This window comes from Scyliorhinus canicula, chromosome 7 (assembly GCF_902713615.1).
Source record: "Scyliorhinus canicula chromosome 7, sScyCan1.1, whole genome shotgun sequence".
Lineage (NCBI taxonomy): Eukaryota > Metazoa > Chordata > Chondrichthyes > Carcharhiniformes > Scyliorhinidae > Scyliorhinus > Scyliorhinus canicula.
In genome coordinates this window covers 196381741-196670098 of record NC_052152.1, presented here as the reverse complement: position 1 = coordinate 196670098, position 288358 = coordinate 196381741, and the positions used below count along the sequence as shown (strand labels likewise).

At 46.9% G+C, this 288358-nt stretch overlaps 3 protein-coding genes and 1 non-coding gene across 7 annotated transcripts; 1 reads left to right on the top strand and 3 right to left on the bottom strand.

Moving 5' to 3' along the window:
• The first annotated feature begins 70818 nt into the window (after nucleotides 1–70818).
• Nucleotides 70819–140344, top strand: LOC119969673 (tumor protein p53-inducible nuclear protein 2). Of its 4 annotated transcripts, none has more exons than XM_038803621.1 (4): nucleotides 70819–70989; nucleotides 93262–93554; nucleotides 123655–124003; nucleotides 139911–140344. In XM_038803621.1, the coding sequence occupies exons 2-4, from the start codon at nucleotides 93437–93439 to the stop codon at nucleotides 140158–140160; spliced, it is 717 nt and encodes a 238-aa protein (XP_038659549.1). In that variant the 5' UTR covers nucleotides 70819–70989; nucleotides 93262–93436; the 3' UTR covers nucleotides 140161–140344. The 4 variants fall into 4 exon arrangements, with proteins under 4 accessions (XP_038659549.1, XP_038659550.1, XP_038659548.1 ...); XM_038803622.1 differs by lacking the exon at nucleotides 70819–70989 and adding an exon at nucleotides 71678–71985; XM_038803620.1 differs by lacking the exon at nucleotides 70819–70989 and adding an exon at nucleotides 71678–71989.
• A 5783-nt stretch (nucleotides 140345–146127) lies between these two features.
• On the bottom strand, nucleotides 146128–196337 carry ncoa6 (nuclear receptor coactivator 6; the record flags this gene model as incomplete). Its single annotated transcript, XM_038803619.1, is given in 21 exon segments — nucleotides 146128–147231; nucleotides 150283–150440; nucleotides 152176–152212; nucleotides 157548–157613; nucleotides 162732–162794; nucleotides 169991–170180; nucleotides 170183–170599; nucleotides 170602–170729; nucleotides 170732–170782; nucleotides 170785–170895; nucleotides 170898–170967; nucleotides 170969–171906; nucleotides 171909–172937; nucleotides 174053–174180; nucleotides 183673–184789; nucleotides 185164–185313; nucleotides 188806–189576; nucleotides 192292–192435; nucleotides 194419–194532; nucleotides 194835–194990; nucleotides 196097–196337. Coding segments are annotated over 21 exon segments (6132 nt in total), but the record flags the coding sequence as incomplete, so codon positions are not given.
• Nucleotides 196338–214131: 17794 nt separating this feature from the next.
• Nucleotides 214132–214245, bottom strand: trnaf-gaa. The gene is made up of 2 exons: nucleotides 214208–214245; nucleotides 214132–214177 (listed from the first exon to the last, which is right to left on the bottom strand). It is a non-coding gene; the product is annotated as a tRNA-Phe (tRNA).
• An 18764-nt stretch (nucleotides 214246–233009) lies between these two features.
• Nucleotides 233010–284926, bottom strand: LOC119969670 (glutathione hydrolase 7). The gene is made up of 16 exons (XM_038803617.1): nucleotides 284518–284926; nucleotides 268643–268869; nucleotides 267123–267274; nucleotides 262012–262129; nucleotides 261105–261172; nucleotides 258892–258965; nucleotides 256629–256822; nucleotides 255557–255644; nucleotides 250994–251121; nucleotides 250091–250179; nucleotides 249059–249211; nucleotides 248374–248491; nucleotides 238765–238902; nucleotides 237220–237319; nucleotides 235056–235236; nucleotides 233010–233237 (listed from the first exon to the last, which is right to left on the bottom strand). The coding sequence occupies exons 1-15, from the start codon at nucleotides 284687–284689 to the stop codon at nucleotides 235073–235075; spliced, it is 1983 nt and encodes a 660-aa protein (XP_038659545.1). The 5' UTR covers nucleotides 284690–284926; the 3' UTR covers nucleotides 233010–233237; nucleotides 235056–235072.
• Nucleotides 284927–288358: the final 3432 nt, after the last annotated feature.

Sequence of the window (288358 nt, the reverse complement as noted above, 5' to 3'; positions counted from 1 at the left end):
GGAGAGAAAGGAAACGTTTCGAGTCCGATGACACTTTGCCAATGTGTTTGTGCTGTGTATTGTGTGTTTGTGCTGTGTATTGTGTGTTTGTGCTGTGTATTGTGTGTTTGTGCTGTGTGTTTGTGCTGTGTATTGTGTGTTTGTGCTGTGTGTTTGTGCTGTGTATTGTGTGTGTTGTGCTGTGTGTTTGTGCTGTGTATTGTGTGTTTGTGCTGTGTGTTTGTGCTGTGTATTGTGTGTTTGTGCTGTGTGTTTGTGCTGTGTATTGTGTGTTTGTGCTGTGTGTTTGTGCTGTGTGTTGTATGTATTGTGTTGTGCGAGTGTGTTACACTGTGCAGATCTTCATGTTGCTATCTTGAGCTGGAGTGAATCTTGTTTGTCCAACAACAGGGTACAGCCTAAACCCGCTTCCTCCTACTTCACCAAATTAAAATGGTGTATGTTGCTGGGAATAAGTTTAAAAAAAAAATTTTTTTAGAGTACCCAATTCATTTTTTCCAATTAAGCGGCAATTTAGCGTGGCCAATCCACCTAGCCTGCACATCTTTGGGTTGTGGGTGGCGAAACCCACGCAAACACGGGGAGAATGTGCAAACTCCACACGGACAGTGATCCAGAGCCGGGATCGAACCTGGGACCTCGGCGCCGTGAGGCAGCAATGCTAACCACTGTGCCACCGTGCTGCCCCGCTGGGAATAAATTAAGGGACATTTTGCATCGAAGAGGTTGGGGGAGGGTGCTGCAAACCTGCCAGACTCAAGCGGGTGGTGCACGGTTCCTGACAAACCTGTAAAGGAGGTTATAGGGGAGTAGTTGAACTTATGCGAGCCTATTGCTGTCCTATATCTTATGATCTTACATGTCGTGTGAATAATATTGTGACATTACTCAAATTTGACAGAGAAGTAAATACTGGCCACAATTAAGAACATATTTCTCAGTAATTAAAATTAACCTCATGTTGATTTAGTGAATTAACTTGCGTAATATCTTGGGAATAGTGAAGTGCTGAATCATTGTTATGCTAAACTCAAGAGTAATCTGTGCTGATGGCTGGGTAAATGTACTGAGTGCTGAGCAGCTCAGGCTTACAGACCAGAGAGATGTAAATGCAATCTCTTTTCTAAATTGGTCAGTCAGGGTAGAATCATAGAATCCCCACATTGCAGAAGGAGGCCATTTGGCTCATTGAGTCTGCACCGACCTTTGGAATGACCACCCTACCTAGACGCAATCTCCTGCCCTATTCCTGCAACCCCACCCTCAGGGGTCAAATTTATCATGGCCAATCCACTAAACCTGCGCATCTTCGGACTGTGGGAGGAAGCCGGAGCACCCGGAGGAAACCCAAGCAGACACGGGGAGAATGGGCAAACTCCACACAAACGTCACCCACGGTTGGAATCGAACCTGGGTCCCTGGCGCTCTGGGGCAGCAGTGCTAACCACTGTGCCACCGTGCCTACCCAATAGTAGTTGTGCGGTGAGGGAATATGACTGACCTGATCAGACCTGGATCAAAAGCAGAAAAATCTGTCAGCGTTCTCACTCCTGATCACGATCAGGTGAACTCTAAATGGACGGCTGAGTGTCTGGACAATGGTTGAGAGGAGAATTGCTCTAACTCACTACTGAATGTTCTGTTATTTACTGCTGATATTAAACTACTGATTAGTATCCAACTATTCAGAAATTTATTTCAGCGACTTTGTTTACAAAGACTCAATCAAATAAATTGAGGAAGTGAACAATACTGGAATTAACTTCATCCAGGGGCTGTACACAGTTTGAAAAGAGGAACATCGAACCTACGTAGACTGATTTGCTGATAGGGTTAGATAAACAAGAGCAGAAGGAGGCTTGTGTGAAGAATAAACAACAGTTTGTCACAGCTGGGTTAGTTGCCCTGTTTCTGTGCTACAGGCTCGGAGATATATATAGACCAATGATTCGAGACGGAATCTCTGTCGCCATTACAGATTGTCGACACTTTCAAACTCCTATGCTCCTTGCAAATTATTTTTGTCACTTGTTCAATTTGTGATGAGGAGGCAAATTTAGATGGACAGCTGTACCTGACCCCGATCGCGGGCCAGGCCACATCGGAGGCCCCCCCCCCCCCCCCCCCCCCCGGGGTCAGACCTCCCTCCCCACCCCACAGGCCGCCTCCCGACCCTTCCATGCCGAGTTCCCGCCAGCTGAGAGCAGGTGTGGAAGGCGCCGGCGGGACTCGGCATTTTTACAACGGCCGCTCGGCTCATCCCGGGCCGAGAATTCCCGGAGAATCGCGTGCCGGCATCAGGGCGGCGTGGCGTGATTCGCACCATTCGTGGGGATTCTCCGGCCCGGCTCCGGGCTGAGAGAATCCTGACCAACATGTCAACAACCGAGATCCTACACACAGAGGCATAACCGAGGACAAATCAGATCCATTCCAGCTCCTCAATCACTGCACAGTCCTATTGTATCGAGGTCAAGATCCCAAATGCGAACAGGAATAACATCCGGGAGTGACAATCCCACAGATCGCTGTGAGCAATTAGAGAAACCACCAGGCAAGGTTACCATGACAAGATCTGGGTGTACTAGCATATTTACCTTTATGCGTTGGAGACTCATAGATTCATCAGTTCCATGTATTCATGTAATAGCAACTAAGCATGAACGCGTATTGTATTTGCAAGGAGGGAAAGTATCTCTAAAAAGAAAGGGGGATGTTGCAACATGCATATCAGTATCATATCACTAGAAGGGAACCCACAGTGTGTATTCCCAATCCCTTATGAATGATTGGTAACTTATACAGCAAATGGGCTCAAGCTTGTACTTGTCAACTGATTACAACAGAAGATAGTTCCAATACCTGGAACTGGAGATGTTCTGATGAGAAATTGAATAAGGAAGGTGAATTAGCAGCTGCTTTCCCGAAGTGTGTCTGGTTCCGTCAAAACTGGGGTGAAGATGCAAAGGGCGTCGCGCTATCCTCTCTTTTATTTCTCTCCAGCTGTGAGTGACTCATGTTGAGGTCCAGTCCCACAGCTCAAGTGGATGTTCGTCTTGACACTTCTATTCATTATTTGACAGGAAGAGGAATTACCTTACATTCTGTGTGCCATGTACACCCACTTATAATAGATGTTTAGTAAGGATCAGCTGGAAGTCTGTACCTAATACCGCAGCGCACCCGCACTCTGGTGGAGTGTTTCCTCTAATTTATTCACTGTTTTCACTAATTTCTTGCTCTATTTTACTAAATCACAAAGAGACACAATGGTTTCACATTGTTGAGGCTGACATGAAGTAGGAACCATGCCGTGTAAATTGGTAGCTTGATGACACTGAGTACGTGTAGAGTCAACGACTTTCAATTCAAAGATGCTTATTAATTAATAAATTCAAACGTAACAACATAAAATGCTGCAAGCACTCTGCAGGTTTTGCAGGATGTATGGAGGGAGCTGACGAGTTACGGGCACATTTTAAGCCTTCCTTCCGACCAAGAAACCAGGTTGGCAATTCAGGCCTCACCGATGATTCACCACCCAAAATCGCTTCCACCTCGCCATGGGTTGCAATTTAAATCAGCTCTTCAGAGAAAACAAGAGGAACGTCCCTCAGAAGGCAGAGGGGGTCCATTGGAGCCTGGTTAGCAAGTTTCGATGGGCAATGGAGTCTGGTTAGCAGGTTTCGATGGGCCTACGAGGCGAGTGAGTTGGGGGGGGGGGGGATTGATGCTGGGAGATGTTTTTTGAAGAGGAAATGTAGGGGGGATTTTTGGGAGGGGGAGAAGGGGTTCGATGTTAATAATGGATAGGGGTGGGTCAGGCTCATGGGGCATGGCCCGGTGGTATGATGATGGTGGATAAGAAACTGAGGGGAAGGATGGAGGGGTTCTACAATTCATGGCCATTATTCATCATGCACTTTCAAGAACTGGATGACATCGAACATGAGTGGGGGGGAGTGGGTGGGAGGGTTGGGGGGAGGGGCGGTGTGTGTTGATGGTGACTATGAGTGATCCCTAATTCCTTTTTGTCATTTGTTTATGTGAACATGCGGGCTAATGTTTGGGGTTTGGTGGGAGGATGGGATCGTTTTTATTGATATATTTGTTACTGATTATTGTTTATTGTTGGTGGGTAAATTTGGGAGAAAATGTGAAAAAGGAGGAGAATAAAAAATATTTTAACGACAAAAAAAGAAAAAAAAAGAAGGCAGAGGGGGTCCTTGTTCAATAATAGGTCGACCTTTGATGATGTCATATAGGCCCAATTGCAATTTTAATCCGAGGCTGATGCATGATCAATCACTAATGAAGCGAGATTGTAGTCCAATTAAAGGCTTTAATGAACAAGTAGTTATCCCAGCAGCTCTGGTATAGAATGACTGCTGTGGGTGAAACACAGACTCTTATGCTCCGCCTGCTGGGCGGAACCAGCAGGCAGGTTCTACCACTCGTACTACAGTATAAGGTACATCCCACCTAGGTACCACGATACCCCTAATATAGTCTACCACAGGGGCCTAGGCAGGAAAGCCTTGGGCCTCCCTCAATCAGGCCTCACCACAGGCAGACAAACCTGGGTCAGAGGAGACCGGGAAAACGGAGTAAATTTTATTAATTGTTTTCTGTCCGTGCAATCCAGCATGGGCAGGAGTGTTCCATTGGGCCCCGTGCAGGAAAGCTTTGGGTAAACCCTTGCCCCAGATTTTCCCTCCCTTTCCACTCACCACAGAGCCCAGCCCCCCCAACTTCTCTCTGCCTCCCAAGCTGAACCTAAGCCCACTGACCAGCTGCTACTGTCCAAACTGTTTCAGACAGTGTTTTCAGAAAGTACAGAAATCTGGAGCTCCAATGCCTTCTGCTTTTCAGAGACCAGGAGTCTTACATTACAGAGTACCATCAACAGCAGGAACACAGGCATCACGGTGGCGCAGTGAGTAGCACTGCTGCCTCATGGTGCCAAGGCCCCAGGTTTGATTCTGGGTCACTGTCTGTGTGGAGTTTGCACATTCTCCCCGTTTTTGCGTGGGTTTCGCCCCCACGACCCGAAAAAAAGGTGTGCAACCTAGGTGGATTGGCCACGCTAAATTGCCCCTTAATTGGGAAAAAATGAATTGGGTACTCTAAACAGCAGGAGCACCATACACCTAGGTCTGTAATAATATCTATTCATTAAATCTGTGCTAAATGCAGCCCATTCCTGGTAATTCAATTCATTTTTGCACTAAAAAATTAGCAATTGGGCAGCACGGTGGCGCAGTGGGTTAGCCCTGCTGCCTCACGGCGCCGAGGTCCCAGGTTCGATCCCGGCTCTGGGTCACTGTCCGTGTGGAGTTTGCACATTCTCCCCGTGTTTGCGTGGGTTTCGCCCCCACAACCCAAACGTGGACTCAGAAAGACCAGTGACCAAGATGTAAATCCTTCTGGCCACACCATTAACCCCAAGCTTCCTTCTCCATTTGGCAGAACCATTCTCAGCTTTTCATGAGCCTGAATTTCTGTGGCAAAAGATAAAGCAATTAAAAGGAGGAAAGACTGGCATTCATTCAAACACGATCACAGGGCATCTCAAAGTGGTTTACAGATAATGGAGTGCTTTTAAATTGCAGTCACTGTTGCAATGTTGAAATACGTTCTCTTGCAGCGGCCAATTTGCACACAGCCGGAGACCACTCACTGGGGTGGTCAGAGGGGATGAAAAGTGTGACATAAAAGCAAACGCTTGAAAAGATGTTGGTGGGTGTCATAACCTGCAACCTCACGGGACGTACGGGGTGGGGAGGATTGTGTCCCCCATGTCCCTTGCGGAGTACAGGCTTCCCCGCTAAGGGGGCGGGGGAAGCTCAATTGGCATTGGGCGGGATTCTCCGATCCTCCGCGCCGGAATTGTGCCGGGCGCGGGGGCGGAATCCGGCGTGACGGCGCTTCCGTGATTCTCTGCTGACCCGCCAGTCGCGCATGTACAGTCAACGCGGCGCCGGTCGTGGGCCGTTGGAACAGGCGATTCTCCGCGGTCGACCGGCCAAACTCCCGCTGGCGTGGTTTACATCTGGTACCACCCGGCGGGAGCTGGGACCCACGGCCGCGGTCCTGGTTGGGGGGGGGGGGCGGGAGGAATCTGACTCTGGGGCAGACCTCAGCGACGGCTAGGTCTGCGATCGGGAGCCACCAATCGGCAGGCCATCGCGATTTGGGGGGGAACCTACCTTCCTCCACGCGGGCCCGCTGTATGTCTCCGCCATGTCGGCGGCGTCCACACCCAGTTGGGCCGCCGAGCGTGTTGTGTTATGTTATTGCTAGAAACATAAGCTGCCACTTGATGTGGCTCTGCTGAAAGATGCTCCAGACTCGGAGATACGTTTAACGTATTTATTGAACGATTAACAATGCTCTTAAATGAGTTTGACACTCTACTAATCTGCTTCTCGTAACTCTGTCTATTCTGCTAACTATACAAGCTTGCTCTCGACCATGTGCTAGGGTGTGATGTTGCTGATAATCAACCCTGTCCTGCTGTCTTGGTTTCTGCCAGTGTAAGAGGCAGAGTCTTTGTGCCTTGTCCTTTATATATGGGTCGTGTAGTGCCCCCTTGTGGTAATGCCACCTCTGCATGTCCTGATTACCCATTGGTTGTGTCCTGTTCTAATGACCCATTGGTTGCGTGTCTGCATGTCATGACATCTCTGGTGCTCCCTCTAGTGGTTACTTAGTTGTAGTGTATTTACATTCACCCCTTGTGTATATACAGTGATGTCTATCACTACAGCGCGCATGCGCGGACCCGCTTGCAGCTGCCGTGCGCATGCGCGGCCATGCGGGAGACGCTGGGAGACACACGCCCGGGCTCTGCTTGCCCCCTGGAAAACGGAGAATCAGCCCGGACGTTCGAGGAAAAAGTCCGGAATGATTCTAACCCGTTTTCTGGCGGTTGTGGGGACTTAGTCCCCAAAAGGGAGAATCCCTGCCATTGTATATACGTTTGGCCAGTTCGGAACTGGCCGTCTCAGACTCAGTTGAGTACCACCGGGAGCAGTGTAACTTCAAACTTGTAAATAAACGTTTGTTCCTTTTGCTACAATCCGGTGTGGACTCCCCGAGTCTTCCTAAAAGTGGGCTTTCTGCTTGAGCTGCTGCTGTCCTTACTGATGGGGCTCCCGTGAATATGTTAGGGAATTCCAGGATATTGACCCAATGCTATTGGAGGAATTGTACATAAAGCCCATCCAATGACAGGAGAATTTAAGCAAAGACACTAAATGCTTGTATTTCAATTGTCCATGTAGGTGCAATCAGTGTGGGCGCTCTTTGTAAATTACTCCCCCTGATGGCGTACCAGTGCCCCACCTCCTCTGTGATACAATTCTATTCTCAAAGCGAGGGCAGAATGTTGGTAGGAGCCAGGAACCAATTTACCTCCAATCATGCACCTTGAGGAGCTTGCTAACGGTCTGGGGAGGGCCAGACGGTGATTTTTAAAACGCAGATTTTCAAACTTAAACAGTCCGGTACACATTCGTGCTCCGTTGTCGGGCGCAATGCAGGAAGTTATTTTTATGCGAGAGAAAACGTTTTAGAAAAAAGGATAATACTGCCAAACGGGTCTCCTACCTTTTCATTGGCCATTTAAAGGTTAACACGGGTGTCCTGTCGGCAAACTGAATCAATCTTCTCTTTGATGGTCATAGCATCATAGAATTTACAGTGCAAAAGGGAGGCCATTCGGCCCATCGAGTCTGCACCAGCCCTTGGAAAGAAAACCCCATTTAAGCCCACACTTCCACTCTATCCCCATAACCCAGTAACCCCATCTAACCTTTTGGACACTAAGGGCAATTTATCATGGCAAATGCACTTAACCTGCACATTTTTGGACTGTGGGAGGAAACCGGAGCACGCAGAGGAATCCCACGCACACACGGAGCGAAAGTGCAGACTCCGCACAGACGGTGACCCAAGCGGGGAATCGAATCTGGGACTCTGGAGCTGAAGCAACAGTGCTAACCACTGTGCTACCGTGCTGCCCATGGGGTCAATGTAGATTTAAACAATAACTGGAATTAATCATTGAGACAGCGGAGTGTATCACTGTGAGACGGGCATTGGGTTGTTATAAATTCCATGGCCTGTTTTGGGTGACCACAATTACTGTTCTAGAGAGACAGGAAAAATGTGGTGGCCCCTCCACAGGCTCGTCGGGCAGTTTCGCCCACTGAAATAGACCAGTAAGGGTGGCACCGTGGCACAGTGGTTAGCACTGCTGCCTCACAGCATCAGGGACCCAGGTTCAATTCCGGCCTCGGGTCACTGTCTGCGTGGAGTTTGCACTTTCTCCCCGTGTCTGCGTGGGGTTTCCTCCAGGTGCTCCGGTTTCCTCCCACAGTCCGAAGATGTGCAGGTTAGGTGGATTGATCATGCTAAATTGCCCCTTAGTGTCCAATAGGTTGGGTGGGGTCACTGGGTTGTGGAGATAGGATGGGGGGATGGGCCTAGGTAAGGTACTCTTTCCAAGGGTCGGCGTGGACTCGATGGGCCGAGTGGCCTCCTTCTGGACTGGTGGGATTCTATAAGTTGACTTAATGGTCAATGGCAGTGCATTAATAGAATAGCTGTTTATTTGGGCTGGTAAAGGTTCTTGGCAGAGTCTCAATGATACCGTTATAACCCTGCATGGGACTCATCCAGCTGAGGATGATCGTTCCCTAGTGCTGATTGGGTTATGAGTTAACCAGCATTAGTGTAACAGGTCGGCTGCCGTAGCAGCTGACAAGTAGGAGTGAGGACCTAGTGATGTGTAACTGGGTCCTGTATAAATACTGCTCTTATGCTGAATAAATGTATTTCTTAGGAACTCCTTGGACTCCCCTTTGCCGTTTACTTCAGGTAGTTAGGTACACTGGGGTTTATTTACGTTATTCCTATTAGGCGCATATATACAGATGGCATCACCTTTCAATCTTTACACTAACCTGCATTTTGCAGGAGAGAATCAAACGTTTCGCTTTGAAACTATATATAATTTTCACACGGGCCATTTTAGGCAGTCACAGCTTTAGACAAGCAGGAGAGATTGCCTCATGACCTTCCCAACATTCAAAGGAGGGCAAGTTCACAGACAGGTTGCAGGATAAATGACGTTCAAAAGCAAACTAGCATACCACAGTCACTGCTCGTAAATATAAACAGCCGAACTGTTCCAATTCCCTGCTGGTGATCCCACTTTCATTAAGGGTGTGAAGAAAAATATTTATTTATTTTGCCATCTGTTAACTTATTTTGTGCGTGTGTGTCTATCTCCCAGACAAGCTGAAACTCCAATGCAGCTCTGTGGGAGAGCTGCCTTTTGAATGAGACGTTAAACCGAGGTCTTGCCTACTAATAGGTCAGGGTTTAGAAAACTCTAAAGTATGTCATGGAGTTCACCTGACCTATGACTTCTAATAGATTTTGGTTATGGGGAGCACAAGGGTCCACTTTCCAGGTGTTATGTAACAGAGACCTTAAGTATTTTAAAAACTAAACAATGTTTGTCCTATGAACCCAGTTAACATTTTATAAACACACAGTAAACATCTTATCAACTACCAACTCACGTAATCCCACAGATACAATACTCTATAGGTAACCCTTAATATCATTCCGAGCAACATTCATAAGTTAAACCCTTTTTTAACAGACAGCAGGTTTAAATTCTCTACACAAACAGGTATTACTTTGAAATCATCAATGAACTGAAGACATTCTTTAGCTTGTAGAGAGAAAGATCATTTTACACGTCTGCTTGCTTTGAATACAGCTCTCCAACTCTGAAAATAAAACCAAAAACAGAGCCACAAAGCAGCTTTTCAGCTCAAAACGAAAGTAAAAACAGACAGACAGCCCACACTCTGACATCACTGCAGCTATTTGATAAACACCCATTTTTTAATGTTACATCCATCTGACACTGCCCATTGGATGGATGTAAGAGGTCCCACAGTAGAGGTTTGAAGAGAAACAAGGGGTGGTCCAGTCTGGCATCCTGGACCAGAGGTACCCATCAGCCAAAGTCACTAAAAATGCAGATTCCTTGGTTGCTATCAAGTCGTTGTTTGTGAGAACATTTTCCACAAGTTGGTGACCGTGGTTCCTACTTGGCAACAGTGACACTTCAAGAGCATATCCTTGGCTGAAAGCGTGCTTTGGGTCCTGAGATTGTGAAAGGTGCTGTGTAAATGCGAGGGTGGGCTATCCCAGTTGTGGGAATCGTCGTGGGCGGGACGGGAAATTTGATGGACTAGCCGTTGACTTTGGGTGGGAATTTCCAGCTTGCGGCGGATGGGATGTCACATTGGTGAAATAAAAATATTTAGCGAGGGAGGATCATGTGCTGGGGAGGCCCATGAACAATATTTAGGCGTATTTAAATGAGGTTCGCACCCACAAAGAGGCGTGACATCGCTGGTGAAGGGCGGGGAAAATCGGGAAACCCGATCTCTCTGGAGTGAATCACATTTCCCGAGTCTCTCCTGATTTTCCACCCTCCCGTCGCTGTCCTCCCTGACAACAATCGCGGGCTGAAAATCATCCCCTCCCCCAATCAAATGTAACACAAAGGCTCATCACGGCAAGAGTTCAGTGGCCACGGAGAGAAGTGTGGAGCCTGCAGGAAAATGACTGCGGATGCGGGAATCTGAAACAAAAACAGAAAGTGCTGGAAAATCTCAGCAGGCCCGACAGCCTCTGTGGGAGACCCCACCCCGGTAGGGCCATCTGCTCCCTGTCCCAAGTTGATCTTTGACACACTGCTTACCTCGGTTCTGCCATTAACGCATTCTAATCTCTTAATGTGCCACTATCAGCATCCTTCTTAATCATTATCATCACCACATTCCCTTTGTCCTTTTGTCCATGACATCTTTGTCAATCTCCACGTATAGCTGGCCCTCTACCCAGCCCCACTGCCCCAACAACAGTGTGAATCTCACGCTCTGGCTTTGACAGTTCTGTTTTCTCTCCACAGATGCTATTAGACCTGTTGAGATTCTCCAGCATTTTCTGTTTCTGTAAACCAGAAGCCCCATTACAAATTCTGCATGTTCTCCTGCACCTGTATCTAAGCCCGTTGTCATTTTCCAGAGTAAATCGGTAACTACTGTTTGCATTTTTGAGTAAACAAAAGAGAAATTAATTGCACGGCTCAATAATTTAAATGGAACAAAAGTACTCCAGTGGGTTCTAACCTTTTAATTTACTGAGTTCCACAGAAAAGTGAACATATGGGACTGGAGATACAACAGATTTTACATCAACTGATAATCACATTTTTCCAGACACCTTCAAACAACAAGGAAGCATCAAATTCGCGATCGAATTCTGCTGTTTATTAGTCTCATTGTTCTCTTCGAACTGTTGTAGCTCAGGTGAAAATGTCACGGATAATTCAGCTCTGGAACTCGTCTTTTTTCCAACGAAGTGGACAAAGCAGTTTTGGGAATTAAGTGCGTCAATCCGTATTTACAAATGATCCCATATCTCTCTGGGTGCTTTAAGATTCGTTTTTCCGCCAAGATGTTACAGCTGACGTTAAGAACAGAGGTCCTTGCAGAATCTGAATCTGAGCAGTCTGTCGGTATTGAATTTTACAGTAGGAAAGCAATTTTTAATTGTGTTTGAAGTGTAACCTCTGCAATGTAACAAACACGATAGCCAATTTTCCCACAGTGAGGCCAGCAAACAGCAATATGATAATGACCAGGTTAATTGTTTGAAGAATAAATATTGGCTAGGACAGCGGGGAAATCTCCCTGCCCTTATTCTGAATAGTGCCAATGGGATCTTTTGTGACTCTTCAGTTTAATATCCCATCAAAAAGATAGCACCATGTGCGAGACTAAGTCTCATTCAATTTAAGGTACTGCATAGAGCCCACATGACGGGGACAAGGATGAGTCGGTTTTTCGGGGGTGAAGACAGGTGTATTAGATGTTCGGGAAGCCCTGCGAATCATGCACATATGTTTTGGGCATGTCCGGCACTGGAGGAGTTCTGGAAGGGGGTGGCAGGGACGGTGTCGAGAGTGGTGGGGTCCAGGGTCAAGCCAGGATGGGGACTTGCGATCTTCGGGGTTGGGGTGGAACCGGGGGTACAGGAGGCGAGGGAGGCTGGAATATTAGCCTTTGCGTCCTTGGTGGCTCGGAGGAGGATCCTGATTCAGTGGAGGGACGAAAGGCCTCCGAGTGTTAACACCTGGTTAAACGACATGGCAAACTTCATCCAACTGGAAAGGATCAAATTCGCCCTGAGAGGGTCGGTGCAGGGATTTTCCAGGCGATGGCAACCCTTCCTAGACCTCTTGGATCAGAGATAGAAACTGAGGCCATGACAGCAGCAACCCGGGAGGGGAGGGGAGGGGCGGGAGGGGGGGGAGAGGGGGGGGGGGGAGGGGGGACAACGACGAAGGAAGTACGGTAGCGGCGGTGGCACGGGCAAGGCCTGCCCGAGGACGCTGCTAGAAATGATAAGTTGGTCTGACTGTCGGTTCGCCGGCGGGGGGGGGGGGGGGGGGGGGGGGGGGTGGGGGGGGGGGGGTTTTTTTTTTTTTTTTTTTCTTTTTCTTGTTAAGTAGGGGGGTTTGACTTTGTTTTGTTATAATTGAAATGTAAATGTAGGGGGGGTTAAAATGTTTGTATTTTGAAAAATTCAATAAAAATTATTTAAAAAAAAAAAAAAAAAAGATAGCACCACCGATTCTCATGTCATTGGATTCCAGAAAGGTCTTTACTCGAAGGTTCCTGCAGACCAGTTGTTTTGATCTCGTCTTTTCTAAGGGCTATTTTATTTCACAGAGAGAAAGGTGAACTCCGGGTTTTGTTACAAACAACTATTCTTGCTGGAACTTCCAGATTGGGAACCCAATTAAACAGCTGTGGTGAGCAATGTAGCGAATTGAAACATTCTGTTGCCGTTCAGTGGACAATGGCAATGAACCATCCATTAGTGACCTGTATGGCTAGCAAATTGGCCAATAATTCAGACATTCCACACCATTGCAACATGTTCTTTGACCATCTTTTATAATGCCAATCACCACGTTAGATAGGATCAGTGACAACCAGTTTCGCTCCTCTTTTGTGGGGAATACGTCAGCAAGTCTCTTGTCTGCAAATCCCGAAACAAGACCTTGTACGTAGAATCATAGAATCCCTACAATGTCGAAGGAGGCCATTCGGCCCATTGAGTCTGCACGCACCTCTGAAAGAGCACTCTACCAAGGCTCAATCCCCTGCCCTACCCCAACTAACTTTTGGACACTAAGAGGCAATTTAGCATGGCCAGTCCTGCTAGCCTGTACATCTTTGGACTGTGGGAGGTGACTGGAGCACCTGGAGGAAACCCACGCACACACGGGGAGAAAGTGCAAACTCCACACAGGCAATCGCCCGAGGTCGGAATCGAATCCGGGTCCCTGGTGCTGTGAGGCAGCCGTGCTAACCACTGTAAGTGCTAGTTAAAATCTGACATATGACCACTTGCATCTTTGTGGAGACTGAAAGAGTGATTAGAGGAAAAGCCTTTGGGAAATATGATGTGGTTGGATTTTCCCTGAGCCTTCGAAATAAAGAAAGAAAGAAATAAAGGAAGGGCTTTTTATACATTTGTACACATTTATACAGTGCTTTTCCTGACTTCAAATCGCTTCCAAGAACTTTAAGCCAAAGAAGTATTTTGAATTAAGGGAGGTTCTCCCCATTGCCAAGTCGATAGTTAATCCCTCAAAAACATCACTAAAAACCTATTACCGGGTCTTTATTTGACCTTGCCAGGGAAAGTTGTTATGCTCTATTTCTCTGCCATAAATTGGTGACCACACTTCAAAGATGATCAATTGGTTGTAAGTCTTTGGCACATCCCGAGGTCAGGACCGGCACGATATTCCACCCCCTTTAGTGTCCTTTGCTTTCTCTTCAAGAAGCTGGGAGGTGGGAGGGGGGCATAAAAGTGGAGGAACAGGTGACCTTGGTTCACGAGGCCGATTTCTGGGATGAAGGGGTTTGCCTTATGAGGAAAGGTTGAGCAACTTAGGCCAATACTCTGTGGAGTTCAGAAGAGTGAGAGATGATCTTAGTGAAACACATGCGATTCTGAGGGAGCTTGACGGGATCGATGCTGGGAGGATGTTTCCTTTTGTGGGGGCATCTGGACTAAGGGACACAGTTTCGGAATATTGGGTCTCTCATTTAATAATAATAATAATAATAATCGCTTATTGTCACAAGTAGGCTTCAATGAAGTTACTGTGAAAAGCCCCTAGTCGCCACATTCCAGCACCTGTTCGGGGAGGCTGGTACGGGAATTGAACCCACGCTGCTGCTTTGTTCTGCATTACAAACCAGCTATTTAAGATGCCGATCTTTGGAATTCTCTACCTTGAAGAGTTGTGGAGGCTGAGTCATTGAAAAGATTCAAGGCTGAGATAGATTTTCGAACTGCAGACGACTGGCAGTGTTATTCCTGCTCGGGAGGTTGGTCACAGCTTTCTTTCAAAGCAGGTGGCATCACTCTGTGTCTCCAAGCTGAAATGTTGCCTGCATTGCCCTTTTTGTTGTTATAATAATAATCCTTATTGTCACAAGTAGGCTTACATTAACACTGCAATGAAGTTACAGTGAAAAGCCCTTAGTCGCCACGTTCCGGCGCCTGTTCGGGTACACAGAGGGAGAATTCAGAATGTCCAATTCACCTAACAAGCACATCTTCCGGGGCTTGTGGGAGGAAACCGGAGCACCCGGAGGAAACCCACGCAGACACGGGGAGAACGTGCAGACTCTGCACAGACAGTGACCCAAGCCGGGAATCAAACCTGGGACCCTGGAGCTGTGAAGCAACAGTGCTAACCACTATATAAACCGGCTGTGCCGAGGCCTGTTTCCAGCGTTGATGCATAATGGCAGGTGATCTGATGCAACCTGATCTCTTGGGATCCTGGCTTTTATCTTCTGCACCTTCCATCAAATCTAATAAAAGAAGAATACTGAAACTAATTTCCATAACTTACAATATAATTGCAACAAAAGTGAAGGGGACAGTCCTGCAAAGATTTGGCAGATTGGGAATTGGGGAGGAGGGGTGCTGTATCCACTTAGGCAGGAAGAATAGAAAATAAAAATATTAATTAAACAGACAGAGGCTATAGAATACTGCGGTACAAAGAGACCTGGGTATCCTCATATATGGATCTCAAAAAGTTAGCATGCAGGCACAGGAAGCAATTAGGAAAGCAAATTAAATGTAGGGTGTCACACTGTAAATTGAATACACTAACTGTGTGATTGATAGATTTCCATAGTCAATGAATTACTGTTGAAATGTAATCACTATTACTTTGTCAGTAAATAGGGCAGGGAAATCGCATTCAGCAAGATCCCATAAACAGAGAAAGGCATAAGGACCGGTTAATCTCTTCTAGTGGTGCTGGTTAAGAGATAGGTATTGACCAGGACAATGGGGACTTGTTTGCCATTTCTTTTTTTGAAGCATAGATATTTTCACAAGAAAGAGCGTAACAAAAGTCAAAAACTAGGGGAGGAATTTTCCGGCCATCCCACGATTGGGACCGTCCAGTCCTGCCGGGGTCGCCAGCCACGCAAAACGCCAGAGACTTCGATGAGACCAGAAGGTTCCCGCCGGCAGCCAATGGTGAGCCAGCTGTGCCTCGGGAAAACCCGCCATTGGGAAGCTGGAAAATTCCAGCCTGGGGGCCATGATCATTGATAAATTCAGCCAGGAATTCAGGAGAAACCTTGTTTGCTGAGAGAGTAGTTAAGAATGTGGAACTCACTTTAAGGGCAGCACGGTAGCATGGTGGTTAGCATAAATGCTTCACAGCTCCAGGGTCCCAGGTTCGGTTCCCGGCTGGGTCACTGTCTGTGCGGAGTCTGCACGTCCTCCCCGTGTGTCCGTGGGTTTCCTCCGGGTGCTCCGGTTTCCTCCCACAGTCCAAAGATGTGCGGGTTAGGTGGATTGGCCATGCTAAATTGCCCGTAGTGTCCTAGGAAGTAAGGTTAATGGGGGGGTTGTTGGGTTACGGGTATAGGGTGGATACGTGGGTTTGAGTAGGGTGATCATTGCTCGGCACAACATCGAGGGCCGAAGGGCCTGTTCTGTGCTGTACTGTTCTATCTATCTATCTATCACAAGGAGTCATGAGGCATGCAGCGGGGAAGTTGGGTCAGTGCGTGAGGGAGAAATGAATAGAATCACAGAATCGTGGAAGTAGGCTTTTTGGCCCATCGAGTCCGTTCTGGCTCACTGAAAGTGCATTCTACTTAGTCCCACATCCCCCTCATTTACCCCCGTAACGTTGCAGATATGTTATTTTTCAGATAGCAGTCCCATTCCCTTTTTGAATACCTTGACTGAACCCGCTTCCATCACCCTCTCCGGAAGTTCGATCCAGACAGCAACCATCCTCTGGACTTCATTAAGGAGCATAAACTGGGGGAGAACTGAGTGGACAATGTTTGGGAGCTGGGGTGCTGGCCCTATGTAATGGTCGGGAGCATGTTTGAAGTGGGTGTAGGGATTGGGGGATTTTCGCATTTTTTTGTGGAGGGGGTAATTCTGTTCAATGTTGAGATTGTAAGGAGTTGTAGGGGTGAAAAGTGTATGTGGGGATGGATGTTCCCATCCCCCCTCCTGTTTTATGGGACTGTTTGTGTTTAACATCTGTGCCTTTGGACAGGGACAGCCGCGCGAGCAGGTTATGCTGATAAATGGAAGTGAGGTGGTGGGGGAGAAGGCCAAGAGGGGTGGACGGGGAGAGTGGGGAAAGCGGAAGTGGAGGGGGAAGAAAGGGAAGGGGAACAGCGGGGGGTGGGGTTTTCTGCGATGCGGCAGGAGGTGAGAGATGACATGGTCAAGAGTAAAGAAAGGGGCCATCTGGGATGGGCTAGGTACAGAGTGGAATTAAAGGGGCAGGAGCTAAGTGGGGAAGATGACGGACGGTAGAGGGGATTGGAGGCGCAAGCCTCCAGTAAGGTTGGTAACGTGGAATGTCCGGGGACTGAATGGGCCGGTTAAAAGGTCGCGGGTGTTCACGCATCTCAGGAGCTTGAAAGCGGGGGTTGTCTTTCTGCAGGAGACATACCTCCGTGTGAAGGACCAGGTTAGGTTAAGGAAGGGGTGAGTTGGGCAGGTTTTTCACTCGGGGTTTGATTTGAAATTGAGGAGTGTGGCGATTTTAATGAGCAAAAAAATGGGATTTGTGAGTGCGAAGGAGGTAAGGGATCCAGGTGGGAGATATGTGATTGTGAATGGGGTATTGGAAGGGGCACCGGTAGTGTTGGTAAATGTGTATGTCCCAAATTGGGATGATGTGGGTTTTATGAGGGGGTTGCTGGCAGCAATCCCGGATTTGGCCACGTACCAGTTGATCATGGGAGGAGATTTTAACTGTGTCCTGGAGCCGAGGGTGGATTGGTCGAGCCCCAGGTCGATTGGTAGTGTACGAATGGCAAGGGGGCTGGGGGGGTTTATGGAGAGGATGGTAATGGTGGATCCATGGCACTTTCAGAACACAGGGGGAAGGGAGTATTCCTTCTTTTCACACGTCCATAAGGTGTATTCGAGGATTGATTACTTTGTAGTGAGTCGGGAGATTTTGGTTGGGGTGGAGGGGGCAGAGTATGTGGGGATAGTTATCTCAGACCATGCGCCCCACTGGCTGGATATTCGGTTCAGTGCGGGATGAGAGCAGAGGCCGGGGTGGAGGTTTGACTCGGGGTTGTTGGCGGATGGAGGTTTTTGTGATAAGGTGCGGTTGGCGATTAGGGATTATGTGGAGTTCAATCAGAATGGGGTGGACATTTTTGGGAAGCACTGAAGGCAGTGGTCCGGGGAGAAATGATCTAATTTACGGTTCGTGCGAATAAGGAATGGAGGGCGGAACATGACCGTCTAGTGAGCGAGATAGTGGAGGTGGACAGGGAATATTCGAGGGTGCCCACCCTGGAGGGATTGGCGAGGAGGAAAACGTTGCAGGGGCAATTTGACAGGCTGACAACGGGGAGGGCGGTAGGGCAACTGCGTAGGGCAAGAGGGGTGAAATATGAGTATGGGGAGAAGGCGAGCCGCATGCTGGCGCACCAGCTGCGGAGGCAGGCTGCACCCAGGGAAATATTGAAGATCCGGACTGGGGCTGGGGATGTGGTGTCAGAGCCAGGGAAGATAAATGAGGCATTTAGAGAGTATTACCAGGGACTTTATGAGGCAGGCCCAGAAGGAGAGGAGGTTTCTGGACGAGCTGGAATTTCCCCAGGTGGAGGAAGCAAAGAGGCAGGCATTGGAGGAGCCCCTGGGGCTGAGGGAGGTGCTGGATAGTATCGGGGTATGAAGTTGGGGAAGGTGCCTGGGCCGGATGGGTACCCGGCAGAATTTTATAAGGAATGTGCGGCGGACCTGGCATCACATCTGTTGGGGGCGTTTAATGAAGCCCTGGAGAAGGGGGAGTTGCCGGAGACAATGAAGCAGGCAGTAATCACACTAATCTCAAAAATAGGGAAGGATCCGGTGGAATGTGGGTCGTATAGACCCATATCACTATTGAACACGGATGTGAAAGTATTGGCTAAGTTGTTGGTGGGTAGGATGGAGGATTGTGTCCCGGGGGTGGTCGCAGAAGATCAAACAGGCTTTGTGAAGGGCAGGCAGCTTGCAAGTAATAGAAGACGGCTGTTGAATGTGGTGATGAATCCGTCGAGAGCTCTGGTACCGGAGGTGGCGGTGTCCATGGACGCTGAGAAAGCATTTGATCAGGTGCAGTGGCGGTACTTGTTTGAAGTTTTGGCAAGGTTTGGGTTTGGGCCCAGATTTGGGCGGGGAAGGTGCCGAGGGTGGGGAGGACCCTGCTACAGAGGCAGAGGCAGCAGGGGAGGTTGGCGTTGCCAAATCTGCTTCATTATTATTGGGCGGCAAATGTGGACAAGGTGCAGCGGTGGTGGGAAAGAGAAGGGGTAGAGTGGGTTAGGATGGAGGAGGAATCTTGTAAGGAGTCTAGTTTGAGGGCTATGGTGATGGCAGCATTGCCAATGGCTCCGAGTAGGTATTCAGGGAGCCCAGTGGTGCAGTCCACGGTGAAGATATGGAATCAGCTGAGGAGGCATTTTAGGGTGGAAGGGTTGTCGGTGCTAACGCCGCTGTGCGAGAATCATGGGTTTGAGCCGGGGTGAGGGGGGTGGGGGGGGGGGGGGGGGGGGTGGATAGTGTATACAGGAGGTGGAGGGAAGTGGGGTTGGTCAAGGTGAGGGATTTGTATTTGGAGGAAGGATTCGCCAGTCTGGAGGAGCTAAGGGAGAGGGTCGAGCTGCCAAGGGGTAGTGAGTTCAGGTATCTACAGATTAGGGACTTTGCACGAAAGTCTGGAAGGGGTTCCCTAGATTGCCAGGATACACCCTGCAGGAGCTACTGCTGCTTCTGGGTGTGGAAGGGGAGGGAAGAATTGGGGATATATACAAGTGGCTGGGGGAGCAGGGAGGCGAGCGGGTGGTGAAGATCAAGGAGAAATGGGAAGCGGAGTAGGGAATGGAGATCAACTGGGGAGTATGGAGTGAGGCACTGAGAAGGGTAAACGGGACCTCCTCTTGTGCAAGGATGAGCCTGATACAGTTTTTTTTTTATAAATTTAGATTAGCCAATTATTTTTTCCAATTAAGGGGCAATTTAGCGTGGCCAATCCACCTACACTGCACATTTTTGGGTTGTGGGGGTGAAACCCACGCTGACACGGGGAGAATGTGCAAACTCCACACGGACAGTGACCCAGAGCCGGGATCGAACCTGGGACCTCGGCGCCGTGAGGCGGTTGTGCTAACCACTAGGCCACCGTGCTGCCCTGAGCCTGATACAGTTTAAGGTGGTGCACAGGGTGCATATGACTCGGGCGAGAATGAGTGGGTTCTTTCAGGGGGTAGCAGATGAGTGTGAGCGGTGTGGGCGGGGCCAGCGAATCATGCGCACATGTTTTGGGGTTGTGAAAAATTGGGAAGATTCTGGGCGGGAGTGTTTGCGGTCTTCGCCAGGACAGTGGAGGAGGGAGTGGACCCGGACCCTTTGGTGGCGATATTTGGGGTTTCAGAGAAGCCGGAGCTCATAGAGAGGAGGAAGGTCGATGTCTTGGCCTTCGCCTCTCTGATTGCACGGCGACGAATTTTGCTGGAGTGGCGGTCGGCATCGCCACCGGGGGTAGCAGCATGGTTGGGTGACCTGTATGACTTCCTGCGGTTAGAGAAGATAAAGTATGAGTTAAGGGGCTCAGCAGGGGAGTTTGAGAAAAAGTGAGGTATGTTTGTGACCGTGTTTGAGGAGCTGTTCATCGCAGGGGGGTGGGGTGGGGGTGGGCGATGGGGAGGTGGGCGTGAAAAAGGAGAAAAATCTGTACAAACTGTATAGTTGATTGTTGGGAAGAATGTTTCCCGGGGTGTTTATTTGCTGTAACCTACTTTGATGCAAGTTTGAATAAAATGCGTTTGAAAGAAAAAGAAAGTTTGTAACTTTAACCCAAGTTATTTATTACGTACAGTAATATAATTAAACGGACAGAAAATGTAACTGACTTCCCGTACCAGCCTCCCCGAATAGGCGCCGGAATGTGGCGACTAGGGGCTTTTCACAGTAACTTCATTTGAAGCCTACTCGTGACAATAAGCGATTTTCATTTTCGATTATCTCATACCCTTTTCCCAACCCCTCCTTTCTAACTACCCCCATTCTCTGTACACACACACAAGCACACACATAGACAAACAACACAGAAGGCAAAGGGGCGGTAGAAAGGGAAAGAAGATATCAATAAAATAAAAGGATGAAGATCTTTGATGCACTGGGATAACTCCCTCTGAAGTTCAGGCTTTCGTTTTGACACTTCTTCCCTCTCGGTTTGAGATGGTTTTCTCTGGCAAGGTTGACTACTTTCTCTGCAGAATCAGTATCACTCCAAGTTGAAAGCAAAAGATGTGCGAGGCACTCTCTGCTTTCAGACAGGAGCTGTTTTTTCACTTCAGCAGCAAGAGAGAGCGTTCCTTTCACTGCCAAGGACCAAATACTTTTGTCCAATTCTCTCAGAAAGTACCACGCAGGAACCAATCACTGACTGTTGTCAGGCAGAACACCGTCCCTGGGCAACCCACAGATCGATCTAACTCCCTCCAAACCTGGGCCGGGATTCTCCCCTACCCGGCGGGGCGGGGGGTCCCGGCGTGTCGGAGTGGCGTGAACCACTCCGGCGTCGGACCGCCCCAAAGGTGCGGAAGTCTCTAAAGTGCCCCTAAAGTGGCTGCTGACGTCATACCGGCGCATGCGCAGGGAAGGGGGTCTCTTCCGCCTCCGCCATGGTGAAGACCATGGCGAAGGCGGAAAAAAAAGAGTGCCCCCACAGCACAGGCCCGCCCGCCGATCGGTGGGACCCGATCGCAGGCCAGGCCACGGTGGGGGCACCCCCCGGGGTCAGATCGCCCCGCGTGTCCCCCCCCAAACCCCCCGGGGTCAGATCGCCCCGCGTGTCCCCCCCCCCCCCCCCCCCCCAGGACCCCGGCGCCCGCCCTCGCCGCCAATCCCGCCGGTAAGGTAGGTGGTTTAATCCACGCCGGCAGGAGAGGCATGTCAGTGGCGGGACTTCGGCCCATCACGGGCTGGAGAATCGCCCCGGGGGGCCCGCCGACCGGCGCGGGGCGATTTCCGCCCCTGCCGAATCTCGGGTGGCGGAGTATGCGGGACACGGCGGGGGCGGGATTAACGCCGGCCCTGGGCAATTCTTCGGGCAGGGGGTGTTGAAGAATGCCGCCCCTGGTTCCTAAAATCCACTCGGTGCCGAGGAGTCTGACCAAACACGAAACCTGGGAACACACTGTCCTGACAAGCAGTCTGCTTCAGCCTTGAGTCTCCTGCTTAAAGGTACATTCCGATTATGGGTCCACGGACCAAAATAATAATACAACATAAAAGAAATGGGAACAAAGGCAATAAGCAGGAGGGACTCTTACACCACAGTTGTTTATCCCTGGAAGAGGATATGCTAATAGGGTTGGATGAGGAGAGGTGGGAAGAGGCTCATGTGGAGCATATGCCTGTCTCTGTTCTCCAGGCTCGCTGCAATTCTGTGGCAAAAGGCAAAATAGACGAGAACATCTGAATAAGTACAGGGATAGTCAAAATATCAGACGCAAATGTCAACCAAGATCAGCGCCGCCAGAGGCCGGATTCTTTATTAGAGTGAGAACTTCGATGTGCCATGGGGAGAGATGATCAACACAGGGAATGATTAATTTAAACAGAGCAGAATAAAACACAAGTCGGATAATCAAAGACTTGTCAGGACATGGGTGAGGTATTTTCATGTCATTTGCTTATTCAAATATTGCTCTCACATCCAGCAATATTTGAGGCAGACTGAGATGTGGTGATGTATGTCGGACTGAACTGGTTGAAGAAAAATCCTTATTTGCGAAAGAAAGAAGCAGCGTCTCAAAACCCCATTTGGGGAATTGCCATGGAAACGGTGCCATTTTACTCACTGAAGTCCTTGGCTCCTGATTCCAAACGTCAGCAAAATATCCCTTTGAACAGAGCATGTTTGGAATGTGAATGTTTTCCTTCAACGGGGCCTTGACACGGGCAATATTACCAAAGTAACAACTGGCTTCGAAAGATCCTTTGCTTCGCACGAAAGATGGAACGTTGGATTTCATTGGCCACGTCGTGACAGCGTCATGTTTTCCCCAGTGGTAGCTTCGAGGGTAAGTGTTATTCTGAGAAAGAGCTCACTTGAATACATTTGGGCAAAGGTCGAATTTCAGAGTCCAAGAGAAGAATTTTCCTTTTTGGAGGCTAGGTACAGCGATGGGTGGGTTACGCGTCCCGTTTATGTACGCACGATTAGGAACAGGAGGAGGCCATTCGGCCCCTCGACCCTGCTCCGCCATTCAATAAGATCACGGCTGATCTGATTGTAACTTCAACCCCACATTCCTGCCCACCCCTGATAACCTTTCACCCCCTTGTTTTTTTTAAAATTTAGAGTAGCCAATTAGTTTTCTTTTTTTCCAATTAAGGGGCAATTTAGCGTGGCCAACCTAATCAGCACAACTTTGGGGGTGAAACCCCCGCAGACATGGGGAGAATGTGCAAACTCCACATGGACAGTGACCCAGGGCCAGGATTCGAACCGGGTCCTCAGCGCCACAGTTCCAGTGCTAACCACTGCGCCACATGTCGCCCACCACCCCCTTGTAGAGCCTCGTAAGCGCAGTAGGCAGCGCGTCAGTCTCATAATCTGCAGGTCATGAGTTCGAGCCTCACACGGGGCACACGCTTTTAAGGCGCTGTTTAGCACAGGGCTAAATCGATGGCTTTGAAAGCAGACCAAAGCAGGCCAGCAGCACGGTTCAATTCCCGTAACAGCCTCCCCGAACAGGCGCCGGAATGTGGCAACTAGGGGCTTTTTACAGTAACTTCATTTGAAGCCTACTCGTGACAATAAGCAATTTTCATTTTCTTTTCCGTTTCATTTTAATCAAGAATCTATCCAGCTCGGCCTTAAAAATATTCAAAGACTCTGCTTCCTCTGTTGAGGAAGAGAATTCCAGAGATTCACGGCCCTCTGAAAGAAAAAGTTCTCCTCATTTCCGTCTTAAATGAGCAACCCCTTATTTTCAAACAGTGACCCCTAGTTCTAGATTCTCCGACGAGAGGAAACATCCTCTACATAGCCCCCCCCTGTCAAAACCCCTCAGGATCGTAAAAGTTTTAATCAAAACCTTTCTAAATTAGTGGATACAAACCTAATTTCTCGAGCCTTTTCTCACAAGACAACACACCCATTCCTGTTATCAGCCCAGTAAACCTCAGAATAAACCACTGGGCAGCGTGGCGAGAGCTTGCAGCTGATTACATGCTCGGAGCTCATTAATTATGCATCTGCGAGTAGATCTCCAAATCACTGATTCCTCCACCCTGCCACCACCTAATGGGGGGTCAAAGGACCAGGCGCCAAATTTCAATGCCAGCCAAACACACACATTCGCTCTCTCCAACCCTGTTGTATTTAGGCAACTGCTTCAGCCAAGGAAAGAACCGAGGTTCATCGCTGACTCCCCTGAGGCACTTGTCCATGGAGTCTGTCAGCTGACACGCTGACCTTGCTTGCAATCACCTCCGAGGCCAACTGAACCTTATAGTTATGCCCCCTTGTTACATCCACCCGGGGAAATAGTCTCTGAACGTCCACTCTATCCCCCCCCCCCCATCTTATAAACCTCTATTAAGTCGTCTCCCATCCTCCTCCACTCCAAAGAGAAAAGCCCTAGCTCCCTCAACCTTTCCTCATAAGACCTATCCTCCAAACCAGGCAGCATCCTGGTAAGTCTCCTTTGCACCCTTTCCAATTGCCACCTTCATGAAAAACATTTGGCGGACACTGAGATTCCTGCATGGTAGAAAAGACCATCATGGTTGAAGGTCAGGTACTTTGGTACTCCCAGCGATGAACCTTGGTGCGTGTCAGGCAACAGCCGGAGAAACGTCATCCAGTGCAGGAAAGGGAAAGATCCCTTCTCCTCACATTTATTCATTTGTCTTCAGACTGGCACCGTAATCGGAGACAGTGACAGGCTGGCACATGGAAAACTGCTAGAGATCAGGCACCAATTAGTCTGAGACAGATGATGAGCCTTTGCACTTTGACCTTCCTCCAGGGGCCTTTACTCCTCAGGGAGTTTGGCAAGGCCCCTCAGACCCTCATTAGGGAGGAGAACCAGCTGCGGCAGATCCGGGGGCCATCCACTCAGCTGACCCCGACAGTATCCAGGCGATTTTAATCTCCTTTGGCTGTGACCCCCCCCCCATCACCTCCAGGTGTACAAGCTGAGGGAGACACCCAAAGCAAGCTGGGGGCCTCCAGGTCCCAGCCCTCTAGAGGGTGCCTGCCAAAGTCCTCGAAGACAACAGGGCACAGCGCTTAGCAGATCACCTCCACCTCTGCTGCAGATGGTGGGGATGCACCAGGATGTAGCCGTGGGGGGTGGAAAATTAAGAAACGTTGACATTGTTTCTGGGTCACAGGTCTTCAATCACTGCGTCTATAATGCACCTTGGTAAATACTGTTCCTGAGAATGGTCTTGTCATTTGGAATCATCATGCAGATTCATCTATGTGCCCTCTCATTGCAAGGGTGAGTCACGCTCCCACTTCGTGATCACCTCCCTTTGTGAGTCTCACAATCATGTGATTTTCTAGCGAAGTCATTTTTTAAAAATAAATTAGAAATACCCAATTCTTTTTCCAATTAAGGGGCAATTTAGCGTGGCTAGTCCAGCTACCCTGCACATCTTTGGGTTGTGGGGGTGAAACCCATGCAGACAAGAGGAGAATGTGCAACTCCAGGGCAGGGATCGAACCCGGATCCTCAGCGTCGTGAGACAGCAGAGCTAACCACTGCGCCACCGTGCCGCCCTTATAGCTGAGTCATGGTAGTTACTCGATCCTTGTTTTATGTCAGGGAGATGTGTCAAGCTCTATTGGAAATGTTTACGAAGTGTGTTAGTAACCTCTACGCCTTACAAGACAACATGGAGTTAGCTGCTCAATAGTCTTGGAGGATTAGCTGTAAGTGTTTCTCAAAATGGGATGGCTGTCTTCACTGGGAGTACCAAAGTACCAGACCTTCAGCCATGATGGTCTTTTCAACCATGCAGGCATCTCAGTGTCCGCCAAATGTTTTTCATGAAGGTGGCAATTGGAAAGGGTGCAAAGGAGATTTACCAGGATGCTGCCTGGTTTGGAGGATAGGTCTTATGAGGAAAGGTTGAGGGAGCTAGGGCTTTTCTCTTTGGAGCGGAGGAGGATGAAAGACGACTTAATAGAGGTTTATAAGATGATGAGGGGGTTAGAGTGGACGTTCAGAGACTATTTCCCCGGGTGGATGTAACAAGGGGACATAACTATAAGGTTCAGGGTGGGAGATATAGGAGGGATGTCCAAGGTAGGTTTTTACTCAGAGAGTGGTTAGGGTGAGGAATGGACTGCCTGCTGTGATAGTGGAGTTGGACACTTTAGGAACTTTCAAGCGGTTATTGGATAGGCACATGGAGCACACCAGAATGACAGGGAGTTGGATAGCTTGATCTTGGTTTCGGACAAGGCCTGGCACAACATCGAGGGCCGAAGGGCCTGTTCTGTGCTGTACTGTTCTATGTTCTATGTTCTATTTGTGTTGTTGTGCCAACTTTCACTTGCCAGAGCACACAGATACAGGGTTCATCATTGTCTTTTCCAAAGATTATGGCCTGGTGAATTACGAGGGTTCAAGATTCAAGTCCGAATGTTGAACTTGCTCTCGGTGTTACTGGTTGTAAACATCTTTCCGTGCACTGGCATGGTGCTAAGAAACAGAAGGAATGTGGCCGTGTCCTTCAGCCTGCGCCTCTAAATCAATCGTTCTGAGTTGATCGCAGGAAACCTGGTTAAAGTTTCCTTTATTCTAGGTCTAACAGTAGCAAAGGTAAATAATTGGCCATTTTGGTGAGCGAACTAAGCTTTTAAATTAATGGTGCGACCTGTGGAGTAATGGGGCCACATAAACTGAGCACTCTTCCCATTCCAGTTGTAACATGAGGGTTATTAAACAAAAGTTACACCGAGACACATAAGGCGCTGGTAGGTCAGGTGATCAAAACCTTGGTTGAAGTGAAAGGTTTTAAGGGGTGGTTTTAAGCTGTAGGCAGACCTGCCAATGGTGGAGCAATGAAAATCATGGAGGTTAATAATTGGATGAGTGCAGATGTCTCAGAGGGTTTAAGAACACAAGGAGGTTGCAGAGATAAGGGGCTGGATTCTCCGCACTCCAGCGCCGAAATCGCGGCCGGAGCTCCGGTGGGGGGGAGAATCCATTTCCCCGCACGGAATCGGGACCGGTGCCAGTTCCCGATTCTGCGGGCCATGAAAAGAGAGTACGCCGTGCCGCATCGTCCCTACCTGCGGCCATTGCTGGAGGCCCGCTCCACCATTCTCCACCCCCGACCGGCCGAAGTTCCGACGCGTGGACCACGCATGGTCCGGCCGGTCGGGGAACTAGCGTGATGGCTGCGGACTCAGTCCGTGGCCGCCCTGGTCGGGGGCGGGCCGATCGGAGTCCAGTGGGGGTCTTATACGCAGCCGTGCAATGTCTGAGCGGGCGGTCAGGGTGGGGCACGCAGCCGATCGGGGGTCTGTTTTTAGTGTCCAGCTCCGCAGTCTGAGTCCGCCATGGAGCTTGACGCGGCCGCTGGAGGCCGCCGCCGTGCTGCATGCATGGCCTCCGACCCAGATGTGCGGGGCCCGTATCTGCAGCAAAAGCTGTTCGTTTTACGCCTGGTTCACTGCTCGCCCCCTGCAGGGCGGGGAATATGTGGCTCTTTCCCGCCAGTTTTTCTGGCGTGAAAATCCACAGTTTTTAAAACGGCGTGGGGGCATAGTCCCAAAAACAGAGAATCCAGCCCATGGTGTCGAAGGCCACGGAGACATTTGAAATAAGGATGAGAATTTTTAAATTGTGGCATTGGGGTTGGGGGGAGGGGGTCAATGAAAGGCAGCGAGAAAGGTGGTGATGGGCGAATGAGACTTCAATTCTCATTAACCTCCTTTCAGTCGAGAGCAAAGGGTCATAGGAGGTAGCAGAAGTGTTTTACAAACATTGGAGGAAAGTTTGATATTGAGTGATCGAGTAAAACAAGCAATAGTGATTTATCCCCACGCTATACATCTGTGCCAACTCCATAGCCAAATGACTCCCTGTCTGTGATAGGATTCTTGGAATTACACATTGTCAACACATTACGCAAGCCTCCCCTATGACAGCATAAGACTACAAGACCATAAGTAATAGGAACAGGAGGAGACCATTCAGCCCTTCGAGACTGCTCCGCCATTTAATAAGGTCATGGCTGATCTAACACTCACTAAGTCGACTTTCCTGCCTTCTCTCTGCACCCCTCAATTCCCCCACTAAATAAAGACCTATCGATCTCGGCCTTGAGAATGTTCAAGGACTCGACTTCCACAGCTTCCTGGGGTGAAGAATTCCAAATACAGTATTCACCACTCAGAGAAGAAATTCTCCCTCAAAGTACAGGCCCAACCTGCTCAATCTTTCCTCAAATGGCAGTCCCTCCATACCCGGGACCATCCTAGTAAACCTCCTCAGTGCTGTCTCCAATGAGAATATATCTTTCCTTAAATATGGGGACTAAAACTGTAAACTGTATCCTAAATGTGGTCTCACTAATACCACTAGATTTTCTCTTTCTGTGCCTGGAGCTACTGGGTTTTCTGGATGTAGTAAAGGTAGCAACATTGGGCGGGAAGACCCTGCAAATTTCCATAAAGGTCTTGTGAAAACTTGGAGGCTTCCACTTTGGCTGATGTACCGTCAATATTGATACTGGTGCTTCCTGTAAAGTTCTCGGGGCCTCCTCAATGACCCATTTCTTGGTGTCCGGAAACGGCTGAAAGGTTGAGTGTGCAACAGCAGCTCTGGCTGCTGTCCAATAAATATTCACCCGAGGGCCTCCATTTGCCCTCAACGTGATGAGCAATTTGCATGGCAGTGCATTGCTGCGCCGGTGGGAAGGCAGGTGTTCTCCCCACCTTTGGAGAAGTCATGGGAGATCTGTGTAATATCCCGCACCACACCCGCGGGGTAGGAATGCTTGTCTTCTCCGTGCTCCTTGCGGAGGATGAGCTCCCGGCTGGGGACGGGGTATTGTGGTGGTATGATTTGCATAGCTGTCTGCCATTGGTGCAGAACACCGGCTTACCATTGGCCCTGGTCGGTCATGTGCCTCTCGACCGATTGGTTGAGACCAGTCATGTGACGGCTCTCTGATTGGTCGAGAGGCTGAGTTAACCACGCCTCCATACCGAGGTATAAATAGTCAGAACGCCCGGCGGTCGTCCATTTACTGTAGTCGACCGCAGGGCTAACTTCTAGCTTATTAAAGCCTAACTTTTGTACAGCAACTCGTCTCGCGTTCAATTGATGGTTCATCAGGTATCTCAATTACCCAGTGTATATAAGGTCGGCCAATAAGGCACTGACCAAGCAGGAGCCCAGGAAGTGTATATATATCATTTGTAAATCAAACATTATTCTTATTTTTACTTGGTGTGGACTCCCCGTGTCCTTATTAAAATCTGTAAAGAGTCAGAACCTTGGAAACGTGGGTCTGAGAGAGTCATTAATTCACAGGAGTGAAACATGCGCAAGAATCCTGAACTGAGGTCTGCCCCCCCCCCCCCCCCCCCCCCCCCCCCCCCCGACATGCGTTGTAGACAGCACGGTAGCACAGTGGGTAACACGGTTGCTTCACAGCGCCATGGTCCCAGGTTCGATTCCTGGCTTGGGTCACTGTCTGTCCGGAATCTGCACCTTCTCCCCGTGTCTGCGTGGGTTTCCTCCGGGGGCTCCGGTTTCCTCTCACAAGTCCCGAAAGACGTGCTGTTAGGTGAATTGGATATTCTGAATTCTCCCTCTGTGTACCCGAACAGGCGCCGGAGTGTGGCGCTAGGGGCTTTTCACAGTAACTTCATTGCAGTGTTAATGTAAGCCTACTTGTGATAATAAAGATCATTATTATTATTATCCATAAGCATCTCCAAACTGAATTCACTGGAGATTTCTGTGTATAGAAAACACTGAAGGATGACGGTCAATCCAGTTGTATTTGTTGAAAAATGAAATGAAATGAATGAAAATCGCTTATTGTCACAAGCCAATGAAGTTACTGTGCAAAGCCCCTAGTCGCCGCATTCCAGCGCGTGTTCAGGGAGGCTGGCACGGTGAACCGTGCTGCTGGCCTGCCTTGAGTCTGCATTAAAAGCCAGCAACATAGCCCAGTGTGCTAAACCAGCCCCTGTTTTGGATTGAACATAAAAATAACACAGCATTTCAAGAGGTATCACCATCCAGGCGTGAAAGATTGCAGTGGAGGGAAATCGAGCATCGGTTTATGGAACTATTAGAATATTTATATTGATGTTGGGACATTGTGCCGACCCAGTCAGCAGCTCTGAGGGGCACATTGTATTAAAGAGCTGGCTCATGCAATGCACAAGCAGTGGCAAATATAAGGCTGGTTTGGTGCTGGTGTCACAGGGTGGCAGTTCTGCTCTCGATGTGGGTTATCCTGAAGTTCTCAGCTCGCCCACACAGGGCGGCCGCTCGAAAAATCTCTGAGGAAATATCTAACAAGAGGAAGCAATAGCCCATGAACATAAGAACATAAGAACATAAGAACTAGGAGCAGGAGTAGGCCATCTGGCCCCTCGAGCCTGCTCCGCCATTCAATGAGATCATGGCTGATCTTTTGTGGACTCAGCTCCACTTTCCGGCCCGAACACCATAACCCTTAATCCCTTTATTCTTCAAAAAACTATCTATCTTTACCTTAAAAACATTTAATGAAGGAGCCTCAACTGCTTCACTGGGCAAGGAATTCCACAGATTCACAACCCTTTGGGTGAAGAAGTTCCTCCTAAACTCAGTCCTAAATCTACTTCCCCTTATTTTGAGGCTATGTTCCCTAGTTCTGCTTTCACCCGCCAGTGGAAACAACCTGCCCGCATCTATCCTATCTATTCCCTTCATAATTTTAAATGTTTCTATAAGATCCCCCTCATCCTTCTAAATTCCAACGAGTACAGTCCTAGTCTACTCAACCTCTCCTCATAATCCAACCCCTTCAGCTCTGGGATTAACCTAGTGAATCTCCTCTGCACACCCTCCAGTGCCTGTATGTCCTTTCTCAAGTAAGGAGACCAAAACTGAACACAATACTCCAGGTGTGGCCTCACTAACAGCTTATACAATTGCAACATAACCTCCCTAGTCTTAAACGCCATCCCTCTAGCAATGAAGGACAAAATTCCATTTGCCTTCTTAATCACCTGTTGCACCTGTAAACCAACTTTCTGTGACTCATGCACTAGCACACCCAGGTCTCTCTGCACAGCAGCATGCTTTAATATTTTATCGTTTAAATAATAATCCCGTTTGCTGTTATTCCTACCAAAATGGATAGCCTCACATTTGTCAACATTGTATTCCATCTGCCAGACCCTAGCCCATTCACTTAACCTATCCAAATCCCTCTGCAGACTTCCAGTATCCTCTGCACTTTTTGCTTTACCACTCATCTTAGTGTCATCTGCAAACTTGGACACATTGCCCTTGGTCCCCAACTCCAAATCATCTATGTAAATTGTGAACAATTGTGGGCCCAACACGGATCCCTGAGTGACACCACTAGCTACTGATCGCCAACCAGAGAAGCACCCATTAATCCCCACTCTTTGCTTTCTATTAATTAACCAATCCTCTATCCATGCTACTACTTTCCCCTTAATGCCATGCATCTTTATCTTATGCAGCAACCTTTTGTGTGGCACCTTGTCAAAGGCTTTCTGGAAATCCAGAGACACCACATCCATTGGCTCCCCATTATCTACTGCACTGGTAATGTCCTCAAAAAATTCCACTAAATTAGTTAGGCACGACCTGCCCTTTATGAACCCATGCTGCGTCTGCCCAATGGGACAATTTCTATCCAGATGCCTCGCTATTTCTTCCTTGATGATAGATTCCAGCATCTTCCCTACTACCGAAGTTAAGCTCACTGGCCTATAATTTCCTGCTCTCTGCCTACCTCCTTTTTTAAACAGTGGTGTCACGTTTGCTAATTTCCAATCCATCGGGACCACCCCAGAGTCTAGTGAATTTTGGTAAATCATCATTAGTGCATCTGGAATTTCCCTAGCCATCTCTTTTAGCACTCTGGGATGCATTCCATCAGGGCCAGGAGACTTGTCTACCTTTAGCCCCATTAGCTTGCCCATCACTACCTCCATTATTAAAACTCCCCTCTCATCCTCTAAAGGACCAATATTTACCTTAGCCACTCTTTTTTGTTTTATATATTTGTAAAAACTTTTACTGTCTGTTTTTATATTCTGAGCAAGTTTACTCTCATATTCTATCTTACTCTTCTTTATAGCTTTTTTAGTAGCTTTCTGTTGCCCCCTAAAGTCCTCTAGTCTCCCACCAATCTTTGCCACTTTATATGCTTTTTCCTTCAATTTGATACTCTCCCTTATTTCCTTCGAGATCCACGGTCAATTTTCCCTCTTTCTACCATCCTTCCTTTTTGTTGGTATAAACCTTTGCTGAGCACTGTGAAAAATCGCTTGGAAAGTTCTCCACTGTTCCACCATAAAGTCTTTGCTCCCAGTCTACCTTAGCTAGTTCTTCTCTCATCCCATTGTAATCTCCTTTGTTTAAACACAAAACATTAGTATTTTATTTTACTTTCTCACCCTCCATCTGTATTTTAAATTCCACCATATTGTGATTGCTCCTTCCAAGAGGATCCCTAACTATGAGATCATGAATCAATCCTGTCTCATTACACAGGACAAGATCTAGGACCGCTTGTTCCCTCGTGGGTTCCATTACAAACTGTTCTAGGAAACTATCGCGGATACATTCTATAAACTCCTCCTCAAGGTTGCCTTGGCCGACCTGGTTAAACCAATCGACATCTATATTAAAACCCCCATGATAACTGCTGTACCATTTCTACATGCATCAGTTATTTCTTTGTTTATTGTGTGCCCCACCATAACGTTACTATTTGGTGGCTGATGGACTACTCCTATCAGTGACTTTTTCGCCTTACTATTCCTGATTTCCACCCAAATGGATTCAACCTTATCCTCCATAGCACCAATGTCATCCCTTACTATTGCCCGGATGTCATCCTTAAATAACAGAGCAGCACCACCTCCCTGACCATTCACTCTGTCCTTCCGAATAGTTTGATACCCTCGGATATTTAACTCCCAGTCGTGACCATCCTTTAACCATGTTTCAGTAATGGCCACTAAATCATAGACATTGACAATGATTTGTGCCATCAACGCATTTACTTTATTCCGAATACTACGAGCATTCAGGTAAAGTACACTTATGTTGGGTTTCTTAACCTCTGTTTTGAATCTTAACATCTCCAGTTTTATTCCTTTTAGTATTACTGGGCCTATTCACTGAGCTCCCCTCAGTCACTGTACCTTGTACTGTTGCCCTTTTTGATTTTTGACTATATCTTCTCTGCCTTGCACTTTTCCCCTTACTTCCTTTTGCTTCTGTCGCTGTTTTACTACCTTCCAACTTCCTGCATCGGTTCCCATCCCCCTGCCACATTAGTTTAAACCCTCCCCAACAGCTCTAGCAAACACCCCCCCAGGACATCGGTTCCAGTCCTGCCCAAGTGCAGACCGTCCGGTTTGTACTGGTCCCACCTCCCCCAGAACCGGTCCCAATGCCCCAGGAATTTGAATCCCTCCCTCTTGCACCATCTCTCGAGCCACGCATTCACCCTATCCATCCTGACATTCCTACTCTGACTAGCTCGTGGCACTGGTAGCAATCCTGAGATTACTACCTTTGAGGTCCAACTTTTTAGTTTAACTCCTAACTCCCTGAATTCCGCTTGTAGGACCTCATCCCGTCTTTTACCTATATCGTTGGTGCCGATGTGCACCACGACAGCTGGCTGTTCACCCCCCCCCCCCCCCCCTCCCCCCGGAATGTCCTGCAGCCGCTCCGAGACATCCTTGACCCTTGCACCAGGGAGGCAACATGCCATCCTGGAGTCTCGATTGCGTCCACAGAACCGCCTGTCTATTCCCCTTCCGATCGAGTCCCCTATCACTATAGCCCTGCCATTTTTCTTCCTGCCCTGCTGTGCAGCAGAGTCAGCCACAGTGCCATGAACCTTGCTGCTGCCTTCCGCTGGTGAGCCATCTCCCCCAACAGTATCCAAAGCGGTATATCTGTTTTGCAGGGAGATGACCGCAGGGGACACCTGCACTGCCTTCCTACTCTTGCTCTGTTTTTTGGTCACCCATTTGCTATCTCCCTCAATAACTTTCACCTGCGGTGTGACCAACTCGCTAAACGTGCTCTCCACGACCTCCTCAGCATCGCGGATGCTCCAAAGTGAGTCCATCCGCAGCTCCAGAGCCGTTAAGCGGTCTAACAGGAGCTGCAACTGAACACATTTCTTGCACGTGAAAGAGCCAGGGACAGTGGACGTGTCCCTGAGCTCCCACATCGCACACGAGGAGCATGACACAGGTCTGGGATCTCCTGCCATGTCTTAAACCTTAGGTAAACTTATACAACTACAATTTGAAAATAAAAATAAATAAATTAGACAATGAAAAGAAAAACTACTTACCAGTCACTTACCAGGGTTAAAAAGCACCTCCTCTTCACCCAGCTTCAAATTCCCACCCAGCTTCGAATTCCCAGACTCACTCTTGGTTGTGCCTCACTCTGGCTGTGTCTTCTCTGGCTCACTGGGAGAACTCACCCAGGGTCTCAGATGCTCTCTAGTTCTCTCCCTGCGGATTAAACGTTACAGGCCAGAAGAAAGAGAGAGAACAAAACAGTTGGGAAAAAACACCTCCTCACACTCTGCACTGAATTACCTCACTGCACCAAATTACCAAGTTGCAATTCCCACTCTGGATGTGCCTCACTCCGGCTTACTCATGGTGGGCTGTTGCCGTGGGGCTGTGCTCCCAATGCTCCGAGATCCCACCCACAGCACACGTTTCTGAAGTACTAGCAGCCCCCGAGGCAATGTGCGACCGGATCCTCCAATCAAACAAATTCCTGCTGCACTCACACAGCGTAAGGCGTTAGCAGCTGTGACTGAGCACCCAGAAATGAGTGACAGATTCTAAATTTAATTTTTATATTTAATTTACCAGGGCTGAAAATAGTTCTGTTCATAAGACTAAAAATAAGCAGCAAGCCTGGGCAATTTAAATGCATCCTTGAGTGCTTAATATCATGTCATTGCTTGTCAAAAATAATCCACATGAAGGGCTGCGGCATTCTGCTGATCCCTAGTTTTTGATTATAGAGGCAGGCTGACTGTCCACAAACTGCCCTCGTGACAGGAATTTCCTCTTACCACCAAACTCTCCCACCCACCCACCCACCACAGCCCTCCCCATCAGCTAATTCTCATCCATGCCTCTCTATGTAGGATGTAGAGATGCCGGCGTTAGACTGGGGTGGGCACAGTAAGAAGTCTAACAACACCAGGTTAAAGTCCAACAGGTTTGTTTCAAATCACTAGCTTTCGGAGCGCAGGTCCTTCCTCAGGTGAATGGAGAGGTGGGTTCCAGAAACATTGATACAGGCAAAGGCAAATTTGCAAGACATTACTTTGAATGCAAGTATTTGCAGGTAATTAAGTCTTTAACCCTCTCTCTGGCTCTGTAAAGACTTAATTACCTGCAAATGCTCGCATTCAAAGTAAAGTCTTGCATCTTTGACTTTGCCTATATCAATGTTTCTGGAACCTACCTCTCCATTCACCTGAGGAAGGAGCAGTGCTCCGAAAGCTAGTGATTTGAAACAAACCTATTGGACTTTAACCTGGTGTTGTAAGACTTCTTATTGTTCTCTAAGTAGGATTGTCCTGGAGTCCGGCAATCTGAAAATTAATCTCCTGGACATTGGAGGAACCTTGAAAAAAGGTCAGGGGATGGGAGTATTATCTTTTAGTCATTTCATTCTGAACAGTACTGAATACAGAGGAAAAGGCTGTTTGACGGGGCGGTTTTGAGGCAGAAAATCAAATGATGAAGCCTCCAGGAATACATCCAACCAGAGTTGGCGACTCTATTTTCAATGCTCTTGAATAAGTGATGGACAAGTCAGAACACTGACAGTTCCTGAACTGTTAACCTTCAACATGGAAGTAAGGCAAACCAGTCCAGGGCTCCAGAAAACTGGAGTTGGGGAATCCAGGAGTAATAAGAAGAACAAAGAACAGTACATCACAGGAACAGGCCCTTCGGTCCTCCATGCCTTCGCCGATCATGGTGCCAGTCTAAACTAAAGCCTGCACTTCCGAAGTTTGTATCCCTCTATTCCCATCCTATTCATGTATTTGTCAAAATGTTTCTTAAACGCCACAATCGTATCTGCTTCCACTACCTCCCCGGCAGCACACCCCAGACAGCCACGACCCACTGTGTAAAAAACTTGCCTTGCACATCTCTAAACTTTGCCCCTCGCAACTTAAACCTATGTCCCCTAGTAATTGACTTTTCCACCCTGAGAAAAAGCATCTGACTATCCACTCTGTCCATGCCACTCATCATTTTGTAAACCTCTATCAGGTCGCCCCTCAACCTCCTTCGTTCCAGTGAAAACAATCCGAGTTTATCCAACCTCTCCTCATAGCTAATGCCCTCCAGACTAGGTGACATCCTGCTAAACCTCTTCTGTGCCCTCTCCAAAGCATCCACATCCTTCTGGTAATGTCGCAAAGCACTTCTCCACATAAGAGAATAGTGGGTATTGGAATTCTCTCTCCAAAAAGCTGGGGGAGAGGGGGATATGGTCCAGTGAAAATGTCAAAACTGGAATTGATAGGTGAGGATATTTATGGATAAGGCTCCCAAGGTGGATGAATGGCGTTAAGATGAACTCAATTAACTTGTCCTTCAATGGAACTTCTCCTTCAGAAAGCTAGCACAGATACGATGGGTGAATTGCCTCTTTCTGCGCTGTTAGGGGCTGGTTTAGCACAGGGCTAAATAGCTGGCTTTTAAAGCAGACCAACGCAGGCCAGGAGCGCGGGTTCAATTCCCGTACCAGCCTCCCTGAACAGGCGCCGGAATGTGGTGACTAGGGGCTTTTCACAGTAACTTCATTTGACGCCTACTTGTGACAATAAGCGATTTTCATTTCATTTCAAGAATCATGTGATTCTCTAAAGATACCAATCTGCTCTGATCTAACTGAACGTCGCAACAACACTGTGACATGTTACACTTAGCTGCCTGGTTGTGGGAACACAAAGTCACACGGTCACTGATCAATTCAGGGCAACGGTTCAATGGCAAGATTTCACATCTCTGAGGGCCATTCAATCATTTACCTTTTGGTCTGAAAGCTATCGGGCTGGGGAAAGGTCAGCAATGTCAGCAGATAAGACCTGAGGGGCTGAATGGCGTACTCTTGTTCTGAGATTTAATGTGCTTGTGCTTGAGAAGACCATAGTGACCCAACAACACAGTCAATTCCATTTATTTTGCGATTATTTGTGGGGGGATGTGGGGGGGGGGGGGGGGGGGGGGGTGCAGATTGGAAAGAAAGATTAATTTTCACTGGGCATTCATTGTTGACACTGATGATGTTAAGCTGACGTTTTCATCATTAATTAATTTGAAATATATAAACATGAGGTTCTACATAGAAACATACATAGAAAATAGAAGCAGGAGGAGGCCATTCGGCCCTTCGAGCCTGCTCCGCCATTCATTATGATCATGGCTGATCTTCAAGTTCAACCACCTGACCCCACCTTCCACCCAAATCCCTTGATCCCTTTAGCCCCAAGAGCTATATCTAACTACTTCTTGAAATTACACAATGTTTTGGCCTCAACTACTTTCTGTAGTAGTGAATTCCACAGATTCACCGCTCTCTGGGTGAAGAAATTTCTCCTCACCTCAGTCCTAAAAGGTTTATCCCTTAACTTCAAACTACGCCTCCTAGTTCTGGACTCCCCCACTATCGGAAACATTTTTTTCTGAATCTACCCTGTCTAGTCCTGTTAGAATTTTAGAAGGTTCTATGAGATCCTCTCTCACTCTTCGAAACTCCCATGAATGTAATCCTAACCGAATTAGGGCCAGATTCTCTGGTCATGCTCGCCCGGCGACCAGAGAATCGTGTCCAAGGTCAATGGAGTTCTCCATTGTACGCGGCTCGCCCTTCGCATTCTTGCGGCGGACGGGATGGGAGAATCCAGCCCGGGTTCTCTCTGAAAAACCCATCTGACAGGAACCAATCGCTGTTGGTTGCCGGGCAGAATTCCCGTACCAGCCTCCCCGAACAGGTGCCGGAATGTGGCGACTAGGGGCTTTTCACAGTAAATTTATTTGAAGCCTACTTGTGACAATAAGCGATTTTCATTTTCATTTTCATTTCATAGGCTCTCCTCATATAACAGTCCCACCATCCCAGGAATCAGCCTGGTAAACCTTTCCTCCATTGCAGGAGCATCCTTCCTCAGGTAAAGCCACCAAAACTTCATGGTGCTTCAGGTGTAGCCTCAATAATTCCCTGTACGTCTCTCTAAGCAGGGTAATTACTGCACAGATTAATTATTACTCAAATAAGGGCGGCACGGCGGCGCAGTGGTTAGCACTGCTTTCTCACAGCGCTGAGGTCCCAGGTTCGATCCCAGCTCTGGGTCACTGTCCGTGTGGAGTTTGCACATTCTCCCCGTGTCTGCGTGGGCTTCGCCCCCACGACCCAAAGATGTGCAGTGTAGGTGGATTGGACATGCTAAATTGCCCCTTAATTGGAAATTAAAAAAAAAAAGAATTATTACTCAAAGCAAGATAGATTTGCTGTGATTAGCACTCGGACAAGTATAGGGAACTCCCCATGTCCATCCCACATGAAAGTCAAATGCAGTTTCATTTTGCTTGCAGTGGTTTAGAATTTTAAGGGAAATATTTATCTTGGGCAGCAACACAAAACTGACTCAGATAATTTCCAGTCGTGTTCTGTTACCACTGGGAAAGGGTGGCACGGTGGTACAGTGGTTAGCACTGCTGCCTCACGGAGCCAGGCACCAGGGTTCACTTCTGGCCTTGGGTGACTGACTGTATGGAGTTTGCACTTTCTCCCCGTGTCTGCGTGGGTTTCCTCCGGGTGCTCCGGTTTCCTGCAACAGTCCAAAGATGTGCACGTTTGGTGGATTGGCCATGATGAACGCACAGGGTTATGGGGATAGGGCAGGGCTGTGGGCCTAGATAGAGTAGCTCTTTCGGAGGGCCGGTACAGCCTCGATGGGCCAAATGGCTTCCTTCTGCACAGGAATCTTTCACCTGAGGAAGGAGCAGTGCTCCGAAAGCTAGTGATTTGAAACAAACCTGTTGGACTTTAATCTGGTGTTGTAAGACTTCTTACTGTGCCCATCCCAGTCCAACGCCGGCATCTCCACATCAAAGAGGATGAAGGAGACAGATGCAATGACGTTCGAAAGAGAATGAAGGCTATACTTAAAAAAGGAAACATTTGCAAGGTTAAGGGGGAAGAGTAGCAAAGTGGGACTAATTGGATAACTGTTTCAAAGGACGGACTTTTCTGCTTCTGCTATCAGCATGGGGACACAGCATTTGGAGTAATAGGAAAAGTAGGTTTACCGCCATCGGGAAATCTGTTTGGAATTTTGTTCTCCCGACTTTGATGGCGGTTAAAGGCGGCTCGTATTTTCCCACTGATCTATGTCGGGAACCATATTTTAATTCCTCTGTGTCTCATGAATGTTCACTAAAAGCCCCCACTCGCCAGAATCACGCTCCCCCTCCAAATTAAGATCCCCTTCACTTCATCAGTGACCTCGAGGTATGAGGACGAAGCTTTTGTCTACCCCAAAGGGGATCACAATTTGAGTGCATCTGTCACAGGCATCTCCAAGGCTGGTCAGGAGGGGCAGGCTTATGGGGGAAAGATAACGGGGGGAGGGGGGGGGGGGCAAGGTGAGTGTGACCATGGGACGGTAAGTGGTGTGGCCTCTGAGGAGAGGGAAGGCCTGAGGTGGTGGGTGGTGATAGGGTCCAGGGTAATTGGGGGTAGGCCCAGCGGTGACAGAAGTGAGAGTAGAGGTGAAATTGGGTGGATCAATGGTGATGAGTAGAAGGTGGTGGAGTGGGTCGCCAGTGAATAAGGTACCCCATCTTTCCAGCAGCAAGGCAATTGACATATCCCAAAGTGGTTGCAGTTCAAGGTCAGGACAACTGGGCACCCAAATAGTCACGAGGAAACGATGACAGCAACACTCAGTTGTGATCCTCACTCTATGGCTGGGATTCCCCGGCCCTCTCAGCCGTGCGCCATTCGCTAATGTCGGGATTCTATCTTCCCGCCGATTGCCGATGGGATTTCCCATTGTAACCACCTTACGCCACCCCGAAACCGGCTGGCGGGGGGCCGCGCTGCCGGCGGGAAAATTGAATCCCGATGACCAGAGGTTTCCGGCCGATGTTGAAGCAGCTCGTTTGCTTCCGGCTCATGGGACCCACAGCGAGATCCCAGCAAGGTGTGCAGCTGCTGTTCATTCTGCCACCGGCTGCAGTCGGAGGCAGGGGTGAGGTGGAATTCTTCCAAAGGGCACAGCTGGTGGAGGGTAGCCAACGCGTGACTGCTGTCAAGTGAGAGTACCTTTAAGAAATGGGTGTTTAAGAAATGTACCTTTAAGAAATGGAGCTGCTCATGTTCCTGGACTGATGTCAGCATGTGGGTGGAGCTGTGCTCTACTTCTGCTTTTTAGTTTCAGTTTGAGAAAAAGCTTGGGTGTGTCTGCATTTTTCATGGAGCTGTATCTGATGTCTGCCATCCAAAGACTATCTTAATCATTTGGTGAATTCAGAATTATAAATGTTTTCAGTATTGAATGTAAATCTAATGTGCTCCTGTTTGAAGGTTTGTTAAGTCTTTTGGATGTTAACAGAACAGCTTGAAAGGGTTACTTAGTGTTGTAGTCTTTGGGGGTGTATTTGAATTAATGGTTGCGAAGATATTCACTGTTTGTTTTAAAAAGGTTAACTTGAGTTCATAGAATAAACATTGTTTTGTTTATAAAAATACTCATTCATTTCTGCTGTACAACACCTGTAGAGTGAGCCGTGTGCTCCCCATACCACAACACTACAAACCTCCATCCTCCCGGGTGAATGATCATGGCTGCCCACGGATCATGCGGTTAGTCTTTCTCTGCTGCCAAGACAATGGCTTCTCTGTTGAGCTTCAGGGGTGATGGAGACAAGTGGAAAAGTGCCCATGTGAGGCATCTTGTACATGGCTCACCTGGTCACGGAACACCGTCTCCATATGTAGTCATGTATGAATGAGAGGAACGTCTCTGGTCCTCCACCTTGTGAAATGAAAAATGAAATGAAAATCGCTTATTGTCACAAGTAGGCTTCAAATGAAGTTACTGTGGAAAACCCATAGTCACCACATTCCAGCGCCTGTTCGGGGAGGCTGTTACGGGAATTGAACCGTGCTGCTGGCCTCCCTTGGTCTGCTTTCAAAGCCAGCGATTTAACCCTGTGCTAAACAGCCCCTAGTCCTTTGCCTGGAAGGGCTGGGTGGGGTTGCCATGTCTGCCTGCATCCAGGTGAAGGGCTTAGCACTGGTCTGCTGGCTTTGAAATGTGGGGGTAACCTCAGAAAGACATGCTCACTAAATTTATTTATTTAATTTGTTCACGCCTCCACTGGGGCATTGATGATGCAGACAGTCCTGCCTTGGTAATGACTCTCGTCGAGATTAGGAGAAGGAGGGCCCATTGCTGTTTGGCACAGGGCCAGGAGGAGCAAGGGCCTGAGCAACAAGAGGCAGCAGGGCCTCTGTAAGGTGAACAGGCTGCTGCACATGGACCGCTGTAACAATGACCATTGACCTGACCATGGGTGTATCGCCAATGGTGCTCTTGTCTAGAGACGAATGAAAGGCAATGCCGGAGGCACCCTCGGATGTCCCGGGTTGTGGTTGCTCACATCTGCCAGCATCTCCAGTACAAGACGTGCAAATACTCTGTGTGGTGTTCTTTGTGATTCTTATTATCGGGATGGATGTCGTAGTGTTCACAAAAACCACAGAAGCTAAGTTCAATAACAAAGCTAACATTTATTACACTACTTATTAAAGCTCTTACTCCTACAGCAAGCAATAATCTAGTCCTCTACAATCTTCATTCTACTAACACTGGTCTCTACACTCTATCTATAACTGTACTCTGCAATCTCTAGACCTCTCCTCTGCACTGTCTCCAGCCCGCTCCCAGAAACCTGAGAATCAGTGCTTTATATAGTTCTGCATCTAGCTCCATCAAGTGGTCAAGTATGATAATACATGCTTAGCACTGATGCCCCACGGCACTGAGGTCCCAAATTCGATCCCGGCTCTGGGTCACTGTTTGTGTGGAGTTCGCACATGCTCCCCGTGTTTGCGTGCGTTTTGCTCCCCACAACACAAAGATGTGCAGGGTAGGTGGATTGGCCACAAAATTTGAGATTGTTCTTCAAGGACAGCACGGTAGCATTGTGGATAGCACAATTGCTTCACAGCTCCAGGGTCCCAGGATCGATTTCGGCTTGGGTCACTGTCTGTGCGGAGTCTGCACGTCCTCCCCGTGTGTGCGTGGGTTTCCTCCGGGTGCTCCGGTTTCCTCCCACAGTCCAAAGATGTGCGGGTTAGGTGGATTGGCCATGCTAAATTGCCCGTAGTGTCGTAAAAAGTAAGGTTAGGGGGGGGGGGGGTTGTTGGGTTACGGGTATAGGGTGGATACGTGGGTTTGAGTAGGGTGATCATTGCTCGGCACAACATCGAGAGCCGGAGGGCCTGTTCTGTGCTGTACTGTTCTATTCTAAATTGCCCCTTAATTGGAAAAAAATGAATTGGGTACTCTAAATTTATATTTGAAAAAGTATGATATTACATTAACCCTTTATATTCTAGACATTCGACACAATGCCACACTCTGTAAGTTTAGAGCAGAGCCTCTGGTCTGTAATCAGTGAAGTTCTGTTCCGGTGTCCTTTAAAATGGTGCTGATACATTCGGCCCATGTGGCCATGGTCACCAGCACCTACACAAACGTTTCCAAGCTCGTCGCGCATCCAGAATGGACAATTCTGCCCAACGATCCATCGCAGGCACAATGGGCTGAATGGTCTCCTTCTGTGCCGTACAATTGTTTCAAGCATTCGTCATTATTCACCTTGGTTTTAAATTGTAAACTATTTGACTCTGTAAAATAGGCACTCCTCTCCTCCCGTTGACTCATCTTTGACCTCTGTTTAATGTGGACAGCTCTGATTTCATCCTATCAGTCTGCCTCGATTTATTCACCAGCTCAAACAGCCAAGGTCTCCAAACACTGTTTGCACAATGCCGAGAGGACATTGCGTTACTCCACTCATTCCTCATGCAATACTCCTTTAAAGGAAAATTTAACAGAGACGCGAGCCTTCCTCAGATAATAATACACTCAGAAACTTTGCTTCGAAAAATGTATACATGCCAGCCCAGGAAAACCGGGAAAAGCTGACAGTAGCTTGCAGAATGCTGACCAGCCAAATAACAATTCAAAAATAGCCCTGAATTTCGGCCTATGACATTACAGCGGCTGAATAAGTTACATTCTGACGTTGTTGCATGGGGATTTGGCAAGTCAACCAATGTTTTGGAGGATCAATTTTCACAACAAGGCCAGTTTGAAACTGAGGAAAAAAGGCATTAACCCTGGCAAGTAAATCCAAAAGTTCAAGTTGTCAACTCTGCTTGAGACATTCCTCCCACCTTCAATCGCCCACGCCAAAGGTTTTATATCTATGAAATCAAAGTGCTCAGAGAAACTTATTATTCCTATGAATTCCCCTCCCCCACCCCAGTGCTCACAACACTAACCAGAACTTACTTGAAAATAATTCTTGCATTGCCAATGCTTTATTCTCCCTTCTGTTGTGTTCTGCTGCTTCGGATAACACAGGCTGCTACTTGATGCAGTCTTAACTAAAGGATGCTCCAGACTCTGAAATGAGTTCAACGTGTTTATTGAACTATTAACACAGTTCTCAAATGAGTTCGACTCTGCTAATCTAACTGTAGTAACTCAGTCTAACTGTACCAGTTTGCTCTAAGCCACGTGCTGGGTTGTGATGCTGCTGATCAACCCTGTCTAACTCTCTAGATGTCTGTCTGTGGAAAGAGGCAGGGTGTGAGTGCCTCATCCCTTTTATACTGTTTATGTCATGCCCCCTTGTGGTGATGCCACCTCTGAGTGTCCTGACTGCTCATTGGTTGTGTTCTATTCTGAGTGTTCATTAGTTGCATGTTTGCATATCGTGACATCTCCCCCCTTTTTTTTGTTTTTTTTAGATGTATATACACGTGAATGTGTCTGTCTAATGTGACTGACTGAGGAATACAGAACAGAACAAACAAAACAAATGCTCATAAGTCCAGTCTCTGAGGCTTGTGTCTGCTCTTCGTCGACCGCTGGAGAGGTGGTGGAAGGGATGACGGTGTGTTGACAGGCGAGTGGGAGGCGTGACTGGTGGCCTCGTGGTTCGAGATGTCTGGAGGTGGCAATTTGACATGTGGCAATGGAGGGGAAAGTGGTTGTGGGCAAGCAACTTTTCGCAGTGCCCTTCGATTCCTTCGCACAATGGAGCCATCAGCCATACGTATGACATAGGATCTGGGCACGGCCTGTCGAACAATGACAGTCGGAGCAGACCACCCACCATCCGGTATCTTGATCCTGACCATGTCTGCCAGGGATAGCACGTCCAGGTCGGTGGCATGTGCGTCATAGCCCTGTGTTTGGCTGTCGCCAAACTGCTGCATCTTCTGCAGCACGAGGAGGTGATCAGTGTTGGGCAGATGTATGGCTGGAAGCATCATCCGCAGGTCCCTGTTCATCAGGAGTTGAGCTTGCTTCATTCCACTGGACAAGGGAGTCGCCCGGTATGCAAGTAGTGCAAGGTGTATGTCGGAAGCGGAGTCCGAGGCCTTGCGGATGAGCTGCTTAACAATGTGCACCCCTTTTTCGACTTTGCCATTGGACTGTGGATAGTGCGGACTGGAGGTGACATGCCTGAAATTGTAGCTCTTGGCAAACATGGACCATTCTCGACTGTGGAAGCGCGGGGCCATTGTCGCTCATGACGGTGTTCGGGATGCCATGCCGTGAGAATGTCTCTTTACCCGCTTTGATGATGGTCCGTGAGGTGAGGTCTGGCAGCTTCAGCACCTCAAGATAGTTTGAAAAGTAATCGATGATTAAGATATAGTCGCGACCATTCGCGTAGAATAGGTCAATGCCAACCTTGGACCACGGAGAGGTCTCTAGGTCATGTGGTTGGAGCGTCTCCTTGCTCTGTGCTGGTTGGAACCTCTGACAGGTTTCGCAGTTCAGGAGCATGTCCGTGATGTCCTGGTTGATGCTGGACCAGTAGACAGCTTGCCGGGCCCTGTGTCTGCACTTTTCTACGCCCAGGTGTCCCTCATGAATCTGCCGCAGCGCCATGCTCTGGAGACGTAGCGGGATGTCCATCCTGTCTAGCTTCAGCAGGATGTCGTCGATCAGCGTCAGGTCATCCTTGACATTGTAGAATTGAGGGCATTGCCCTTTCTGCCAGCCATTGCTGAGGTTGTGGATGACTCGCTGCAACAGGGGGTCTTTGGCCATCTCTTCTCGGATGTGAAATATCTTCTCATCTGTTGCCGGGAGAGTGCTTGCACACAGTTGTATCTGCAATTCAATGTGCTGGATGATCTCCAGTGGTTCACTGGGTGAGTTGATGGAGTGGGACAATGCATCGGCGATGATGAGCTCCTTGCCAGGTCTGTACACCAAATTGAAATCATACCTCTGGAGTTTGAGCAGAATTCTCTGCAAATGAGGCGCCATGCCGTTCAGGTCCTTTTGGATGATATGGACCAGAGGCCTATGATCCGTCTCAACAGTAAATGTTGGCAAGCCACAGACATAATCATGAAATGTGAGGATGCCATTGAGAAGACCTAAACACACCTTCTCAATCTGCGCATATCTGGTCTCAGTGGGTGTCATTGCCCGTGACGCGTATGCTACTGGTACCCAGGATGACGTGTCGTCACTTTGAAGCAACACTGTCCCAATGCCATCCTGACTCGCATCTGTGGATATCTTGGTCTCTCGGTCTGGGTCAAAGAATGCAAGGACGGGTGCAGTGGTGAGCTTGGCTTTCAGCTCCAGCCACTCTGTTCGGTTCTCCGCCTTCCACTCAAAGGAGGTTGATTTTTTTCATCAGGTTACGTAGAGCTGTGGTGTGTGTGGCCAAATTCGGGATGAACTTGCCAAGGAAATTGGTCATTCCCAGGAAGCGCAGTACTGTCTTCTTGTCCTCGGGGACTTTCATTGCCTTGATGGCTTTAATTTTGTCTGTGTCCGGGCGCACACCATGTAGCAAAATCTGATCGCCCAGCAACTTCAGCGTGGACGTCCCAAATCAGCACTTGGACCTGTTTAGCTTGAGGCCATGTTCATGTATGCGTCGGAATACTTTCTTGAGTCACGACACATGTTCCTCTGGGGTTGTGGACCAGATTATGATATCATAGAATTTACAGTGCAGAAGGAGGCCATTCGGCCCATCGAGTCTGCACCGGCTCTTGGAAAGAGCACCCTACCCAAGGTCAACACCTCCACCCTATTCCCATAACCTAAATGGGGAACCTTATCAAACGCTTTACTGAAATCCATATACACCACATCAACTGCTTTACCCTCGTCCACCTGTTTGGTCACCTTCTCAAAGAACTCAGTAAGGTTTGTGAGGCACGACATACCCTTCATAAAACCGTGTTGACTATCGCTAATCAAATTATTCCTTTCCAGATGATTATAAATCCTATCTCTTATAAACCTTTCCAAGACTTTACCCACAACAGAAGTAAGGCTCACTGGTCTATAGTTACCGGGGTTGTCTCAACTCCCCTTCTTGAACAAGGGGACAACATTTGCTATCCTCCAGTCTTCTGGCACTATTCCTGTAGAGAAGGATGACATAAAGATCAAAGCCAAAGGCTCAGCAATCTGTTCCCTAGCTTCCCAGAGAATCCTAGGATAAATCCCATCCGGCCCAGGGGACTTATCTATTTTCACACTTTCCAGAATTGCTAACACCTCCTCCTCATGAACCTCAAGCCCTTCTAGTCTAGTAGCCTGTATCTCAGTATTCTCCTCGACAACATTGTCTTTTTCCTGTGTGAATACTGATGAAAAATATTCATTTAGCACCTTTCCTATCTCCTCGGACTCCACGCACAACTTCCCACTACTGTCCTTGACTGGCCCTACTCTTACCCTAGTCATTCTTTTATTCCTGACATACCTATAGAAAGCTTTAGGGTTATCCTTGATCCTACCTGCCAAAGACTTCTCATGTCCCCTCCTGGCTCTTCTTAGCTTTCTCTTTAGGTCCTTCCTAGCTAACTTGTAACTCTTGCACGCCCTAACTGAACCTTCACGTTTCATCTTTACATAAGCCTCCTTCTTCCTCTTGACAAGTGATTCAACTAATTTAGTAAACCACGGTTCCCTCGCTCGACCACTTCCTCTCTGCCTGACATGTACATACTTATCAAGGACACGCAGTAGCTGTTCCTTGAACAAGCTCCACATTTCAATTGTGCCCATCCCCTGCAGTTTCCCTCCCCATCCTATGCATCCTAAGTCTTGCCTCATCGCATCATAATTGCCTTTCCCCAAGCTATAACTCTTGCCCTGTGGTGTTTTCCTATCCCTTTCCATCGCTAAAGTAAACTTAACTGAATTGTGGTCACTATCACCAAAGTGCTCACCTACCTCCAAATCTAACACCTGTCCTGCTTCATTGCCGAGTACCAAATCCAATGTGGCCTCGCCTCTCGTTGGCCTATCTACATAAACACGAGTTCAACGTGTTTATTGAACTGACACTATCCTGTGTCAGGAAACCCTCCTGCACACATTGGACAAAAACGGACCCATCTAAAGTACTCGAACTGTAGCGTTTCCAGTCAATATTTGGAAAGTTAAAGACCCCCATAACAACTACCCTGTTACTTTTGCTCCTATCCAGAATCATCTTTGCTATCCTTTCCTCTACATCACTGGAACTTTTCGGAGGCCTATAGAAAACTCCCAACAGGGTGACCTCTCCTTTCCTGTTTCTAACCTCAGCCCATACTACCTCAGTAGACGGGTCCCCATCAAACGTCCTTTCTGCCACTGTTATACTGTCCTTGACTAACAATGCCACCCTCCCCCTCTTTTACCACCTTCCCTGAGCTTATTGAAATATCTAAACCCCGGAACCTGCAACAACCATTCCTGTCCCTGCTCTATCCAGGGCCAGGATACTGCCCTACCCAGTGGGACGGGGGGTCCCGGCGTGTCGGAGAGGCGTGAACCACTCTGGTGTCAGGCCGTCCCAAAGGTACGGAATTCTCCACACCTTTAGGGGCCAAGCCCTCACATTGAGGGGCTAGGCCCGCGCCGGAGTGGTTCCCACTCCGCCGGCTGGCGCCATGCCAGCCGGGGCCGAAAGGACTTCGCCGGCCGGCGTAAGTCTGCGCATGCGCCGGAGCGTCAGCGGCTGCTGACGTCATACCGGCGCATGCACAGGGGAGGGGGTCTCTTCTGCCTCCGCCATGGTGAAGACCATGGCGGAGGCAGAAGAAAAAGAGTGCCCCCACGGCACAGGCCCGCCCGCCGATCGGTGGGCCCCGATCGCGGGCCAGGCCACCGTGGAGGGTCGGAGAATCCCGCCCCATGTCTCCAAAATGGCCACAACATCGAAGTCCCAGGTACCAACCCATGCCGCAAGTTCACCCACCTTATTCTGGATGCTCCTGGCATTGACGTAGACACACTTTAAACCACCTTCCTGCCTGCTGGTACACTCCTGCAACTTTGAAACCTTACTCGTGACCTCACTACTCTCAACCTTCTGTATACTGGAGCTACATTTCAGGTTCCCAACCCCCTGCTGAATTAGTTTAAACCCTCCCGAAGAGCATTAGCAAATTTCCCCCTCAGGATATTGGTACCCCTCTGGTCCAGGTGTAGACCATCCCGTTTGTAGAGATCCCACAGCTGTGGCTATGACTCATCTTTCATTCTCACTCCACAGTATAAATATTTCCCACTTTCTCTGTCTGTTAGCTTTGACAAAGAGTCATCGGACTCGAAACGTTAGCTCTTTTCTCTCCCTACAGATTCTCCCAGACCTGTTGAGATTTTCCAACATTTTCTCTTTGGTTACAATTGACACTTGATTCTTGCAGCAGCAGAAGGTGAGTTGAGCAGTTTCAGTGCTCATGGCTTGGCCATGCACAAGTTTGCAAGGCTCGTTTTCAGGGCATCCTTGTCTCATTTGTCCCGAGCCAATTCCCCAGAGAAGATCGGGGGCTGGATTCTCCGCAGCCCCGCGCCGAAATCGCGGCTGGCGCAGGGGCATAGAATCCACTTTCACGCCGTAATCAGGCCTGGCGTCGGTTCGCCGATTCTCCGGGACCCGAAAATTGGCGTGACCACGGAGTACCCGGAATGGCGGGGGGCCCATTGCCAGAGGCCCGCCCAACAAACCTCCGCTCCCAACCGGCCGAGTTCCCGACAGCGTGGAACTAACCGCCTATTGCCATTCGGGATGCTGGCGTGGTGGCTGCGGACTCAGTCCGTGGCCGCCCTTGTCGGGGGCGGAGGGATCGGATACCGGGGGTGGGGGCCTTATAGGCAGGTGGGGATTAGATCTGCGCTGTTTGATGCTTGGGCGTGCGGTCGATCGGGGGGGGGGGGGGGTCTAATTTTTCCGTCTGGCTCCGTGGTCCCAGTCCGCCATGGAGCTCGGTGCGGCCCCAGTGCTTACACTTTCCTCCTTACTGCCTTTTGTTTCTGTCCCTGTTTTACTACCTTCCGACTTCCTGCATTGGTTCCCATTCCCCTGCCTGAAGGTAGTTTAAACCCTCCCTAACAGCTCTAGCAAACCCCCTCTCCCTCCCCCAGGGCATCGGTTCCAGTCCTGCCCAGGTGCAGACCGTCTGGTTTGTACTGGTCCCACCTCACCCAGAAGCGGTTCCAATGCCTCAGGAAATTGAATCCCTCCCTCTTGCACCATCTCTCGAGCCACGCATTCATCCTATCTATCCTCTCATTCCTACTCTGAAGAGCTCCTGGCACTGGTAGCAATCCTGAGATTACTATCTTTGACTTGTAGGACCTCATCCCGTTTTTTTTAACCTATGTTGTTGGTGCCGATGTGCACCACGACAGCTGGCTGTTCACCCTCCACCCCCCCCCCCCCCCCCAGAATGTCCTGCAGCTGCTCCGAGACATCCTTGACCCTTGCACCAGGGAGGCAACATACCATCCTGGAGTCTTGATTGCGTCCGCAGAACTGCCTGTCTATTCCCCTTACAATTGAGTCCCCTATCACTATAGCCCTGCCATTCTTCTTCCTGCCCTGCTGTGCAGCAGAGCCAGCCATGGTGCCATGAATCCTGCTGCTGCTGCCTTTGCCTGGTGAGCCATCACCCTCAATAGTATCCAAAGCGGTATATCTGTCTTGCAGGGAGATGACCACAGGGGACACCTGCACTGCCTTCCTACTCTTGCTCTGTCTTTTGATCACCCATTTTCTATCTCCCTCAGTAACTTTCACCTGCGAGTGACCAACTCGCTAAACATGCTATCCATGACCTCCTCAGCATCGCGGATGCTCCAAAGTGAGTCCATCCGCAGCTCCAGAGCCGTCAAGTGGTCTAACAAGAGCTGCAACTGGACACACTTCTTGCACGTGAAGGGGCCAGGGACAATGGACGTGTCCCTGAGCTCCCACATCGCACATGAGGAGCATGACACGGATCTGGGTTCTCCAGCCATGTCTTATACCTTCAGTTAACTTATACAACTACAATTCCAAAAAAAAACGAAGAAAATAATAAATATACCAATGAAAAGAAAAAGAAAAAAGAAAAAATACTTACCAGGGATAAAAAAGCACCTCCTCCCTCCCAAGCTTCGAATTCCCACCTAGCTTCAAATTCCCAAACCGACTCGCTGGGGGATGTCACCCAGCACCAGGCCGACCTTGATGAGGTTCTGCGGAACATGTCCCGCTCTCAGATGGGCATGGGGAGGCGCTGCGGAGCTTGTCCCAGTCGGAGGTGGGCATTGCCGAGGCACCACATATCAATGGGAAACCCCCATTGGCCAGCTGCCGGGATGGAGAATTCCGCTACCGGCTGGTGCGCGCCACACCAGAAAACAGGAGCAGCCGGACGGAGAATCCCGCCCACTGGTTTGGAGGTCAAAGACTTTAGCTGTGTTTGAGAATTTGTTTGACACAGTACGGATGTCTATATCTCAGTGATCTCTGAGACAAGCGGAAACCGGAGCACCCGGAGGAAACCCACGCATACACGGGGAGGATGTGCAGACTCCGCACAGACAGTGACCCAAGCCGGAATCGAACCTGGGACCCTGGAGCTGTGAAGCGATTGTGCTGTCCACAATGCTACCGTGCTGTCCTTGAAGAACAATCTCAAAGTATGCTTTATCCTTTTCCATTGTGTTCTGAAGGACTATAGGACTATGTCCAGTCTCCATGAGGAAGCCTGGGTACTGATCTGAATTAACAACTAGGTGGACGCAGCTGCAACACTCAAGATGTTTAACACCATCCAGAACAAAGCAGTCCGTTTAATCACCCCACCACCACTAGCGCATAGTGGCTGCAGTGTGTGCTATCTATAGGGTGTTACTGTAGCAATTCACTGAGGCAGGACTTCCCAAACCTGTGACCTCCATCACATTGAAGAACATGAGTGGCAGGTTCCTCAAGTTACCCACTATTCCCATTTGGACATATATCGTTGTTCCTTCATCCACACTGCTCAAAAGGCTGGAATCCCTACCTAACTGCACAGTGGGAGTAACTTCACCATATGCACTGTAGTGGATCAAGAAGAAGGCTTGACTTCTCAAGAGTAAGTAGGGGTGGGAGATAAAGGATATCTTCTTTGAGTCATTCAAAGCTAGAATATTGTACTTGGAGCACTTAGACCAATATTCTGATGCCAATTCCAGTGTTCAAGAGGAGGAGCTGAGCATAGCAGAGAGCTAGGCCTGTCTGTACCAACAACACAATGCCATCTGCAGAACATATGCTTCACAATTCCTTTAGAAATGCTTCTGGACCATCTTTTTCACCATATCTTGCATTCTATAAAATAGGCAATAGTTGCCAATCTTTCTCACTTCTCCCTTTGAGAGAAATATGCTCAGCAAGTCCCCTGCCTGCATATCTTGAAGCAGAACGACATATTACAGGTAAGATGTAGGATTTGCCCACGCATACAAAGTGGCAAGGAATAGTGAGAAGCCAGACGATTGGGAAGCCTTTAAAAGCGAGCAGAGAACAACTAAAAAAACAATAAGGTAAGATAGGATGAAATATGAGTGCAAGCTAGCTAGTAATATAAAAGAAGATGGGAAGTGTGGTGATATGTATCACTGTAAATACACAAGGGGTTAATGTAAATACACGCAGGCTAGCTAGACACTAGAGGGAGCACAAGAGACATGACACACAGACATTCAACCAATAGGTCAGTAAGATAGGACACGACCAATGGGCATTCACGATACACACAGAGGTGACACTACCACAGGAGGGCATTACACCAACCCATATATAAAGGACACAGCACACATGATCTTCCTCTTTCCAGTGGAGACACTCAGTGAGTACAGACACAGGGTTGATTGAACATCACACCCACCACATGGATTGTAGCAGACTGGTTAGTCAGTCTGAGTAGCTATAGAAGGATTGACAGTAGAGTTGAATCCAAATAGGAGAATTGTTAATAGTTCAATAAAGGTGTTGAAGTTATCTCCACGTCTGAACCTTCCTTTGTCAGAGTGCACATCAAAGAAGCAGCTTATGCTATGTCAAGAGCATAACAAAACAGGAAGAGTTTTTTTCAATGTGTAAAAGGTAAGAGAGAGGCAAAAATAGACATTGGACCACTGGAAAACGTGGCTGGAGAAGTAATAATAGGAAACAAAGAAATGGCAGACGAACTGAATAGTTACTTTGCATCAGTCTTCACGGTGGAAGACACCAGTGGGATGCCAGAGCTCCATGAGAATCGGGGGGCGGAGGTGAGTGCAGTGGCCATCACGAAGGGGAAGGTTCTGGGGAAACTGAAAGGTCGGAAGGTGGATTCCTCACCTGGACCTGATGGACTACACCCCAGGGTTCTAAAAGAGATAGCTGACGAGATTGTTCAGGCATTGGTGATAATCTTTCAGGAATCACTGGAGGCAGAAAGGGTCCCAGAAGACTGGAAAGTGGCTAATGTAACACCACTGTTTAAGAAGGGAGGAAGGCAGAAGATGAGAAATTATAGGCCAGTTAGCATGACTTCGGTCATTGGTAAGATTTTAGAGTCCGTTATTAAAGATGAGATCGCGAAGTACTTGGAAGTGCATCGTAAAATAGGACTGAGTCAGCACGGCTTTGTCAAAGGGAGGTCATGTCGGACAAATCTGTTAGAGTTCTTTGAGGAAGTAACAAGGAAGTTAGACAAAGGAGAATCAGTAGAAGTGATTTATTTAGATTTCCAGAAGGCCTTTGACAAAAGAGAATATCAAACTAAGCTAGAGTCACAGACAGACTCTCGGCGGTTGTGGCAAGGACTAAACAACATAACGGGCTACAAAGCGAAGCCGAGCAGTATCTCTGGCAGCAGCGCACCCCTCCCCGATGAACTTAATGCATTCTATGCTCGGTTTGAGCAGGTAACCAACAATCCACTGTCGAGTGCCCCAGCAGCCCATAATTCACCCATACCCACCATCACAGTTTCCGAAGTCAGATCGGCCTTCCTGAAAGTGAATCCACGGAAGGTGATGGGCCCGGACGGGATCCCTGGTCGTGCACTCAGAGCCTGCGCATACCAGCTGGCAGAGGTATTCACAGACATCTTTAACCTATCCCTACTCCACTCCGAGGTCCCCACCTGCTTCAAGAAGACCACCATCATACCGGTACCAAAGAAGAACCAGGCAACATGCCTCAATGCCTACCGCCCGGTGGCCCTGACGTCAGTTGTAATGAAGTGCTTTGAGAGGCTAATCATGAAGCACATCACCTCCATACTCCCGGAACGCCTTGACCCACTTCAATTCGCATACCGTCGCAACCGGTCCACATCAGACGCCATTTCCCTGGCCCTACATTCATCCCTAGAGCATCTCGAAAACAAGGACTCCTACATCAGACTCCTATTTATTGACTACAGCTCCGCCTTCAACACCATAATCCCAGCCAAGCTCATATCAAAGCTCCAAAACCTAGGACTTGGCTCTCCACTCTGCAACTGGATCCTTGACTTTCTGACCAACAGACCACAGTCAGTAAGAATGAACACCAACACCTCCTCCACAATAGTCCTCAATACCGGGGCCCCGCAAGGCTGCGTACTTAGCCCCCTACTCTACTCCCTGTACACACACGACTGCGTGGCAAAACTTGGTTCCAACTCCATCTACAAGTTTGCTGACGATACGACCATAGTGGGCCGGATCTCGAATAACGACGAGTCCGAATACAGGAGGGAGATAGAGAACCTAGTGGAGTGGTGTAACGACAACAATCTCTCCCTCAATGCCAGCAAAACTAAAGAGCTGGTCATCGACTTCAGGAAGCAAACTACTGTACACACCCCTGTCAGCATCAACGGAGCTGAGGTGGAGATGGTGAGCAGTTTCAAATTTCTAGGGGTGCACATCACCAAAAATCTATCCTGTCCACTCACGTCGACGCTATCACCAAGAAAGCACAACAGCGCCTATACTTCCTCAGGAAATTAAGGAAATTCGGCATGTCCACATTAACCCTTACCAACTTTTACAGATGCACTATAGAAAGCATCCTATCGGGCTGCATCACAGCCTGGTATGGCAACTGCTCGGCCCAGGACCGCAAGGAACTTCAGAGAGTCGTGAATACCGCCCAGTCCATCACACAAACCTGCCTCCCATCCATTGATTCCATCTACACCTCCCGCTGCCGGGGGAAAGCGGGCAGCATAATCAAGGATCCCTCCCACCCGGCTTACTCACTTTTCCAACTTCTTCCATCGGGCAGGAGATTCAGAAGTCTGAGAACACGCACGAACAGACTCAAAAACAGCTTCTTCCCCACTGTCACCAGACTCCTAAATGACCATCTTATTGACTGACCTCATTAACACTACACCCTGTATGCTTCAATCGATGCCAATGCTTATGTAGTTACATTGTATATCTTGTGTTGCCCTATTATGTATTCTCATGTATTTTCTTGAATTGTTTAATTCCCTCTTCTTCCATGTACTGAATGATCTGTTGAGCTGCTTGCAGAAAAATACTTTTCACTGTACCTCGGTACACGTGACAATAAACAAATCCAATCCAATCCAACAAGGTGCCGCATAGGAGATTGTTAAATAAGTAAAGAGTCCAGGATTGGCTGACTGGCAGAAGGCGGAGAGTGGGGATAAAGGGGTCTTTTTCAGGATGGCAGCCGGTGACTAGTGATGTGCCTCAGGGGTCTGTGCTGGGACCACAACTTTTCATAATATACATTAATGATCTGGAAGAAGGAATTGAAGGCACTGTTGCTAAGTTTGCAGATGATGCAAAAATCTGTAGAGGAACAGATAGTATTGAGGAAGCAAGGGGGCTGCAGAAGGATTTGGACAGGCTAGGAGAGTGGACAATGAAGTGGCAGATGAAATACAATATGGAAAGGTGAGAGGTTATGCACTTTGGAAGGAGGAATTTAGGCATAGACTATTTTCTAAATGGGGAAATGCTTAGGAAATCAAAAGCATAAAGGGACTTGGGAGTCCTTGTTCACGATTCTCTTAAGGCTAATGTGCAGGCTCAGTCGGCAGTTAGGAAGGCAAATGCAATGTTAGTATTCATGTCAAGAGGGCTAGAACAAGAGCAGGGATGTACTTCTGAGGCTGTATAAGGCTCTGGTCAGACCTCATTTGGAGTATTGTTAGCAGCTTTGGGCCCCGTATCTAAGGAAGGATGTGCTGGCCTTGGAAAGGGTCCAGAGGAGATTCACACGAATGATCCCTGGAATGAAGAACTTGTCGTATGAGGAACGTTTGAGGACTTTGGGTCTGTACTCGTTGGAGTTTAGAAGGATGAGGGGGGATCATATTGAAACTTACAGGATACTGCGAGGCCTGGATAGAGTGGACGTGGCGAGGATGTCTCCACTTGTAGGAAAAACTAGAACCAGAGGACACACAATCTCAGACTAAAGGGAAGATCCTTTAAAACAGAGATGAGGTGTAATTTCTTCAGCCAGAGGGTGGTGAATCTGTGGTACTATTTGCTGCTGAAGGCTGTGGAGGCCAAATCACTGAGTATGTTTAAGACAGAGATAGATAGGTTCTTGATTAATAAGGGGATCAGCGGTTATGGGGAGAAGGCAGGAGAATGGGGATGAGAAAAATATTAGCCTGCGTGGGCAGCAGGGTAGCATGGTGGTTAGCATAAATGCTTCACAGCTCCAGGGTCCCAGGTTCGATTCCCAGCAGGGTCACTGTCTGTGTGGAGTCTGCACGTCCTCCCCCTGTGTGCGTGGGTTTCCTCCGGGTGCTCCAGTTTCCTCCCACAGTCCAAAGATGTGCGGGTTAGGTGGATTGGCCATGCTAAATTGCCCGTAGTGTCCCAATAAAAGTAAGGTTAAGGGGGGGGTTTGTTGGGTTACGGGTATAGGGTGGATACGTGGGTTTGAGTAGGGTGATCATGGCTCGGCACAACATTGAGGGCCGAAGGGCCTGTTCTGTGCTGTACTGTTCTATGTTCTATGATTGAATGGCGGAGTAGACTCGATGGGCCGAGTGACCTAATTCTGCCCCTCTGTCTTATGGTCTTATGGTGTTGCCATAACTTCTGCTTCTTCATGCAGGTTGAATGGGAGTCAATGGAAGTGATGTGGGTAGGCTTCTCCTGAGCCATATATCACTACAAGAAAGGAATAAAGGAAATGAAAATCGCTTATTGTCACAGGTAGGCTTCAAATGAAGTTACTGTGAAAAGCCCCTAGTCGCCACATTCTGGCGCCTGTTCGGGGAGGCTGGTACGGGAATTGAACCGTGCTGCTGGATTGCCTTGGTCTGCTTTCAAAGCAGATGAAATACAATCTTCCATGACCTCACGTCAGTCCAAAGTGCTTTACACCCACGAACAAATATCAACAAACAAACGATGCGGTACTTAACATTTCTGTTTATCGGCCAATTTGACGTTGTGTTTCCCTTCATTGCAACAGCAGCTAAAACTCAGGGGGTGACAAAAGGCGCTATGTAAATGCACGCTTTCTCTTTTCCTTGTGGACTGAGCTGCGCCAAATGTATAATTGCATCTCTAAAAGGACTCACTCCCCCCAACCTCCCCCCCCCCCCAAATCCGGTCACTCGTTTCAGCGCCTCCAAGGTGAGGTGACGATTCCTGCGGCTGTTCTCCGGGGATATTTGAAGTTCCTCACCTGGACGAGAACAGTGGCCGCGCACCGACATTCGCCACGCGAGCAATGTTCCCAGATCCCACCTCTTACATCACTGCGCCAAGGGCTCGGTTGTAAAAAGCAGGTGAAAATGCTGAAGGCTCACTTGTAAATTTTCATCTTTCGGGCATCTTTTTGTCGGAACCTGGAAAAAAAAGCTTAAAGTACTGAAGGCGGAGAGCTTTATTCAAAGCCTTCTGACAAAGATTCAGGAAATGATGAGTTTTACACCTCCACTTTGCAAATTAAAGCAGCTCAGAACAATAATAAAGCTGCAATTGGCAAAACAAAATAGAAGCACCAGTTACAAAGCTTTTTGTTTTAAGACCTGCCTCGTACTGGGTAATTCATTCCTTTCCTGCATTCCTGTGTGCGAAAGTACTCCATAGCGATACTGTCATCTCCATCTTTCAGGAGGTGATGCTTTCAAATCTCAAAAACAATTAGACTACAGCAATGGATTTCCAATGACATTTTACTTGTCTGAATGTTGACTCCACGTCCTTTTCTCTAAAAAGCCTTTAATGTAATTCAATTCTCGTTCCATTCAAGCTATCGGTGTGACACCAAGCACACTTTGCTTCCTTCCAGCATCAGTGTTGAAATTCAGGTTAATTGCATTTGTTGCTACTCTAATTCAGTCCTTCTCAGGACGACAGAAACTGCAGAATCCTCAGCCTTTGCCTCGACAATCGACACGCTCTTCAACTCCAAGCTTATCAGCATCTATCCACTGCATGCCGTCTCACCTTGTATCCCCGCTCCTGCTCGTTCCTACCTGGGTGCTGCTTCCTTGCTGTTCTTTAACCTATTTGTCAACTTTAACAAAATAACATTGCTTCCTGTTAACAAAGAATAAGACTCAATTACTGCACAACAAATAACTGCGGCACTACGCTAACAACAAGTCACCACTAATTATACTCACCTCAAACTTTTGCACAATCAATGATAAATAGACTAGTCTGTCGCTGAACTTTGAGACCAAACACCAGGGGTGGGAATCTCCCATTGGGCGGCTAAGTGCCGACGCTGGCGTAAAGAAGGGAGTGTTTTACTCCGGCGCCCGTTCCGGGACCCCATTCTGCGGCCTACAGGGGGCTAGCACGGTGCGGGAGCGGCCCACGCCGCTCCAGCTGCCGATCCCAGCTTGAACCCGGCACCGCGGGGTCCGCGCATTAGCAGGTGGGCCGGTGCCAACTGACACATACGCAGTGGCCTTCTTCCCCGCCCCGGCCCCGACGCCAAATGGCGCAGGGCTGCAGGAGCTGGCATGGAGGAAAGGAGGCCTCCCAACAGAGAGGCCGGCCCGCCGATCGGTGGGCCCCGATCGCGGGCCAGGCCACTATGGAGGCTCCCCCCAGGGTCGGACCCCCCTTCCCCCCCCCCCACAGGCCGCCCCAGACCCTTCAACGCCGAGGTCCCGCCGGCTCAGAGGATGTTAGAACGGCGCCGGCGGGACTCGGCTTTTTGATGACGGCCATTCGGGCCGGAGAATCGGCACGCCGGCCCGTGCTGGCCCAGGCCGGAGAGTCAGCGCATACCCCGACCGGCGCCACGCCGGCCCCAATGGCGCCGATTCTCTGCTCTGTGGAGAATCGCGTCCTGGCATCGGAGCGGCGTGGCGTAATTCGCGCAGCCCATCGGCGATTCACCGACCCAGCTGGGGGTCGGAGAATTCCACCCCAGGTTTCCATTATTGAAACATAATAGTTTCCACTGTGTTAATTAGCATTGTGCACAGTTCCGGGCACCACACTTTAGGGAGGATGTGAATGCATTGGAGAGATTGTAGAAGAGGTTGGCGAGAATGGTTCCAATGATGAGAAATTTCAGTTATGAGGATAGATTGGAGAGGTTGGGGTTGATCTCCTTGGATTCGGCGTACTGATGCCTTCACTTTCCACGTTCCGTCTAATCAGCTGGAAATGCAGAAGGAGGCCATTCGGATCATTGCACCAATGCTGGTTCTTTGAAGAGGCTCATCCAATTTGTCCCTCTCATCAGCTGTTTACCCATACCTCTGAATACAGGAGATGGACCAATTGTTGCCTATGCCTGGAGACAGAGGATTAACTAGTGGGCCAGTTACAGTAGAGAAAACGTCCAAATGCTGACTTCTGGGGAAAGGTTGGGCAGGTTGAGTATGCTGAAGTTCAGAGGAGTGAGAGGTGACCTTAGTGACACATGTGAGACCCTCAGGAGACAGGGCGGGGCAGATGTCGAAGGGCTCTCTGTCCTTTTGGGAGTGTCTAGAGATAGGGGACATGGATCACCCATTTAAAATGGAGATGAAGAGAACTTTTTCTCTCAGAGGGTCATTCCGCAGAGAGCAGTAGACACAGGGTCATTGACTATTGCTAAGTTGAGCTAGGTGGATGCTTGACTGACATGGGATCCAAAGGGTAGGAAGGAAAGTAGAGGCATCAGCAGATCAACCGCGATTTTATCAAATAACAGGGCAGGGATTCAATAGCCTACCCTTAGTTCTTATATTGATACGTTCCTCACCCAACATGGGGTTTCATGTTAGTGCTCCTGTAGATTTATGATATCAGTGTTTCTGCCTCTCCTATTTTCTCTTTCCTCAGGATAGTGATTTATACTGAGAAACTGTCCCAGTTGGTAATGGGAATATACAGGCAATGGAGAATACTGAAGGGTGTGGAATTGTCCGCCCAGCCGCGCCACATTTCTGCTTCACCCCGCCGGCGGGATGCTCCATTACGCCGGCCGGTCAATGGGGTTTCCCATTGTGGGGCAGCCCCACGCCGTCGGGAAACCCCCCGGACTGCTGGCAAAACGGAGCATCCCGTCGCCGGAGAATTCAGCCCGAGGTGTCCAAGAACGGGCTGGACTCTCTACTTCACGACTCTGGAAACGAGAATCATGATCAAGCGCAGACTCGCACAAAATTGAAAAAAAATCCCATTTTGAGCCCAGCGGCAATTCCAACGCCATGTTCCAGTCTCTCGCTGGCGGTGAAATCTACGTTTCTGCCCACACCGGCAAATGAATGCAAAACCGTAATTTGCAAAAATTAACGGTTTGGCCATTCCATGCTGCACCCCTCTGAAATACCCCTCTCAGGTGGGAAACACGTGAGCGTGAATTGATGCAAGTATTTACAAGTGGGGACTGGGCGCCATGGCTGTTGAGAGGGAACGAGAAGGTACAAAATCTCTTAAGAACTCTCCAAAATTGGCAGGCTTGCTGGGGTGTAGCTACCTGGGCCAGGGGTAGTAGCGGGGAGTGACTCGGCGCCAGGTCCGTCGATTCGGGGTGTGCCCCTCGGGATCGCCGTGGCCTGGCTCAGATCACCATTGCTGCAGTTGTGGATTTAAAAGCACCCTCTTGGTGTTACCTATAGGCTCCTGTCTGCTCACACTGCTGACTGCTCACTGTGTTCTGTAAACGTTCAGAGAGCCTCTGGTCATCTGGGAGCCCACCCAGGCCGCCGCCCCTCTGGAATCCTTCAGACTGCAGCTGACCCATCAACGGGATGGGGGTAGCCAGTCTCAGTCATTGGCACACCAGGTGTTGGCATTCAGTGCAAGCATCAGAAGCGCAGCGCCCTGGAGGAGAAGCCTAGCTTTCCACTCCTTCCACTACCACAGGTCCCCCTCCCCCTTCCAGCATCACCACGAGGAGTTGTCCCTGGCAAGGCAGCATCAGCGGGTCTTGTCCACAGAACGGAGGATGATGACAACTCGCTGTGAAAGGTGCCATTTAAATGCAAATCTTTCTTTCCTTTACGAGTTTGAAACTGAGCTTTCGTTCGACTCTCTGAACTTAGTTTAAAATAATTTTCCAAATTCTCTTCTCCACCTCATTTACCTTCCAATCATTCAACACCACAAAAAAACAATGTGTCCTTTACGAGCAACTTCTGGGGCATGATTCTCCAATAATGGGACTATGTTCCCACGCCAGCGTCAAAACGCGGGCGTTTCACTCTGGACTTTCCTTAAGAAACCTGCAGGGGGCAGTCAGGGCCCAGAGTGCTTCTTGCAGTTCAGGCTACGGATACGGGGCCCCGCACTTCCAGTCGGGAGTCCGCGCATGCGCAGGGCAGCGGCCTGCTGCTGCCGCGTGGTGTGCGGTGGTAGACTCAGACCACGGAGCGGCACCAAAAATGTAGACCCCCACCAAGATCGCGGATTGGTGCCGCCCGATCGCCCCCCCGGCCGTCCATGAGGCCCCCCCCCCCCCCGTGAAGGATCCCCCCCCCTCCCTACACCAGGGTGGCCGCGGACCGAGTCCGCAGTCGCCACCAGCCATTCCCGACAGGCAAAACGTGGTTAGAACCACGCCGTCGGGAACTCGGCCAGTTGTCCCCAGTGAATCGCCGCAGGAGCCTCTGCCAATGGCCCCCTACCCGCGCCGCGTGCGCATGATTCATGGCGATTCTCCGGGTGCGGCATCACGTCGGACCTCAGCGTCAACGCCCAATCTCCACCCGCGCGCCGATCGCGATTTCGGCATGGAGGCTTGGAGAATCCCGCCCCTTATGTCTAAAAACAACTGAATACGCTTTTGATATGGTCCACTTGAGACTTCTTTCATTTGTGCAACTTAGACAACAGAGCACTGGCATAGCTGTCAGGGAGTCTGAAAGAGAACATTAACAGTAACACAGTATAGCAAGGGAGAGGGGCCTGGATAGGCGGGGACACATTACAAGGTGCTTACTCACAGGCTAGTCCAAGTTGAATCATCTGGAATGTGTTCTAGTTCTAATTGTTCTTCAGTAACTAATCTTAAAAATAAGAAAAGATAGCCACAGTGGTCGAAGGGCCAAATGGCCTCCTCCTGCTCCAATTTATTATGTTCTTAACTCAAAATCGCCAACTTTCTGAATGGGTTTCATTGTTATATTAAAGTGCGTAAACACTGCATTGTTTTACACTAATTCTAAAAGTCCTCATTTCAAAGTTCCTGGAGAACAATTTATAGCTCAGTGTATTCTCACGGTAGGAACTGGAACTGAATGGCAAAACGCATCCGAGCGGAATTATTTATGTTGCCATGGAGACAAGATTCACCTATTGCACTTAATGGGATTTTCAACTAGACTGGAACAAATCAATGAGGGATAGGCACACACACTTTAGGGAGACTTGTTCAGCTCCAAAGGCCCAGAAGCACTTAACAAGCCTTGCCGGCAAGTCCCCCATTAACTGCACAAGGTATCAATATCGCGACCCTTTCAAAAATCCATTACTATTAACTCGCGGCTCTCAAACTTTTTTTGTCTGAAGGACCCCTTTTCAAATGCATTAGTCACCACGGACCGCCCCGTTTAAATTGTAATAGTCAGAAAATGAAAGTGCTATGTGAAAAGAGTGTCGCCATAAAATGCCTTTACGGAAACAGATCTTTGCTTGCACATATCAGCGAGGGTGTGCCTGCTCTTCACTGCAGAGATATAACTGCTGCAGGATATGCAACATATTTCAGTGTGAGATAATAATTTCCATGTCCTGGGTGAGCCCATTCCACATTGGGCATATGTTGGCTGCACTCTGCTACCACCACTCAACTTGCACCAATCCCGCTTCAGGCTGCCGTCTCAGTTGCTTACTGTTGACCATGGCGCCCCACATTGTGCATCCACCTAGGTAGGTTCTTTTGCATTATTCTGCACATACTCCCCTCCACCACCCCCGCCACCAATCCCACCCTGCCAGAAAATCTCTACCGGGGGGGGGGGCAGCACGGTGGCGCAGTGGGTTAGCCCCGCTGCCTCACGCCGCCCGAGGTCCCAGGTCCGATCCCGGCTCTGGGTCACTGTCCGTGTGGAGTTTGCACATTCTCCCCCGTGTTTGCCTGGGTTTCGCCCCCACAACCCAAAGATGTGCAGGGTAGGTCAATTGGCCACTTTAAATTGCCCCTTAATTGGAGAAAATGAATTGGGTATTCTAAATTTATTAAAAAAAAGAAAATCTCTATGGGCCACCAAGGATCTACAGGCCCCAGACGGAGGATTGTGGATTCACAAGCCACTCGGGACTTGAGTGCACCTACGAAAAAAAACCCTCAATGCTACCAATCCAGTGGAGCTTTGAGGGAGTGCTGCACCGTCAGGAGACCTGTCTTCTGGACGGGGATGTCAAACCGAAGCCTTGCCCGCCCTGTCGGGTGGCACTATATCAAAACAGAGCAGGGGAGTCATCCTTTGTGTCAATTTGCACACAGTGAGCTTCCACAAACAACAACTTTGTGATGTTGATTGAAGGATAAATATTTATTGAGGGATAGATATTAAATATTTATCACTCAATCAGCATCACAAAAGCAAACTATCTGACAATTATCGCTTTGCTGTTTGTGGAAGCTCACGGCGTGCAAATTGACAGCCGTGTTTCCTACATTACAGCAAGATCCGGACTTCAGAAGTGTTTTGAGACATCCGGTAGTCGTGTCAGGAGCTATATTGCTGCAAGGTATTTGGTAAGGTAATCAAGATACTTGGGCGGTTGCTTTGTGTCTTGTGATGTGACATGGTTAGCCATTGTATCCTCGAGTTTGCTCTCAAGGGAGTCTGAGAGGATCGTTTTCATGCATTTACTGACAATTTTACATGGATACTGTTTTCCTTGCCTACTCCAGAGGAGTTAGGGATATTGGTTCACGAGGTTTCGCTGTCCACAGGGATAAGCTCTTCTCAGCCTTTTCTTTCTTCCATAATTGCCTTATTGTACCAGTCGTATACTTTCCAAATCTCCACAAAGAAAGTTAAATCAAGGATAAGCATTTTGAAAATGCGGTGCTGAGAAACAGGTTTATAATTCCCTTCCTCATGGCACCATCGGGGTACCTACTCCAGACGGACTGCAGGAGTTCAGGAAAGCATCTCATCATGACCTTCTCTAGGGCAAATAGGGATGAGCAACAAATGGAACGTTGGAACAGGAGGAGGTCATTTAGCCCCAACAGCTTCTTATGGATGATCTGCCCATTATCTCCAATTACTTACCTTTGTACAAATGTCTTGATACCTCTACCTAAAAGAAATCTATCCATCTCTAATGTAAAAATCACACTGTACTCTACACACCCCTGTCAGCATCAACGGGGCCGAGGTGGAGATGGTTAGCAGTTTCAAATTCCTAGGGATGCACATCTCCAAAAATCTGTCCTGGTCCACCCACGTCGACGCTACCACCAAGAAAGCACAACAGCGCCTGTACTTCCTCAGGAAACTAAGGAAATTCGGCATGTCCACATTAACCCTTACCAACTTTTACAGATGCACCATAGAAAACATCCTATCGGTCTGCATCACAGCCTGGTATGGCAACTGCTCGGCCCAGGACCACAAGGAACTTCAGAGAGTCGTGAATACCGCCCAGCCCATCACACAAACCTGCCTCCCATCCATGGACTCCATCTACACCTCCCGCTGCCTGGGGAAAGCGGGCAGCATAATCAAAGATCCCTCCCACCCGGCTTACTCACTCTTCCAACTTCTTCCATCGGGCAGGAGATATAGAAGTCTGAGAACACGCACAAACAGACTCAAAAACAGCTTCTTCCCCACTCTCACCAGACTCCTAAACGACCCTCTTATGGACTGACCTCATTATCACTACACCCTGTCTGCTTCATCCGATGCCAGTGCTTATGTAGTTACATTGTATATCTTGTGTTGCCCTATTATGTATTTTCTTTTATTCCCTTTTCTTCCCATGTACTTAATGATCTGCTGAGCTGCTCGCAGAAAAATACTTTTCACTGTACCTCGGTACACGTGACAATAAACAAATCCAATCCAATCCAATCATAATTGACCCAGTAACTGGAGCAGGACTGTCAAACCTCCCAGGTCAGCAGTGAGTGCTCTGGAATGGACAGGGATCTGTCGGGCATTGCTGCACCTGGGAGAATTCTGTGCTTTATATTCATGTTGCCACAGCTGCCCCCTCCGGCCCACTCTCCCCGCCATCGCTGGCTACCGGCCCACAAGAGACTCTGGCTTAGTGTCACCCCTCTGCTGCCATAAAGGGACAACCTTTGCTGAGGGGAACTGTATCAGAATTAACTGGGTGCCAGCAACTAGGAGGTTGGACGAGGTGGCGGGAGGGAAAAAGGTGGGTTGAACAGGGAATAGGAGGCAGTGAATTGGGATGGAACAGGTGTCGGGGGGGGGGGGGGGGGGGGGGGGGGGGAGTGGATTATTGAGGATTGGTGAGGGTAAATCAGTGGATTAAATGGAAATATGACAACAGACTAGGGGAGAGGAAGAAGGGAACTGGGGGCGTGGGGAGATGTCGGATTGGGAATGAGGGTTGTTGAGAGTGGGACACTGTGGTTTGGGGGCTCATGGGACACTTGGGGCAAGAGGGAGACTGAGGAATAGGGATTGGGGCTGTGGCATGGGGGGGTTATGAGATGGGAACTAGAGTTGAGAAAAAGACAGAGAGACGGGAAGAAAGATCCAGCGTTTTCTGCAGAGCTGGGCACAGGAATAGCAACAATACTGTAAATGGGAGCAGCCACAAGAGAGGGGTGAATGAAAAATGGGCACATCATTTTGAGTAAATGGGGATTCTTTCCACTGGTGGGCGAATGGGAAGTAAGAGGATTGAGACGGAGGATTTTGCTTTGAAACAGAGAAATATCAAAAGAATGGGGTTGCAGGAGAGCGTGCCAGTGCAGGAAGCTGAATGGCATCCTGTACTATAATACTTTTATGAAAACATGTGCAGGAGGAGGCCATTTGGCCCATCGGGTCTACACTAACCCTCTGAGGCTAGCACTGCTGCCTCACAATGCCAGGGACCCAGGGTCAGTTCTGGCCTTGGGTGACTGTGTGGAGTTTTGTACGTCCAGGTCTTGCTGTGTACGGAAACAGAGAGCTTTGGTATCTGGGCAGTCGCAAATGGTTCTGAGCATTGTACAATCATCAGCAAACATCCCCATGTCTGACCTTATTTTGGAGGGAAGGCCATTGAAAATGGTTGAACCTCGGAACTCCTGCACTGATGTCCTGGGACTAAGAGGATTGGCCTCCAACGACCACGGCCATCTTCCTTTGTTCCAGGATGACTTCAACGAGAGGAGCGTATTCCTTTTGATTCCCATGGACTCCAGTTTTGCTGGGGAACCTTGATGCTACACTTGGTCAAATGCTGCCTTGACGTCCAGGGCAGTCACATGAACTACAATCTGAACAATGCAGCAAATATAAAAATAGCATTTAGGGCAAGAAAGTAAATTTTATTATGCTGTTTTGTCCCTTTACCTGCAAGAAGCTTCTTGGATTTCCATTTTGGTATTCTCACCTCATCTCTGGAGTTCAGCTCTTTTGTTCATGGTTGGACCAAGGCTGTAATAAGGTCAGGAGCTGAGTGGTCCCTGACGGAACCCAAACTGAGTGTCAGTGAGGTGGTTATTGCTGTTGCATCCAGTGGTTTATCATTAAGATTCTTTCTCAACTCAACAAACCAACAATATTCCCAAATCCATCCTTGTACTTGAATGTCTAAAACAGATGTGGTTTATATATATATACCAGAGTGATCATCAAAGCTCAATACTCTTAGCTGAGATCCCCAATGGCCAATGACAGATGTGAAAATACATATATCCGAGTGATTACAACTGTCCCAGACTCCAGTGATTTCCAGTTCAAAGCAGTGCTCCAGAGATTTCACTGAGGATCTCTGATGAATCCCTGGACACAGGTAAGTGAGGGTGGAATGGATGGTTTCAGGGAAATATTTATGACGGGGTGATGCAGGGGGGTGTTGGGGGCAAGGGTATGGTTTTCAGCAGCACTCCTCTTTTGATGCCAGATCCTGATAGAGTTTGCTGGGTAGACCATCGGTAGGCACGAGAATGGGCGGCCCTGTAGCACAGTGGTTAGCACTGTTGCTTCGCAGCGCCAGGGACCCAGGTTCGATTCCCGGCTTGGGTCACTGTCTGCGCAGAGTCTGCACGTTCTCCCCGTGTCTGCGTGGGTTTCCTCCGGGTGCTCCGGTTTCCTTCCCACAAGTCCTTGCTAGGTGCTTGTTAGGTGAATTGGACATTCTGAATTCTCTCTCTGTGTACCCGAACAGGCGCCGGAATGTGGCAACTAGGGGCTTTTCACAGTAACTTCATTGCGGCGTTAATGTAAGCCTACTTGTGACACTAATAAAGATTATTATTTTTTTTAAAACTCTCTTTCCCTCTCCACAGCTGCTTCCCGACCTGCTGAGTTTTGCCAGCACTTCCTGTTTTTATTTCAGATCTCCAGTATCTACAGTACTTTGTTTTTTGTTATTGGAGAATTTAGAAGTCGGGATCAAAGTCTCAGAACAGAGAGTTGGCCATTTAGGACTGAGATGAGGAGAAATTTCTTCAGTCCAAAAGGTTGTGAGCTTTTGGAATTCTCTATCCCAGAGAGTTGCAGTATTTTCGAGCCAAAGGTCAATAACTATTTGCATATTAAGAAAATCCAGGAATATGATTGTGGATTCTTGATCCTTTTTCTTTCTTGTTCTGTATTTAAAATGTTGGGGGCTGTTTGGGGGAGGGGAGGGATTATTGGCCAGGGGATCGCCATGGTATTTGTTATTGTTGATTATGTGTTTGGTGGGTGTATATTTGATTAAAATGGGAAAATGGAAGAGAATAAAAATATTTAAAAAAAAAGAAAATCCAGGAATATGGTGTGTGGTGAATGTATTCACCTGTATAGTGTATAGTGCTGTGACCTATGACCTGGAAATGATGATACAGTCTACTTCCAGGTACTGTACTGGAACCCCGGTGGGCTCTGCCTCTGACTCCGCCCTCACTGGGGCCTTATGTAGTCCGGCCACCTATGGGTGGCACTTATTTGTACAGCCGACACTGGCAGGCGAGTTCATGGATAATAAAGCCTAATGTTCACTCGTTCTCACGGTGTCACAGTAAATTGACGGTGTAACATGCAGGAAGATGTAACTGAGGTAGAACATCAGCCTAATTGAATACTGTAGCAGACTGGAAGAGCCAAATGGTCCACTCTGCTCCTATTTATTTTGTTCTTCACAGACAGTATAACAAATGAAGCCTGTTAAAAGTGGCATTGACTGTGGAGCCTGACCCTAGTTTTTTTTTCCATATGCTTGTAGAAGCTTTTACACTACACTTTTATGTTACTTAATCTTCTCTGCTCTTAGAACAAATAACCAGACAGCACAGGAACAGTCCCGTCGGCCCGTTTGTGGGATGTATGGAGATTCTAGTTTTAATTACAGGATGAATATCAATGAATTATAATATTACCTACTGGATCCCGGCCCTGGGTCACTGTCCGTGTGGAGTTTGCACATTCTCCCTGTGTCTGCGTGGGTCTCACTCCCACAGCCCAAAGATATGCTGATTAGGTGGACTGGCCACGCTAAATTGCCCCTTAATTGAAAAAAAAATTATTGGGTACTCTAAATTTATTTTTAAAAATAATAAATTAACATTACAGGCAGGATATTGGAGGTGTTACACCTCTTACTATCGGTGAGTTACTACTCTGTCACTGTTGGTTATAAGGTTATTGGAGTCAATGAGGAGTCCCGAAAAGGTGAGTCAAAAGCAGTTTATTTCCTACTCACACCGAGGAAATACAGCAACTAAGTAACACTCCAAGCCCCAGCCTGGACCATCCTGAGGTGCCGGCTCCTTCCTGGCCGACTTTTATCTCGGAGAATTTACTAACCCGCTATTGGGCCTCCGCCCCTCAGCGGGAGAGCTTGTACTTCACAAGCCCCTCCAGGGAGATCAACCGGGTCGTCCCTGTGGGGCTCGTGGGGGTTATAGCAAAGGAGAATCTGAGTGTTACCAGTATTGCCACCAGTTACTGGGCTAGCATTTGGAAAAGTAGATGGCAAAGGCATAGAATTTCAACAGGTGAAGTAGAGAAGGAAGCAACAATGTTATGGCGGGAGAAGTAGAACGTACATGGTTAGAAACTCAGCTCAGCGTCCAATAAGATGCCGAGGTGGTGAATAGCCTGGTTCAGCCTGAGACAGTGTCCATGGAGGTGCACAGATACCAGTGGTGGCCATGTGGAGTATGTATCACAGACTGAAGGCGATGCCATCAGTCTTTCCAGTGCTTCATCCAAGACCGGATATCATTCAGACTAGGGAGATGGTGGCATAGTCGTAAAAGTCACTAAACTCATAATCCTGAGGGAGGCCCTGGCGAGTGGTCCGAAAACACAGGTTCAAATCCCACCATGGTGGCTGGTGGAATTTTAAAAATTCAATCATTAAATCCGGAATTCCATAGAATCTGTAGGAGGAGGCCATTTGGCCCATCGGGTCTACACTAACCCTCCGAAATAGCGGCACAGTGGTTAGCACCGCTGCCTCACAGCGCCAGGGACCTAGGTTCAATTCTGGCCTTGGGAGACTGTGTGGAGTTTGCACATTCTTCCCGTATGTGCGTGGGTTTCCTCCGAGTCCTCCGGTTTCCTCCCACAGTCCAAAGATGTGCAGGTTAGGTGAATTGGCCATGCTAAATTGCCCCTTAGTGTCCAAAAGGTTTGGTGGGGTTATTGGGTTACTGGGATAGGGTGGTGGCGTGATAGGCTGCTCTTTCAGAGGGTCGGTGCAGAGTTGATGGGCTAAATGGCCTCTTTCTGCACTGTAGCGATCCTACCTAGGTCCACTCACCCACCCAATCCCCATAGCCCTATCTAACCTTTGGACACTAACGTCAATTTATCATGGCCAATCCACCTAACCTGCACATCTTTGGACTGTGGGAGTGATGTGACTATCAATTCACTAGAGACACGATTGGAAGTAAACTGTGGTTTTAATAGTCTTACAACTGAGCCAGCCTGCGACCAGAGGAACTGAGAGCAGGGCTTACGGCTGCAGCTCTTTATACTTCTGGTAATGGGAGGGGCCATGGGCAGAGCCAAGGGTGGAGCCCTGTTCATGCTCCTCATCCTCATCTCCTCCTATGGGCAGAGCCGCGCAACGGCTCACATACAGAGCCCACAAGGACATAATACAATACAGTGTGAATTACAATACAGTATAATTCACCACAGGGAGGAAACCGGAGCACCCGGAGGAAACCCACGCAGACACGGGGAGAATGTGCAAACTCCACACAGACAGAACACAGACAGTCACCCAAGATCGAAATTGAACCCGGGTCCTGGCGCTGAAGTAACAGTGCTAACCACTCTGCCACTTGGTGATCGTGAAACCATCGTCGATTGTTGTAAAAATTCACTAATTCCCCTTTCAGGATGGAAATCAACCATCCTTACCCCGAGCGGTCGCCTTGTCAGAGATGGCCTTGTCATTGATTGTGACCTTGGGAGGAGACAGACTACAGGAGTTGACAAAGTAAAGGGTGTATCTGTGAGCTTTGCCAAGGAAACAGAACAAGAACAGGAGAGGAGTGGCAGCAAGGGGAGACATGCCTCATGGCATTATGTGGCTTTAAAGCAACAAACAGCTCCACAACACCTGGGCTTGTAATGTGCGTCGCTATTTATGCCCATAAAAGTCTTGTTAGTGACAATGATATGACCTTGACCATTACAGCACTTGGCACAGACCTAGGCAGAGGTCACTTGTCTGCGTACCCAGCCATGTCAGAGAGTGTATGCCACAAGAGGAGAGAGAGTGATCAAAAACCTCAGCGTCTGCAGTCCCCCCTACCCCGCCCCTGTCGACAAATTAGAACCGTTTCCAGCAGGATGTCCCAGCCGATCTGTAAGTTTAAAGTGTGACGGAGTGTGGTACAAGGGTCGGGGGAGGGCAGTTTAGTTCATATAAAAATCGAGAGAATTTTTAAAAAGGGAGGGGGGGGGGGGGGGGACTGACAGTTCACAGTCCGCAGAAGCAAATCTGTGCGCTCCATCTGGATAACATCACTGTGCAAAATAGCTGCACAATGAATTTTAAGTTGCCTCCCCCAACCCCACGTTGGGACCCAACATAATGTGGCAAAGCTCCCAGTGACAAAAAAATGAGGAGCTGCGTTCAAGAAAGCGTGTTCACAACAGCACCCCGTCACTTGCTTTGACAGCACCAAGGATTACCCTCATCCCTGACACCCCCCCCCCCCCCCATCACCCCCACTTTCCAAGCATACAGAGCTGGGGGAGGGGGGGGGGGTGAACACTGGACGATGTTCGATGGGCAGCCTAGCAACTTTCATCGGGGGAGGAGGGAGTGGAGAAAGGATGTGACTCTCTAACATTGTTCTCTCTTGTGTGTGAACGGCTGGACCTGAATGAAACTGACACCAGGCATTATTCTAAATTCATCTCCCGTCAACCAAGTGGGAGAAAATTGCCACTGCAGGGTCACGTGGGGCGGGCGGGCCGGCCGCTGATTGGTGGGGTGGGTGGGACTGTTACGTCACAAAGAGACCCCGCCCCCTCCCGGAGGAGGCCGATCAGCTGTTCAGTAAATTCCAAAATCTGATACACTCCGTGGGAGCAACTGGGCGCAAAATAACACATGCCCGCGGCGGTGGCTGGAGGAGGCTTTCTTCTAAGAAGAACGTACATCTTTTTTTTGAAAAATACCTAAGCAGTCTGTACCCTCCCCATCCTCTCTCTCTGCTGCATTCTACCTCACTTGAACTGTCCGTGTAGTTTTTTTTTTACATGAAAAAAAATTGTGTTTTTGTTTTACATTGTTTACAAAACTGACTGCAACAATACTTGACACCCAGAGAGGAGTGAGAGAAAGGGAGAGAAGGTAGGTAAGTATTCCTCCCCTCATTGTGACATATTTCCCTGTGTTTATAGGTCAGCTTTTCTTCTCGTTATAACGCTTGTGCCACTTGAGGCTGCAGTTGCTTGTCAGGTATTTGGTGTGTGTGCCATTGGAGCTTGTTATGCATTTTCCTTTTTATCTCTTTCCTCTTAAAAAATGAGCAAGAATTCCCCCCCAGGTTATTTATAATATTTCCTGATTATGTGTGTCCATCGACTCTCCTTTTTTTCCTATATTTATAATTTGTCATTGCTGTGACCCTCAGTCCCCCTCCAAGATCGTTTTAAGCGAAGGACCGTTTCGACATATTGTGAAAAGCCTCCCTGTTTTGCCAGTAACTTGTGTCTATCGTCCTGAAATGGACATTGGATGTGCGTCAGTGTGTGTTTAAATATGTAACTTATCTGCTTTTTTCAGAGGGATGTTCACTCGCAAGCGGATTAACTGTTCTAGCTCATTTGTACTTGTGACGAAATCTGCTCGTTGCAATCGTGAATGTCACGGACAGAGCTTTTCCTCCGCTGACCTGCAATTTTATTAATGTCTGTTTCAAGGCCGACTTGCTCTCTCCATTGTTAAAACAGCTGATTTTGCCGGTATTGGATAGTTGAGATTAGTCAATAAGGTGACGTGAAGGTTATTAACATAAAAACACAGCCGCACAATGACGTGATCCTTCTTAAAGGGGCCATCTCGCTTACTCTGCCACTTGAACTGCTTTGTCCTTTCATGTTTTTGCATTGCATCTTGCGGTAGGTTTTCCAAAAGCTAGTAAAATCCAAACAGGGAAGGGAACCGGTTCTTCAAAAGCACAGCGTTCGAACGTCCTTAATACACACACAAACACTTGCTTTTCTTACAAGTTATGAATCAGCTATGTTATGACAACGGAGTAATTTCAGCTTTTGAATTGGAAAATGCAGAGTAGGTTTGTTATTGTCCAGTGTCCTCAATTGAAACACTTCTCTCAAGAGAATTTAAAAGACCTTTTGCTCCACTCCTCTCTGCACAACTTCCACCCTCATTTAAAAAAAAAGAATTTAGAGTGCCCTATTCTTTTTTTTCCAATTAAGGGGCAATTTAGCCTGGCCAATCCACCTAACCTGCAAATCTTTGCGTTGTGTGGGTGAGACCCACGCAGACACGGGGAGAATGTGCAAACTCCACACAGACAGTGATCCTGGTTCGCACCCGGATCCTCAGCGCTGAAGGCAGCATTGTTAACCACTGCCCCACCATGCTGCCCTTCTTCCACCCTAATATTGATTGTCATTGAAACCTGTACAGTTTCGATTCAAAAAGCGAGGGAAGTGTCGGGGGCAATTCTGGGATTTCAAGCGCATCAAAGAACTCTCCACATTTCCCTCCTGTGCTTCTCTGTTGTGCTTGTCGTTGGGTCCCCATGGAATAGTTATCTCAGTAAGGAATTAACCTTTGGGATATGGGGGAAGTGGTGGAACCCTAACCTCACAGCATCCATGCCGATGGTGATTAAATCAAATTCTGCCTATTTGTAAATTCAAAATCTTACTTTTAAAAAAAAAATTACATACTGTCGTTTTGTACATTTTTAACTGGGCCTATTTTAAGGTGACCAAGTCAAATTCAATTTATGGGACTCTGGATTTAGCAGAAATATTTTGTGGTGCTTTGTGGTGTTCACGCTTGAACTTTTCCCATTTTAAACACCTCCTCAAATTCTTCTTCTCAAATCCCTTTGCCATAAAGGGCAACATATAATTTTCTTTCCTGATTGCTTGCTTCACCTGCATGCTAACCTTTTGAGTTCCTTTATACAACTACACCCAAGTCTCAAATCATCAACGTGTATGAGTTTCACACCTTTTATACAAAAATTTTTTTTAAATGATTCTGGATTTCTATTCTTATGACCAAAGTGAATAACTGCACTTCCCACATTTAACTCCAATTGCCACCCTGTTGTCTATTTGTTTAACCTGTCTAAGTCTCTTTATAATCTCTGTGTCCCCTTCGTAGCTTGCACTTCCACCTAGATTTCTATCGCCAGCAATCTTGGATACTTTACTCTGGTTGTTCATCTATGTTCTTAATGTAGATTGTAAATAGCAGAGGGCAATGGGTTTAATGCCCTCGACACTGCAGGACTGCCCATTTTTTATTTCCAACTAAGGGGCAATTCAGCGTGGCCAATCCACCTATCCTGCATATCTTTGCGTTGTGGGGGTGAGATCCACGCAGACACAGGGAGCATGTGCAAACTCCACACGGACAGTGACCCGGGGCTGGGATCAAACCCAGGTCCTCGGCGCCATGTGGCAGCAATGCTAACCACTGCGCCACCGTGCTGCCCCGCGCAGCACTTTTCAACGTAAATGGGTGCACTGTGTTTCAGGGTTGTAGCTGGGAATTAAAAGTCGCTGTAACTTCCTTTTAAATACTGAACAAGTTCCCCCATGATGTGTCTGGTTAATTGTGTTCAGCAAGTTTTTTCACAGCAGCATTTTTTAAAAAACCTGATTCCCTGAACCTTTTGAGTTGGTGGCAAGTAGTCCACCTGGTTTCCTCTCCCGAATAACCCAGCCAATTTTACATTTTTGAAAGTTGTTTATTTTCAGGATGCAGTTGACAGGGCTGCATTTAGCTGCTCTGGGAAAACGGTGATTGGCTGCTCTCTTGAATCAATTATACAATTGAATGGCTTCAGAGGCCTTAGCCGGGGCTAGAATAGTGGTGTGGATGTGGGTGCCGATTCCATTCTCCTAAAGGAACTGAGTGAGCTAGTTTGACTTTTCTAACAACAGCAGCTTTTCGTGGTGACAGCCTATGATTTGACCTTTGAGTTTGCGTTTCTAATCCAGTAATATAACCACATAATACCGTTGACAGTATGGGATAACACAGCCAAGAGTCTGTATTGTAGCATGCAGTGTGGCCTAACTGACACTTTTACTGGGTGTGATGACCATTCCTTGTGGTGAAGTGTGTGTTGGTGAAGCTGGCAGTGTTGCTGTCGCAGATGCAATACATTTTCTTTCACAGTGGCCTAATTGTGGCCCTCGTATTTTGACCTGCTGTGTGTATTGAAGAAATGGGTGTGGGTAGAGAACTGAATTCAGTGCTGTTTTGTGGCCTTCAATATTCAAATGACGCAACTTCCTGCAAACAAGACAGTGATTCAGAACAGCGTGTAATTTGGTCTAGATCTTTCATCATCTAATATTCTAGTGGTATATAAATATTTACCATGACGGTGCCCAAAATAAATCCGAACATAAGCTGCTCTATAATGAGAATATGCTATAATGAAAACCTATAAGCATGTTCACTGACAAATTAGCAAGTTAACTCTAAGTGTCTTTATCGTTCTCCTCATTCTTTCATTTGACCGCATTCTTCTCTTGCATTCAGCCCCTAAACACGCTCTATTTTTAAAAAATGTATAAATTTAAAGTGCCCACTTCAGTTTTATTCCAATTAAGGGGCAATTTAGCCTGGCCGATCCTGCACTTCTTTGGGTTGTGGGGTGAGACCCACGCAGACACCGGGAGAATGTACAAACTCCACACGGACAGTGACCCGGGGCTGGAATCGAACCCAGGTCCTCGGTGTCGCGAGGCAACATTACTAACCACCGTGCCGCCCACTCATGCTCTATTTTGCTGGTGTGCACTCTTGCACTCTCAAATGTACTTTCTTTTGTATACCTATGTGCTTTTCTGTCTTCTCTCCCCTCTTGTGCACTCTTTACTTGCCTCTCCTCCATTTTTCTATTCTCTATTCCATAGGTCTCTTGCACACTTCTCAGACCTCTCAAAATTTGACTTTGCGTTGTACTCCTTTTAATAGCAAAAGTAAATCTAATTTCAAAAATTATTTAAAAACAAAAATAAATTTACAGTACCCAATTATTTTTTTCCAATTAAGGGGCAATTTAGCATGGCCTGTGCACCTACCCTGCACATCTTTGGGTTGTGGGAGTGAGACCCACACAGGCACGGGGAGAATGTGCAAACTTGACAGTTTCAAAAGTTTTTTTGATTACTGACTTGTGATAATTTCATGCAATGTATAGTATGTTGTTGTAGTAGTGAGTCGAGTAAATGTTGCTGAGTGACATATTTAGTGTCCTGACTCTGGGACCAGATTCCAAGGAATCACTGATACGATTATGCATTGCATTGCTTCCCTGCTATATTAATAGTTGGATTCTGGTTGTACCACTAGAGCTTTGGGAGTTGCCCTATTTGGGTAGGGTGGAGAACATTTATTTTGCTTGGGGCTGATTAATCCATTTGACATCCAAGGCACCTCAGAATGCAGGTTTGACAAGTCTACTTCCAAATGTTATGATGCCTACAAGAATGTTGCAGGACTTTTCCCAAGTCTTCAGTTGTGTTGTGGCTACAGCTGCCCTGGCCCGAGCCTGACGGCTCTCCCTGGCCTGACCAGCCAACTCTCCTCCTGGACAGCACCTCCTTGAAACCTACTTCTTTTAAGCAAAGCTTGTCCTAATAGCTACCGACAATGCTTGAAGTTAAATTGTGTTGGCTGTTGTAAAGCCCCCAGGGACAGTTTACTAGGTGAAAGGCATTTACTGTTGCGGTATGAAACAAAAAATGTGCACTCGGCAACTCTGCTTGTACAAAATGTGAATTGAAAAATATCGAGTTGATACATTTCACCTGAGGAAGGAGCAGTGCTCTGAAAGCTAGTGATTCGAAACAAACCTGTTGGACTTTAACCTGGTGCTGTAAGACTTCTTAAAATGTGAATGGTGAGATATCTCCGGCAAAGAGAATTTGTCAACCGTAATGGTTTGAATTTCTATTTGCAGAAATACATGTCCAAGCAGTCATAATTTCGCAAGTTTTGGGGAAAGAAAATATTGAGTTGACATATTTTACCAACCTTCATTGCAGGCCGTTACAATTTTTACCTACACTACTTTCATTTTCATATAGTTTCTTGCCTACAGTTGGAAGATGATCAAGTTGTTGTACAGAAATAGTGTACATATGCAAACAACTCGTGGTTCCCAGCCTAGCTGTGCAAATTCGTAAAAGAAAAAACTTGAGGGGATGCTTTAAATGTTCCACCCCATTATGTCTGTGTAGAAAAAGTTTTATTTTTTTTTCTTTCCCTTTGTGTAATAGAAGATTCACATGGAGGTGGTGAATACGGATGGGTTGGTTTATTTTTGACCTGCACGGCACCACTGGCTTTAGGTGCAGGCTGCGAGGCCCCTTGTCATTCTGGAGGTGTAAATTATGCTCTGCATTCCAGATGAGGACACTGCAAGTGTGTCATTCAAAGGCCGCTGGCCCTGACAACTCTCTGCAGTGTTTGGGAAGAGGGCAAGTAAGGATTTTGTCAAGTTCCCGGAGATCAGAGATTGCCTGTTACTTACAGTACAGCCCTGCTTCACTCTGCCGTGTATTAATGTTGTACACCATATTAAGTCCAAACGGCATGAACCTGCTTTCTGATGGGATCTCACTTCTGTGTTGCCAAATTTTGGGTCTGGAGTTCTATTCATGGCCATCTGGGGGTCTCAAAGCGGATTGCAGCCATTGAACTACTTTTGAAGAGGACAGCGTGGTGGTTAGCACTACTGCCTCACGTCACTGAGGATCCAGGTTTGATCCCGAGTCACTGTACCTGTGAAGTTTGCATCTTCTCCCCGTGCCTGCGTGGGTCTCACCCTGTGTTTATGTGGTCAACTTTCATAAGAACTAGGAGCAGGAGTAGGCCATCTTGCCCCTCGAGCCTGCTCCGCCATTCAATGAGATCATGGCTGATCTTTTGTCGCCTCAGCTCCACTTTCCGGCCCGAACACCATAACCCTTAATCCCTTTATTCTCCAAAAAACTATCTATCTCTATCTTAAAAACATTTAATGAGGAAGCCTCAACTGCTTCACTGGGCAAGGAATTCCATAGATTCACAACCCTTTGGGTGAAGAAGTTCTTCCTAAACTCAGTCCTAAATCTACTTCCCCTTATTTTGAGGCTATGCCCCCTAGTTCTGCTTTCACCCGCCAGTGGAAACAACCTGTCCGCATCTATCCTATCTATTCCCTTCATAATTTTATATGTTTCTAGAAGATCCCCCTTTCGTTAAGACTAAAGATATTAATCCTTTCTGAATTACTATATCCTATAACTTCTTAACTAGTTGGCCACTCTAAGGTCTTTGACTCCCTTGCTGATACCAGATGGGAACTAATTTATTTCAAACTATATTTCAAGCTGTAATAGGATCCCAAATCTACAAGGAAAAATTCCAACTCACTTACCACTCGGTGTCCTTTAAGGGTCTGGATCTGTTGAGGATGTATCGGTGAGTCTTATGGATAAACCACTATTTGCGGTTTAAATTTAAAATCACACTTACTTATTTTTTTATTTGCTTTTACAAAATCTTAACAAATTACTTTGTATTTAAAAGTCTCTTTTAGTTGATCAGACTTCAGGAATTTTATTTAACTGTTTTTCCTTTGTATTGAATTTTTTTTTGGAGTTTTTTATTTAACACAATTTTGTAACAGCTACAAAGAGAAAAATGGCCCTGTGCAAAAAGCCTTAACATAGTGAAAACAAACAGTGGGAAAGAATAAACATGTTAATAAGGCACTTCCCCTGCCAGCTCTGTTTGCCCATGCCACACGTGTTCAACTAAACTAACGTGGCCCTAAACCCCCCCCCCCCCCCAGGCAGGTCAGCCATGCGCTTGGCCCTAGCCTGCCCCGCCCCACCCACCTCCAACTCTCCCTGGTGCCCCCTGACCTACGCTAGCTACGCTGACCCCTGCCCTTGGCGCCTGCCTGTCTCCCGTCCGAGCGCTCGGGCCCTCCCCCACACACCAGGGACCCATTAGCTTAATTGTATCCCACCGAGCCCTTTCAAGTCCCGTAACCAGCCCCTAGCCCATCCCCCTATCAGAGGCCCCGATCTCCCGCCAAAAGGTACCAAGTGCAGGGCCCCCTTTGCAGGGCCCCTCTCTCCCCCCCCCCCCCCCCCCCCCCCCCCCCTGTTGCAATCCCCCCCACAACACCAAGTGCGCCCTCCAGTCCACACTCTGTCCAGGCTGAAGACAATCTTGGATAAAACATTACAGTACAGGATAATTTAACAAACCGCCTCCACACAAAAGCTCTGAGAGTCCAGAGTCCTTTGGTTCAAGTCCAGCTTCTTCTTTTAATAAAAGTCCACATCTAATCAGAGCAAATTAGGTTAACAGACCGCCGCCACTGGACAGCACTGAAAGAACCAAGTGCCCATTAGTTCAAGTCCAGTTTCTTACCTTTAATAAAGGTCCAAACCTGTTCTGGTGTCTCAAAATAGTAGTGGAGTTCCTCAAACGTAACCAGAGCTTTGCAGGATACAGCATTCCAAAACTCACCTTTTTGTAGAGGGCTGCCTTACCTTGATGAATCCTGGACGCCTCTTGGCCAGCTCCGTTCCCAAGTCCTGGTAAATGCGCACCTCGCAGTTCTCCCATCTGCTGCTCCTCTCCGCCTTGGCCCATCGCAGCACGTGTTCCCTGTCAGCAAGCCGGTGAAAGCGGACCACCAAGGCCCTCGGTCGGTCGCCCGTCCTGGGCTTCCTTGCGGGGGCTCTATGTGCCCCATCCAACTCCAGGGGTTGAGGGAAGGCCTCCGGTCCCATCAGCGCCTCAAGCATACCCGTCACGTATGCACCCACATCCGACCCCTTGCAGCCCTTGGGGAGGCCAATGATCCATAAATTCTGCCTCCTGGCTCTGTTCCCCAGCTCTTCAAGCTGCTCCTGCATCCTCCTCTGACGGGCGTTCAGCTCCTCCACCCCGTGCTCCAGCTCCGTTACCGTGCCCGCCTGGCTAGAGAGCTTCGCCTCGACCTCCCTGAGCGCCTTCCCTTGGGCCGCCTGTGTCTCGACCATTCGGTCCATCACCGCTCTCATCGGGTCCAGCGTATCCCTCCTCAGCTCGGCGAAGCAGTTCTTGAAGAACTCCATCTGTTCCTCCCTTGGCCAGTGAGTCCCCGGTCCCTGCCGTCCCTGCTTGGCCGCCCGGTCTGGGGTCCCTGCTGCTCCCGCTTCGATCCTTGCCGCTCCACTCAACCACATCTAGTCCAGCTGCCCATACCCCGGAAAGGAAGCCTCTTCCCTATCGTCTCCTCCACCGATTCAGGCTGCCAGGTCCCAAAAAAGTCCGTTAAAAAAGGTCCGTTTGCCCATCGCGGGCGGGAGCGATCCGACCTGCGACCTGTCTCCTCGAGGGCGCCACCGGAACCCTTTTTCTTTGTCTTGATAGCTTGTGATTGTTCTTATTCTTCGGTCTTCCAGTGTCTTCCGATTCCCATGGACCGATGAGCTGATTCAAATTGAATCTAAGGATAAATTCAAACCGAATGGCTCGGCGCCTCTCTTCCCCTTTTTTCTCTCTCTCCCTCTCTCTCTCTCTGACGTTTGCAACTGGCATTCTGAGATTTTATACATTTTAATTCACCTCTGCAGCACATGTCAATTACAAAGCATCGTCTCATGTTCAACAAAATAGATGTATTACATTTAAAACCGCGATTTCGCACCATGCCCAAGACTGTCATACATTTCAAAAACATGTGGTGCATTCTGCTCAAAGTCTAAAAAAACCCATTAAGCTGTGTCTATCTTTGTCTATTTCAGCCATTCGCATTTTAAACTTCCTCTGCCGTGCGTGCTAGCTTTAAGCCGTTTAGCACCTTGCTCAAGGCTCTCACCATTCAGGCTTGCCATGTCTCCAAAATGACTTGTTCCCCTTTTCATAGAATTTACAGTGCAGAAGGGGGCCATTTGGCCCATCGAGTCTGCACCGGCTCCTGGAAAGAGCACCCTACCCAGGCCCACACCTCCAATCTATTCCCATTACCCAGTAACCCCACCCAACCCTAAGGGCAATTTTGGACACTAAGGGCAATTTATCATGGCCAATTCACCTAACCTGCACGTCTTTGGACTGTGGGAGGAAACCGGAGCACCCGGAGGAAACCCATGCGCACACAAGGAGAACATGCAGACTGCACACAGACAGTGACCCAAGCCGGGAATCAAACTTGGGACCCTGGAGCTCTGAAGCAATTATGCTAACCACTATGCTACCGTGCTGCTCAAAGGTTTCAAAGAACTGTTGCGTGTCTTAAAATAATTGATAGCTATTTCCTGTCTATTTTAAAAACTAACTTTCTTAACCATCTTTTCCCATGCCCGCTATTTATTCTCAAATTTTATCAAACTTTTGACCTTTTGTGTGCTTGTTATTTTTCAAGCTTTTAAAAGCACTCTGATATTCCCTCCTTTTATGTTTATTTTTATATGTTTACTTTACTCTGTTTATTTTATTCCAAACTACATTCTTCCTTCCCATTTTTACTTGCAACCCCCACACCCAAAAAATGTGCAGGGTCGGTTGATTGGCCATGCTAAATTGCCCCTTAATTGGAAAAAAAAGAATTGGGTACTCTAAACTTTTTTTTTTAAACTACTTTTGAAGTGTATTTCCCTGTTGTAATGAAGGAATTCTGCTGCAATTTCCTATTAATATTTTACAAGTGGTTGCAAAACAACATTTGTCCAAGTTTGTGCTGAAGGGCAGGGAAATTGATTCATCACCTTTTCATTTCACTTCCTATTTACTTTTCTAAAAATTGTAAATGTTCCATTTGTTCGGTGTGTCTTTTAGGGTGAAGTTGCTCTTTCTACCTATGCCCAGAAAGTTTATATGACGCAGTTGAATAGGATCTAAACAAGCTGTAAATGTAGCTGAGCTTTGCTCATGGTGGCTTCAAAACATTTCAGATGGTGGCTGCCATCAGTCTCTTTCTATTCTTTGCCATTAGGAACAATGTACCAGACGAACACTGCAGAGGAGCTGGTGCATTAGTCTCAGGCTGGGTAGAGGAGAGGTATCAGGGCCGAGGGCCAGAGAGGGAGGTGTGGGTGCAGAGAATTGTCAGGTGCAATGCGGTGGCACAGTGGTTAGCACTGCTGCTTCTTGGCGCTAGGGACCCAACCTTGGGTGCAGGTCTGTGTGGCGTTTGCATGGTCTCCCTGTGTCTGTGGGTTTCCTCCGGGTGCTCCAGTTTCTTCCACAGTCCAAAGATGTGCAGGTTAGGTGGATTGGCCATAATAAATTGCCCCTTAGTTTCCAAAATAGTTATGTGGGGTTGCTGGGTTACGGGGATAGGTTTGGGCCTAGGTAGAATGCAGGGTTGGTGTAGACCCGATGGGCTGAACGGCCTCCTTCTGCACTGTAGCGTTTCTACGATACCAAGTACTTGATGGTTGGCATGTATCTAATTGAGACCCTGTCTGCAGCAGAAAAATAACAGCCTCACAAAAGAACCTTTTTCAATTCAACAGTTGAATCAAAATTCTGGGATTTGATCAAACGTAGGTTTCAACTAAGATGTTCCACACGCAAGTGATTTAACATTGACCCTGAAGGAATGTGGTGGAAAATTAGTCAGGATTTGCTAATCCACAGCCTTTCGTATCCAAAGAAATTTGTCAGAAAGGGTTAACAGACCCGTAATTTGTTTAATATTTGTGCGTGGTCAATATGTCAAGTTCCTTGTGCCTTTTCCACTTTAATTATAAACAAAGATGTAGCTTGTTTTGAGCCCAAGAAGGCTTGATTCATGAATCATATCTGCTTATTAGCAGAGTGCATAGTGTGGCACGAAACTATATTTAATCCAGTAAGCAGATCACGTAACTAAGGTAACTGTTAATCCACTGGGTCACACCACTGCAAGGGGCGACTGCTAAAAAGGTACAGCTTCAAGATTGATTGTGGAGGGCGCGGGGGAAGGAATCTTTTTGGAAGAACTACTGCGAAACCATGAAAGGGAAAATGAGAGTGCCCCAGCGCCTTGCCTCCTAATTTTTCTAAAAACGGAAAGGAACAAGCTTCTTTTGTCAGCCAGCATGATGATGTTTGTCGGCTGAGATTTCAGATGATGCTATTTTAGAAGCTAAACAAAAAACTTTCCATTGGTGCGATGAGTCATTCGGAATATTTTGATTTGAGCTACAGATTAAGGCTGGGATTGCATGGGGGGCATAGCTAAAGTTGTAAACCAAACAGGAAGTAAATCAAGAAGTTGTGATTAAGTAACAGCTAACACTGGCTTTAAAAGCCTGAAGGAGGAAGAAAACTTGCAAGGCCATAAAGAATCCCATGGATTTTGAAGTTCTTGGAAAAGGGACAGAGGCTCGTTCGTGAAGAAGCAGGAGTCATGACACGAGGAAAAAAAAACCTCTGGGCATATTTCTTTTCAGGAATGCTCCAGATTCTTATCTATATTGGCCTCAGTTTGAGTTCACAGGCAACCTTGTGACTGAAGTGGGGTCCATTAGAATGTAGCATTTGCGTCTAGCAGAGTCCTGTGTGCAAATAGCTACTGAAATTATGTACTCGAGTTTTGAAGAGGTGATCGGCCAGGTGCTTAGATGAGGGTAGTGCAGTTGATGTAGTTTATGTGGATTTCAGCAAAGCCTTTTGACAAGGTCCGACACGGGAGACATGTAAAGAAGGCAAATGTACACGGGATACAGGGTAATTTGATAAGGTGGATTCAAAATTGGCTTAGTTGTAGGAGACAGAGGGTGATGACAGACAACTGCTTGGGCGACTGGAAGCCGGTGTTTTGTGATGTACCGCAGGGATCTGTGCTGGCTCCCCTATTGTGTGTCACTTGTATAAACTACCGTATATACTCGCGTATCATGCGACTTTGAAAACCTGAATTGTAACCTAAATTTGGGGGGTCGCATGATACGCGAGATACAAAATTTGTGGGTGTGAAGTGCTGGCCAAGATTAGGCTGTTAAGCTGTTAAGCAGACCGTATCCATTTACGGTAAGTCAAATAGTACCCAGTAGTTAATGAAACTATTATATTTATTTTTGGACATAATGAAATATAAAACAGGAACACGTATGTAGGTTAATTAACATTTAATAAAATAAAAACACTATTAAAACAAACTATTACAGGTAAACTAAAATCCTTCAAATTCGCTTTCATTGTTATCAGTGTCATCATCAAATAAAGCTTGGAATTCTTCTTCATCGAGGCAGTCGTCAAACTGATCATCTTGCAGCTTCAATTTGGCAGTATATTTCTTCGCAGATCTTTTCTCCATAGTGGCTAAGGGTAGAATGTATTCGATCGTTGTTGTATGTTACGGTACTTGTTACGTGTTAGGTAACTGTTTATTATCGTGATTAGAAACAGCAAAACAGCTGTTTCTCATTCGGTTGTTTACGGCGGAAAGCCTTGCCTAGTGTCATCTGGTATCTCAAAAAAGTGACTCGCATGATACATAAGATATATGATAAAATCTTTTTTTGGGGATGAAAATTTAGGGGTCGCATGATGTGCGAGATCGCAGGATACGCGAGTATATACGGTACATAGATGACTGTGGGGTTTTGCAGATGACACACAAATTGGCTGGGTGGTTAACAGTGAGGTTGAGTGTCCTCGGTTGAGGAAGATATAGACAGATGGGCAGATGGAATCTAACCCTGAAAAGTGAGGTGATACACTTTGGAAGGAGTAATTTGACCAGGAAGTATTTAATGAACAGCATTACACGAGGAAGTTCCGAGAAACAAAGGGACTTTGCCATGTTTGTCCACAGATCTCTGTGAAGGTGGAAGGGCAGGTTAATAGGGTGGTGAAAAAGACGTAGATTACAAAGGCAGGGATGTCATGTTGGAGTTGTATGGAACTTTGGTGAGGCCACAGTTGGAGCACTGTGTGCAGTTCTGGTCGCCACATGGTAGGAAGGATGTCATTGTGCTGGAGGAGGTGTAGAGGTGATTCACCAGGATATTCTCTGGGGTGGAACATATGAAGAGAAGTTGGATAGGCTTGTGTTAGAGTAGAGAGGGCTGAAGTGCAACCTGGTTGAGGTGTGCAAGATTGAGGGCATGGACAGGGTGGATAGGGAGCAGCTGTTCTCCTTAGTTGAAGCATCAGTCACGAGGGGACACCAGTTCAAGGTGAGGGGCAGGAGGTTGGGGGGGGGGGGGGGGGGGTTTGTGAGGGAAAAACATTTTCACCCAGAGGGTGGAGAGTCTGGAATGCACTGCCTGGGAGGGTGGTAGAGGTTACCTCGCATCCTTTTAAGAAATACCTGGATGAGCACTTGGCACATCATAACATTCAAGGCTATTGTGGTGATGTGCATCACTATTGATACACAAGGGGTTAATGTACATACATGTAGACTAGCTAGACACTAGAGGGAGCACCAGATACATCACACGCACACACATTCAACCAATAGATCAGTTAGAAAGGACACGACCAGTGGGCATTCACGATGCACAGAGGTGACACGACCACAGGAGGGCATTACACCAACCCATAAATAAAGGACACAACACACATGATCTGCCTCTTTCCAGTGGAGACAGTCAGTGAGTACAGACACTGGGTTGATTCAATATCACTCCTACCACGTGGATTGTAGCAGACTGGTTAGTCAGTCTGGGTAGCTATAGTAGGATTAGCAGTAGTGTCGAACCCGAGTAATAGAAGTGTGTATAGTTTAATAAATGTGTTGACGTTATCTCCACATCTGAGCCTTCCTTTGTCAAGTGCACCACAAGGAAGCCACTTATGCCACACTTGGAGCATAACGAGACAGCTATGGGCCAAGTGCTGGCAAATGGGATTAGGTAGGAAGGTCAGGTATCTTTCACGTGTTGGTGCAGACTCGATGGGCTGAAGGGCATTTTCTGCATTGTGATACTGAGTTGATTGAACAAAAATTTGCACGAAAGTGGGATCCTTGTGTTTTCTCACTCCCAAGTTAGCTTTGTGCTTGAGACGAGGACATTGAATGCAGTAAAGATTTATAAGGGTAACGTTCTTGAAAATGTTTCACCTATGTCGCTAACTGGTAATAATCTTTCCTGCTGGGTCAGTACACTGCACGGTATGTCACTGATACAATAAAGGCCCCAGATTAATCTTGAACATTGCTGAGTTAGCTACAACTTAAACAGAAAAGTGCTGGAAAGAAGTCAACTGGCCGCGCAGCATCTGTGGAGAGAGAAATAGAGTAATATGAGGGAGGAATGTGATGGATTTTATACTTGATGAGAGGGAGTGGCGCAGTTGTAGCGGAGTAGACGGTCAGTGATTGGGAGCTAGGACCGATTGCAACAAAGATCTGTAGGTCGTGAGACAGAGGAAACTTTAATGGCAGGAGAAGGTGCCAGTAGTGGCATAAAGGCAAGATATCCAAATGTGTTAACTGGAGAATAAAGGTCAGTTCTTAGTGAAAGCAAAACTTAAAGACAAGCGACAGATGGCCTAGTGGGGGATGGGTGGATGTTTTTTTTAAAAGGGGTCAAGATGGAGGAGAAAGGTCACAGTTTAAAGTTGAGTTCTAGCTAAGTTAGCTAGTCTCTGCCAAGTGGAATTAGAACTAACTACAGTAACCTGGGCTAGGGAAAGAAGCAAAATCAAAAAGGCCCAGAGTTCCTATGGTTATCCATTATTAGCTGCTGGCAGGTACGTGTGGAGGTATCACGAGGGGAATAGGTTGAATTTTGCAATGCGATCCACTCCATGGGCATGCACGCCTAGCTCTTCCAATTGTGATTTTGATGGCGACCCATTTGGTTCATAGGGGCATTACAGGCTGAAAATCCTAAACTTGAGAACCTGTGCTATTGCCTGGGTTTGCATGTGAGGAGTGGTTATCTGGATGAATGCTGATGGCCTTGTCTCAACAGGAAAGAGGAGGAGAAACTAGAAATGAGGTGAAGAAAAAGCCAAGGGAAAAAGTGCAACCTTTCTGCAGTGATTTGGTTCAAGGCTGATTCATTCTGGATTGTATGTTGTAGCAGCACAGCCTAAATGGAAATCTGTGTCTCTATTAAGACCATGTTAAATCTCCATCTCTCTGCGTAATTGCTGAGTGTAAAGACAAACCCTTGTATTATGTAACACCTTTCATGACCACCGAATAATTCAAGGCCTTTTACAGCCATTGAAGTACTTTGGAAGTGCATTCACTGTTGTAATGTGGGAAACGCAACAGCCAGTTTGTACATAGAGACCTCCCACAAGCAGCAGTCTCATAATGACCAGATGATCCGTTATGTTGATTTGAGAGGTAAGTACTGGCCAGGACACCTGGCATACTGCTCCCCCCCCTCCTCTTTAAAACAATACCACCCAAGAGATCAGATTTGGTTTAAAGTCTCCTCTGAAAAATGGCACCTTGGCAGTGCAGCACTCCCTCAGCACTGCCTGAAGGAAGCCCTGGAGTGGGATTCGAAACCAGAACCTTGCGACAAAGAGGTAATCTAAGTGAGCCCCTGCTGACTTGAAAGCCATTCAAAAGCGGCAGTGAATAGGGTAGGTGGCATGGCAGCACAGTGGTTAGCACTGTTGCTTCACAGCACCCAGGGTCCCAGGTTCGATTCCCGACTGCGTGGGTTTCCTCCGGGTGCTTCGGTTTCCTCCCACCAGTCCCGAAAGACGTGCTTGTTAGGTGAATTGGACATTCTGAATTCTCCCTCCGTGTGCCCGAACAGGCGCCGGAGTGTGGCGACTCGGGGATTTTCACAGTAACTTCATTGCAGTGTAAATGTAAGCCTACTTGTGACAATAAAGATTATTATTATTAGGAGCTAACATTTAAAAGAGAAGTTTACAAAAAAAAACATCAATTTAAAAAAAAAATGTAGTTTGCAAGACACAAAAATTCCAAGTTTCTTTTGCACTACTTTTGGATGATGGCTGTGAGTTAAACCTTTTTAATGTTTGTCATGGTCGCCATGGCACTGCCACACACAGTTTAGTATTAATTCAACCACTCCCTTACTCCTGGAAGAATTAGTTTTGTTAATCAGATTTAACAGCATGTGAAACTCTTTATGGTGAAGCAAAGTGCCAATTATAATGGGATTTGTTTTTGTCCAGAGTCTTGAAGCAGCCTGTGCTGAAACAAGATTCCTTTGTACAAAATATAGTAAATAGTGTCTCTGTCTTATTTCTTATTTCACGCCTATGTGTAACATCCAGATGTTATCTGGCGTTTCTATATGCTAACTTTAAGCAAAGTATATTATTAATGCTTGCATAAATTCTTTATTTAAAAGCCTGTGGTCCAGTACTATTGATCCTAAACCACTAATGATGTTCCAGACGTATCTTGAGAAAAATAGACCGCAGTGTATTTGAACTTCGATGCGTTGTGGCTGGATGTGGATTTGTGCATTTGATTCCCAACATGTTGTTTCCGAGCTGGTTAAGCTTCCTGGCAGAGGATGAGTTGGAGCTGTTTGTTTCCTCCACAGATAGGGTGAGTTGCCCTGGCAGTGCCTTACGGCTGGTTACAGCAAGAATGCGGTCAACTATCAACATGTCTACGAACCTGCTATTAGATTAAAATCCCTCCGTTCCAAGGCAACAAACATGTGAACACATGGGTCCGGGCTTCTACAGCACAATAATAATCTTTATTGTCACAAGTAGGCTTACGTTAACACTGCAATGAAGCTACTGTGAAAAGCCCCTAGTCACCATATGCCGGCGCCTGTTTGGGTACACGGAGGGAGAATTCAGAATGTCCAAATCGCCTTACAGTACGTCTTTCGGGACTTGTGGGAGGAAACCGGAGCACCCGGAGGAAACCCACGAACACACAGGGAGAACGTGCAGACCCCGCACAGACAGTGACCCAAGCCGGGAATCGAACCCGGGTCTCTGGCGCTGTGAAGCAACAGTGCTAACCATTGTGCTACCGTGCCGCACAGCTTTCCCACCCAAGAGAAAAGTATGTTCATAGTCATCGCTTGCTCCAAACTAGATTAAAAATAACTTGATTTGGAGAGTTTAAGGTACTTTCGTACCCTCCTGTTTGTGAGGCATAATGCATGTTCTGCAATGACTGAAAAAGGATATTTGATGGATAAATATTTAACTTAGAATGTAGTTGAAGGTCAATAAATCGTGAAACAGCAGACCATGTGCCCTTCACTTCCCACCACCTGAGTGATTTCCCAATAAGAAGCATTTCCCATCTCTAGAGATAGTCTGAGTTATTAAAAGCTAGCCCTTGGCATTCCTTTGGAGACTGGCGAATACAGGTTGGCCAGGTACAGCTAATTGCAGATCCTACACAAGAACCATAACTACACTTCAATAAGTATTTAATTGGCTGAAAAGCTGACGTTTACAAATAATAAATTGGTGGTACAGGATCTGAGCATTGCTGAAATTTTGGAATTGGGCAATCTCCTAAACCATAAACCTTTTTGTTTTTGGTGGTTGTTTTGCACATTGACTCTCTTCCCTTGGAGGGTGGTCTGCTGTAGTGGAAGGATTCACAACCTGATTTAACAGTCCATCACGGGGTAATGATATAGATGTTCTATCGGAGCAAAAACTAATCACTTGTCCTATTTTTAGTTGAAATCATTTGGTGATTGGATATGAACTATAAAGAACAAAAAGGGTTTTGCTTAGGACCTCATAGAATTTACAGCGCAGAATGTGGCCATTCGGCCCATCGAGTCTGCACTGCCCTTGGAAAGAGTGCATACTTAAGCTCACACCTCCACCCTATGCCCGTAACCCAGTAACCCCCACCTAACTTTTTTGGACACTTAAGAGGCAATTTAGTATGGCCAATCCATCTAACCTCCTGCACATCTTTGGACTGTGGGAGGAAACCGGAGCACCCGGAGGAAACCCACGTTGATACGTGGTGAACGTGTTGACTCTACACAGACAGTGACCCAAGCCAGGAATTGAACCCAGTTAACTGGCGCTGTGAAGAAATGGTGCTAACCACTGTGCTACTGTGTCGCATTTGGAGGTTATAGTTCTACTGAGAAAAATCTGAGCTCAGTTTAGCTATTCTTAAGCCTCTGGGTTCTGGGTTCAAATCTCACTGCAGGACGTCACCATAAAAATCTAGATTGAGTTTCAAGTGAAAAATGGAGCGACTACTGCCCCGTGGGATGAGATATTAAACCGGGACCGCCTTCTGCTCCCTTAGTTGGACATAAGAGATCCCGTGGTACAAATTTGAAGGAAAGGGGAATGCCCTGGCAATATCTATCCCTCAATCAACATCACAGAAGTAGATTATTCGATCATTATCACATTCCAGATTGTGGGCACTTGCTGTGTACAAATTGGGTGAAAAAGTGAAAATCGCTTATTGTCACGAGTAGGCTTCAAATGAAGTTACTGTGAAAAGCCCCTAGTCGCCACATTCCGGCGCCTGTTTGGGGAGGCTGGTACGGGTGCTGTGTTTCCTACGGTACAATAATGGCTACACGTCAAAAAGTGCTTAATTGGCCATAAAGCCAAAATCAAACTATCTTTCTTCTGAATTACTGCCGAATGTTTAATACCTGACTTGTGCATCTGCGATGCTCATGACTAGTTGGACAATTAGCTGTGTTTGTAGTTGGACCATGATGATGTTCGGACCAGCAGATGTTTTTAATTCACTCTCTGGAGCTGAATGGCATGGGCAAGGCTGTTGTTTATTGCCCTGAGTTTGATACCAGGAGACTTCAGGGGGCAGTCAAAACTCCATACCATTGGCCGGCAGTGGGGCCATATAAATAATGGTCAGACAAGGTAAGGAAGACCGGTTTCATTCCCTTATGGACATGTGAATTATTTGGATATTTTTCCTACTTTCCAACCACTTCATGGCCACTTATACAGATACCAAATTTAAAAAAAACTAAATTTAAATTCACAATGTTCTGGTGAGATGTGAGCTCTTAGTCCAGGCCTCGGGATGATTTGTCCAGCAACATAACCACTACACCACCATTACCATGACTCCACTGTACCAATACGTGAGAAGAATGTGAATGACGGCATGACCTCCTCACTACAGAATATTGTAGGGCAGCACGGTGGCAGTGGTTAGCACTGCTGCCTCATAGCTCCTGGGTTCAATTCCAGCCTCGGGTGACTGTCTGTGTAGAGTTTGCACTTTCACCCCGTGTCTGCGTGAGTTTCCTCCGGGTGCTCTGGTTTCCTCCCACAGTCCAAAGACGTGCAGGTTAGGTAAATTGGCCATGCTAAATTGCCCCTTTTAGCGTCCAAAAGTTTAGGTGGGGATTATTGGGTTAAGGGGACAGAGCGGAGGCGTGGGTTTAAAGTAGGGTGCCCTTTCCAAAGGCCGGTGCAGACACGATGGGCCGAATGGCCTCCTTCTGCACTGTAAATTCTATGATTTAATGTCATTCTCTACCTGTGGTTGGGCAGGTGACCTCCATTGAACAACTGACACATTGGCATCAGTTGCTTTCAACCAATGGAGGAATACCTGTAGCCCATTTGGAGTGTGTTCTCTCCAACCTTCCACTGCTGGGGACACAGAAAATGAATAAGATCCTTCTCTCCTTCAAGCACTACTTTGATTGAAAATGCCACAGTATTTATCCTTCATTTAAAGTGGAAGCCGTTAAACACAGATAAATTTTCACTTCTAGCAGCTCCCCTCCCCTTCCCCCCGCCCACACACACGCTGCAATTGTTTCCTCCTGGCAATGCAATACATTTTAGCGTGGTACCAGAACTCTCAAGTTGGGCAACTCCTCGGGGTAATGACTCCGTGGAGAGGCGAGGAATAACATTGCATACTTGAACTGAAAAGGAAATGTACCTTCTGGAAGCATGCCGTTACCACAGAAGTCTTATACTATTGTATCTATATTATTGTCAACTTTTAATGACTAACCACTGACTGTGGGCCCTGTGGCCCTAATGTCTGTTCGTATCGTTGGAACCTTGTGATCTAATACAACGCAGAATGGTATTGGAGTGCGGACACCACAGAAAAAGCCCATTTTATTTATTTATTTTTAAAAAATAGAGTGCCCAATTAATTTTTTTCCAATTAAGGGGCAATTTAGCCTGGCCAATCCACCCACCCTGCACATCTTTTTTGGGTTGTGGGGGCGAAACCCACGCAAACACGGGGAGAATATGCAAACTCCACACGGCCAGTGACCCAGAGCCGGGTTCGAACCTGGGACCTCGGCGCCGTGAGGCAGCAGTGCTAACCACTGTGCCACCGTGCTGCCCTTGAAAAGCCCATTTTATAACCAGAACGTGCACTTTTAGCCCATTGAATGCTGAATTATTTTCTTTACAAAAGAGTGCTTCATTTTTCAAAATCCTCCCAAGTGCTATTTTCACTCCTCTCCCTGAAGGTGTGGATTTATTTTCTCTTTTCTACTTCTATTCTCCGAGAGGTAAGGATTCGACTGGGCCGTTTATCAAACTGGATGTTGGGAGGTTATTTAACCATGGCAACATTGGGTTGCCAACCCTCCCAAGATTGCCCTGGAGTTTCCAGAAATCATTCATTAATCTCCAGGGCACCATAGCGGGTGGGAGAAGAATGATGGCTATTTTTTTTTTTGAGCGTGTATATTTAGTATTTTAATTTATCAGTGTGGTAATATGAGTGGGAGCACTGCTATTGGTGCAGAGCATTGTTTTCCCATTGGCTCTGGCTGGTCATGTGCCTCTCGTCTGATTGGCTGGGACTAGTCATGTGACTGCTCACCAATTGGTCGAGAGGCAAGTAGACCCCGCCTCCGAGGCGGGGTATAAGTACCCAGGTTTCCCGGCGGTCGGCCTTTCTCTGTAGTCGACCACCGGGCTAACAACTAGCTGATTAAAGTTCGGATCTTCATCGTGTCTCCCGTCCAATTGATGGTACATCAATCAGTTCTCAAAATTTTGGGGATGAAGGAAAAGGGATGTTTGACTGATGGTCAAGAATCTTCCAATTGGTTGATTGTTGGCAATTGGCAAACTCTTGTTTGCTTCCTGATTGGCCGTAGTTATTGCAGCACAGAAGGAGGTAATTCAGCCTTTTGAGTAATGTGGGAAGCTGGCGTGCGGTGAGGATTGACATGTTGGGTACTCGGTGGCTAGAGCGATGTGGATGAGGACCTCTGAATCTCCAGCAATACATCTCACCAGGATCGGCATACCCAATCAAGGCTGAACCTGATCCTATTCCCCATAAGCGTGCGCATGCAATCGTTTAATTTTGTTGACTGAGATATTCAATGATATTTAATCCAACACTTTGAAACACTGTTACTCCCCTCACCAACTATGTGCTGACCTGCTCGAAGAAAGATTAGTAACATCTGGTTGAGTTGTCATTCTTGGCTATTAAGGACTGGGCGATGCCACAACTTTTATTTATTTTTTTTTCCTGTTTTGTTCCAGGCCTCGTTTGCATGAAAACCTTATGACAGCACTTTGCATTCTGGTCTCCGTTCAGCTGAACATCGCCTGAGGGATCATTGTGCACTGTTCGCTCACCAGCCTCTCGCCATCCCCTCAGAGATTGGTTGTCTGCCTGTGTATTTAAATTGCAGGCCTACTTCACAGCCAGACCGCCATGTTCCACCGACTCACCAGCCTTTTCTATGGGGAAACAGAAGAGGTCTGCGCCCAGGGTCCTGATCCAACTTTGACCGAAAAGGAGGATGACGGCTGGCTAATCGTTGACTTTCCAGGTAAGTTTGAAGCTCCCTACTTTCCGCTTAAACTGGTGGTCACTCGTTTATGTTAACTGTATGTCCTTGTTAGAAATCTCTTTCTATGAATGAATTGTGAGGTGGTTCTAACTAGCGGCGACCAGTTTATGCCATCGTAAATTGAACATTTAGTCTTTCTTGCTATCTAATTCCAAATCAATACTTTCAAGAGAAAAACCTGACACCCAAAATTCTTTAGCACTAACTGTGAAATTTTAGATGTATCCTCGAAAGGGCACCACCGCCAACAACTCCTGCACTTTAATCAGGTCTGTGGTAATAATAATGTTGATTTTTCAGAGGGGTGTGAGAAGGTGCGATTTATTAATGCAAGGCAATTTTCAAAAATGATTCAGCTATACGATATCTCTGGTACAATGCCACCTGGGCTACCTGTGCCTCAGCAACCACCGTCATCAAAACATTTTTAATTCTTTTTTTTTTCCCCGGATGTAACATAAACATTAAAAGCAAACTGCTGGGAATATCCAGCAGGCCAGGCATCTGTGGAGAGAGAAAAACAGAATTAGAGTCTCGGGGTGGTGACATTACATCAGCAACTGTGCTGAAATGTTATCTCTGCTCTCATCACAGGATGCTGCCGAGACTGCTGAGTATTTCCAGCATTTCCTGTTTTTATTTCAGATTTTCAGCATCGACCTGATTTTGCTTTGGTGATTTAAAAAAAAAAAAAAAAAATTTGTTCACTTCTCATTTTCGTATGTTGGACCAAGTGCGCAAAACATCCTAGAAGACTTTGTTAACATTTCTGACATGATGTCATTTGTATTGTTTTCATGATGCCCTTTAATGACCCCCTCAATTTTATCTGGGGTGCCTCTGAGTCAGTCTGGGTTCGAGTCCTCCCAGCCCAGGACTTGATGGTCGAGGAAGGTACATTCATAACGCAGCCAAACAGATGGGTTAGCAGCCTGCAAATTATTCCAGCACATGCCAATAACGGGCAGTGAGAGTGGGAGAGATTCCTGCTCAGTTATGTGATGGGAAGAACGTCTGAAGCCTCCACCATCACGATCCATGGCTCCAGAATAAGACATGTGCAAGTGCATGTTTTCGCACCCTAAGTCAACTGTAGTGCACAAACTTTGCCTAAACAAAGTAGCTCTGCCAACTGGCACAGTTGGGAATTGGGGCTGGCACTTCAACAGGGAATTGGTCATGGAGTGGGGGAGAGTTAAGTCCTAGTTTGCAAGTTTTTCCACAGCAAAGAAACAACTGGCCATCCCTTTAGTCAACTGTAACCCTATTTGTCAGCCAAGGAGCATCCGTCATGAAAGTGTGACCTTGAACTAGGGCAGCACGGTAGCATAGTTGTTAGCACAATTGCTTCACAGCTCCAGGGTCCCAGGTTTAATACCCGGCTTGGGTCACTGTCTGTGCGGAGTCTGCACGTTCTCCCCGCGTCTGCGTGGGTTTCCTCCGGGGTGCTCCGGTTTCCTCCCACAGTCCAAAGATGTGCAGGTTAGGTGGATTGGCCATGATAAATTGCCCTTGGTGTCCAAAATTGCCCTTGGTGTTGAGTAAGGTTATGGGGATAGGGTGGAGGCGTGGGCTTGGGTAGGGTGAGAGCCGCTGCAGACTCGATGGGCTGAATGGCCTCCTTCTGCACTGTAAATTCTATGTATAGGATTGGGAGAGTAGAAAGAAAATCTGAATTGGATTACTGCATGGACCGTTTCTATTTTCAATTCTTTTTGTTCCTTCCCTCTCTACTTCTATTCTGGGCCCGAGACCAATTTGTTTTCCTTTTGTAATGTCAGTCTGGTATCAACTTTTCCAGTGAAGCAGAGTTTCAGTATTGTACCATTCTTAGCACTAGTTTATCTTATCTAACATTCACAACCATTCTTGATTTGTGTAGCAGTGAGCTGCCACATGTTAGACTGTGGGTGCAAATTAGCTGACGCGATTGAATTTGGGGGGGGAGGAGCCCTCAAATGGATGGGAAATTGGGCCTCTTTCTTGTGAAACTGTTTGGAGATACCTTACTAGCCATCATTGATTTGAGTGGCCTAGCAACTTGAGATGACCTGACCAGGGGGTTTCTAAGATGAGAGGTTTTGTGATGTATGATATCGACACTACATAAAAAGTTCCACTGAAACCGGTAATAGTTCAACCCATCTGGTATTTACCTATTTCAAACATACTCAAAATTGCTTGCCATCATCCAAGTTAAACTGCTGCTGGAGTGCGTGAAGGGACAGAACGCTCTCTCAACCTTACAGCAGTGATCGCATCTTGAATATGTAAGGAAAAAAATCCATTCAAACCACTCCAATTGCCAAGGAAAGGTTCTACCCAAAGTCTTTCTGTACTTTTCTCGAAGAAAAAAATAATCAACCAAAACGTGCCCTGTATAATAACCAGGAGCATATTTTATTCAAATAAGGAAACTACTGCGGATGCTGGAATCTGAAACAAAAACAGAATGCTCGAAATATTCAGCTGGTCCCAACAGCAGCATCTGTTGGTAGGTGTCCGTTGGGCTCGACATCAGAACATCATTTTATTTATCCTTTGTGGCCTTCCTTTGTTTCGCTGTCTTGGGAATTGTTTGCTTATGTTTTATATATTTATTTTTATAAACCACAATGCAAATCCTGAACTAAGGCGGAGCTTTGGTAGGATTCACTCTATAGGCCGTATCATTTCAGTAAATGGCTTCCACTAACACTGCCTACAAAGTCATCGGTGCGAGCGGGGGATGCAAAAAAACACTGTTCTTTGTACTTCCGCCATCGCTCTGGTCCTCTTGACAGCTGAGTATTGTGTATGATGTGTTGGGCAGGCTGGGTCTATGTGGACTGCGTTTGATGCAGTGTCGCGAGAGACAGACTTCCAACACTTGATGAGATGCATCACGATTTTATTTAACATCTAACTATATTACATGCTTAGCTGTGGGTTGACACTATGCTGACTTGACTGGAGACCTGAGGCTAGCCTGACCAGACTAACTGACTACCACATGGTGTTTGCACTGGCTGCTGCTCACGAGCTCTGACTGTCTCAGAGGCTGGGTCCCAAGAGAGTGGGAAAACTGGTGCCCTCTGGTTTTCTAGTGGTAGTGTCCTGTCTGGTGATTGGCTGCTCTGTTCTGTGTGCTTACTGGTCATCCTGTGTGTCAATCACTGCCGGTCTGCACTCCATCATTTACATGGATGTATATTATGACAGTGTATGGGCATTAAGTTGTCACACCCGGGCAAGTGTAGTTACCAATGGAAGGAGATCGGAGTACTTTAGGCTCTACCGTGGGACCAGGCAGGGGTGCCCCCTGTCCCCCTTGCTCTTTGCACTGGCGATTGAACCTTTGGCTATGGCGTTGAGGGAGTCAGGGAGATGGAGGGGTCTGGTGCGGGGTGGGGAGGAACATCGTGTATCGCTGTATGCGGACGACCTGCTGTTGTATGTGGCGAATCCAGAAGGGGGAATGCCGGGGGTGATGGAGCTGTTAGCGGAATTTGGGGGCTTCTCGGGCTATAAGTTAAATTTAGGCAAGAGTGAGGTATTTGTTGTACACCCGGGTGATCAGGAGGAGGGAATTGGGAGACTCCCATTTAAGAGGGCAGTGAAGAGTTTCAGATACCTGGGGGTGCAGGTGGCCAGGAGTTGGGGGACTGTCCATAAGCTTAATTTTACCAGGCTGGTGGAACAGATGGAGGAGGAATTTAAAAGGTGGGACATGGTGCCGCTATCGTTGGCGGGTAGAGTGCAGTCTGTCAAAATGACAGTTCTCCCAAGGTTCTTGTTCCTTTTTCAGTGTTTGCCCATCTTTATTCCTAGGGCCTTTTTTAGAAGGGTGACTAGCAGCATCATGAGCTTTGTTTGGGCGCATGGGACCCTGAGGGTGAAGAGGGTCTTCTTGGAGCGGGGTAGAGATGGAGGGGGCGGCTGGCGTTACCCAATCTCTCGGGGTATTATTGGGCGGCCAATGTGTCGATGGTGCGCAAGTGGGTAATGGAGGGGGAGGGGGCAGCATGGAAACGGATGGAGAGAGCGTCCTGTGGAGATACAAGCCTGGGGGCCCTGGTAACGGCGCCGTGGCCGCTCCCTCCTACGAGGTATACCACGAGTCCGGTGGTGGCGGCTACCCTCAAGATTTGGGGGCAGTGGAGGCGACATAGGGGAGAGGTGGGGGGCTCGATGGAGGCTCCGTTAAGGGGGAACCATAGGTTCGTCCCGGGGAACATTGATGGGGGATTTCAGGGTTGGTACAGAGCGGGCATCAGACAGCTGAGGGACCTGTTTATTGATGGGAGGTTTGTGAGCCTGGGGGAGTTGCAGAGAAATTTGGGCTCCCCCCGGGGAACATGTTCAGGTATCTGCAGGTAAAGGCATTTGCTAGACGGCAGGTGGAGGGATTCCCTTCGCTTCCCGCGAGGGGGGTGAGCGACAGGGTGCTTTCGGGGGTCTGGGTCGGAGAGGGGAAGATATCTGATATCTACAAGGTTATGCAGGAGGCGGAGGAGGCATCAGTAGAGGAGCTGAAAGCTAAGTGGGAGGGGGAACTGGGGGAACAGATCGAAGACAGGGACATGGGCTGATGCCCTGGAGAGGGTTTATTCTTCCTCCTCGGGTGCGCGGCTAAGCCTCATCCAATTCAAGGTGCTGGCAAACCCGGGCCCACATGACTGGGACGAGGATGAGTAGGTTCTTTGGGGGTGAAGACAGTGTGTCAGGTGCTCGGGGAGTCCAGCAACCATGCCCATATGTTCTGGGCATGCCCGGCACTGGAGGAGTTCTGGAAGGGGTGGCGAGGACGGGTGTCGAGGGTGGTGGGATCCAGGGTCAAGCCAGGATGGGGACTCGCGATTTTGGGGTTGGGGTGGAGCCGGGAGTGCAGGAGGCGAAAGAGGCCGGTGTGCTGGCCTTTGCGTCCCTAGTAGCCCGGCGAAGGATCTTGCTACAAATGGAAGGATGCGAGGCCCCCAAGCGTGGAGACCTGGATCAATGACATGGCGGGTTTCATTAAGCTAGAGAAGATCAAATTCACCCTGAGAGGGTCGGTACAAAGGTTCTTTAGGCGGTGGCAACCTTTTCTCGACTTTCTGGCTCAACGATAGGGTACGGGGACAGTAGCAGCAGCAACCCGGGGGGTGGGGGGGAAGGGGGGAGGGAAAAGGTGTGAGGTGGTTTGGGGGGCGGACGATGACTATGTTTGTTATTTAATTTAAATTATTTTTAAGTTCTTCTGTGTTCATTGGGGTTGGGGGGGGGGGGGGGGGATGGGATACATGCGTCGATACGGTCTGGGGGTGATACAGTTATTATGGGTTATTTTGTTGCATTCATTGTTTGTCGTTACGTTTTATATTTTCTGTAAAAAATTCCAATAAAAATTATATTTAAAAAAAAAAAGTTGTCACAACCCAACTCATTGACACAGCCGCTTCTTCAGTCGGTAATGAGGATAATCTCTGAACTTTGAGGTCATTCCAATTCAGTGGTCATCAATCCTCTCTAATATTGCCCCTCTCTGCATTGTGTGTAATGCAGCAACATGCTGAGGAATAACTCCCATCAGCAACTTGGGTCTCCCCTTCAATAGAGACCATCCCGATCCCCCAACTCGCCACACGGCTCTACGAGACCCGCTCTGGACATGAATCGAACATCTCCAACTCCATAACACTGATGAAACGTGGGGGGAAAGCCTGGGCAGGGAACACCCTCCCAAAGAAAACATATCGTCTCCACCCAACATCTCAACAACCAGGCTTCAATCTCCATCTGGGCATGGGGACAACCCTCAATGGAATGGTGGACTGGACATAGCTGATGTACAAGCAGCTGCTGTGCAGGTGAAAGCTCAAAACATTGCCGCAAGTGCAGAAACACTGACCAACCATAGAGCATACAAGAACATCTTGCAGCTGACTCAAGTTTGAGGGCAACACTTGCTCTCCAACGGGCATTGGACCAGCTGGAGAACCTAACATTCAAACTGTGACCAGAGCTTCTGCTCCCAAAGGCATACAAAAAGAAGGCAACACTAACATTGTTTAGGTTAAAGATTGCTCCTTGTACCAGCTTTATGAGCAAGAAATAAGGGTCCCATCAACACTATATCCGTGGGCTTGTTCCACACCCTAATGACTACTGAAATACTTCTCATCCTCCCTTTCAACTTTCACAACTTTACAGGCATCTTGACAACCCTTGAAACGTCAGGCTGCTCATTAACATATGCCAGGGTTTTGGGATGGTGCAGGTGTTTGGCTGCATTCATGGCGAGATAGGAGGGGTGGATCCATGGTGGTTTGTGAACCCGGGGGTAAGGAGTATTTATTTATTTTCGCAACAGTTACTCGAGGATTGATTTCTTCGTGATGGTAAGACTTTGCTCCCTGGGGTAAAATGTGGGAGTATTCGGCAGTGGTCATCTCAGACCATGCGCCGCATTGGGTGGATTTGAAGCTGGGGTCGGGCGCAATGTACGAGGTGACGATGGGGGGAGGGAGGGGTGCGCGAGTTGGAGCTGCACCCATCCAGGTGGAAGGAGACAGGCAGAAGCACACCTGACTTGTGCCTTGTAGATGATGGACAGACTTTGGGGCGTTAGGCTTACATTAACACTGCACTGAAGTTACTGTGAAAACCCCTAGTCGCCACATTCTTGTCCCTGTTTGGGGTACACGGAGGGAGGATTCGGAATGTCCAAATTACCTAACGGCACATCTTTCGGGATTTGTGGGAGGAAACTGGAGCATCCGGAGGAAGCCCACGCAGACACTGGAGAACGTGCAGACTCCGCACAGACAGTGACCCAAGCCGGGAATTGAACCTGGGACCCTGAAGCTGTGAGCAACAGTGATACCCACTGTGCTATTGTGTCGCCTTTGTTACTTGCCTAACCTGCACAGCTTTGAACTGGGAGGAAACCCACGCAGAGACTGGGAGAATGTGCAAACTGCACACAGTCACCCAAGGCCGGAATCGAAGACCCGGGTCCCTGGCACTTTGAGGCAGGAGTGCTAACCACCGCCACCGCACTGTGGATTCTCAAACATTTTCTTCCCGCTCTCCTCGGCCTGAGGCTAAAATCAGGAGTTTGCGGTGTAGGGGATGTCAATGTGAGATATCGCAGCTTTTCATCAGGGCATTCACTGCCTCTTTAAACTTGCCATTCCAATCAGGCATTCCAGCATTGTTTCTCTTATGGTTTTGTGCTTCGGAACAAACAGTTTTGGAACAATCTGCCACTGTCCCTAAGGTCATTAGTATGCACACTAATGTCACTTGTTGAGGTCATTTTTTTCCAGCTGCAAGCTCACTGAGGGGAAAGCTGCTCGGGCCTTGCAAAAAAAACATCAAATCCTAACACACAGGAGATGGCTTGACCCGGTGTGCCCTGTCCGGCTTCTGAAAGAGCACCAATTAGTCCAACTACCCAGTCCTTTCCCCATAGCCCAGCAATTAATTTCCTGTCTTTCCCTCTGCCCCAGACGCACATCCAGAGTAATCTCTCAAATATGTAGGGATTTATCTGCTGCTGTCAAATCAAAAAGCAATTTGGATTACCCGCCGATTCTCCGATGAGGCATTGAACCCCCATGACGGATGTGAGAAATGTTCATATTTCTGAGTTTGCGTTTAGTATTTTTGCTGTGATTACAAAGGATCGTTGATCTTTTTCCTTTTGCTGGGGCAATGCGACCTTTTGTAAAAAAGACACAAGAATGTGATGTGCTTTGTATTGGATTGGAGGGTGGTATAGTTATGGGAGGGGTCATGTTTGTGAGTTGTTCCTGGAACACCCAAATGTCTATATCTAAATAGATAGAGGCAGGGTTAGAAAACAAGTGAAATGTTGTAACTGTTAAATGTAAGCTATTTCTTTGTTGCCAATGTGCTTCATTCTAATTCTAATTCTTGTGTTTAAATTAAAGTTTGTTTTACCATAACAGCTGGTCCGTGGCATCACTCCTGTGGCACAGTGACATTGCCTCACAGTTTTCCGAAATAAAAACTTGGGATTCTGGTGTGCACCCATATTAGCTACCGTAACACGCATTTGCCTCTTCGTGGTTTCGAAGATCGGTGTGGCGCAGTGGTTAGCACTGCTGCCTCGAGGCGCCAAGGACCCGGATTGAGTCCCGGCCCTCGGTCACTGTCCGGGTGGAGTTTGCATTTTCCTCCCCGTGTCTGCATGTGGCTCGCCCCCCACAACCCAAAGATGTGCGGGCTAGTTGAAATGGCCACGCTAAATTGCCCCTTCACTGTGGGGAAAAAAAAATTTGGTACTCTAAATTTATAAAAAGAAACAAAAACAAAAAAAAAATCAAAGATCCCGTGTGTGTATTTGCAGAGAAGCCAGGAATGCTCCAGGTGCTCTGTCTTCCCTCAAAACACAGGCTCGTTCGCTAGTCATTAATGTTTGTAGGATCTTGCTGTATGAGTAACTGGTTTTCGAATATCTTTATGTAAATTTATGTATGTCATTGTTGCTGTTGAATGCCCAAACTAAACTGGGGTTAGTGCTTGAGGGCACCAGTATGCAAACCAGCTGGAATCACCACCTGCCCTTTATGAACCTATATGATGCAAATAAGCCATGACAAATTTGGCAAAGAGCCTCTTCCTCCTCGAAATTGTGAGAATGAACGTTTTTTGAACATAATACTCCTCCTTAATTTTAGCTTTAAATAATCCGACATGCCCAGAAATGGTTAATCCCATGAGTGGTCTGATGGGGGGCTTTATTCAAATGGCTCAGCAGACCTAGGAACCAGACCAGTATGTTATTGTGCTGTTGGGTTGGAATTGTTTCAATAACTCCCAAAGACTGTTGATTGCAAACACTCTCTATAACTTATTGTAACATATTTACTTCTTTCCACACTGCTTTCTCTTATAATCATGTGATCTGAGACTGTCTATGTCACTTCCTCATTTGACATTCCAGTCAATTACGATTAACCCTTTATGGACTTTGCCTAACGTACTCCATTGTACGCCATCTTAACCACCCCCCCCCCCCCCCCCCCCCCCCAAGTCGCTATTCATACTTCGACATTCTGAATTTTTATTGTAGGAAATGTAGCCTCTTTTGCTCTTTAGTTCATTGTTATTTCCTTTCTCCCTGGTGTTTTCTTGTTCTCCTCTTCTCTCCTTCCTCTATTTATCGAGATTCACAATTTCTCTTGTATCATTTAAGTGTTCTGGTGCCTTTACTAGAATCACCGAATCCCTACAGTGCAGAAGGAGGCCATTTGGCCCATCGAGTCTGTACCGACCCTCCAACCCACTCAATTTTCGGACAATAAGGGACAATTTAGTATGACCGATTCACCTGACCCTTTGGATCTTTGGATTTTGGGAGGAACTGGAGCACCTGGAGGAAACCCCACACACTTTGGGAGAAAGTGAAAACCCTACACAGTCACCCAAAGCCGGAATTGAACCCAGGTCCCTGGCGCTGTGAGGCAGCAGTGCTAACCACTGTGACACTCTACTAATCTAATTGTACCTCCCTCTCCACTCATTTGTAGGGAATAAGACATTTTCATTCTGCTGTTGGCCCTTTTGGACGTTGTGGAATAGAATTTAAACTAGTAGATGGTTCATGGTCACCTGCTTCAGCATCACCCTTCCTTTTATTTAAAAAAAAAGTATATTTATTAATATTTTACTCATTATAAAATAATATATCGCCACAAGTACAGAGAGCAACAGGTATCACAACTGGCTCGAGACAACCACAGACAATTGGGGGAAGGGTAAATACAATGCTGTCAGACAAGAACTGAAGTGCATACGTTGGGAACATAGGCTGTCAGGGAAGGACACAAGTGAAATGTGGAACTTGTTCAAGGAACAGATACTTGTGTCCTTGATGTGTATGTTCCTGTCAGGCAGGGAAGAGATGGTCGAGTGAGGGAACCATGGTTGACAAGAGGGGTTGAATGCCTTGTTAAGAGGAAGAAGGATACTTATGTAAGGCTGATGAAACAAGGTTCAGACAGGGCGCTTGGGAGATACAAGATAGCCAGGAGGGAACTGAAGAAAGGGATTAGGAGAGCTAAGATGGGGCATGAAAAATCTTTGGCGGGGAGGATCAAGGAAAACCTCAAGGCCTTTTACACATGTGAGAAATATGAGAATGACTAGAGCGAGGGTGGGTCCGATCAAGGACAGTAGTGGGGGATTGTGTCTGAAGAGATAGGAGAGGTCTTGAACGAGTACTTTTCTTCAGTATTTACGAATGAGAGGGGCATATTGTTGGAGAGGACAGTGTGAAACAGACTGGTAAACTCGAGGAGATACTTGTTAGGAAGGAAGATGTGTTGAAAACTTGAGGATAGACAAGTCCCCCGGGCCTGTCGGGATATATCCAAGGATTCTATGGGAAGCAAGAGATGAAGTTCCAGAGCCATTGGCAATGATCTTTTCGTCCTTACTGTCAACAGGGGTGGTACCAGGGGATTGGAGAGTGGCGAATGCCATGCCCCTGTTCAAAAATGGGAATAGGGATAACCTTGGGAATTACAGGCCAGTTAGTCTTTCTTCGGTGGTAGGCAAAGTAATGGAAGGGTACTGAGGGATAGGATTTCTGAGCATCTGGAAAGACACTGCTTGATTAGGGATAGTCAGCACGGATTAGTGAGGGGTAGGTCTTGCCTCACAAGTCTTATTGAATTCTTTGAGGAGGTGACCAAGCACGTGGATGAAGGTAAAGCAGTGGATGTGGTGTACATGGATTTTAGTAAGGCATTTGATAAGGTTCCCCATGGTAGGCTTATGCAGAAAGTAAGGAGGGCATGGGATAGTGGAAATTTGGCCAGTTGGATAACAAACTGGCTAACCGATAGAAGACAGAGAGTGGTGGTGGATGGCAAATATTCAGCCTGGACCAGTTACCAGTGGCATACCGCAGGGATCAGTTCTGGGTCCTCTGCTGTTTGTGATTTTCATTAATGACTTGGATGGGGAGTTGAAGGGTGGGTCAGTAAATTTGCAGATGATACGAAGATTGGTGGAGTTGTGGATAGTGAGGAGGGCTGTTGTCGGCTGCAAAGAGACATAGATAGGAATGCAGAGCTGGGCTGAGAAGTGGCAGATGGAGTTTAATCCTGAAAAGTGTGAGGTTGTCCATTTTGGAAGGACAAATATGAATGCGGAATACAGGGTTAACGGTAGGGTTCTTGCAAATGTGGAGGAGCAGAGAGATCTGGGGTCTATGTTCATAGATCTTTGAAAGTTGCCATTCAAGTGGATAGAGCTGTGAAGAAGGCCGATGGTGTGCTAGCGTTCATTAGCAGAGGGATTGAATTTAAGAGCCGTGAGGTGATGATGCAACTGTACAAAACCTTGGTAAGGCCACACTTGGAGTGCTGTGTGAAGTTCTGGTCGCCTCATTTTAGGAAGGATATGGAAGCTTTGGAAAAGGTGCAAAGGAGATTTACCAGGATGTTGCCTGGAATGGAGAGTAGGCCATACGAGGAAAGGTTGAGGGTACAGAAGGAGGCCTTTTCTCATTAGAACGGAGAAGGATGAGGGGCGACTTGATGGAGGTTTATAAGATGATCGGGGGAATAGATAGTCAGAGAAATTTTCCCCGGGTGGAACAAACCATTACAAGGGGACAAAAATTTAAGATGAATGGTGGAAGATAAATGGGGGATGCCAGAGGTAGATTCTTTAATCCAGAGAGTAGTGGGGGCATGAAATGCACTGCCTGAGGAAGTAGTTGAGTCGGAAACATTAGGGACCTTCAAGTGGCTATTGGATAGGTACATGGATTATGGTAGAATGATGCGGTGTAGATTAATTTGTTCTTAATCTAGGACAAAAGTTTGGCACAACATCATGGGCCGAAGGGCCTGTTCTGTGCTGTATTTTTCTATGTTCTATGCACATAAATAGGTATCCGTACAGCCCCACCAGAAACTGAGGGCGAAACAAGATGAGGCCACAAAAACCATGGTAAAATGGTGCACACTTTCCAACACTGTGGCAGCCCATAATTACTAAGAGAAATCAGGATAATATTCCTAGCTATGTTTAGGTGCACACTAACATACATCTACCCCATCTCTAGCAGCACCAAATGCACCAACGACGCACCAAAAGCCTCTTCCCAGATGCAAGCCCCAGCTGCAACCATGGAGGAGACGAGCACGGATTCTTCATAAACCACCCTTACAAAATAAAGGAAATACGCACAAACCCTAGATCTAAGGGGAGTTACATAGATAGCACACAACGCAACTTAACCCGAATAAGGCCAGATGCAGAACCAACATCATTCCGTACTATTATATAGAGAGGACCAGCAGTAACCTACTCGGATTATGATCAGACCTTTGAAGCCTCCCAAGAAAGGAAGAAGTAAAAGGAAGGAAAGCCTAGAACTCCCGGAACTAACTCTCAGGATAACGGGATTAGTACCCAACCCAGGCTCCATATCATTTGGTGCCAAAGAAGAGGAGAGAATTGATTGCTCAGTTTCCCCCAGGGGAACACCAGGGTATCTAGCAAGCATCAAACGTGGCTCCCGTGCACCAAAGAAACAGCCGAACAACCCAGGAACCCCCCCCCCCCCCAAACAAGCAACCTCAAAAGGAACACCCCAAGCCTCCAGAGGCAATAGGATAATAGCCATAGCAGCAGGCCTGGCCTGAGCGGGAACATCCTGACACAGGAACCGATAACCCCCCCCCCCCCCCCCCCCCCCCCCAGGGATTGAGAACACTCCAAAATCTGCCTCATCTATACCTTTGCAACCCCATCCAAGACAATGCACCACCCTCACTAATGCTCCAATGATGATCAGTCCAGCCCCAGCCAGGGAAGGACACCAACCAAGGAAGAATCGTCAAGACCCCTCCCAACAATCGGGCGTCCTGGGAGGGAGCGCCGATTCCCTCCACCCCGGTCCAACCAGACCAGGGTCGGAAACATCACCCTGCTCCCCCGGATGAAGAGAGAAAGAAAAAAGCCCCCCCCCCCCCCCCCCCCAGGGAAGAGACACCCGAAATAATTCCAAAAGGCCCCACCATCACAGAAAGGATAGCAAGAACAATCCATCTCAACGACCCAACCACAATTACCCAATCTCCCCTCCCGAGTGCCCAGTATTGAATCCTCCGGTTCTAATAGCTCAAAAGGGGATCACAGATAGAAACCCAAATGAAGGAAGGCTCAACCGCAAGAACCTGAAGGAACCCAGTCCTCCCTAGGATACAAAATCTGCCCAGGCCATCAAAGGATCAAGGAATGGATTTTAATATTCAAATACCCTGAAATTTAAAAACAAAGAAATTAAAACCAAAAAAAAAATTACAAAGGAGTAACGTCCAAGATTATAGAAGAATTGAAGGATGAAAACATCATCCACATTGTGTGCAGCACGGTAGCATTGTGGATAGCACAATTGCTTCACAGCTCCAGGGTCCCAGGTTCGATTCCGGCTTGGGTCACTGTGTGGAGTCTGCACATCCTCCCCGTGTGTGCGTGGGTTTCCTCCGGGTGCTCCGGTTTCCTCCCACAGTCCAAAGATGTGCAGGTTAGGTGGATTGGCCATGATAAATTGCCCTTAGTGTTGGGTGGTGTTACTGGGTTATGGGGGTAGGGTGGAGGGGTTGACCTTGGGTAGGGTGCTCTTTCCAAGAGCCGGTGCAGACTCGATGGGCCGAATGGCCTCCTTCTGCACTGTAAATTCTATGATAATCTATGATAATAAAGGAGAAGCCTAGATCAGCGAGCACTCTTCAGTATCTCCCGGGGATTCCAATGACCGAAGACATGCCATCTCTCTGAGCCTAGGCATCCACATCCTAGGCCACGGCCAGGGAGATCACTTGACCACCTCCAACCCCTCATGACTAGCATTGAGAATAGGACAACACAGGACCAGCGATCGATGGGCCCGACGGCCCCTGGCATCAAAGAACGGATTTGTTGTACTCCATTAAATTTCATGCACCCAGCCTCCAAATCAAGATTACTAAAACATGGCAGCCAATCTTCGAACTCGCCTCTCACCAGGGACCGAAGCCACAAACACACCTTCCTCGGCACCTACCTCCCAAACCCTTCGGAATAAACGACGTTCCAAGGAGTGGGATCGCTACACAAAGACCAGCCCTCACCAGGGAAAGTGCTCTTTGAGTACAAGACACTCTCGTGCCCCTCCAACGCTCTCTCAAAAGATACCCCACAATTCCTCCAAGTGAGCTCTGGCGACCTGCATCACAGAGCCAAGATTGTCATCCAAGACAACATTTCCGACAGCGACCATCATCCGGATGCACGCAGTACCGCAGGAGAACCGGTTCTGGGCCCCACCCCAGCCCACTGCGACTGCCACAAACAGACTAGGATTTTTACCGTTTATCTCTGCCCTTCTTTGCAAAGACGCTACCCAAGAACCTCCAGGAACTTTGCGCAAGCCATGTAACCCACGAGAAAGCAAATATGAAATGTGTACCAGGATAGGATAAAAAGATCAAAAGGGCCAGAGCTTGGGGGAAAACACAACTGTGCACGTCACGTGACCCCCCCCCCCCCCCCCCCCCCCCTCTAAATCTCATTAATCTCTGACCCAAACCTGTTTTTCCACTCAAAAAAGATCGGATAATTTCTTACTCTGTGACAACGATCATAGTGTTTTATCTACTTCCAGGTCTCTAACCTGTGGCATCAATGTGTGGATGGGTCAGAATATGTGTCCACAAACTTCTTCCATTTGTAACCCACACAGAGCCAATCCACTCTGCATGGATGAGGATCTATAACTCGAGCACTGGTTGAAAATCCTTATTCTTTTTCAATAACGACTTTGCAATTCTGACACCTCCCTCAGCTTCTCCATTAATCAGAGGACACCTTGGTGAGCTGTTTGTATGAACAAAATAATTCTGTAAAATCTTAACTCTTGTTTGCGAATTGTGGACCGCTATCCAATATCACTATCAGAAATCCCACGGACTCACAGGTGAGGTGCAGGTGGGGACGGTCTGGGAGGCCTTGAAAGCAGTGATTAGAGGAGAGCTGATCTCCATAAGGGCACACAGAGAGAGGAAGGAGAGGCAGGAAAGGGAGAGGCTGGTGGGGGGAGCTCCTAGAAGTAGATAGGAAATATGCGGCGGCGCCAGAGGAGGGGCTATTAAGGGAGCGGCGTAGCTTGCAGGCCAGGTTCGACCTACTGACCACTAGGAAGGCGGAAATGCAGTGGAGAAGGGCGCAGGGTGCGGCGTATGAGTACGGGGAAAAGGCGAGCAGGATGCTGGCACACCAGCTTCGTAAGCGAGATGCAGCCAGAGAGATTGGGGGAGTGAGAGAGAGGGGTGGGGATGTAGTGCAGAAGGGGCAAGAGGTGAATAGGGTCTTTAGGGACTTCTATAGGGAATTGTATAGGTCTGAACCGCCGAAGAGGAGAGGGGGAATGAAGAACTTTCTCGACAAATTGGGGTTCCCAAAGGTACAGGAGGAGCTGGTGGAAGGGTTGGGGGCGCCGATAGAGCTGCAGGAGCTAATTAAGGGGATAGGCCAGATGCAGGCGGGGAAGGCGCCGGGGCCGGATGGGTTCCCGGTGGAGTTTTACAGGAAATTTGTGGACTTGGTGGGTCCAGTGCTGGTGCGAGCCTTCAATGAGGCGCGCGAGGGGGGGGTTCTGCCTCCAACAATGTCGCAGGCCCTGATCTCCTTGATTTTGAAGCGGGACAAGGACCCGGTCCAGTGCGGGTCCTACAGGCCTATCTCCCTCTTAAATGTAGATGCCAAGCTGTTAGCAAAGGTCCTGGCAACCAGGATAGAGGACTGTGTGCCAGGGGTAGTCCATGAAGACCAGACGGGGTTCGTGAAGGGACGCCAACTTAACACAAATGTTCGGAGATTGTTAAATGTGATTATGATGCCAGCAGTGGAAGGGGAGGCGGAGATAGTGGTAGCGCTGGACGCGGAGAAGGCATTTGACAGGGTGGAGTGGGAATACTTGTGGGAGACGTTGGAAAGGTTTGGGTTTGGGGAGGGATTTATCAAGTGGGTAAAACTGCTCTATTCAGCTCCGATGGCAAGTGTGGTAACAAACGGGAGGAGGTCAGAATATTTTGGGCTCCATCGAGGTACTAGGCAGGGATGTCCCCTATCTCCCTTACTCTTTGCATTAGCGATTGAGCCGTTGGCGATGGCACTGAGGGGTTCAGGGGGGTGGAGAGGACTGACAAGGGTAGGGAGGAACATCGGGTCTCGCTCTATGCGGATGATTGTTGTTGTATGTGGCAGACCCGGAGGGGGGAATGCCGGAGGTAATGGGGATACTAGCGGAGTTCGGGGATTTTTCGGGATATAAATTAAATCTGGGGAAAAGTGAGGTCTTTGTAATACACCCGGGAGACCAAGGGGAGGGAATTGGGAGGCTCCCCTTCAAAAGAGCAGTTAAAAGTTTTAGGTATTTGGGGGTGCAGGTGGCAAAGAACTGGGGGACCCTACACAAGTTGAACTTTTCCAGACTGGTGGAGCAGATGGAGGAGGAGTTTAAGAGGTGGGACATGGTGCCGCTGTCGCTAGCAGGGAGGGTGCAGTCAGTTAAAATGACGGTCCTCCCGAGGTTCTTGTTTTGTTCCAGTGTCTGCCCATCTTCCTCCCCAGGGCCTTTTTCAAGAAGGTAACGAGTAGTATCATGGGGTATGTGTGGGCACATGGTACCCCGAGAGTTAGAAGGGTCTTTTTGGAGCGGAGTAGGGATAGTGGAGGGCTGGCGTTACCCAACCTTTCCGGATATTACTGGGCGGCAAATACATCGATGGTACGAAAGTGGATGATGGAAGGGGAGGGGGCAGCCTGGAAGCGCATGGAGAGGGCGTCCTGCGGCAACATAAGCTTAGGGGCACTGGTAACGGCACCATGGCCGCTCCCTCCCACGAGGTATACCACGAGCCCGGTGGTGGCGGCCACCCTCAAGATCTGGGGGCAGTGGAGGCGACACAGGGGGGAAGTGGGAGGTCTGATAGGGGCACCACTAAGAGGGAACCACAGATTTGCGCCGGGAAACACAGGAGGGGGATTCCAGAGCTGGCAGAGGGCGGGTATTAGACAACTGAGGGACTTGTTTATAGAGGGGAGGTTTGCGAGCCTGGGAGAGCTGGAGGAGAAATTTGGGCTCCCCCCGGGGAACACGTTCAGGTACCTCCAAGTGAAGGCATTTGCCAGACGACAGGTAGCGGGGTTTCCCCGCGCTCCCCGACAGGGGGGTGAGTGAGAGGGTGCTATCAGGGGTCTGGGTCGGGGAGGGGAAGATCTCGGACATCTATAAGATTATGCAGGAGCTGGAGGAGGTACCAGTAGAGGAGCTGAAAGATAAGTGGGAGTTAGAGCTGGGGGAACAGATAGAGGACGGGACATGGGCAGACGCCCTGGAGAGGGTTAACTCGTCGTCGTCATGTGCGCGACTAAGTCTCATTCAATTTAAGGTACTGCATAGAGCCCACATGACGGGGACAAGGATGAGTCGGTTTTTCGGGGGTGAAGACAGGTGTATTAGATGTTCGGGAAGCCCTGCGAATCATGCACATATGTTTTGGGCATGTCCGGCACTGGAGGAGTTCTGGAAGGGGGTGGCAGGGACGGTGTCGAGAGTGGTGGGGTCCAGGGTCAAGCCAGGATGGGGACTTGCGATCTTCGGGGTTGGGGTGGAACCGGGGGTACAGGAGGCGAGGGAGGCTGGAATATTAGCCTTTGCGTCCTTGGTGGCTCGGAGGAGGATCCTGATTCAGTGGAGGGACGAAAGGCCTCCGAGTGTTAACACCTGGTTAAACGACATGGCAAACTTCATCCAATTGGAAAGGATCAAATTCGCCCTGAGAGGGTCGGTGCAGGGGTTTTCCAGGCGATGGCAACCCTTCCTAGACCTCTTGGATCAGAGATAGAAACTGAGGCCATGACAGCAGCAACCCGGGAGGGGAGGGGAGGGCGGGGAGGGGGGGGAGGGGGGGGGGGGTGGGGAGGGGGGGAAAACGACGAAGGAAGTACGGGTAGCGGCGGTGGCACGGGCAAGGCCTGCCCGAGGACGCTGCTAGAAATGATAAGTTGGTCTGACTGTCGGTTCGCCGGCGGGGGGGGGGGGTGGGGAGGGGGGGATGCTGCGGGTAGGGCGGGGGGGGGGATTCTTTTTCTTTTTCTGTTAAGTAGGGGGGTTTGACTTTGTTTGTTATAATTTAAATGTAAATGTAGGGGGGGTTAAAATGTTTGTATTTTGAAAAATTCAATAAAAATTATTTTAAAAAAAAAAAAAAAAAAAAAAAAAAAAAAGAAATCCCACGGACTCTGAAAATGATATTTTGGTAACGTTATCGCTGCTTCTGATCCGTGACCATGTAACTGTTTCGCTGCAGTCCACCTCCATGGTCATCCACTATTATGAATGCTTTCCCTATAAGCTCAAATAAATCAATTTGGAGGGAGCCCTTGTAGGAAAAGACGTTCTTTTGATTCATGTCTGCAAACTAGCATGTGAAACGTCAGGATATCATCTCTTTGAGTGACTGAGAGACCTGGCCACCAAACCATACACCATACTCTGCCTCTGCATTGTTAATGTCTAAATGACCTTCATGTAGGCATTGTAAGATTTCAAGTCTCAATTCTCTGGGGATTACTATTCTATCTTCATATACCAGTAATCCGCAATCACCTTGTCACTGCCCAAAACATAGTCTCAATTTGGGACTATGGTATGTTGGCCATCCTCTCATGTGATCTGCTTACATTCCTGTTCCAATGTTTGTTTGAGCCTATTTATTTCACTCCATTTCTGTGTTGTTGCCAGTCATGAATGGACTGTTGTTACACTTTAGTCCTGTCCACAATTCAATATCACATTTTCTTTTAGATTCTTTGATTCAATGCATGCATCTGCTATGCTCCGTTGCTGCCCTTAAACACAGTAAGAAGTCTCACAACACCAGGTTAAAGTCCAACAGGTTTGTTTGGAATCACTAGCTTTCGGAGCACAGCTCCTTCCTCAGGTGACTCACCTGATGAAGCAGCTGTGCTCCGAAAGCTAGTGATTCCAAACAAACCTGTTGGACTTTAACCTGGTGTTGTGAGACTTCTTACTGCGCCCATCCCAGTCCAACGTCCGCATCTCCAAATCGTCCCTTAAACATATAACGCATGAATATCAAACATCATCAATCATTTAAAAAGTTTGAACCCTTGATGGCATCGCTGGTTTAGATTCAGTAGTGTGACTAAAGGTTTATGGTCTTTTTCTATTATCATGTGGAGACCAAAGATGCAGTCGGCAAATTGCACGCATGAACATGGCTGCTAATGCTTCCTTATCAATGACTGTGCATCTCTACGCTACATTGTTTTTAATGAATGCGATGGGGCGATTAGATTTTTTTTTCCAATTAAGGAGCAATTTCAGCTTGGGCCAATCCATCCAACCTGCACACCTTTGGGGTTGTGGGGGTGAAACCCACGCAAACACGGGGAGAATGTGCAAGCTCCACACGAACAGTGACCTAGAGCCGGGATCGTACCTGGACCATCGTGCTGTGAGGCAGCAGTGCTAACCACTGCGCCACCGGGCAGCCCTCGATGAGGCGATAGATTGATCTGCATTTTCCATCTCTTTGGTACCTGGAAAACTACGGTCCCAATCCTGCAGAGGATGTGTCTGCTACTGCTATTGTGGGTAACCCCAGATCGTAATGTGTTGATATCTCTCATAACATCAATCACTGTTTGATGTTTTAATTTTTTGGAATGGTTTCTGATGCCCTTCTTCCTCAATAACACCAATCACTGTCTTGGTGTGGTGTCTTGATGAGCTCTAGTTCTTTTTATTTAGAAATGTTGCCACTTAATTCACCATTCCCATGAACTTATGTAACTCTTGGTGATGGGAATTCTTTTTTAAAAATAAATTTAGATTACCCAATTATTTTTTCCAATTAAGGGGCAATTTAACGTGGCCAATCCACCTATCCTGCACATCTACTGTGCGGAGTCTGCACATCCTCCCCGTGTGTGCATGGGTTTCCTCCGGGTGCTCCGGTTTCCTCCCACAGTCCAAAGATGTGCAGGTTAGGTGGATTGGCCATGATAAATTGCCCTTAGTGTCCAAAATTGCCCTTAGTGTTGGGTGGGGTTACTGAGTTATGGGGATAGGGGTGGAGGTGTTGACCTTGGGTAGGGGGTAGGGTGGCTCTTTCCAAGAGCCGGTGCAGACTCGATGGGCCGAATGGCCTCCTGCACTGTAAATTCTATGTAAATCTTTGGGTTGTGGGGGTGAAACCCACGCAGACACTGGGAGAATGTACAAACTCCTCACGGACAGTGACCCAGAGCCGGGATTTGAACCCGGGTCCCTCAGCACCGTAGGCAGCAATGCTAACCACTGTGCCACCGCGCTGCCCTGGTGATGGGAATTCTAGTATGACACATTTTCAGTGGATAGACCTTTATTTCCTGATGCACTCAACTTTGTGGCCCAGAAACCCGATTGTTGGCTGTGAAAACTCGCTCTTGTTCTTTTTTTAAAATAATTTTTATTGGATTTTTTACAGAAAATATAAAAATAATAACAACAAGTATAGCAACAAGCAGTAATATGCAACTAACAGCCCCATAACACCCACAATTCCCCCATACCGTAGCATCAAATGTATCACACTCCCCCCCCCCCCCCCCCCCAACAAGAGAACTTAACCATAAATTAAAATTAGATAAATCAAATTTAAATAAAATAAGCAAACATACTCAACGTCCCTGTCCCCCCCCCCCCCCCCCCACCCCCGGGTTGCTGCTGCTGCTGTCCCAGTACCCTATCGTTGAGCCAGAAAGTCGAGGAAAGGTTGCCACCGTTTAAAGAACCCTTGCACCGATCCTCTCAGGGCGAATTTAACCTTCTCAAGCTTAATGAAACCTGCCATGTCATTGATCCAGGTCTCCACGCTTGGGGGCCTCGCGTCCTTCCATTGTAGCAAAATCCTTCGCCGGGCTACTAGGGATGCAAAGGCCAGCACACCGGCCTCTTTCACCTCCTGCACTCCCGGCTCTACCCCAACCCCAAAGATCGCGAGTCCCCATCCTGGCTTGACCCTGGATCCCACCACCCTTGACACCGTCCTCGCCACCCCCTTCCAGAACTCCTCCAATGCTGGGCATGCCCAGAACATATGGGCATGGTTCGCTGGACTCCCCGAGCACCTGACACACCTATCTTCACCCCCAAAGAACCTACTCATCCTCGTCCCAGTCATGTGGGCCCTATGCAGCACCTTGAATTGGATGAGGCTAAGCCGCGCACACGAGGAGGAAGAATTTACCCTCTCCAGGGCATCAGCCCATGTCCCGTCTTCGATCTGTTCCTCCAGTTCCCCCTCCCACTTTGTTTTCAGCTCCTCTACTGGCGCCTCTTCCACCTCCTGCATAAGCTTGTAGATATCGGATAAATTCCCCTCTCCGACCCAGACCCGCGAGAGCACCCTGTCACTCACCCGCCTCGTGGGGAGCGCAGGGAATCCCTCCACCTGCCGTCTAGCAAATGCCTTTACCTGCAGATATCTAAACATGTTTCCCGGCGGGAGCCCAAATTTCTCCTCCAACTCCCCCAGGCTCGCAAACCTTCCGTCGATAAACAGGTCCCTCAGCTGTCTAATGCCCGCTCTATACCATCCCCGAAATCCCCCATCCATGTTCCCCGGGACGAACCTATGGTTCCCCCTAACGGAGCCTCCATCGAGCCCCCCACTTCTCTCCTATGTCGCCTCCACTGCCCCCAAATCTTGAGGGTAGCCGCCACCACTGGACTTGTGGTATACCTCGTGGGAGGGAGCGGCCACGGCGCTGTTACCAGGGCCCCCAGGCTTGTATCTCCACAGGACGCTCTCTCCATCCGTTTCCATGCTGCCCCCTCCCCCTCCATCACCCACTTACGCACCATCGACACGTTGGCCGCCCAGTAGTACCCTGAGAGATTGGGCAACGCCAGCCCCCCCCCCCCCCCCCATCTCTACTCCGCTCCAAGAAGACCCTCTTCACCCTCGGGGTGCCATGCACCCAAACAAATCCCATGATGCTGCTGGTCACCCTTTTAAAAAAGACCCTAGGGATAAAGATGGGCAAGCACTGGAAGAGGAACAAGAACCTCGGGAGAACCGTCATTTTGACGGATTGCACTCTGCCCGCCAGCGATAGCGGCACCTTGTCCCACCTTTTAAATTCCTCCTCCATCTGTTCCACTAGTCTGGTGAAGTTAAGCTTATGAAGAGCCCCCCAACTCCTGGCCACCTGCACCCCCAGGTACCTGAAACTCTTCACTGCCCTCCTGAAGGGGAGCCTCCCAATTCCCCCCTCCTGATCTCCCGGGTGCACTACAAATACCTCGCTCTTTCCTAAGTTCAGCTTATAGCCCGAGAAGCCCCCAAATTCCGCTAACAGCTCCATCACCCCCGGCATTCCCTCCTCTGGGTCCGCCACATATAACAGCAGGTCGTCCGCATACAGCGATACCCGGTGCTCCTCCCCACCACGCACCAGACCCCTCCACTTCCCTGACTCCCTCAACGCCATGGCCAGTGGTTCAATCGCCAGTGCAAAGAGCAGGGGGGACAGGGGACACCCCTGCCTGGTCCCACGATAAAGCCTAAAATACTCCGATCTCCTTCCATTGGTAACTACACTCACCATCGGCGCCGCGTAAAGCAGCCTCACCCATTTGATGAATCCCTCCCCAAATCCAAACCTCTCCAGCACCTCCCACAGGTACCCCCACTCAACTCTATCAAACGCTTTCTCCGCATCCAGCGCCACCACTATCTCCGCCTCCCCCTCCACTGGCCGGCATCATGATTACATTTAGCAGTCTCCGCACATTCGTGTTGAGCTGCCGCCCCTTGACAAATCCTGTCTGATCTTCATGAATTACCTCTGGCACACAATCCTCTATCCTGGTAGCCAGGATCTTCGCCAGCAACTTAGCGTCTACGTTAAGGAGCGAGATAGGCCTATATGATCCGAACTGCAAGGGGTCCTTATCCCGTTTTAGGATCAAAGAGATCAGTGCCCGCGACATAGTCGGGGGCAAAGCCCCCCCCTCCCATGCCTCATTGAAAGTTCGCACCAGCAGGGGACCCACCAGGTCCACACATTTTTTGTAAAATTCTGCCGGGAACCCGTCCGGCCCCGGGGCCTTACCTGACTGCATTTGCCCGATCCCCCTGACTAGCTCCTCCAACTCTATCGGCGCCCCCAGCCCCTCTACCAGCCTCTCTTGAACCCTTGGGAAACATAGCCTGTTCATGAAGCTCTCCATCCCCTCTCTCCCCCTCGGAGGTTCCGACCGGTACAATCCCTCGTAGAAGCCCCTAACGACCCCGTTTACTTCTGTCCCCTTCTGCACTACATTTCCACCCCCATCCTTCACTCCCCCAATTTCCCTAGCCGCATCTCGCCTACGGAGCTGATGCGCCAACATCCAGCTCGCCTTCTCTCCATACTCGTATACCGCGCCCTGCGCCCTCCTCCACTGTGTCTCCGCCTTTCTGGTGGTCAACAAGTCAAAATTGGCCTGCAACCTGCGCCGTTCTCCCAGCAACCCTTCCTCCGGTGCCACCGCATATCTCCTGTCCACCTCCAGAAGCTCTCCCACCAGCCTCTCCCTCTCCTTCCTCTCCCTCCTTTCTCTGTGGGCCCGTATGGAGATCAGCTCCCCCCGGATCACTGCTTTCAGAGCCTCCCAGACCTCCCCCGTATCGTTGGTATCCAGATACCCCTCAATGCTTCTTCGAACCCTCTTACACACCTCCTCCTCCACCAGCATCCCCACATCCAGGCGCCAGAGCGGGCGCTGGTCCCGTGCCTCCCCCATCTCCAGATCAACCCAGTGCGGGGCATGGTCCGAAATCGCTATGGCCGAATACTTGGCATCCTGCACCCTTGGGATCAATCCCCTGCTCAGGACAAAAAAAGTCTATCTGGGAATAAACCCTATGGACGTGAGAGAAAAAGGAATACTCCCGCGCTCTCGGTCTCCCAAACCTCCAGGGATCCACCCCTCCCATCTGGTCCATGTATCCTCTCAGCACTTTGGCCGCCGCCGGTCTCCTACCCGTCCTTGAACTGGACCGGTCCAGTGTGGGATCCAGCACTGTGTTAAAATCTCCCCCCATGATCAGGCCCCCTGCCTCCAGGTCCGGGATGCGGCCCAACAATCGCCTCATGAAGCCAGCATCATCCCAATTCGGGGCATATACGTTCACCAGCACCACCTTCTCTCCCTGCAGCCTACCCCTCTCGCATTTGTTCTTGAGTGTCAATCCTGCCGCTTGTAGTTTTCCCAGCACTGCTCACACTTTCGTGTCATGCTCAACTTGAATGCACCCATATGTCAATATGTCATCCATGCAGCAAACAACTCTGTGCAAGCCCTCAAAGATTTAAAATTGTTCTTTTGAAAGAAGTCTGGTGCTGATATTATTCCAACGGGTAACCTGTTAAAAACAGACTCTTCCAACGGGTGTTATGGATGTTGTGAGACTCTTGGGACTTCCCTTCTCCAATTTGGAGAATATTGAGCTTTTCAGTAATTTATCTCAACTCCTCATCTCTTGATACGTTTGGCTGGACCTCTTTATCCACAACTTTATTGAAGTGTGTCAGGTCAACAAGTATTCCTGTGGAGCCACTTGTTATCATTGGATTGGATTAGTTTATTGTCACATGGACTGAGGTAAAAGTGAAAAGTATTTTTCAGCGAGCAGCTCAAACAGATCATTTAGCACATGAAAAGAAAAGAAAATACAAAATAGGACAGCACAAGGTACACAATGGAAATGCATAGATATCGGGTGAAGCGTGCAGGAGTGTAGTATTAATCAGGTCAGTCCATAAGAGGGTCGCTCAGGAGTCTGGTAACAGCGGGGAAAAAGCTGTTTTTGAATCTGTTTTGTGCGTGTTCTCAGACTTTTGTATCTCCTGCCCGGTTTGGAAGAATGAGTAACCCGGGTGGAAGGGGTCTTTCATTAAGCTGCCTGCTGTCCCAAGGCAGCAGGAAGTGCAGATAGAGACAAAGAAAAGTACAGCACAGGAACAGGCCCTTCGGCCCTCCAAGCCTGCGCCTACCATGCTGCCCGCTAAACTTCTGCGGTCCGTATCCCTCTTCCCACCCCTATTTATGTATTTGTCAAGATGCCCCTTAGACGTCACTATTGTCCCTGCTTCCACCACCTCCTCCGGCAGCGAGTTCCAGTCAATGGATGGGAGACGGGTTCGTGTGATGGACTGGGTTGTGCTCCTGACTCTCTGTAGTTTCTGACGGTCTTGGGCCGAGCAGTTGCCATACCAGGCTGTGATGCAGCCAGATAGGATGCATTCCATGGTGCACCTGTAAAAATTGGTAAGAGTCAATGTGGACATGCCGAATTTCCTTTGTTTCCTGAGAAAGAATAGATGCTGTTGTACTTTCTTAGTCGTAGCGTTGACATGGGTGAACCAGGACAGATTGCTGGTGATGTGCACCCCTAAGAATTTGAGGCTGCCGACCATCTCCACCTCGGTCCCGTTGATGCAGACAGCAATGTGTACAGTTCATTGCTTCCTGAAGTCAATGAGTATCAACTCATTAGCTCTTTTACAGGTGAAATTACTCCCTACCTTGACCTTTGGAAGTAAAGGATGTGGAACCTTTCCATAAGACCACAACATGTAGGAGCGGAATTATGCCATTTGGCCCATTGAGTCTGCTCTGCCGTTCGAGCTTTAACCTGTGGTACCTCAAGATCACACCTGCTGTGCATAGGAATAGGATTAAGAGCTGGTTAGGTTTTTATGTGAAGCGGAATACGTGCCAAGGAGAAATGAACTCGGAGCTTTATCCGGGAGACTTTTCGTGTCTTTCCATGGAGATTATTTATTTAAATCCCTCCCTCTCCTCCCTCCATAGCCTCCTCTCTCTGAGGCTATTTGTAAATGAAGATAACAAAGCTGTTGTACTTGTGCCCTGGCCTACATGTGACTCCAGACCCACAGGAATGTGGTTGTGACTCTCAACTGCCCTCTGGAATGGCCGAGCAAGCCGCTCAGTTCATGGGGCAGCTACAGGATCTGTGTGATTTGTATTTTGTCCACAGATCCCCTCTGTCCAGTTCCAGGTTTCAGTGTTGTGTAGAGACTGCGACAAATTTTAGGTTTTGGATAAAAGATTTCTGATATTAACACTAGTTTGAGGGAGTTGAGATAACATCAACAGTGGTGCAGAATGTTACAGTGATTGCATAATTTTAACAATTTTATTTCTCCCCCACTTCCCAACGTTGAGGGCTGGCTGACCGGCCCCCCTTGGCGGGGGCTCACTGACCGGTCCCCCTTGGCGGGGCTGGCTGACCGGTCCCCGGGTGGCGGGGGCTGGCTGACCGGCCCCCCTTGGGGGGGGGCTGGCTGACCGGCCCCCCTTGGCGGGGGCTGGCTGACCGGGGGCTGGCTGACCGGTCCCCCTTGGCGGGGTCTGGCTGACCGGTCCCCCTTGGCGGGGGCTCACTGACCGGTCCCCCTTGGCGGGGGCTCACTGACCGGTCCCCCTTGGCGGGGTCTGGCTGACCGGTCCCCCTTGGCGGGGGCTGGCTGACCGGGGGCTGGCTGACCGGTCCCCCTTGGCGGGGGCTCACTGACCGGTCCCCCTTGGCGGGGGCTCACTGACCGGTCCCCCTTGGGGTCTGGCTGACCGGCCCCCCTTGGCGGGGGCTCACTGACCGGTCCCCCTTGGGGTCTGGCTGACCGGTCCCGGGTGGCGGGGTCTGGCTGACCGGTCCCCCTTGGCGGGGGCTGGCTGACCGGTCCCGCTTGGCGGGGGCTCACTGACCGGCCCCCCTTGGCGGGGGCTGGCTGACCGGTCCCCCTTGGCGGGGTCTGGCTGACCGGTCCCCCTTGGCGGGGTCTGGCTGACCGGTCCCCCTTGGCGGGGGCTCACTGACCGGTCCCCCTTGGCGGGGGCTCACTGACCGGTCCCCCTTGGGGTCTGGCTGACCGGTCCCCGCTTGGCGGGGTCTGGCTGACCGGTCCCCCTTGGCGGGGGCTGGCTGACCGGTCCCGCTTGGCGGGGGCTCACTGACCGGTCCCCCTTGGCGGGGGCTGGCTGACCGGTCCCCCTTGGCGGGGGCTCGCTGACCGGTCCCGGGTGGCGGGGGCTCACTGACTGGTCCCCCTTGGCGGGGGCTGGCTGACCGGGGGCTGGCTGACCGGTCCCGCTTGGCGGGGGCTGGCTGACCGGTCCCGCTTGGCGGGGGCTCACTGACCGGTCCCGGGTGGCGGGGGCTGGCTGACCGGTCCCGCTTGGCGGGGTCTGGCTGACCGGTCCCCCTTGGCGGGGTCTGGCTGACTGGTCCCCCTTGGCGGGGGCTCACTGACCGGTCCCCCTTGGCGGGGTCTGGCTGACTGGTCCCCCTTGGCGGGGGCTCACTGACCGGTCCCCCTTGGCGGGGGCTCACTGACCGGTCCCCCTTGGCGGGGGCTCACTGACCGGTCCCGGGTGGCGGGGGCTGGCTGACCGGTCCCCCTTGGCGGGGTCTGGCTGACCGGTCCCCCTTGGCGGGGGCTGGCTGACCGGTCCCCCTTGGCGGGGGCTCACTGACCGGTCCCCCTTGGCGGGGGCTGGCTGACCGGTCCCCCTTGGCGGGGTCTGGCTGACCGGTCCCCCTTGGCGGGGGCTCACTGACCGGTCCCGGGTGGCGGGGGCTGGCTGATTGGCCCCGGTGGCGGGGGCTGGCCGTCCCACCCCGCTTGGCGCTCTCCTGCATGGGTCAAATATTGGAACCCCTAACCCAACAGCAATGTGGGAGCATCTCCATCACAGGCACTGCAGCAGTAGTTGATGGTGGCAGCCCACCACCACCTTGAGGGCAACTCGGGATGGGCAATAAATCAATAAATGCAGAACACAAAAACACGACTTGGCAGCGCCACGATTCTAGCCCTCGGGCCTGCTCTGCCATTCAATAAGATCAGAGCTGATCCGCTTGTGGCTTGAACTCCACATTCCTGACTCTGTCTCCTCCAACTCAGGGCAGTACGGTAGCGCAAGTGGATAGTACTGTGGCTTCACAGCGCCAGGGTCCCAGGTTCGATTCCCCGCTGGGTCACTGTCTGTGCGGAGTCTGCACGTTCTCCCCGTGTCTGCGTGGGTTTCCTCCGGCTGCTCCGGTTTCCTCCCACAGTCCAATGACCTGCAGGTTAGGTGGATTGAACAAAGAAAATTACAGCACAGGAACAGGCCCTTCGGCCCTCCCAGATCGGCCGTGCTAAATTTCCCTTAGTGACCAAAACGTTTAGGAGCAGTTATTGGGATAGGGTGGGAGTGAGAGCTGAAGTGGGCTGATGCAAACTTGATGGGCCGAATGGCCTCCTTCTGCACTGTATGTTCTGCACTGCATGTTCTGTGTACTATGTAACTCTTTTCTCCCGCCCCAACACTTGATTCTTTGTCAATCAAAAGTCTGTCTAACTCAGCCATGAACATATTCAATGACACAGCTTCCACTGCTCTCGAGGGAGGAGAATTCCATGGAATAACAGGAATAAATTCTCTTCCGCTCAGTCTTCAATGGGGGACCCTTCATTTTCCAACAATGTCTCTGAGATCTAGACCCCTGCACGAGGGGGGGAAACGTCCTCTCAGCATCCATTCTGCCAAGTCCCCTCAGGATTTTAAACGTCTCGTTACGGTCTGAATCGGATATTGATCCCGTTCCTCGGGTATTGTTTATGCCTTTTGTAGTAGGAACCTGGCGAAGGGAAGAAGCAGGTGTTTCCTCACTTGGGTTTGAAAACAAGTGCGTGCCCCCAGGAATGATAATGGATAGCAGCAGATGGATGGATCACGGCAGATGGAGTAGCATCAGATTAGTTGGAGAATCTGCTTTGTGTAGGTTGGGAGGACAATTAATTCTCTCCAAAGCATTAGCCTTCACGGGGAGTGAGTGCTTCCTGAATGGCTATTTACACGAGAAGTAGCGTAATATTGTTATGTTGGAATGTATAAGCAAAATTAATATGAATTCTTTGTAACTGCTTTGTCTGAATTCTCTGAAATTGTAAGGAGTAACCTGTTAATTGTATAAGTTTAGGGGCAAGAATAAACAAATAGACATTCATTAATTGATCACATAATAACTTACTGACACTGAAATAGGGCAAGGAGTTAGACTTGTAATGTTTGACTTTGTGAATAAATCTAAACTGAGTAACTAACACTATCTCCTTCATCAAATGGCTGTTAGATGTTTAGCATTACGCCTGATTTTTCTCTGTAATTAATAACGCAGCGATCATGGCAACATATGGCTTTCAAGTGTGTAGTTTTGAGGAATCTGAATCCTGGAGGAACATCGAATACAATTCAGGAGAACCTTATTAGCACCTTTTGATTTGGAATTTTGTATTAATTTGGAAAGGGGATGCTATTGGACTAAATAGTTCATAAATTTTAAATGTACAACTTTGTGAAGGAGAGTTAACGTTTTAGCTTTTGCTCTAATGGTGTTTTAGATTCTTTAGTGAGATTTACTGGAACTGGGGGAATTGAAACTTTTCCCAGGTAACGCATGCACATCCAGGTTAATTTTGCTTTTTTTTTGTTGTGGTTGAGTTTGACCCCATTCTCGGCTCAGTTCAGTTTCTCTGGTGAGAGAGCGGGATCACGGCATTGTATCCCATTCTCACTCCTCCCAGGATATCCTTGCTCTGCACTAAGGAATGAGGGTTGCGCCTTCTCGCGAAGGCTGTGCAGAAACCCTATGTTGTTACAAATGGAAAATTGCTCTTTGGAGGAAATTGCCCTTCAGCGACTTGCTCTTAAGGAGGACCAACGTGTAAACTTTTGAAAAATGCTGGACTAGACCTGTCATTCTGAGAAAATGACTAATCAGTCTCTTTTTTGTTGTGTTTTTTGTTTTCTCCCCCTTTCCCCCCTCTGTTCCCATCTACCCCTTTCAATGTGATTCTTTTGATTTGATTATCTGTTCGTTCTCACGCAAACCGTTACGACCACTGTTCATGTCACTGGATGGCCGCATGCACCTTACACCCACACACACCCCAAATTTAGATGATTGCACTACCCCCTCAAGTGAAGGAGTGGAGTTGAGGGCAAACGCCGCCATGCTCAGTTCTTGCCTTTCACATGAGTCCTCTCCGTCGGCCTCCTCTTCACTTGAGTCTCTCTGTCACTGTGGAAGCAGCTCTGGTCCTCCACAGTCTTTACCCTGCACTTTGGAAGAGAGTTGGTTTGTCACCCCTCCCCCCTGTTTTACTGCAGAAGGCCAGGATGAAGTCCAGGTTGAGAGCAGCCCCTTGGAGAACCTGCTCATTGAGCACCCGAGCATGTCCGTCTATGCTGCCAGCAGTACCAATCTCAGCAGACTGGAGGAGGATGCCAGCGAGGAAATCAACAATGGGTAAGATAAGGAAGCAGGTGAGAGGGCAAGGGGGTGTGGTTGAGGGAGCAGCAATTCTGTTTTCCCCCTCTTAAATAACTGAATGAGCCTTTTTGTACACTGTGTAGCAAGGTTCAGAATGTATCTATTGGGGGTCATGGGTAGAGAATAGAATCCATTCGGCCCTTCAAACCTGCTCCACCATTCATTATGATCATGGCTGATCATCAAATTCAATATACTGATCCATTCTTCCCCCCCCCCCCCCCCATCCAGTCCTCCTCCCCCCCCCCCCCCCCCCCCCCCCCCCCCCAACCTCCTATCCCTTGATCCCTTTAGCTCCAAGAGCTATAACTAATTCCTTGAAATCACACAACGTTTTGCCCTCAACTACTTTCTGTGGTACTGAATTCCACAGATTCAACACTCTGGGTGAAGAAATTTCTCCTCACCTCCATCCTAAACTTTTTATTCCTTATCCCCAATCTATGACCCCCTAGTTCTGGACTCCCCCACCATTGGGAACATTCTTTCTGAATCTACCCTGTCTAATCAAGTTTCGATGAGATCCCCTCTGACTCTTCTAAACTCCAATTAATCTAATCCCAACGGACTTAGTCTCTCCTCTTATGACAGTCCCGCCATCCTAGGAATCCGCTTAGTAAACCATATGCTGCACTACCTCCAGAACAAGAACATCCTTCCTCAGATAAGGACACTGAAACTGGACCTAAAACTCCAGGTGTGGCCTCACTTAACACCCGATACAATTGCAGTAAAAGGTCCTTATTCCTATACTTAAATCTTCTTGCTATGAAGTCCAACACGCCATTTGCCTTCTTTACTGCCTGCTGTACCTGTGTGCTTACTTTCAGCGACTGATGCACGAGGACACCAAGGTCTTGCTGAGTAACCACCTCTCTCAATTTACACCCAGCCAAAGAATAATCTGCCTTCCTAATTTTGCGACCAAAATGGGTCAATTCTGCATTGAATTTATTGCTAAGTTCACCTAATTGATGCCTGGGTCTTTTCAGAGTTTTCTCCCACGTGTTATTGTGTTCGTTGATAATGGAATGCCAAAGAAAATTTCTGAATTTGTAAAACCTGAGGATTAAAAGTCAAAAATTCAACAATTAATAAAGCAAGCTGACTATAAAATTCTGATCTTTTTTGATGAATAAATGGTGTGAAGAATCTCCAATACTGTGGTTATGCCTCTTGCGGTTTAGATTGAGATCTATAATTTAGTGGCTCTGCTGTGTTTGAAAAATTGAAGACGCTCAGATTTAATTTGTTAGCTTGTTCCCCGCCTATTCCTTCCTGCTTGCGGTTTCTCCTAGTACATATGCCCGGTTGACCAATATTTCCCTCATTGCTCCATGATACAAGGGGCGGGATTCTCCAATAATGGGGCTATGTCCACATGCCAGTGTAAAACCCCTGGTGAATCACTCTCCTTTCCTTAAGCAAGTCAAGAGGTGTTCTCCTACCTGCAGAGGGCTGGCAGGGCCCTGGAGTGCTTCTTGCAGCTCTGGCTGCTGATACAGGGCCCCGCACTTCTGGTCACCCCGTGAGACATGGCGGACTCTGACCGCGGAGCAGCACCAGAAATGTAGGCTCTCTTCTCTTTTTCTCTTCCCCCCCCCCAGAGATCCCGCAGGTCCGTGACGCCTGATCGCTCCCCTGGCCGTCCATGAGACCCCCCCCCCCCTCCCCCGCCCGGTGATCGCTACCCCAACCCCCACCAGTCCGCAGCTGCCACCAGCCGTCCCTGACGGCCAATAGATGGTTAGAACCACGCCATGGGGAGCTTGGCCAGTTTTCCTTGGAGGATCGTGGGGGGGCTCTGTCAGTGGCCCCCTACCAGTGCCACTTGCGAGAGTGGCGTGTATCGGATTTCGGAGCGGAGGCTCGGACGATCCAGCCCAAAGTATTCACAACACAAATAAGCAATTTGGATCAATGGGTTTATGCTGATATTTCTGCTCCAGGATAGAGCAAGCCGCTGGCTTTGGCCAGCACAACCCCCCCCCCCCCCCCGCCCCCCCCCCGGCATCCACCACCATATACAACCACTCCCTTCACCATCAACGCACGGTGTGTACTATATACAGGATGCACTGCAGTAACTCACCAAGGCTCCTTTGACAGCACCTTCCAAACCCGTGGTCTCTACCACCTAGAAAGACGAGGGCAGTAGATGCATGGGACCACCGTCACCTGCACGTTCTCCTCCAAGCCACACACCATCCACTTGGAACTATGTTCGCTGTTGCTGGGTCAAAATCCTGGAACTTCCTCGCCAACGTCATCGTGGGTGTGTGTAACTACACCACATGGACGTCGCAGTTCAAGAAGTTGGCCCACCGCCACCTTCTCAAGGGCAATGAAGGATAAGCAGCAAACGCTGGCCTAACCAGCGACCCTCACATCCCTCTCGAGGGCAATGACGGATAAGCAGCAAATGCAGGCCTAACCAGCGACCCTCACATCCCTCTCGAGGGCAATGACGGATAAGCAGCAAATGCTGGCCTAACCAGCGACGCTCACATCCCAAAACAAATGATTAAGAGATATTTAATATTTTAATCACTACTCTGGATTCTGCCGATGATTATAAGCCCTTTGATTTTTTTCTAATTGCAACCCTTAAAAGGATTTATTCCTCTATAACTTCGCCCGTTTCCAACTCTTCTGTTGCTAATTCCACATCCATCACTTTGTTAGTTCTGGACTGGACTATTCCAATGGATTCTTGGCCACACTCCTCACAGTCTACCCATTGCAAACTTGGAATCATCCAAAACCCTGCACCCTGTGACCTTATTTGCACAAAGTCTTGTTCAGCCACCATCTCCGCTCAGTGATCCCAGGCCAATCAGCGCCTCTGTCGTTACTATTCTCGCCCTTGTTTTCGAATCCACTTCAGGCCTTGCCCCGCCCTCCCTACCTTTTGCAATATCTTCCAGGCCCACAACTCTCCGATATCTGCACTGCATCTGATTTTGGCCTCTTGAGCATCCCCCATTTTTAATTGCTCCACTCTTAGTGGCCATGCCGTCAGCTGCTGAGGCCCTAACCTCTGACCTTGCACCTCTCCATCTCGCTCCCCTTATTTCCTCATTTTAAGATGATGCTTAAAATCGTCCTCTTTAACCTTCTGTGAATTGGTGTTGAATTTGGTTTGATAATACTCCGGAGATGTGTCTTCCGATGATTTGTCACATTAAAGGCTCCGTAGAATACAAGTGTTGTTTTTGACATCCTTCTGTTTCAAGGCTTGAAATCTCACCCATATTCAAGAGAATGGGAATCTTCAACAAAACATTCTAATTCAACATGTCTCCAAACTTATTGTGGTGGATTCTGTTTTGTTTCACATTAAACACCCTGTGCAGATATTCCATGTTTAATTTTAGGTTATAGCTTGCGGGGCATGATTGAAAGTGCCTGACCCCCCCCCCCCCCCTTACTAAATTTGTACGATGCATTTCACTAATTCACTTTTTTAAAAACATATATTTTTCCTAGTTTTATCGCTAATACAAATAATGCAAACTTTCAAAACTGGTGCAGTACGCAATAATTGCCTTTGCACACGCGGGTACAGAAAAAGACAGGAGAACCCCCAAAACATTGATCTTAACCTTGTGCCTCCAACTGGTCAACGGATAAACTGGAGAAAAGGAGGGAAGAGCCATGTAAACGTTGTAAAATGGTGCACACCTTTCCGTCTAACTAAATCAAGATGGTGCGACGTGACTTGTGGAGAGCCTTGTGGGAGCAATTGAAACCGAGTGGAGCCTCTACATTTGAGGTACGGGTCCCAGACTTTTCGGAATGAATTGATTACGGAAGTCAGGAATTCCACCAGGATACATGCCACAATAATTTTCTGCCAATTCTGAATCGAAGGATACTTGTCGTTAATCCAGGAGCAAAGGATGTTTTTCCATGTTGCAAATGTTAGGATATTATCCAGTTCATCAACGTCAATCATTCTCCTATCTGGGAGCCCCAGAGTTGGGGATAAAGGATCGCATTCTAAGGCTGTTCTCGAGCTCTCTCAGTAAGCCAGACGTGTAGGATTGAATTTTGACACAGGACCAAACACACATTCTCCCAAAAAGTTAATTGGTGGTGGGTTTTTCAGGGAGTTTCCCGCCAGCTCTGCCGGCGAGTTCCCCACCGCTATTCAATGACACTTAGTCATTCTTTTGGGGCCTGGGGAGTTTCTCACCGGTTTAACCCACACTTAGAATTTTTCTTCAGCACTGGGGAGCTCAATTCCGAGATCGGGCCACCATTTTGAAAGGGTGCCCCGATCTCGAAGTGAGCTCGTGGGTGCCTCACACCCCCACCACCCATGAGCAATGTCACACTTTTTCCCCCCCCCACCACCCACACCCATGGACACTACCCCACACCCTCCAGTGCGGACACACACCCATGGACACTATCCCACACCCTCCAGTGTGGGTCCCCCCCCCCCCCCCACAGCACCCCGTCCCTTCTAGGACCTCACCCATGAACCCTCCAACCTCCCAGAGGCCCCTACTTACCTGCCCTGCACTCCCCTGCCCTTCAAACCACCCCGCCCCCTCCACTCTTGTTTCATGGGTATGGCCCTTGTTTCATGGGCATGGCCCTTGGAAGTGCCACCCTGCTGCTCGGGCACCCTTACACTGCCACACTGACACCCAGGCAGTGCTCTTGGCAGCTTGGTAGTGCCATCTGGGCATCTTGGCTGTGCCAGGGTGGCAGTGCAAAGGTGCCAGCGTGGTAGGAGGAGTGCCAGGGGGCCACCCTGCACTGACCATGACGACCCTGGGGTCTCCGATGGGCCGGGAGATCCCCCCCCCCCACCCCAAGGTGCCGTTCCGCCTGGTCCACGTTTTTGTGGACCAGCACCGGTCAATGCCTGGCTGCAACCTCCCTGGGGAGGCCGTAAGTCCCGCCCATTTGAGGCAACTCCAACGTCTCGTGTGACTTTGTTTCCCACGAGGCGCAGAGGCTGTTGGGAGGCTCGCTGGAGGCTCTCCCGGGATTCTCCAGCCGCGTTGTTCTCTCGCTTGAGCGCAATGTGGCAAGAGAATCGCCCCCATTGTGGAGGTAGCCACCTTCGACTGCCCGGCACTGAGGCACATTGAGGATGTAGCAGGGTCAAACCTGTGCCTCAAGCTTGGTGTGATATACGGCCAGAGGAATATTTTGACCTGAGTCTCCTTCGTTCGATTACAGACTGAAATTTTATTAGCATATTCCCCAGGTCCCCTCGTCAATGACTGCCGAGTCTTTTCCCCAAGACCACCGTGTTCCTAATATGCTCGTTCACACACAGGATCTAGACACAGCGTCGTAAGACTTGCTAATGAACTGTTTAGGTTCTGCAGAAATCATGGGCGCGATTCACTGATCGCGGGACTAAGTGACCGCACCATCGTGAAAGCCATCGCGTTTCACGACGGCCTGAAATGGGCACGGGCAGTAGCGATTCTGTCCCCCATAGTGGGGCCAGATATATCCTGGCATGGACTGGGGCGGTGCCAACCCACGCATGCGCAGTAGGCTCATGGAACGCTCCAGCCCCGACGCAACATGGCGCGGGGGTTCTGGGGCCGGAAGCGCAACAAAGTAGGCCCGGGGAGGAGAGGCCGGCCCGCCGACCAGTGAGCCCCGATCGCAGGCCAGACCCCATCGGAGGCCCCCCCCCCCCCCCCCCCCCCCCCCCCCCCCCCCGTACCACAGACCGCCCGCTGGCAGTGACCAGGGGTGACCGGTGCCGGCGGGACTCTACCGTTTCCGCGTGGCCACTCGGCCCATCCGGGCTGGAAAATCGGCGGCCACGCCACGGACAGCGGACTGTGACCGGCGCTGTGCCAAACGCACCGGCACAAATGCCGCCAATTCTCCGCACCTCGCGCGCCGGTGTCGGGGCGGTGTGGCGCGGTTGCGCCGATTCTCCGGCCTGGCGCGGCGCTGGGAGAATGGCGCCCCACCATTTTGTTTCCATTGGGGAGAATAAACCATCGATGCGTAGTTCCATTGAGGATACAGTCTCTTAAGTTGCAGATATTTTATTGAGGAAAGTCAAATTGTTGGCGCAGCTGCTGACAAAGATGACAAGGAAGCACCACTGAACACGCCCCACGCAGCCCCCACGCGCCCCCCAGCCCCCACGCGCCTCCCAGCCCCCACGCAGCCCCCACGCGCCCCCCAGCCCCCACGCGCCCCCCAGCCCCCACGCGCCCCCCAGCCCCCACGCGCCCCCCAGCCCCCACGCGCCCCCCAGCCCCCACGCGCCCCCCAGCCCCCACGCGCCCCCCAGCCCCCACGCGCCCCCCAGCCCCCACGCGCCCCCCAGCCCCCACGCGCCCCCCAGCCCCCACGCGCCCCCCAGCCCCCACGCGCCCCCCAGCCCCCACGCGCCCCCAGCCCCCACGCGCCCCCCAGCCCCCACGCGCCCCCCAGCCCCCACGCGCCCCCCAGCCCCACGCGCCCCCCAGCCCCCACGCGCCCCCAGCCCCCACGCGCCCACCAGCCCCCACGCGCCCCCCAGCCCCCACGCGCCCCCCAGCCCCCAGCGCCCCCCAGCCCCCACGCGCCCCCACCCCCACGCGCCCCCCAGCCCCCACGCGCCCCCCAGCCCCACGCGCCCCCAGCCCCCACGCGCCCCCAGCCCCCACGCGCCCCCCAGCCCACGCGCCCCCAGCCCACGCCCCCAGCCCCACGCGCCCCCCAGCCCCCACGCGCCCCCAGCCCCCAGCGCCCCCAGCCCCCACGCGCCCCCCAGCCCCCACGCGCCCCCCAGCCCCCACCGGCCCCCCCAGCCCCCACGCGCCCCCCGCGCCCCCACGCGCCCCCCAGCCCCCACGCGCCCCCAGCCCCACGCGCCCCCAGCCCCCACGCGCCCCAGCCCCCACGCGCCCCCCAGCCCCCACGCGCCCCCAGCCCCCACGCGCCCCCCAGCCCCCACGCGCCCCCCAGCCCCACGCGCCCCCAGCCCCCACGCGCCCCAGCCCCACCGGCCCCCCAGCCCCACGCGCCCCCGCGCCCCACGCGCCCCCGCGCCCCCACAGCCCCACGCGCCCCAGCCCACCGCCCCCCAGCCCCCACGCGCCCCCCAGCCCACGCGCCCCCCAGCCCCCACGGCCCCAGCCCCCACGCGCCCCCCAGCCCCCACGCCCCCCAGCCCCACGCGCCCCCCAGCCCCCACGCGCCCCCCAGCCCCCACGCGCCCCAGCCCCCACGCCCCCCAGCCCCCCACGCGCCGCGCCCCCACGCGCCCCACGCCCCCCGCGCCCCCACGCGCCCCCGCCCCCACGCGCCCCCCAGCCCCCACGCGCCCCCCAGCCCCCACGCGCCGCCAGCCCCCAGCGCCGCCCAGCCCCCACGCGCCGCCCAGCCCCCACGCGCCCAGCCCCCACGCGCCGCCCAGCCCCCACGCGCCTCTATCTCTCCAGATATCGAATCCACATGAACTGAACATCCTATTAATTTATTTTAGGACCCCAGCAGACAATTGGCAGCATCTGCAAAGGACACAATAACCTGGGCAACACGTTCACTTTCTGTAGCGCTAACAATTATACTCAAAGATGAGAGAGTAGTACAATACTAGTACAATACTACTACCCCCCCCACCCCCCAAGCCACAATTAATTGGGGGAAGTTTTCCCCCATACAAATGCTTAAAGGAGGGGGTAACCACTGTCCCCAAATAAGTAAACCCTGTCCCCAAATAAGTAAACCCTGCACTGAACCACCTAAATGTGAGATTAGCAGAGGGGGGTGCGGTGGTTCAGTCTCCTTCTCCATCCACACCCACTGGCAGAGCCACCGACTTTGTAAAGTTGAGTTTATAACCCAAAAAAAGACTCAATCTATCCACCGCATCGCAGCACATCATCTGCGTGAAGTGTGATCTTGTGCTGCTTCCCTCCACGTGTGCCCTAAAAGTCAAACAATCCTGACTAATTACCTCCCCCAGAGGCTCTTGCAGTTATTGCAAACAATGACCTGTCTAGTCCCTCGCTGGAGGCCAAAACACTCGGGCATATAACTATTTGTAAGTACTGCTGTCAGAGGACTTTGATGAAGCACCTGCATCCATTTAACATACTTCCCTCCCAATACAAATTTCTGCAGCGTATAAAAAAAAAAATAATTCCATTCCACCCGGTCAAAAGATTTCTCCGCCTCAAAGGAGAAACCCATCCAACGCCTGTTTTTTTTATAGAATTTACACTGCAGAAGGAGGCCATTCGGCCCATCGAGTCTGCACTGGCCCTTGGAAAGAGCATCCTACCCAAGCCCACACCTCCACCCTATCCCCGTAACCGTATTCTACCCACCTAACCTTTTTTGGACACTCAGGGCAATTTATCATGGCCAATCCACCTAACCTACACATCTTAGGACTGAGAACATAGAACATAGAACATAGAACATAGAACATTGAACAGTACAGCACAGAACAGACCCTTCGGCCCTCAATGTTGTGCCGAGCCATGATCACCCTACTCAAACCCACGTATCCACCCTATACCCGTAACCCAACAACTCCCCCTAACCTTACTTTTATTAGGACACTACGGGCAATTTAGCATGTCCAATCCACCTAACCCGCACATCTTTGGACTGTGGGAGGAAACCGGAGCACCCGGAGGAAACCCACGCACACAGGGGGAGGACGTGCAGACTCCACACAGACAGTGACCCAGCCGGGAATCCTGGGACCCTGGAGCTGTGAAGCATTTATGCTAACCACCATGCTACCCTGCTGCCCGATAAAGTCTGATAAAGTTTGCCACATAACCAAATACCCCCCCCCCCCCCCCCCCACCTCTCAAACCGACGCCTGGTGGGTAGGGGAATTTCTGGTTGCTGTGAGTTTATTTGCCAAGGGACTAAGGCAACAATGAAGTTCCCACTATTAGCCAATGCCAAATCAGCAAAGTCCATGAAGACTTTAGTATCAAACCGAGGGAAATAATTTGGCGGATGGCACACATTCATTATCGAGACCGATACTCCACATAAAAGTCCCTTAACAATCACGTGTAACCCCCCCCCCCCCTTCCCCTTCACCTTCACACAGTTCTCTACCTTAAAAGGGACATTTCTTACTGACCCTTACTGCTATGCCCCAACTACTGGTCGAGAACGAGACAAAAAGCACCTGCCTCAACTTTGTTCCTTGTTATCTAAATGCATTTCCTGCAACAGAGCTATGTCAACTTCATCTTTATTTGAGGAAAGGCAAAGCCATCGCCGTTTCTGAGGCTAAGTGCCGACGCTAACGGAGAATCCGCGGTGTTCCATGACAGGAAAATCGGCGCGAAACCCTCACCAATTCCGGTACCGGAATTGCACCGACGCTGCATGGACCACCTGCGGAACGCCCGAAAAACTGCTGGAGAATCGCCGGGTCCCAGGCTGCTGATGCGCAGGGCTGACAAGCTGCAGCCGCGCACACCTACACTCACACTGGGCGTGCCGGAAAACATGGTGCCGGCCGTGCTGTACCGTGTACCTGCCCATCCCCGCCCCACACACCCTCTCCTGGCCACCACCCGCCACTACCCCCAGCCCCACACCCCCGGCCAGCAGCAGGACCTCGGCTGAGTGCGGTGGTGCTGGACACTGTGGGCAGCCGCCACGCCCGGCCCACCCCGTCGGGAACCTAAGCCATCAGAGGCGGAGCATCGCGGGTGGGCTGGCTGAGGACGGGCCAGTGGCAATGCGACTGAACGCGGCGCGCGTCCCAATGACGCCGACTTGGAAGAGGCGGAGAATCGCAAACGGGCACCTGGCCCGATTTCAAGTCGGGAGCCGTTCTCCGCCCGATTGCTGTTCTCGATTTCCGCGTCGGGCTACGGAGAATCCCGCTCATAATCTTCTTTTAATAGGATCCTGCACGTTCAAGGAGCACAATTTAAAGTTATCTACCGCAATTGCTCAAGCAGCCAGATTTTCGCATCACATTCGGCTGTGCACCAAGACATACCTTCTCCCATCTCCAGTCGTAACAGAGACACCATAGACTCCATATAACGTCTTTTTCTCTGATTCGGGGCCTGTCTGGACCATTGTAGGATCCAATTCTTTACACGCAATTCTTTACACGCAACATGCAAAACGATACAAAAAGTCACAGTGACATTAGTTCTCGGCGAACATTGCTCAACACGTGAGGACCTGTAGTGCTAACCCTACGGCCATCCTGTCATTACACTCGGGAGACAGAAGGGGAGAAAAGATGAACTTGAACGAAAATGGAAGCCACATGCCCCCCCCCCCCCACATTTTGACCCCACCCATGAAGACGTAAACCACTCACTCACACCTCCCAGCAATGATGCTACTCAATTTTGTCATGATTAAAGAAAGGATACCAAAAAACCTATACCATCACAAAGATGCGGAGAAGAAGAAAAGATGGATATCTATCACGCGGCCCAACTCGCGTGCCATTGACACAGCACACCCCTCAGCTAGAGTAAAGTAAAGTCAGCATAATCCCATAGGCTGCTTTCCCCTTTGAGGGGGGAGGGCTGACTGGTGGTGATTTAACCTGAGGATCACCACACCTCAGGCAAGGGGCAAGGTTGAGAAGGTGGAGCTTTCATGACTAACCTCAGCCGGTACAAGAATTGAACCTGCGCTGCTGGCCTTGCTCTGTATTCACAAACCAGCTGTCCAGCCAACTGAGATAAACCAACCCCCCTGACCCTTAGCTAGTAGGGGCACAATGAAGGGTGTTTTCCATTCAAGATAAATGGAGATTCCCAGAGATTCTTAAGGATAAAATATTCAGTATAGTGCTCAATTTTTATTTAATACCTCCCAGTAAACATGATAAATAACAACATAAGATCAGGCAGGAAGCATCATAACAGAGAGAGAGTTTCAGCGAGAATGTTACTCCAGATTATTGCATTCCACGATGTTCACAATGGCCAAGGCACTAGCTGGATTAGCGAATGTCTTTATGGAATTGTCGAATATCACCCTCAGTGTCGCAGGATAAAGCAGAGCATAATTAACTTCAGCAGCCTTGAGGTGTTTTCTAACTTCATTGAAGCCGCTGTGCTTCTGTTGTGTCGTTGTTGGGAAATCTTGGAAGAAAGAGACCCTTGTCCATGGAGTCAGGTCCCACCGTGCCTCACTGCCTCCAGTCTCTCTTGGGAACGTCCCACCATGCCTCACTGCCTCCAGTCTCTCTTGGGAATGTCCCACCATGCCTCACTGCCTCCAGTCTCTCTTGGGAATGTCCCACCATGCCTCACTGCCTCCAGTCTCTCTTGGGAATGTCCCACCATGCCTCACTGCCTCCAGTCTCTCTTGGGAATGTCCCACCATGCCTCACTGCCTCCAGTCTCTCTTGGGAATGTCCCACCATGCCTCACTGCCTCCAGTCTCTCTTGGGATCCATGAAGTTATCAAATTAAATAATTACAGGCTGGAGGCGCACGACCTCAAAGACAGGAAACAATGTGTCTTTTTCCAACTCAAGCTGGATGCGAAAGCTGGGAGTATTAACAAAACATGGCAGCCAGTTCTGGACATTTCTCTGGCCTGGCTTTTCCTGTTCCTCCAGGATTTCTGACATACCACACGACTGGTTTTTCTAAGGATTGTAGGTGTCTCAGCTGAAGAAGCTACATTTACGACATTCTGGATTCTTCCCACCTTTTCATCGAGCCTTTTATTAGTTCTGCCTCATGGGCCCTAACATTCCGTGCCAGCAAGCAGAGTTTGTCACCTGCAGCTCTGATGATGTTCGCACTCATCACCTGCAGTGCCTCCGGGAGTGCTCCCGAATCAAGACCCGGCTTGAGGATCCAGTCGCCATGTTAAGGAATAGGCTCCGGACTGGAGGCATCCGATTGCTTCCTGTCATTGACAATTTTCTTAGGATTCTTCAGCATTTTGTCCTCCAAAGCTCAGCCATAAATCTTCTGAAGATATGCTGTAGAGTATTCTGATGCCACACGTGGCGGTGCCAAGGTACCCAGGTGGCATCATGACCATGCCAGGGATCAGGCCTGGGGGTGCCCTGCCCTTTTCAGGTGGGGTGCAGGGGCCTGATGACCCCCCTATTAGTGATTTGGGGGATGGGGATGGGGGTGTGCATCCAGAGATCAAATGCTGCCCCGATCTCTTCCTGCACTGGTGAGTAGAGCCCACTTGTGCAGGAAATGGGACTAAGTGAGGCCTTTGGGAGGGGGGGAGCGGCAATCCTCACCAAGGCCCAGAAATGTAACCGAGTCCCGTTTAATAGCACGGTTATTCTCGCCCGCTGCTGCCGGAAAACACCCGGCTAAACGCGCTCGACACAGGACGCTGTTTCATTTCCGTTAAATCACACCCGAGTTGCGCCAAATCTGTTCAAATCAAAGAAGAAAAACAAAAAACAACCACAGCAACAGCAAACAGCCAAAACAGCCTTACACCCCACCCACTGCCACCGAGGTGCCTACTCCCACTCCCCCTCCTTTTGAAATAGTTTAACCTAGACTCCGTCATGTGGGCCCTGTGCAGCGCTTTAAACTGGATGAGACTTAGTCTTCTGCACAACGAGGATGTATTAACCCTCCGCAAAGCCTCACTCCATACTCCAGCCCCCCCCCTCCCCCCACCCCGCCATGTAAATCCCTTTTCAAGAACAACCCCGTGAACCTCACTTGCTCACATGGACCTCAAAGTCATCCCATTAATCTTCCTTAAAAAAAAAAGGATTTGGGCACAATGATTGGGAGGTTCCGAAACACAAACAAAAACAACTCTGGCAACACCGTCATCTTTACCGTCTGGACCCGACCAGTCAACAACAGCACATCCCACCCGTTAAAGTCCCGCCGTCATTACCTCCACCGTCATTACCTCCACCAGCCGCGCCAAATTCAACTTGTGCAGCTGGGCCCAACTCCGCACCAATAGTATCCCAACGTAACGAAAACCCGCCCCTACCAGCCGAAGTGGCAGCCCCCCCCCCCCCCCCCCCCCCCCCCCCCCCCCCCCCCCCCCCCCCCAAACTCCTCCCCTGTCCCCGGGCATCAATTGGGAATATATCTCTTTTTTCCCCATGTTGAGCCTCTCCAAGATCTCCGCCGCCATCCCCCTTAACCAACTGCGCCCACGTCAGCATCCACCCATAAACAAAGAAACATCAAACCAACCCGCCCCACCCCCCACTCCCTCCAGAGATTGACCCCCCCCCCCCCCCCACTTCACTCCCATTAACTAGCCTACCTGCTAGCATGGTGGCCCCCACTCAAGGCAACCGGCTGCCCCCTCTCTCCCGACCACCCCTCACCCACAATTCAACCCAAAACAGTTGAACACACTTAGCCAATCCACACCCACACATAGTAAATGCAACAATCTGCCCGACATACACAACCACATTCCCCATATTGACATCTCCAAAATTCAGTGTCCCCATAAGTCCCCCAGCCCATCTTGTCTCATACATTTGCTCACCACCTCTGGTGTTTAATAGAATTCCTGATTCTGGTGCAGTACCACAGATGAGCAGGATACAACACCACAAACCACTCCTTTTTTTGTAGAGGGGCCACTTTGACCCTATTGAACCCAGCCTGCCACTTGGCCAACTCCGCACCCAGGTCCTGGTATATACGCAGCACGTTTCCTTCCCAGATACATAGGTGTCTCCTTTGCCCACCACAGAATCTTTTCTTTATCCAGAAAACGATGCAACCGCACCATCATCGCCCTCGGAAGCTCCCCCTGCCTTCGGGCTTCTCCTCTATGCCCTGTGCACTCGATCCACTTCAGGAGGACGGTCAAAGCCCCCCTCCCCCACCACCTTCTTGAACATATTCACCACATACTTTGCGGCCGGCGTTCCTTCAATCCCCTCGGGCACCCCACAATCCGGAGATTCTGCTTCCTGGAGTGATTCTCCGGGTCCTCCACCTCCTCCCTCAGCCGCCTCCGTCCCTCTGCCACGAGCACCATCTCCGCCTCCGCCAAGGCCAACTGGTCCTCATGATCCACCACCGCCTCCTCCACCCTCTGGAGCGCCAAGCTCTGGGCCTCCAGCCTTTGCTCCACTTTGTCAATAGCCACCCTGATCGGCTCCGCCACCTTAGCCGGGCCCTCTTGCCTCTGCTGCTGGGACTTGGTGTTCAGAAATTCCACCAGTTGCTCAGTAGACCACTGGGCCGGAGACGACGTCCCAGAGTCCTCTGCCACCTTTACCTTTGACGCACTTTCAAAAGTCCTCCCGGCCAGACTGCTGCCCCTTGATCATTGCACTCCTCGCTCAATAAGCCATAATTCGGCCCCACCGGAGAAGAATTCCTGTCATTCACTGATCATACACTTTGCACCAGCAAACACCCATCTTTATCGGATGAAAAGGACCAAACCATTCCACTAACTCCATGGCCACCACTGGAGGTCCCACAGCACGGTAGCACAGTGGTTAGCACTGTGGCTTCACAGCGCCAGGGTCCCAGGTTTGATGCCCTGTTGGATCAGTGTCTGTGCGGAGTCTGCATGTTCTCCCCGTGTCTGCGTGGGTTTCCTCTGGGTGCTCCGGTTTCCTCCCACAGTCCAAAGACGTGCAGGTTAGGTGGATTGGCCATGTTAAATTGCCATTAGCGTCCAAAAAAGGTTAGGCGGGGTTATTGGGTTACGGGGATAGGGTGGAAGTGAGGGCTTAAGTGGGTTGGTGCAGACTCGATGGGCCGACCTGACCTCCTTCTGCACTGTATGTTCTATGTTCAAATTCACATGTCTAATTATCATAGAACTGATATACAAATGTCACAACTCTTGTCTACCTTTCCCTGATCAGTGATGACTTTCTACAGTCTCCTATTTTAAAAATGAATTTGACAGATTAGTGCTAGCTGTGCAGTCTTTCCAAGTCTAATGGCTGGGAGCCCATTGTAACTTCACAGGAAGAACAACTCGAAGCCAATATGGAGCAAACCTTAGGAAACTTAGCCTTTCTGATGTGTAGCAGCTGTGGTGATATACATCATTGTAAATACACAAGGGGTTAATGTAAATACACTACAACTAAGTAAACACTAGAGGGAGCACCGGAGATGGCAAGACATACAGCGAATGAACACTTAGGATAGGACATGGCCAATGGGCAGTCAAGACACCCAGAGGTGACACTACCACAAGGGGGCAATCCATATAAAAGGACAGGGCACACATGCTCTGTCTCTTTCCACAGGCAACACTCAAAGGACAGGGGCAGATCAGAAGCATCACACCCACCACGTGGCTTAGAGCAGACTGGTTAGGCAGACTGAGTTACTATAGCAAGATTAGCAGGAGAGTCGAACTCATAGAGAACTGTGCTGATGGTTCAATAAATCACATTGAACTTACTTCAAAGTCTGGAGTATCTTTTGGTCAAAGCTGCATCGAGTTGCAGCCTGTGTTATCTCAGAGTACATAACACATCAGCACCGAGCTACATGATGAAAGATTTGGCAAAAGGGGTGACTTAGATTCACAAAGAGGTTACAAGGGAGAACACTTCTCAAAACTTCATGCCTCCTTCCCCGCTGATACGGTAAGAATTCTGGGATAAGATGATGAGATATATGGTGACAGATAGATTGTCTCTATCGGCTGAAGATTTTCGAGGGGAGGTGGACAAATTTTATTTTAAAAGTGAAGCAGAATTCGTAAATTCTTGAGGGGAAAGTAGTTGTTTGGAAAAGGGTGCAATGTTTCGGGTTTGGGGGTGGCGGGGGGCAATAAGAAGGAATAATAATAATGATCTTTATCGCTAGAAAGTCAAAATAGCTCGTGAAGAGTAACGTCGATGCTGATTTAATGGCCTGCTTTTGGACTGTAATATACTATGTTGCCGGCGAATGTATTTTGGGGGAAGAGAAAAAATAACTGCCTTTATCGTCCGTAGAAATGAAAGTCGGAGCAGAATGGAAAGATGGGCTGCTCCAGCCCCTGCAGCTGTCGGCGGGAGAGCCACCGTCTTGGAGAAGGCGAGTCAGGTCCGCCGGATCCAGCGGGCCAAACAACGGGTCGAAAAGCGCCAGCTGAGCCGTAACCGCATTCAACGGCAGAACCTCACCAGGGAGTGCCGCTTCCATCGGACCAAGCACCACGGCAGCTTCGTGTACCAGCCGTGCCGGCGCCAGTACAACTACTAAAACCACTTCAGGAAAACAGCGGAGTTAGGATGGGGGGGGGGGGGGTCAGTTAAATGGCATTAACGATGAGTTTGGACAACTGCGCATCTCGCCGCTCGGGCTTTAGACTTACAGCCGGCCTTCTGGCTCTAAGCGTAGCTTTCTGAAATAAAAGTCGTTCCGTGCTCCCGACTCGGACACATCATTTGGGACCTTTTTTTTTTTTTCCTTTCCTGTGTCTTCATGCTCGAGTCACTTTTTGTTTAGGAATGTTTAAATGAATTAGATCCATTTGCTTCCCTTTCCGTTGAAGCCTCAGTTAAGTGTGGGCGGTGCAGTGCTTGCTTTGGTAATTTAATGCATCCAGAAAAATCGTGCCAGCAGGGGAGGGGGTAAGTAAAGGCAGTCGTGATCCTGCAATCAAGTGAACTTATTGCAGCTTGCAACAGTCAGCAACGTGGATGTGATGAATTTGGCAAGGTTTGTTTGCACGCCGCATCCTAGCCAAAACCAGGTGGGCCAGTCTCTTGCATTTTAAACCAGTCACCAGTGGTATAAACCAGTGGGCTGCACGGTAGAACAGTGGTTAGCACTGTGGCTTCACAGCACCAGGGTCCCAGGTTCGATTTCCCCACTGTGCGGAGTCTGCATGTTCTCCCCATGTCTGCGTGGGTTTCCTCCGGGTGCTCCGGTTTCCTCCCACAGTCCAAAGATGTGCGGGTTTGGTGGATTGGCCATGATAAATTGCTCTTCGTCTCCAAAAAGGTTAGGAATGGTTATTGGGTTATGGGGATAGGGTGGAAATGAGGGCTTAGGTGCAGACTTGATAGGCCGAATGGCCTCCTTCTGCACTGTATGTTCTATGTCACAAACGTCACAGGGAGTGTGGATTATGCTGCTGTATCCCCATCAAGCATTTTATCAGTTTGTGATGAATTGTTTGATCAGGTCACAGGGTACTTGGGAGTAGTATCGGCATTTTGGTTTGCACACCCGCTGAATTCCATAAGACCAGAAGACCGAGGAGCAGAATTAGGCCATTCGGCCCATCGAGTCTGCTCTGCCATTCAATCATGGCTGATGTTTCTCATCCCCATTCTCCTGCCTTCTCTCCATAACCCCTGATTCCCTTATTAATCAAGAACCTATCTATGTCTGCCTTAAAGACACTCAGTGATTTGGCCTCCACAACTTTCTGCGGCAAAGAGTTCCACGGATTCGCCACCCTCAGGCTGAAGAAATTCCTCCTCATCTTTGTTCTAGTGTCTCCTACTGGTGGAAACATCCCCTCCACGTTCAGCATCCTCCAAGCTGTAAATGTCCCAATGACAAAAGTGCTGATAAAGTTTACTTTTCATCTGCTCTTTACTGTCCTCACTGTTAAATGAGCAGCATTTCTCACCCCCTGACCAGCCCTTGGCATTTCTGAGTGGAAATTCAGGGAACGGTTTATGGCACTAATTATGTGAGCTGTGCTTGTGAGAGGCTTTGGTAAATATACACACCGCACTGTACCTGCCGCAGTGTAACTGGGGCTTTTGACAACCATTTGTATCTACCTACTAACTTATACTTAATGCCTTGCTATAAAAGAAGGTCCTGACACTACAGTCTATGACTTCCGGATTAACCCAAGTGTGGTGCTGAACTGAAATATACAACTTTATTTTATAACTGAAAACATGTAAGTTTATGGACAGTATTATAATCTGTTTAATAGAACAAAAGAAGAACATTTAGAAGTTATATGCTGTGCTGTTGAGATCCGTGTTCTGAAGTAGAATTGCTTGTCAGTGACTGGGATGAGAGTGTTCTGCTGATGTGTATGTTTTGTTTGATTTATTTAAGGATATATGTGATATGTGAGCCACAGTTTTCCTTTCTAAACTAGACAGCGCAGACTCTCTCAGGGACATTATGACACAATGAAGTGTGTTTTTTTTAAAAATCGAAGACAAGCAATGAGATCTATATTGAATAGAAGCTTGCACGGTGGCTAATTTCAGGGTGGCTAATAAAAGGATAACTTTTTTTTTTAAAAACTGCTCTCAGGATGAAGATTGCTTGTGTTCAAGTAAAGCAATTTCATCTAATACAACATTTTAATTCTCCATCTGTGATATTTTGAGAATCCAGGCTTAAGATAGATGAATGAACGGTTTTCCAGTCTGTCCGATTGAAGTGTAACAACTCCTTTTGCATTTGAACATTTTAATCAGACCAGCCTCTATGCTTTGTTTTACATTGATGCGCTTTCTTTATTTAAGATGGGGAGATGCCAGCGTTGGACTGGGGTGAGCACAGTAAGAAGTCTTACAATACCAGGTTAAGTCCAACAGGTTTGTTTCAAACACTAGCTTTTGGAGCACTGCTCCTTCCTCAGGTGAATCAATTACATCTGAGGAAGGAGCTGCGCTCTGAAAGCTAGTGTTTGAAACAAACCTGTTGGACATTAACCTGGTGTTGTAAGACTTCTTACTGTTCTTTATTTAATGCAGAGTCCTGTCTAATTTGCAAAATACTTTGTGTCCAGCAACTGTTTCATCTACTTGAGAGGGAATCAACCTTTTCACGAATGCATGATCTTTATTGGAATTGAATCAGATCCCCAAATTACTCCTCAATAAGGAATCCATATGAAAATGAAATGAAAATCGCTTATTGTCACGAGTAGGCTTCAATGAAGTTACTGTGAAAAGCCCCTAGTCGCCACATTCCGGCACCTGTTCGGGGAGGCTGGTACGGGAATCGAACCGTGCTGCTGGCCTGCTTGGTAAGCCAGCGATTTAGCCGTGTTCTAAACCATATCTTGATCGAGTTAAACTGACACACAACGTTCCGTCCTCTGCGTATCACTTTCAAAGATATTCTTCAGCACGGGCTTTCAAAGCAATATTCTACTGGGGAAGTTAAACTAACATTCAAATGGCACTTCCTGTCATTTCTCCCGTCCGTAGCTGCTCTCTTCCCCCAAGTGTGGGATCGAAATGCAATCTATTCATTCAAGTAGTCAGGACTATTTTAAAAATAGTTGAAGCAAAGAAAAACAATTTGAGAAGCAGACTAATTTCAATCAGAGGATGTTATAATATTGAAATGGGACATTTTAATCCATCACATCTTTACGAGTGTTATCTCCAGATGGGCTACCTAGTGTAATCCCATGCTCCTCTCTGCTTTACATATCCTCTTAACATTTTCCAAAGGAAATCTCCTTTGTGTAATGTCCTTTGCCTTATTGAGATTTCACATCTAAAGTATTAATTATAAAAAGTTGCAATTCTGTTCCTTAAGCGCCACCTGCTGGACGTTCAACACTATTGCCAGGTTCCAATTAGAACATTTTAGGGCGAAACATGGTACTAAATGGGTGGTGTCTTTAAATTTTGCCGTTGTATTATAGATCATTCTGCATATTCTACCGAGCAGCTACAGTGACAGGCCACATTTCTTTTTGTAATAACACGAGGTTCCTTGTTCGAATTACAAAACAGTGTATAGTGGTAGAGAGTGTGTATGTGTGTTACCAGATATAAAATATATTTAAAAAGTTATACTGCTTGTAATTCATCAGTAACTTACCTCTCATTATGTATTAAATTAACTGTGTATGTGCCTTCCACTTGGGGGTGGTGTGATGGGTTTTTAAATTGTGTACACGTATATAATATATTTAAAAAAAACAGAAATGGAGACTTAAGTGTCAACAGTCAAGTCCTAAGCAAAAAAAAAAGGCAGCTTGTTTTTTTCTTTTGGTCTTTCAAAACTGTTTTCAATGATTGGAAGTGTGAAATGTATAACTGGATTATGGGTGGAAATAATGCTTAAATTAATACTGTCATAGCCAATTGATGATGACTGTGGGATTGTCATTATTTTCATAAAATTCACTTTTTCCAAATGTGTTGTCCCAGAGTCTTTCACTACACCGTTAAATATATTGGATAATTCTGGTTCTACTGATTTTTATTTTGGGGAGGGGGAAGAGGAGGAGGAAGAATGTACTTAAAATGCTAATTTAAAAAAAAAATCACTTGAATAATTTATAATTTATAAAAAATAAATGAAGGGGCACTTTAGCGTGACTAATCCAGCTACCCTGCACATCTTTGGGTTGTGGGGGTGAGACTCACGCAGACACAGGGAGAATGCGCAAAACTCCACACAGACAGTGACCCAGAGCTGGGATTTGAACCTGGATCCTCAGCGCCGTAGGCAGCAGTCCTGACCACTGCGCCACCGTGCTGCCTAAAATCACTTGAATAACAGAATTTGACTTTAGTTATCTGAAAAGCCACTATCACCTCAAACGTCAGTAGCCAAGTTTCACAAGTGAGAGGTGCGGAGAATCCACAATCGACACACTTGAGTAACATTATACCCACTGTTTTTTTTGGCTGCAGTCACATTGTTCCCTTTCCATGTCGTCCCCATGCATCTCAAGAGGCCATTCCGTTTTTTCATGCCTATGCTGGATGTTGCCCAGTACACAGGTTAAAATTGCAACAGTTAGTTCAGCATGTGTGACACAGACCTTTTCTTCCAGGTTTGTAATGGGGATCTATTTTGTTTTGAGGGTTCAAGGCAAAGCATCGAACTGAGACAAGCCGAGCTTTCAAGGTCACGTTTACTTTAAAACAAAGTTTTAAGATTGGTACCCAGTTGGTGCTTTACAATGCAAAGCAGTTTGCTATTTTAGCTTCACGACTCATGAGGCAGCTAAGCAGGTTCTCTGCACCAAACCAATCATTCACTCAATTCCCCCAGCACTGCAAGTTTACTTCCCTCAATAGCCTGATTTCATAGAATCCCTCCAGTGCAGAAGGCCATTCAGTCCATCAAATCTGTACTGACCATCAAAGAGCACCCCACCTAGACCACACTGCCCACGCCATATCCCTGCAACCCCACTCAACATTTGGACACAGGGGATGCAATTTATCAAGGCCATTCCACCTAACCAGCACATCTTTGAACTATGGGAGGAAACCGGAGCACCCAGTGGAAACCCACGCAGACACAGGGCAAATGTGCAAACTCCACACAGTCGCCCAAGGTCTGAATCAAACCTGGATCCCTGGCGCTGTGAGGCAGCAGTACTAACCCGTGCCACCGAGTTTCCAGGGCAGGGTCCTCGGTCCAGCTTAAGCTACTTCAGCAGTGACCGTCCCTCCATCATAAGGTCAGATATGGGGATAGTTTTGCGGGGGACAGACAGTATTCAGTTGCATTCAACTCCTCAGATAAATGAAGCAGTCTATGCTCAGCTGTAGCAAGACCTGAGAAACTGGGTTGATAACTGGCAAATAACATTTTGGACCACAAAAGTATCAGGAAATGACCAGCCCCAATTAGAGAATCTGACCAATAACAGGTTAGGAAGCACAGGTTTCAAGTGTTCATGTAGGCCATTTCCTCTTCCTCAAAACAAAAAGGCTTCACAAATCCAGTATTACAACTCTAAAGGAGGAAGAGGAACCATTAAAGAAGCCGCTCTCTCCCTTCGTCTAGCTGCCACGGAGCTTATTTGCAGCATTGTGCCAAAAGGAGAAAATTATTTTGCAAATGAAAATGAAATCACATCCAACCACAACCTACATTTCCAACCAGCCCCACCCTGGACCCTCCTTTCACCTCCTCCCACTTCAATCAGTAGGTTTTCTAGCAGCTAGATCAAGCTAGCTAACTGAATAGCAACCAATGCCAGTCTCATCTGGCTTAACCACTTCATTGTTGTCGAGCCAATGAGAAGTGCAGCGACACCTGCTGGCCATGGGAGAAACAGTAGTGCTAAACATTTGGGGAGAGTTGTGTCAGAGCATCCACACACCAACTCTCTGCTGGAGGAGAATTGTACAGGCGCCACTAAATACTACGCCAACCGGGAGATCACAAGTTAAGAAATTGTATTCTAGTACACCTGACATTCACAAGGTCAAATAGAAGCAGGCCGTCGAAAAGGAAAACAGCTATCGCCAGAGTTGTGAATTCTTTATAATTTGTATTTCTACATTTAATTTTATTCCAATACATAAATGGGTTGAACTGTACACAGCTAAGAAAACCTTTAGTATCGTACTGGCTTGAAGGGAGTCTAAATTATATTATGTGTTGTATTACCTAACAGCCATGAGTTCAATCGCCACCTAAAATAATGCTTCCTGGTGCTTAGTATTCTACATCATGGGTACTGCTCGATGGCAGACTTTGCAGGGGTGATTAATCGTGCTCATTCTTCCCACACTCTCAAAACTAATTGCCGCATAGCTGCTACAATCGCACTGTCCGTCACAGAATCTGTCTCTGGATTGGTTCTTGAATTCCACTCCGCAGTCAAGCTGAGCTCTTCCTCAAACGAAGAACAGAATTTGCTGGAAATAGTCAGGCAACATTTGCGGAGGGGGGGGGGGGGGGGAAACAGCTTACACGTCACACCTGAATGAGTCAATTCCAGCATTTTCTGATTTTGTTTCAGATTTTCAGCATCCACAGTATTTTGCACCTCCTCCTCCCCCAGAATAGATACAAATAAACTTCCCCACAGTGAAGAGCAAGGGAAATGAAGTGCGTAAGCGTGTAATTTAAGCGAAACAACTGTATGGACTAACTGGAAAGGGATACTGCTTTGGACTCAACTATCCAGTGGAGATGGGTTTTATTGCACCCTGGTACAAATATTCACATACAGTACTTAAGACTTAAACACTCACTTCAACTGTCAGTAAATACCACATTAAAACAACATACTACATTCTAACAAAGTTTTTGACAGTGACAAAATCTGGCAATTTACTTTAGCTTTGCAACAGAAATTACCAGCACAGTTACATTCAGGGAAGGTTTTTACTGGCTGTACGACAAGTTTTTAACCTTGTTAAACAGTTTCAGGATTTAAAGAAATTTTTTTTAAAGTCACATTTCAGTGGGACAAATATTAAAAACAGTCTTCTATACACAAGTTCATGCTAGAAAAGTAGCTTGGAAAAAATTATTTAAATTCACAAACATTTACACTTCACACGTTTACAACGGAGAGATTTCATTTGGATTTCCTTCGTTTCGTTTGTGTAGGGCTGGTGCCTGTACTGGTATCTAGGAGACAAAGGATGGAAAGTAAATTAGCTTAAAGAGCAGATATTCATAGATTGTTCAAACAGCAAATGCAGTATCCAAGGTACTTCTGAGCTACAATCCAGAAAAAAAAGTTCAATATTTGAGTTACAGTACCGCCCACACCCCCCACTCCATAACCGCTAAACCCCCCCCCCCCAACAAGTGTGATACATTAAAACCTCAATAGCATTCACATAATGCGCTATTATATAAATATGAGTACTGCAATAACTGGCCTCTATACTGAACCAAAGACGATGATTTACCTAAAAATGAGAACCCAAATAACCAGGGTTCTCATTAATTTTATTTTTAAAAGTGTTTTTATTGGCATTTTCAATTTTACAGAGTGAATCTTTTGTGTCGGATTTTACAATTTAGGCAGTTTCTTATGTACAACCATCTTTCTTGATGTATCTTCTCCCCATCCCCTCCCTGGTATCCCCCTCTTCCGCCTTGGGTGTTCTATCGCTGAGTCCCTGTTCTCCCTTTTTTTTCCACATTAATTATGATGTGCCGGAACACACGCAAGGTGGATACTGAATAATGATGGAGCTGGTTTGGCTGTGATTCCCCCATGGGTCAAGGTGCCTGCCAACAGCATTACCCAAGTTTGCGCATAAGAAATGACCTCATGGCCAAAGCGCCACGGAACCATAATTTTCATTCATGGGATGTGGGAGTCATGGGCTGGGTCGACATTTATTGCTGCAGTCCATGCTGCCATGTATAGGTACTGTGCTGTTAAGGACAGTGTGTGGCTTTGCGGGGGGGAACTTCTAGGTGGTGATGTTCCCATGTATCTACTGCCCTGGCTCGACTTCAGCCTCCCTGGGGTTCGGGTCAGATGTAACTGGCTCCCCAGGCTCCAGCCTCACCACTGCTCCTCTCCCTTCAACCCGGCAGCCCTTGGCACACTCACCAATGCGTGGGTTTGCTGTTCCTCCGATCAGACACGGTCTCTCTCCCTCATTTGCTGCTGATTGGCAGATTAATGAGCCTATCAGAAACAAAGGTGGGAGAGAACTGGCCTGTGATTGGAGCAGCTGCGCCAAGAAGAATCATTCATTGAACATCACCTCTTTGATTGGGGTTTTGAAAACTGGTGCTGGGGGCCAGATAGAGGGACTTCACAAGTCGCAGGCAACCCATGAGCCGTGCTTTGCAAAAGCCTGTTTTAGATGGCAGCAGTTGTGGGTTTGGAAGGTGCTGTCCAAGGAGAGACTTGGTGAGTTCCTGCAGTGTATCTTCTGGATGGTACATTCACACTGCTGCCACTGTAGGAGTGGATTTTTGTGGATCCGTGCCCATCACTGTAGCACGGTGGTTAGCACTGTTGCTTCATAGTGCCAGGAAGCCGAGTCCGATTCCCGGTTTGGGTCACTGTCCGTGCGGAGTCTGCACATTCTCCCGGGTCTGCGTGGGTTTCCTCCGGGTGCTCCGGTTTCCTCCAACAAGTCCTGAAAGATGTGCTATTAGGTACTTTGGACATTCTGAATTCTCCCTCTGTGTACCCGAACAGGCGCTGGAATGTGGCGACTAGGGGCTTTTCACAAAAGCTTCATTGCAGTGTTAATGTAAGCCTACTTGCGACACAATTGTTATTATCGTCAAGTGGGCTTCTTTCTTCTGGAAGGTGTTGAGCTTCTGGTGTTGTTGGAGCTGCGCTCATTCAGAGTTAAAGAAACACTGAGCGGATAAAAATCAGACTCTTCATTTAGTGTTACAAAATCCATCACTGACGCCTTATTTTTGGTTCACTGTGGAGCTTAGAGATAACATTTCATTTTCTTTGTAAAATGCGTGTGGTGGGACATAGTTTTGAGAAGTTAGACCATAACGATGACTAATGAAACATTAAGTTTACACCACTCAGATGTCTCCCTCCTAAAGTGCTATGGTTTTGCGACAGCTTTTCAAAGTGGAAGTCTTCAGCAGTAAATTCATGAGACATCATTCACACTTTGAGTGTATCTATATGGCTGGTGTATAGTTCAGATTAGCACAATCAGCACAGGTTCATTTATTATTTGGTGGCAAAGGTAGACTTGGGACCTGCCTCCTCTCCCTTCCCTTGAGTGGAAGGCAATGGCAAACCACAAATATTGCCAAGAAAATAGCTCAGGAAGGTGCATCAGCAGACAAATAGCCACGGGTCTGCCTTCAGGTTCGATCGATCGTGAAAGGTCGATCTAAAAATATACTTGTAACTATTAACATAAATGGAACAAACTCCCCATGAAACACAATGCTCTCTCCCCCTCCCCCCACCCACAACAGAGCATTTCAACACTTTACTGATGTGAAAATTAGAATATTGTGCACTCTCACAGTATAAGGTTCCATGGTGGCTCCTGTTTTTTGGTCTCTGTCCAGCACTGGTTTTGCAAAATCTACAATTTACATCCACACCAAGTGTGGTCTAGGAACAATATGATGGCTTGGTGCTCAGCCTCAATCTCTCCCCGCCCACCGCATGTGCTGCTGCGAGCTGGGACATAGCCACTCCTGGAGTTGACAAATATGACCGCACTTTAAAATGTACTTCATTGGCTGTAAAGCGCTATGGCATGTCTGGTAGTTGCGAAAGGCCTCATCTTTTTTCTGTAGCAAACCCGCACTAACTTCAGAGCCGAAACAGAGAAGGTCGGCAATGGCCCAAAGGGAAAAGCTCTATAGCTAACACCATTATCCAACATCCATTATGTTGGATCCATTATCCAACACGTGCACATTTTAAAGCAGGGAGAAATATCACTGGACAACACAGGATCCAGCATTGAACCTTTTCCCTCCTCTCCAACTCGGGAACTGAGGGATAAGTGCAATTAAGACTAATTCCAGCAGCTCGATCTATTGTCTTGGCTGAGATTGTATAACTCAAAGATTAGGACTTGAACTAGGACTTTATAGATGGTGTGGTAAAGTCAGAAAAACCTGCCACCAATCTTCATTTTAGGGAATGAAGTCAGTGCAGTCACCTACTGACATATTATGAACTTGGGATTATCAGAAGAAGACGTGCACTACCTTTTGCTGCCCCTGTTGAAGAGCCTGGTCGCGAAGGCCTTTTCCGCTGTCCGTTTTCAGAAGATTCCTGGAGGGACGAAGACTCCTCACTCTCTTTTTCAGTCTTTACATTTCTTCTACTTGGGCTTTTTGATTTTTCCAGATTGTTCTTTGCTTCACTGCCATCAAAAGTAAGTGAGCATTATTTCCTCCTTTTATTAAAAATATACTTTAAAAAAAAACATTTTATGAAGGCATTTATGGTTTTAAAACAATAAAAGATACAAATACAAATGTAAACATAGTGCAGTGCGTAACACATCCCTCCATCTCCCACTGTTCCCGCCTAATCTAGACAAAAAATATATACTTTTAATAGGAATATAGAAATGATCAACACAAAAGAAAATATAATTTTTAAGGTTTAGTTTTGGATTCCACAAATCATCAGGAAAAAGAGCCAGTCCAGAACAGTCACCGACGACCACAATCTATAGCTGCTTCCTGATCTGGTCTCAAAAGTAACCAATTGACTGCGATTGAACGGTGATTTTACGCAACAGAACTGGCAGTAACTTTTCGCGCAATAGAACACTGCTAAAATAACGGATGGGACTTGGCTCCTTTTCTGAGGATATACAACTGGGAATCTAATTTCATGATCGTTCCACGCTACAGGAAAGGAGCAGGCCAAGCACCTCAATACTAAGCAGGCTACTCCCCAGTTCACTGCTTTTTGCGAGCTCTTTCCGTTCTCTGGCCTGAGGGAGAAAGACACTTTGAAAGACCATTTCATCTAAAACTGGTAACAAGAACCTCAGATTTCAAAACCAAACTCTGAAGGTCGATATGGATGATCAGAACTTCCTTTGGCTTAAGCTGGAACACATGCCCAGTGAGGACCAAAGCTTCTCTGCAAGAAGCTAGTGTGTGTCTTCTTATAACAGCACAATAGTCACAATCATTTTTCTTATCATTAGAATTTATTATTTCAATTCATTCAATAAAAGTAAATTAAAAAAAAATTGAAATTCAAGAATTCAAAACAGTCCAGTGTTACAATCTGCATTTTGGTAACTTCTCAATCGCTGTTGGGCCGTCACCACCAGTGACACTGGATGAAGCCTGCCACTTCCTCTCTCTTTGAGAGAGAAATGATTTTAATTTCAGAGATGTGCAGAGTTCAGGCTATTAGTCCTCTGCACCCAAACCCCTTCCCCCACGTCGCTGCCTGGGAAATAAGGATTGAAAATATTAAAATGATCATGTGTGGTTGCAAGGGAGCAGTGGTCGGTGGTTGTGGCGGAGGGGAAGCAGGAAGAGAAAAAAAAAGAGGATCAAATAAATTCCGACCATAAGCTCATTTGGCTCCACCGACTTATTTTGAAGTTAAGATCTTTCTGAAGAACTAAAAGCTTCATTTTCTCACAGAAACTCGAAAAGGGTGCACATGCAACGGGTGTGCAGCTTCAACGTTTGGATCTCTTGTTTCAAACATCAACAAATCCACAAAAAGTTCTACACCCATGGGTCTTTGGACTTTAGAAAAAAAAACAGAAGTTAAACAAATTAAAAATGCTTCAAACTTAAATAAAATGTGCATGCTATCAAACCAGGTTGGTGTGCCAACTCAACACTCCAATATGGCAGAGAACTGTTCGTACACCGAGCAATGCTGGTTCAATTTGCAGAAGCATGGAAGGCAGTTGCCTCAGGAACAACAGTTCCGTCATTTGCACCCAAAGTTAATGCTTGTAATTCATGAGGAAAATGTAATCAGTAGCTCTCTGCCCTCAAGCTTCTTCGTCACCATAATAAATAAAAACTGCAAATTAAAAGTGATTCAATGCTGTTGGTACCTCTGCCTTTGTGAATTGTGTTTAAATTGCCTAATACTAAGCAGTATAGACATACCTCTGACCCGTTTCATTTCCAACATTTAAGTCTTCTCCTGCATAAAAAAAACACAAATTGATTAATGAAAATAAAGCATTTTAATTGAAAATTTTAATTTAAAAACACATTTACAGCTGCATAAAAGGTCAGTCTGTGCAGAGTTCGCACGTTCTCCCCGTGTGTCTGCGTGGGTTTCCTCCGGGTGCTCCGGTTTCCTCCCACAAGTCCCGAAAGACGTGCTGTTAGGCAATTTGGACATTCTGAATTCTCCCTCTGTGTACCCGAACAGGCACCGGAATGTGGCGACTAGGGGCTTTTCACAGTAACTTCATTGCAGTGTTAATGTAAGCCTACTTGTGATAATAAAGATTATTTTTTTATTATTAAACCAATCATCCCATTCATGAGAGCAAGAGAAATGAGGGAGAGAAAAAGAAACAGAACAAAAATTTCCATTAATACCGGTGAAGTGTAGTCACAGTTGTAAGGTAGCAAAAACTATAGGGCCCCATACGCAGCAATGGGATAAATTACTGGATACTTTGCTTTAATAATATTGATTGAGAGATAAATGTTGGCCAGCACGTTAGGAAAATTTCCTGCTCTTCTTCAAACTAGTGCCACAAAACCTATCATATTTAACTAAGGTAGTCACAAAATTAGTTTAAAGTCTCGTCTGAAAGACTGCACATTTGACAGTGAAATTATCCTTTAGGACTCCATAGCTCAGGGGTTACAGCACTGGTCTTGTCAACCTGGGGTTACAAGTTCAAAAGTCACTGGTGGGGAGGGGGGGGGGGTTTGGGCCTAAGTAGTGCCTCTTTTAGGGGATCGGTGCAGACTCGATGGTCCAAACGGCCTCTTTCTGCACTGTAGGGATTTTATGATTCTAGGTGGCTGTGTTCAGGACATTTGCTCTGGGATGGAAAATAACTTGGGGAGATCCAGTGGATGTGGTCCCAGTATGGGCAGCTGGGAGTTAAACTAAAAAGCAGAACGTCAAATGTAATAATCTCTGGATTACTGCATGAGTCACAAACAAACCGGCATAGTGTAAATCGGATTAGAGTGGCTCAAAGGTTGGTGTGGGAGAAATGGGTTTTGATGTACAGGGCACCAGCTGGAGTACTGGGGGGAAGTGGGAGCTATACAGCTGGGATGGTCTTCACCTGAATTGCATGGGACGAGTGTTCTGCCGAATTGCATAACTAGGGAGGTCAAGAAAGATTCAAGATAAATAGTGGGAGTGAGGGATCAAGTTTGGATAAGTAGAAAAAAACAAGGCAAAAGAGCACGGTAGGAATAAGAGAAATAATGATTATAGCATGACAGGGAGGATAGGGTGTACAGTTCCTTTAAAAAAAAATTTAGAGTACCCAATTCATTTTTTCCAATTAAGGGGCAATTTAGCGTGGCCAAGCCACCTACACTGCACATCTTTGGGTTGTGGGGGCGAAACCCACGCAAACACAGGGAGAATGTGCAAACTCCACACGGACAGTGACCCAGAGCCGGGATCGAACCTGGGACCTCGGCGCCATGAGGCCGCAGTGCTAACCCACTGCGCCACCATTCTGTTTGAAGTGGATCCAAGACCAGTGTTTTAAGCTTAATAAGGTAATTATGAGGGTTTGAAGGCAGAGATACCCAAGGTGATGAACTGGGAAATTAGGTTAAGGGATTGGTCCGCAGAAATGCAGTGGCAGATATTTAAGGAGATATTTCAGGATACTCAGAAAACTTACATTCCAGTGAGAAGGGAAGACTCTAAGGCAAGAACACATCATGCATGGGTAAGTAATGAAGTTAAAGATAGTATCAAACTGAAGCACATACTTCTGCAAACGTGAGTAGCAGGTCAGAGGATTGGACAAAATATAAAGATCAGCATTACTAAAAGATTAATAAGGACGGAAAAATAGAGTATGAGAGAAAACTAGCTAGAAATATAAAAGTAGACGGCAAGAGTTTCTCCAGGTATTTAAAAGGAAAAGAATGAGTAAAGTGAGCGCAGGGGAATAGTAATAGAAAATAAGGAAATGGCTGATGAATTAAACAGATATTTGGCGCCTGTCTTCGCTGAAGAGGATGTAAATATCATCTGTGAAATAACTGTGAATCAGGAGGTAAAAGGCAGGGAAGAACAATTACAAACACCAGGGCAAGGGTACTGAGAAAATTATTAGAATTAAAAGATGACAAATCCCCAGGTCCCAATGGACTTTATCCTAGGAGCTTAAGAGTTGCTGAGATGTCAGATGCATTCGTTTTAATTTTCCAAAATTCCTTAGATTCTGAAAGGATTGCATCAGATTGAAAAATAGGTTCCTCGAACCAAGAAAGGAAGGAGACAAAAAGCAGCAAAAAACAAGTCAGTTAGCTTAACAACTGTCGTAGGGAAACTGTGGGAAGTTATAGTGGGTCATTTGGAAAATTTCAGTGCAATCGACCGGAGTCAAAATGGTTTTGTGAAAGGGAAATCATGTTTGACTAATTTATTAGTTTTCTTTGAGGAACTAACAAGCAGCGTGGATAAAGGGAACCTGTGCGTTTGCTGTATTTAGATTTCCAGAAGGCATTTGACATGATGCCACATCAAAGGTTACTACACATAATAATTCCCGTACCAGCCTCCCCGGACAGGCGCCGGAATGTGGCGACTAGGGGCTTTTCACAGTAACTTAATTGAAGCCTACTCGTGACAATAAGCAATTTTCATTTCAAGAGCTCATGGTGTAAGGAGTAACATATAATAACATGGATAGAGCATTGGTTAGCCAAATGGGTCTCTTTTGGGTTGGCAAAACATGATGAGTGGAGTGCCACAGGGATGGATGCTGGGGCCTCAACTATTCACAATTTAGATCAATGACTTGGATGAAGGGACCATATGTATGGTTGCTAAATTTTATGAAGACACAGAGAAATGAAACCATGCGAGTAAGTTGTGAAGAGGTGATAAGGCGTCGGCAAAGGGTCATGGGGAAGTGGTGGTGTAGTGGTACTGTCATAATATTCAACGCTATGGAGCAAGTACTGGAAAAGTGTAGTTTTTGTCAATGCAGACTCAATGGACGAAGGGCCTCTTCTACACTGCAAGACTATTGACAGTAGGCATACCTAAAAAGATGTTAATCTGGTGGAGATGCAACACAGGACTACTACAAATTTAACTTGTTTTACGAGAAGCTGAATTTGCACAATCAGCTGGGAAGAATACAATAGGCTCTGAAACTACCCTCACCCCCCTCCGTGGGTTTCCTCTGGGTGCTCTGGTTTCCTCCCACAGTACAAAGTTAAACAGATTAGGTGGATTGCCCATACTAAATTGCCCCTTAGTGTCCAAATATGTGGTTATGGGAGGTTACAGGGATAGGGCGGGGATAGTGGGCCTAGGTCGGGCGCACTTTCGGAGAATCAGTGCAGACTCAATGGGCCGCATGGTCTCCTTATAGGGATTCTATTTAATGTTACATGACATTCTGACTGAGGTTACAGTGCCATCTTGGAGCCAAAGTCATACCCATAATATAATAATACAGGAGATGGCAAGGAGCAAATTCCCCAGGAATTTAAAGCTGGAGCAAATTATTTATTTCAATACCATGGAATTTTATGCAATTCTGCATTACTGGGGCAAAGATTTGTAATACGTACCGTGACTATAAAAACTCATGATTTGTTGTGGGATTATGCAGCAAGTCAATTGGTTGTCTTAAGATATAACTTCTGCCGTTGTAGCTTAATGGGTTTGCTTTGTGCGTGTGAGGACTGTTCAATGTTGAACAAGTATGTTGCTAAAATTATTCGTAACAGTTGGCTGCACTGACTAGGTCAAATTCCATTTTCATTGCATGGGATTACAGGAACCTTTTGTGATGGTTTTTGGGATTTCATTCCATAATGCTGCTGTTCGTGAAAATATAACCGGGGCCTATTGAACTTGTTTGGCCTAAGATGTCCAAAAAGCACTTCAAAAATGTGCCTCCATTTTCTGGTAACTTTACTGAAACTCCCGCGGGCTTCCCGGAAGCCAGTACACCTTGCGGGATCTACCTGGGCCTCGTGAGTCAGCGTGATCAGGATACCACCACAACGGGCACGACCAAGCCATGCGCGCCCAAGTAGGTTTTAAATGTACTAAGGCGTACCCATCAGGGATCTACCAGCCTCCAGTCATCTAACGACTCCCCAAGGAAGTCTCCAGCCAGGCGCTGTTCAGTACTGGTCCACACAGACGTGTGGCACCAGAGGTCTCCGGGGCCATTGGAAGCCCCTGGGTAGACAGGGACAGTGCAAGGTAGCCCCCTGGACCTACCCCTGGAATGGGGACACCTTGACACTGCACCCTGGCACTGTCTAGGTGCCCAGATGGCACAGCAATGCCATGAGTACTGCCAGAGTGGCACTGAGCATGGCTCTCCTCAGGACCTGACCCTTGGTGGAGGGGGGGTATGAAGGGTAGGGGTGTCAGGGCAGGTGTGAAGGCATCTCTGGAAATTTGGAGGTGTTTCATCATTTGGGGGGGGGGGGGTCCATATATATGTGTGGGGGGATGACATACGGGTGGAGGACCTCACTCACGGACCCGCAAGCTCACTTAGAGATTGGGGCACCCTTTCAAAATGGCTGCCCAATTTCTGAGGAGCTGGTCTTGCCAGCGGGCTCAGCTCCTCCGTGATGAAAATAATTCTAAGCGTGGGATAAACCAGTGAGAAACTCCCCAGGGCCCAAAAAAGTGACAAGTGTGGTTAGATAGCAGTGGGGAATGGCCAACAGAACCGGCAGGAAACTCCCACAAATCACACTTCAGAAACTTTCCCGTTAGATTGCGCCCAAGATTATTTTCTAACTAATCAGGGAAAGAGGAGGGCAGAAGTGAACACCTTGAGCATCATTACGCCGTCCATTTATTTTATTTCCAAGTTCATTTTATTCCCTGAAGACAAGGCTGTTGTGTCACAGACATGGTCATCCTTTTGTATTTCACCCACATTAGTACCATTCAATGAGTGGCAGGAGGGTATCCTAGATTGGTTGAGGGTATCCTAGGGTGAAGGACATCACAGCTAGACTCAAATCTTATTTGTTGCTTGGAAATTGCCAGCAGGAATCCTAACCAACCATTTCTAAGCAATTGCCAGTAGGAATTCTAACTAAACATTTCCTGGAATCGTGCATATCTACATGCCTCAGTGACGGTACAATTGAGCCTTCAGAGAAGTTCTCACGTATGTTTCTTTCGAAGCAACACCACATTAATGTTAAATCACTGTGTTACATCTGTAGATTAAAATGTATATGACTACGATAAAATGATTAGCTAAGGATTGGACCAGAATTAGGATCAAGTGAATGTAAGCTTATTTGAAGGTTTGTGATTCTCCTACCGTTTTTCACAATGGTCCCTTGTTGTACTGAACTGGGTGACACTTGTTCTGGAACAACTTGAGGTGCTAAAAATAAAAAAAAAATAATATTCTCAGAGAATAAAGATACTTAGTAGTAATAATTAGACAGTACAATTACAATATCTATAACAGTACAGGATGAGAGTCAGGAATAAACAAATGGATTCCCTTGCATTTATGCAGTGATTTTCACATCCTCAGGACATCCAGAAGTGTTTCACAGTCATTGACATATTGTTGAAGTACAGTCACCGTTAAGGTGGACAAACACAGCAGCAAATTTGCATACAGCAAGGTCTCGCAAACAGCTGCATATAGTGACACCGATCATTCCTGGCCAGAATGGAGATGATTGATATGGGGAATTATTAATCACACCTGGAGACTGCATTGCTCTGAAAGAATGGGAATGATATACGCAGGTAATTCTATTAGGTAACTGCAAGCCCTGTCATTAGGTCCACCCAGCCTCAACTCATTGGCCGACACAGCAGCGTCAACAGACATTCTGCCCTTAAACACAGTGAAGGTATTAATGACCAGCTAATCGGTTTTGGTGGTGAATGTCTGAAAAGATGAAGGTGGAAAATTTGTAAAACGGAAGAATGAATTGTTGGTTGAAAGATAAATGTTGACTTTTTTGTAAGATGTAATGAAACACTCTCTCAGTAATGTACTGAAGTAAGTATCAACTTTGGTTATGTGCTCAATTACGTGTAAAATATATACAATTGACTTTATACAGTAATATATGTACTTTGTACAGGGTCCTTCTCAACATTGTGGCCATCATGATGGGAGTTCAGCAGCCAAAGCTCTGCATTCTGCAACTGAAGAATAATACAGCACAGGAACATGCCCTTCGGCCCTCCAGCCTGGACCAGTCATGATATCAACCTTTGCCAAAAACCCTCAGCACTTCGCTCGATACCCATCCAGCCATAGATACATAGAAGATAGGAGCAGGAGGAGGCCTTTTGGCCTTGCGAACCTGCTCCGCCATTCATCACGATCATTGCTGATCATTCAACTCAATAGCTAAATCCTGCTTTTTCCCCATAACTTTTGATCCCATTCATCCCAAGTGCTATATCTAGCCGCCTCTTGAATATATTCAATGTTTTGGCATCAACTACTTCCTGTAGTAATGAATTCCACAGGCTCACCACTCTTTGGGTGAAGAAAATGTCTCCTCATCTCTGTCCGAATATGACTGTGACCCCTGGTTCTGGACACATCCATATATCGGGAACATCCTCCCTGCATCTACCCTGTCTAGTCCTGTTAGAATTTTATAAGTCACTTCCAGTTGCGGTGATGCGGAGCTAAGCCGCACGTTCGGTAGCTCCTGCTATTTTCGGTCTTTTGGGCTCTTTTAAGGGCCCGTAGCAGTACTGGTGGCCAGGGGCTGGGGGGCCTTGCATAAGCTTAACCTCACAAGGCTGGTGGAGCAAATGGAGGAGGAGTTCAAGAGATGGGACATGTTGCCGCTGTCTCTGGCGGGTAGGGTGCAATCAGTCAAGATGACGGTGCTCCCGAGATTTCTGTTCCTGTTCCAGTACCTCCCCATCCTTATCCCGAAGGCCTTTTTCAGGCGGGTTAACAGGAGCATTACGGGGTTTGTGTGGGCGCCTGGGACCCCGAGGGTGAGAAGGGTGTTCTTGGAGCGGGGCAAGGATTAGGGGAGGCTGGCGCTGCCCAACCTCTGTGGGTATTATTGGGCTGCCAATGGCTGCCACCAGCGATGGTACGTAAGTGGGTAATGGACGGGGAAGGGGCAGCATGGAAGAGGATGGAGATGGCGTCCTGTGTGGGTACGCGCCTGGAGGCGCTGGTAACGGCGCCGCTGCCGCTCCCTCCAACGAGGTATACCACGAGCCCAGTATTGGCGGCTACCCTCAAAATTTGGTGTCAATGGAGACGGCACGGGGGGAGGTGGGGGCCTTGATGGGGTCCCCGATACGGGGGAACCACCGGTTTGTCCCGGGCAGAATTGATGGCGGGTTCCCGAGTTGGCACAGGGCAGGTGTTAGGAGGTTGAGGGACCTGTTTGTAGATGGGAAGTTTGCGAGCCTGTGTGAGCTGGAAGGGAAGTTCAGGCTCCCCCCGGGGAACACCTTTAGGTACATGCAGGTAAGGGCGTTTGTCAGGCGGCAGGTGACGGAGTTCCCTCTGCTGTCACCGCATTGGGTCCAGGACAGGGTTCTCTCAGGGGTGTGGGTTGGAGAGGGGAGGATCTCGGCAACGTACCAAGTGATGCAGGAGGTAGACGAGGCCTCGGTGGAGGAGCTGAAGGGTAAATGGGAGGAGGAGCTAGGTGAGGAGATTGAGGGGGACGTGGGCGGACGCCCTAGGAAGGGTGAACTCCTCCTCTTCTTGTGCGAGGTTTAGCCTGATACAGTTTAAGGTGCTGCATAGGGCTCACATGACCGGGACAAGGATGAGCCGGTTCTTTGGGAGCGAGGACAGGTGTATTAGGTGCTCAGGGAGCCCAGCAAATCATGCCCATATGTTCTGGGCATGCCCAGCGCTGGGGGAATTTTGGAAGGGCGTAACAAGGACGGTGTCGAGGGTGCTAGGATCCATGGTCAAACCAGGCTGGGGGCTCGCAATATTTGGGGTTGCAGAGGAGCCGGGAGTGCAGGAGGCGAAAGAGGCTGACATTCTGGCCTTTGCGTCCCTGGTAGCCCGGCAGAGGATTCTTCTTCAGTGGAAGGATGCGAGGCCCCCAAGCGTGGAGGCCTGGATCAACGATGTGGCGGGGTTTATTAAATTGGGGAGGGTGAAATTTTCCCTAAGGGGATCAGTGCAGGGGTTCTTCAGGAGGTGGCAACCATTCCTGGATTTCCTGGCAGAGTATATTTGTTCTTTGCTAATAACGGACGTTAATTATTTCTTCTTTTTTGTATACACGGTGTGGGGGGGAGGGGGTTTGTTCTTTCCGTTCTTAGTATTTTCTGTTATTGATATTTTGTGAAAATTTGAATAAAAATTATTTTTATTTAAAAAAAAGAAATTTATAAGTCTTTATGAGATTCCCCCTCATTCTTTGAACTTCAGCGGAGAACAATCCTAACCTAGTCAATCTCTCCTCATATGACAGACACGCCATCCCTGGAATCAGTCTGGTAAACCTTCGCTACACTCCCTCGAGAGCAAGATCATCTTTCCTCAGAAAGGAGACCAAAACTGCACACAATATTCCAGGTGTGGCCTCACCAAGACCCTGTAGAATTGCAACAACACATCCCTGCTCCTGTACTCGGTGTGTGCTCCTGTACTCCATGTGTTTGTCAAGATGCCTTTTGAACACCATTAATGTATCTGCTTCCACAACCTCCCCTGGCAACACGTTCCAGGCAATCACCACCCTCTGCGTAAAAAACCTGCCTCGCACATCTCCTCTAAACTTTGCCCCATGGACCTTAAACCTATACCCCTGGTGACTGACCCCTCCACCCTGGGAAAGAGTTCCTGCCTATCCACTCTATCCATGCCCCTCATAAATTTGTAGACCTCTATCAGGTCATCCCTCAACCTCCGTCTTTCTAATGAAAACAGACCGAGTCTATTCAGCCTCTCCACATAGTTAGCATCCTCCAGACCAGGCAACATCCTGGTAAACCTCCTCTGCACCCTTTCCAAAGTCTCCACATCCTTCTGGCAATGTGGCGACCAGAATTGTGCGCAATATTCCAAGCGTGGTTGTACCAAGATTCTATACAACTGTAGCACGACTCGCTAGTTTTTATACTCGATGTCCCGTCCAATGAAGGCAAGCATTCCGTATGCTTTCTTGACTACCTTGTCCACTTGTGTTGCCACCTTCAAGGATCTGTGGACCTGCATGTCCAGATCTCTCTGACTTTCTATATTCCTAAGAATTTTGCCCTTTACCGTATATTTCCCCTCTATGTTAGACCTACCAAAATGCATTACCTGACATTTGTCTGGATTAAACTCCATTTGCCATTTCTCTGCCCAAATATCCAACCTATGTCCTGCTGTATCTTCTAACAATCCTCAATACTATCTGCCACTCCACCATCCTTGGTGTCAACTGCGAACTTACTAATCAGCTGAAGGGTAAAGGGTCAAATAACCAGCACACGTTTACCAAATTATGATCGCTGAAAAATAACAGTCAGGAATGACGGGCAATTGCTCATCCAACACACTTGTGAGTTATATTGCACACAAAAATGAATAAATCAGACTACCACATAAATGATGCACTGACTAATGAATGCACAAAAGAGAATTGCTTCAGTTAGGTGGGAAGTATTATTTCTAAAGTGTAGAGCCAGAGAATGTATGGAAAAAGTGCAGAGCCATTCCACTGAAGCCCCACCCCTAAATATAACCTTCCCTCAATGAAGTCTGTCCACAATCTCTGCTGCTTACCCAATGGCAGGAAGGCGTGGCTCGCAGGATAAATACCCTTATTGTCTACCCAAACAATCCTTATTGTCTACCCGAAACAGTCCTTATTGCCTATCCAAAACAGTCCTTATCGTCTGCCCAAAACAATCCTTATTGTCTACCCAAAACAATACTTTTATGGAAAAGGTTTCTGAGAGTTCTTTCCTCAGTTAAGAGCTGGATGCCATCTGCAATGATGCCAGTAGGTTCATACATTACTGCCACTTCCCACTGTAACATTTTGAAGCAAGTCTCCAAATTTACATTGTTACCAATTTCTGATGTCTTTCTCCAAAGGAGTGTCGGACAGTATCTTTATGCTGCAGCGAGGGTAAAGCTACAGGAATTCAGCACTTGCGGGACCATATCCAGTGAGAGCAGAGATACTGTTGGAGCCTAAGCACTTACAACCAAAGTAGTCACTTGCAATGAAACAAAATGGAGGAATACAGATGTTCACTCTCTTGCCCTTCACCACCACTTGGGATATGAACATCCACAAATTCAAAGGAAATTGATGACAAAGCTGCCTAAAATTCAGGTCTAAACTTAGGCCAGAAAACAACAGGAATGCGGGGAGACACTGGAGAATTTTAGAATTGTTGGAGGAAAACATATCTGGGGGAGGCCTCCAATTCAATTTAAAAGTCACAAATCCAACAAGAGTTCAATTTAAGGCATATTTAACTGAATTATTTGCAACTATTATACAAGAAACATCTGCATAGGACACAGACTTACTTGTGGCCAGTGGTCCTGTGTCTGAATGTTCCAAAGCCTCTTTTTTCTCTGCAATCTGCTCACCTATCAAGAGAAGTGCATAAAAACACTGCATAAGGGGACCAATCCTTTTAAGGTAATGGCAACAATGGTAGAATGAGTAAAACAAAGGCAAATCCAATCATTTTTAATTTTTAAAAAAGGACTCATAACATTTCACAATACACAAAAAACACACATTGTAATATTTAGACTGGTTGTTTTCAGTATTTGATGTTAGGGTACTCTTCACTTAATCCCAGTTGGGAATGATGCTGGTCATCAAAAACTGTTGTAGGTTTGGACTCCCATCCAACCTACAATTTCCCAAAGCAATTTCCAATCTCTGTAATAGCAACAGGGATGAATGAATAAAACTCATGAAATGTCCCAAAAGGAAATTAGACAGGGAAAAGAAATAAAGAGGCAAGTTACCTCTGTCCACTCTTGAGGGCCATTAACATTAGGATCAAGACCAACATGGAGAAGAAGCATATTTATTCACTTCAGTTATGTGGAAAGACTAGAGAAGTTAGAATTATTCTTTACAAAGCAGAGGAGATGGAGGTTAAAGGATGATTTAATACAAGTGTTCAAATTAATAAGGGGTCTTTGATAAGCGTAGGTAGGAATAAATGGTTTCCACTGGCAAGAAGGTAAGCAAGGAACACAGATACAAGAAAACTGGCAAAAGGACCAGAGGCAGCAAGAAGAATATATTCCTCCTCCCCCCACCCACCAGTAAGTTATGATCTGGAATACACTGTCTGAAAGGGTAAAGAAGCGGATTTAATAGTAACTTTCAAAATGGAACTGGAGATGGGGTTGAAAAGGAAAAATTTCCAGAGCTATGGAGGAGTAGCAGGGGATTGAGACTAATGGAATCACTCAAGAAACTAACACAGGCATGGTATCAAGTGCTGTAGGACTCTGAGAAGCGTGGGGCTAGATTGCATTCCTAAAATTTCAGCCAGGAAATTTTGTAACTTTGAAAAGTCAGAAGAGGCTTCGAAGTTATTAGAAACAAAATCCAATAGGACGCACTATTTTTCTGTTATTCATTTATAAATGTACTGATTGTCACTAAAAATGCAGATTACTCGGAAAAGGTGTACTCAGCTTCAGTCTTTAAATGAAGCTTTCTTCCACACAATGAATTAAAGATCAAAAGTTGAGAGTTTCTGTACTTCAGATAAAATTAACTTCATTCGTTTGGTAGATGCAGAGAGATAATGAATGCAGTTATCATTTTGCAAAATTCCCTAGATTGTGGAAAGATCTCATTATATTGGAAAATGGTGACTGTGATTCCCCAAGGAGGGAGACAGAAATCAGGAAACAAAAGGCCAGTTAGCCGAACATCTGTCATAGGGAAAATGCTAGAATTTACTATTAAGGCGATTATAGTGGGGCACTCAGAACATCTTAATGCAGTCGTCAAGTAACAAGCAACGTAGATAAAAGGAATATAAAAAGGAAGGACGTTTTGCTACATCTGTACAGGACACTGGTGGGAACACGTTCATAGTTTTGGTTTCCTTACTTTTAAGTATATAATTGCATTAGATGCAATTCAAAGACGATCCACTTGACTGATGCCGATAGCAAAGGGTTTATCTTCTGAGGAAAGGTTTGGCCGGTATCTACTAGTTTAGAAGAATGAGAGGCGAGATCTTATTGAAATATACAAGACCCTGAGGGGACTTGACAGGGTGGATGATGAAAGGATATTTCCCCTTGTGTGAGAGACTAGATTTAATGGACACAATTTTAAAATATTCCATTTAAGACGGAGCTGTCTCCCCTTGTGTGAGACTAGATCTAATGGACACAATTTTAAAAATCTCATTTAAGACAGAGATGAGGAGACATTTTTTGTCTCAGTGTCGTTAATCTGTGGAATTCTCTTCCCCAGAGAACAGCAGAGGCAGGATGAAGGGCTGAGTGGCCTACACCTGCTGTTAATTTTCATGTTAATGTGCAACAGTGTTTTAGCTTTGGATGAGTGCATTTTAAGATTACCTTCTTCCACTATTGCATAATACTCTGCAAGACCTCCCCAGTCATCTTACTGCCAGTGGAGGCTTTCTCTATTAAAAATGCGACATTGACTCTGTCTCCAACCAACATTTGAAGAATGACTTCTCATTATTCCAGGGATCACCATTTTACCCTTACACTTGAGTCAGTCTTGCATTGACTGCTCCACCTTTCCAGAAATGCCGTGATACTGATCCAACTCCCAAGAGAAGATACAGCTTTGCAGGAAAACATTTCTTCCTTTATCCTTTAACACAGCATTTCGCTCAGCTTTGTACACAATTTAGCTATTTTGGAATGCCCAAGCACATGTTCTAGCAGAGGCTAGATTTCAAATTGGTGTCTCCTAGACAGAAGTGTGTGAGGAAACAAACTTTCAATTTACAGTAGGACACAGAAGAAATGCAGGCTGGAGCGGTGGAAACTAGGTTGGACGCTTGTGCCTTCATTTCAACTAGTTTTTCCAAATATAGAACATCAAATGATCTCAGATAGAGTGATGTGTTTGTGGGTGATCAAGAACACGTATATTTGAAAATACCTTAGAAAAACAGTTCCATTGCTAAAGACAAAGTGTTACAGGGTCATGCTAAACATCTTTCATCACAAACCTGATCATCTTCACCAGTGGAATCGACATTTTTCATTGTATGTATAGAACATGCACATTTACTCTAGGGTGTGTTATGTAGTCAAAATTGCCGTGTCAGGCACAACATTTAACAATCATTACACAATAGTGTGAAACAGGACTGTATTTCTATGACTGTTCAATATATGGAACATAGACCCACTTCACACTATTGCACTGCACACAGACAAGGAACCAGTCTTAAATCCCAGCCTCTCTTGCAATACGTACTCAACCTTTTCCAAAAAGCGACTTGTCACAGCAATAAATATGAAGGTAGTGCTGGGTCTAAACGATAGATGGGGGAATATATATCCTCCCATAGCACTCCAGTCAGGGAGCAACGCCACAATATCACAGCACTGTGGAACCAGGCGGAAGAAGTGGACAAAGGCACAATCTAGCAGAAAGCTGCAGGGGCTAACCACATTCTCAAGGGAATACGAGATCAGAGAAATAATTTTTTTTAAAGGTAAAAAGACAAAACAGACAGTGGCACTGGAAGAAACAGAAAGGACAAAGACTGAGAAAATGTTCTCAATTATCTAACTAATTAATTCAATCTGTAATTCAGGAGAATCAGCTTTACCCAGAATGTGTGAACATGCTGTCACAGAGAAGTTAAGATAAATAGCACAAATGCTAAATAAGCTAAATAAACATTACAGAGAAAGGAATCGAATGTTATCCTGATGGGCAGATGCATTAAAATGGGAAGAGATTTCTGTTGAGCATTCTCCCAAGCATAGATTCTTTCCAAGGTCAATTCTATGCAGTTTGTAAGTACTATCCTATGGACTGCAGCAGTTCAAGAAGGCAGCTCACCACCACCGTCGCAGGACAATTAGGGATGGGCAATAATTCTGACCTACCCATGGACACTCACTTCCCAGATTGGTGCTTTGAGAATGATCAAGAAGGATATTGCTTTAGGACTGGAGAATCCTTTTGTTCTATCTTGGAACCAGACATGTCATAAAACACCAACCTAAAGACAAATCCCATATGCAGCCTCCTCATTAGCCAACTTCCTCCCTCTCCCTCATTTCATAGAACCAAAATTGACAACACAAAGTCAATCCTGTTGGTACATACCAACTTGTGCTAAAGCAATTCAAACTCATCCTAGCACCACCTATTTCACCGTAGCCCCATATCTCTCCCTCAGACTCAAATATGTATCTAATTTTCCGCTAAAAGATAGTGATCACTGCCTGGTATATGCCCCATGAAAAAGCATTCCATGCTCCAAGAATTTGCTCAATGAAGACATTCTATATCCTCTCATTTCACTGCTCGTTGTATGTTGTGATATTTCATGACTTAATCCCTCAGCAAGGCAACCAGCATTTTTCCCCATCCTATCAAAAGTCTCACTCTTCATCTCTGCTCCAATGGAATAGGCCCTAGTATCTATATTCTCTCTTCAGAATCAAAGTTTCCACAGTCCCAATATCAGCCTGATGATCAGCCGATCAGGCTTCATAAGCTTCATCGAAAGCGCAAGAGTGTTTTAAATTTCATTGGTGCCTTATTGAGAGTGAACGACTACACCTTTGCACACCTTCTTCATAACGTCCAATGTTCTCCATGGGTAACAACAAGTATAGTGCAAACCAGTCGAGAAAAGTAAAAATGCCTCAGCTGTCATAAAAGAATGATAGAGCACAGGAGGCTATTCAGCCCATCATCTCTGTGCTAACAATCAGCCATGGTTACTGAAAAACTACACTGTGGGTAAAAGTTTGGAACTATTTGACAGTAATGCTGATGGATTGTAGGTTAGGTAGTTGAGTTGCAATGATCCAAATGACTGTCATCTGGATTTTGCACAGGAAAAGAGAATCAGTGTTTACTATTTGAAGGATACGACCATTTATATTAAACGACTGAAACATCACCGTTACCACAAAACAATAGTGACCACTATCAGAAGCAATTCATTGGTCATAAAGTCTGAGAGGCCCAAGAAAGAGAATTGCCCCACACTATTTGAACACAATCCAAGCTGGCACAATCTTATGGTTCATTAACATCACCTCTCATTCTTCTAAACTCCAATGAGTATGGGTCCAACCTGTTGATCTTTCCTCATAAAACAACCCCTTCATCCCAGGAATTAGCTGAATGAACCTTCTCTGACCTTCAAGAAGGGAGGAAGGGGTAAACTAGGAAAGTACAGACCAGTCAGTCTAAGCTCAGTCGTGGGGCAACTATTGGAAGCAATCCTTTTTTAAAAATAAATTTAGAGTAGCCAATTATTTTCTTTTCCAATTAAGGGGCAATTGAGCGTGGCCAATCCACCTAACCAGCAAATCTTTGGGTTGTGGGGGTGAAACCCACGCATACATGGGGAGAATGTGCAAACTCCACACGGACAGTGACTCAGGGCTGGGATTCGAACCTGGGTCCTCCGCGCCGCAGTCCCAGTGTTAACCACTGCCCCACATGCTGTCCTGGAAGTAATGCTGAGAGACAGAATTAATCAGTATTTGGGGAGACAGCGATTAATCAAAAACAGTAAATTTTGCGCCCCTTGACGGCAGGATTGCAAATCACAACTGGGCGGAGAATCGGGCACCCGGCCGAAATCAAGGTTCGCGCTGGGCACCAAGCCAACTGTTATGTTTCGGACTTCGCTGATGGCAGGAATGGGTTTGCGCCCGCCTGCCCGTGGGAGGATGCCAGGACCCTATTCTCCGGCCTTGCATGAATCACTGTTTTGTTTGGGCGGGATTTACAACAGATCTCACCACGTGGGCCTGATATGCTGGATCTCGCAGTGAGCCAAGGGGGTTGCCCCCAAAGTCCATCCGAGGGCCACCCTCCCCTGACAATGCACATACTGCCGACCCCTCCCTCCCGGGACCCTCTTAATAGGGAGATCCTCCCTCCCGGGACCCTTTAATCGGGAGACTCCCCCTCCCCTCCTGGGACACCTGAATAGGGAGTCCCCCACAGGTACCCCCTAACTAAAGAACCTCTGACAGGGACCCTCCTAATTTCTGGGTATGAAATACTTTGACTTGAGCAGCTCTAAAGATGAAGGTACCAATAAAAATCCAAGACTTATGAAAAAGAAAAACAGAATCCAAGAAATCATAAAAAAGAATTCTTTGGAACAGAGAGGATGTTGAGCCATTTGAGCCTGTTACCATGCTTTCACTACATTTTAAGATGATGTCCACTACCATGCAGGAACTGTATATTTCTTTTGTCTATTTAAAAAAAAAAATTTAGAGTACCAATTCATTTTCTTTTCCAATTGAGGGGCAATTTAGCATGGCTAATCCACCTACCCTGCACATCCTTTGGGTTGTGGGGGTGAAACCCATGCAGACACGGGGAGAATGTGCAAACTCCACATGGACAGTGATCCAGAGCCAGGATAGAACCTGGGACCTTGGCGCCGTGAGAGAGCAGTGCTAACCACTGCGTGCATGAACGGTATTAAGCAAAGGTCTTATTTAAATATTACCCACAAATAAAGTTTGTGAACATTTCTGCTCGTTACTCAATTACTTTGCAAATAACTCTCTCATAGAAGAGGAAAATAAGTGCGAGAAAAATAATTAGATGTGCATTTGTAAAGCACCCGTCACGATCACAGATCATCCCAAAGTGCTTTACAGCCAATTAAGCACTCGAAGTGTATTACTGTTGTAGAAGTAGGAACATAGCAATCACCTTGCACACAGCAGCTCCACATGTACAGTGTGACTGATGACTGTTTTTACGGTGGTTGACCGAGGATAAATGTTGGCTGGAGACTGCGATAATTCCCTTCCTCTTCCTTAAATAGTGTCACAACGTATTTAAGTTCACCTGAGGGGGGCAGATATGACTTCATCTGAAAGCTGGTACCTCCAGCAGGTAACACGCCCTCACTTAATGCACTGAAGTGTCAGCCTTATGTTTGTGCTAAAGTCCTGGAATTGAACCCAGGATTGACCCACAATCTTCTGAACCAGAGGTGAGGGTGCAATCATTGAGCCACAGATTACCTGCAACAAAAATTACCTTGAACTAAAACTTCCACTAGACTTTAGGTAGCACATTCCAGAAATACGCCGATTTTCCCCAAATTTCAATCATAGGATGTACCACAGCGGATTTTGCAAAGGGTGAAAGCAGCACACTATTTTAAGTTTAAAGCAGGGACTGGCACACCGAAATTTCAATGATCCCCACATATTTTGGGATATCAAATCATGATTAGCAAAAATAAACTGTCCGCTACTTTGGAAGATTTAGATGTGTGCAATTATCCACCAGATTTGGTTAAATGCAACCAAAAGACTAAAGTATTGTGATTTTGATATTTATCCTCAAAAGTTGTCACTGAAAGGTTGCCTCAAAAACGAAAAGATTAGTTCGAAGGCAGAGCAGAATGACAGATTATGGTTAATTTGATATCCAGGGATGATTGGATCGGAATTATTTAGAAGCAACTCAAAGAGAATGAAGACAAGGTGACTAAACCTAAAGTCTATGCTTAAAGTAAGGCTATGTGTTGATGCTTAGTTTAATATAGAATCCTGCAAACACATGCATAGTACCAATTAGATACCTGTATTTGGTAGGTGATCTTTATTTGTTCCCACTTTCACTCCTGACGAACAACTTCCCTCAGATTGTGAGACTGCAAGACTGCTATCACCAACAGGTACTACAGATTCAGGCTCAGGGTTCTGGGGAGTGATGGCTGGCGTGAAATTGTTTTGAGCAGTGCTATTCAATGTACTTGCAGGGTGAGGAAACCAGAGACAGTAGAAGCAGAGCTGCTAGTTGTACCAAATGTGACGTTAACAGAAGTGCCTATGTCTGGTTGACTAGCTGAAGGAGGGAATATTATCTGATTAGTTTCTGTAGGAGGAACTCCTCCTTCAGGACTACCAGGAAGTGCTGCTTTTTGCACCTGATCATCAACACCTGGGGAAGCCAATTCAGATGCTGCTGGGTCATCTTTTTTATCTGGGGAGGCCTTCTGACATGCCTTGGTCATAAGGAACTGACCAATCTTATCTACCTTCCCTCTTCCTTTGTTGGACGATATTGGACTTCGCCTACTACAAGAAGAGCTACCTGGGCTAGCAGATGTAGGCGACGTCGCAACTGCTGTTGCATGGGATGAAGCTGAAGAACTGTGGTCAACCATGCCATTATTCTGAAGAGGTTTCACTGAGGGCTGAAGTCCACAGCTGGTCTATGAGGAGATGCTGGAGAGCTTGATGGTGGTTGAACTGGTGATGACCTCTGGACCACTGTTCTATTTGTTGGTGAAGAAGTAGAATTAAGAGAGCTATTACCGACGGGTTGGGCGAAGCTGCTGGGCACGATGAACTTTGAGCAGTTGTGGAATCTGGATTACAGTAACTGACTGAGGTGTCAATATAGAGGTTGAGGGAGCAGTTACTTTAGGTACAGTGGCTGACTGGGGTAGCAAAGGTTCTTTAACAACCTGGAATACAGATTATTTATAAACACAGGTGTGGAGATAAATGCTGGCTGCGAACCAGACTGCACCACTGGTTGTACCTCAGGGCACCATCACTTTGTTAATTAATGACGGAGTTGTGACTACAGATGAAATAGTAGGTTGGGATTGAGTCTGTGCAGCTGTTGTAGCATTGGTTGTAGATTTAATGGGACTAGAACTTACAAACACTGTAATCTGATTTGAGACAGAAATGGATGCAGACACCACTGGTGTAGACACTATCGTTGGGCCACTTTGAGTCACATTGGTATTTAGTTCGCCAGCATCTGGTCGCAGAGCGGCCGTGCCACTTTCACAAACAATTTGTGATGGGATTGACATGCTAGGGTTTTCCTTAATAGTAGGAGCATCCGTCGTTACGGGTTTTGCCTTATCTCCAGAAGGTATAGATTGTTCCATCCGATTGGAACTAGAGGTCTTAGTGGTAACACCAGGACTACAAGAAGTGTCCAGAAGTTGATTAAGTGAAATTGGAACTTCTCTTAAAGCTGGCAGGGTCATACTTTTCTCATTGCAACCCTGCCCAGGTTTACTGGGTTCCAGTGGTTTATTCCCCTTATTTATTTGAACTTCAGGACCATTTTTCTTCTCCAACTTGCTTATGCTCGGAGGATTGCATTCAAAGCTCATCGGTTCTTTATTAATAGAGACTTTTTTCAACACACCATCATTTCCAAACAATGTTGGCCCTTCCTTGTTCTCTTCAGGATTGTTACCCAATATCCTGACAGAAATGGATGGATTTTGAACACCCGAAACTGTATTTATAGGATCATTTAAAATTCCAGGAGCTGGATTTGATAACATTTGTGCAGAGTTTGCTAGAATATTCTTCTGTACATCCATGGTTGGTAAAAGTGCTGGGTTCTGCTGAGGGATCAATGATGATTTCACGATTTTTCCACCTTGCCTACCTGCATTTTGGCCAGTTTTTCTACTGGAGCCAGTGCTTGACCTCCTGCTAATGCTAGGGCTTGACCGTTTCCAGTTGCCTGTTTTCCTGAACTAACTATAACGGAATCCAGTTTATTTACTTGTGATGCAGCGGGAACAGACGGGTTGTTGGTGAGTGGAGGCATGCTCGTTGGGGCCTGCCCAATTGCCTTCAGAGTAGTTGGGTTTAGACCTTGTTGATCAAATCCTCTATTTAGAGGTGGCTGCCTAGGAGGCAAGAGGATATTGATTTGAGGAGGAAAGAGACCAGCAATTGAAGCATTCAATCTCTCGGGAGACAAGCTTATCTCAGAAGGCTCTGTACTGGGCGGATCGATTTGTGGTGTATGAGGAAAGTAGGGCCTGGGACTTGCTCGATTTGGCGTTTTTGGTCTCGAGGTCGCAGTGTTCGTAGTAGCATTTGGAAAATGAAGATTATGAGTGCCTTGCACTGGGATTGTTCCTTGCTGCTGTGAACTTGCACCTTGTGGTGTTGGGATCTGAGAATGCCCTGGCTTAGCCCCAGTAATAAGTACTTGGTTTGGTGGAGGAACAGGTTGTTGCCCCGAATTAATTTGGGTTCCAACAGAAAGTGGAAGCTCTGCTCCAATTCCATCTGTATGATGTGTAGCTGGATTTACTTCCTCGGGTACTGATGATGGGATGTTTTGCAAACTTTCCTGAAAAGACATTTTCCTTAGAGCGTTGGCAGCTTGATGGCCAACTAGTAATGGTATTCTTGATTTATCTGGTGATGGTGGCACTCCACTCTGCCCAGGCAAGGTGACCATGACAGGTATATTACCAGTTGGGGCCATTGGCATCCTTGAGGCATCAGGAGTTAATGCTGTCTTTGATGGGTGTGTGCTTGGCGTCATTGGAATTTTTATTGACTTTGAGTCCTGTTGCTGCTGCTGCTGCTTCATCATCAACATCATCATCATTTGCTGCTGCTGCTGTTGCTGGGGTTGTAGTTGCTGCTGCTGCTGCTGCTGGGGTTGTAGTTGCTGCTGCTGTGCATGTTGTAAAGGTTGAATAATTGTCTGCTTCAGGGGTCTTTGATCAACTGCCTGCATATGAAATCCTGTATGGAACATGCAACATGGATCAGAAACATACTTCTATATGATAAACAATCAATCTGCTAAACATTTACAAAGAGTTAAATTATGTCAGAAAATGTTGATATTCTTTGAACCATTGTTATCTGATTATTTCTGTGAACTAAGGTTCATTAAACATAACTTGAAACCATGGTTTTTGTGAGGATAGGTAGTAAAGTTGCCATAGTCCCAGATGACCATTGGCTGCTTTCCCCTTTGAGGGGGAGAGCTGGCTGGTGGTAATTTAACCTAAGGGTCACCACACGTCAGGCGAGGGGCAAGGTTGAGAAGGCGGGGCCTTCATGAATAACCTCAGCTGGTACGGGAATTAAACTCGCGCTGCTGGCTTTGCTCTGTATCACCACCCAGCTGTCTAGCCAAGTGAGCTAAACTGGCCCCCCGATGGGGATAGGTGGTAATGGAGGGCGGGTTCAGGGCAAGAGAAAAGGGAGTTAGTTACTTTGCATAAAATAAAAACACCAGCAATCCCACTTAAAACTAAAAACTGTGGCTAATGCTTGGGCTGAAAACATGATATTGAAAATTCCTTTGACTATTCAGATATAAACCATGAATGCTGTACAAACAAAAACAATCAGAAGGATACCACTCAAAATACTGAAATGTTTTTCTCCAAGTGCATAAGAGTTGCATAATTTCACTTTCATAGACTTTACAATACAGAAGGAGGTCATTCGGCCCATCGAGTCTGCATCGGCCCTTGGAAAGAGCACCCTACCCAAGCCCACACCTCCACCCTCCCCGAAACCCCACCCAACCTTTTTGAACACCAAGGGAAAATTAGCATGGCCAATCCACCTAACCTGCATATCTTTGGACTGTGTGAGGAAACCGGAGCACCCGGAGGAAACCCACGCAGACACGGGGGAGAACGTACAGACTTCACACAGACAGTGATCCAAGCCGGGAATCGAACCGGAGGCCCTGGAGCTGTGAAGCAACTGTGCTAACCACTGTGTTACCATGCTGCCCTAGATGTGCCAAAATTATCATTTTCTTTTCAATCTTGATTTTACATGTACCGTTCACTTTAAAAAAAAACAAAACTTTAGCCTCTCTAGCAAAAAGTATTTACCTGCAGGCCGATTTGCAAATTCAGATAATTTGTTGGCTGCTGGATCAAGTCCTACCCCCTGCTCTCCTGTCATTTGCTGCTGTTCAGCATCATCCAGACCTGGCTGCATCTGACGGGCATCTGAAATCCTAAAACAAGTCACCAGGTTTTACTATGCCGGACACAAAATGACATTATTTCATAAATCACAGCAGAAAACTAAGCTGCAGAGAGTTGAATAGTACAAGTCTGAGGGAAAATTAACGTGAAATAGGCATATCACGGTCTTGAAGATTTGTCGAAGAACTCAATTCAGACAAAACCAATTCAACAGCTTACCAAAACTATTTGCTGTAGGTCTTAAGATCCGGTTTAGCCAATCTCAGCCAGATATTTCTTTGGAGGGCAGAGTGAGTGGGGAAGAGAACAAAACTTATAGAACTAGTAAATCCTACCAGCCAGAAAGAGAATGTTGCTCGAGGCCTGAAACAGAACAGTAAACCTGAGTTGGAGGGAAGAAAGGTATAGAAAATAATCAACACCTCCAGAGAAATGGATTGCCAGAATTGTAGAAATGAACGTGGGGTCTGAAACTTAAGGGAACAGACTTTTGAGAGACTTGGAACACTGAAAATACTTTTCAAAACGCTTCCAATTATGTATTTACTTGGTTTAGAAGCCGACTAGTCCCCCCCCCCCCCCCCCCCCCCCCCCTATTGAACCAAGGCTTATCCTGGGTTGAAATCATCAGGCCAGTGTTTATTTTTTCAAATTAGCAGAAAATCTGAGCATCGTCAATAGCCAGAGTAAGCACCAATACAGAAAATAATGTAAATCACATAAGGGCTGATCATGACCTTGAAACGTATGTGTTGCTGCGTGTGCTAAACATACCAACTTTTCTAATTTGAACAGGAGTCAGCGGGAATGGAAGACTGGTGTCCTCAGTGCTGTTGCTGGTAACTACAAAGGATTAGTCTATCTATGCACTTGATGTGGAGATGCCGGCGTTGGACGGGGGTGAGCACAGTAAGAAGTCTTACAACACCAGGTTAAAGTCCAACAGGTTTGATTCAAACACGAGCTTTCGGAGCGCAGCTCCTTCCTCAGGTGATACCTCGCCATTCACCTGAGGAAGGAGCTGCGCTCCGAAAGCTCGTGTTTGAATCAAACCTGTTGGACTTTAACCTGGTGTTGTAAGACTTCTTACTATCTATGTACTTGTTTTCCAACTCTCATGCTTTGAAACCAAGCATGTAGCACAAACTTTGTTGGTCCTCCCTTTCCCCCTCTTCCACGTATTCAGAGAGCACCACCGCTAATTGGCAGTCGTATGGTTGACTGCACAGAGCTAATGAGAAATGGGACAGTGAGTTACTAGGGGTGGGAGGGGGAAAGAGAGAGTACACAAGCTTCGGGGGGAGACAAACACATGAATTGACCGTGAAAAAGAAGGCTGAAACAAAAGCTGTAATGGAGACAGCAAAGAAAACACTCATGTCAGCCTTCAATACATGCTGTTGTATATTGTGATCTGGTATTAGGGAGTCCAACCTATCTGCAACTGGACTTCAGTAGTGGAGTGTGGGATTCAGTGAATTCAATTAGATTCTGGTTTTATTATTTTCCTAACTTCTTTTGTGTGCAAAAAGCTTTTGCACAATTTTATGTTTTGGCTGAATCAGTGGAATTTACTTTAATTTTCTTTGGCGTCAATACTGTAGAAATGTTATGGGAACAGTTTTAATTTAAATAATATTTAACCTATTCTTTTGTATCCTTTTATTTTTTCATCTTAGTAAAACAAGCTAAGACAAATAATTTATTTGGGGCTTTGTATTACTGTGCACTCAACTATGGCACGTTTGCAACCAGTACGCAAAAGACATATGATTAAGTATCACATAGATATTGAGAGATTGAATGCCATACGATTGAATATCATGCATGAAATCTCCAGAGTTGCAGCAATCCAGATTTGGCAAATCTACAGAAATGCTGTAATATTTTTCTAAATAATAGTATATACTTGTCCAAAGAGGGGTAGGGAATTTACTTGGTGGCCAACATTCTGACAAACAACACAAATACTAAATAACTACCCGGTTATTCATCTCTCAACTTTGAGAATTTGCAGTAACCTGTCTGGAAACTTTACCAACGTTGAAGTTATTACATAGACTATTTCACCACATGCAAAAGTATTTTGGGTGTTTCTGAACATACAATTAGACTATCTAAATGAGACTATCTAAATGAGTCTTTTTCTTTATTCATTATGTTAAAATCTCATATTAACTTGGGTGTTTTGATAAAAGTGCAGCTATCATTTTAGAAACAAATAGAAAACATTTAATTGAAAAGATGCAAAAAAATTGAAGAGTGACAGTGAAATGATAACTGAACACAGATTGCACACTTAACGTGATTTCACCAACAAATCACTGTGTGAAACTCACATTTTGCAGAATTGTATTGTAACTAGCAGACCAATTTAGGAGGATATTTTTAATGCTAAGATTTGCACCCTATTATTTGCAACTTTGAGATAAGCTCTAAGCTCTAAACAACATTTTCAAGAGTTGTATTCTCACATGAATAAAACAGCCATTTTCCAAGGCTACCTTACAGCGTGAACTAACCACAACTGTTCTGCCAAGTGTGGGAGATAAATAGCATGTACAAACATTAAAAGCTGATCTGCAGAATGTAGGATGTTTGGATGAAGGTGGTGGCACTGACTTTGAAGTGTGAACATTTGACCAAATGGGTGCATACAATATTATTTCAACAGAGATGACCCATCGTGATGAACAATGATAAAAAGGTCACAACTGCATATTGTAGAAGATTGGATTGTACAAACTATTGAAAGCATCAGAAAGACACGATTAGCTTAAAATGGCAATGTTAGAAGCTTTCAGCAAAACTAATGGGCGCGATCTTCCCAAAAAGGAACAAAGTTCCCGAGCAAGCACGTTTAGCTGCACTTGCAGTGTCGAAAAACACAAGGCGATTCAACACCACATGCTTTGAATAAGGGGCCTAAAAGGCAGCACGGTGGAGCAGTGGGTTAGGCCTGCTGCCTCACGGCACCGAGGTCCCAGGTTCGATCCCAGCTCTGGGTCACTGTCTGTGTGGAGTTTGCACATTCTCCCCGTGTTTGCGTGGGTTTCACCCCCGCAACCCAAAGATGTGCAGGTTAGGTGGATTGGCAATGCTAAATTGCCCCTTAAATTGGAAAAAAATGAATTGGGTACTCTAAATTTATTTTTATTTTTTTAAAAGAATAAGGGGCCTCAACGGGGAACACGCGCCAAGGTCGCACATAGCCCCGTTTTTTTACAATGGGAGCTCTGCTCGTCGGAAAAGCATGTGAAACTGCCACTTGAACCCCCAAAAAATCTAGCAATGCAATTCTACATTTTGTCCTTGCGAACGTTGAGAATATCATCAGATGCAAAAAAAAAAAAAATCTGGCATTAGGTGGGACCAACGCAAAGTGGCAAATTAGAAGGAATACAACTTTATTGTAAATTAAAGGATAAAGACTTGTGACTTTACCCTAAGGGGGTGGTAGTCGTATCAATAAGCAAAACATCTTAGTAAGAGAGGACACAAGTCACTCAATTCCACAAAAAGGTGAGTGCAAGCTGGAGAACATATGAATAAGGAGCAAGAGTAGGTCATTTGGCTCCTTGAACTTGTTCCACCATTCAATAAGATCATGGCTGATCTGATTACAACCTCAATCCCACTTTCCTGCCAACCCTCTTTAATCTTTCACCCCCTTGCTAACCTGGAATCTATCTAGCTCTGCCTTAAAATTATTCAAAAGATTCCCCTTCTACTGTTGTTTGAGGAAGAGAATTACAGAGACTCGTGACCCTGAAAAAAAAATATTCTCCTCATTATCGTCTTAAATGAGTGATCCCTAATTTTTAAATAGTGACCGTTAGTTCGCGATTCTCCAACGAGAGGAATGAGCCTCTCCACATCCACCCTGTCAATACCCCTCAGGATCTTCAAGTCACCTTTTAATCTTCCAAACTCTAGTGGATACAAACCTAACCTCTCCAACCTATCCTCGCAAGGCAACCCACCCATTTCTGGTATTAGTCGAGTAAATGTTCTCCATAAGACCATAAGACATAGAAGCAGAATTGGGCCACTTGGCCCATCGAGTCTTTTCCGCCATTCAATCATGGCTGATATGTTTCTCATCCCCATTCTCCTGCCTTCTCTCCATAACCCCGATCCTTATTAATCAAGAACCTATCTATTTCTGTCTTAAAGGCACTCAGTGATTTGGCTTCCACAGCCTTCTGCGGCAAAGAGTTCCACAGATTCACCACCCTTTGGCTGAAAAAATTCCTCCTCATCTCTGTTTTAAAGGATTGTCCCTCCAGTCTGAGGTTGTGCCCTCTGGTTCTAGTTCTTTTCCTATTCGTGGAAACATCCTCCCCATATACACTCTATCCAGGCCTCGCAGTATCCTGTAAGTTTCAATAAGATCCCCTTCAATACTTCAACTAGTACAGACAAAGAGTCCTCAACCACTTCTCATATGACAAGCTCTTCATTCCAGGGATCATTCTTGTAAACCTCCTCTGGACGCTTACCAAAGCCAGCACATCCTTCCTTAGATACAGTGCCCAAACTGCTCACAATAGTCCAAATGGGGCCTGACCAGAGCCTTTTACAGCCTCAGAAGTAATCCCTGCTCTTGTTCTAGCCCTCTAGACATGAATGCTAACATTGCATTTGCCTTCTCTGCCAACTGAACCTGTATGTTAACCTTAGGAAATCAGGATCACAAAGGGACTTGGGGGTCCTTGTTCAAGATTCGCTTAAGTATTACCTTATTTAGAAAATAGTCTGTGCCTCCATTCCTCCTTCCAAAGTGCAACACCTCACACTTTTCCACATTATATTCCATCTGCCTCTTCTTTGCCCACTCTCCTAGCTCGTCCAAGTCCTTCTGCAGCCCCTCTGCTTCTTCAATACTACCTGTCCCTCTACATATCTTTGTATCATCTGTAAACTTAGCAATAGTGCCCTCAGTTCCTTCTTCCAGATTGTTAATGTATATTGTGAAAAGTTGTGGTCCTAGCACTGACCCCTGAGGCACACCACTAGTCACTGGCTGCCATCCTGAAAAAGATCCCTTTATCTGCCTTCTGCCAGTCAGCCAATCCTCTATCCAAGCCAGGATCTTACCCTTAACATCATGGGTTCTTAACTTATTTAACAGCCTCCTATACGACACCTTGTCACAGGCATTTGGGAAATCTAAATAAATCACGTCAACCGGTTCTCCTTTGTCTAACATCCTTGTTACCGTCTCAAAAATGTTTAACAGATCTGTTAGACATGACATCCCCTTGACGAAGTCATGCCGATTCAGTCCTATTTTATCATTCACTCACAAGTACTCCACAATCTCATCTTTAATAATGGACTCTAAAATCTTACCAGTGACCAAAGTCAGGCTAACCGGTCTATAATTTCCAATCTTCTCTGAACTGCTTCTAACGCATTTATGTCTTTCCTTAAATAAAGAGATAAATACTGTACACAATACTCCAGATGTCGCCTCACAAACGCCTTATACAACTGAAGCATAACCTCCCTACTTTTGTAATCGATTCCCCACAATTATACTAGCTTTCCTAATTACTTGCCATACCTGTATACCAGCCTTTTGTGATTCATGCATTCGGGCACCCAGATCTCCCTGTGCCTCTGAGCTCTGCAATCTCTCACAATTTAGATAATAAGCTTCTTTTTTATTCTTCCTGCCAAAATGGTCAATTTCACATTTGCCCACATTATACTTCATTTGCCAGATTTTGCTCACTCACTTAGCCTTTCTATGTCCTTTTGTAGCTTCCTTACATCCTCCTCATAACTTACTTTCCTACCTATCTTTGTGTCGTCAGCAAATTTAACAACCATTCCTTTAATCCCTTCAGCCAAGTCATTTATATAATTGTAAGAGGTTCAGGTCCCAGCACTGATGCCTGTGGCACACAACTCATCACATCCTGCAAACTAGATAGAGACTCATTTATGCCAACTCGGTTTCCTGTTAGCTAGCCATTCTTCAATTCAATGCTACCCCCTACACCATGAGCTTTTATTTTCTGCGATAACCTTTGATGTGGCACCTTATCGAATGCCTTCTGGAAAACTAAGTACAGTATATCCACCAATCACCCTGCATCTACAGCACATGTGCCTCCTTCAAATAACCCCAATAAATTGGTAAACATGATTTCCCTTTCGTAAAACCATGACGACACTGACTGATTGCCATCTTGAATTTTTCCCAAGTGCCCTGCTATAACATTTTTAATAACGTTTAACATTTTCCCTCTGACAGATGTTAGGCTAACTGGCCTGCAGCTTCCTGCTTCCGGTCTCCCTCCCTTTCTGAACAAAGCAGTTACATTTCCTATCTTTCAATCTAATGGAACTGATGAATCCACGGTAAGCAGGACGCATAGACGACTGGTAGAAATTAACAAACAACATTTATTACGATACAAATCCAAACTCCTCCACTCCACTACAGTTCTCCTTTCCAGACCTGCATCCAGGCCAGGGTTTTTGTGAGAGTTGGGGCTCTCCCTGTTAAGGGGAAACCCCGCTCCCTTAAACGGGCAGTTCATATTCCAGGGAGGTCAAGGGAAACAGTATGGTTCTGATCCCGGGACCTCCATCGGGGTTATAACAGGAACCTTCCCTGATTTAGGGAATGTTAGAAAATTAAAACCAATGCATTAACTATCTCACTTGCCATCTCTTTGAAGACCTTACAGCAAAGTCAATCCGAACCCGGGGATTTGACAGCCCACATACCCAACAATTTGCTCAATATAACGGCCCTGGTGATTGTAATTTTCCAGAGTTCCCCCCTCCCTTCCATTTCCTGATCTGCAGATATTTCTGGGAAGGCTACCCGTATCCTTTCATAATGATATAATTATAATAATTGCTTAATGTCACAAGTAGGCTTCAATGAAGTTAACTGTGAAAAGCCCCTAGTTGCCACATTCCAGCACCTGTTTGGGGAGGCCGGTACGGGAATTAAACCCGCGCTGCTGCCTTGTTCTGCAGTACAAGCCAGCTGTTTAGCCCACTGTACTAAACCAGCCCCTTTATGGTAAAGACCGATGCAATGTACCTGTTTAATAAATCCACCATGGCCCTACTTTCCCTTATCAATTCCCCAGATGCACTTTCCATCGGACCAACACTCACTTTGTTAACTCTTTTCTTATTTAAATATCGAAACTCTTACTATCTGTCTTTATATTACGAGTTTGTTTTCTCTAGTTTTTCCCTCCTTATCAATCTTCTTTGTCATTCTTTGATGTTCTTTGTATTCTTTCCAATTTTCTGACCTGCCACTCTTCTTTACACAATTATTGTCAATCCATTAACACAGTCAGATCAACGGGACATCAACAAGCTAATTGCAAGTCGCTTAACAACCATCTTGTGACATGAAAGCAGGTTGAAAGAAACAAAAAAAAAAGCATCAGAAATTGTTCAACGGTAGCATCCTTACCCAAGTCACAAATTTGCGATTCCAGTCCTACTCCAGAGATCTAATAAATATTCTCGTCTAACGCTTCAATGCATTCTGAAGGGGATAAATCAACTGTTGGATACATCATCTTCCAGAAGAGCTGTTTGCTCTCTCAGGTGGATGTAAAAGATCCCACAGTACTTTTCAAAAGGAGTTCTCCAGGCCAACATTCATCCCTCAAATCAACAACAGCAAATCAGATTACCCGATTGTTTATCACATTGTTTTTGGAACCTTATTGTACATAAATTTGCTGTCATATTTTCCTACATTACAACAGTGACTCTACTTCAGAAATATTTCATTGGCTGTGAAGTGTTTTATACCATGATGGTTTGAAAAGGGAGATTATTTTCAAAATAGGGAACCTACAAATACTGAAACTTTCTTGCAAAGAATTTAATTCTTCTCATCAAAATATAGCAAATGAATAAAGTAATCCCAGGCAAGGCAGGAAAACACGTGAACCAGGAGAAAATGGCACTTGTTCTTTTAGAAATTGGATCTATTGTTTCTCACAAATTCAGCCTGCTCCAGATTCTGTCCTTCTGTTAACATCTGCTGGGGGTAGAAAAATGAAAAGAGAGGCTAAATCTCCCATGGCCGCAGCAAAAAAAAGTCTATAAAAACTGCCTAATTTGAAATAAATCCGCATGTTAATCACTTCTTTCAGTTAGGTCATCTGGCTTGTTGGGGCAGAAAATGAAAATGTCACAACTAGGGATTCTCTTCTGAGCCAGAACATTACTGAGAGTTTAACTCATTCACCTACCTTCATCATCCACTGTTAGACTGAGACAGTGAGTTCAACTTCAACCCTACCAAGTAATTTAACTTCTATCTCCATAGTCTCACCAGAACCAAATGGTTAGTTTCCTGTCCACGGGCGTGAAGGGAGGGAACATGAGGAATAGATCGAATTGTCATCCAGTTTTCTTGAAAAGATAAAGTGGTATTTCCCTAATGAGTCAGCTGATTATGCCAGTGAAAACCTGGAGAAAAGAGAACTGGAAGGTCATTGATCTGATCCCTTATCTGGGCAATGTTATCTGACCTTAGCCATGGAAGGAAAGAACATGCAGGAAGTTGCAATTGGCTTCTTTAGTCAGTTTAACTGCACAAAATAAGGATGCATTTCAATGCTGAAGGCTATGATGCAATGCTTGTTAAAATGCCCATTGACACTGGGTAAGGATAGGATTGTGCTTGGTTGCAATGACCCAACTGTAGAATAGCTTGTTGATGATACTCATTATCTTGGCTCATGCAAGGGCAGCACGGTGGCCTAGTGGTTAGCACAACCGCCTCACGGCGCTGAGGTCCCAGGTTCGATCCCGGCTCTGGGTCACTGTCCGTGTGGAGTTTGCACATTCTCCCCGTGTCTGCGTGGGTTTCGCCCCCACAACCCAAAAATGTGCAGAGTAGGTGGATTGGCCACGCTAAATTGCCCCTTAATAGAAAAAATAATTGGGTAATCAAAATTTATAAAAAAAAAAAAAAAAAAAAAAAAAAAAAAAATCTTGGCTCATGCACGAGAAGTGGCCAGAAGACTCTTGGCACCTGTGGAGCTAGATCACTACAAAGGGTCAATGTTTCCGCAGGGTGGAAGGGGGGAGGTTGGAGAAACAGGGGAGAAGATTGACAGGAGAAGGAAAATAAAGAAAACTATTAGTCAAAAAAATAAATTTAGATCAATTTAAGACAGAGATAGATAGGTTCTTGATTAAGAAGAGGATCAGGGGTTACGGGGAGAAGAAAAATATCAGGGAATGAGAAAAATATCAGCCATGATTGAACGGCGGAGCAGACTCGATGGGCCGAGTGGCCTAATTCTGCTCCTTTTTCTTATGGTCCAAGCTCAACACCAACCTAGGAGTTAAAATGCAATAAGGTGGTATATTTCATACACAAGGGTCTCCTTGGATTCAAAGCAACTTGCAATATCACCAGCCAATATATCTGCGACAGACACTCAAAGCTTCCAAACAAACTGTCAGGCGTGCTCCAGGGATGAACACAAATTATTTTTTTTTTAAAAACTTACACATGCTGCATTTGCTCTTCTGGCTGCTGAGCTCCATTGTTCTTTTTCTTCTGAGATCGCGATGGTTTTTTCTTTTTGGGTTTGCTGGCATTCTGGTTGTTTTGCTTGTTGGTCATTGCAAACTGCGCGGATGTGATATCACTCTGCAGCAGGTTGACAAGTAATGGACTGGTCAGGGTGACATCTTTGTTGTTTGGAAAACCAGAGGCTGCGGCCAATGACATCTGACTCCCACTTGCAGCGGTGCTGTAAGGAGCACTGAAGGGCATGCCATGCCCTGGAAAATGGGACCCAGCAGAACTACCTGCCTGCATTGTCTGCATGTGCGAAGCAACTACACTTTGCTGCATTTGCACATCAGGCAGCATCTGTGTTAGATTGACATCATTGGCTGATGTCGTAAGGTCACCATGCTGTTGAGTCAAATGAGGTACTGAAGGTCTAAGTACTTGTCCCTGCATTCCAATCCCTTGAGAAGAATTCCCATTCAGAGGATTCTGCTGGATCAGCGGTGTGGAGAATTGAACCATATTACCTTGAGAGTTTGTGGCAGGTCCCCTCATCATCTGACCTGGCCCTGCTATTGCATTTTGCTGGTTTTGATTATTGAACCCTGGTTTGTTTCCCTGCACCTGACTGACAACAATTTGCTCAGAAAGCCCCATCATCGGGCTCTGCTGCAATATGACTTGACCCTGGGGTCCTATTAACTGCCCATGTGTAGTCATTATTTGCTGACCCTGCTGTGAATGCAACTGCTTGGGTGGAATCATCCTCTGTCCTGATGGAATGATATTATGGCTTTGGGATGCCGCCATCATCATTTGATTTTGGATGAGCTGGGGACGAGAAATAATCATCTGGTTTGACGGATGTAGACCTTGGGATTGAACGCTCATCATCTGACTCTGTGAAGGTGTGACCTGTTGATGCATCCCAATAAACTGTGACTGAGGACCCTGCTGCCCTTGCATATTTCCCACATTCACTGGAGTAGTGATAGATTGCTGATTATTCATGTTTCCATGAAGTCCAACCAGGTTTGCCTGCATTATATTAGGTGGCCCATGTGACTGTACATTCATCAGATTTTGGGAAGCAGCATTATTTTGACCACCTAGAAACAAAAAGCAAAATGCTGTAAATTTTTTTATTAAAAAACTAATCGTGTATCTATTTACTTGAGGAAACCATCCCCATTTAGACTGCATTCAGAACGTATGCAAAAATTAATTTCTGTTCATCATTAAAACTTGCTTATGATTAAACGTTACCACCCCTGCATGATCGGTGGAACCTCCACTTCAATAACATGGTTGATCAAAAGCCTAACCCCCACGACCACTTTTTTAAAAAATAGTGGGATCTAGTCATTTTTCACACCCAACACTGCAACTTCCCCTACCTCACTGCACCAACCTCCTGCCAATTCTCTCCTGAAAGATGCTCAGACACCAAATCCAAACTTGATCTTTTGTGGGGAAAACCAACCTGCATGTTGTACATTCTGGTTGGGCTGTGCCTGTAGATTTCCACTGTTCATCGAGGTGGCAGATGCAACAGCTTGGTTTATCTGTGCTTGAGTGTAGTTCTGATTGGGCTGACCTGGAGGAAAGGTTGGTGGAAGGCGCTTTGGCATGCCTAAGGGAAAGAGTGGTGGTTGAGTTTTCATCTCAGCGTAATTGCTAATCTAATTCCAAAGAAAAGAACCTGCAATTATATCGTGCCTTTGGTGACCATGGAATTTCGAAAAGCACTTTGCAGAAAGAAATGCTATCGAAGTGTAGTGACTGCTGCAATGTTGGAAACGGGGCAACTTGCACACAGCAAGATCCCACAAACAGCAATTAAAAGATTAACCAGATTGTCTACGTTATTGATGTTGATCGAAGGATAAATATTGGTGAACTCCCTCTTCTTCTTCAACTAGTTCTCTTCATCAAGTACACCTCATGCAAAAGACAGCAAACACTGAAGTGCCAATCTAGATTACGAGCTCAAGTCTCTGAAATGGAACACTGTGACCCAGAGGCAAGAGTTGGTAACACATAGCTGACATTAAATACCATCAATGCTGTGTACATTAAAAATCACTTCCTTTTCACCTTTGGCACTGAGGATTTCAATCCAGTGTACAGGCAGCATGAACATTATTTCCTCTGAACGACAAGCAGAACTTTGTATTATTCAAATACAGTAGAATATCACACCTGAACATTTAAATAAATGAAAATGAATACCAAATAATCAGAGGCAGTACTGCATGAAATAGAAAATAGAACAGTACAGCACAAAACAGGTCCTTTGGCCCTCGATGTTGTGCCAAGCCTTGTCCGAAACCAAGATCAAGCTATCCCACTCCCGGTCATTCTGGTGTGCTCCATGTGCCTATCCAATAACCACTTGAAAGTTCCTAAAATGTCCGACTCCACTATCACAGCAGGCAGTCCATTCCACATCCTAACCACTCCGAGTAAAGAACCTACCTCGGACATCCCTCCTATATCTCCCACCCGGAACCTTATAGTTATGCCCTCTTGTAACAGCTACATCCACCCAAGGAAATAGTCTCTGAACGTCCACTCTATCTATCCCCCTCATCATCTTATAAACCTCTATTAAGTCACCTCTCATCCTCCTCCGCTCCAAAGAGAAAAGCCCTAGCTCCCTCAACCTTTCCTCATAAGACCTATCCTCCAAACCAGGCAGCATCCTGGTAAATCTCCTTTGCACCCTTTCCAATGCTTCCACATCCTTCCTATAGTGAGGTGACCAGAACTGCACACAATAGTCTAAATGTTGTCTCACCAGGGTCATGTACAGTTGCAGCATAACCCCATGGCTCTTAAACTCAAGCCCCCTGTTAATAAATGCTAACACACTATAAGCCTTCTTCACGGCTCTATCCACTTAAGTGGCAATCTTCAGAGATCTGTGGACATGAACCCCAAGATCTCTCTGTTCCTCCACATTCCTCAGAACCCTGCCGTTGACTCTGTAATCCGCATTCATATTTTTCCTACCAAAATGAATCACCTCGCACTTATCAGGGTTCCCACTATTAAAAACACCTTACACTAAAAATAGTTAGGCTATGCATTACATCTTACACCGTAGAAACATAGGACAAAAATAGGAGCAGGAGGAGACCATTCCGCCCTTCAAGCCCACTCCGCCATTCAGTATGATTATGGCTGATCATCCAACTCAATAGCCTAATCCCACTTTTCCCCCATTTCCTTTGATCCTCTTTGCCCTAAATGCTATAAATAATGCTTCTTGAAGCCATACAATGTTTTGGCCTCAACTACTTTCTATGGCAATGAGTTCCACAGGCTCACCACTCTCTGGGTGAAGAAATTTCTCCTCATCTCTGTCTTAAATGGTCTACCCCGTATTCTCAGACTGTGTCCCTTGGTTCTGGACACACCCACCATCGGGACACACCCACCTTGGCCTCCACCACCAAATTTAAGGGTCAAATAATGTACTAATTATTGCAATTTCAAATTCAGCATAAATTATGTTGGAAAAAGGAACCTCAAACAAATGAGATTACCTCACTGGTTTGATCAAATCTTGGTATTAGAAAATCATACAAGTCAGTCTAGTCTCCAGCCAAGGGCATCAATGAAGTAAAATCCATAGAATCTCTCGAGTGCAGAAAGAGGCCACTTGGCCCTTCGGGTCGGCACCGACCCACTGACCTGGGCCCACTCACCCACCCTATCCCCACAACCCCACCTAACCTGCACATCTCTGGACACCAAGAGGCAATTTAACATGGTCAATCCACCTAACCTGCACATCCTTGGACTGTGGGAGGAAACACACACAGACACGGGAAAACATACAAACTCCACACAGCCAGTCACCCAAGGCCGAAATTGAACCCACGTCCCTGCCGCTGTGTGGCAGTAGTACTAACCACTCTGCCAGCAGGCCGCCCATAAAGTGCTTCTATTCAAAAGGGCCATTGACAGTGAAACACACGACAGTACTAAAATTAGGCAATACTGGGACATTACCGATGAAGGGTGGAGATATGCTCATGACATTTCCACAAAGCATCTAACCCGCTCCAGTAAAACGAGGCTAGAAATATCCTGGCAAATGGATTTGGGCATTCCCAATCCAGTTCTTCGTGGGAAAAGAATCATTGTAGAAAACTGCCAATTCTTTAACACTATACGTGGGAGTGCACTTAGCTGGTGTGGAAAGTGAAATCGAAAAGGTTGCAGTTGAAATGGGATTGGTGCTGAGGACAGTCTTTTGAAGCTGTTGTTAAGACACATTAAAGGTAGAAGGGCAGGTATACCCAAACTAGGAGCCAAAACTGTGTGGTGCTGGGGCGGTTTGGGGGGGGGGGGGGGGGAATTCGATTCAGAGCTGATGAATTCCTTACTTGAAGAACACAAGATTGATCAAGTCAGATACTCGCAGAACAATAGGGATGCAAGAATTACCAGAAAAATATTAATATCTCATCAGCAACAACATAGTGTCCTTATTTTTTTATTTAAAAAGGTGAACATTGGGACAGAATTCTTTACTTTAAAAAACTGATGGTGTGGGCGGCATGGCAGTGAGCACTGCAGCCTCACAGTGGCAGGGACCCAGGTTCAATTCCGGCCTTGGGCGACAGTCTCTGTGGAGCTGGCACTTTCTCCCTGTGCCTGCGTGGGTTTCCTCCAGGTGCTCCGGTTTCCTCCCACAGTCCAAAGAATAGCGGATTAGGTGGATTAGCTATGATAAAAATTGTCCCTTAGTGTCCAGGGATGTACAGGTTAAGCTACGGGATGGGGCGGATGAGTGGGCCTGGGTGAGGGCGAGGTGCTCTTTCAGAGGGTCGGTGCAGACTAGACTGACCGAATGGCTTCCCCTGTGCCGCAGGAATGCTATGGAAGTAACAAAAGCCAAACTAAAGCAATTTTTATTTTAATCTGCCATTGAAGAATATTTAGAAAATATGCAAATTCATCTATTTGTATTGAAAGTGCGTAACACACCAGACCATTTACATTTCCTCAGCTTTTCATTTACCATAAGGATTTGACTAATTTCATCAAAAATAAAAATGCATTATCATTTCTTAATGCCAATATTATTTTTTTTTAATGTTGCAATACTTACTCCCCATACCAGGATGGGAACTCTGTACCACCTGATTTGCTTGCATCATAAACCCAGCAGGCAAGCTTCCTTGTTGAACTATAGGACCTCGACTTGGAGAGCTCTGGCACACAGTTGGCTGAAATGTCTGAGAGAGGGAAGTGCTCTGAAGCGTTCTCGGTCCTATATGCTGCTGTGGCTGGTTCACTGTTGGGGAGGATGAAGGGGAGCTTTGTTGGAAAGAGGAAGGAGACGACACTGGAGATTTGTTGGTTAGATGTGGCTGTTGCAAGGGTGTAGGAACTCGAGAAGGCCCTCCTGGATGGTTCTTAAGGGGTGGCGATGCAAATTGTGGTGAGCTGCAGGGTTGAGAAAAGTTCTGATGGCTTTGTGGTGTTTGTTGACTTCCAAATGGGTATGGAGGGGGAGGGTGAGCGGGGGTCTGTACAGCCAACATGGTTGGTCTGATCTGAAGCTGCTGGGGCTGCATTTGTCCAGGCATAGGAGGCACAGGAGCCTTCTTCCAGATCTGATTTGCCAGTGTTCCTAAGGCCCCTTGTGTCGAGACTGATTGGATTGCTGCTGCTGGGACTTGATTCCATGTGGCAGCTATGGAAATTTGAGCTGGATTAAATGGAGGTCGCCCTCCCTGCAATTGATGAGGCTGAAGATTGGCTGGAGCAATTTGCCGGGTGGTTGACATTGTTTGCACAATGTTCGGCTGAGAAGGCAACGATCCAGAGGGGTGGCTTGATGCTTGAATGCTTAGACTTGACAAAACTGAATCCATATCTGGTTTAAAAAAAAAGGAACATGCATCAATTTAAAGCTGCAATTTTAAATATTATTAAATGAATAAAGGTTTTCTATTTGTCATTGTCACAACCAAAAATGCTTTCTGCAGGAATGAGCTTAACTTCTGTAGAGTTTGTGCTTTAATGGTATTGTAAATTTGACATTGATGCAATGATTACATTCGGTTTTAATGGTGCGTCTCCCAAGGAAATGCAGCACCTTTCCTAGAATATCAGGAAGAGACGAAGCTAGAGGGCATGGTAATCAGAAAGTGTGTAGCCACCTAAAAAAGATCTGCTATCCACAAAAATCCCAGGCGTCATCAGTTGCAAGCAAAAATATTAGCAAAGATTCAATAATTCAATCTTGAAAAACTGTCAACCATCTTAATTGGATAATTAAAAATGATCTTGTATCTCATGGTCGATTCAATTTAGAGCCCTTGGTTGTTAACAGTTTTGGCGGGCTCAACTCCCAAGTACAAACCGGTAGGTATGAAAATACAGCATTAGTTAGCTGGAGTGCTTTGCAGTCAGCTTTTAATGAAGCCAGCCAGGACAATTTAAGTGATGGAATGCGACGTTACAGTAGACAATAATATGCAATGGTTTCCAGCTCACATCATTTAATTATGGATTGATAAAAGGTGCACTCAGACATTCCATTTGTAGGGGTGACTGGTGGCAATGGACCCAAAAGAATATTTAATGTATCTTTTCCAGAAATTCCAATATTGAAATATTGAAAATTTAAATAGCTACTTTAAAGTTTCCATAGAGTAAGTAGCATCTGGTAACAAAGTTTTCTGGTTTGAACATTTTCAAATCACCATTTAATGAGATCATAGAATTTATATCATAGAATTTACAGTGCAGAAGGAGGCCATTCGGCCCATCGAGTCTGCACCGGCTCTTGGAAAGAGCACCCTACCCAAGCCCACACCTCCACCCTATCTCCATAACCCAGTAACCCCACCCAACACGAAGGGCAATTTTGGACACTCCGGGCAATTTAGCATGGCCAATCCACCTAACCTGCACATCTTTGGACTATGGGAGCAAACTGGAGCACCCGGAGGAAACCCACGCACACACGAGGAGAACGTGCAGACTCCGCACAGACAGTGACCCAAGCTGGGTATCGAACCTGGGACCCTAGAGCTGTGAAGCAATTGTGCTAACCACTATGCTACCATGCTGCCCTCTGCTGAGATAAATGACATTAATTTGAATTAGGTGTCACCACATCCTCCCCTATTTGAGCCAGCAAAATGTGCATCGTCCTACTCCCTGGAAAGCCACCTCCATCACAAAACCACAAAATGAGACCGCATATGCTGCACATGGAAATATGAACCTACATCCTGTCATGCCACAACACAGTATACTAGTGTGAATAGTTGAAGTAAATAGGTACAGGTGGTCTGCATGCTGTTTTAAATAACCCATTACACTGATTAATTTCTTGTTTCTCTTGTAAACTACACTGACAACCGTTTCAGGAATACTCTGTTCAAATAGTTCACTGGTAGTTGAAAGTCTCCAGAACAATTGGAAAACACATGATTTATTTCCACATCTGCATAAATGTCATGTTTATCCCTTTAAGAAAGCTTTGGTCTTACCCCATGACTTGTAAGAAATCTTACAACACCAGGTTAAAGTCCAACAGGTTTGTTTCGAATCACTAGCTTTCAGAGCACAGCTCTTTCCTCAGATGAATGAAGAGGTGGGTTCCAGAAATATATATATATATCAATGATGCAAGACGATACTTTGACGATCCACAACGTGAATTGTAGCATGGCTTCAGTGATGTCATTTGTGGGTGGAGCTGGGCTGTGGCCGTCAGGTGAGAGGGGGGGGGGGGTTTAGGTTTTTGGGTTTCAGATTGTTGCTTTGGATAGCAGATGAAAAAAAGTGTTTCCCTGTTTTCATTTCAAAGCTGTTTGGGTGACCTGAAAGCACATTGGGTGTGGCTAACTGACTTGTTAAGAGTTGCTTTCCAGGAGAAGTTTTCGATCTGCTGGTTGGAGACTGGATCTCGGAGAAAGGACCAGTCCCATTCAAGTGAGATTACAGTGTGCTGGGCCACGCCCTTGAAAGGGGTTTTGGTTTATTGGATTTTGTATTGAATTGGAACAGCTAAGAGAGATTCATTAAGAGTTATATACATAGATTACTGTAGCTGGTGTGTTTTTTCATGTTTGTAATTGGTAACATACATGTTATATGTTACCAATTTACATATGTTAATTACATTCTTATAATAAATTTTGTTTTGATAAAAGTGCCTAGGAAGTCTGACGAATCACACCTGAAGTGAAGGCTCTTATACTCATCCTAGCCAAATTCAATATAAAAGTTGTCAGATGAGCTTCATAATATACTTTGAAGTTTCTAAGTCCTGGCCCATAACAATAAACAAAGATCTCAGTGACGAGGAGTTAATTTAAGAAACGTTCTTAAACTGAAGTGTACTCACTACACTCTATTTCGGCAAAATAATGCAGATTTTTTTATAGGTTAAAGATAAATTATGTACCATGCAACTTTATTTTGCCAATACACAAGTTAAAATACATGTACAGAAAAAGTGTCGAACTAGCCTAGGAAAGATGAGAACAGCACATCCTTTTGTAAACTCCACAGAAAGTGCAAGTGCTGTCTCTTTTAAGAAACAATCTTTTAATGCATTAAATCTCCTTCTTACCAGCCTGCGAGGTGGGTCGAGTAGAGGGATGAGGTACTCTGCTTTGCAGTAGCTCTGAACTTGCTCCACTACCAACCAAAGAAGCTGCCATATTGCTACTTGAAGGGATCATGGCAGCAGATGGGTTGTTAACTCTTATCAAACCTATTTTTTTAAAAACAGAACATGGAATTATAATTTTCTCGTTAGTAATTGCATTTAGCACCAACGATTTCCTGATCCATATTTAATTTTGTAACTTTAAACACTAATATGCAGTTCTCAATATTGACAATCATATTTCCACTTTTGAAGTCTTTGCAAATCTTTGAAATTTTCTTTCCTCAGAATCTCACTTTCCGTCATACGATATGATACTTAAGAATAAACACTTATAGCACTTTCATATCAAGACAAACATAAATACAGTTGTCCTGGATTGATCACAGCTGACAAGTTAAAATCCACCACCAATTACTGTATTTGTTTGACCATAAGACACACTTTTTTCTGGCAAAAAGTCGCCCAAAATTGTTGTGCATCTTATAGTCTGAAAGCTATGCCCAAATGGTTCCTTTTAAATCCCAATAGGGTCGGGTAAATACAGTACTTTCCCTCTCTCCTTCGTTATCTAGCAAAGTCCTTTAAACAATTGACAATGTCCTTCTTTAATTATTGTTTTGAGTTCAACTACAAGTCTTTTGGTAGTACAGTCCTTGAGCATTGCTGAAAAAAAAGAGACATGTTTGTCAAGGGCATCCTGCAAGTAAATGGCTACCCTGATAGATCATTTTGTGCTGTGCATTGCGCAAATTAAGGAAGTGGCCTAAGGCCTTCACTTTCGCCCCTGAAAAGTGCCTCAGATTACCCTGAAAGGGAAAGGTATCTCAAACATTTGAGCAACAGGTGAAGCTAGCTGTTTCACACTGTTACTATGCAGTAGTATTGCAGAGTGGTATTCGCCACTAACAGGGTCCTGTCTTCAAGCCCATCACACAAATGAGCAATGTGGTATATGAATTTCAGTGCCAGTGTGCTGCTAGTTATCTCGGCCATACATTCCAAAGGCTGGGAGATCGTATCAAACTGCAAGTTCCTTCCACTATTCGCAAAGGGCAAGGCCCATGCTTACAAAACTCAAACAGTGTCCAACATTAGATGCAATTCGATGATTGGACAAAACTTGCTAAACAACCTTCAGTGTGCCAAGAGTTACACTGACAACCAATTTAGAATAGTCATTCCAGCTCTCAGCGTGGCTCACCATGTACTGGATGTTACATATATTAATGAACAGGGCCATGTTTGTTGCAGACAGAAAAACATATGCACACATTCAGCTAAACAAAGTAAGTGACAGCCATTCACTGGTTCATTCCTCAGGGCAATGCCTTGGCCAATCAGTCAAGCTGCCTGATTTAAATTCCAAACATTGTCTGGCAGTTAACTGTCAGCCACCATCAATTAGTGTATTTCCCATGGTAACACCGCAACGAGAGTCCACTTTCCAACCAACTAACATTCTCCTTTCATAGAGTATAAATCTGCTGCTTCCCCCGACATTGGTATTCCTGCAAAATGTCCTGATGGGTGTAAGATGAATAACTATGAGAAATATGACCTTTTTTCCAGCAAAACTAATAAAAGTTTGTTGAGACACCTGATCATGTGTTTGGATCAGCAATCCCAGATTCTGTTAATTCAAAGTCTCTTGATTCAAATGTATCTTTTTAAAATAACATTGGAAAGTGCATTTCATTGTGCCTTCAAGGGCAGGAATATAGAAGATTTGCCTTGGAATCGACATCCACCGTAAGCACCAAAACCAAAACCCTGGAATGAATAAAAAATTGCTCATGGGGAGAACTTGCTGAATAGATAAACAAAGATGCTCTTTCTCATCCATAATTGTGATCTTTTATATTATTTGACTCCACAGGATGAGTGGTTAATGTTATAACTAGGTTTACCGTACCCACACACGCAGAAAAATACTTTTCACTGTACTTCGGTACATGTGACAATAAATCAAATCAAATCAAAATCAAACCACCCATAAAAAGAATGACACCAACCATTTTCTTAAGGCAGAAACACAATCACTTTGCTCCAAAAAAACACTCAAAAAGTAGAATATTTTTTATATACCTTGACCTCCTTGCAAAGAAAATCCTGATTCCATTCTGATCTGATTCACTGGCCCGTTTACTCTTATTTCTTGGCCTCTATGTTGCACCAAAGCCAAGTTAATGATCCCTTCGCCTGAAGTAAAATGAAACATTCCTTTTGTTTAAAAGCTACTTTCATATTTTTGAAGTGCAATGCATTAAAAATGTTATGTGGATAATTAGATGCTGGTCTCATTTTGCATCCAAACTAAACATCACAGTTAACACTATAATAAACAGAATTTAGCTATAGATTCATGCAGTACATTTGTTGCTATACTTGATAACTTCTCATCCATTTTTGTAGTATTCCTGCTGAAATCGTGCATGACCAAGCTAGAATGTCCATCCATCCAGTATTGCGTACATTGAAAACTGGAAAAAAAGGTGGAATACCTTCAATTTGAACGGAAAGAATGCCCAAATCACGGAGCTGCTGGTTATTATTCTGAGCCATCAATCGCAATCGTTCTGCAGCTTCACGGGGAATATTAAACGTTACACGAACGCTGTTCCATGGTTCCACTTTCTCCGGCCTCAGTTTCTCTGCATCTGGTTGAAAACATCGCAAATATTTCAGATTTGATGCTTACTTCCCAAAAATGTTGTTTGATATATTAATAAGAACACACTTGCAAATATTATGGTTGAACTTAATGCAGCACTGCTTTATAAAGACCAGTATGCTATGGTATATCATGCATATGTATTAGATTTCCACTAAGGTGGAAACTGTGCTCCTTTAAAGCCACAAAGTCTAACCATTATTAATTAAAGTGGCTCAGGTGAGAGGTTTGATATGGGGAACTCGATTAATTGAAAAGTGCTGCACCTTGGAAGCACAGAGTCTTTTAAAATCCAAGGATAGCATATCACAGCTCAGTCTGATGCACTGTGTACTTTTTAAACCCAACTTCATTCAGCTTTTGAACCTTTGAGAGGCTGCTCATTGCCACATTTTCCTCAACCCAGGACAGTTTAGGTCAAGTATCTCTACACTGGTATCTTCACCATTCTCCGACTGATCATCAGATGTAGGAGTTCAGACCAGGATAAATAACACCAGTCACAACAAGATGAAAGAGAAGTGATTGGAAGTAGTAAGCAATCTTGTCTATTCTCTAAACTTTACATGAAGGTGAAGGAAAGAAACCGGAGCCCACGGAGAGGAAGAAGGCTGATGTCTTGGCCTTCGCCTCTGATTGCACAGCGGCGAATTTTGCTGGAGTGGCGTTCGGCATCCCCACCGGGGATAGCAGCTTGGTTGGATGACCTGTACGACTTCCTGCGGTTAGAGAAGATAAAGTATGAGTTAAGGGGCTCTTCAAGGGGGTTTGAGGAAAGGTGGGGGATGTTTGTGACCGTGTTTGAGGGGCTGTTTGTCGTGGGGGGCGGGGGGGTGAAAAAGGGGAAAAGTCTGTACAGACTGCATAGTTGATTATTGGGAAGTATGTTTCCCGGGGTGTTTATTCGCTGTAAACTATTTTGATACGTTTGTAATAAAATGCATTTTGAAAATAAAATGAAGGTGAAGGAAAGACTGGAGTTCAAGACGCTGGGATGCAAAAGCATTTTAAAAATATGGACTTTCCGATATAACATCTTTAGATTCTGATTGCATTAGTTGGAACCATTAATCCTTTGAATAGAATTCTTACCCATCCCCAAAAGGCATGACATGTTATTTACGATCATGTCCAGTTTATTCACAAAATCATCATCCTTCATGTTCCCCTTGAAAGCTATCCAGACTGTGAAATCATCCTCCCGGACCTCCAGGCTCAGCTGATCATCGCCAAACACCAATTCCAAATCCATTTCCTCAATCGCTGTAGACCATACGGAGAGAAGCATGTCTTCTAGATCGGATAATTCATCTAAATGAAATCTTTCAGTGTTTCAGATTGATGCCAAATGGTGAAACCACAAAAGAGGCTGTTTGCAAAATGAAAACAAATTAATATCCAATAAGCAAAGTAAAGGTTCACATGATAGGTTAGGTTGCATGAACGTCATATACAAACTGAAGCTCTATGAAAAAAACTGTTAGGCATGCAGTTCCTGAGATTGAGCCTTTTAAAAACAATTTTGCTCTCGCACTGTGGTTGTTTTAAAAGTTCATTCACATGATGTGGTAGTCAGTGGCAAGGCCAGCATTTATTGCTCATCCCTAATTGCCCTAACGGAGTGGTTTGCTGAGCCATTTCAGAGTGTAGCTGAGAGTGAACCACACTGATGTGAATCTGGAATCAGGCTGGGTAAGGATGTCAAATTCCTTTCCCTCAAGGATATTTGTGAACCAGATGGATTTTTATGACAGTTAGGTGGTCACTGTTCGTGATAAGAGCTTTCTGTTGCAGACTTATTTAATAACTGAATTTAAATTCCCCGGCTGCCATAGTGGGATCTGAACTTGCGTCTTTGGATTATTAGGACAGGCCTTTGGATTCTCATCCAGTAACGTTACTAACTATGGTGTAATTCAGAATGAGACATTAATGCTATTCCTATCAGGATCAATGGGTTTACAATTTTAAAAATGCAATTAAAATATTTTAAAGCAATATTTCTTCTACACTTTCTATCTTCACTCCTGATTGTACTCTCTCCTCTTACTGACTGCACCATAATGTTCCTTGCATGCCTGAAGTAGCAGGATTTGGTTAACCCATAATGACCCATGTTCAATCTGTCAGTGCTGAATTGAATTATTTCAGCCAGTTTAGGAGTAATGAAGGCTGAAGATGATCACCGTGCCCCTGGGTTGGCAATCTCTGGGTGGGGGGAGGAAAAAAAATCACCAGAGGTTTACCTTTTGGTTTGCTAATTAGCAATTCCTTTCAGTTGCCCGTGATGTTCCCACAGATGAGTAGCTTGCTGACAATGGTGAGGCCCATGCATGAATGATACATGAATGGCCACTTTCACAAAGAAGATGCACTGCAACAAAAAAAATTGATATTGATTTTGCTGAGAAGCTGAGCTGTTCCAATTCATGCCAGTGGTGTCGAAACATTCTTCAATCTGGAATCATTTGTAAGCTTCTGCTGCTGCCAAACTGGCTGAAGCCATCTCAGCACTGACCAAATATTGAACCTGGGTCTTTCCTCATTAACATGTCTGTGATGCTTCCTCAGGCGTTAGATATGAAATCCCTTCCCAAAGTGCTGTACTGTTCTATGTTCTACTGCACTGGACTCTAAATTCACAACATACATAATTTTCCATTTTTTAACAATATCTATGAATGCTGAATGATCAAAATAAATTAACACACACTTCTGTAGTGGTTCACTTTCCACCTTCACTTCTGTATCCCTAACTCTGGCAGCTGAATAAAAGATTCAATTACACAATTACTATTAACCACCGTCTCTTATGCAAGCAAATAGATACTAATTCATTGCCAAGATATTGTCAACAGACCAGTTCATTTGGAATGCATTTTTAGTCTAATGCAAATTAACACAGAGGAGGGTTATTTCATTACAGTCTACTGTTTTCCTACTCTGCTATGGTCTTATACTAATCTGCGACACAGCAGATAGGCTCTGCATGTTTCTCTGGGGCTGGTGAGGAGGGAGGGAGTTTGGGGGAACAGAAAAAGAGGAAAAGACAAAACTGACAATTAGGCAACTTCCAGCTGATCTCAACAGACACTTTGTTCAACCTTACAGATCCAGTTTTACAGAGCAAAAATCTTGTTGAGACATCCTCTCAAAATTGCCCCACACCACCCAACCCATCAAGATTAGTCAAACCTAGTCCTATCCTTCACAAATCAATGTTGACTCTAAGATGATATTTGTACAAGTTCTCTGTAACTTTTATTATTAATAATAATAATAATAATAATAATAATAATCTTTATTGTCACAAGCCAGCATAACTGTACGTTACCTGAATGCTCATAGTATTCGGAATAAGGTAAATGAGTTGATGGCGCAAATCATCGTGAATGACTATGATTTAGTGGCCATTACTGAAACATGGTTAAAGGATGGTCACGACTGGGAGTTAAATATCCGAGGGAATCAAACTATTCGGAAGGACAGAGTGGATGGTAAAGGAGGTGGTGTAGCTCTGCTATTTAAGGATGACATCCGGGCAATAGTAAGGGATGACATTGGTGCTATGGAGGATAAGGTTGAATCCATTTGGGTGGAAATCAGGAATAGTAAGGTGAAAAAGTCACTGATAAGAGTAGTCTATAGGGCACCAAATAGTAACAGGTGGGGCAGGCAATAAACAAAGAAATAACTGATGCATGTAGAAATGGTACAGCAGTTATCATGAGGGATTTTAATCTACATGTCGATTGGTTTAACCAGGTCGGTCAAGCAGCCTTGAGGAGGAGTTTATAGAATGTATCTGCGAAAGTTTCCTAGACAGTATGTAATGGAACCTACGAGGGAACAAGCGGTCCTAGATCTGGTCCTGTGTAACGAGACAGGATTGATTCATGATCTCACAGTTAGGGATCCTCTCGGAAGGAGCGATTACAATATGGTGGAATTTCAAATACAGACTGAGGGTGAGAAGGTAAAATCAAACGCTAGTGTTTTGTGCTTAAACAAAGGAGATTACAATGGGATGAGAGAAGAGCTCGAGAAGTTAGACTAGGAGCAAAGACTTTATGGTGAAACAGTTCAGGAACAGTGGAGAACCTTCCAAGCGATTTTTCACAGTGCTCAGCAAAGGTTTATACCAACAAAAAGGAAGGACGGTAGAAAGAGGGAAAATCGACCGTGGATATCTAAGGAAGTAAGGGAGAGTATCAAATTGAAGGTAAAAGCATACAAAGTGGCAAAGATTAGTGGGAGACTAGAGGACTGGGAAATCTTTAGGGGGCAACAGAAAGCTACTAAAAAAGCTATAAAGAAGAGTAAGATAAATTATGAGAGTAAACTTGCTCAGAATATAAAAACAGGTAGTAAAAGTTTCTACAAATATATAAAACAAAAAAAGAGTGGCTAAGGTAAATATTGGTCCTTTAGGATGAGAAGGGAGATTTAATAATGGGAGATGAGGAAATGGCTGAGGATCTGAACAAGTTTTTTGGGTCAGTCTTCACAATGGAAGACACAAATAATGTGCCAGTGACTGATAGAAACGAGGCTATGACAGGTGAGGACCTTGAAATGATTGTTGTCACTAAGGAGGTAGTGATGGGCAAGCTGATGGGGCTAAAGGTAGACAAGTCTCCTGGCCCTGATGGAATGCACCCCAGTGCTAAAAGAGATGGCTAGGGAAATTGCAAATGCACTGGTGATAATTTACCAAAATTCACTAGACTCTGGGGTGGTCCCGGCAGATTGGAAATTAGCAAACATGACACCACTGTTTAAAAAAGGAGGTAGGCAGAAAGCAGGTAATTATAGGCCTGTGAGCTTAACTTCGGTAGTAGGGAAGATGTTGGAATCTATCATCAAGGAAGAAATAGCAAGGCATCTGGATGGAAATTGTCCCATTGGGCAGACGCAGCATGGGCTCATAAAGGGCAGGTCGTGCCTAACTAATTTAGTGGAATTTTTTGAGGACATTAACAGTGCTGTGGATAACGGGGAGCCAATGGATGTGGTATATCTGGATTTCCAGAAAGCCTTTGACAAGGTGCCACACAAAAGATTGCTGCATAAGATAAAAATGCATGGCATTAAGGGTAAAGTAGTAGCATGGATAGAGGATTGGTTAATTAATAGAAAGCAAAGAGTGGGGATTACTGGGTGTTTCTCTGGTTGGCGATCAGTAGCTAGTGGTGTCCCTTAGGGATCAGTGTTGGGCCCACAATTGTTCACAATTTACATAGATGATTTGGGGTTGGGGACCAAGGGCAATGTGTCCAAGTTTGCAGACGACACTAAGATGAGTGGTAAAGCAAAAAGTGCAAAGGATACTGGAAGTCTGCAGAGGGATTTGGATAGGTTACGTGAATGGGCTAGGGTCTGGCAGATGGAATACAATGTTGACAAATGCCAGCTTTGTTAGCTTTGATGTCCCTTCCAGGGTTTTTTTCATGTTTTATTTTTGCATCACATTACTTTCTGTATCCCTTTGTTGCTTTTTGCAGCCTCCCAGTCTGCTGAATTCCTTTTAGCTTGATACCTCATTTGACCATAGTTGCTTAATGACAAATAGAACCATTGCCGTTTCTGTGTATGCAATGGTTTTAATTTATTTCATCCATTCAACAATTTATTTGGTAGAAGAACATAAGAAGCAGGTGTCGGCCACTCAGGCTTCCGCCACCATATGATAAAATCATATCTGATTTCCGATCTCAACTTCACCCTCCTGCCTGACCCCCATATAATAATAATCATCTTTATTGTCATAAGTAGGCTTACACTAACACTGCAATGAAGTTACTGTGAAAAGCCCCCAGTCGCCACATTCCAGCGCCTGTCCGGGTACACGGAGGGAGAAGAATGTCCAATTCACCTAACAGCACATCTTTCGGGACTTGTGGGAGGAAACCGGAGCACCCGGAGGAAACCCACGCAGACACAGGGAGAACGTGCAGAATCTACAGACAGTGAACCAAGCCTGGAATCAAATCTGGGACCCTGGAGCTGTGAAGCAACAGCGGTATCTACTGTGCTAGCGTGCTGCCGTATCCCTTAGATTCAAATAAACTATTGATATCCGTCTTGACTATACTTAACAACTGAGCATAGATAGCCTTCTGTAGTTCAGCCGAGTTTAATGCAGTTAATTCTTCCATTCCTTCAAAGTTTCCTTGCTTCGATTAAAAAATGTGGTTTGTGACCATCCATCATCTCTCTCAAACCCAACATCAAATTCAATCACATTATAGTCACTGCTGTCTTATCATTAGATGTTAACTAATTCTGGTTTGTTACTCATCACTAAACTCAGAATGGTTTCTACCATGATTAGATCGTTCTAGAAAACTGCCCTCAATACATTCCTGAAGGCATTACAATCGAGCTATTCTGCTCCAGCTAGTCTCACTCCAAGAAAATAGGGTGCAGAGGCCTTTGCGGTACAACCCCCAAAATGGTGAAAGTGGCAATGGGGGAATGGGGAGAAGTTAAGCCGCACTTAAATTCATCTAGTAAACAGTTAACCACAAAAGAACAGCAACGGTGTGGGAACAGGTCATTTACCTGCTTGGAGTCAGTGAATAGTAAAGCTCAGGAATAATTCAAAATAAATTATTCCACATGCATCCAATGCAACTTTAAAAATATAACAATGGTTTATGAACTCTAATGTGGATCACATTATGAACGAAACTGCATCAGCTTGATAAAAGTCATTGTTACTCATCTTCCTCCCCTCAAAAACAAGGAAAGATTTTAAATATCTCTAATTAGTAAGTAAAATCCAAAGGTGATAGAGGAACTAAAACTTGGAGACATGAACACAAATTGAAATTGGGCTAATGGGACGCATGGGAACAATTAAAAAAAAAAAAATTTAGAGTACCCAATTCATTTTTCCAATTAAGGGGCAATTTAGCGTGGCCAATCCACCTACCCTGCACACCTTTGGGTTGTGGGGGTGAAACCCACGTAAACACGGGGAGAATGTGCAAACTCCACACGGGGACAATTTCGCGAGAGATGTATGTCCTTTTAGAAATGTGAAAAAATTGATGTCAGGGAAGGGAGAGATTCATAGCAAACGCACGTTTGTTAAATGCCCTTCCACAGCAGTTCTGGCAAAGAATCAGAGTACAGGTCACCTAACCAGCCTAGTGATCAGAAAATCGTGCAGCACCTTCAATTCTGGTCTGGACAGGTTTATTTTGTGACTATTCTCAAGGTTAGGAAAACCAAGTTATTTTATGATTGGTGTCAGAATTTCCACGCAATGAGATAAAGGCAACATATGACCTGAACTCAAGAGGAGCTAGTTAGGTAAGAAAAAAAATCATTTAATCACTGAAACATGCTGTCACATTTAACAATAGGATTTATACAGGGTAGAGGAACAAAGAGATCTGATCACAAATCATTAAAAAGCTGGTTAACAAGGCCAAATACAAACCAAGTACTGAGATTAATTTCTAGAGGAATAGAATTGAAAAGCAAGTAATTTAAAATTTGTAAGAATCTTGGTTAGGCCACAATTGGAGTACTGCACACAGGTCTGGTTTCTATATTGTGAAAAGATATGGGGAAGGTGCAAATATGATTTAATTGAATGATAGGTCATAGAGCACAGAGGGAACGTATTTGAGTCCGTGCTGGCTCTCTGCACAATAATCCAGCAGTCCCTCTTCCCCTGCTCTATCCCCATAGCCCTGCCAATTTATTTCCATCAACCTACAATCATATTTCGTATTGAAATCATGAGTCATCTGTTTCCACTAAATTCATAGGCAATGTGTTCCAGGTCATTCCACATCTCTGCTTAAAATGATTCCTCCTCACATTAACCCCCGCCCCCTCCTCTTGCCCAACACCATTAAGCTACTTCCCCTTGTTCTTACCATCAGCTAATGGAAACAAGTTTGCTCTGTCTATCTTTTCTAAACCTCTCAATCTCACACATCTCTATCAGATCTTCCTTCAATCTGGTTTGTCTTTTTTTATTCATTCTACCCATCCCTAATTGCCTTCGAGAAGGTGGTAGTGAGCTGTGTTTTTGAACCACTGTAGTGTACAACCACTAGATTTGATCCAGTGACAGTGAAGGAACAGTAATATGTTCCCATGCCAGGAAGGTGAGTGCTTGGAGGAGGACTTCCAGGTGGTGGAGTTGACAAGTATCTGCTGTCATTGTCCTTCAGACGGTAGCAGCCGTGGGGTTGGAAGATGCTGCCTGTTAAGGAGCCTTGGTGAGTTCCTGCAATGCACCTTGTAGCTGGTACACACGGCTGCCACTGTGCATTGGTGGTGGAGAGTGAAGAAGAACAAAGAACAATACAGCATAGGAAACAGGAACAGACCCCTCGGCCCTCCAAGCCTGTGCCAGTCATATTACCACCAATGTTTATGGATGGCGTGCCAAATCAAACAGGCTGCTTTGTCCTGGATGGTGTCCAGGACATCCAAAGATGTGCAGGTTAGGTGGATTGGCCATTGCCCTTAATCATCCAAAGATGTGCAAATTAGGATGGGGGAAGTGGGCCTAGATCGGGGTGCTCTTTCAGACAGTGGGTGTAGACTCAATGCGCCGAGTGGCCTCCTTCTGCACTGTAGGGATCCTATGGTGTTGAGCTTCCTTGGAACTGCACCCATTCAAGCAAGTGGACAGTATTCCATCACACTCCTGACTTGTAGATGGTGGACAGACTTTGGTGAGTCAAGAGACGAGTTACTCACCACAGGATCCCAAGTCTCTGGCCTACTCTTGTAACCACAGTATTTATATGGCGAGTCCAGTTCCGTTTCTGGTCAAGGGTAACCCCAGGATATTTATAGTGGGGCATTCAGCATTGGTAATGCCATTAAATGTCAAGGGGTGACAGCTAGATTCTCTCTTGTTGGAGATGGTCATCACCTGGCACTTGTGTGGCATGGCTCTTACTTGCTTCCAGAGCCTGGATATTGTCCAGGTCTTGCTGCATTAGGACATGGACTGCTTCAGTATCTAAGAAGTTGCGAATGGTACCGAATATTATGCAATCATGAGCAAACATCCCCACTTCTTACCTTTTTTTTTTCCTTTTTTTAAATATAAATTTTGAGTCCCCAATTCATTTTTCCAATTAAGGGGCAATTTAGCGTGGCCAATCCACCTAACCAGCACATCTTTGGGTTGTGGGGGTGAGACCCACGCAGACACGGGGAGAATGTGCAAACTCCACACGGACAGTGACCCAGGGTCGGGATTCGAACCCGGATCCTCAGTGCCATGAGGCAGCAATGCTAACCACTGTGCCATCGTGCTGCCCTTCCCCACTTCTTACCTTATGGTAGAAAGGCAGTCATTGATGAAGCAGCTGAAGACTTTTGGGCCTATGACATCATCAGAAGGAACTCTAACCTCCAATATCCGCAACTATCTTTGATTTGTGTTAAGTACGATTCTAACCAGGAGGAGGCAGAGATCATCAACTCAGCACTTCTGGCTGAAGACTGTAGCCAATGCTTCAGCCTTATCTTTTGCACCATTATACTGGGCCCCTCCATCATGGAGGTTAGAGATACTCGTGAGTATCCTCCTCCAGTGAGTTGTTTAATTATCCACCACCAGTCATGACTGGATATGGCAAAACTGCGAAGCTGTTTGGCAAGTATGTGGTCCTGTGTTGTTGCGTCACCAGGTTGACACCTCATTTTTAGGTATGCCTGGTGCTGCTTCCCAGAGCTGAAGGGGTTGGATTATGAGGAGAGGTTTAGTAGACAGGGACTGTACTCGTTGGAATTTAGAAGGATGAGGGGGGATCTTATAGAAATATTTAAAATTATGAAGGGAATAGATAGGATAGATGCGGGCAGGTTGTTTCCACTGGCGGGTGAAAGCAGAACTAGGGGACATAGTCTCAAAATAAGGGGAAGTAGATTTAGGACTGAGTTTAGGAGGAACTTCTTCACCCAAATGGTTGTGAATCTATGGAATTCCTTGCCCAGTGAAGCAGTTGAGGCTCCTTCATTAAATGTTTTTAAGGTAAAGATAGATCGTTTTTTGAAGAATAAAGGGATTAAGGGTTATGGTGTTTGGGCCGGAAAGTGGAGCCGAGTCCACAAAAGATCAGCCATGATCTCATTGAATGGCGGAGCAGACTCGAGGGGCCAGATGGCCTACTCCTGCTCCTAGTTCTTACGTTCTTATGAAGCCTCACCCCATGTCCCTGACCTTGTACTGTGTCATCAAGTCTATATTGCTTTCCACATCCCTTCTGCCAAAATATACTTTTTTTTTCTATTTTTCTAAATTTAGAGCGCCCAATTCATTTTTTCCAATTAAGGGGCAATTTAGCGTGGCCAATCCACCCAGCTTGCACATTTTTAGGTTGTGGGGGCGAAATCCACGCAAACATAGGGAGAATGTGCAAACTCTACATGGATAGTAGCCCAGAGCCGGGATCAAACCTGGGACCTCGGCGCCGTGAGGCAGCAGGGCTATCCCACTGCGCCACCTTGCTGCCCCTGCCAAAATATACTTCACATGTCCCTGCATTAAATTAATCTGCGACTTGTCTGCTCATCCTGCTAGCCTGTCTATATCCTATTGTAATTGAGTGGCATCATCCTTACAGTTTGCACTTCCAAGCGCAAACTTGGGAAGGCGGTGGCAGACTGGTATTGTCACTGAACTAGCAAACCAGAGACCCAGGGTAGTACTCTGGGGACCCAGGTTCAAATCCACCCCCCACCACCAGTCTGAGAAACAATCATTTATCGTTGTTTCGGTCTCCGTGTCAATTTTTTTTAACCAAGCAGATACTGAGCTTCCTATTACATTAGCCTCAATTTTAGTAATTAGCCTTTAACAGAGTACGTTGTCAAACGTTTTCTTAGAATCCATACAGAATCGATGTTGGTGTATAAGGCAACATTTAAAGTCTCAAAACATCCCTCCGAAAATGGGTGTCGACTTGTACATGGGAGTATAAAAGTGAACCATTGGCGTGGGTGTTTGTCATTTTGAAATGGAATCAGCATTGGGTGCAAAATGGGCATGACTTAAACTCCCACTTACCTTGTCCAAACAGTCCATATCACCAGATTGATCCCTTGTGGCCTGTTATAAGGTGCGTGTAAGTTAAAGCTGCATTTGCAGGGCCGAAAATTCCACCATCTGCCTTGGTGGGATTCTGGGTCTTTGGATTACTTGTCCAATGACTACTAATGCAAGAGTATAGCGAGTCTTGAATGGTGATGGAGGTGGTGGGGAGATTAGAATGTGGAACCCGCTAATATTTGGGGTAGTTGAGTAAAATAGCATAACTGCATTGAAGGGGAAGCTACAATTGTTAAAAAAAATTCTTCTCCTTATTAATTTTTCATCCCTCTCTCTCAATACAATAATTCTTTCCCTCTATTTCTGCACCCAACGATTCCAATCCATCTTATTTCCTTCTCCGTCATTGGTGTGTTTCCTTTGCAATCCATCATTCACGCTACATCCCTAATGCACATTGCCGCTGCATCACTATTTATCTCACGCTTAGAAGTTTTGAGCTGAAGGATGAGGTGAAAGTTTAACAGCTTACCACTAGATTCCACCAATCCAGCAAATTCCGAGTATGTATCTTACATCGGCTTATTGCAAGGGGAAGAGAAAGGGAAACCCCCCCCCAGAAAAACCTAAACCTTCACAGATGTTACTATTTAAAAAACATATGGCATCAATTTCTAGACCTCAAACTCATTTTTTTTAGGGGGGGGGGCAGCATTCACACAGTATTAAAAATGTTATAAAAAGTATAGATAATCTGAATCACATGTCCTGCTCGATTATTACTCTAGTCTGTCATTGCTATCAAATAAATGTCAATGTAAAATTTACTGAATGTATTAAAATACAGATCGCTTATTTCCTATTGCCCACCGTACATTAATTTCCTGTAACCTTCCAGTTAGTCCTTCAGTATCATTAATCATAAACTATAGTAAAATTGTAAAGGGCAAGTGCAATAATCACAATAAAAAAAACAGCCAGATTCAGAGAGAAAATCACAACAGTGAGTGTTCCTGTCAGAATGGTAAACCATCGAGATTACAAAAGAACATGCAGGTTTCCATTATTCTATGCTTATTCATTATGAAATAACTGACTTAACGGAATGGAATAAGTCAATTTCAATCTTATTACATGGGATTCCAAGATTTCTACCAATGTTTTGGTTGATATTATTGACTTTTATAATGAGTGCCACTGGTTTCTAGTGAATAAATAAATCAAATTATTTTTGCTCAGTAAGTTCCGAAGTTGGTGTTTTGGAGATAGAAACAAGGATGGAATTCTATGAAAATCCATGAGTTAGTATTTATCTTTGGAAAAGAATAAAAACATTGGCTGCAGGAACAAATGGTGTACATTTAAAAACAAACAAATCTGTTCTTCAGGATAGCCTGCAGTTGAGATGGTCACTTTCCTGCAGTACAAGGATTATGAATCAGATCAGCCAAAGGCCAAAGTTTTGAGTGAAAGTAATCGTAAACCGCAAAACCGCAAAGGGTCTTTTTTTTGTTTCAGCCTTATAGGTTATTTTTTTTAAACTGGCAGCTTTACACAAATTAATGCTGTATCTCTCCGAGCGTCAGTTATCACACATACCTCTGTTTAGAGTTCAGGTTCAGAATACACAAGTTACTGGTTGATTTGCTGCGGATTTACAACATTGACTTTATCACAAGACAAGTGACTACTTCTCCAAGACACAATTATCAAAACAACTGAACTAGAACTTTGACATCTTTGAGATGTAGCTGTCCATAATTTTAGCAAATTTTTTATTGACTTTCTGGCAAATTACTGGAATACACACAGCTATTCAGTCAACACCCTTATACAACGAGCTGCTCCCATCAGTATCTGGCATACAGACATTGATTTCAAACAAAATAACATTACATACCAAATTGGTCAGGCAAAAACGTGTTAACGGACAACAGAAACACCAGCCCAGTTGTGTAACAAATGAATGCATCTCATTATATTTTGACTAAATTCTTGACAAATAATAATTGCTGTAATAATATAATTAGTTTTTTCACAACATTGCCATCAAGGTCACAAGCTGACGTGCTCACAAGTAAACTTTACTCAAATCCAAACACCACTTTCAGTGTTGAAAAACAATGCTCTTTTTTTTAAGTACATAATAATTCCTGCAAACTATTTATGTGCTTTCACTTACAAAAAATGTCACAAGGCACAAAACTAAAGAACATTTATTAAATACATTTTTGAAACAAATATTAAGTGCAGCTTTTACATGTTGATGCAGAAATTGTGTTTTAAACACTTAAAAATATAATTTGTAAGTCTATGAGTCAACATCAGGAGATGCAGGCCATATTCCCCCCCCCCCCCCCCCCCCCGCCCCACAAAAACATGAATATAGTGTCCTAGGGATTAAAAGTGCTCCCAATCCAATTAAAGTTTCAGTTTACCTGGATCAAACTAATAAAGAATTATGGTGTAGTGCGTGGAGAATTCTGGAAAGCAAAATCTCAGGATTTGGGAACTATAAATATCTAACAGCAAGACACTGAAAGGTGCACTACAAATATTATGCACAGGTTACAAACCACCAACTGAGCCTGCTTCTGTTCATAGCAGCCCAGTGGTGCATCTCGCTATTTCAGGATGGCAACCTGGAACTATTGGAGTGCCACAGGGATCTGTGCCAGGGCCACAGTTATTTACAAAATATAGTGACTTGGACGAGGGAAGTGAATGTACTTTTGCCAAGTTTGCTGACGAAATAGAGATAGGTGGGAAGGCAACCGGTGAGGATGAGAGAGTCTACAGAGGGATATAAACAGGTTAGGTGAGTGGGCAAAAACCCAGCAGTTAGAATATAATGTAGGTAAATGTGTGAAGTCATGCACCTTGTCGGAAGAATAAAGGAGCTGAATGTTACTGAAATGGAGAAAGACTGCAGAAATTCGCAGCTTAAGAGGAAGTTACAGTCCTCGTGCATGAATCACAAAAAACTAGCATGCAATTTCAGTAAATAGGGAAAGCAAATGGAATGGTGGCCTTCATTTCAAAGAGAATGGAGCATATAAATAAGTCTTGCTAAAACCACACAAGTCAATAATTAGATCACACCTGGAATACGGCAAACAGTTTTGATCTCCTTATCCAAGGAAAGATATACTGGCATTGTAGGCAGTCCAGAGAATGGTCGCCTCAGAGAGGTTAATCCTGGGTATTGGGGGGATTTTCTTATGAAATGAAATGAAAATCGCTTATTGTCACGAGTAGGCTTCAATGAAGTTACTGTGTAAAGCCCCTAGTCGCCACATTCCAACGCCTGTCCGGGGAGGCTGGTACGGGAATCGAACCGTGCTGCTGGCCTGCTTGAGTAGGTTGGGACTGTACTCATTGGGAGTTGAGAAGAAATGAAAATGAAATGAAAATGAAAATCGCTTATTGTCACGAGTAGGCTTCAATGAAGTTACTGTGAAAAGCCCCTGGTCGCCACATTCCGGCGCCTGCACGGGGAGGCTGGTACGGGAATCGAACCGTGCTGCTGGCCTGCTTGGTCTGCTTTAAAAGCCAGTGATTTAGCCTGGTGAGCTAAACCAGCCCCCATGAATGAGCGACATATACGATTGTCAGGGGACTTGACAGAGTAAATGCTGATCGATTGTCCCCCTTGTGGCAGAGTCTAGGACCAGAGGGCATAATACCAGAGTAAGAGGTCACCCATTTAAGACAAAGGTAAGGAGGAATTTCTTCTCCAAGAGGTTAGTGAATCTGTAAAATTCTTTCACAGTAACTTCATTGCAGTGCTAATGTAAGCCTACTTGTGACAATAATAACAATAATTACCACAGAGGGTTATAGAGATTACCAAACCCAATGCGGATCAAGGCAATGTAAAGAACTGTGTGATCTAAAGAAGTTGCAAATTAGGCCACATTCCGATGTCACTGGCTACTGATGACTGCATCAGCAACATATCGCACATATGCAAAAGAAATGAGGCAGAATAAGCCACACAAGGAGGAAAATCTAAGTTAAACAACCCAAAACATTCTTCTGAACTCTCCCACCTATTGAAATGCAGTTAGCTTAGCGATTATAATTAAAGGTTGAGTAGGGGTAGCACAGTGGCGAGCGCAGCTGCCTCATGGCGCTGAGGTCCCAGGTTTGATCCCGGTTCTGGGTCACTGTCCGCGTGGAGTTTGCACATTCTCCCCGTGCTTGCGTGTGTTTCGCCCCCACAACCCAAAAATGTGCAGAGTAGGTGGATTGGCCACACTAAATTGCCCCTTAATTGGAAAAAATAATTGGGTACTCTAAAAAAAAATGTTTTAATTAAAAGGTTGAGTATTTCAGAACCAGTTACTTCAGGACGGAGGCGCTGCCAAATTTCAGATCTTGCCAGATTTTGGGCCATGGTCAGGTGGGGACACGGGTCGCTGAGTGTGGGAACTGACCGGTTCACAAGCGGTGAAGGGGATAACAAGCCATGTGTCACATTGCGCCAGTACAGTGTCTAACTAAAATTGCCCAGGCAAGTTTTAAAAAATTATTTTACTTAATTAAAATTGACACATGACACATTCTAATTAGCTTTTGTACAACTCCAGCTTCAGGACAGCCAGAATTGATATTGTACTGTAAAAGGTGCAAAAAATGTTACACATAAATTACATTGACAGTGCAAGGTGTAACATGTGCCACTGTGTGCCATAATGTAAAGGTAGCACAGTGGTTTGCACTGTTGTTTCACAGCGCCAGGGACCCAGGTTCGATTCTTGGCTTGGGTCCCTCTCTGAGCGGAGTCTGCACATGCTCCCTGTGTCTGCATGGGTTTCCTCCAGGTGCTCCGGTTTTCTCCCACAAGTCCCGAAAGATGCGCTGTTAGGTATTTTGGACATTCTAAATTCTCCCTCCGTGTACCCGAACAGGCACAGGAGTGTAGTGACTAGGGGATTTTCACGGTAACTTCATTGTAGTGTTAATGTAGCCTACTTGTGACACTAATAAAGATTATTAAAAGTACAAATCAACACCGTTAACAAATTCGACTTTTGCACACCAGCACATTTCTGAACTAAATAAAGTATAATTTCACATGGATTTCCCAGAAGGACATTGTACCAGTGGAAAGAAAATATTTTATTTCTTAAAAAACAGACCCAAGAGAGACCAGTATTCTACCCTCGACCGAGAAGTTTAAGTTGAAGCGCACATTTTCTGAAAACAGTAAATTATTACATAACTAACAACTGACCACCACTCATCATTCTACACAGAAAATCAGCTTAAATGGATCTCAAGCAGTGCAACCCTTGAGACACTTGCCTGAAAACTGGGACATGTAATTTGGAATCAAATAAATCTTTTGTAAAACTGTTTATTTCACTCTGGAAACAAGTCTCCCAGAACAAGTAACACATATCTGTCATACTCGGCTTCCTTTCTGTAGGTAGTGCCAACACGATCAAGCAACAATACACCCCAATAGGAACAGACAAATTCACTAATCAAAAGCTGAACTAATATTGATATGTAAATGGCACTCAAATGTGAGAAATTGATCAGAATTTTAATAGCTAAGTAATATATAAATTTTAGCAATCACACCCAAAATCATTCATCATTTACTTGAAATTTCAATTTCCCCTTTTTGCATTTATTTTTAACACTTAAATTGTTATGTCAACAAATACTGACATGACAATTCAAGTAAGCACACCATTAAAAACAGTAAATATTATAAACCTCCTCACTGACCAAGACTTTAAGAGCCTGTATGTAGGCTGAACAAAGTTACTGATGTTTCGTATTTTTCAAAGCTCCAGGAACAAATTAGGGAGTTGGAAGATGGGAAACAGAATAATGGCTGATGTATATACAAAGCACAACTACTTCTCTGCAACAAAATCAGAAAAACAGGGCAATCTCAGCAGGTCTGACAGCATCTGTAAAGAGAGAACGGGGAGCTAATGTTTCCAGTCTGGGTGACGCTTTGTCAAAGCTGATAAAATCGCTTTTATCTTCATGTTTCATTCACTGCCACCTCTGTGCAACAATGCAATCAACAGAAGGTGAAGTGGCAAAACATTCCCCAAATGCTGCCACTCTGCAGATGACATTAGAAATAAACTTGTGCTCGCTACACATTTACTCACATCGACTATTCAATCTGCCAGTAAATGTGGTATAAATTTGTCAAAGTAAATTTAAGCTGAATTTAGCCAGATGAATTGGCATCATTGCATTCCTTATACAGAACAATGACAATTATTGGGATTTCAGTCACTATTCAACCATAAATAGTAAGGAAAGTTGGCACTGCCTAAAAGAGTGGTTGGCGTATGTCAATTCAATAGTAGCTTTCAAGGGGGAATTGGATAAATACTTGAAAAACACATTACAGAGCTGTGGGGACGAATTGATTGATTGTCACATGTACCATCGTGCAATGAAAAGTATGTCTGCGGCTAAGGGAACACACACAGTAGAAAAAATAATAATCGACAGAGTACATTGACAAACGTACTCAACGAATCACATCAACAAAGTGTGATTGGTTACAGTGCGGAACAAGGGCCAAACAAAGCAAATACATGAGCAAAAACAGCATAGGGCGTTGTGAATAGTGTTCTTACAGGGAACAGAACACTACTCCCTACAGTTGGACAGTGCCTTCACAGAACCAGCACGGGCATGAAGGGCCGAACGGTCTCTTTCAAGGTTATCAATAGAAATGAAAGACGTCACGTTATCTGGCCACAACTGATTTGTTTTTCCAACATCTAACCAGACAATTTGGCGACAGGGGAGGGAAGGCTTTTGGTATAAAAACTTGACAAATCTCCTCGGCTATTTGAGAAATTAAAAATACATGCGGAGGGCTGCTTTGCATTTAATCGTCATCGACAGGGAAATAAGTCAACAAACTGAAAGCCCTGGGCTGCAATTAAACCGCCCCGGCTGGGGGGGGAGAGAGAGAGAGACACAGGGCTCGGACAGCCAGCACACTGAGTGACAGCGGCTTTGACTGGCACCGGGAACTGGGGTTGGTGCCAGCTCCCGGTGCCCCCTTCAGTGCGGCCCCGGGGCCGCTGCATCCCTTTCCACCCTCACAGGGCCCCCCCTCCTCCGCCCTGCACTCACCGGCCTCCCTCAAGCCGCCGGCCAGCCAGCTCTCATCCCTCGGGCGCTGGATCTTTCGGACGATTTTACTCAACCACCGACGTGTGAATTAATATCGATCTTTCCCCCCCGCCGGTCCCGTCAGCACTGAGGCCAGCATCAAGGAGGAGGGAGGGGGCTGTGGGCAAACTACCCACCGGGCAACCCCGCACACAGCCGCGCTCCCATTGGGCGGCCCCAAACCGGCAGTAAGGCGCTCTCCCATAGGTCGGCGCTTCAGCCAATCGGCGTCGGCCGTCGCCGGCGTGCTGACGACATTGTCCGTGCCGCCACTTCCTTTGCCGCCGGCGACGGCCCGCCTCCTTCCCATGGCCGCGCGTGCGTCCTCCCCGCTTTCAGGCCCGCGCGTGCGCACTCCCCGCTTTCAGGCCCGCGCTTGCGCACTTCCCTTTTCTTTCCCCCCCAGGCCCGCCCGCGCGTGCGCCTGGAAGGCACTTTGCTCCCTCCCTCGCTGCAGCTTCAGTGGCAGCTGCAGAGAGGAGGCCCTTTGGCCCATCGTGCTGGTGCCCATGGAACAAGTCTCCACCAGGCATAGCCATGGCCTTCATCTCCGTTTGTATTTTAGATTTGGATTTATTGTACCGAGGTACAGTGAAAAGTATTGTTCTGCATACATTCCCAGCAGATCATTCCATACATGAACAAACATAGGACATATGATAATACACAGTGTAAATACATATACGTCAGGTGAAGCATACGGAGTGTAGTGCTGACAACAGTATGAAAATTAAATGAAAATCGCTTATTGTCACAAGTAGGTTTCAAATGAAGTTACTGTGAAAAGCCCCTAGTCGCCACATTCCGGCACCTGTTCGGGGTGGCTGGTATGGGAATTGAACCGTGCTGCTGGCCTGCCTTGGTCTGCGTTATAAGCCAGCGATTTAGCCCTGTGCTAAACCAGCCACTAGAAAAAAAAAGCATGTGTCAGAAGTGGGATTCAAACCCACACCTCCAGTTGGAGACCAGAATACCCAGCTTATCACTGAAGGACTTTACTCCTTCAGTCTGGAACCTTAGACCACTCGGCCATCCTGACACCTATAGAGAAGTAGAGAAGATGCGTGGAGAGATCAGTTCAGTCCATAAGAGGGTCATTCAGGAGTCTGGTAACAGTGGGGAAGAAGCTGTTTTTGAATCTGTTCGTGCGTGTTCTCAGACTTCTGTATCTCCTGCCCAATGGAAGAAGTTGGAAGAGTGAGTAAGCCGGGTGGGAGGCTTCTCTGATTATGCTGCCCATTTTCCCAAAGCAGTGGGAGGTGTAGATGGAGTCAATGAATGGGAGGCGGGTTCGTCTGATGGACATGGCTCTCTGAAGTTTCTTGCAGTCTTGGGCCGAGCAGTTCCCATACCAGGCTGTGTTGCAGCCAGATAGGATGCTTTCCATGGTGCGTTTATAAAAATGGGTTTCCATGGTGCATTTATAAAAATGGGTAAGAGCCAATGTGGACATGCTGAATTTCCTTAGTTTCCTGAGGAAGTATAGGTGGTGGTGTGCTTTCTTAATCATAGCATTGATTTGGGTGCACCAGGACAGATTGTTGGTGATATGTATACCTATGTGAGATTCTGGTGTTTAAAGCTGAAAGTTAGTCTCAGTAATGGTGACCGTGAAACTATCATGGATTGTTGTAAAGTGTAAGGAGAACAGTGGAGGACATCAAAGGGTCATTGACAAGTTGGTGGAGTGGGCAGATAGGTGGCAGATGAAGTTCAATGTGGAGAACTGTGAGGTGGTGGGTGTTGTTGGGAAGAACATGGAGAGAAAGTATAAAATAAGAGGTAAAGGGCGGCACGGTGGCAGTGTGGTTAGCACTGCTGCTTCACAGCGCCGAGGACTCGGGTTCAATTCCGGCCCCGGGTCACTGTCCGTGTGGAGTTTGCACATTCTCCCCATGTCTGAGTAGGTCTCACCCCCACAACCCAAAGATATGCAGGGTAGGACAATTGGCCACGTTAAATTGCCCCTTAATTGGAAAAAACTATTGGGTAATCTAAATTTTGTTTTTTTTAAAAAGAGGTAAAATTCTTAAAGGGGTGCAGGAGCAGAGGGACCTGGTATTTATGTGCATAGATCATTGAAGGTGACAGGACAGGTGGAGAGAGCAGTTAATAAAGCATCTAGTTACCTGGGCGTTATTAATAGGGGTATAGAGAACAAGGGCAAGGAGGTTGTGCTGAACTTCTACAAGGCACTAGTTAGACCTCTGCTGGAGTATTGTGTACAGTTCTGGGTCCGCATCATAGGATGTCACAGGATGCAAATGCATTGGAGAGAATGCTGAGGAGGTTTATATGAATGGTTCCAGGAAACTTTGATTATGAGGCTAGATTGGAGACATTGGAGCTGTTCTCCTTGCAGAGAAGGCGGCTAAGAGGAGATTTGGTTGAGGTGTTCAAAATTATGAGACGTCTGGACAGAGGAGATAGGGATAAACTGTTCACCGTCGTAAAAGGACCAAGCACAAGAGGGCACAGATTTATAGTGATTTACAAAAGAAGCAAATGTGATGTGAGAAAAAACTTTTTTCACACAATCAGTGGTTCAGTTCTGGAGAGCACTGCCTGAAAGTGTGGTGGAGGCAGGATCAATCGAGGCATTCAAGAGGACATTAGATGATTACTTGAATAGTACCAATGAGGAGGGCACGGTAGCACAGTGGTTAGCACAGTTACTTCACAGCTCCAGGGTCCCACGTTCGATTCCCGGTTTGGGTCACTGTCTGTGCAGAGTCCGCACGTTCTCCCCGTGTCTGCGTGGGTTTCCTCCGGGTGCTCCGGTTTCCTCCCACAGTCCAAAGATGTGCAGTTAGGTGGATTGGCCATGCTAAATTGCCCTTAGTGACCAAAAAGGTTAGATGGGGTTACGGGGATAGGATGGAGGCGTGGGCTTAGGTAGGGTGATCTTTCCATGGGCAGGTGCAAACTCGATAGGCCGAATGGCCTCCTTCTGCACTGTAAATTCTATGTCTATGTCTAAAGGCAGGGAAATGGCACTACGTCATAATGCTCGTTTGGAGAGCCAGTGCAGACCGTGATGGGCCAAATGACTCCTGTGTTGTAACAATTCTGTAAAAGCCCATCTAATGTCCTTTAGAGAAGGAAATCTACTTAGCTGGTTTGGCCCCCATGTGACTCTAGACCAAGCAATGCGGTTGACTCTTAAGTGCTCTCTGAAATGGCCTCGCAAGTCATTCAATTGAAAGGCTCTTCGCGAGGGCAACAAATGCTGGCCTTAATTGCCAGTGGTGTCCACATCACATGAAAGAAAAAGGCATTTTCCTTATTCGGTAGAACTGGCACCATGATGAATTTCATCGTCTTTAGCCTGCCTTTGTTATGAAGAGATAGGGAAAATTATCCACATTTTCCAGGTTCAGAGACGGTCTTGGAAGAGGACTTCAGTTTTCCAGGTGTTTAGTGAAGGGTTCATTTTGCCATATGCTCATCAAGATGTACCAATAACAAGATGCACTGCAGGGATTCACCAAGGCTCCTTAGACAGCACCTTCCAAACTCGCGACAACTACCATCCAGAAGGACAAGGGCAGCCGATGCATGGGAACATCACCAACTGCAAGTTTGCTTCCACATTACTCATCATCCTGACTTGGAACTATATCGCCATTCCTTCACTGTTGCTGGGCCAACTTCCCCACCCTCGCAACAGCACTGTGGGTGTACCTACATCTTAGGGACTGCAGCACTTCAAGGTGGCAGCTTATCACCAGCTTCTCAAGGGCTATTAGGGATAGGTAATGCTGGCCTAGCCAGCGAAGCCCACACTCCCCTTGAATAAATTTTTAAAAATACTCAGAGTGCAGATCGCAACCCACGGGTGGGTCACGGGCAGATGTCAGGAGGGCCATGGAATGATCGGTCGTGGCTTTACCCGTGGCCCAGATTGTGGGAGAAGCGCCCAACTGCCACGACCGGCTTTTAAATTGAGAATGGCGGCCACTACTGGCTTTTAAATGAGAACAAAATGAGGCTGCAAGCGGTCTTACGGTCATAACCGGCAGCAGTGATCTGGTCATGCGTCCTGCACGTACACTTGATGCCAAGTGCGTAGATGCTTTTGGTGTGAAATTATGGAGGAGAGATTCCATTTTCTAGCTGCCAGCAAGCAAGGCAAGAGGACTGTGAAGATGGATCATTTTGTTGCAAGGAAGAAACGGCCAGAGACACAAATAGGCAGTGAACCTACTGGCCATGATCACACATCTGAATTTGTTGGAGAGAGCTGACCAGGAGAGTCCATGGCAGGACAAGCAGAGCTCGTGTTACCTCCATATTGAGCTCCAGCTTATTTCTCATTTAAAGTCAGCACAGGAGTTCTCAATACAACTGGATGAAAGTACAGATATTTCAGATTGTGTAACCTTGTTAGTTTACATTAGGTTTGTTTGGCACAATTAACTTGTTGAGAATTTGCTGTGCTGCCTGAAATTACCAACCAGCACAACTGGCACAGAGATTTTTGAAACGTTGAACTGTTAAGTGGTTGGAAAGTGTGGGCTTGACTGGGTTTATTGCAGAGGGGTCACAGGCAGTAGGATAGCCAACATGACGAGGAAAAACAGCTGAGTTTTTACAAGGATTAAGGAGGCAGTTTGTCAGGACATTGTTTGGAATCATTGCTTTATTCACCATGAGGCATTGGCATGGAAAGGAATTCCACCCAATCTTGAAGTTGTGGAATTGTGAAAGTTGTGAATTTCATTAATGCAGTGCACTCAATGTCAGGCTTTTTGAGGCTCTGTGTTCTGATATGGGGGCCAAGCACACACATTTATTGTTGCACACAGAGGCACATTGGATGTAAAGGGGTCGGGTGCTTGGCAGAGTTTAAGAACTGAGGCATGAAATCCATGCTTTGCTCCTTGAGAAATCATGTTCTCTGGCTGATTTGTTTGATGATGAAACTTAGATGCTAGCGATGTCACACCTTGCAGATATTTTCACTTAAAAACTAACTGAACCTCAAATTGTAAGGGGAGTTATGATGTTTGTTTTAGGCACTGTAAAGAATTAGATGCTTTCCAAAAGTCATTGAAGGTTTTGCAAGTGTGAGTACAAGGCCAAAACTATTACATGTTCCCCATAGTGCTACGACATATTGAAGAAACGTGTTAGTAGGGGAACTGTCAATAGACTAGCAACCTTTATTCAGTCATACCTGGCTGCGCTGTAACAGTTTATGTCGCTACTTTCCAGAGAAGTATCAGATTTTCAAAGAGAAGAGGTGGGTGAAAGGTCCCTTTGAGTTTGAGACCCCAAAGTCAATTATTAACTTATAGCTGACTCCAAATGAGGAATTTCTGTATCTGGCTTGTGACAGCACATTAAAAACATGCCACAAATCCATGAGGATGTCAGCATTCTGGAATAACATCTCCTAGGAGTATCCAGTGCTGAGTAAAACAAGCATTTTGTTGCTATTTCCCTTCAATATTACCTACACATGCGAGATTGGATTTTCTGTTCTCGCAAAGGTGAAGACTGCAGAAAGGAACTGGCTGAACTCTGCATCTGATATGCGCATTGCCCTTACCTCCTGTTAACCTTATTGGAGTGAGATTGTGAGGACCAAGCAGGCTCACCTGTTGCATGAAGTGTTGCGGGTAGTGAAGGGCGGTGGGCGTGGGTCCCGAAGGTCGGCCGGGTTGGCAGAAGTGGGTCGTGGGAAAATACGTTTGTAAAACAGTCATAGACCAGTGGAACTCGCCAGATTGGTTATTGTTACGATTCTATACCCATCTGCTCCTGAAAGTAATCTCGTAGTCCCTCCTGCAAGATTGTTACCAGCTAATTAAAGCTCACTGCTTTTAATTTGATTTATTGTCCAAAATATTTATTGCATTAAGGTCACTCTTATTTCAATAGCTTAGAGGTCACCATCTATATTAACCGTACATCCATATAAAATAAAACAAGCCCGGTGTAGGATTGTAACATTAGCTGACTTTTAGACAGTCTTTCCCTGCACTTTGGAGATAATTGTTCTTTCGGCAGCAATGGGGCCTGACGTTGAAGTCTTTACTAGGTATATTGTGCGGCACCTCCTATTGCTCATTCTTTGGCTTCCATGTGGGTTGTGAATCACCCATAAGGCCTGCCTTCATCATGTGGAGTTAACCTATCTGCCCTGGTGAATGCAAGCGCTAAGTTTGTCACAGAGTTGGGCCAATTTATATTGGCAGTGCCAGATGTTGAAGGCACCAGAATGTGTTCCTTTTCTCTCCTCAGCGCCTTCAATGTCCCGGAGGTTCTTTGCAGAATGAGAAATGTAATGAGTTTCCTGTTGAACATTGTTTTCCTTCATGCTAAGATCATCTTCTCTGAGTAGGAGCCTCAGTAAATAGTGTAACTGATCTTTCACCTTTCTGATCATTTGAACCTTGTTGGCTCAAATCATCTGTGGTTCAGAACCATCCATGTCACCAGCCTCTTTTAGCTATGTCATTTCTGTAGATTTGCTTTTCCTCTTCTTTCCGCTGTCCCTCCTGAAATGAAAAATGAAAATCACTTATTGTCACAAGTAGGCTTCAAATGAAGTTACTGTGGAAAGCCCCTAGTCGCCACATTCTGGCACCTGTACGGGGAGGCTGTTACGGGAATTGAACCGTGCTGCTGGCCTGTTTTGGTCTCCTTTCAAAGCCAGCGATTTAGCCCTGTGCTAAACAGCTCCTAATTCACATAGGCAATTAACTTCATCTGAAGAAAAGACTTGCATTTGAGTAGTGCCTTCTGAATCTCAGGAAACGTTCGAAAGTGCTTTACAACCAAAGTATAGGCAGTTGCGTAGTGGTAATGTCGCTGGACTAGGAATCCAGGTTAATGCTCTGGGGACCCGGGATCGAATCCCATCGTGGCAGGTGGTGAAATTTGAATTCAATAAAAATTAAAAGTCTAATGATGACCATGAAGCCACTGTTCATTGTTGTAAAAACCCATCTGGTTCACTGATGTTCTTCAGGGAAGGAAATCTTCCATCCTTACCCAGTCTGGCCTGTATATCATATCATATCATAGAATTTACAGTGCAGAAGGAGGCCATTCGGCCCATCGAGTCTGCACCGGCTCTTGGAAAGAGCACCCTACCCAAGGTCAACATCTCCACCCTATCCCCATAACCCCACCCAACACTAAGGACAATTTTGGACACCAAGGGCAACTTATCATGGCCAATCCACCTAACCTGCACATCTTTGGACTGTGGGAGGAAACCGGAGCACCCGGAGGAAACCCACGCACACACGTGGAGGATGTGCAGACTCCGCACAGACAGTGACCCAAGCTGGAATCGAACCTGGGACCCTGGAGCTGTGAAGCAATTATGCTATCCACAATGCTACCGTGCTGTCAATCCAGACACACAGCAATTTGCTTGACTGTTAATGGGCACTAAATGCTGATCTAGTCATCAACACCCACGTCCCATGAAGGAATAAAAAAAATGTTCCAATATTGGAAACAAAGTAGCCAATTTTTGTGTAGCAAAGCCAGGATTTTGTGGGCGTGCAAAACGACACAGACTTCATTCAGGCCGCCCAGAAACATGATGACCAGATAATATTTTTTCTGACGTTGGTTGAGATAAACATTGGCCAAGGCACCAGGGAAACAGGGCCGGTCCAAGGCACCGGCAACTCGGGCAGTCGCCCGGGGCGCCATGTGCTAGGGGGCGCCAGAGACTCGGGTCCCGCGCATGCGCAGTTGGGCCGGTGCCAACCAGCGCATGCGCGGTGGCCGCCCTCCCCCAGGGCGGCCCCCTCCTGCCGCCCCCCCCCTCCGTCCGCCCTCGGGCCCCCCCCCCCGCCCCGCCTCGGGCCCCCCCCCCCCCCCCCCGAAGGGCGCCGAAGTTCAGCTTGCCCGGGGCGCCAGCAACCCGAGGGCCAGCGCTGCAGGGAAAGCGCCCCTTCAAATTAGTGCCAGCGACTCTTTTACATCCAACTGAAAGGACAGACATAAAGGCTGGGGGATTCTCCCCTACCCGGCGGGGCGGGGGGTCCAGGCGTGTTGGAGTGGCGTGAACCACTCTGGTGTCAGGCCGTTCCAAAGGTGCGGAATTCTCCGCACCATTAGGGGCCAAGCCCTCACATTGAGGGGCTAGGCCCTCGCCGGAGTGGTTTCCACTCCGCCGGCTGGCGTGAATGGCCTTTGGCGCCACGCCAGCTGGGGCCGAAAGGACTTCGCCGGTTGGCGTAAGTCCGCGCATGCGCCGGAGTGTCAGCGGCTGCTGACGTCATACTGGCGCATGCGCAGGGGTGGGGGTCTCTTCCGCCTCCGCCATGGTGAAGACCATGGCGGTGGCGGAAGAAAAAGAGTGCCCCCATGGCATAGGCCCGCCCGCCGATCGGTGGGCCCCGATCGTGGGCCAGGCCACTGTGGGGGCACCCCCCGGGGTCAGATCGCCCCACGCCCCCCCCAGGACCCCGGAGCCCACCCGCACCACCAATCCCGCCGGTCAGTAGGTGTTTTGATTCCCACCGGCAGGAGAGGCCTGTCACTGGTGGGACTTCGGTCCATCGCGGGCCGGAGAATCGCCGCAGGGGGCCCACCGACTGGCGCGGCGCAATTCCCGCCCCCGCCGAATCTCGGGGGGCGGAGAATTCGGGACACGGCGGGGGCAGGATTGACACCGACCCTGGGTGATGTCGGAGAATCCCGCCCAAGGCCTCAGCTTAACACCTCATCTGAATAGTGGCACCTCCTCTAGTGCAGCACCTCCTCAGTTATACAGAGTACTGTCAGCCTAGATTTGTGTATTTGGGTCTGTGGAGTGGAGTTTAAAAACCCACAACCTTTAAGAACTCGCAAGAGATGATCAGTGCGACAGTCATGACTTCATGCAGGTGGGCAACTTAGATGTCCGCCCCATCCTATAGTTAACATCGGAATTAATAAGTAATTAATGCCTCCTTCAAAGAAGATGGGAAAGGAGGAAAGCTGAAAAATACCACTTCCTTAAAAAAAAGGTGTACTCGTTAATGGATGCATGTGATATCCCCTTATGCTACTGTAGAGGGAGTGTTATTCTTATAAAAGGACTTTGGCCGGAAATTTCTTTCCCTTTTTTTCCTGCTGGCTCAGATGAGAAACGCGGTGTGCAGCTCGTCGGCCACACAGCTGGCTTTTCTCGCCACATTAGGGCAACACGGTGGTGAGCACTGCTGCCTCACAGCTCCATGGTACCAGGTTAAATTCCTGCCTCGGGTGACTGTCTGTGTGGAGTCTGTACGCTCTCCCCGTATCTGCGTGAGTTTCCTCCGGGTGCTCCAGTTTCCTCCCACGGTCCAAAGATGTGCAGGTTAGGTGGATTGGCCATGCTAAACTGCCCCTTAGTGTCTAAAAGATTAGGTGGGGTTACTGGGTTACGGGGAGAGGGTGGAGGTGTGGGCTGAAGTGGAGTGCTCTTTCCAAGGACCGGTGCAGACTCAATAGGGCGAATGGCCTCCTTCTGCACTGTAAATTCTATATTGTGCAACACTTGGAAGAAAAGAAATCTGAAAGCGTGGCCCGTGCTGGTGAGTCGCAGCCAGAAAAACTTGGCGACGACAGGATTCCCGAGATCATGGCGCCCTTTCTCGCACCTCCCCAGCAAAGAGCTCACCAGAGGGGCACCCCAGCACTGCCCCTTGGCACTGCCAGGGGACACTGCCAGGACATGTCCCTCTTCCCCCTGGAGGCAGTACTTACCTGTGCAACCCCGCTGTGTTATTATAATTAATAATAATATAATTATATGCTACTCTATTTAAATGAGCTTCCTGAACTTCTTGGGCAGGAACCTCGCCACGTTAATGGCGGGGATGGGGGGGGGGGGGGGGGGGGGGGAGAGGGGGAATTCCACGCAATGCAATCTCGCCAATAAGATTCTCATTTTAGACTCATGGAATTTTGGTCCGCGTTTGTTCTCACCAAAGTGAGAAGGGCCGGCAAAACACACTCGGAATTCCCCCTCACCAGAGGGCGGATGGAGGATGTTCCTCTCCAGGGAACTAAGAGAACGTAGGGAAGAGACAAAGACCGATATCCAAGCTGTGGTCAGGGTTCCAGTCGCCGAGGCTCTGGCAACTATGCAGGTGGCCATGGACAAGACAGAGAGGCGACTGGAGTCCCAAAGGAACACCATCAAAGAATCAGAGAGAACAGACCAAAGCGACCGGACCACTGCCCTGGGGATGGAAATAGCGAGGTTGGTCGTGATGCAGGGGAGTCTGAAGGGGAAGATAGAGGGCCAGGGGAACCGGTCACGGCATCAAAACCTAAGAATCGGGGGCTGCCGGAAGGGATCAAAAGCAGAAACCCCATGCGCTATGTGGCTCAGATGCTGGGAAACCTGTTGGGGAGGGACAGCCCCCCCCCCCCCCCCCCCCCCCCCCCGGGGTTTCCTGGCTGCCGCACTGCACAAGCTTGTGGGGAATTTAGGAGTGCTTTGGAATCGGCCGCAGGAGGGGTCCACGCTGTCCATGCGGGTACCGCGCGGTCGGGAACGTAGGCCTGGGCGTTACGGGAGGCTACATCTAGGGAGTGCGCAAGTTTCTGTGCCTCTTTAAGCCCTAGCCTGTCATTTTCCAGCAGTCGCTGGCAGATTTTAGAGGACAGCATGCCCGCAACAAAAGCATCCCGTATTAAGAGTTCGGTGTGGTCATTGGCTGAGACGTGGACAGTTACAGTTTCTACCTAACACTAACAATGCGCGGTAAAAATCGTCCAGTGATTCCCCTGGGATCTGCCGTCTGGTAGCTAAAAGATGCCGAGCATATACCTGATTCACAGTGCGGACGTAGTGCTCTTTTAACAAAGTCATTGCGTCCTCGAAACCGTCCGCGTCTTCAATAAGCGTGTAGATTTATGGGCTCACCCTTGAGTGGAGGACTTGTATTTTCTGTTCCTCCGTGGGGGTAGTCGGGGCCGTCCTGATGTACCCGTTGAAACATGCCAGCCAATGTTTAAAAGTTGCTGCTGCATCTGCCGCGTGGGGGTTGATTTGTAGACACTCTGGCTTGATGTGGAGAGCAGCCATTCTTCAATCTTGTTCATTAAATTGATGAATGATCAATCACTACTGAAGTGAGATTGTAATCCAATTGAAGGCTTTAATGAACAAGTAGTTACCCCAGCAGCTCTGGTACAGAATGACTGCTGTGGGTGAAACAAAGACTCTTATGCTCCGCCTGCTGGGCGGAACCAGCAGGCAGGTTCTACCAATCATACTACAGTATAAGGTCCATCCCACCTAGGTACCGCGCTACCCCTAATATAGCCTACCACAATATGCAAGTCAAAAGCCTCTTATGTAGGGAAACAAAGACCGGCAGCCAACGCAACAATCGCTATTAGAAGACGTACTGGAAGCTGACAACCTAGAGACAGGAAACTGTGGGGACTTGTATGGATGACTCCTGGTAAGGGCACACTCTCCACTAGACAAGACAAGGGAAAAATGGGAGGAAGACCGAGGTTCTGAAATAGGGTGGGGACTCTGGAACAAAGCACTGCATAGGGTCAATTCCACCTCCTCCTGCGCAAGGCTAAGCCTAATGCAGCTCAAAGTGGTGCACAGAGCTCACTTAACCAGAACCCGAATGAACAGGTTCTTCCCGGAGGTGGAGGACAAATGTGAACGGTGCCAGGGAGGCTCGGCCAACCACGCCCACATGTTCTGGTCATGCCCCAGATTTGTCGGGTTCGGGACAGCCTTCTTCAAGGTGATGTTCAAGGTGGTGGGGATGAGGGTGGAGCAGTGCTCGACAGTGGAAGTCTTCGGTGTTTCAGAGCATGCAGAACTCGTTATGGGGAAGAGGGCCGACACCCTTGCCTTCGCCTCCCTAATCGCCCGCCGGATAATTCTGCTCGACGCTGGCGGTCAGCAGCACCGTCCACAGCTGCAGGCTGGCTGTCTGACCTGTCGGAATTTCTCCAAATGGAGAAAATCAAATTTGCAATCCGGGGTCGAAAGAGGGCTTCCACAAAACGTGGGAGATATTCACCAATTTGTTCCATGACCTGTTTGTAGCCAATAAGTCGGGGGGGGGGGGGGGAGAGATCCACAGAAACAAACAAAAAGAAAGGGGTGGGGGGGGGAAATCAAAGAGCCACAGAACGCAACCATACCTAACATTATACGTAGCACCATAACCCCCCCTCCCAACAGATCCAGGTTGGAAGAGCCAACGAACGAAGAAGGCACGCCAGTCAACAAGAAGGGGAGGGGGAATCAGAAGGAAAGGGCGGATTTGGGAGGAGGAGATCTAGCCAAAACTAGGCACCTGCTGAAAAACATGAAATTGTAACTGATGTATATGGTGAATTGTAACCGATGTATATAGTTTGTGTGTGTGTTCACGTTCATCGTTGCTCTGTATAAAAAGAAAAACCCGAATAAAAAAAATTTGGATTTACATAGCGTCTTTCATGAGCGCAAAATGGCCCAAAACTATTAATAGTGTAATCACTGTTGTAAGGTAGAAAACACATAATAATAATCTTTATAATTGTTACAAGTAGGCTTACATTAACACTGCAAGTTACTGTGAAAATCCCCTAGTTACCACATTCTGGCGCCTGTTCAGGTACACCGAGGGAGAATTCAGAATGTCCAATTCACCTAACAAGCACATCTTTCGGGAATTGTGGGAGGAAACTGGAGCACCCGGAGGAAACCCACGCAGATACGGGGAGAACGTGCAGACACTGCACAAACAGTGATCCAAGCGGGAATTGAACCTGGGTACCCTGGCACTGTGAAGCAACAGTGCTAAACATTGTGCTACCGTGCCGCCTCAAAATTGTACCAATTGGTCCTAATCACCATATCCATGCAAAGCTTAGACCTGTTTCGTGCTGGGGCTAAGTCCACAGTGATTCAATTCACCCACTGTTCTTAACAAGAAAATAAAACAAGGTCACGCTAACCCCGCTGACCTAAATAAGGGAACAGAATGCTAGAACTAGAGGAATAATAAACAGTAGAGAAAAATCTCATTAATATGAGGTGTCTAGTGTCAAAACAAGAATACCCAGTTTTCTTTCTCTTTAACAATAAAAGATTGAATTACATGATCACGAAAAGAATGTCTCAATTTGTGTCACCCAATTTCATAATCTTAAGATGTCTTTACAAATATTCACACTCAAAGTGGAAGTACATTACATTCAACGCACAAAACAAGCTTGAATAATTCAGCAATCCAACAACAAAAATATACTCACAGCGAACCTCCCAACACCTGCTGCCAATCTTTAAACATGATCCTGACTGCTGGCAATGAGTTACACAGGTACGAATGCAGACATATTTCATCAGAACAGGCGTGTGTTGGAAACTCTTTGCCAAGCTGCGAAGCGAAGTTAATTTCCAATTGTGATTAGGCTGAAAAAAAAAACAACTTCGAGGCAACAATCTCATCATCTTCAATCAGCATCTGCTGCCCATATCCTAGCTCACATATGACTCGTTCACACATCACATCTCTACATTGTACATTGACCTACATTGGCCCCCTGGTTCACGGCATTGTAGCACAGTGGTTAGCACCATTGCTTCACAGCTCCAGGGTCCTAAATTCGATTCCCGCTCGGGTCACTGTCTGTGCGGAGTCTGCACGTTCTCCCCGTGTCTGCGTGGATTTCCTTCCACAAGCCCCGAAAGAGGTGCTGTTAGGTGAATTGGACATTCTGAATTCTCCCTCTGTGTACCTAAACAGGCGCCGGTGTGGCAACTAGGGGCTTTTCACAGTAACTTCATTGCAGTGTTAATGTAAGCCTACTTGTGACAACAAAGATTATTATCATGGCTTGATTTGAAAATTCGCAGCCTTATTTTCAATTCCCTCCTCCCTCTCGTAATCTCCTCCAGCCCCACAACCTCCAAAGGTCTCTTGTGCTTCTCCAATTCTGGATTTGGTGCATCCTCAATGATCACTCTGCTGGTGGTAATTATGCCTTCAGCTGCCAGGGCTCCTAAGTTTTGGAATTCTCTCCCTAAACTCTCTCTCCCTCCTATTCTCTCTCCTCTTTTAAGATGTCCCATAAAACCTACTTCTTTGACCAAGTTTTTGGTCACCTGTCTTATCATCTTATGTGGCTTAATATAAAATTTTGTACGCTATTGCTCCTGTAAGAACGCCCTAGAAATTTTTGTTATGTTAAACACGCTAAAGTGTTCAATTCTAATCCTTCATTGCATTTACATGACTCTGGAGTTTGCCTGTTCCTCCATCTCCAATTCTTCAGCGTGTTTCTATATCCAAACCCAATTCTTCACTCTGTTAATGCTTCCGTCATCACTCCTTGTTCACTGTGCAAATAATCCTTGCCTGCTTCATGCGTTTATCCCTGTAAATTCAAGCTTTCATTGCTGTTTTTTCTGTTGTCATGCTACATTAATCCGTAGCATTTTATGACAGCTGTTCTCTTACCCCATTGACTAGGTTCCCATCATTTATACCATCAGAGTGCATTTGATTCCTTTCAAAATTATTTTCCTCCAGTTAAAAACTCATAGGCCAAGGTTTTCATATGTGAAAAATAAACTTTCCCGTTTCCAGGGCTGGTGTAACCAGATTCACTAACAGTTTCAGTAAGAATTTTTCTCTCTGGTCAAATCGGAAGTTACAGCTAACATAAGTTATCTTTAACATCTGAGACACCCCCAACTTTTCTTTGGCAAGCATCCAACGTAAATCTTCTCAAGAACCTGGAAACTGCCTCAGACTGTGATGGAACCATCAATTCAGCGAACACGTGTAGTTGGATCTGAACAGAGGCTTTAATACACTTACAATAGAGCCAGCCTATTCGTCGTTGAACTTCAGGTGAACTGGCAGGCTGGCTCTAAGGCACTGATCTTTATACATCGGTCCCAGGGGGAGGAGTCCTGGGCAGAGCCAAGGGAGGAGCCCAGTACAAACTCTCGCATACTCCCAGAGCGACTCCCCCTGGTGGTCGGATAGTGCAACTGCACTTACAATGGGTAGATAACAACCATATATACATGGAGTGATATTGGGAATTATATATAGTGTGAATCACATTCACCACAGACTGTTTAACAGACAAGCTTTTGCATTCCATCCACCATCTAGACCAGTGCTGGAAACCCACGGCCCAGGGGCCACCTGGGTTCTGAGTAAGGCCCACAAGACATTTTGCCGACTGTTGCCAGCACAGAGTCGCCACATTCCGCTGATTTCCGTTCACAGTTTTTTTTCTACCTGTTTGACTGAAGTGATTTGCACGTAAAGGGCAACAGAAGTGAGGGGCGAGCTGATTGCTCACAACATTGACTGCGAGAGCCCTCCGTTCACTCTGCTTCCAAAGTGTAAATATTTATTTTGTTTTTACCATTTAAAGTTGATGATAGTTATATTAGTATGTAAATGATTTAAGCATTTTATATAACCCATTATGAAGTATATGTCAGCACTGTCGATTCACAGCGCCAGGGTCCCAGGTTGGATTCCCGGCTTGAGCCACTGTCTGTGTGGAGTCTGCACGGTCTCCCCGTAATTGCCTGGGTTTCCCCCGGGGTTTCCTCCCACAAATCCTAAAAGACGTGCTGTTCGGTAATTTGAACATTCTGAATTCTCCCTCAGCGTACCCAAACAGGCGCCAGAGTGTGGTGACTGGGGGATTTTCACAGCAACTTCATTGCAGTGTGAGTGTAAGCCTACCTGTGAGACTAATAAAGATTATTATTCAGCATGCATTAAACGTATTTAATCTCACTCATGGGGTTATGGTTAAGTGAATAAGCCCGATTTCAGTCTTGCGGCCCACTGGGATGAAGGAGGGCCACTCACTAGCCTAGGTTTGCCCAGAGCTGATGTGGGCTGAGGAGTCATTTTTACCCTGGTACAGGATTCAGTCAGCTAACCATCCTCCCAGTACCTCCATGAGCAACCTGGACCTTGTACCATTCAGGTTGCAGGATTGCTGCTGCTGCAATATTGGGTTGACCTGAGCTGCAAGGTAAATTGATCCGTTGAGAGTGTGGAGCTTGATTCTCAGGGGTCGAGGTAGAGGTCGGGCAGATGAGACAGCTGTTCAGGACGATATAGTGGAGCCCAGGAGGAACACTCCTATTTAAAGTGAGCCAACCCTGGTATCTCTTGCCTATCCTAACCTCAACGGCACTTTATAAAAGCAACTTCTTTTACACCCGGACCAAAATAATATGAAAGCATGTTCAACCTGAGACAATACATCTGCTGAACACGATAAGCCAAGCAGCCTCTTTCTGTTCTGTAAACCTCTGATGATACTAATATGGCTGGTTTAGCTCACTCAGCTAAATCGCTGGCTTTTAAAGCAGACCAAGCAGGCCAGCAGCACGGTTCGATTCCGGTACCAGCCTCCCCAGACAGGCGCCGGAATGTGGCGACTAGGGGCTTTTCACAGTAACTTCATTGAAGCCTACTCGTGACAATAAGCAATTTTCATTTTAATCCCTTTTCCCATCCGCCTATCCAGGACTCCTATTCATATTTTTTTTTTAAAAAGAGTAACTTTTCAAAGCTTGACTGAAAATTATCAGCAGGAATTTTGCTCAAAGGGCACTGGTTTTATTCAGCAGGGTAAGGATTTTTATTTGAGGTGCAAATTGGCAATTTGATAAATAAATAACATTCTATGTATACAATTATTGGTGATCATTTGACACCCGACTCAAAACAGTCACATTGTTAAACAGTAATACATCTTCATTCAATATTATGCTCCCAGTAATAACTCATGAATAATTGCTACCCCCCTCAAAATATCCAGCCTGCTTTTGAAACCCTGCACATTTTTGCATTGGTCTTTGTTCTATTCCTTCATCTATCACCACCCTTTTCAAGTTCATGTAGCACAAAAGGTCCAAGTCAAGTGCATCTGCCAAACAACCAGTAAAACATGTCCTCCAGTGATCAGTCTGAGAGTAGCATTACTGGAATCTCGTTTACTGCAGCATCTTACAGATAAAATGGCAGAACGGGCACTCGATCCGATCATTCCCTTTGTAAATGAGACATGAACTGGCCTATGTCTCCTTTATTTAATTAACTCTATGACCTAGTGTTTAGGTAAGGACCTGACCGATTAGTGGCCATTTTCCTTCATGAAAATAAGTGACACATCTTTGGATGTGTTTAACACTAAGAAACTACTTAAGGAATCTATGGAGTCTTCGGCCCCCATTCTGAAATTTAATTTTGTATTATTTCTCCCAAAATGTTTCATGTCCCAATTATTTTGCTGTTTTCCTTCCAACTATCGTCTCCCCACCTATTCCCCCCTCCCCCTAACTCCCTGCATGCCTACTATTCACAAGAATGTTTTTTAAACAGCTCAAAAGGACATATTGGTGTTTTAACTTTCCATGGAACAAAGTTTCAAAAAAAAAAAAAACCAAACAAACTAGTTTGGACCACGAAATACAGCTTCTATCATTGATCTCCATTTCATCTTTCCATCATGAATTCAACAACAGCACCCAATGCACCCAGAGGCAAATAGAGGCCAAGGATGCAGTTCTGAATCTTTTCCAACCACGTTAAATCCCTCACTCTGGGATACTACATAACCTCCACTGGCCATTACTGGTCACTTCGCCACCGGGTCATCCAAACAGATGATTCAGCATGCGTAGGGATAAATGATCGGCTGTCACCACGCTGCACTTTCACTCACATCCTAAGCCATGCGAACCTTTAGGAAACATTTGTCGTGCACTGTAGCTTTTCTGACTTTTTATACACTGTAGGATTTTAAATTCTGAAGTGATAAACAGAGTAAAGTAGGGAAAGGCCAGTTCCATGGAATGAGGAGTCAGCAACAAGGGGTCATCAGCTTAAGTTATCGTTAAGAGACGGAGGAAAGAGGGAAAGAGTCATTTCTCTCGGGGTGATTATATCTGTTAAGAGAAAATCGAATAAATATTAGAAGCAGAATAAAATGCAGGGTGTTGGGGAGAAAGCAGAGAGGGGATTTGTTTTGGAGTGTTCCAACAAAGAGCAAGCGTACACGCAATGGACCAAGTGGCCTCTTTATGTGCAGTAAACCAATATTGTTCTATGTTTAAGGCAGCTCTCGGGATGGCACAGTGGTTATCACTGCTGCCTACGGCGCTGAGGACCCGGGTTTGAATCCCGGCCCTGGGTCACTGTCCGTGTGGACTTTGCGCATTCTCCCCATGTCTGCGTGGGTTTCACCCCACAACCCAAAGATGTGCAGGGTAGGTGGATTGGCCACGCTAAATTGTCCCCAATTGAAAAAAATTAATTGGGTACTCGAATTTAAAAAAAAAGATAATTGGGTATTCCAAATTTTTTTTTGAAACTCTTTAAAGAAAAAATGTTTAGGTAGTCCTCCAATATGCCACTGAGAAAGAACTAATAGGTTCAAGCACGGTAGCACAAGTGAATAGCACTGTGGCTTCACAGCGCCAGGTTCAATTCCCCGCTGGGTCACTGTCTGCACATTCTCCCCGTGTCTGCATGGGTTTCCTCTGGTTTACTCCCACAGTCCAAAGACATACAGGTTTGGTGGATTAGCCATGATAAACGTCCCTCAGTGACCAAAAAGGTTAGGAGGGGTTATTGGGTTACGGGGATAGGGTGGAAGTGAGGGCTTAAGTAGGGTGGAAGTGAGGGCTTAAGTGGGTTGGTGCTGACTCGATGGGCCGAATGGACTCCTTCAGCACTGTATGTTCTATGTAAATCCTATGTAGATAAATTAATGTAATTTATTTTTCATTTACATATTTGTGTTACAAAATACTTCACTATAAACTCTGCCTTTGAGATAGAGAGGTGGGAGTGGTGTGAGGATTTCCGTAGCTGTACATTCTATGTAGATAAATGCACCATACATTGTGGTATAGAGTGATGTGGATCACAAAGGTCTCTGGTTCAAGCCTTAACATTGAAAAAGGAAGCAAGGGGAGTTTATTTTACAATTGCCACTGGAGGTACAGAGGAAAGAAAAATTAAACGCAGCTAGGGTTGCAACTCTGAATCACTGTGCGCCCTGCTGCAAAGTGTACGTTTATGGGTCACGGTGGCGAGCCCACAGACTTGGCTGTGTTTTCACACTCCAGATTGAATAGCCTCTTGTCCTCACTGTCGCCTGGGGTAAGCCAGAGGTGTGGAGATAGGGATGGAGGGAGAAAAAGAAAAAAAAAAAGCAACGGATATAAGAAACAGGCACAACAATGGGAACTAAGTATTTTTTAAATTGCACCTCTACAGATTGCACCATTTTCTACATCCCCAAGAGTGTCACGTTGTTCAATAGAATTAAAAGTGATAGGTGACAATAAATGAAACTCCTTTCACTTATGCACTGCTGTAAACTTGACCTTAAAATACCAACCACGAACAGCAGCAGATGTAACAAACCAGGGGCTCAAGGAAGAGGGAACCCTGATTTCTAAAGCACCTTTCATGACCTCAGGATGTTCCAAAACACCTCAGAATTACGTTGGAAGTGCAGCTACTATTGTAAGTTAGGAAACACAGCAGCCAATTTGCAGACAGCAAGGTTCCAGGAACAACAATGTGATAAATAGCCAGATCATCTGCGTTTTAATTGATGTTCGCCGAGAAGTAAATATTGGTCCCCCCACGACTCAGAGGAGAACCTTCCAATACAGTTGTGGCATTTGATGTTCCACCCATGGGGTAGATGGGGCTCCTCAGATTTAACCTCTCACCCTGAAAGGCTGCTTGTCCGACGGTGCTGCGCTCCTTCAGTATTGACCCTCAGTCGGTCTAAGTTACGAGCTCATGGACAAATACGCTGCAGCAGAAGTTTCATTTTGCAACAGTTTAAAACATGCCTGAACGATATTAACAATTGGAATAAATACATATCTTCAGTCGCAGAGTTTGAAGTTCAGCTGACATTGTGTGAATAACCACACATCTTGGTCACTTGCGGAAAAACAGCAGTCGAGTTTCGGCTGGGCTGACAAGAGTTGAACTGAATTGATACTTTCACAACAATCAGCTTCAGAAGATTCAGTGTTTAAAAAGAGCTCTGTACAAATAAAGTGTAATGAAATAATTTCAAAACAAACAAATAAATAAATAAATATTGGCCAACACAGAAACATTTGGCATCATTGACAGAATTGTTCTTATAGCAATTGCACCATGGTTGAAACGTTTAAGCTCCACTTGTGAGGCTGAGCTGGAATAGGGGTGAATGGTAGAAAGTACAAGCAGCTTCAGTGCGATTTTTCATTTTTAAAATCAGCGGCCACTGGAGATAGACATTGCAGGAAAAAGTTTAAAATGAAGCAAAATGAAGAATAAATCATTCTAACGTTCCTTCAGTTAAATAGTATAAACCTTTCTAATGGAAGCGTTTTTTAAAAAAAAATTCAGTCAAACTAAACTACTACTTGGGAAATGACATAAAAATGGCAGAGTGTGGATTCCATGATACAATTATGTTTTAGCAGCACTCGCCTCCAAATTTAGCAGTCGACATTGAAGCACAACACTGAACAAAGTTCCCCTACTGCTCCTCCTTGTTTCAAATATAGAACACTCATTTGTGTGTTTGGTTGGTGAAAAGACGACAGATGAAAATTCCAGGAAATTTCCATCCAACTGGGCAAACAATCCTCAACACACATAGCCCCATATTTATTTAGGGGTAACCAAGGGGCCGGGGGGGGGGGGGGGGGGGGGGGGGGGCAGGGAATGACAAGACCTCTGTTAATTTCAACTTCTAATTGTTCATAGAATCCCCGACAGTGTACAAGGAGGCCATTTGGCCCATCAAATCTGCACCGACCCTCCCAAAGAGCACCCTAAACTCGGCCATCTTCCCCCCGCCCTATTCCCTTGACCCTGTTGTTGTAGCAAATTGGGGTGCTGTGACCCCTAAATGTAGACAGGATAGGGGAAAAAGCTTTTTTTTAAAAATTTACTAAAGGGATGCGGGGCCTTGCAGGCAAGGCCAGCATTTATTGTCCTCCCCTTGGGAAGGTGGTGGTGAGTGACCTTTTTGAAATGCAGCAGTCTGTGCAGTATTCCCACAACGCTGGTAAGCAGGGAGTTGTTCTGGTTTTTCATTGCAGTTTTGACATAAAACTGAGCGGCAATTCAGGGTCAGCCACATTGCTGTTGGCCCGGGGGTGGTATATAAGCGAGACTGGGTAGGAAAGGCAGATTTCCTTTCCTAAGCAACATGAGTGAACCAGGTGTTTTTTTTTTGTTTTTTTTAAAACAACAGTCCATTATTAGCCGCGTTCTTTTTACTGCAGACTTGCTTAAATTGCCCAGCTCCTGTGGCGGGGTTTGAGATCCGCTGTCTGGATCACTGATCCAGTAACTCAAGCAGTGCGCCACCATATCCTACACTGATGCAAGGCGAGCAGATATCTGCATCTTGGAAGCGAATGTCTCGAAAATGCAGACGCTTTCGCAGCTCACCAGTGGCGTTAAGTCCTATTATTTTGGGTATCTTTGGAACCCAATGGCCATGGAAATAAGAGGAGCGGGAGGGGCAGGAGGAGGCTCACCAAGTGAACCTGCAGCATGCGTTGGCTCAAGGTGACTTACAGCGCGCGTTTTATCTGCTCGAAGGTCCCAATCACAAAATACATAGACAAGCACCAAGAGGCAGGCCACCTTCAGTTATAAAAACATCAATGGTAACCAGACCCGGTCTCCCCCCCCCCCCCCCCCCCCCCCCCCCCCTGTAGAGCTTGCCGCTTCTTTCCCACTGTGCCCTAACTTGACCGCTACATTCTGCATTTGACCTCCGTCTTCCGTTCCGCACCTTCACAGTGGACCAAAAGGGAAAAGAAAAAAGAAAAACAGAAAGAGGAAAGGAAACAATTGCTGGAAAGAAATTTCCGGCTACGAGATGACAGCTGCGGCTGCGTCACTGCTTCTGGGATCCTTGGCGCCACTGATGAAGTCATTCACCCTCTTGGCTACATGGACTAAGGAACGAATCTCCTCTCTCACCACCTTGTGACTCCGTTCCGTCAGAAATTCCACATCTTCCTCTGGGAATTCATCTGGAAAGTAACAAAGGAGTTTCAATTACTTGGAATTACCCTCGTTACAGCAGCGAAGGTTAGGGGGAAGGATTCAATAGAAGTGTTCCAAATAATGACGTGTTTTGGTCGGGAAAATAAGAAAACATTTTCGGCGAGCAGAAGAATCAGTGACCAGAGGAGGCAGATTTAAGACAACCGGCAATAGAGCCAGTTCCTTTTTGCACACTTAAAAGGGCTTGAAAGTAGACTTGGTGCTGTTACAGGAGGCCAATCTGAGGGCAAAGGACCAGATGAGGCTGAGAAAGGATTGGCTGAGCCAGTTATTGCATTCAGGTTTCGACAGCAGGGTCGGTGGGGTAGCGATACTGGTTGGTAAACGGGCGAGGTTCCAAATGGAGATGGTGGCAACGGACCGGGGGGGCAGGTACATGATGGTGACAGGGGTGTTGGAAGGGAGGCTATTGGCGCTGTTTTTAAAAATAATCTTGATTATTGTCACACGTAGGCTTACATTGACACTGCAATGAAGTTACTGTGAAAAACCCCTAGTCATCACATTCCGGCGCCTGTTCGGGTACACGGAGGGAGAATTCAGAATGTCCAATTCACCCAACAAGCACATCTTTCAGGACTTGTGGAAGGAAACCGGACGAAACCCACGCAGGCACGGGGAGAACGTGCAGACTCCGCACTGGCAGTGACCCAAGCAGGAATCGAACCCGGGACCCTGGCGCTGTGATGCAACAGTGCCAGCCACCGTGCTGCCATAAAAATGCCCCGTATTGGAACAACGCTGGGTTTGGGAGGAAAATATTAGCGGTCATACCAGATTTGGAAACTCATCAATTGATATTTTGGGAGGGGGTTGATTGGAATATGGTCTTGGACAGGTCCTGGCCACGCTTGCTGGTCCGTTTGGTGGGGGGGGGGGGGGGGGGGGGGGGGGGGTGTTGGCCAGGCCCATGAGAGAGATGGGAGAGGTGAATCTATGGAGGTTTTTGCATCCACGGCCGGTGTATAAGGTATACTCGAAGATCAATTATTTTTGTGGTAGGGAAGGTGCCACTAGCTGGGGTAAAGAAGGCAATGTACTCGGCGTCTGTGATATCGGAGCATGCTCTGTGTGGATGGATGTGGCCTTGGAGAAGGGTCCAGCCCGGAGGCTGGCGTGGAGGCTAGATGTGGGTTTGATGACAACCTGAAGTTTTGTACCTGGGTGATTGTAGAGTTTAACCAAAATGGGGAAGGCTCGCCATTGAGGCTTTGGGAGGCGTTGGGAGGCGGTAGTGAGGGGTGAGGTCATTTAATTCAAGGCGAACGTGGATTGAGAGGCACGGGAGGAATGGCAAAGGCTGATAGAGGAGATTTTGGTGGTAGATGGAAGATATGCAGAGGACCCAGACTGGGACGTTTGGTGGTGAGGAAGGAGTTGAAGGCGAAGTTTGATCTTCTATCCGCAGGGAGGGTGGGTTCGGCAGTTGCGGCGAGCGAGAGTTTAAAAAAAAAAGAGTATGGTGAGAAAGCCAGTCAATTGCAGGCAGCAGCAAGGGAGATCCTGCGGATTAGAGATGGGAGGGATGGGTTGGTGGTGGCACCGGAGCAGGTGAATAAGGTGTCCGAAGACTTATAGGGGCTTAGTCGGGGCTGCTGGTGGATGAGTCGGAGAGGAGGGAATTTCTGGGCTGACCGGAGTGTCCAGAGGCGGGAGTGGAGGCTGGGGTTAATTCAGTTAAAAGTGGTGTACAGGGCGCACTTAACGAGGGCCAGGATGAGCCGTCTGTTTGGGGGGTGGGGGGGGTGGGGGGGGGGGGGGGGGGAGGGGGGGGGTGGGGGAGAGCTGTGACCGGTGTGGGAGGGGCTCTGCCCATTTATTGGCGACCATGTTTCTGACATGACAGCAACCACTTTCTGCAAAAGTATTTAACGTGCTTTGGAGCATGCTGACACACGAAAGTTTAATATAACTGCAAGTAATTAATTTTGTTACTTAGATTTACTTACTGTCAACCAGCAAAACGTTGGGCTGAAGCTGGGGATAGAATCGGCCAAGAGCAAGACTTTCGTTCAGCTGCTTGCGAAACGAGAAAATGTTCAACAAGACCTACTTGGACACAAGAAACAAACTGTGGTGAGAGAGTGAATCAGGCTGTCAACAAACAGAATATGTTACTGTTATATTCCTACCTCCGCCCTATTGTCTGTCATTCACCAATCACAATTATTTTCCATTTCCTACGCTCTGAAGTGGTGAATTACAGGCTGACATTTACACAGTACATTTGAACACTGAAACGTTGGGAGTGGGTTTTACAGCCCCCTCCTCGCCGGCGTATTTAGAAGACAGGGGGATTCGGAAAATGGAGGCCTGCCCGCTGGCTTCTCGCACCCCCCCAACCGGTCGCCCATAGTGGGCGGGTAAGGAATCAGGCAGCCCGTTACGTTCGTCAAGTGGTCAATTAATGGCCATCTGAGGGCCTAATCCCTCCTCCGCCATTAGAATACAGACGCCAGGGGTAGACAGAAGGCAGGTGGGCTGGCAGCTTTTACTGCATGGGCTGCTGGCAGGCAGGAAGGGAGGGGGGTGGGTAATGGGCAAGGTATTTCCTTTCAGGTGAGGGAAGGTGGAGGGGTCCCCTGTGCCTATTGGAGGCATCACCTAAAATGGTACCTCCCCCACCACCACACCCAACCCCATTCCCCCCACCCCGTTCTTCCCCTGCATCGCCCCCCCCCCCCCCCCCCCCCCAAAATCCCAACCCAACCCTATCCACCCCTCACCCCCATTAGGTTATAAGCCTCCCACCAATCTCTCCAAACCATTCCCATGCCAACATGTCTCCCCCCCCCCCCTCTCACTGGGGTCTGCCGGACAAACTGCCCAAAGTCCTGGGACTGACCTGGAGTTCAGGATCCATGACACTTCTCTGTGGACTGATTGCAGACCCATCCAATGGCAATTGCTGAAGCCTGGTGCTGCTGGGACTACAGAGCTGTAGTCACTTAGGGTGGTGGCAGCAAACCACTCATCAATTAAGGCTGCCCCCTCCCCCCCCCGCCCGCTGCGGAGCACCCTGGTTTCTCGCCGGTGCGGTGCCGGCCGACATTGTGGCTGGGTGCCCAGATAATCTGTCCCCGCTTTAAATCCAGCCCGTGGGAACAGAAATAAGCCCCTCGAGCCTGTTCTGCCATTCTGATAAGATTGTGGATGACCTTTACCTCATCTCTTGGCTTCAAATCCCTGGATAGAATTTTTATTCGTTGAGCTAACAATCCGAGCCTGGAAACCTCTCCTTTCCCTGGTCCATTGCCGAAATTCCAGATTTCCCTTGCCGTGTGGGGAAAAGGTGCTTCCCGATTTCCCTCCTGAATGGCCCAGCTCCAAATTTAGGATTTTGTCCCCTTAGTATCGACTCCCCAATCATTGGAAGTAGCTTCTCCCCATCTCCTCTTTTAGCCCCTTTGAGCACCTCAATCATACCACCCTTCAAATCTTCCGCAGTCAGGGGAATAGAAGGGGAATAGTAACAAATAATAATCCTCACTAACCTCGGTGATGCTACTCAGAGACTTGGTTCCTAGGGAGGCTCCCAGAGAGAGGTATGTTCCACACATACCTCGCAATGGCCGTATAATGGTGGGTAACAAAAAGGACATGGGCCTTTTGCCTGCTTGAATATTATTCCTCTGAAACAAAGATAAAGGCATTAAAGAACAGAAGGAGGAAGGATTCCGAGGGTCATACAATAGTCTGTCCTTGCACAGATTCGGCCCGGTCCATTTAAGTATCGAAGGAAGGTTTTCTGGAAAGTTCCTCCTTCCCTCAAATGAATAGATCGAACAAACTTCAGGTTATCCATCACAAAATACACTGAGCGCCCATTCTTCATTACTCTATGAGAACAACCAAGTGGTTTGCTGAACCTAATTTAGAGTCGTGGGGAATTGGGGGCGGGTTAAGTGCCAGTCAATGGCTGTAGGTCTGTAGTTATGTATAGGACAGACCCCGTAAAGACAGCAGATTTCCTTCCCAAGGATGTTAGTGAATCAGCAGTGATTTCATACTGCTCATTACTGATACTAGCTTTTTAAAAAAAAATCTTGACTTTTTAAATTAATTGAATATATAATTAATTCAACACTTCCGGTGGCGGCCGTGGAGGGGTAGGTCACACATTTGATAGCTCCCGCCTTTAACGGACTTTTGGTCCTTTATCCCCGTTTTTTTTCAGATTTTATGGAATAAAGCAGTGAAAAGTAAGACAGTAAGGAGAAATCCCCCTCCGGTGTATGGAGAATTGGACCAGAAGTGGACGTGTGAGACGACAAAGTCCTATAAGGGAGACGCAAGCAGAGCTGGTAACGCGGGACAGCATGGTGGAGGGCAAGGGCCGCGGGGAGACGGCACGGTGGTCGACGGAGCAGCTGGTGAAGTTTTTCCGAGGATTGCTTCGCCAAGCTGAAGAAGGACATGCTGGACCCGATTTAAGGCTTCGATTGATCAAGTGGTTCAAATTAAGGAAATCCACTGGAGAGCGATCCAGGAGGTCGAACAAAAGTTGTCCGAGCACGAGGAGTAATAACCGTGCTAGAAAGCAAGGTGGGGATGATGAACGACCGCCAGAAAAGAATGCAGGAGAAGCTGGAGGACCTGGAGGACCTGGAGAATAGGCCCAGGAGGCAGAATCGCAGATATGTTGGCCTCTCTGAAGGCAGTGAGGGACCGGATGCGAGGGCCTATGTGACAGACATGTTGGAGAAGTTGATGAGGGCTTGGGAGTTCCCTCAGCCCCTGGAATTGGACAGAGCGCACAGAGCCCTCGCGAGGAAGCCCAGAGCGAACGGACCGCCAAGGGCCATGGTGGTACGTTTTCACCATTTCATGGACAAGGAACACGTTTTGCGGTGGGCCAAGAAAGAACGGAGCAGTAAGTGGGAGAACTGTGAGTTGCGCATTTATCAGGAATTGGGCGCGGATTTGGCCAAGAGGCGAGTTGGGTTTAATCCGCCAAAAACGACCCTCCTTAAGAAGGGGGTGAAGTTCGGGATGCTGTACCCAGCCCGCCTGTGGGTCACGCATGAGGAACGGGACTTCTACTTTGAAACGCCTGACGAAGTATTGACCTTTATTAAAGAAATGAAGCTGGAGGAGAATTAACAAACACTTAAGCCTTGGAGAAGTACTGTGGCAGCGATTTGCGGTGCTGGATTGTAAAAATTTAAGTAGCTCCATGTGTAATAATGGGCTGTGTGGATGTTTAAAGGTTAATCTGTCTTGCAGGGACCTTGTCAGAGGGGAGGGATGGGTTTTGAATTTAGTTCTGCTTTTTGGGTGACTATTTTTCTGAAGTGATTGTTTCTTCACTGTTTTTTGTTGTTGTTTGTTTACTGGGGAATATGATGCTTTTAAAATGTTTATTCATGTGGGGGGGGGGGGGGGGGAGTACAATAGGGAGACAGACTGCTTGATGCCAGGGGCGGGAGCTATCGAGTCAGAATGGGTCAGCTGACTCTTGGAAGCACAGGGGGGGGGGGGGGGGGGTGGACAGGTGTTAAGCTGGAGCTTGACTTGAGGGATTGGGTTGTTAGTGTTGTTGCTGGGGTGGGGGTGGGGGGGGAGGAAGGGGGGGGGGGAGCTGCTTTGCTGACAGGGGAGGAACTGTTACTAGGGGACAAATGTGGGGGGTTGGGAACGGTGACAGCCTGAGTGGGGACTCAAGGAAACGGAGGGCACGAGTTCGACACTGGCCTAAAAAGGGTGATGGCTTGTCGCATGGGGGGAGTGGGAGATTTCGAAGCCCCCTGTCCAGGCTGATCACATGGAACTCGAGAGGACTGAATGGGCCGGTCAAGAGGGCTCACCTGTTTGCGCATTCGAGGGAACTGAAGGCGGACATGGCAATGCTACAAGAGACACGCCTAAAGGTCACAGACCAGACGAGGTTGAGGAAGGGATGGGTTAGCCAAGTGTTCCACTCAGGACTGGACTCAAAGACCCGGGGTGGGGGGTTGGGGGTGTGGCGGCGATTTTGATCAGCAAACGAGTGACATTTGAGGCAGGGAGAATCGTGTCAGACAAGGGGTGTCGGTACATAATGGTGAGTGGGAAGCTGGAGGGGATGCGAGTGGTACTTGTGAACATATATGCTCTGAATCGGGACAATGTGGAATTTATGAGACGGGTGTTAGGTAAGATCCCAGACTTAGAGTCACATAACCTGATCATGGGAGGAGACTTCAACACAGTCATTGATCCGGAATTGGACCTGTCAAAATCCGGGAAAGGGAGGAGGCTGGCTGCGGCAAAGGAATTTGAAGAGTTTTATGGAACAGATGGGGAGAGTAGACCCATGGAGGTTTGCAGGGCCGAAGACGAAGGAGTTTTCCTTTTTTTCACATGTCCACAAGGTATACTCTCGCATCGACTTTTTTGTTCTGAGCAGTGCGCTAATACCGAAGGTGGTGGAGACTTGTAGCCACCGAAGCTGCCCACTTCCCGACATAAAATGGAACACTGAGTTGCATGCAGGGAAAATTGGACAATGACAGAGAGGCAAGCAGGTTGCAGAACCTTACTGTGGATTCTGTCTGTGAAGAAACCAGACAGCACAGAAACTAACAAGCTGCGCATATTAATTGAGCGATTCCCGGGCACAATGGACACAACAATTAGAAGAGATTGAAACATTCTACAGCAGGTCAGATATCCCGGCGCCAGTGGAGTCTGAAACAAAAGGACACAAACAAGGTGGAAAGAACCACCCAGTGATCGAGGAACAGCCCCGTTATTGGGGAAATTCAAATCAATCGATTGGGAAGAGACCCAATCGATTGCAAGTTTATAGAGGGTCCGACCAGATGGGCGCAAAACCCAAAACAGTATAAGACAGAGACCCCGACCCCAGCTCTCTCTTAGCCAGCCTCTCTCAGCCAGCCCTCCGCTCTCTTAGCCGGCCCTCCCAGCAGAACACCTTTGCAGCAGCTCTCCAGGAACGTGGAATGTGAGAAGGAGAGGCCTGGCCAATTGCTACACCGACAAGTGAGTGTCATACAACGCCCGCTACGAGAGTAGACACTCCTGACCCTTTTAGTCCACACCAACTGGAAGCCTGCGGATCCAGGACAAAGCAAGAGGCCATTGTTCCCTGATTCAGCAGTTCCTTTATTTCAGATAAGTATTGGCCTAAGTAGTGGTAGGAACAGTTTAGTCTTAGTTTATATGCATGAGTAGCAAATAACTGTGTAACAATAAACGTGTCTTGTTTGAACTTACTAACTGGTGTATTGAGTCATTGATCTGAACTTGAACTTGAATCTTGTGGCGGTATCATAAGGATACCAGGCGACTCTAGAGCTAAGGAATAAAACAGAGCCAATTGAGTATAAAGCACACTCACCCAGAACGAGCAACAGACTGAATGTTCGGCAATTGCAGTGTCGGGTCATGCCCTGCACTGGGTGGATCCACGGGTTAGAGTGGAGAGAGGGCAAAGCCCGCTGTGGAGGCTGGATGTGAGGTTGCTAGCGGACTAGGCGGTCTGTGGGCGGGTTAACAAGCCCATCCAGAACTACCTGGAAACAAATGATACGGGGGAGGTCTCTGCAGCGATGATCTGGGAAGCTTTGAAGGCAGTAGTCAGAGGGGAATTAATCTTGATACGGGCCCACAGAGATAAGGCGCAATGGGCTGAGAGGGATAGATTAGTGGAGGAGATAATCCAGGTCGACAGGAGATACTCGGAGGTCCCGGACATGGGGCTACTGAGGGAGCGGCGGAGGTTACAGGTGGAGTTTGGGCTGTTTACCACAGGGAAAGCAATGGAACAGTTGAGGAAGGCAAAGGGGGGGGGGGGGGGGGGGGGGGGGAGGACTATGAGTACGGGTAAAAGGCAAGCAGAATGTTGGCGCACCAGCTCAGGAAAAGAGAGCGGGAATACTGTCCTGGACCCAGCGGGGGTGAACGAGGTGTTTCAGGACTTTTATAGTAAATTATATGAGTCGGAACCCCTGGCTGGGGTGGAGGGGATGAAGCAGTTTTTGGAGGTTCCCGGGGGCAGATGAGGATCTGGTGGAAGGGCTGCGAGCCCCAATTGAGATTGAGGAAATAATCAAGGGGCTGGAGGGCATGCAGTCGGGCAAGGCTCCGGGGCCTGACGGATACCCGGTGGAATTCTATAAGAAGTTTTCAGAGATATTGAGCCCACCAAGGGACATTTAACAAAGCAAGAGAGAAGGGAGTCCTCCCCTCAACAATGTTGTAGGACTCAATTTCATTGATCTTGAAACGGGAGGAGGATCCGGAGCCATGCGGGTCACACAGGCTAATTTCTCTACTGAATGTGGATGCCAAAATGCTGGCTAGATACTGGCGACAAGGATAGAGGACTGTCCCGGGAGTGATAGGGGAAGACCAGACGGGATATGTGAAGGGCAGGCAACTCAAGGCCAATGTTTGAAGGCTTCTAAATGTTATTATGATGCCCTCAGAAGGAGGAGGTGGAGGTCATGGTAGCAATGGATGCGGAGAAGGCTTTTGATCGGGTGGAGTGGAATTACCTGTGGGAGGCGCTGGGTAAGTTTGGGTTTGGCGAGGGCTTTATTGACTGGGTGCAATTTCTCTATCAGGCACCAGTAGTGAGTGCGCGGACAAACCGGCTGAGGTCGGGGTATTTTGAACTTCACCGAGGGACGAGGCAAGGGTGCCCCCTCTCCCCATTACTGTTTGCTCTTGTACTGTAACGCACATTGGCCATGGCGTTAAGAGCCTCTAGGAACTGGAATGGGCTGGTTCGGGGAGTGGGGCTGGAGCACCGGGTCTCGCTCTACGCAGATGACCTGCTCTTGTGCATTTCGGACCCGTTGGATTGGGGGGGGGGAAGTAATGTGAGTCTTGAAGGAATTTGGCAATTTTTCGGGGTATAAATTGAACTTGAAAAGCGAGATGTTTGCGATCCAGGCAAGAAGGTAGGAGAAGAGATTGGTAGAGCTGCCGCTTAGAATGGTAGGGAAGAGCTTTCGATATCTGGGAATCCAGGTGGCCTGGAAATGGGAGGTTCTAGAACATAGAACAGTACAGCACAGAACAGGCCCTTCGGCCCTCAATGTTGTGCCGAGCAATGATCACCCTACTCAAACCCACGTATCCACCCTATACCCGTAACCCAACAACCCCCCCCAACCTTACTTTTTAGGACACTACGGGCAATTTAGCATGGCCAATCCACCTAACCCGCACATCTTTGGACTGTGGGAGGAAACCGGAGCACCCGGAGGAAACCCACGCACACACGGGGAGGACGTGCAGACTCCACACAGACAGTGACCCAGCCGGGAATCGAACCTGGGACCCTGGAGCTGTGAAGCATTTATGCTAACCACCATGCTACCCTACCATGCTGCTCTATACAAGTTAAATCTATCCCGGTTGGTAGAACAAATGGAAGGGGACTTTAAGAGATGGGACATGCTCCCGCTATCACTGGCGGTAAGGGTACAGACCGTGAAAATGACGCTTCTCCCCAGATTTCTGCTTGTCTTTCAGTGCCTCACTATCTTCATCCCCAAGGCCTTTTTCAAGCGGGTGAATAAGATTATTTTGGGCTTTGTGTGGGCGGGTAAAACCCCGCGAGTGCAGAAAGTGTTGCTGGAGCGCAGTCGGGGGGAGGGTGGGTTGGCGCTGCCGAACTTCTGCAATTACTACTGGGCGGCTAATATAGCCATGATTAGGAAGTGGGTAGTGGGGTTGGCATGGGAGTGGATGGAAGCGGCGTCATGTAAAGACACCAGTCTGGGAGCATTGCTAACGGCACCTCTGCTGCTCTCGCCGACCCGATACTCCACAAGTCCAGCAATAGTGGCGGCTCTGAGGATCTGGGGGCAGTGGAGGAGATATAAAAAAGAGTGGAGGGAGCATCGATTTAGACCCCGATTTATAACAACCACAGGTTTGTACCGGGTAAGCTAGATGGCGGGTTCCGGAGTTGGCAGAGGGCAGGAATTAGAAGGATGGGGGGATCTATTTATAGATGGGAGCTTTCCCAGCTTGAAAGCTTTGGTGGATAAATTTAAATTGCCAGCAGGGAATGGTTTTAGGATTTGCAGGTGCGAGACTTCCTGAGAAAACAGGTGCCGGCCTTTCCGCTGCTGCCACCACGGGGGATATAGGATAGAGTAGTTTCCAATACCTGGGTGGGAAAGGGGAAGGTATCTGATATTTACCAGGAGCTTTTGGAGGCGGAGGAAGCTGAAGGGCAAGTGGGAGGATGAGCTCAGAGGAGAGATAGAGGCGGGGCTATGGGCGTATGCCCTACGCAGAGTTAATATCTCCTCATCGTGCGCCAGGCTTAGCCGGATACAATTTAAGGTAGTCCACCGGGCACACATGACAGTGACTAGGATGAGCAAGTTTTTCGGGGTAGAAATGAAATGAAAATCGCTTTGCGAGGTGCGCGGGAAGCCCAGCAAATTATGTCCACATGTTTTGGGCATGCCCGAAGCATAGAGGGTTTTGCTAAGGCAATGTCCACGGTGCTAAAAACACAGGGGGGTGCAGAGTCCGGAGGTAGCGATCTTTGGAGTGTCAGAAGATCCGGGAGTTCAGGGGGCGAAAGAGGCCGACGTCCTGGTCTTTGCCTCCCTGGTAGCCCGGAGACTTCTAGATTTCTAGTTTAACGTATTTTACAGAGACTTTGCGAGAATGAAGATGGGGAGTAATTGTAGTGGGATAACAACATTTCCTTCCAAGGTTCACTGTGGTTCTTATTAATGCGGAGGGACCCGAAGCCCCCGTGTGTAGAGACCTGGGTTAGTGACATGGCTGGGTTTCTCAGTCTCGAGAAAATAAAGTTTGCCTTAAGAGGGTCAATGTTAGGGTTCTCCCGGAGGTGGCAGCCGTTCGTCGACTTTCTCGGGGAAAATTAAAAATGTCAGCAGACGCAGTATTCCAAAGGGGGGGGGGGGGGGGGGGGGTACATTTTTTGAAAACCGTTTTAAACTCCTAAAAACTAGCATGCTCAGTAAGGCCCTCGACTCACATTGTTTAAATGAAAATTATTGCCAAATCAATAGAAGAAGTAGAACAGCTATGGATGTCAACCATAATGTTTCGAAGAAAAAGGGGGTTCCCATTATGAGACTTCAAGAAAATGATGAAGGATTTAATCAGGTGAAATTGTCCAATGTCAGCTGGAACAAAATGGCACCCGAATAGTCAGGCCCAAGTCACACTCTATATTCGACCTAGGATTCATTTAAGTTTGACCAGCAAGCTGCACACGGGTACGGCTGGATGAAGTCGATGTAGACTGTGGTGGTATGAATGGGAGCACTGCCATTGGTGCAGAGCATTGGTTTCCCATTGGCTCTGGCTGGTCATGTGCCTCTCGTCTGATTGGCTGGGACTAGTCATGTGACTGCTCACCAATTGGTCGAGAGGCAAGTAGACCCTGCGTCCGAGGCGGGGTATAAGTACCCAGAGTTCCCGGCGGTCGGCCTTTCTCTGTAGTCGGCCACCGGGCTAACAACTAGCTGATTAAAGCCTAGGTTTGGACCTTCATCGTGCCTCGTGCCCAATTGATAGAACATCATAGATTTTGAGCAATGTTGGGATGACTCCACATCAGGCGGGGGTTTTGTTTTGTTTAGAAAGAAGTTTCCTGGTTTAATGGAGGCCTTCAGAGGTTACTTTAAAGTCCTAATTACACCTCATGTAGATCTGGGTATCCTGAAAACAACACAGCTGGGGCTGGCAAGGCACCCAACACTGGCGCTGTTCAGGACATCCAAATCTTGTCAAGGTGACTGAACAGACATTTGTCTTCCTATTTGTGGACACAAGTGGTCAATGTTTTGTACCAGACAGTTTGGCCACTGTCCTGGATGGCTTGATGTCCAGTATTTTGTACTTTAGTACACTTACCGCAGTGAAGCACTTTTCCCCATTTGCAACAGCCTCAAACAGACAGGGATGCGGAAAAAAGGTTGGTTTTCTGATTTGTTCCCGTCTCCGCCAACCCTGTTGTCCCTCAAACCTCGACGAATCGTTGCAGCTGCGTCTGGCATTAGTGGTCGCCGGCAGCGACCACTGTAAGAGTACTTCCTGTTGTTATTTCCTTTGTTCCCATTTCTTCTATTTTATTATTTTTGGCCTGTAAACCCATAATTGGGGTGTGCCTTTACCCAAAGTTAAAACAGCCTGCTTGCCAGGACACTGTGTTCCCAGATTTTGTATGTTGGAGAGGAGAAACCAGCCTCCTCGCACTGAGTGGATCGCAGGAACCAGCTTCGGAGGGACTCGGTTTGATTGGTTAACTGAAATGAAAAAATGAAAATCGCTTATTGTCACGAGTAGGCTTCAATGAAGTTACTGTGAAAAGCCCCTAGTCGCCACATTCCGGCGCCTGTTCAGGGAGGCTGTTACGGGAATCGAACCGTGCTGCTGGCCTGCCTTGGTCTGTGTTCAAAGCCAGCAATTTAGCCCAGTGTGCTAAGGCCGGGGATAGTGTTCTGCCTGAAAACGGTGAGTGATTTGATTCCTGCGTGATGCTTTCTGAGAGAACGCCGCAGACGTGTTTAGACCTTGGAAGTGAAAGGGACTCTCTCTTTCTCCTGCTCGCTGGAAAGGAAAGAACTGTTCTATTGTGCTGAAAGCAGTGAGTGCCCGGCGCAGCCTTTGCTGCAAACCTGAATTAATGCTGAGTCTGCAGAGAAGGTAGACAACATTGCCCGAGAAAACCGTCTCAAGCCTGGAAGGGAGAAGCTGACTCTGCAGATAAAGTTACAGACTTGGTGACTGTAGTTTTAGGGCTCAGCCAAGGTCCTTGGGCATTTAAAATAAAATCTAATTTCACCTGCATCGCAACTCCGGGTCAAGTGGGGCTGGAATTGACCTTGCACTACCGCGACCCCAGGGTGTTGGGACAGCACCCTAACAGAGGGTTTTCAGCTGCCAGCCCAGGACACTATTACTTCAGTCTGTACCAAATATGGAGGATGGCACACTGCCAGTGCAGTAAGTATGTGCGAGCATTGAGTGTTTAGGTGTCTATCGCCTTTAAAACAAATGAGCTCTCAATGGATTTCTAGTTGAACATATTTTACAGAGATTTTGCTAGAATGAAGATGGGGAGTAATTTTAGTGGGAAAACAACATTTCCTTACAAGGTTCACTGTGGAATTGTCCTCCGTTTTGTTTGACCAGGAGAAGTCCAACATCTGGCTGTTCAGAAGAACCCCAGAGGCCGTCATGATCCCACTGCCAAACGGACGGTTCAGGGAGCTGCGGAACAGATAAACAAAGAGGCGTTTTGACTTTAATGCAGATTAGGCACAGATCCAGCTCAACAGTGCATTTCAGAACCTTCCGGAAACATGGCTTTCCTTGCTCATCAATTAACATTTACTTCTGGCTGAACGGTGCGAGAGAATGGGAGACTTCTGCACTCTCATCTTTCACTATTCCTAAAGTACTTCATCTGCAATTAATGCTTTTGAAGAGCAATATCTCAGCAGTATGAGATGGTGGATCATTTAATGAAGCCCAGAGGTTACAATAACTCAGGATTCAAAACATTTCTCCAGAACATCTACATCACCTGCCCAAACTTCAAATCATCACCATATTGCGTTTCAAAACATAATTAACTGTGAAGCGTATTTTGATAGGAAAAGGTCCTATTAAAAATAAATGCGTTATTACACTATGGTCAACAATAGCCACCAAAAGTACTTGTGTAATTCTGTGCGATTAAGTCAGTTGCTTAAAAGGATGGGCTCAATTTGATCCGACTCCCCAAGGGTCCAAACATTTGTCTTAAAAAAAATAATTCCCCCATTTTTTTTTTACCTCACAACAGAAACAATGAAGTCATCAGGTCCTATGACGTGTACTTGGCTGGCAGAAGGACCTGTCTCGAGGGAGTAGAAGGGCAGATAGTGGGCAGGAGGTAACGCCACACTGTCGTTGATCAGCTGCCGCAGAGATTTGGCTTCTGATTTGCTGGCCATGCGGAGGGAAGGAGAAAACAAAGTTTAAGTTTTCAGCAGGACCGCAAGTTAAAATAGGTCACGTTTCCACAAAGGTTTGACCCAATCTTCTGCTGTAGCTTTGATGTAAAGGCCAGAGAAACAGCACATCCTTTACTCTGCGGCCCCAGGATCCTGCGACTTCCCCTTCAGTTACACGGAAATCAGGCCAAGCACAACACCCAAGTTACATTCCTGAAAGCTTATTGAAAGGGACAAATGCAAGAATGCCAAATCTCAAAACAATTTATACTACAGAAGAAAGGGAGCTGATGGGTTGGCAAGCCAACTCTGATTGGCCGAGGTATTGCCATGGGGAAAGAAACAGGGAACTATGGTGCCCCAAGCTCCTGTAGTATCTAAAAAAAGACCAAAGTTTTAACATATTCCTGTTGCTTGCAGAGAATGGATCCCTGCGTATGAATCTACGTCACAACTAGCAAGCATAAATAAACCACATTACGAGCTTGATTATCTCAAATTGGTTGCTGGTGCAGATATTGGCACAATCGGGATTGTTCAGCAGGTGCTGCCCAATCACAGAATGACATCTAACAGCAGATGTGATGTTTTGTTTTGGGTTTTGCAAGCCTGACCTGGTGATGCGTCTGGTGTGCACTCTGCCGATTACAAATAAACGAGGGATCATGCTGTTTGATTCGATCAGCCGAGTAATGGCCTAAAGCAATACAGAATACTCTTGATAGTGGACTCTTCAGGCAGGTCGGCAAGTTTTAGATACCTCATCACCAACACACAGATTTGAAATCAATAAAAAGATTTTGCACAAAATTGGGGTTGAAAGACTCAAAATCTTCGGAGTTTTCTTTTTTAAAACAATGAAATCACTCACCTGAGCATCTGCTCTGTCGTCTGAGTAATCGTGGAATTAAAGAAGGGGTCACCAAGGCTGCTCGCCAAGGCTAACGCAATTTTCAGCGACTGAGGGGAAAAGAATTGAAGAATTAGCAGGATCCACAGGGAATACAAATATACTTCCACTTTGAGCTTTCTGGGTTGTCAGCAGGACGTGTCATGGATCAGGAAGGCATACACTCATCGCACAAGTCTTCAGCAACCCCGAACCCTCACTTCACCATTACCAGCCCCGTTATTGCAGACACATATGCTTGCCTTCTGGAACATTCCCTTCAACTTTCTCTGCCTTGCCATCGCTCCGTGTTTAAATGGTTCCTGAAGATCTTTCCCTTCAACAGGAGCTTTCAGACATTCCCACAAATTTAAACTTTCCCCCCTAGTCGGCTGTCCATGTTTCAGACCGTTTTGCCCACTGAAGGATTCAGAGACATTGGCCAGAATTTTCCTGAAACTCCCACCTCTTTCAAGGACCGGGGTCCTTCATGATTCCGGAAGAGGAGGAAGCCACTTAAAAGGGACACAAGAGCCACTAAGATCGGAGATGGGTATTCTTTAAAACCTTGGCTTGGCCAAGACATTCTCTTCTGTGGCCTCCAAAAAAGATAGGGAGGCACTGAACGTATCCATTAGCCGATGGTTGGTAACTAATACCTTCCCGTGACAAAAGACAGACAAAAAAAGTGTATTTTCAATTTAATTTAGAAACATTTTTAACAGATTCTGTTTATATAAATGTCCATGTGCATTATAACGGTAGTAATCTTTGTTCAGTTTTGACTGATTAACAGGTGTCCTTTCGGAATTGCTTATAAAACCTGAAATGTTCACTCTCAAGCTAGTTGGACGGTAATGCTATGCCAAGTCCTACAACTCCTACCTCAGTGAGTAAGTGATAGGTCAGATTCCTGCTTGCCTGGGCCGTTATGTTAAATTGCTCCAAAATGTTGAGGGCAGAAACAAGCGCAGCTCCTGCGTGTGGGGGTGGAGCAGCGAGCACAAAATGACCTGTAAAAAAAAACCATCGTAAAATGTAGTTTTCCGTTAAAAAATATTTTCATTTATATGGAGTCCTTCACGACTGTGACATTATACAAAAGAGCTAATGTTATGTTAAGCCTAGCCACTAGAGGGAGCTAAGGGACAGTACTATAAATTGCACCGGCTCTTAAGCCAAGTGGAGAAGATTAGACTGGAGCTGACGAAGATAAGATTCGTGTATTGCAGAGTTAGTTAAGATATAATAGTAATAATTTAGTAGATAAAGATAGTGTTAGCAAGTATAGTTTAATTCTTATATGTATGTTTGCTATTCAGAATGGGTGTCGAACTCAAATTTAATAGTGTTAATAAAATTAGTATAGTTCTTCAAAAGAGCTTTGTGTATCTTTGTGATCACAACGCCTTCCACCATGGAAACCCCTCACAAAAGGTCACCACAACGACCATCCGATCTCCAAAAGCGCTTTAAAGCCAATGAACCACACTGTTGTAACATGGGAAATGTGGCAGCCATTTTGTACACAGCCAAAACGTGATGGAGAAATCGGGCTTTTCTTTGTGAGATGTCGATAGAGGGATAACTATTGGCCAGGACACCAAGGATAATTCCCTGCTCGTCTCCAAAATAGTGCCATGGGATATTTTACATCCACCCAGGAAAGGTTTGACAGTGCAGAGCGCTTTCGGCACTGCACTAACCTTGACATTTGGGCTCAAGCCCTCGAGTGGAATTTGAACTCAGAACCTCGTGACTCCGAGCTGAGAGTGATACCAGCATAGCCACGGCTGACACTCAGTTGAAGTTGAGAGTGAAAAGGGAGCAACTTCCCAATGAAATTCTATGAGCTAACATTTTTGATTGCCTTCTCCTGCCCAATCACTTTGGCAGGAAACACAGGCTCGTTATCAATCAAGGTGAAATTTGGCACACTGATATTTCAGGCCTTCTTCAGAACTAAGAAATAAGAGAGGGACAAATATATCAAGAGAATTTTTTTTAAATGGGAATGATTGAAAAATAGACAACCACAATGATAATGTTTTGTGGAAAGATTGGTGGTTGATAAATAATGTAGCACCTTTTCCTTCAATGAAAGCATTGGGAGGACTATCCACTAAAAAAGGTATGAAAGAAATTGCATTTATATAGCACCTCTCATGAACTCAGGACATCCCAAAATGCTTTACAACAATCTAGTCACAGTAATAATGTAGGTTTTAGTTATGGAGAAGGCAAAAAGAAGAACCATTTGACTAGAATATTTCAAATCTTGTCATTGGGTTGCTGACATCCACCTAAGGCCTTCTCCACTCCACCAACATCATCCTCTTGAACTCCCCTCCCGTTCAACAAAAATGCCAGGGGTTGATGGACTTCCACAAAAGGTCGAGACTATGCAGCACAGTAGTTAGCACAGTTGCTTCATAGCTCCAGGGTCTCAGGTTCGATTCACGGCTTGGGTCACTCTCTGTGCGGAATCTGCACGTTCTCCCCATGTCTGCGTAGGTTTCCTCCGGGTGCTCCAGTTTCTTCCCGCAGTTCAAAGATGTGCAGGTTAGGTGGATTGGCCATGCTAAATTGCCCTTAGTGTCCAAAAAGGTTAGGTTACGGGCATAGGGTGGAGTTGTGGGCTTGGGCGGGGTTCTCTTTCCAAGGACTGGTGCAGACTCAATGGGCTGAATGGCCTCCTTCAGCACTGTAAATTCTATGATAATCTATGCCTTCAGCTGCCTCTGCAACCTGCCACTCTCTCCAGTACTTCGGGCAAATTCCTCCAATCTTCCCAGCTGCCCTAGCCATGAACCCGCATCTTCTTCTGGATTCTGTTCCATCTTGAGCCTCGTCTCACTGAGTTCATCCTGTCCATAAAGACTCTCAATCCTATTCCAGCCAGACTGCTGATCACCTAACTTACCTCCACGGGCCCCATGTTAGCTGTTAATGGTTCCCTCTCTGCCACCTTTCAATCTGATTCCATCTCCCCTCTACCCGTCCTCCTTATAAACTACCACTTAAGCTCCAACCTCCCTTTCTTCTCCAAAAATACGAATGTTGAAAGAGGCAGCTCATTCAGCTGGAAAAATAATTTAATGTTTCCAATTTCTCCACTGGCGCATAGAAAAATAATTAAAATGCACTCTCGCTTTCTCTGTTGGATTGTAACCCACCATTGAGCCCATCAGTTCAGAACACGCAGAGAATGGACCTAAATCTGTGCCTACCTTTTCTGGAACTCCTTGCTTGAATCCCTCCAATCCCTGCCCTGCAATAATACTGAAATGATTCCAATGAAAGTTACAAATGATATTCTTTGTGACATTCATTATGGTAGACTATTCCTCTTCCATCTTTCCCTACTCCTTTGCAGTCTCAGACACAACTGACCATACTATGCCCCTCCAACACCTTTCCTCCAGCATCCTGCCTACCCAGTAGAGCTGCCCTTGCTTGGTTCCAATCTTATAACATAGCCAGAGAATCACTTACAAAAAGCTACCTTCACACTTGCGTGCCGTCTCGCAAGGATCTGTCCGTGGCCCCTTTGTTTCTTACCTACTCCTCGTTGATATCGCCAAAGAATCATCATCATCAGGTTCCCCAAGTACGTTGAAAACACTGAGCTCCATCTCACCACACGTCTCTCTGGGCCCTTTCACTGTCTTGAGCTGTTAGACTGCCCATCAAATATCATTTAAGGGCAGCACGGTAGCATTGTGGATAGCACAAATGCTTCACAGCGCCAGGGTCCCAGGTTCGATTAGCCACTGGGTCACTGTCTGTGTGGAGTCTTCACGTTCTCCCCGTTTCCTCCGGGTGCTCCGGTTTCCTCCCACAGTCCAAAGATGTGCAGGTTAGGTGGATTGGCCATGCTAAATTGCCCCTTAGTGTTAGGTGGGGTTTCTGGGTTATGGGGATAGGGTGGAGGTAGGGGCTTGGGTAGGGTGCTCTTTCCAAGAGCCAGTGCAGACTCGATGGGCTGAATGGCCTCCTTCTGCACTGTAAATTCTATGAAATTTACTGATGAAAAGGAATTTCCTTCAACTAAATATTGCGAACACTAATCATCTTGTTACAAACTCTGATGCCAGGTCACCGTTTCCATACTTGCCAACAGTCTAAAGATGAACTAGATGGCCCACAATCGTGGTGTCTTATTTGACCTTGAGATGAGTTTCTGACCACATATCAATGCCATTGCCAAGACTGCCGAGGCACACCTCCATTAAATCGCCCTACTCAACCATGCCTTGTCACCTCTCGATGAGACTATTAGAATGCTCTCATGACCAACCTCCATTCTTCCACCCACAATAAACTCACACTCATCCAAAACTCCCTTGTCCATATCTGAATATGCTGCCAGTCTCACAGCCCCATCACTCCAGTGCTTGCTGACCTATACTGGCTTCCCTCCAACAACACCACAAACGTGAAATCCTCATCCTTGTTTTCCAATCCCTCTATAATCTCACCCCTCCCAATCTTCTCCAGCCCTACAAGCTGTGACCTCCTTGAGGGCAATTAAAGATGGGCAATAAATGTTGGCCTAGCCAGTGATGCCCACACCATGCGGAAGAATAAATAAGATCTCTGCACTTCTCTAATTCTGATCTCTTGCACATACACAATTTTAATTTCTCCACCATTGTGGCCTTGGTTCCAAGCGCTTGAACCCCTCACACCTACTTTCCCTCCCAAATCTCTTTGCCTCTTGTGGTAATACCACTGTATATATATGTGTGTGCCTCTATTAGGGGGATGTACAATAGTACCGGCTATTACAGGTTTGTCGGTAAGCCCCTGCATAGTTTGTCGGTAAGCCCCTGCCGGCTAGCTCCGCCCACAGGAGCAGTATAAATATCCATGAGGTCTCCTGAGCTGCCATTTTACAGCTCCACTTGAGGCAATAACATCTCACGGTAATAAAGCCTCTTTTGTACCGTTTTGTGTTTGTGTGTGCAATTGTTAGCGCAACACCTCTCTACCCGCTTTTCCTTTTTCAAAAGGTCGTCATAAGCTGTCTCTTTGATGAAACTTTTCTGATATCTCCTTCGGTGGCTTGGTGGCTTTTTATTGATATTGCTCATTCAACGCCTTGGGGCAATTTGCTACATTAAAGGTGTCAATAATTTAGCTTGTCATTTTTGAACAGGGAGGCAGGACTTGAGTTTAATGCTTTAGGTGTAATATGGCACCTCGGGTAATGCAGCACTTCCCCAGTTCAGTATGGGTAACAGCCAAAGCTATATGCTCAAGGCCTGGACCTGATCTGGAACTGACAACGTGGGAAATGTTGCTGCCAACAACTGATCCAAACTAATAGCATATTCCCTGAAGATATCTGATCCTATAACTCACGTACAAAGATAAGAAAATTATGAATTCTAGGTTCAGATTCAATTAGCCCTTCCCAACCGATGAAGGGAGATCAGTTCAGACCTTGGTATGATCCTTCAACGGGCTTCTCGATAATCACGCTGTAATTGGCAAAGTCCTCGACAGAGACTACTCCACCTTTACTCCGAACCTGAAGAGAAACACGGCAAAGAGAGTCAGTCCGAAGGGCTCCAGCAAGTCCACATTCCTGGCACGGGCATCCATTCTATCAATCGCAGTTGAATCCCAAAGAGGAAAAATCATAACTACTTCACCAAGAAATGCAATGCTGGAAATAACACTTTTGGGAACAGTTGGCCACAGAATTTGCCCAACAGACTGTAGTGAAGCAGAGAGTGTGTTAAGTTTTTAGCCATTGCTGCAGCACATAAGGGGCGGGATTCTCTGACCCCGGGCCGGGTTGGAGAATCGCCAGGCCAGGCGGCGGGATTCATGCGATGCCAACCCATGCGCACCCCCCCCGGGCGATTCTACGCACGAGATGGGCCCAGTGGCCGCCGAGATAGGCCACATCCTGCTGGCTCCATTCACGGGTCCTACCCGGTGGGACCTCGACGTCCATCCTGCAGCGGTACGGCCTGGTAGGGGGGAGGGAGGGGGTGGCTCCACCGTGGCCTGGCCCACCATCGGGGCCTACCGATCAGCAGGCTGGCTTCTCCTGGTGGATGCTTCGTTTACTCCGCGCCGGGCCCCTGCAGCTGTACTCCATGCTGCGGAGGAGCCGCTGCGGAGGGAACTAGCGCGCATGCGCGGGTTTGCGCCGGCCGCAGTGCGCATGCGCAGACCCGCGGCACCCGTATCGACAGCTGGAGCTGTGCGAGTCGCTCCAGTGCCGTGTTTGGCCCCCTGTAGGGCGCAAGATCACTGATCCTGGGGGCCTGCTGACGCTGCCGTAAAAAGCGATGTCGTTTACGACGCCATCAGCACTTAGCCTTAGGATCGGAGAATCCGCCGAAGATTCCTATAGAATAAATTACTCAGTCACAATATTTGATTAGTAGTTGTGTCTTTAACTTCATAAAGATTAAACAAGTCTAAATTTTAATAAGTACAATAAACAATCGAGGGTGTCCTTGGGCTTGAAAGGTTTATAATGACAGAAATAGCTCTTTACCTCAGAAGCCATCTCTTCTGTGACATTTCCATTGTAAAATGCTGAGACACCCTCGGAGCCAACTGCATTGAAAATGGCTGCGAGATCCAAACGTTTCATGGAAGCTCCTGGTTGCAATGGTTGCCCATGTGGCAGAAAGGTTTCACAGAACGTATCCGACATATTTTTGTCCTTAACTTGATCAATTGCTTTAGCTGTAATAATGCAAGCCAAAAATAAATGTTAGGCGATTAAACCGCAGCAATAAAGGATCTGGATTCACTTCAAATTATTTCCAGAGAAAGTAAATATTTCCAGAGAAAGAAAAAAAGAAAGAGATTTCACTAGTTAGAGAGCGGTGCACTGACGTTTTAATCACCCTTCTTACCGGCTACCTAGGAATGCACTAAAATCAAATTTCAGAGTTCACCTGATTGACATATTAAAGGGGAAAGGAACATTTGACTCCCGAGACATTTTCATTTTGTACATCTCTCTTCGATCACGCTCTCTCCCCACCTCATTCTCATTCTGTCTCTCTCAATAGCAGAAGGTTGGAAAGAGTAAAAACAGATCAATTTTTATGGGACAGATTTAATCCCACTTGCCCAACCCCACCCCCTCCTCCCCAATCCATTGCTCAGGGACTCCCCAGATTCCTCAAGACTACTACGTTTCTCCAGCTAGCTTGCTCAGTTATCAAAGATTCCACCTTTTCTTCACATCCAGATCTCCGAAATGAGTTGTTGGTTCTACCTACTGCTTCAGGCCACAGTCCATAGAAATCCTAAGCTAGTGCAGATCCGAAACAGAGATGGCACAACGGTCAGCACTGCTGCCTCACAGCTCCAGGGACCCAGGTTTAATTCTGGCCTCAGGTGACTGCTGTGTGGAGTTTGCACTTCCTCCCCGTGTCTGCGTGGGTTTCCTCCGGGTGCTCCGGTTTCCTCCCACAGTCCAAAGATGTGCAGGATTGGCCATGCTAAATTAGCCCTTTGTAGGGTTACAGGGATAGGGTGGAGGAGTGGGCTTTAGTGGGGTGCTCTTTCCATAAGACATGGATCAGAATTAAGCCACTCAGCACATCGAGTCTGCTCCGCCATTCAATCATGGCTGATATTTTTCTCATCCCCATTCTCCTGCCTTCCAAGGGCTGGTGCAGACTCGATGGGCCGAATGACCTCCTTCTGCACTGTAGGGATTCTATGATTCCAAATCCGAACCAGCAATCATCTCCAGTACCCTGTGCTATTTGCAGCAGTACCTTCCAGGCGCAGATCGGCTGTAGCAGTCACCTACATACCCACTGAAACCTGGTCAAACACCCCAGATGATGAACATGGTCATCTTTGCTTCGAAGAAAGAAGGTGACATCAGTAATATGCTCAAAATAGTCAAATGCTTATCTGGAGATAGCAGATTCACACAAACTTCTGCACATACAGGATTCTCTGCTCTCCAAAAACTTAAACTTTCAGAAATGTCTTCACATCCGAAAACTCCTGGATCACGAACCTTTCCAAGCCCCTCTGATCATGGAGATTCATTCAATGCCTTTTTAAAATTTTTTAAATCAATAAGATTCTCATCTCCTAAGAGAGGAATCACGGGCCGGCGTCAATCCCGCCCCTGCCGTGGCCCGAATTCTCCGCCACCCGGAAATCGGCGGGCCCCCCGCAGCGATTCTCCGGCCCGCGATGGGCCGAAGTCCCGCCGCCGGCAGGAATCAAAACACCTCTGGTGCCGGCGGGATTAGCGGCGCGGGCAGGCTCCGGGGTCCTGGGGGGGGGGGGGGGGGGGGGATCTGACCCCGGGGGGTGCCCTGGCCCACCATCGGGGCCCACGCCCACCGATCAGCGGGCAGGCCTGTGCCGTGGGGGCACTCTTTTTCTTCCGCCCCGCCATGGCCTTCACCATGGAGGGGGCGGAAAAGACCCCCAACCCTGCGCATGCGCCGGTATGACGTCAGCAGCCGCTGACACACCGGCGCATGCGCGAACCTTTCGGCCCCAGCTGGCAGGGCGCCAAAGGCCGTTTGCGCCGCTCAGCGGAGCAGCAACCACTCCGGCACGGGTCTAGCCCCTCAATGTGAGGGCTTGGCCCCTAAAGTTGCGGAGAATTCCGCACCTTTGGGGAGGCCCGACGCCAGAGTGGTTGACGCCACTCCAATAGGCTGGGACCACCCGCCTGGCCGGGTAGGGGAGAATCCCGGCCCACAGGTTCCCTGTTGCAGCTGCGTACTGCATTTAATTTCATATTTGAGGAATAATGTTATTACACCTACCAAGTTCTTGTGTAATATTGAAACCTTCTTGTGCAACCTTTGCTGCTGCAGCCATTAATTCAGACCAGGAAATTCTGGAGAAATAAAAAAAAAAATAACAGGAAGGTTTTGTGACAATCTTGAATAGTTCATACCCTTCCTGTTCAGAAACCTTATCCACTAATGCCACAGTTCTTTGGGCAAGATTGCCCATTGTAAATTGCCATGGCTATATTCCCTATTCAACTTTCATATGTAAACAGTCACAATATGGCTGCAGTCTCTGTTCACTCTGTGAAACCAGTTCTTGAAGACTACCCCTTAAATGCATCACTTTCTTTCATGTATGAAAAGCTTTTGCTAACCAACTAGCAACCAAGGGTATTAAGGAATATGGAGTTAGGTCACAAAATGGCCATAATTTAACTACCTAGTTGTACCGGCTCAAGGGGCCAAATGGCCTCTGTAGTGTTAGGGTCCGGCACATAAAGGGTTAACGTGGGACTGAAGTACAGTTCCACGCGCAGTGATATAAGGGAATGCGTGACCCATAACTAGCGGTGAGTGTGGTGCTAGACAGAGCAGTGTACAGAAGCAAGCATGGAGACAGCTCCTAGCTTGGACCTTTATTGTATCTTTGTACATTGTTTCTAGTAGTTAATAAGTACTTACCGTCGAATTACCGAGACTATCAATACCTGAAAAACACCTAACGAACTGCCCCCAACACCTTGCAACAGCCTCCTCTTGTTTCTATGTTCCTATGGCTTCAGGCAATACCACTGGCAATTTAACAGCACCATACAAAACGGCAGATTTTTTAGATTCTCAATCTTATACAAAGCATTTGCTTAATTACAATGTTCTGTAATTACACAAAAGCAGGATTTCTAAAGTACCACTTTGGCTGAAGCCGTTTGACTGCTTATTTATCATTCTACAGTTTTGCACGCATACGGTAGTTGGCACACAGTCTTTTCAACTCAGTTTGAATTCCAATTTTCCAAGTCCCTTTCCATGGGGAAGAAAACAAATCATTCCCTTTGACTCTGCTGAATCAAGTTCAGTGAATTAAACCCCATCTCGCTGGAGTATTTCAGTGGGAGACTTTGTAACCCCTAGTTACAAGGTTGGGGAAAATAAATTCACAAGGGAAATGGGGCCTTGCTCTCAATTCGTTTTCCTGTTTCACTATCCCACAATGCTATGGTTTTATCAGTTGATGTTGAAAATCTGCTCTCCCCCCCCCCCATAAATATGCCTAAAACTTGGCAACATTTCAAATCAGAAAAATTGTTGAGGTGTGAAATGTAGTCCAGTATGTCCTTCCAAGTCGAGTTGCTGGAAATGAAAAATGAAATGAAAATCGCTTGTCACGAGTAGGCTTCAATGAAGTTACTGTGAAAAGTCCCTAGTCGCCACATTCCGCCGCCTGTCCGGGGAGGCTGGTACGGGAATCGAACCGTGCTGCTGGCCTGCTTGGTCTGCTTTAAAAGCCAGCGATTTAGCTGAGTGAGCTAACAGAACCATTGGAGATTTGGCATGGAGCAGTTGCATGATCTTTCTTTCTTCCATACTCCCGCTTGGATACAGTTGCCATATTGGAAAAATACTCCAAACCTAAAGCTGATGGAGCTCACCTGGCTGAACGTAAAAACTTTTAGCAAAATCCTTGGGCAATAATTTCAGTTGGGTCACTTCAGCTTTCTTCACAAATTCTCTCTCCTCTCATTTTAAATATATTTTTCTTTCCGATCGTTTCTACGGCATACCTCTTTCAGATTTTTAAGTATTCGAAGTTTAATACACCATCCCGCCACTCATACTGGCGATGGGACCTGCATCAAAAAACACTGGCTTGCAGCTCACTGGAAATCAGCCGCAAAGGGTGATTTTTCAGGGACACCGGAGATTTGGGATTCAGTCAAACGCAAGCAATCAATCTTGGACGCAACTTTTTGAGACGATGCTTATTTTCCAGTGCCGTTTTGAACTTTGAGCCCAGTTGCAACTCTTCAAAATAAAAAAAATAACACAGCTCCTTCAAAGTAATTATTTCTGGAGAAAAAGATAATCCTTCAGAACCCTATAGGATTGGAACAAGATGCCAGGGTCCAACTTCTCAGCCAAACGAATTAAAAGGAGCCAAATATTTGGAAACAATTCAAACACAAATTGATGTGGTCATGGAACAGAAATCTCTATTACTAAATGTTCTTGGGTGAAATGTTTACCTGCCATAGAGTTGGTGGGCCTGATGCAATCCTTGTAACATACCTGGGACAGCTACCAAGAGACCAGGCTGCATAGAGAAAGAAAGAAGACATCAACTACATATAGTGGAGGTCCGTTAAGACTAATCCTTCAATCAGGAGTCTTCCAAAATGTTCAATTTTCTCCAAAGGCATTGTTCTCTTGAAATGAAGGGCAGAGCACCACTCTCCTCCGACATCTCCATAGCTGCCATCAGCAATCCTCACTGGCTGTCCCTCCAGGAGGTGAGGCTTCAGCAGTAAAGGAAGAGAACAATCCATCGCATCAATGGTGTCCGCAGGCAGCCCATTAAAAAAAAAATTGGAATTTTTGCCCCCCTATTTAGGGTAAGAGCCCAGATGTAAAACAAAACTGCAATTTAAACTCAAGAGTCCTAATTGGAAGTCAACTAAGTCAAGTTGGCAGCAAATAAGTTATCCTCTGCAGTGTTCATGTTATGCATTTCACCAATTGCGCTGACACATAGTGAAATCCAATGTCACACCTTCAGGTGGATTTTCTGAAGACTTGAGTTAATTTGTAAAGGCATTAAAAATAAAAGAGTAGAGTGACATTCTGACCATGGACTGCACTCTCAAATGAATATAGTTCATGTGGAAATAACAGGTTTGGAGAAACTCAAAGCATTTAACTCCAGGCTGTTTTTATTCCCTTCTCTCGGCATTGACATATCATTCATCATCCCTTAAAGGATTAACAGACAGCTTTTCCCTAGAAAGCAGCAGTCATCACTTGTCTGGATGAGTGCAGCTCCAACCATCATTTACAGTTTGCTTCTATCATGCATATATTAAAGTTTAAAGTTGCACATTACAACTAATGGAACACGGTCACAAACACAAGCAAGAGGCCAGCGGCAGCGCAAACCTTGTCCTCCCAGCTGTGTGCCAACATCTGCTCTTCAACTTCTGCTGGAGCCGTCTCACGAAAGTCCACAACGAAGCTTTCATTCTTCCTGATATCATGAACTAACATTACACCTCCCCTGCAAAAAGCAAGGGGAAAGGGCATCATTCCTGCAAATTCCTAATGAGCCATATTCAGTCAGACATACATTTATCTATTCATGTCAGCGGGGCAGCACGGTGGCGCAGTGGTTAGCACTGCTATCTCACAGCACCGAGGTCCCAGGTTCGATCCCAGCCCATATATATATATATATATATATATATATATATATATATATATATATATATATATATATATTTCCTGTCATCCGCTAACGATTCTCCATGTCCAATATCAGTGTTTACAGCCTTTGTGTAACACTTACAAGCTGCCTGGTTCCAGCTACCTCGCCCCACGCAGAAAAGCCTTTGGGTACACAACCAGCTTCCACCGATGTCCTGTGGACATGCCTGAGTAAACATAACCTCCTGTGTTTGTTGAGTGCTAGCAAACTTGGGAGCTCAGCCTTTGTGAGGACTGCCACATTCGTCATTTTATCTCGCCAGGATATACCCAGAGAGCGAAGATGGAAATTATTGAGTTTCTTTCCGTAATATGTACAAGTTGTTTCTTTATAAATTTAGAGTACTCAATTAATTTTTTCCAATTAAGGGGCAATTTAGCATGGCCAATCCACCTACCCTGCACATCTTTGGGCTGTGGGGGAGAAACAAACGCAGACACGGTGAGAATGTGCAAACTCCACACTGACAGTGACCCAGAGCCGGGATCGAACCTGGGACCTCGGCGTCGTGAAGCAGCAGGGCTAACCACTGCACCACCGTGCTGCCCTTTGATATATGCAAGTTCTCCATGTTTCACAGCCAAACAGCAAGGTACTGGCAACACCATCAACTTGGGCTTAAGGGTCAGCTTGATATTATTCCATGCGAGTTGATCAAAGGTGGTAGCTGCTCTCCCTATGCAGACATCAGGTTGTTGCATATGGTTAAATCTCACACCAATTGCAAAATTGGCTTGATGACAGAAGACAGATGGTTATAGAGGGTTGTTTTTCAAACTGGAGGCCTGTGACCAGCGGTGTGCCTCAGGGATCGGTGTTGGGTCCACTGTGATTTGGATATATATATATATATAAATAAAAATGATTTGGATGAGAATGTGGGAGGCATAGTTAGTAAGTTTGCAGATGACACCAAAATTGGTGGCATAGTGGATAGCGAAGGTGGTGATCTAGGATTGCAACAGATCTTTGATCAATTAGGTCAGTGGGTTGATGAATGGCAGATGGAGTTTAATTTAGAGAAGTGTGAGGTGATGCAGTTTGGTAGATCGAATTGGGGCAGGACCTACTCAGTTAATGGTAGGGATTGGGGAGAGTTATAGAACAAAGAGATCTAGGAGTACAGGTTCATAGCTCCTCCTAGAAAGTGGAGTCACAGGTTGATGGGGGGGGGGGGGGGGGGGGGGGGTGGTGAAGAAGGCATTCGACATGCTTGGTTTCATTGGTCAGAACATTGAATACAAGAGTTAGGACGTCTTGCTGAAATTGTACAAGACATTAGTAAGGCCACACTTGGAACACTATGTACAGTTCTGGTCACCCTATTACAGAAAGGATATTACTAAACTGGAAAGAGTGCAGAAAAGATTTACCAGGATGCTACCGGGACTTGACGGCTTGAGTTAAAAGGAGAGGCTTGATAGACTGGGACTTTTTTTTTCCCTGGAGCATAGGGGGCTTAGGGGTGATCTTATAGAAGTCTGTAAAATAAAGAGGGGCATAGATAAGGTAGATAGTCAACATCTGTTCTCAAAAGGTAGGGGAGTCTAAAACTAGAGGGCATAGGGACAGGGAAGAGATACAAAAGGGTCCAGAGGGGCAATATTTTCACACAGAGGGTTGCAAGTGCCTGGAAGGAGCTGCCAGAGGCAGTAGTAGAGGAGGATACCATTTTGTCTTTTAAAAAACATTTTAACAGTTATATGGGTATGAAGGGATATGGGCCAAATGCGGGCAATTGGGACTAGCTTAGTGGCAAAAACTGGGTGGCATGGACGTTGGACCGAAGGGCCTGTTTCCATGCTGTAAACCTCTATGACTCTAAGTTTTGCATCTGCCATACAAAATACTGCAAATGCTGGAATCCGAGACAAGAACAGAGGACGCTTGAAAAACTCAGCCTAAAAAAACTTCTCTCCTTATAGATGATGGCAGACCTGTTTTTCCAGCATCCTCTGTTCTGATCTCTAGGTATCATTGAGATTGGTAACATAGTGCCAGCTTTGTTGAGCCAGGAGCCATTTTGGGCCTTTCAGGAACTGGGCTGCGATTTGTTTCACTTTAAACTTTTACAACAACTTGTATTTCTATAGTCGTTAGCGTAGAAAACATTCAGCTGGGTGAAGGGAAGAGATCCAAGGACATCTGAGGCTTTCAAATGTCAGTTGAAAGGAATTCAGGAGCGGCATGTTCCTGTACGGAAGAAGGATAAATACGGCAAATTTCGGGAACCTTGGATAACGAGAGATATTGTAGGTCCCGTCAAAAAAAAAAGGAGGCATTTGTCAGGGCTAGAAGGCTGGGAACAGAGGAAGCCTTTGTGGAATATAAGGAAAGTAGGAAGAAAGTTAAGCAAGGAGGCAGGAGGGCTAAAAGGGGTCACGGAAAGTCACTGGCAAATAGGGTTAAGGAAAATCCCAAGTCTTTTTACACGTACATAAAAGCAAGAGGGTAGCCAGGGAAAGGGTTGGCCCACTGAAGGACAGGGGAGGGAATCTATGTGTGGAGCCAGAGGAAATGGGCAAGGTACTAAATGAATACTTTGCATCAGTTTTCACCAACGAGAAGGAATTGGTGGATGTTGAGTCTGGAGAAGGGTGTGTAGATAGCCTGGGTCACATTGAGATCCAACAAGGCAAGGGCGTCTTGAAAAATATTAAGGTGGATACGTCCCCAGGGCCTGATGGGATCTACCCCAGAATATTGAAGGAGGCTAGAGAGGAAATTGCTGAGACATTGACAGAAATCTTTGGATTCTCGCTGTCTTCAGGTGATGTCCCGGGGGACTGGAGAAAGCCAATGTTGTTCTTTTGTTTAAGAAGGGTAGCAAGGATAATGCAGGAAACTACAGGCTGGTGAGCCTTACGTCAGTAGTAGGGAAATTACTGGAGAGAATTCTTCGAGACAGGATATACTCCCATTTGGAAGCAAGCGGACGTATTAGCGAGAGGCTTTGTGAAGGGGAGGTTGTGTCTCACTAACTTGAAAGAGTTTTTCAAGGAGGTCACAAAGATGCAGGTAGGGCAGTGGATGTTGTCTATATGGACTTCAGTAAGGCCTTTGACAAGATCCCTCATGGCAGACTGGTACAAAAGGTGAAGTCACACAGGATCAGAGGTGAGCTGGCAAGGTGGATAGAGAACTGGCTAGGTCATAGAAGGCAGAGAGTAGCAATGGAAGGGTGCTTTTCTGATTGGGGGGCTGTGACTACTGATATTCCGCAGGGATTTAGTGCTGGGACCTTTGCTGTTCGTATATATGATTTGGAGGAAAATGTAACTGGTCTGATTAGTAAGTTTGCGGACGTCACAAAGGTTGGTGGAATTGCCGATAGCGATGAGGACTGTCAGAGGATACAGCAGGATTTAGATCGTTTGGAGACTTGGGCGGAGAGATGGCAGATGGAGTTTAATCCGGACAAATGTGAGGTAATGCATTTTGGAAGGCCTAATACAGGTAGGGAATATACAGTGAATGGTAGAACCCTCAAGAGTATTGACAGTCAAGAGAGATCTAGGTGTACAGGTCCACAGGTCCTTGAAAAGGGGCAACACAGCTGGAGAAGGTAGTCAAGAAGGCATACGGCATGCTTGCCTTCATTGGCCGGGGCATTGAGTATAAAAATTGGCAAGTAATGTTGCAGCTGTATAGAACCTTAGTTAGGCCACACTTGGAGTATAGTGTTCAATTCTAGTCGCTTCACTACCAGAAGGATGTGGGGGCTTGAGAGAGGGTGCAGAAGAGATTTACCAGGATGTTGCCTGGTATGGAGGGTATTAGCTATGAGGAGAGATTGAATAAACTCGGTTTGTTCTCACTGGAACGACGGAGGTTGAGGGGGTGACCTGATAGAGGTCTACAAAATTATGAGGGGCATAGGCAGAGTGGATAGTCAGAGACTTTTCCCCAGGGTAGAGGGGTCAATTACTAGGGGGCACAGGTTTAAGGTGCGAGGGGCAAGGTTTAGAGGATATGTACAAGGTAAGTTTTTTTTTTTTACACAGAGGGTAGTGCATGTTTTGTTATGCTTTTGACGTAGCATAAGCTGCTTCATTGATGTGCACTCTGACAAAGGAAGGTTCAGACTTGGAGATAGCTTTAACACATTTATTAAACTGTTAACGATTCTCATACTTGGATTCGACTCTCCTGTTAATCCTGCTATAGCTACTCAGACTGACTAACCAGTCTGCTACAATCCAAGTGGTGGGTATGATGTGTTTCAAATCAACCCTGTGTACTCACTGAGTGTCTCCACTGGAAAGAGGAAGATCATGTGTGCTGTGTCCTTTTATATGGGTTAGTGTAATGCCCTCCTGTGGTAGTGTAACCTCTGTGTGTGTCGTGAGTGCCCATTGGTCGTGTCCTATCTTACTGACCTATTGGTTGACTGTCTGTGTGCCATGTCTCTGGTGCTCCCTCTCGTGTCTATCTAGTCTACGTCTATTTACATTAATCCCTTCTGTATTTACAGTGATGCATACCACCACAGTGGGTGCCTGAAACTCGCTGCCGGAGATGGTGGAAGCAGGGACGATAGTGACATTTAAGGGACATCTTGACAAATACATGAATAGGATGGGAATAGAGGGATATGGACCCAGGAAGTGTAGAAGATTTTAGTTTAGATGGGCAGCATGGTCAGCGCAGGCTTGGAGGGCCGAAGGGCCTGTTCCTGTGCTGTACTTTTCTTTGTTCTTTGACAAATGACCCTTGGCAAAACAATGAGTGTGTGAAGAAACAGGAGTATTTTCATTAGTGACTCCGTAATACCTACAACACCTACCCTCCAATTCCAGAGCTGTGGGGATGAATTATTCCTAAGCATAATGCGGACACAATGGCTGCATCCACTGAAGAGCCATCACGATTCAGTATTTCGGTACCAACTGTAGAGCAATGGGCCACATCTGTAACCACTGCACCTTGGTGAAAGATCTACATGGAACAAGAGGGGAATGCAGAGTAACAGAGGCAAAATTTCCCATGTTCATGACTTCCCATGTTACTCATTTGGTTTCTGAAATGCTGCCAATAGCAGTACAGATTATAGCACAATGATTTCTGGAAATCACCGCATTGCTACCCAGTTATTGCTACCCAACTGATGATTTGTTCTGGGTATGCCCAGCAAAAAGGGATATCCAGTAAATATCCCTAAAAGAGTATATTTGATGCCATGCCATGTCCAGTTTACCAGGATTCCCACAGACCTCAGAACCCCTGGTTTATTTATTCACTTACTTGGCCACAAGAGAGTGCAAGTTAGTTTATAGTGAATGAAGGAATAGGTCTGGCATGATGATAGGCTTACTTGAGAACTCAATGTGGCAGTATATCAGTGGTTAGCACTGCTGCCTCATGTCACCAAGGACCCAGGTTCGATCCAGGCCCCGGGTCACTGTCCGTGTGGAGTTTGCACATTCTCCCAGTGTCTGCCTGGGCCTCACCTTCACAACCCAAAGGTGGATTGGCCATGCTAAATTGCCCCTTAATTGGAATTTCTTTTTAATGAACAAAAAAATTATAATACGTGCCAGGAGTTGAGCACCATATCAAGCTGGTTCCTTCATTCACTATAAACTAAGTTGCACTCTTTTGTGCCTAAGTAGGTAAATAAACAAACAAGGGATTTTGAGATGTATGGGAATCTTGGTAAACTGGACCTCCCATGACATCAAATATACTCTTCCAGGGATATGGGAGCAGTAAGGACACAGCAGAAGGGGATCGGTTGGAGGGAAACAACAGAGACAGTGGAGATTAACATTCCAGGAACGGTAAGAGAGAGGAGAGCACATTAATTTCCTCAAAGTCAGCTCTGGCACGGTGGTTGCTGTCTTGCCCCTCAGTCAGAAGGTCATGGCTTCAAGTCTCACCCGAGGAGACTTGAGCACATGATCAAACCTGAGAGGTGTGTTGCAATGTTAGGGGTGACGACTTTTGGAAGTGATGTTAAGCCAAGACTCGCACAGTTCTTTCAGCTGGATCTAAAAGATTCCGTGGTACTACTTTAAGGAAGGGCAGGTGGGTTCTTCCCAATACCTTGGCCAGCATCTATTCCTCAACCAACATGATTAAACAGATAATATGGTCATCGTTGGATTGCTGTGTATGGGATCTTGCTGTGTGCAGATTGGCTGCCATGTCTTCAATGTTGTTGATTGGGCATGAGGCATTTTTAGATGTCCCAAGATCAGGAAGAGTGCCGGCTTAGTGACAAGCGTCTCTTTTAGTTTGCAGGGCAGGTTAAAAAAAACATTTGTGTGAACATTTCGCTTTTGCAGTTATAGGTAGAGCAGTTACCTGTGGGTCTCCGAAGTAGATCTGCAAAATCAAGGCGACAGTGACTCCAGTTGCAAATGTCAAGCAGGCAGTGATAATAACAGTCAAACCATCCTGCCGACAGGTACAGTCACGAGAAAAAGGATCCTTGTTGGTCACGCGCAATGGAGATATCTCCTGACTGCCCATCTCAGAGGAGGAGGAGGGCAGGCGTTGCAAGCGAGCTGATTTCAGGAACAGGTCAGGATCTACAAAAGATAATTTTAAAAGAGTTCAATCTTGGGTTATTTCAATTGAGGGTATTCATTTTCAATAACAACGACGTGCGTGCACAAGACTGGCAGGTATGCGCAAGTGGAGAAGTCCATATATCTCACAGAATTTATAAATGGTCCCTTAATGCTATAGTCCTATCTGAAGTCCCTCTGCCTCACCTCTCTACCCCACACTGGCATCCAACTCTGAGCTCGGAGAAGCAAAGAAGGGAAAATAGATCGAGGCGTTCCATAAAATATTAATGGGCTGGTGGGAATGGAGAGTGCCCTTTGAAAATGACAAAACACAAGGTAGTGCAATTATTTTATTCACAGCTCGGCACTTAGCAAATACAGCCGAGCTGATTTTCGGAGCTGCTAAAGACATCAGTCGACTCAAAATGTATTGCGGCTGGATTCTCCGTCGGCGGGATTCTCCGCTCCGCCAGGTAGCGCATTCACGCCCGTGGACTTCCCGACGACGTGGGGGTGCCCACAACGGGAAACCTCATTGGCTGGCTGCCGATACGGAGGGTCCCTCCCACTGCCGGTCGGGGCACGCCGCACCGGAAAACGAGTGTGGCGGGACGGAGAATCCCACCCCAGACCTGCAGCGGGACAGAGGCAAAATGATCTTTAACAGATCGCACACCTGAAGAGGTCAGATTGTACACGCTTTTCGGTCCCTGGGATGTCCTGTTGACCTGGTGTGACATAACCAGATGTAATGCATACTGTGCAAATGGAGTTGAAAGATTTTCTGCAAGTTTCAGAGATAAACTAGCCATGAAGGGCGAGCACAATTGCACAAGTGCAATTTTAACCTATGGCTTACACACTGTGGAAAAGAAATATAACTAACCTTATACACGAGCAATATAGTGCCTATGAAATGCTGCAGCACAGGAAGTTAGAAATGGAAGCACCAATTTTAGAGAAGTTAGTTTAGTAAATTTGTGAAACTGAGAGGAAGTAAAACTAAACGTAATAAAATTAAACGTTTTATAATTCATTCTTGGACAGGATTCATACTACTTTGCAAATAGTCTCAACAGACTGACATACACCAATATTTGTACATGAGGAATTTTTTTTTTAACAATTCTTATTTATATAGTACATACACCAAAGAAAGAGTTCTAATGTGTTACACATAAAAGCACATGTCAGTACGGTGAATTCTCATTCCTGTTACACATGTAGAGAGTGAGACAGCGATTGCATATAACAACAATCACTGCTCTTCAAAGTATTTTGTTGTGTGATGTGCTGAGTTACTTTGTAAACAGAGACACAAGAAGGAGACATGTTTCTAAGCGTCTGCCAAAGGAAAATGGAAGAGTCCTATTGGTGTTCAAGCCAACAATGACTTCTCAAAACAACATACTGCGAAAGCTGGAAATTGGAAATAAAAAGTAAACAGAAAATGCTGGAAATACTCAGCAGGTCCGGCAGCATCGGTGCAGAGAGAACAGAGTTAACGTTTTAGATCCATGACCTTCCATCAGGACGCACAAGCATTGCTAACAAGCAGTTAAACTGGTCATTTATCTCAGCGTTATATGTGGGGTGAGCAAATTGGATGCTACGTTTGCCAAAATAATAATGACTGCATTTCAAAAGCAATTAGTTGCCTGTGAAGTGCATTTTTGACATTCTGAGGATATGGCAGGTGCGACGTAAGAATACAAATGCTTTCTTTAAAGTCTTATGACTGAAAATGCAAAACCAGCGAGGCACCCGGGATCGACGTGCGACCAGCAGAGCGATTAAAATATGGCAAGAACTCCGTCACAATAGAGCTCAAGTCCTGTTCAACAAGGTGTGAGCTGTGGAGCACGTTCTGGGTGACTGGAGGCAAGGAGCAATTGTCAAGCTGCCACAGAGAAATTGAGCAAATGCAGCAACTGGGGGGGGGGGGGGGGCATAACAGTGCTGTCAGTACCTGGCAAGGTCTTCAGCATGGTTCTCCTCAACAGACCGAAAGGGGAAATAAACAGTACCCTTCACGAAGAACAGGCCAGTTTCATTGGGGGCGGTGGGTGCTGCTCCTCCAGCACAGGAACCGCAAACTCCTTCAGCATCACCACAGGAGTGATGATGATGGGGAGAGGCTGCACACTCTCCCCATTCCTTTACCTCTTGGTTAGTGATTGCATCATGAGGAAGGCGATGGTGGGTGCAGACTTTGGCATCCCATAGCAACACCATCAGCTGACTGGACTGAATTCCACCTTGTTGGCTGAAGAATTGCACACGCTCCAAATCATGACTACCGGTCTTGAGAATAGCAGATCCAAGGTTGGCCAACACATCAGCTGCATGACCAAGACAGTAACAGCTAGTCAGCAGCAAGGTCCTCCCATCACCATTGGGCAACGACATTTGAGGACGATGGCCACTTCCCCACCAGGAGGTGGCATCTCCAGCGAGGGCATGTAGAGATTGACGTCCACACAATAATCAGCAAAGCAGCATCGGGCAGCTGAGCACGGCGTGGCCATCTAACACCATCAACATGGCCATGAGCCTGTGACTCGACATATCCACAGTGGGACCAGCAGCGAGACATAGAAGGAAACAGTAATGGTGTCAGGCGAGTTGGACACCTTTCACCAGTGTTGCCTACATAAGATCCTGGACATCACCATGGAGACGCAACATCATCGTCAAGTAAAGTACGGTTTGCACTTAGAAGTTCTGAGAAAGGGGGGTGCAGGATAGGGTGCTCTCGGGGACGTGGGTCGGTGAGGGTAGGATCTCGGCAATTTATCAGGTGATGCAGGAGGGGGAGGAGGCCTCGGTGGAAGAGCTGAAAGCGAAGTGGGAGGAGGAGCTAGGGGAGGAGATCGACGAGGGGATGTGGGCGGATGCCCTGGGGAGGGTGAGCTAATTGTCCTTTAGTTAGCCTTTCTACCCTAAAGGTGCCCCTGGTTACAAAGCATCATGTCATACTTTCTCCAATAGAAAAACAGTTCAAACTGAAATCAAAAATCCCCTTGCGTTCCACTGGGTGGCAACCATCGGTTCCACTGGGTGGCAACCATCGGTTCATCCCGGGGAACAAGGATGGGGGTTTTAGGGGGTGGCAAAGGGCGGGCATCAGCAAATTGAGGGACCTGTTTATTGGCGGGAGGTTTGCGGGCCTGGGGGAACTGGAAGATAAATTTGGCCTTCCCCAAGGGAACATGTTCAGATACTTGCAGGTAAAGGCGTTTGCTAGGCGACAGGTAGAGGGATTCCCTCTGCTGCCGTCGCGGGGGACAATGGACAGAGTGCTTTCGGGGGTGTGGGTCGGAGAGGGGAAGGTGTCTGATATCTATAAGGTAATGCAGGAGGCTGAGGAGTCGTCAGTGGAGGAGCTGAAGGCTAAATGGGAGGAGGAACTTGGGGAGCAGATAGAGGACGGGACTTGGGCGGATGCCTTGGAGAGAGTCAACTCTTCCTCCTCATGTGCGAGGCTTAGTCTCATCCAATTTAAGGTGCTGCACCGGGCCCACATGTCCGGGACTAGGATGAGTAGGTTCTTTGGGGGTGAGGACAGGTGCACCAGATGTTCGGGGAGTCCAGCGAACCACGCCCATATGTTCTGGGCATGCCCAGCCCTGGAAGAATTCTGGAAGGGGGTGGCGGGGACGGTGTCGAGGGTGGTTGGATCCAGGGTCAAACCAGGGTGGGGACTCGTGATTTTTGGAGTTGCGGTAGAGCCGGGAGTGCAGGAGGCGAAAGAGGCCGGTGTCCTGGCCTTTGCGTCCCTAGTAGCCCGACGAAGGATTCTGCTACAGTGGAAGGATGCAAGGCCCCCAAGTGTGGAGACCTGGATCAGTGACATGGCTGGATTTATAAAATTGGAAAGGGTCAAATTTGCCCGGAGAGGATCAATACAAGGGTTCTACGGTGGGGCGAATGTTTATGATTGTTAATATTATTGTTATTTTTGGTATTTTACTATGGTGCGTTATTGTTGTATAAATTCAAAATTTTTCAATAAAAATTATTTCAAAAAAAAAAATCCCCTTGCGTGTAAATGCCCCTGATTAACATGAATCGAATTGGTGTTGTTGCACATGGCATGAATTAAACCCACCTAAATCGATATCTTGGCCGGCGCTCTCCGAAATCCCAGCCAAGTGTTGACGCTGGAGTAAACACCGGAGTGGGAATTTCCCGCGTCCCTGGCGATTCTCCGCCCCGTCGCGGGCTCGGAGAATCCCAGCCCTTATTTCCAATATCTAACAATACAATTTTAGATCACTTAAAACTACTTCTGTTTTCCTGACACAATTTAGTTGCTATTTTCATTGCAATGGTCACTGTTGAATGGAAAACCAGGATTGGCTAACATGTTCAAGATTCCCATCCAGCTTTCAAAATGTAATATTCTCAATCAGAGATTAGAACTACCAGTGGTAGATGTTATCAATGAAGTGAACAGTTGAAACTGTTTTATAGCTCGGCTGTACCATCATGCAGCTCACTCAACTGAAGCAATTGAAGACATGCCCAATATCTGGATTTATAATGAAACAAATTGGAACCCGAAACGGAAGATGCTAGAAACACCCAATAGATCAGCTAGTATCTGTGAGGAGATCTAATTCAATGACAATACCACATCTATTCATTTATATTTAAAGTAGGTTTCTTTGCTAAGAAATATACTTTTTTTTTGTTGAAGCTTTTCATTTTGCATTCATCAGGACATTTCATAGAATCATAGAATTTACAGTGCAGAAGGCGGCCATTCGGCCCATCGAGTCTGCACCAGCCCTTGGAAAGAGCACCCGACCCAAGGTCCACACCTCCACCTTATCCCCATAACCCAGTAAACCCCACCCAACACGAAGGGCAAATTTGAACACTAAGGACAATTTAGCATGGTCAATCCACCTAACCTTCACATCTTTGGACTGTGGGAGGAAACCGGAGCACCCGGAGAAAACCCACGCACACACGGGGAGGACGTGCAGACTCCTCACACAGACAGTGACCCAAGCCGGGAATCGAACCTGGGACCCTGGAGTTGTGAAGCAATTGTGCTAACCACTATGGTACCTTGCTGCCCTAAGTAACAAAGTGGAACTGTCATTGGAACAGGGTATACCGGTCACTGAAACTAAAGACAGCTCTCCCAGCAGGAGGTGAAAGAGGCCGGTGTTCTGGCCTTTGCGTCCCTAGTAGCCCAGCGTAGGATTTTGCTTCAGTGGAAGGATGCGAGGCACCCAAGCGTGGAGGCCTGGATCAATGACATGGCAGGGTTCATTAAGTTGGAGAGGGTCAAATTCGCCCTGAGAGGGTCGGTGCAAGGGTTCTTTAGGCGGTGGCAGCCTTTCCTGGACTTCCTGGCGGAACGGTAGGGAAATAGGCCGGCAGCAGCAGCAACCCGGAGGGGGGGGGTGGGGGAAGAGTGGTGTTTGGTTCAGTGGGAGGGAGAATTGTGTACAAGGGTTTGTTGGGTGTGGCGGGTGTTATCTCTCTCCTTTTTGTTGTTTTCTTTTGTTTGTTTTTGTAGTTGCTGGGTGGGGGGGGGGGGGGGTTGGTTTTTGTTCTTCGGTTTTTACTACGGTTGTTTGGTTGTTTATATTTTGTGAAAATCTGAATAAAAATTATTTTTTTAAAAAGACAGCTCTTCCAGGAGATCGGATGCTGCCAGGTGTTTGGCCCTCTGGGAAGGGTGGCAGTCTGGCATGCTAAGGTGGCATTAGCTGGGGCACTGCTCGGGTGAGCCAAAGTGGCTCTTTTCCCAGTTACAGGGAACGGGCCTTGGGGGGGGGGGGGGGGGGGGGGGTGCTCTGTACAATTAGCGGGTCGAGTAGCTCGAGTGCCCCCAACCAGAGGGCCTCTTTTATGCAAGTTGGTGTTGGGGGGGAAGGTGTAGTTAAGGGGTCACATCCTGCCCCCCCCCCCCCACTCAAGAAATTAGGGCGCCATTTAAAGATGGCATCCCGATCTCATCCAGTGAACGAAGATCCTCAGTGCATGAAATGAGACTAAGTGTGGTGTTGGCCGTGCATTCCCTGCTGAGGCCCCCAGTCTACCCGAGTGGCCCGGAGCATGGTACTTCTCAGCGCTCCGAGCACCAGGAAACACCCAGCTCATCGCACGCAGTACGGGACGCTGTTCCCATTCGGGTAGATCGCGCCCAAGAGCTCTAATCCCACCACAGCAATTGTGGGATTCAAATTCAGTTAATTAAATAAGTTATTTTTCAATTCTCTGCTCAAGGGCAAGGCTGCCCCAATATGCCCCACCCAATCTTACTACAATTATATAGAACCTTGGTGAGGCCACACCTGGAGTATTGTGTGCAGTTCTGGTTTCCTTACCTACAGAAATATATTTTTACCATAGAGGGAGTGCGATGAAGATTCAATGAATTAATCCCTGGGATGCAGGGATTGTCCTGTGAGGAAAGGTTAAATAGGCTTTATTCTCTGGATTTTAAAAAGAACGTGAGGTGATCTCATTCAGTTCTTACAGGGTTTGTTAAGGTAGATGCGGGAAGGATGTTTCCCCTGGTTTGTGTGTGTGGGGAGGGGGGGGGGGGTCTGAATCAGGTGACATCATCTCAGAATAAGGGGTAGGCCATTTAGGACTGAGGTTAGGAGGAATTTCTTCACTGAGAGGGTGGTAAATCTTTGGAATTCTCTGCCCCAGGTGGCTGTGGAGGCCAAGATATTGAGCATGTTAAAGTCTGGGATCAATAGATTTCTAGATATTAAAAACTTCAGTGCTAACCACTGTGCCATGTGTCGCCCAAGAGCACCCTACTTAATCCCACGCCTCCACCCTATCCCCGTAACACCATCCAACCGTTTGGACACTAAGGGCAACTTAGCGTGGCCAATCCACCAAACCTGCACATCTTTGGACTGAGAGGAAACCCACGGAGACACGGGGAGGAAGTGCAAACTCAACACAGACAGTCACCCGAGGCTGGAATTGAACCCGCGACCCTGGGGCTGTGAGGCAGCAGTGCCAACCACTGTGCCGCCCATTATTGAAGTACAAGATCAGCCATGATCTCATTAAATGGTGGAGAAGACTTGAAGGGCTGAATGGCCTCCTCCTGCTCCTCTTTCGTATGTATCCTCCACCACAGGTAGAGCAAAGAAGCAGTTGCCAAATCCACACTTATCAGATCGGGAAAGCCTGTGCTGTAGGCACCAATGTGATTCCAACTGGCCTCACAAGGAGCTTGAGTTGCTGTGGCAACATAAACGTTTAACCCGGCACCACGAATAGCAATGGTAGAGACTCCAATTTTCTTTCCATCACATGACTGACCAGGAATCTCTCCTGCTCTTACCATCTGTGTGGAACATTGCGTGGGTTTCCTCCGGGTACTCCGGTGTCCTCCTGCGGTCCAAGGATGCGCGGGATGGGTGGATTGGCCATGATAAATTGCCCTTAGTGTCCAAAATTCTATGATTAACCTAGGACAAAAGTTCGGCACAACGTCGTGGGCCGAAGGGCCTGTTCTGTGCTGTATTTCTCTATCCATCATTGCACACAATTCTGGTCGCCACACTACTAGAAGGATGTGGAGACTTTTGGAGAGGGTGCAGAGGAGGTTTACCAGGATGTTGCCTGATCTGGAGGGTGTTAGCTATGTGGAGAGGCTGAATAGACTGTTTTCATTAGAAAAATGGAGGTTGAGAGGCGACCTGATAGAGGTCTATAAGATTATGAGGGGCATGGATAGGGTGGATGGGCAGGAACTCTTTCCCAGGGTGGAGGGGTCAGTCACCAGTGGGCACAGGTTGAAAATCCATGGGGCAAAGTTTAGAGGAGATGTCTGAGGCACATTTTTTATGCAGAGGGTGGTGAGTGCCTGGAACGTGTTGCCAGGGGAGGTTGTGGAAGCAGATACATTAACAGCGTTCAAAAGGCATCTTGACAAACACATGGATAGGATGGGTATAGAGGGATACGGCACAAGGAGGTGCTGAGCGTTTTGGCAGAGTGTGGTACCATGACCAGTACAGCATTGGAGGGCCTAAGGGCCTGTTCCTGTCCTGTATTGTCCTTTGTTCTTTGAGCAAATGGTGGAAGGATTTACAAGTTGATATTCAGCCTGTTTGAACGCACATCCCTTGGCCAACAAGTCCTGGAAAGGGTTGTGAACCAGGAGATTCTGCCTCATAGGTAGGGACGCGACCTACAGCATCACAAGACCTCCCAATTAAATAAATATGGAATAAAAATCTAGTATCTGTAATGGTGACCATTAAACTACTGGACTGTTGGTCCACTCATGCATTTTAGACAAGAAAATCTCCAGCCTTACTTGGTATGAATCACGTGTGACCCCAGACACACGGTAATGCCGTGGATCTTGACTACACTCGCAAATGACCCAGAAAGCACCAAGGTGCACTAAATTACTATGAAAACCAATATCTGTAATATAAATTTAGAGTACCAATCATTTTTTCCAATTAAGGGGCAATTTAGCGTGGCCAATTCACTTACCCTGCACATCTTTGGGTTGTGGGGGTGAAACCCACGCAAACAAGGGAAGAATGTGCAAACTCCACACGGACAGTGACCCAGAGCCGGGATCGAACCTGGGGCCTCAGCGCAGTGAGGCAACAGTGCTAACCACTGTGCTGCCTCCAACTATGAAAACCAATATAATAATAATCTTTATTGTCACAAGTAGGCTTACATTAACACGGCAATGAAGTTACTGTGAAAAGCCCCTAGTTGCCACATTCCGGTGCCTGTTCAGGTACGCAGAGGGAGAATTCAGAATGTCCAATTCATCTAACAGCACGTCTTCCAGGACTTATGGGAGGAAACTGGAGCACCCGGAGGAAACCCACGCAGACACGGGGAGAACCTGCGGACTCTGCACAGACAGTGACCCAAGCGGGAATCGAATATGGGACCCTGAAGCTGTGAAGCAACAGTGCTAACCACTGTGCTACCATGCTGACCGCACGGGGCCTGCAATAAAGCCCAAAGACTACAACACTTGAAGGTGGGTGGCTCACCACGACCTTCTCAAAGTCAACGAGGGAGAAGCATCGAAAGCTGGTCTTGCCAGTGCTACCCAGATCCCGCAAACAAGTAAAGAACAATCTTATACAGACTTTCTCTGAATTCCTTACAGCAACCATATGGTTTTTCTTTCCCTACATATAAAATTTACAATCCCCCCACCCCCCCCGACTCCAATCTGTCCAACTGTTTTCAGTGTTCACTCTGTGCACTCTCATTTATTTTCAATGTTTTCTTAAAATGCTCAGAAACAAAAAAGTCCACACCATAAATAAGAAGCTGTCGTTTCGGGGGCAGCACGGTGACGCAGTGGGTTAGCCCGGTTGCCTCACGGCGCCGAGGTCCCAGGTTCGATCCCGGCTCTGGGTCACTGTCCGCGTGGAGTTTGCACATTCTCCCCGTGTCTGCGTGGGTTTCACCCCCACAACCCAAAAATGTGCAGGCCAGGTGGATTGACACAATAAATTGCCCCTCAATTGGAAAACATGAATTGGGTACTCTAAAAAAAATTTTTAAATGCTGTTGTTTCTCTTCATGGACACTGCCTGTCCTGCGCGTTTCATTTTGTATCATTTTCAGGTCTTCTTTCAGATTTCCAGCATCGCTAAGTAACTCGGTATTCGTATCAGAATTTCTCCTTTGCACAGAAGAGTTTTGGATGACTTCAAGTTTATGGAGGGTAGAACGGAGGACACCAGGCAGGAGTGCATTCTCTCTTATCCAGTCACCCAATCTGAGCCACAAATGTGGTGAAAGGCAAGGCTTGCTGAGGTGGAGATACTGCCCACCAGCCATTCAAATACTCCTGAGCCACGAGTAGCTGCAGAACCTGCTACTCAGGATTAAAGCAAATTAGGTAGAGAGAGGACAGCCGATCAACTAGGGTTAAGCATAGGGCCACCTGCAATGACCCCAAGGTTCCATATTAATACAGCAACAATATAATCGGGAAGCAGGAGGTCATATTACAGCTAATTGTGTGTGTGTGTGTAAGAAAGAGAGATAAAGAGTACACATGAAAACTCTCTTCCGTAGCTACCCACTCCAACCTTCTCCTTGGCAATAGTCTGAAACTAAACAAGTCTTTTTGCAACCATGGTGTCACATTTGCCACCGATACAAGCTTCTGACCTCATATTATGTCATCACCAAGGCCGTTTATTTCTGCCTCCATATCATACAATTTACAGCGCAGAAGGTGGCTGTTTGGCACATCAAGTCTGCACCCTACTTAAGCCCCTCTCCACCCTTTCCCCGTAACCCAGTAACCCCACCTAACCTTTTTGGACACTGAGGGGCAATTTATCATGGTCAATCCACCTAACCTGCACATCTTTGGATTGTGGGAGGAAACTGGAGCACCCGGAGGAAACCCACGCAGACACGGGGAGAAAGCGCAGACTCTGCACAGACAGTCACTCGAGGCTGGAATTGAACCCGGGACCCTGGAGCTGTGAGGCAGCAGTGCTAACCACCTCAGTCTCAGCCCGTCTGCTTCCAAAACTCTAATTCATGCCTTTGTTACCTCTAGGCTTGATTATTCCAATGCACTCCTGCCTGGTCTCCCAAATTCTACCCTCCATAAACTTAAAGTCATCCCAAACTCGTCTGTCTGTGTCTTAAAACTGGCAGCAAGTTCCATTCCCCTATTACCCCTGTGCTCACTCACCTATACTGGTTCCCGGCCAAGCAATGACTTGATCTTAAAATTCCCATCCCGGTTTCCAAATCCTTACCTCTGGAATCTCCTCCAGCCCCATATCTCTCCGGGATATCAACTCTTCTTGTGCATCCGCTGGTGGTTGTGCCTTCAGTAAATTCTGGAATATCTTCCCTACCCTTCTCTCGCTTCCCTCTGAGACACACCTCTGTGAGCAAGCATTTAGTAATCAGACGGAATATCTGCTTGTGGTTCAGAACACACTTTGTTTCGTAACGCTCCTGCAAAGCACCTCAGGATGTTTTATTCCATTAAAAGGTGTGACAGAAATAAAAAGTAGTTGCCGTAGTTGTTATTTTACTTCTTTATGAATCAAATAAACATATCCATTTGATGACCATGATAGTATTACGGGGGGTGTGATAGTGCAAAGAAATAAACTTGTCTGTTCCTCTACCCAACCTTGTTCAATCGGTTTTCTGAGATCTAATGGTCTGTGGTAACATTGAATGTAATTTCAATCACTTGGTTACCAGAGGCCAATTTCTACTTCCCTCCCAAGGAACCCATGCACAGCCCCATGTGTATTAAATATAAAACAAAGGTGGCCTCGCCTGGCTCTGAAACTTATCCTGATCTCCAACAACCTCAATGTAATTGTATGGGTCCCCCTCTCTCAATTAGTGCTCATACCAGTGCAGGCCCCAGTTCCCCCACTGTTTCTCAAACACAGCCTCCCTGTTCTCTGCTAACCCCAGCACCCAAACCCTACATTTCCTCATTCCTCCTCGCCTCGTGGTTGCCTCAGTCTCTCACTCCCTGCTACCTCAAGCCTGAGCGTCCATGCCTGCTGGGCAGGCCTGCGCCTAACAACAGCCATAGTTACAGATACAAGGCAACGGCACGAGGAAGATTATTGAGGCTCAAATAAGAAGCATTGCCCCCTTGCATTTCTGTGTGTGACAGGGCAAATGAGACAATTCCACAGGATTAGCAGGTCAGAGCAGACAGGCTTCGGGTACGATATCCCAGAAAGGGGACTAGAAAAGGAGAGAGAGATAAATAGATAGATAGCAGTGAAAAAAGTCTGAAAATGCATAACAGAGGGGGAAACTTGCGCAAAAAAGGAAAAGATGATCAGGCACCTGTCATAATATCCACTTATGTATATAATGAAGTGCAGACAGGCAGTGATTGACACACAGGATGACCAGTAAGCACACAGCACAGTGCAGCCAATCACCAGACAGGACACTACCACTATAAAGGCAGAGGGCACTAGGTTTCCCGCTCTCTCTGGACCCAGCCACTGAGACAGTCAGAGTCCACGAGCTAGCCAGTGCAAACACCATGCGGTAAATAGTAAGTCTGGTCAGGCTAGTACAAGGTCTCCAGTCAGTTCAGTATAGTGTCGACCCACAGCTGAATATGTATATTAGTTCTATCGTTGAATCAAACCGTGTTGGATCTTCTCCAGTGTTAGACGTCTGTTTCTAGCTTCACTGTATCAAGTGCAGTCCACATCAAACCAACCTGCCTAACACATCAGCACCTACAAAGAATGGGGCAAATGCAGAGGATCTGCAGAGATGGAAAGGAAAGAGAGTAATCAAAATAGAGATTGAGAAAGGAAATGAGGCATGGGCACATGCTAAGGATCAACCCAAGGTCAACATTTAGGATTCTCGTGTAGCTGATTTTAAACACATCTATTTTCTTGCTTATGGCCAATTTGTTAAATTCTATTCAGTGTCTTTCAATGTTAGGGAGGGAGTTCCATGATTTTGACCCAGTCACAAGTGAAGGAACAGTGATAGATTTCTAGGCCGGATGGTGAGTGACTTGGAGACCAAGTTGCAAGTGGTCATGTTCCCCTTGTCCTTCTACATGTCAGTAGTCGTGGGTTTGGAAGGTGCTGTCCAAGGAGCCTTGGTGAGTTCCTGAAGTGCATCTTGTAGATGGTACACACAGTTGCTACTGTGTGTTGGTGGAGGGAGTAAATGTTTGTGGAAGGAACGCCAATTAAAATGGGCAGCTTTGTCCTGGATGGTGTCAAGCTTCTTGAGCGTTGTTGGAGCTGCACTCATTCAGGCAAGTGGAGAGCATTCCATCACACTCCTGACTTGTACCTTGTAGATTGTGGGGAGGCAGGCTTAGTTTGGTGAGTTAGGTAGGGAGTTACTCACCAGAGGATTCTTACCCTCTGTGCCCTTATAACCACACTATTTAAATGGCCAGTCCAGTTGTGTTCCTGGTCAATGGTAACCCCCAGGACGTTGATTGTGAGGGATTCAGTGATAGCAATGCCATGGAATTCTTTTCTATTCATTCATGGCTGGGAAAGCATTTATTTAATCCCTATTTGCCCATGAACAGAATTCATTTCAGAAGGCATTTTTTTTTTTTTTTTTTTTAAAACAATCAACCACAATAATATGGTCTGGAGTCACATGTAGGCCAGGCAAGGACATAACATTTCCTTCCGAGAGGACATTTGTGAACGAGATGGGTCTTTATAACATTAAACTTTTAATTCCAGGTTTTTATTGAATTCAAATCTCACACCTGGCCTGGTGGGATGTGAACCTGGGTCCACAGAGCATTACCTTGGATTGCAAGACCAGCAACAATACCACAACGCCACTGCCTCCCCAGGGGCTGTGGTAGGTTCTGGAGCACAGAAATATTGCCGGAATATTGTAGGGCCCACAGCCTTTACAGACTTCAGTCATTTCTTGGTATCACATGGAGTTGGTACCTGTGGTGTTTAAGATAGACCATCCACTCTATACTTCTGGCTATAGATTGTAGCAAATGTTTCCGTCTCATCGTTTGCATTTATGTACTGGGCTCCCACATCATTGAGGATGGGGATATTTGTGGACCCCCCTCCTCCTCCAGGGAGTTATTTAATTGTCCACCACCATTCACAGCTGGATGCTGAGCTTAGATCTGATCTGTTGGTTGTGGGATCATTTAGCCCCGTCTATCACTTGCTACTTTTGCTGTTTGACACACTAGTCCTCAGTTGTAGCTTCACCAGATTGAAACCTCGTTATGTCTGATATTGCGCCTCACATTGAATTCTTCAGTGAACTGGGGTGATCCCTTGGCTTGACGGTAATGGTAGACTGGGGGATATGCCTGGCCACGGAGGTTACAGATTGTGGTTCAGTACAATCCTGTCCTGCTGATGGCCAACAGTGCCTCATAGATGCCCAGTCTTGAGTTACTCGATCTGTTTGAAGTCTATCCCATTTAGCGCGGTTGTAGTGTCACACAATATGATGGAGGGTATCGTCAGTGTCTCGGCAGGACTTTGTCTCCACAAGGATTGTTCAGTGGTCACTCTTACTGATACATCTGTGGCAGGCAGGTGTGTGAGGTGCTTTGCTTCCTGAAGTCAATGGTCAGCTCTTTAGTTGTGTGTTGGCCAAATGTGGTGGTTGCTTTCCATTTGCATGTATCAGGTTTTGCATCAAAGGACAGAAATTGTGACATTGTGGACTCGAGGCAGCAGAATTTGCTAACTACTTCCAACGAGGTTTATTTCGAGTGATCGGGGTGGAGGTGTAATGATTTGTCCCATGTCCACAGTTTTCTTGATGCTTAAAAGTCAAGGAAAACAGGTTACAGCCATGGGAGAGATGGTCGGAGGCGGTGGCTTTAATGATATTGTCACTGGACCAATAATCCAGGGTAATGTTGTGGGGACCCAGGTTGGAATTCCACCCTGGCAGGTGGCGGAAGTGGGGAAGGAAATCTCCTGAATAACCTGCCCCCAGCTGATGAATCAGTACTCCTCCATTTTGAAGGTACCACTGAAGGTGGCAAGGGCACAGAATGTACTCTGGGTGGAGAACTTCAATGTCCAGGCTCAGTAGCACCACCACAGACTGAGGTGGTCAAATCCTAAATGATATAGCTGCTAGATTGGGCCTCTGGCAGGTGGTGAGGGAACCACAAGTCCTGAAAAGCGTGCTTGTTAGGTGAATTGGACATTCTGAATTCTCCCTCAGTGTACCCGAACAGGCGCCGGTGTGAGACGACTAGGGGATTTTCACAGTAACTTCATTGTAGTGTTGACGTAAACCTACTTGTGATAATAATAAAGATTATTGGGGCAGCACGGTGGCACAGTGGTTAGCACTGGGACTGCAGCACTAAGGACCTGGGTTCAAATCCCAGCTGGGTTTCACCCCACAACCCAAAAGATGTGGTTGGGTGGATCGGCCACACCAAATTGCCCTTTAATTGGAAACAAATAAGTGGGTACTCAAAAAATTTATTTAAAAAAATAATAAAGATTATTAAATATAGACCCAGTTTACTCCACCTCTCATCACAGGGCAACCTTATTTTTCCCACCTCCAATACGAGTATAGCCTTCCTGAAACGTGGAGACCAAAACTTCACATCATGGTTTCGCCAAAGCACTGTACAATTACACTTTATGGCAGTCCTCTCACCCCTTTGCATAAAAGGCGAGCATACTATTTGCCTTCCTAATTGCTTGCTGTGTGTGCACTTGCATGCAAATTACACCGAAAGCTGCAATCATGACCCTGGATACCTCCCTCTCAAAGATTGTCCATCAGAAATGGAAGGATACCGCGGGAATTCAATGAACCCAACAAATCAGTTACACAATCCAGCAGCCAGGCCGATGGTTCGGAAGGGGTTAATTTCGCAGCCCCGGAGAAGGTGGTGTTAACACCGGTACGCAGGCATTTCCTTGCCAATCGTCTTCCACCTGACTGTCATCTTACCTTTTAACATCTGATACCCGTATTAACCTCACACCTAAATCAATAAACCCTCTCGAAAACAAATGTATCTTTTACTGGCATGTAACATAACACACATCGCCTTAGGGAATGAATAACATTAGAGGTTTTTTTTTTAAAACACCTGACCAGATCTACAACAATGAAATGACAAATTGCAATTTCAGTAACTGGCTGTATGGACCCAACCTGTCGTGTCCGGGTCGCAGAGAGACGAGTCGTCCTCCTTACGGTACCGCAGGACGTTGTCGGTGGAGCCGGCATCGTCTTCGGGCAGCCGGGGAAAGCTGGTAATGCTCATGTAATCTACGGGCGAGTAGGCCCCGAGGTTGGTCTCCTGGCCGGTATCCTCCTCTGCCATGGTGTGAGTGTGTTTATTATCCACCCTGCTCCTCTCTGCGTCGCCACGAAGAAGGTGATGGGAACAAATAAGGACAAAGCAGAGCGGTGGAGGAAATCCTGAGACACTCCCCCCTCGGCGATACACTGTTGTCTTGTGTTTGTGTGAGAGAGAGAGTGTATGTAGATGTTGCCTTTTTCTGTACTGTAACCTTTCCTTGCAGGAAGTGGGATCACCGCGCCGGCAGGTTACAGAGCCAAGACTTTTTTTTTCAGGGCAATCAGGTGGGTGGGGAGCTGGAAATACAAGTGGTTCAAATAAAAAGCGTATGGATCAGGTGACAACCTCACACTCTTGTGCAGACCCAAAAGCTTTGCATATGGATGTATGCATAATTATACACATTTAAGTAGCTTTACATAGATTTCGCACCACAATGGCGTTTTTAATGCAAATTTACAGAATAACTTTGCGTAAGGGTTAACTAATTTCACTGACGGGAAGGTTGTGAATGGTGACCCTGCTTTACGATGTGAGGGATGAGAAAAATCACTGCTGTACTGCACTGCAGAGGATAAAGGCGAACTCGAGGCCAATAAGTGGACAAGATATAAGTCATGCCCACCCTTCCCTGTTAGCTGGATTTCCACAAGCAGAACTGGGGCTGTTGCTGCTGATGCAGTGAAAATAGCTGGCCTGCCTTGAGCAGCTTTGTTTCTGGCTCAAACCCTCGTGTCAGCTTGTTTGTGTTTCACAACCAAATTCAACTTTTAACTCAAGAGCAAAAGGCTGACAGGCTGAGAGAAACACAGGAACTGCTGGAAGGGAACTCAACGATTCAATCAATAATCTGGCATTTGACTAGCTGGTCCCAGTAACGATGTACGTGAATGCTATTGCCAATTGCCATTGAAACCCATCTGGTTCACTCGTGCCCTTCAGGGAAGGAAATCTGCCGCCCTTACCTGGTCTGGCCTACATGTGACTCCAGGCACGGCAAGTGGTTGACTGCTAACTGCCCTCTGAAATGTTGCAGCAAGTCATTCAGCTCACGAGCAATTAGGGATGGGCAACAAATGCTGGCCCAGCCACCAACACCCACACCACTATGAATGTGGGTTGGTTTTGAGAGAGCTAAAATCTGGGGCTGGTTTAGCTCACTTGGCTAAATCGCTGGCTTTTAAAGCAGACCAAGCAGGCCAGCAGCACAGTTCGATTCCCATACCAGCCTCCCCAGACAGGCACCGGAATGTGGCGACTAGGGGCTTTTCACAGTAACTTCATTGAAGCCTACTCGTGACAATAAGTGATTTTCATTCCATTTCAAACCTCGACCGTTCAGCTGATGTTCAGTAACATGGTCAATGATGACAGGTCATTGACCTAAAACATTAGCTGTGTTTCTATCTCCACAGATGTTGCTGACTATTTCCAGCCATTTTTGTTTTTTAATTGCATGTTTCTAGCACCCACAGTACTTTTGCTTTTGTATTTAACATTGTGCCTACATTAGTCAACTGACCATGGTGACTCCAGCAGTACCAGTGGAGAGGCGTTATAGTAAGCTGACTATTTAAGCAGTTTTTGAAACAGTTCTCTTTGTAAATATTGCCCCACAGACATGTGGCTTTTAAGTTGATTGACCTACACTCCCGTGAATGTATTTTTCTGATTATTTTTCCAATATTATGAGTCAATTCTGACATCTGAATCAGCCAGTTTATCTTTGAAACTCCTGGCTAATAATCTTGCTTTAACGTTATAAGTTCCATCTGCAGGGACTTTTTCAGTACAAAGGTTTTTCAGTATGCGAAAAATGTGATTGGCACATATCTGATGTCTCAGAATGCACTCCAAATTCTCATAAACAATCCATGAATCCTTTTGTTTTGACTCTCGTATTAGTTTATTCTCAGCCATCAAAATATCATGTTCCTACTTAGTTCTGTTATGTAGTTTTTCTGTGGATTTTATTTCATTGTCTCATCTATTTAAGCTACAACATTGCACTTTAACGTCTGCAAGGACGGTTATTGTGAGATGTCCCTTTTGCACTTTGGGGAGTTCTTTCTTGTAGCTTATGATCATTTTCTGACCCCAGGGTCACTTCTGCTCTCAGTATCACTATTTGCACTGCACATTCTACTTACCCTTTCACCCCATTTTGCTAGCAGCATTCAATAAAATTTAAAAACTTACCAGTAGCTTTTTCTGCACATCTAACAATTGCTGTCTCCTCTTTCCATTCATTAGTCCCTCTGAAACATACATGTACTGTGCGACACGGTGGGTAATTGACCTGTGGATCTGATAGCTGTCATCTGTTTCACAATCACTCAGATTACCGCAGTCCAGCACTTGATCTAATGCATTCTTTTCGTCAACACAAAGCAACACAAAAATATAAGCTCCATCGTTTACTTTGATCTGCTGCTGAGAATCTGAGAATTTATAATTAATTCAGATTACTTGTGAGGAACATGGGGACATAGAAGTTAGGAGCAGAATTAGGCAGTTCTGCCCCTTGAGCCTGCTTCGCCATTCAATCCCCATATCTGTTCAACCGTTTTTTAAATCAGACATATATCTATCTCCTTGTTGAAACCATTTAGTGATTCAGACTCCATCTCACTATGGGGCAGCGAGTTCCACAAATTCGCCATCCTTTGGGAACCTTTACCGTTTGATTGCCATGTTTAACATGTACCGTCTTACCATCATGCCCTACTACCTTACCTTGACCCTTCCATTCCCTATGACCTTTTCCTTTCCCCCATGACCCTTTCCTTTACAGAATATCAAATTTCCTCTCTCAGATGGTCTAATATGATGTCTCAGTGCTCGGGGAATTATCTTTGATTCCTCAGTCATGATAAAAGCCCGTCTCCCTACATGAAATGCTTTAGAAAATGGCACTAATAATAGTACCTTCCAAAAGAGGAGGATTATCTCAAAGAACAGAAAGTAATTTGGAATTGCACTAATGGACTAGTTGATGCTGACCATTTTCTCCAATGATCTAAAGAAAATACTTTCCATGAACTGCACATGCCAAGGCAGTTAACAATTTGCATCCTGGTCAGCCAACCAATATTTGGTGCAATTATGCCATCAATCATAGCACGATTCCTTTCACAAAGGCCTTTTCTAAATGGACTCTCAGCTGCTGATCTCGGAATTCATCATGAGAAAATGTACCTCTATTATCAATTTTTTGATAAAAAAATTCTAATCATCCCAGTTTAGTCCCTATCTACGTTTCTATAATTTTAACAATAATGCCCCTTTTTTTCCTTACTAGATATTGGTGTAGAAATACTAAATCTTATGGTAAGGTCAATAAAATGAAAAACTGCTGGAAAAAGCAACATTCTGTTGAAGCTTTTCACCTTGTACTCATCAGGCCAGATTCACAAGAATACAATTGGAAAACGAAAAACGTCAACCTCTCTTTATTTCAGCAATATTCAAGTTCTGTGCTATCAAAATGAAAAATAAACACATTTCTAGTGTTTTAGATCCATGGCAACTATCTCAGTAAAGTCATGTGCCAATAAGTCTGTCCTTCAATACGGAAAGCCGTGCACCCCCCGTCAGACACAAGACAGCACCAACCGGCGACTCCAAGCAGTGTGTCTCGAGGGCCCAATACTTGCAACTTGATTGTTCATACTGTACAACCAGCTCCAC

Coding starts and splice junctions, on each gene's coding strand:
- LOC119969673 (XM_038803621.1), top strand. CDS start 93,437: ATGTTCCACCGACTCACCAGCCTTTTCTATGGGGAAACAGAAGAGGTC. Junction 93,555..123,654: donor GCTAATCGTTGACTTTCCAG/GTAAGTTTGAAG, acceptor CCCCAAATTTAG/ATGATTGCACTACCCCCTCA. Junction 124,004..139,910: donor AGCGAGGAAATCAACAATGG/GTAAGATAAGGA, acceptor TATCGTCCGTAG/AAATGAAAGTCGGAGCAGAA.
- LOC119969670 (XM_038803617.1), bottom strand. CDS start 284,689: ATGGCAGAGGAGGATACCGGCCAGGAGACCAACCTCGGGGCCTACTCG. Junction 248,492..249,058: donor TTCATTGTTTCTGTTGTGAG/GTAAAAAAAAAA, acceptor TCTGTTCCGCAG/CTCCCTGAACCGTCCGTTTG. Junction 238,903..248,373: donor ACAATTCCACAGTGAACCTT/GTAAGGAAATGT, acceptor TCTTTGTTTCAG/AGGAATAATATTCAAGCAGG.